At 45.9% G+C, this 277711-nt stretch overlaps 9 protein-coding genes, 1 long non-coding RNA gene and 1 pseudogene across 32 annotated transcripts; 4 read left to right on the forward strand and 7 right to left on the reverse strand.

Annotated features, from left to right (window-relative positions):
• Positions 1 to 8058: 8058 nt before the first annotated feature.
• Positions 8059 to 10169, reverse strand: LOC107180978 (annotated as a pseudogene).
• Positions 10170 to 18633: 8464 nt separating this feature from the next.
• On the reverse strand, positions 18634 to 46654 carry LOC102960497 (C4b-binding protein alpha chain). Of its 2 annotated transcripts, none has more exons than XM_042976964.1 (12): positions 46123 to 46654; positions 36472 to 36650; positions 35487 to 35669; positions 34326 to 34425; positions 29795 to 29880; positions 29425 to 29619; positions 28241 to 28423; positions 27412 to 27612; positions 23333 to 23518; positions 20108 to 20281; positions 19454 to 19629; positions 18634 to 18928 (listed from the first exon to the last, which is right to left on the reverse strand). In XM_042976964.1, the coding sequence occupies exons 2-12, from the start codon at positions 36611 to 36613 to the stop codon at positions 18755 to 18757; spliced, it is 1800 nt and encodes a 599-aa protein (XP_042832898.1). In that variant the 5' UTR covers positions 36614 to 36650; positions 46123 to 46654; the 3' UTR covers positions 18634 to 18754. The 2 variants fall into 2 exon arrangements, with proteins under 2 accessions (XP_042832898.1, XP_007096181.1); XM_007096119.3 differs by having other exon boundaries at positions 36472 to 36638; positions 46123 to 46566.
• Positions 46655 to 50296: 3642 nt separating this feature from the next.
• On the reverse strand, positions 50297 to 67878 carry C4BPB (complement component 4 binding protein beta). 4 transcript variants are annotated; one of them, XM_042976340.1, is made up of 7 exons: positions 67437 to 67878; positions 60496 to 60673; positions 59797 to 59973; positions 58415 to 58591; positions 53160 to 53253; positions 51487 to 51613; positions 50297 to 50938 (listed from the first exon to the last, which is right to left on the reverse strand). In XM_042976340.1, the coding sequence occupies exons 1-7, from the start codon at positions 67470 to 67472 to the stop codon at positions 50786 to 50788; spliced, it is 942 nt and encodes a 313-aa protein (XP_042832274.1). In that variant the 5' UTR covers positions 67473 to 67878; the 3' UTR covers positions 50297 to 50785. The 4 variants fall into 4 exon arrangements, with proteins under 4 accessions (XP_042832274.1, XP_007096178.1, XP_042832276.1 ...); XM_007096116.3 differs by lacking the exon at positions 67437 to 67878 and having other exon boundaries at positions 60496 to 61607; XM_042976342.1 differs by lacking the exons at positions 50297 to 50938; positions 53160 to 53253 and having other exon boundaries at positions 51531 to 51613.
• A 949-nt stretch (positions 67879 to 68827) lies between these two features.
• PFKFB2 (6-phosphofructo-2-kinase/fructose-2,6-biphosphatase 2) lies at positions 68828 to 93606 on the reverse strand. 11 transcript variants are annotated; one of them, XM_007096111.2, is made up of 16 exons: positions 93518 to 93606; positions 91774 to 91884; positions 86565 to 86690; positions 85956 to 86052; positions 85474 to 85540; positions 85262 to 85336; positions 84848 to 84904; positions 83818 to 83942; positions 81666 to 81873; positions 81114 to 81260; positions 79601 to 79705; positions 78742 to 78871; positions 77939 to 78001; positions 77358 to 77422; positions 76557 to 76736; positions 68828 to 70155 (listed from the first exon to the last, which is right to left on the reverse strand). In XM_007096111.2, the coding sequence occupies exons 2-16, from the start codon at positions 91862 to 91864 to the stop codon at positions 70090 to 70092; spliced, it is 1602 nt and encodes a 533-aa protein (XP_007096173.1). In that variant the 5' UTR covers positions 91865 to 91884; positions 93518 to 93606; the 3' UTR covers positions 68828 to 70089. The 11 variants fall into 11 exon arrangements, with proteins under 11 accessions (XP_007096173.1, XP_015399294.1, XP_042832267.1 ...); XM_015543808.2 differs by having other exon boundaries at positions 76545 to 76736; XM_042976333.1 differs by lacking the exon at positions 79601 to 79705 and having other exon boundaries at positions 76545 to 76736.
• On the forward strand, positions 92870 to 128187 carry LOC102959459 (ubiquitin thioesterase OTU1). Of its 9 annotated transcripts, none has more exons than XR_006213990.1 (7): positions 92870 to 93261; positions 95502 to 95661; positions 118887 to 119071; positions 121528 to 121705; positions 122922 to 124738; positions 126367 to 126445; positions 126698 to 128187. XR_006213990.1 is itself a non-coding variant. In XM_042976331.1 (4 exons), the coding sequence occupies exons 1-4, from the start codon at positions 95319 to 95321 to the stop codon at positions 124496 to 124498; spliced, it is 2283 nt and encodes a 760-aa protein (XP_042832265.1). In that variant the 5' UTR covers positions 94964 to 95318; the 3' UTR covers positions 124499 to 126356. The 9 variants fall into 9 exon arrangements, 2 of the variants coding, with proteins under 2 accessions (XP_042832265.1, XP_007096176.1); XR_006213989.1 differs by lacking the exon at positions 92870 to 93261 and having other exon boundaries at positions 94964 to 95661; positions 126698 to 126820; positions 127773 to 128186; XR_006213992.1 differs by lacking the exons at positions 92870 to 93261; positions 95502 to 95661 and adding exons at positions 108048 to 109970; positions 110093 to 110162.
• A 45152-nt stretch (positions 128188 to 173339) lies between these two features.
• FCAMR (Fc fragment of IgA and IgM receptor) lies at positions 173340 to 184766 on the forward strand. The gene is made up of 7 exons (XM_042976510.1): positions 173340 to 173378; positions 176214 to 176286; positions 177757 to 177900; positions 180761 to 181099; positions 182225 to 182984; positions 183610 to 183728; positions 184331 to 184766. The coding sequence occupies exons 1-7, from the start codon at positions 173340 to 173342 to the stop codon at positions 184510 to 184512; spliced, it is 1656 nt and encodes a 551-aa protein (XP_042832444.1). The 3' UTR covers positions 184513 to 184766.
• An 11072-nt stretch (positions 184767 to 195838) lies between these two features.
• PIGR (polymeric immunoglobulin receptor) lies at positions 195839 to 214621 on the forward strand. Its single transcript, XM_007096282.3, has 11 exons — positions 195839 to 195981; positions 204350 to 204446; positions 205158 to 205502; positions 206871 to 207524; positions 208805 to 209137; positions 209703 to 210026; positions 210952 to 211126; positions 211473 to 211594; positions 212224 to 212355; positions 212479 to 212537; positions 213565 to 214621. Exons 2-11 carry the CDS (start codon positions 204404 to 204406, stop codon positions 213658 to 213660), a joined length of 2283 nt encoding a protein of 760 aa, XP_007096344.2. The 5' UTR covers positions 195839 to 195981; positions 204350 to 204403; the 3' UTR covers positions 213661 to 214621.
• Positions 209150 to 226127, reverse strand: LOC122235824. The gene is made up of 4 exons (XR_006213894.1): positions 225644 to 226127; positions 217979 to 218016; positions 217696 to 217745; positions 209150 to 209435 (listed from the first exon to the last, which is right to left on the reverse strand). It is a non-coding gene; the product is annotated as an uncharacterized LOC122235824 (long non-coding RNA).
• FCMR (Fc fragment of IgM receptor) lies at positions 220041 to 235970 on the forward strand. Its single transcript, XM_042976084.1, has 8 exons — positions 220041 to 220205; positions 227118 to 227453; positions 228210 to 228341; positions 229295 to 229517; positions 230950 to 231080; positions 231462 to 231617; positions 231843 to 231901; positions 234197 to 235970. The coding sequence occupies exons 1-8, from the start codon at positions 220169 to 220171 to the stop codon at positions 234371 to 234373; spliced, it is 1251 nt and encodes a 416-aa protein (XP_042832018.1). The 5' UTR covers positions 220041 to 220168; the 3' UTR covers positions 234374 to 235970.
• Positions 235971 to 236061: 91 nt separating this feature from the next.
• IL24 (interleukin 24) lies at positions 236062 to 240604 on the reverse strand. The gene is made up of 4 exons (XM_042976072.1): positions 240381 to 240604; positions 239192 to 239254; positions 237593 to 237667; positions 236062 to 236682 (listed from the first exon to the last, which is right to left on the reverse strand). The coding sequence occupies exons 1-4, from the start codon at positions 240549 to 240551 to the stop codon at positions 236599 to 236601; spliced, it is 393 nt and encodes a 130-aa protein (XP_042832006.1). The 5' UTR covers positions 240552 to 240604; the 3' UTR covers positions 236062 to 236598.
• Positions 240605 to 262194: 21590 nt separating this feature from the next.
• On the reverse strand, positions 262195 to 264732 carry IL20 (interleukin 20). Its single transcript, XM_007096279.1, has 5 exons — positions 264574 to 264732; positions 264214 to 264279; positions 263967 to 264119; positions 263306 to 263380; positions 262195 to 262272 (listed from the first exon to the last, which is right to left on the reverse strand). Exons 1-5 carry the CDS (start codon positions 264730 to 264732, stop codon positions 262195 to 262197), a joined length of 531 nt encoding a protein of 176 aa, XP_007096341.1.
• Positions 264733 to 277711: the final 12979 nt, after the last annotated feature.

The following is a 277711-nucleotide window of genomic DNA, read 5'->3' on the forward strand; positions in this document are numbered from 1 at the left end:
TTACAGAATTAAATCAATAAGACTCTAACGGGTAAAATAAATATGAGTTTAAAGTAGGTTTTCAAATTTCCAACAAACAAAAGCCCAAACCTGGTAGCTTCACTATTCACAGATGAATTCTACCGAACGTTTAAAGAAGAGTTAAGAAACAAGCTGAGGGTTGATGGGGGGTAGAGGAGAGGGGAAAGTGGATGATGGGCATTGAGGAGGACACTTGCTGGGATGAGCACTGGCTGTTATATGGAAGTCAATTTGACAATAAATTATTTTTTAAAAAAATAAAGAGTTAATATCTATTCTCGAACTATTCTGAAAAAAGGAGAAGAAGGAAAAATTCCAAGTTTGTTCTACGGGGACAGCATTACCTTGATACCAAAGCCAGAAAAAGACACCACAAAAAAAGAAAAATGTAGGCAATAATCCTAATGAACACAGATGCAAAATTCCTCAACAAAATATTAACAAACCAAATTCACCAATACATTAACGGGACTATCCAATATAATCAAGTGGGATTTATACCAGGGATGGAAGTATGGTTCAATATTTGCAAGTCAATGAATGTGATACATCAAACAAATAAGAGGAAAAATTTTAAGATAATATGATCATTTCAAAACACGCAGAAAAAGCATTTGACAAAAGACAACACCCATTCGTGACCAAAAGTTTCAACAAAGTGGGTTTAGAGAAAACATACCTCAACATGATAAGGTCACATATGAAAAACCATAGTTTTTCATCATAATGATCATGGCAAAAAACTGAAATCATTTCCTCTAAGACCAAGAACAAGACAAAGATGCCCACTCTTGCCACTTTTATTCAACATAGGACTGGAAGTACTAGCTGCAGCAATCAGACAAGAAAAAAAAAAAAAAAGAGGCATCCAAATGGTAAGGAAGAAATAAAACGATCACTATTTGCATAGGACCTGATACTATATATAGAAAATCCTAAAGACTCCACCCAAAACCTATCAGAACTAATACATTCAGAACAGTCATAGGACACAACATTAATTTGTAGAAATCTATGATGTTTCAGGGTGCCTGGGTGGCTCAGTCAATTAAGTGTCCACCTCTTAATTTTGGCTCAGGTCCTGACCTCACAGTCTGTGAGTTTGAGCCCTGCATCAGGCTCACTGCTGTCAGTACTCCGCCCACTTCGGATCCTCTGTCTTCCAATCTCTCTGTACTCCTCCCTGCCCCCCACGCTCTCTCTCTGTCTCTCTCTGTCTCTCTCTCTTTCTCTCAAAAATAAATACATACTAAAAAAATTACTTGTCTGAGGTCCTCATACTCTTAGGATGATACAACAGCATGTGACTTACAGGGTATATAAAAGCATGTGACCCCACTTTCTCAGCTTTCAAACCTAAGGCCTGGAAAATAAGTCATAACCACATAATTAGCAAAACCACAACTTCAGTCAGTTTACAAAAATGTGTCCAAAGACAAGCAATACCAACAAGATAGGCATAAAAAAGAAAAAAGAGAGAGAGAGAGACAGAGAGAGAGACAGAGAGAGCCAAGGGAGAAAACATAAGGTAACACTTTCTAAGGGAGGCTGGAAGTATATCTTACGTTTTGGATAAAAGTTGCTTGGATGGATGAGATACAGGCAGGAATTTTGTCTTGGAGCGAGAATGTGAGCAAAGGTTTACAGCAGCAATAAGTTGGTACTGAAAAATGAGGAAGAAGGCAAGCTCAGAGACCGAAATGAGACAGATTGCAGTGTATGTTATCCTGAACATGGACCAGAAGAAAGGTGGGGTATTGAAGGAATAGAAGAGACGGGGATAAATCCAGAAAAATCTAAAGGTATTGTGGCAGGTCTCAGTGACTTGCTGAACATAATCTACCTTCACTGTTTTGTAAAGGAAGAGGAGGCCAGGAAGACCAAGGTTATGGTGCTCATGGAAAACAATGAGAGCGTTGGGAGTGTGGCTGAGCTTTGGAAGAACAGAGGCAGCCATTTCAATTTCCAACCGAGGAGAATCACCCAGGATATATGAACTTCTCTACCTAACATTGAAATTTCTCTTAAAATACCTGCCACTATGATGAGGTAAAAAACTTCCCAACTAAAATGCTTCAGTACTCCGCTTACAAAAAAACTCTGAAGTTATTCTATACGCTTAGGAACATTCCTAAAGCCGGAACAGCACGGGATCATTCTGGGGCTCGAGAAATTAATCTTGACAAAGGATGACAAGAGGGCACTTTGGACCTCCGCATTCTTCTGCTTGGCAGGTAATCCTTGTATCATCAGAATTTGGAAAACACCCAACATCATGTAAACAGAAAACATAGTCTCCATTGAAAAAGACATAGTTCTTGGGGAAATTTCTTCTCTGTTGAGTGATTTTGTCATTCTGTGCAAAATGCTCGATGTTAAATGCTCTGACAAATGGTTTAAGGGACACGGATGTAAATATTTTTAAAATAGTCTTCTTTTAAAGAAGAGATTGTATTGGCAGATGAATAAGAAATGTTACTTTTATTGGCATATTTCCACTTACAAACTAAAAAAACGCTCATGTCTGCATTTATAATCAGCACTACCTTGGTGGGGCCTGTAGGTCCTGACAACCCTTTTGGGGCTCAGTGGTTAAGGACAATTATTCCCTGACTTGCAATACGATATCTTGCACTTATATAATGTTTTCAGTGTATACAGGGCTTTGTAATCTTACTCTGATAAATTCGCTCATTGTTTGTGATAATATAAAATTTTACTTTCTGGTTGACAAAAGTTTTCTACTCAGTTATTAATGCCATAGAAAAATAATGAAACCTGTGAAAGACTGAAATCTTTAAGAATTGAACAGCATCCATTTAAATATAATACATTAATATAAAAATTAAGGGGCGCCTGGGTGGCTCAGTCGGTTAAGCGTCCGACTTCAGCTCAGGTCATGATCTCGCGGTTTTTTGAGTTCAAGCCCCGCGTCGGGCTCTGTGCTGACAGCTCAGAGCCTGGAGCCTGCTTCGGATTCTGTGTCTCCCTCTCTCTCTGCCCCTTCCCTGCTCACTCTCTGTCTCTCAATAATAAATAACCATTAAAAAATTTTAAAAAGAAATAGTGTCATGGCACTGTTTGTAAATAATTAATTAATTAATTAAATTAAAATTAAAAGATTTTTGTGACTAGATGGGTTGCTCTTAGATTTGTTATATTATGTGTTCTGAGTTACCATGGCCTGTATCTGAAGGACTAAAATTATTTAAATATATTTCTCAATACATACTTCATGGTTCTTCTCCAAAATTGTACTGAATTATTGTCATACGATTATATGTAACTAATTCTTAACCAGGAATTATTTTCCATACCTTGGTTTCAACTCACCCCCTTTCCTTATCATGTGTGTACTCACCGCACAGGACAAATGGGCATTGCAGTAGAGACAAGACCCCAAGGAGACACAGTGCTGGGAAAATTCCCTGCAACCTGGGGGACATGGTGAAGAGTCTCAGAGATCGTGCGCTGCGACCCAGTGTTCTCAGATGCCCCGAATGAGGCTGAAGTGAAGCTCTAAGTCAGTAGGAAATTGATGCCCGAACCAAAAGTAAGTCTGAGTCACTAAAGGGGAGGGGCAGAATTAAGTACACCCAGTACTGGGCAGGATCTGATGGGGCTCCAATAAAGCTCCAGGTCTTGGGAGAATGATATGAGCCTGACATGAATGTTCTCTCGGATTCCATGAGGATTTACAGATGTGACCCCGAGAATTTCTCAGTGTTGTGGGGGGCACTTGGTGGCTTGTTGTCTACCTACAGACAACATTTCTCTTGGAGAATTCTAGATAAACGAGGAAAATGGTCCGGGATGCGTGGCCGTTTCTTCAGGGATGAGGGCGAGGTGCTGCTCTATGCCATCTTCCTGCTGTGTCCTGTCTTCATGCACCGGTGTGAATTCCCGGTAGAAAGGCAGGAATAAAAAAGACGTGTAGTTCAATTTTATTTCTACACCCGTCAGAGCCTAATTGGAATAGAAAAAGCTTGCAAGTCTACCTTGTGAAAAGACAAAAATATAGTCAAAACAGCAATTATTCCCTCAGTATTGAAGTTTCCTTGAGTATCTATGATGCCAAGTGTAATCAATTGTGGGGTTATGCCATTTGGAGAGTCAAGGGAAATTTCTCAGCGTGGTGTTTACAGCAAAGATAAAGCGCGCATGGAAAATTAAGTGGGAGAGGATCAAGCGTGATAAATGGACAGAAGGTCGCGACAAATTCACGACTTTCTCAATGGCACTGGATCGGAGTGAAGGAGCTTCCAGCCTAGCATTGTATTTCTAACTAAAGCACTAACTTCTATATGGTAGAAGGCATATTTGTTCATTTCCAGACTTAGCTTATTTATTAATAGCTATCTGGGTGAAGACTGGTCCATTAATCACTGCCTTAGTCTTTCACTCAGCTTATTTCTTTTAGTCTCTGCCAAGGGCACAGAAGAAGTTACCAACCTGAATTTCGTGTGTTCCCTCCTGGACCAGCTGTGTATATTTGTCATTTAAAGAGACACAGGTATTCATCCACAGAGGATCATAAGCACTGGGAAATGTCTGAAAATGACCTACGCCGCCCAGCTGAATTGAGGTAAGTGCAAATGAAGCATGCAACAACCAAAGTGCTTAGCTCTCAAAACTAAAGAGGAACATTCCTCAGAAATAAGTGACTCAGAAATAAGTGCATCCGTCTGTAATATTGATGACAGCACACAATTCAATTTCCTTCCCTGGAGAGAAAGGAAAGTGGATAAACACACCATCCAGTTGCTTCATTTTATGAAGAGGAACTAGAATAAACCCTGAGGATGTCAGATAAAAGAGGTGATTTCAATAGCTTAACAGAAGATTATTTTTTAGAAAGCACTTCTGCTTATTAATCATATTCCAACGTCTACATAAATCCTTGCATTTAATTTCTTCACATAAAAATATGACGTAGGTGTTATAGCTCCATGTAACAGATGAGGAACCTAACTGGGAAAGACCCAGTAAATCTCCCCCAAACCTTTCTCCTCGGTGGTCGTGTCAGATTCTGAACCCAGATCGGATTCACATCCGAAGCTCCTTCCATTGTGCCTTTTGGGGAACGTCATCGGAACGATGGGACCACCAGTTTGCCTATGAGCTGGGCCTGTACCCTCGAAGGCTCCCACGCCTCCCCTGTCCTTGGAATGTGGGTTCCTCTCTCCCTTTCACACTCCTCCAGGCTGCTTGAAGGACATATCCTTGAAATAGTGATGTGGTGTTGAGAACAGCTGCATGGTATATGCGACTGAAACCAGTTTAGGCCTCTTTATAAACTAAAGATTTGGTGGGAAGGCACAGGGCTCCATCTGTCTTCCCGCCACCCAGGACAGTACTCACATGTCAGTTCCCTTTGCTTATTAAAACCACCCATCTGGAGGGGCCTGCCTCTTCTGTCTCTCCCTGCCCTCCTCGTAGAGGGGTCAGTTTCCCATTATAGCTGGGAAGCTCCCAGGAGTGTTGCAAACCAACGGTGTCAAAGAATTTCCATCTAAAGTACGGGATCCTGAATCTATTACTTAGGGGAGTATGCCTAGGAACATTCTGCCTCTACCAGGGTGGAGAAGACCCCAGAACAACTCCTTCTTCATCACGTTGTATAAATGTCAACGCCTCCTTAACTGACCCATGGATACATTGCATCATAATCAAGATCAATAGCATTTTGATTTAAACAAATGATAAGCTGATTCTACAATTCATATGGAATGTAAGGGATCAAAAGTTGTAAGAGCAATCTCTAAGATGAGGGAGGAGAGAGATGGAGGGGGGATGAAGGGGATAAGGGAGGAGAGGAGCAAAACCAAAGAACTACATGGCCACATATCAAGACCCGTTATGAATCTTCGGTGAATAAGATGGTGTGGTATTCGTGTAGGAAACCAAATGGACTAAAGGTTAACAATTGAGAGTCAGGTAATAAGCCCCGAGCAGGCATGATCAATTGATTTATGACAAACTGACACACTACAGAGCAATGGGGGAGACGAAGGTCCTTTCAATAAAAGGCACCAGGTCAATTGGATATGTACATGGGAAAAAAAGGAATCTTGGTTCTTTACTCACACCGTGACAATTTGGGGTGGTCATGAATATAACTGTGAAAGTAAAGCCATAAATCTCCTAAAAGAAAATATGGGCAAATACAGTTGTGATCTTAGGGCAGACATAGATACCATTTCTTTATTTTCCCCCCTTTATTTATATCTATTTTGGCACAAGTTTATTTTTAAAAGGCATACAGGCAATAACCAAAGAAAATATTTACTCCAACCTTAACTCCTGCCAAGTATTGTCTGTCATAAAATTGTTCCATGAAGTTCCAGTCTGCTAAAGATTTTAAATTGATTCATTGTCATCCTCATCAGAGTGTCTTTTCTTCTGTTGAATTGAACTGTTGTGTTTCAAGAGTTTCCACTAAACTTTGTCCTGATACCTGCCCACTTAGTCGTCCATCTCTTGCCGTCTATATAAAGTCGTTCTCTATTGCTTTCGTCTTGGGGGACTTTTCAGGTGCTAAGTGGTCTGGCTGGCTGACCCGCCACTCGGCTTGCTTCCAGTTCCACTACCTCACCAGGACCAAAATAATTAAAAGCTGGGCCTAGAGAAGGGAACGGCATACTTTCCACTTACTACCATGTTTTGTTAAGCTTCTAAAGCCATAATCTGACAGAACGTTTTTGAATACAAGCGGACGTTAAGGAAGAGAATCTCTGGACTATGAAACGGCATTTTACGTGGTAAGAATAATCTCTGGAAAATAAAATGTCCTTCAGTATGGGGGATGCTGATGATTCCAATGGCCCTTCCTTCCAGGCCATGCCGCTCCATCCCTGACACAGGACGCTCCCTCTCTTTACAATACCGTGGTTATTTGAACATTTTGTTGATACGATTAATGTTTAGTAGCTGGCTCCTGCCCTGGACTATCAGCTTTTGTGGAGTGTGTGTTCGTCTATTCCCTGCTGTACCCTCAGCACCTGGCACACAGCAGACTGTCAAAGAATGTTATGATTGTTGAGGTCAAAACAACTAAATTCTAGAAAAAGATTTGGCATATGGCTGGAACACTAGTTGAAGCAGGCTAGATCAAGTAGCTAAGCATACAGAGTGACCCAGGAGCCTTGAGCATTCTGCCTTGGACGCCTACCTGAGCACAGCAGAGTGGATAAGCACACGCTTTGCCTGTGCACTTAGTGGGCTTGGCCGCATGAGCCACCAGGCAGTAGAGAGAGGGGCTGAGGATGCCAGGCAAGGGATGAAGAGAGGGACTAAGGCCACCAGGATAGATTTCTTAAACAGGATACAACCCCCACCATAAAACAAAAAAATAAAACAACAAAAAAACGCACAAAACATACCCCCAAAAAAACCCCAGTAATCAAACTGAAAAAAAATTTTTTTAAAGAACCAAACCACTACTTAAAGTAAAAAAAAAAAAAAAACTTGAAAAATTATAGCCACAAAAACGTAGGAAAGTATGCTTATCAAGCACCTTATGAACATTAAATAAAAAGTAAGCTACCAGAGCAGGAATACAGAATTTTACAATACCTAACTCATCAGAGACTTTTTTTACAGATAATGTTAAAAACTCTTACAAATAATCAGAACTAGGTAGACCACGGAGCATGGATAAAAGACTTGCCATAGCACTTCACATTAAGATGATATCCAAATGGTCAACAAATACAGGAAAAGTAGTTCAACCTCAGTAATCATGAGGGAAGTGCAAGTTAAAAGCACAATGTGATACCATTTCATACCCAGCAGAATATCGCAAATACATACATACATACATACATACATACGTAAACAAACAAACAAAAAATAGCAATATTGTAAAGAACTTGCACGTTGTGCAGGGATAGGGTGGGAGGCTACCATCTGGTACAACCACTGTGGAAAACTGCTGAACAGATGCACCCATCCAGCAGCTCCATTTTTAGGTATTTGTTCATCAAAAATAGACGTGTTCAGGGGCACCTGGCTGGCTATGTTTGTAGAGCGTGCAACTCTTGATCTCGGGGCTGTGAGTTCAAACTTCACAGTAGGCCTAAAAAATAAAATTGTTTTTTTTAAAAAAATAGATGTGTTCAGCAAAAGACATGTGCAAAAATGTTCCTGGCCACAAACAAATGGAAAATACCCCACTGTTCTTTAACCCTAGAGTAGGCAAGTGAACAGTGTTAGATTCATGCAATGGTGGAATGCTTAACAGAAATTAAAATGACTGAACCTTGACCGCACACAACGTGGACGCATCTCACAAATATAATGGTTAGCAAAAAAAATTAAAAGACATGGAAGAAAGAACACATAACGTATCATTCCACTTCTACGAAGTCAGATAGCTTCAAACCAATCTGTGCTGTTAAAGTGAGGAGAGCAGAATTCTTTGCAGGTGACATGAAGGGGGCCATGACTTACTGAATTTTACTTTGAAGAAATATAAATGTAAACATTTATCCCATATTTCTGATATATTTTAAGAAGTAAAAAATGTAATTAGATTTGTTTGCTCGGTTAGATCACTGTGATCATTAAGGATGTGATATAGCGACCAGTTATCCATACAAATGTATATTCTTGAATATGGTCGCACTTGCTCGTAGAGAAACAAGGAAAAGGGATATATATTTGATATCCTTACCATGAGAAAAGTATCTCCGTGTGCATTCCTAACCGACTTCTTCCAAATAGCTTAGGCGATGATAATTGTGAAGACAATTTTGATCAAAGATTGCCATTTCAGATAAAGAATTCAGTGAGTTCCTCAGAGAACATTCCCAAATAAAACAAAAGCACAGGTGAGAAAAATAAACGTTAATACTTACTGGCACAAAAGACAACAGTCCTTTGGGCCCCTAGCATGAGAAGTAATACAGAGTGAGCTGATTCTATGACAGCCAGGATGGCTGCTGTATTTCAGGGCAGTCCCAGTTTTGAAGTGTGTCTGACGCAATTTGTTTATTGGAGAAGCCAGTCAGCAAATCAGGTGGAGGACCACCATCGCCTGGACACCCAAATGACAAGGAACATCAAGTGGTAGCTTGAACACAGTATCTCAGTGCTTCAGCAGGAAACTCTTTGGAACAGACACCATGATTTTCTTTCATCAGAATTCCTTTGTCCCACTGCTCAATGAACCCCATGAGTAATCCATAATGCATGTTTGTTGGTTGATGGCAATGACAGGAAGAAAAAAAGGCAGAAACATTTCATCTGTTCTTTCCTGTTTGTGTGACAAGTAGGAATCCCAGGAATCAGTGAAAGGATTATCTCAACACCCATTGTACCTGCGGGCGCTAAACACAGCCGCTCAGAATGCTTCTCAGAGGGGGGGCACGTGGGAAGTTAACCATCCCCTCATGCCTGCCTTCCTCTTTCTTTGTCCTTCCCTCTGTGTCTTCAATCGCCTGTGTCACAGGACACATATAAGAAGTTGGGAAATGTTAAACTCTGACAGTAAAGCAAAATCAGAGTTAAAGGTCAACGTTTATAATCGGTCACCTTCAAACACAAGCTAGTGAATAAAGAACTCCAGCTCAAAGGGCTAACTAAGTATTTTGCATTCTTGAGAAATCTCCATCAGTTTCTCATTCCAGTGAGTATTTTCACATTTGCACTTTGCTGCCACAAACTGAGTGTCCTTTTTTGAGTATAGATTCGTCACTTAATGATCTGCATTAGGAGACTGAAAGAAAACACTTCGTATCTTTGTAATTTTTAAAAATCCGTCCACGAAAAAAGAGCCAGCTCTTCCTGTAGGGGGAACATTCTCTGGGAGGTACTCTAAGGCCAGTGAGTCCATGTCACTTCTGGTTCTTTTAACAGATTCCATGGTGCCACCCTCGTCCTCTTCCAGATCAGGAAGCCCATTCAGCAGTATTGCAACATCTTCCTACACAGCTTGTCCTCTCGCCAAGATTCGTCAATCAAATCCAAGATCCTTCCGTCTCTCTGCACCTCACTGTCCATTCTCCTGCCGCTTTGATCTTGTCAGATCCGTGTTGAGGCAGTGCTCCACCTGTTTCTGCCATTAAAGTTCTATATATATCTAAAGTTTATTTATTTTCGAGAAAGAATAAAAGTGCAAGCAGGAAAGGAGCTGGGAGAGAAAGAAGAGAGAGAGAGAGAGAAAAAATCCCAAGCAGGCTCAGTGCTGTCAGCACAGATCCCAAGGTGGAGATCGAACCCACAAACCATGAGATCATGACCTGAGCAGAAATCAAGACTTAGACACTTAACCGACTGAGCCACCGAGGCGCCCCAAAATTATGTATTTTAATAAAAGCAAATAAGGTCCTTTTTCAGAACTGTGTTTCTTTTCTCAACCAATAGCAAATATATAATCATCGTATTTTCCTTGTTTTCCTTGCCTGAAAATAAACTCAAACAAAATGACTATCCTAATCTAAATTGTAATACATCTGTTGCTACTCTTCTGGCACTTCCTCTCCCACGGTCTACCTCTGAGCAATCCTTGCGTGGTTTTGACTTTGCATGTTTACTTTAGCAACTTCCAGCTGTCGTGCTGTGCCAGTTAGTGCTATGTTGCCTTTCGGCTCTACAGTCACTGTTCATCGCAGCTCGGAGGTATGGAATCAGAACTGCTTGGAGTTTCTCAAGGTGATCGTGACGTTGAACTTTCTCAACAGAGGGTGCTAGAGGGACACTGAAGGAAGAAAGGACTCTCCCCTGTTCCCTGCTGCTTCCAGGTAGGTTAGCCCAGTGAGAAGGAGGTTCTGCAGCGGCACCCTGCCCCAGGCTTGTGCCCATCACACAGAGTCCGTCCCATGTCAACCTTGCAGCCCTTAAGTGGCCCGGCCATCACCTTCCTGTGGTTCTCCCGACAGGGGTGCTATCTCAAGCCTCTTACCATGCCAGCTTCCATCTGCAAGCCCATACACCTGACCCACCTCCCAGCTCCTCCCTGCAGGATTGCCGTGGGGCTGGGCTCCCGCTCGCCGAGCACACCCTTGTGCCTGGCCACCACGCGCCGTTCACGTCACAGTCACCCAGTGCTCTGGTGCCCCTTCAGCAGCCCAGGTCCATGTTGCAGCCATCACCTGCAGGTCACTTATGCGCTGCCTGAATTCTGGAGGGTCGGTTTCTGCAGATCAGCTCTGGTGCATGCCATGCCGCCCGTGAACTTCCCTGGCATCTAGTGGGTTCCAGCTACAGCCTTGGGAGGGACCCTGCTTGAAGTTTATTCTTCTCTCGCTACCCTCTCCCAGCCCTGGGATTACCATGTAGAGTTTCTTTTATATCCTATAGTTAATCTTTTATTGAAGTTTAATAATGCTTCATTAAAAAAAATACGACATGATGTCTGCCTCGTGATTGGCCCCATTGATGCTTGCACATTTTGGCCTACAATAAAGGTAAATATAACTTAAAACTTGTAATATTCGAGCTTCCACTGGTATTGAGCCAGATACCATCTAAAGTTTCAAATAAAAAAATGGCATTTTAGAAATAAAACTTTCCAAACTGCACAAATCCATATTTAAATTTCTTAAATATTTTGAATAACAAGAATTCATACCTTTAAGTCTGCAAATGGGTTCAGTATCAGGATCAGAATGCTGAGTATTTGCCTAAAGTTGACAAAAACGCAGAACTGGGAACAGTCACTCCTGGACTCACAGGAATTTTAGAAAGTAACATACCCCCCCCCCCACCCCTTATAGCTCCCATCAATGCAAAACGGCAAAACTCTTACTTGAGTTAAGATTTTTTGTAGCAGAGTCTCTAGCTTACCAATGTCTTTCTCCCTGTGGTTATTAAACCTGGAACAGAAAAAAAAAATCACTTGATTTTAATTTATATTCTTCTAGTCAGAGAATAGGTGTTAGCAGGGGGTTCCTGGTTGTTTTTCTGAGGCTAAATTAAACTGTAGCACCAAATGAACGTTTCATGTAACTTGCTACAGTGTTTACTCATGGTGTAATTGCTCAGCACCACCGTGGACAAACCTCTGCAAGAAAGGTGAGGACAAATGAGTCATAATGGAGGGTAAACACTTCACCTAAAACAAGGAAACACGGGCAAATGTCCTACCTTCTAGGGTTGGGAACAATCAGTTCAGGAAAGAATCAAAGGCTCTCATTGTTAACGGGGCACAAGTAATGTGATCGTGGAAATGGGTGCAGGAACGGAGGGAGGAATCGGAATTCAGGGAGAGTATAGAGGCGACAGTCTCCTCACCTGGCATGGTAGAAAGTCAAGTTGTAAAGAAGCAGGCAGAAGACCAGAGCATCTTTCTCTAGAGAAACCAGACGGTGAGGGAGAAGGCACTAATATTCACTAGGATCTGGAGACTCCCACCCCATACTTGTCAGCAGACAGGACACCCCAAAACTTAGTGGTTCAAATCATGTAGAACTTGGTTTTTCTTTCATGGAAAAAAGAGGCATACGAGCATGTAGGATGGTCAGCAGCCCTGCCCAATATGGTCAACCAGGGACCACTGTCCCTTTCTGCTTATTGTCTCCACATGCCTTGGGGTGCTGTCCTCCTCAGCAAGGCGGAAGTTGGCTCCAAGCACCCTGTCAGCCCTTTGCATGAGGAAAGAGGAAGCAGAGAACAAGCAGGGGAGTGACTGGGAAGTTGCAGCCATGGGGAGGCTCTTGCTGAGGGGTCACGTGTCCTGCTGATATTTAAAATGGTGGAAGTGATTCTGTTCCTTAAAATAAAAGCAGGAGGGGTTAATTTAGGAAACCAAGGAGCAGTTTCTGCCACAACTGCAATTTAAATGCCTCACTGTACCATCAACCCTGCAAGTAAGGCTAATGCCGGCAAAAGTTGTTCATATCCATAGAACTTTAAATTAGGTGATTTGGGCTTTGCTCTTATAAAAAGAAAAACTGACCAATGATCGTTCACACACTGTAAAGAGAATGCCTCTCTATTTTAAATAGCTCCATGGAGACAAGAATGAATCTAGGTAGAAAGAACAAGATGCAATTTTTTGGAAAAAAGAGTAAAAATCTTTTGGGAGCTATAATGAAATGGTCTTAAAAGAAATTGAAATATTCAACAAAGGGCCTGGAATGTAAAGCCAAAGAAATTTCTCGAAAAATATGTGGAGTGTTGAGGGTAGGAATGAAGACAAAATGTGTAACAAAGATGCCTAATGAACAAAGGGAAACAATATTGGGTTAATTTTATGTCCGTGAAGAGAAAACAATGAAGAATCGTTATTAAAGAAGTTATATGAGAAAATTTCTCAGAACAGAAGAACATGAGTTTATAGATTGAAAGGGCTCATCAAGAACTGCATATAATACATGAAAAGATAAAATTTAGCAAAGTTCTTGGCATGATATTTTAGAACATCGTGGGTAATGAGTGTATCCTAGAAGTTTCCAGGGTAGTGGGAAACATCAGGTCAGAAGGTAAGATACCCTCTGACTTCTCAGTAGCTGTACTGGAGTTAATAGGACAATGAGGAAATTCTTTTTCTTTTTTGACAACGGAGAAATTCTTTCAAAATGAGAGGGAAAATTATTTTAACCTAGCTTTCTATACCCAGCTGAATTCTCAATCAAGCGTCAACCTAAAGACGGTTTCAAATATGTTAGGACGCCTATTTTTACTTCCTATGCATCATTTCCCAGGTAGTTCCAAAAGGATAGGCTCCAGGAAAATAAAAAAGCAACAGAGAAGAAAACACGGATCCAAGACCCAGAGCAAGTAACAAAACCGAATCTGCAGACATGAAAGCAGTCACTGCATAATGCAGTATACAGATGTCCCGTCTATATCACTAGGACGCTGCACTTCAGCACAGTCTGGACAAATTCCAAAGGTCACTTCTGCCTCCTTTTGCTCAGACTTCTTCCGGAATCATTTAAAGGTACTCTGCCTTTTTACCTGTAAAGACAAAAGGGAGGTAATCAATCAACACCTTCCAGAAGCAGATCTCACTTAACAACTGATGGCAATTATCGGATCGATACCCCAGCTCCCTCACCTGAGAGTGGTTACCTACTTTGAGGTGTGAATTCATCATCTTTACCAGTTTCCCTGGGATTAGGCTCTGCTCATCCTAATAGACCTTGGGAGAACCATCCATGGAGACTAAAAAGGGAGTTGATAAGCATGTGTTGTCTCCAAACATTGGGACAATTTCGATGGACTGAAAAATCTCTTGGAGCACTTAGGAGGACTTGGAAATAGAGGGATAAGGAAGCAGGCAAACAACATACCTAAAAAGAACACTATCGACCAGCGTAAAATAAAAGACCGTTGTAAGGAAAAGAAACATGCCCACAGAACACTACTTGCTCAGTGCAGTGATAATAAGTAAATGTTATACTACTGATTTAACTAAAATTGGGCAATAGCCACGTTGGAAGAAAGAGCGAGGAAAAGCAGATGATTTGATCTTTGGCTGTGAACGATAGATAAATGGATAACTCGTTTAAAAAGAAAAAATATATACTCTCTAAAAAATATGGTGATAAATACCAGGAAAAAAAATGCCCCAAGCGGTGACAGTGGATCTCTGGGACAAGGGAAAAGGAATTGTGCGGGTCTGATTGGTTCACTACTTTGCTAAATGTGCACATATTTTAAATTAATTTCAAAGATAAGTAGAGTTGCTAGGTCAGGAAACGGTTGCACTTGTAAGGTGGTTTGTAATTTATACAATTATGTACAAAAACTGAAATGTTCAACATGAAATTTCAATTAAAAATGGAAAGAGAAAAAGGAAAAAAAATGAAATGGAGTCATTTATACCCAACTTTATTATTTCAGTATTTGTTTGCATATACATGCATTCAATTTAGACAATTTTGAGATGCATATATACTATTCATCTAGGACCTGAGACATTTATCCACCAAAGAATATACTGTTAAAGAGTGAAGGAAGAATTCATATCAGTATGAAAATATGACTCTGTACTGCTCACATAGTCATAGAAAGTGTTAAGGAAGGAAGCAAGAAGGATTGGCATTTCAAGCCTCAACCAAATCTTCTGGACAGATAAAGAATGAAGCTTGAGGTAGATAATTCTTTGTATGAATATACTCGAATAATAGGAAAATATAATAGGAAAATATAATAGGAAATAATGGGAAAATATAAGCGTATTGTTATTCCATTATAATCCACCATAAAAATGGTGTGGAAGGTGACTTTTCAGATAGCAGGAACATTAGTTTTCCTTATGAAATTGGGAGAAAGTATTCATTCCAAACCCATGCCAGTATTCAAACCAATTCATTCGTATCAGCCCAACATTCTTAAACACAGCTGCAAAAATACACCAAGGATTTTTACGTAGATAATACATTTAAAACATCATCTAGTTCTCTAATATTCAGCAGTGATAATATGCAGTATCAGTCAAAATGAGGTTTTCTTGTATACCAGAGAAAACATGTCTTACGGAAAAAAATAAAGTAAAATAATGTGATATGAATCATAACGAAATAGAAAACTAATTCAAATAGCTTATAACAAAACAAAATAAGCAAACTACTGTTTTTTAAAATTATTACTTAATTAGTGAAAACTCTTCTGAGTCGAAGTTTGGTGGCAAAGAAGAAGGATGGAGGCATATATAGTCACCCTCTCTGGTGGCGAATCGGTGAGAGCCAGTGGGTAAACCAGCAGTCGTCTGATATTCAGCCACATTTCACCCCAGAGAACTGGTCAACACCCTCTCCCCCAGTCCCTGCTGATGTTACAAGTTGATAAACAGAAACACACCAGAAAGACACAGACATGAGCTACACGGTGATCCGTTTGAGTTTTCTCTGCTTGCAATTGCATAGCTCCTGCTAAGGTAAGATGATGCAGGCAATTCAGTTGTTTTGAAATGATACATCTGCCCCGTTCTCATAAGATGATAACATTGTTTTTCTGAATGTTCTCAATTTCATCTTAGATTTTTGGTATCAAGTGCCCAGGCTCCTTTCCTTTCTCTCACTGAAACCCTTGATGAGCAACAGACTGAACAAGTTCCTCTGCTACAAAATCTTCTGAAAAGGTCTTTTTTAAGCCTGCTCAGCTCATGCATATTACTAGCAATATTTTCCACAATTTTAGATCACATTTGAGAAGAAAAATTTGGCCATGGGGGAGGGGAAGGAAAAAAAAGGGAAAAAAAAAGGTTAGAGAGGGAGGGAGGCAAAACATAAGAGACTCTTAAAAACTGAGAACAATCTGAGGGTTGATGGGGGGATGGGAGGGAGGCGAGGGTGGGTGATGGGCATTGAGGAGGGCACCTGTTGGGATGAGCGCTGGGTGTTGTATGGAAACCAATTTGACAATAAATTTCATATTTTAAAAAAAGAAGAAAAATTTGGAAAAAATAGTTATGATGCACAGCTAATTAAACAATAGCAGCAGACAATGTTGCAATTCTATTCCCAGAATGTCTGCGGGACCCCTGAGGCTCATTCCACATCCTCACTCCCCAAAACCAAAAGCGAGGATTGATGTTTGTTACAGCAGATTGTTGACTTGTTGGTGAATTTTAGTTGTTTTGTACTTAGTGGAGACAATTATTCGATTTATGAGAATTCAGATAACAAGAGAAACCTCAATGCGAGATAAGGACAAAAGCAAATGTCACAGGGGACCTGATAAAGAGAAATGAGAGTTTAGAGTGGTGAGAGAGAGGTAGACCAGAACAGATGTCAGAAGAGAGCCATAGAGAAAAGGAAACTGTAAGAGGCCATATGTGCCCTGCGCACGTCCCGACCCTGGAGGCTACTGCAGGCAGAGCCAAAGAGCCATCGGCCATCAGGGTCTCTGTGCCTGATGGTGCTCGCTGGCCACAGGAGGCTGCCCAGGGGGCCCACAGGGTTGGCTGTCGAAGATGTTGGAACAAGTCTCCACCAATGGGAGAGGGGAATTGGTGGACAAACGTTCCGGGTCCTCATCCCTGGACGGACTCTGCAGAATTGTGATCCACAGGCTCTCAGAGAACAGTCTCAGAACTGCACACCTGTCTGCAGCCTCAGTCGACACCCCGAGAAAGCTCCCTTCTTCGCTGTGTTCCCTTTCTCATCTTCTCATCCCGCTACCCACTCGCTCACCGTGCTTTCTGGGGCCACCTTCCGAGGAAATTAGTCACCCACAAACCTCTGTCTAAGATGCAATCCAGAATAAACATCTCCTGGGTTCCCCGAGGCTGGGGCAGACAAATGGCTTCCAGGACCGTCAGTGGAACCTTCCATGCCAAGTGGGTTTCCGTCGCAGTTCCAGCCCATCTGGGACATGTAAAGTTCAGCGAAAGCCTGTGGGACACCAGTGCCTCTGCAGAGTACATTTGGGGAAATTGAAACAAAGAGGCCAACGTTCCCCTAGAGAAGAGACTCGCTGAAGGAGAGATTTCAGAGGACGCAGCCATCGGAGGAGGTGGTGAGAGAAGGAACAACAGCCTCCAGGATGCCCCAAGATATACAGGTGATTGATGGGGGTTTCTCCTCACATATGGGATAGTCGCTCAGGCCGCGTTACATTTCCATTAAGGACAACGGGGCCAAATCAGATGGTGGACTTGGGAACACACAGGTGGCCATCATGTGGGCCTCACATTCGGCAGCCTTTAGACTTTGTTCCCTAAAAAAAGGAATCAAGAGGTTCGGACACCAAACACAAATCCCATTCGTGTCAGGTAGAAGTTGAGGGGCAGGGGCGCCTGGGTGGCGCAGTCGGTTAAGCGTCCGACTTCAGCCAGGTCACGATCTCGCGGTCCGTGAGTTCGAGCCCCGCGTCAGGCTCTGGGCTGACAGCTCGGAGCCTGGAGCCTCTTTCCTATTCTGTGTCTCCTTCTCTCTCTGCCCCTCCCCCGTTCATGCTCTGTCTCTCTCTGTCCCAAAAATAAATAAAAAAACGTTGAAAAAAAAAATTTTAAAAAAAGAAGTTGAGGGGCAGCATTAGAGAGGCAGAGGCCAGGTTCATGGGGTTTGGTAAAGGACGTGACTCCCTTCAAAGGGGGGAGAATGGACCAGGACTTCGGGGTGTGTCTACATTTACTCTAAATACTGAAGAGAGGGAAACAAACCACAAGAGAGTCTTAACCATACAGAAGTAACATAGAGTTTGTGGAAGGAAGTGGGGGGGAGGATGGGCTACATGGGTGATGGAGGGCACCCCAACTATATTTAACTAAGGAGGGCACTTGTCGGGAGGAGCACGAGTGTTGTACGTGAGTGATGAATCACTGAATTCTACTCCCAAGACAAACATCGCACTGAATGTTAACTGACTGAAATTTAATTAAATAAATAAAAATAATAATAATAAAAAAAACTACTAGAGCCCTGGGTGATGTGTACACATGAACCTGTGTAGCGAGCGATCCCGGGAAACGCTTTGCTGCGAGCCCACATCCGTGTCCAAGGCCCTTACAGGGAAGTAATGAATTAGTTTAAGCAATGGATTACTTCAGAGACCTCATTAAGAACTGAGTCCCGGTGACCACAAATAACGAAACTAAATTTGATGTGTAATTTTTTTTACTTGAAAACAAAAATGGGCACTTTGTGTCCAGAAAAGCAAAAAACATGAGCTATGAGGTGATCGATAATTGTACAGTCTCAAAGACTAAACGTGAACAAATTGTCCTTTCTAGACATTTATTACCATGAGTGATGGGACAAAGGGGGCAGGAGAGTGGGTAAGCTGAAGCGACCGGTGTTGTATTGAAGGCAGCACGTGTTTCTCCCTCTCTCGGGAGAAATTACGGTGGTGAGTCCATAGCAGGAATCCTTGCCTTGTCTCTCTGTATTTCCAGCAGTTCAATTTCCAAAGACAATTTATACACCTCCAGGGCCATTTTCACATCTTCTGGGTTGGGGAGACACCGCATGACCCTCCTTCCTGCGAGCACGTGTCCACAGCCTTCAGGAATCACCTAAAAGAGATGTAGGTATGGAGTGGGGTTGTCAGTGTCCTCCTGACAAGGACAAGACTAAGGGCTCAGGGCCAAGGCGAAGCCCAGAACTTGCGGGTGAGCAGGAAAAACAGAAAACACCTCGGGCCCCAACTTAGTCCTCCCTAGATGAATAGGGATGGGTTCTCAGACAGCTTCACAAGGGGCCTCTGTGAAGACAGAGGCTGTTTCTGAGACCATCCAGAAATGGAACACAGAATATAAGATAGTCTAGAAAAAGTCAAATTGGGTCTCAGTGTTGCGGGCATCCGACACCCTCTTCTCCCTAAGGGGCTCAGGTTTTCCTATCTCCAGTGAGAGAGGAAAACTTGTCACTCCTAAGGGACCACAGTGCTTCAAGATAAAAGAGAGTTCCTTGGAGGGACTCAGGAGGGAATCCTGACAAGTCAGATCTCACCATTGCTGGCTGGGACAGCGCTTGTGGAGAGGCACCATTTTTAGGGTTTGATAGTAGGACTGGAACTTTCCTTGAACTGTGCCACTTACCCACTCACACTTGGGCACCTCGAGGTCCCAGGTTCTGCTCTCTGAGCAAGTGATGCTTTGGGGACCGACCAACTCATAGCCAGAGTCACACTGGATGCTGATATTTTCAGCTTGAATGTATTCAGTCTTATCCACGGACAGCTTTCCGTGGGCTATTTCCGGTTTCATACAGACAGCTACAAAGGAAACATGGTTTCAAGGAATCCATAAGTATAAGAAAAAGGGCACGACAACAAGCTAGGATTATAAGATTAAACTATCGTGGGTGCTGCTAATTGCTTTATCTTTTATTCGGTAGCAATAATATTCGTCAGCATTTTTGTTGCGCACTGACCACATATCAGACTCGAGCTAAGCACTTTATGTGATTCTCTCAGCTCTGTGAAGGGAGGACTGTTATTAGTCCCATTTTACTAGGAAAAATTTCAGAATATTTCTTGAAAGTGGGAATCGGGCTGAGATTTATGACTGGGAGAAAGCCTGGGGAGGTTGATGTTAATGTAGCCCCTTTGTAATGTTTGCATCCGGAACACAGTAATGATTTCAAGTCAACCACATCAAATGTTTCTGTGCTGCCTCTGGCAGGAAGAAGCTGTGCTCTCGGTGCTTTTGTGACATTTCCACCCACCTGACTGGAAAGGGAGCAGGAGTTACCTTTACATTGAGGGGCTGCAGGAGACCAGCCTGAAGAACTGCAAGAGAGTCGAGCTTCACCAACCAGAGTGTATCCTTTGTCACATTTATATATCGCCTCAGTACGACTGAATATACCAAATGCTTGATTTCGTTCAAACTGTCCATGGTCAATGGTAGGAGGGAAATCACAGCCTTGATGGTGAGAGACAAAAGTGACAGAGTGTGAGCTTGTAGAATGTAAAATATAGCTCACCCCAGAATCTGCGTGGTTTGTAGGAGGCTTCCTTCTGTCCTGTTATCTTCTCTGCCCATGGGATCAAGTGTCAAACCCAAGACCTGGGCTGCCCCCTTGTAAGTCTCAGGGTGAGGAACCACCATGGCCCCCTCATTAGACCATTTGACAGTCATATCCAATATCTTCAAAAGTATAATGGGAATAAACAAAACCAATGCTAGGTCCAAACTCCATATTGAGTTCTTGGTCTATGGGGTAAGACTAGTCATATCCAAGAAGTCAAATAGAAGCCATTGATTCTCCCCATCATCTTCCCCAGGAAGGTGAGATACTATATTAAAAAATACATCATATGCCAAGGGGAAAGTGGAATGGGAAAATTGGTGCCACTCTTGAAGAACAAAAGCTACATTCCCATCATATCGCCATTTATTTCCCCAATCTGTCTACCAGGAAAATTAGGATTCTGGGAAATTGCAGTAAAGTATTGAAAACTGAACATTTTAGTCTCATTTCACATGGGGTATCTTTGCTAAAGTAGATTTAGTTATCCTCAAGTAAATGGGGTCACTGGTTTAGCTAATGCCTTCTTTTCATGCTAATCAGAAAAAAGGGTCAGAAACAATTTGCATACACATGGAAGGATCAAATCACACATTTTTAGTTTTAGACCTGGGGTATGATTAGTCACTTGCCCCTGTCATAATAGCATCTGAAGATACTACAACTATCTGGACATCCACATTGATCCAGTATATCAATGGCATCATGTTAATTCTACTGTATGGGCAAGAAGAAGCTAATGTGTAGATAGATAGATAGAGAGATAGATAGGTAAATAGATAAGAGAGAGAGAGAGAGAGAGAGAGAGAGAGACATACCTGTCCCAGTTCCTGGTGCAGACCCCTAAACCCTTGTAAATTGCTAAGTGCTGAGAACCCTAAGAACATCTTTTGTTCTACTGAGGCAACTTGCAGTGGCTCCTGGATGGGAATCGGTCACCAGAAAGACCAAGCCTTGAATAAAGCATGGAATTTTTCAGCCCCACTCTCCTCTCCAAAGAAGGGGGAAGCAGTGCCAATAATTGATCATGCTACAGAGGGTAAGCCTCCATAAAATCTTAGGAGGACATGGTTTGGAAAGCTGCCAGGTGGGTGAACGCATCCACGTCCTGGGAAAGTGATGGATTGCAATTCACAGGGACAGAGGCTCCTGTGCTTGGGATCCTTCCGGACTTCACCCTATACATCCCTTAATTTGGCTGTTCATTGTATCCTTCGTCAGATCCTTTAATAAGCTGGTTAATACAAAAGTGTTTCCCTGAGTTCTGTGAGCCACTCTGGCAAATGAATGGAACTCAGGAAGGAGGTCATGGGAACCTCCAGTTTGTAGCCAAGTTGGGCAGATTTTGGTGGTAACCTGGGGACCCACTACCCACATTTGAGATCTGAAGTCAGGAGGGGCGGGGAAGCTTTGTGAGACTGAGTCTTTAAGGTGTAGCATGTGATACAATCTCCAGGTCCATACTGTTGGAACTGAGTAAATTACAGGGCATCCAGATGGTGTTGTGGAGAATTCCTTGTGTCAGAAAAAAAACCACACGTTTGGTCACCAGAAATGCTGTGAGTGTGCTGCGTGAGGAGTAAAAGGGACACACAAGGGAGACAGGAGGTGAAGGGGAAGACTGGGCTTTTCCATCCTTCGTAATGATGCTCCAGCATATAGAAGGTAAAGATTCAAGGGTTTGCCAGATCAGTGCAATATTTAGAGGTCCAGGGTACATGGCTTGTTAGGCTATCCCTCCAAACTAAAGTCGAACTATTATAAATGGCACACCACACTAAGGAAAAAAAGATGCACAACATATAATAGAACTTTCCCGTTTCCAGAGGCAGGATCTTCCATACATGGGAATACGATTCCAGCCCATGAGCTAGATGACATAAAACATAACTGGGTTTGTGTGCAGCCCATGTTGGGATACGGCTCGGCAGCTAGTTCACCTCCAGTGAAATCGTCCTGTTGCTTGGACCTTAGGACCCTGCAGAGCCTCGTATATTGAAGGTGGCTCTAGTTGGAAAACATACAAATGTCAATGGCACGATCACAGCATAGACCCTTGAGATCCTGAAGCAAGGCCATGCACTGCTGCAGAGAATTATGTGCTGTTGGAGACACAACTCTTGGCATGTTGTTTGGTCCTGATAGGAACCGTGCCTGACATTGGGTCATGAAGTGAGCGTGTGCCAACATCACTCTTCATGAGCTTGGTCTCTCAGAACCAACAAGTTAGAAGGCCAGGCAGGGAGCAAACCGTTCGTTTATAAAGTGGAAGTCGTCATCTGGGATTGAGCATGAGCAGGACCCGATGGCACAACATCTGGCACAAAGAGGCTGCCCGGATCCTACCTGTGCCCATCCACCACTGCCCAAGTGCCTCTTTAGCTCCCGCTTATGGCTATGTGGGAGGTACCCATGATAACCAATTGACAGAACAGAGGAAACCTGAGCCTGGTTCATAGGTGTATATTTGGGGTATGTGTGTGCAAGCTAAATGGATGAACACAAAAGGAAAGGAGGAAGTTTGAGGAAGAAAGGAAGCAAGTTTAGACGGATGGTTTCAAATAGGTTTGAGTGGGTATTGAACTGCAGATTAAGGCATATGGATCAGAAAGAAGGCAAGAAAAGACAAAAATACCAAGAGAAACGAGGCAATAATTGAAAAGTCCAGCTGATCTATTACATGGGGCCGATTTCCTGATGCAGAAAAGCAAAGCGAAGCAAAGCAAAGCAAAGAAGCAAGGTCAAGAGGATGGGAATAAACAATGGGGGCGGGGGGGAAGGAAAGTTGGATAGGGGGTGGGGAGTGCTCTTTAACAAATTTATCCACTCCAAAAACCGTGCAGGGTATACAAAATCTTTTAGCGAATTTCAAACCTTCCCTTAATAATCTCCATCGCTTTGATACAAAGAAACATCTAAAATAACACAAATCCAAAAGCTCTTACTCTCATCACATGTTGGTGTCTTGGGATACCAGGTGCCATCTCCTTGACATCTGGCTTCAAACTTGTATTTCTGGTAACACGTATATAAAACTGCATCTCCATTGAAAAAATCACAGCTATTGACAGAACTAGATCTCTGTTCATTGATTTTGCCATTCTTCAGCTCTGGTGTTGGGCAACATACCTCTAAAAAATTAAAAGTGAGACTAAAGGTTAGTAAAATCACTTCAGTGAAGTTCCTATGGATAATAAGCTCATTTCCCCCTTCCGAGGATGTCGCCACTGAAGAGAAATTGGAGAAACAGAGGAGGGTACCAGGGACACTTGGACCTGCTCTCCCTGCCCCCGATTGCTAAAGGACTCCAACCCAGTCATTTCCCTCCAACTAAAGAATTTCATCAGGAGCCTCCAAAACAAGAAGTGGGATGAAACCTCCATGAAAATGTAAATTTTCAGAAGTATTCAAAAGCAATGACAAATGACATCCATCGCTTTGTGTGTTCACTAGGGTCACAGCATTACTAACCCTGCTAATAGCTTACGCTGCCTCAGTCACAGGAGGAAAACTGTCCTTAAAAGTTTATAGCCACCTGACAACTAATGCACAGAAAGACATTTAAATTCTTGCATATGGCCAGGAGTTTTCTTCTTTGATGCCAAATTTAAGAGAAAGAGCTATTAAGGTCTTTAATTTTAATGCAATAAGAGCTGATATAAGGATATAATTTCTTATTCATTAGTAGAACTACTTTAAGGTAGAACTTGATATAGTTTGAGGTAAAGAAAATATCAGAGCAAATTAAAATGTCCTATTCTTCACATGAGGAGATTGACTAGCATTACAATGGGGATACTTTGGGGCATACTCAAATACTCTCACCACTCATTTATTTATGAATTACAATAAAAATGTCCAAGACTGATATGTTTTCTAAATTATAATATTCATATTTAGGTAATACTGTAAAAAATACTTTTAAGTATTTAAGTCATGAGTGCAATTCCACACTGAATCAGATTGTCTGATAATTGGAGTAAATACCATTTCACGTCTGCTTTTTATTATTTTTAATAGTTTCTTCTTTTAAGTTTACTTATTTATCTTGAGAGACAGAGAAAATGAGTGAGGGAGCGGCAGAGCGAGAGACAGGGAGAGAGAACCCCAAGCAGGCTCCATGCTGACCGTGGGACTGGATCTCACAAACCATGAGATCATGACCCGAGCTGAAATCAAGAGCCGGATGCTTAACTGGCTGAGGCATCCAGGTGTCCCTCACTTCTGCTTTTTAAATGGTTAAAAAATATCCTTTATTAAAGAATTAAATCAAAATGACTCTAGTGAGTAAAATAAATATGATTTTAAAGTAGGTTTTAAACTTCCAACAAAAAAAGTCCAGGGCCAGATGGCCTCACTATTCCCAGGTGAATTCTACCAAATATTTAAAGAAGAGTTACCGTCCATTCTTCTCAAACTATTCCAGAAATAGCAGAAGGAAAACTTCCAAATTTATTCTATGGTGACAGCATTACCTTGATACCAAAATCAGAAACAAACACCACTAAAAAAGAAGACTGCAGGCCATAATCTTAATGAACACAGATGCAAAAATCCTCAACAAAATATTAACAAACCAAATTCACCAATACAGTAACAGGACCGTTCAATATAAACCAGTGAGATTGATACCAGGGATGGGAGTGTGGTTCAATATTTGCAAGTCAATGAATGTGATACATCAAATTAACAAGAGGCAAAACATGTTTAAAAACATATAATCATTTCAAAAGATGTAGAAAAAGCATTTGACAAAATACAACATCCATTCGTGACAAAAAAAGTGTCCACAAAGTGGGTTTAAAGGAAACATCTCAAAATAAGGTCACATGAAAAACCCATGGTTTTTCATTACAATGATCATGGCGAAAAACTGAAATCTTTTCCTGTAAGACCAAGAACAAGACAAAGATGCCCACTCTTGCCACTTTTATTCAACATAGGACTGGAAGTCCTAGCTGTAGCAATCAGACAAGAAGAAATAAGAAGCATCCAGATTGATAAGGAAGAAGTAAATAAGATTGATAAGGAAGAAGTAAATTTGTTAAAGAGCACTGCCCAACCCCTAGTCCAACTTTCCTTCCCCCCCCCATTGTTTATTCCCATCCTCTTGACCTTGCTTCTTTGCTTTGCATGTCACTATTTGCATATGACATGATACTATATATAGAAAATCCTAAAGGCTCCTCCAAAAAACTATTAGCACTAATAAATTCAGAACAACTGCGGGACGCAAAATCAATACATAGAAATCTATTGTGTCTTAGGGCCCTGGGCGGCTCAGTCGGTTAAGTGTCCAACTCTTCATTTCATCTCAGGTCACAATCTCACAGTTGTGAGCGCAAGCCCTGCATTGGGCTCTGCGCTTTCAACGTGCAGCCTGCTTGGGATTCTTTCTCTCTCTCCCTCTCTCTCTCTGTCCCCCTCTGCTCTCAGTCTCTCTCTCTCTTTCTCTTTCAAAATAAACAAATAAAAGCTTAAAAAAAAGAAATCTATTCAGTTTCCATATACTAACAACCAAGTAGCAGAAAGAGAAATTAAGAAATTAGTCCCATTTACAATTGTACTAAAAAGAATAAGATGCCTAGGAATAAATTTAACCAAGGAAGTGGAAGACCTATACTCTGAAAACGATACGGCATTGTTGAAAGAAATTGAAGATGACACAAACAAAAGGAGAGATATGCCATGCTTGCGGATTGGCAGAATTAATATTCTTCAAACGTTCATACCACCCAAAACAATCTATGGGTTTAATGCAGTGTCTATCAAAATACCAACAGTGTTTTTCACAGGACTAGAACCAATAATCCTAAAATCTATATGGAACCATAAAGACTTCTAATAGCTAAAATAATCCTTAGGAAGAACAAAGTTGGAAGTAACACGACCCCAGCTCTTAAGACATACTACAAAGCTGTAGTAATTAAAAATGTCTGGTACTAGGACAAAAATAGACACATAGATCACTAGAATAGAATAGAGGGCGCCAAAGTAAACCCATGCTTATATAAACAACTAATCTGTGACAAAGGAGGCAAGACTATACAATGGGGAAAGCACAGTATTTCCAATAAATGAGTATTGAGAAGACTAGACAGCTACATGCGAAAGAATGAAGCTGGATCACTGTCTTACACCATATACAAAAATAAACTCAAAATGGACTAACGACCTGAATGTGAGACCCAAAACCATAAAACTCCTAAAAGAAAGCATGGGCATTAATCTCTTGGACATTAGCATCGGCAACATTTTTATGGATCTATCGCTTCCAAGCAAGGGAAGCAAAAGCAAAAATAAATTGTTGGTGCTATGCCAAAATAAAAGGCTTTTGCACAGTGAAGGAATCCCTCGACACAGCAAAAAGGCAACCTACTGAATGGAAGAAGATATTTGTAAACGGTACATTCAGTAAGGGGTTAATATCCCAAATATATAAAGAACTTCTCAAACTCAACACTGAAAAATCAAATAATCTGATTAAAAATGCCTGAATAGACTTTTTCCTAAAGAAAATATACAGATGGCCAACAGACACATGAAAAGTTGTTGTTCAACATCACTAATCGTCAGGGAAATGAAATTAACCACAGTGCGATATCACCTCAACCCTGTCAGATCGATTGGTAGCAAAAGAACAAGAAATAGCAGGTGTTGGCTAGGATGTGAAGCGGGCTCCAGGCTCCGAGCCGTCAGCCCAGAGCCCGACGTGAGATCATGACCTGGGCCGAAGTCAGACGCTTAACCCACTGAGCCACCCAGGCGCCCCCCCCCCCATTTGATTTTAAACGAGGATAAGGAAAGGTTATCATTCTCAGCTCCTCCAAGACTTGCATGATCCCTCCTGACAATAATACTGCACTATTCTGTTGAATTATTATAATTCTCAATTTCTCTTGAAAGATAAAATTGCCTCCATTTAAGGTAAAAAAAAAAAAAAAAAGAAAAGAAAAGAAAAAAAGAAATACTAGCCCAGGTTGGGCATTTAATATACAAAAAGATTTAAAAAGCAGAAACTCACCCTTACACTCTATGTGCGGGGTCCAAGTCAAATTTTCCTGACATATCACATTCGTAGGCTCATCTGAAGTAGGTTTATAGCCATCACGGCACCTGTATTTCAGCATAGCTCCAATAGGATAAACTCCCTGTTTTGTTGGCATCTGGTAGTTATACATCTCCCAGGAGGCATGTGGGATGTCTGGTAAGCCAAGACAACTATCTGCTCGTCAAAGAAGAACAAGGGGGAAGCGATGCCGTTACTCGGGATGCAACCGTGATCATCGACTAGCCTGTCCTACCAAGGGATGCCATGTGTTCATTCAGTCAGGAACCATCTTGCCCTGGCTGATGGATCAGCCACACCAGAAAACGGACTAGCACCAAGTTATCGTTATTAGTATTAACGTAATTCTCAGTGACTCACATAAGTTTATAATTGCAGAGTGTCAGAATCATAGTTAGGCCATATAATCCTTTGGTGGAAGTCAGGAAAAGGCATTCCCCCCCTCCACACGGGACACTTTATTATCTTTCAAATCAGTTATCATAATGTAATGATTTTTTTTTTTTTGGAACAAAACAATTTTCTACTAACTGCAAGAGAATTGTTGAACGAAATATACTAATCTACAATGTTAATGTCTCCCTTTAGGGTTGGAGAGTCCACAACCTGCACAAGTGGACGCTAATCATTTTTTTCCCAATAACTACAAGACAAAGACAGTCATTGATCTAAATTTAAATGTTCACGGTGGGGCAAGTGGGTCTAGGCATACAAGTATGCCCTCACCAGCATTTCTGGGTAATTTAGATGGAAACATTGAAATCCTTTCATGGCCCGTACTTACTGAGCTCACAAGTGGGAGGAGGAGGGTCCCAGTTGTTATCTTCTTCACAGTGGATTAAACTGCTTCCTTTGAGAATAAAACCTCTATTGCAGTCAAACACCATGGAGTCTCTATAAGTATAGTGGGGTCCAAATCCCAAGATGATTTTTCCATTTTGAATCTCTGGCTTAGGACAAGTGACTTCTAAAGAAAGAATCACAAGAAGAGACAAGCGGGTCTTAAGAGAGAAATGGCAATGAAGATATTACTGTTGTTGTTAATCCTGTGTCAACTGTAACACAAAAGCCTGATACACTATATGTCAAGTGGACCCATAGGGAACATTTTTTAAACGTTTATTTATTATTTTGGGGAGAGAGAGACAGCGAGCAAGCAGGAGAGGGGCAGAGAGAGAGGGAGACACAGAATCTGAAGCAGGCTGCAGGCTCCGAGCTGTCAGCACAGAGCCCGATGCGGGGCTCGAACTCTCGGACCGTGAGATCATGAGCCGAAATCAAGACTCAGACCCTTAACAGACTGAGCCACCCAGGCGCCCCCAAGGCTCTTTTTAAAAGCCAGGGCATGATTTACTTTTCTCTCTTCACCCACTGAACAGATTTTGAAAGCACATGTTGATGTGGAAATACCACAAGATCAAAGCTGCTAAGTTTGTTGCTAAATTTCCACCTAGACTACAGCTGCCCTGGAGTCTCCTGGACACTCAGCAGACTGAGTGTGAATGAAAACCAACCTTTACTTTGCAAAGCCAATGAGATATTGGTGCTGTTTGTCACTGCACAGCGGTACATCATGCATGAGTACCAGTTGAGAGAATACATGCATACATCATGGCAATAATTAGTCTTGTCATCATCCCATTTCCCCCAACAAATTCACCTTCCAAGCCAAATTCACCTTCCAAGTCAAAATGCATCATTGTGACTTAGCTTTTTTTTTTTTTTAAGTTTTTAAATTATTTTGAGAGAGAGAGAGAGAGTACGCATGAGTTCGAATGGGGCAGAGAGAGAGGGAGAGAGAGAACCCCAAGCAGGCTCCATGCTCAGGGCGGAGGCTGATGAGAGGCTCCGTGTGGGATTCGATGTGGAGGAGAGGGGCTCGATCTCATGACCCCGAGATCACAACCTGAGCCACTGTCAAGGGTCAGATGCTTACCCAACTGAGCCCCTACAGGCACCGTGACTTACTTTTACAAGTAGGAGGACTTGGGCTCCAGACGCCTGTCTTTTTATTTTTCACTGTGCAAGAAATGGAGGCTTTGCCCAAGAGCGAGAAGTTGGGGTCACAGCTGTAGGTGACAGAGGAGCCATATGTATAGAAATCTTCATCTCCACCGTTGTGCTTCCCATTACTGATGGCTGGAGGAGGATCGCACTTGGCGACTGGGATGAGTGAGTGAAGAGAAAGAAATCATCAGGGAAGGTATCCTTGCAAACCTAAACTTCATGATGCAGATTTTAATGGCGGGTAGAAGACGCAGCAAAGATACACGGGAGTTTTAGTACCGAACATGGTTGATGTAGGTTTGTGGTCAAGTCAGAAAAAGTCTTTACTTACTTATACATTGCGGGAGAGGATCGCTCCAATCAACTCCTCTATCTTGGATCTCACAATGACTAGTGGCTGAACCAACTAAAACGTATCTGAATAAGAGAGGGCCAAAGATTGTAATGAAATTCCTCTGACTCTAAATGAAGCTGGACAAAGGGGTCTAAATACATTAACTGCTTACGCAATATTAAACAGTGAAGAAACGATGTTTTCTAAACAGCACTTCCCACCGAGCTCTCCGTTCAGTAAAACTTATCACCGCAGTGAGATGTGTGTGTTCGTTCATTCATTCTTTTATTCTGGAATCTGTTGGCGGGCAGCGACTATCTGTCAGGCACGGGGTTTATCCCGAGCTCAAAAGGGGCGATGTAGGGTAAAAGGCTCATTCGAGTGTCTTCCGAAGTGTTTTGTAGATGTCGGTACCAGCCAGGTTACTGGCCCCAAACGTTCCTGTCCTCGGACAGGCAGCCTCCCTCTGACTTATAGGTGCTTACCCTCTCCAATACACCATTACTCTCTGTTCACGATCCCCATTTTTATAGCTCTTGACAAGTTCTAAGCTTTCTTCAGTTTGTCTTACTGCCCTCTGTATATTATGGTAACAGAAAGAAAAAGCACTGTTAGTATGTCTTAAAATTGTGCTATCATCAAGGAATAAATGTACACTCCGATTGAAGATTAATGCAAATGGGACCTCCAGTTGGCTTTATTTAATAATAAATAATAATACGTAATAATCCTAGTTGGATTTATTTAATAATGACTTAAAGAAAAACTAATCTTTTAATAAGACAAGAGACACTGAGATGTAAGCATTTCGTCATTTTGAAACTTCTTAAAAAGGTACATTTTCCAAACTACTCAGGAAACCAAGTGAAAAGTGTGGTTTCCAGCTATTCCGATAGGAACACTTTAGTGTTCCGACAGCACTTGCGTTGTGAATCTTCTCGCTTTCTGTCTTGGGAGCCATAAGGGATAAATAAGGATAAATGTGAGAAAACCAAACTAAAGGGAGCAACAACATTAGAGGAAAATGTTAAGCACGGATAGCAAGCAAAGGAGAATCGACACATACTCAGTCGGAGAACCTGAAGAAGGAACACAACACAAAGCAAAATAGCTATTTTGAAATGCATATCAAGCAAGTATTACAGAAGTAAAATAATAATCTACATTTTAAAATAGCAGCTCGCGGCACAAAATGTTGCACTAAGTGACCTGTTCCAAGACAACAAAGAGTAAAATTACTAAAGATTATTTTGAGCTAAAAGCACTTGAAATGGCAGACATAGGAAGGGCACTTGGACTTCTTTTCTTTCTGAAAGCAGGAGATAAAACTCTTCATGTAGAAGATGCTCTCCCTATACCGCGACCGCGAGGAAAAAAACAATCTTTTCACCAGAGATGAGGAGTTGAAGCCAAGAGAAATCTATACAGACAGACCTTGCGGAAATAACCCTTAATCTTCCTGCAGCCTCCCCATGTATTTTGTTACTTTTCTACAATTGTTACTTTTTATTCAACCTAGCATATAAACACTTAGGCCTAATCACTTCTTGGGTCTTCAGTTTTCCTGTGTAGGCTCCCATGTATGTCTAAAAATAAAATGTGTATGCTTTTCTCCTGTTAATCTGTTTTATATCAGCCTAATTCAGGCCCATTCAGAGAATCTGAGAGGGGAGAGGAGAAGTTTTGCATCCCCTGTAAGAACCTGTTCTTGTCCAGGGAGACTCAACATTAAAAAAAGGAAAAAAAAAAAAAAAAGCCTATTCTTCAAAAATGAAGTTAAACACTAATCCAGCACTGATTTTTTTTATTTTTATTTTTTGCATTTTAATATAATTTATTGTCAAATTGGCTTCCATACAACACCTGGTACTCATCCCAACAAGTGCCCTCCTCAATGCCCATCACCGACTTTCCCCTCTCCCCCAACCCCCCAGCACTGAATCTAAAATATGCCTAAATTTAGGGATGCCTGGGTGGCTTAGTCAGTTAAGCATCCAGCTTTGGCTCAGGTCATGATTTCACAGTTCCCGAGTTTGAGCCACGTGTAGGGCTCTGTGCTCTTCGCACAGAGCTTGCTTTGGGCCCTCTGCCCCCTCTGTCTCTGCCCCTCCCCCTCTCATTCTCTCTCTCTCTTTCTCTCTCTCTCTCTTTCTGTCTCTCCCCCTCCCTGTCTTTCAAAATAAGTATACTTTTTAAAAATAAAATAAAAGATGCTTAACTTAAAACTTTATGTAGAGAACAAGTATTGTCAGGAAAAATTTTTTTAAAGGCAAGGAGGCAGGACTACCCATATTGGCTATTAAAACACATTATAAAGTCTTGATAAGTAGGTCACTGTGAAATATGTATATTAATATACAGGCAAAACAATGGCTTTGAGTAGAAACATATATAGATACATACACGATATATACAAGACACGTATGAGAATTTATTACAGTACCGAAAAGCACTCTCAAATTTGTAAACTGAAGATGGACTTTTGGGGTAACAGGTTCCAGTCATATGGAAAAGCATTGCCTAAAATAGGCACCTCGTGCTGTATATTGTATATTGACTCCAAATGGATCAAAGCTTTAAACATCAAAAAATATGAAAACGTACAAGCAGTAGAAGAAATCTAGGCAAATCGTTTAAAATCTTGTATTGGAGAAGGGCTTTTAAATGAAGACCTAAAATCTAGAAGTTATTTTATTTTATTTTATTTTATTTTATTTTATTTTTTTTTTTCACTTATTCATTTGAAATGAAGAGAGAGAGAGTGCGCATGCAGGGGAGGGGCAGAGGGAGAGACAGAATCCTAAGCAGACTCCAAACCCGGCATAGAACACACTCATGAGAATGAGATAATGACTTGAGCCAAAATTAAGAACCCAACACTTAGGGGCGCCTGGGTGGCTCAGTCGCTTAAGCGTCCGACTTCGGCTCAGGTCACGATCTCGCGGTCCGTGAGTTCGAGCCCCGCGTCAGGCTCTGTGCTGACAGCTCGGAGCCTGGAGCCTGTTTCCGATTCTGTGTCTCCCTCTCTCTCTGCCCCTCCCCCGTTCATGCTCTGTCTCTCTCTGTCTCAAAAATAAACGTTAAAAAAAAAAATTAAAAAAAAAAAAAAAAGAATCCAGCACTTAACTGACTGAGCCGCTTAGGCACCCCCAGAAGCCATTTTGAAAAGAGAAATCGATAAACTTGAAGCCGAAGTACAGCTTTTCCTTGAGAAGAAAAAAAAATGTATCAATACCAAGTCAAAATAAAAATTATATACTTGGGGGGAAAGTCTGCAGTTCATATCAGAAAAAAAGGTCTAAACCCTAATATGCATAGGTTCATGTGTATATATCTTGTGTGTGTGTGTGTGTGTGTGTGTGTGTGTGTGTGTAGGTTTATGTATGTACATATCTACCCTAGAAATTAAGAATAAAAATGTCAACAAATTAATTGAAAAACTAAGCAAAGGAATATGGCAAATAGTCCACAAATAAATACAAATGTCTCTTGAACACATAAAAATATGCTCAACCTCACTCATAATAAGAGAAATATATGTTGAAACTATAGTGAGCTTCCAGTTCTACGTCTTAAATTGCAAAACTTTCAAAAAGTTTACAAGGTTTCTAAAGATTGACACTACAGAAAGTTTTTGAAGAGAAAGGCATTTACATACCCTGCAAAACACTGGAACCGCTAAGGAGAGCAATTTTGCAATATCTTTAAAATTTTCAAAGACGTGTACTTTTTGACCCAGAAATCCCACTCTGGAAATTGACCCTATAGATATAACTACATCTGTAAAAATTTATATATGTGCCAAGTAATGCATCAGAACACTGTTCGGAATAGCAAAAATTGGAAATATCTATGGATCCATCAAAGAGATTGCTAATCCGTGAAGCATCGTACAATAACATTCTTTGATGTTGTAAAGGCAAATCAATAAGAAACTTCTAGGCACAAACATGAAACTATGTTCTGTATACACTGATGAGTAGAAAACAAGGCAAGACTCAGGGGTGCCTGGATAGCTCAGTCAGTTGAACACCCAACCCTTGATTTCAGCTGAGGTCATGATCCCAGGGTTGTGGGATCAAGCCTGGCATTGGACTCCATGCTGAACGTGGAGCCCGCTTGGGATTCTCTCCCTCCCTCTGCCCCTCTCCCCCACCTGCACTCTCTCTCAGAGAAAGAAAGAAAGAAAGAAAGAAAGAAAGAAAGAAAGAAAGAAAGAAAGAAAAAGAGAGATAGAAAGAAAGAAAGATTCAAAGTTATGTTCGTTATTGGAAAGGTGCAATAAAAACGTATACTAATTTCTTAACTTGTATTTTTAAAGATAAACACCAGAAAGATACAGAAGAAAGCAAAAAAGTGGATCCCTGTTTAAGGACACAAAGGAATGGGTGGAGGGTGAGAGAGTAGAAGTGACAATCCTCAGCGTATACGGTCTTATATCACTTTTACTTTTGAACTATATGAACACATTCGCTACTTTTTAAAAAATTAATTGAAAAGAATTGTTTCTAGATTGCTTCGCACTCACCCTGTTGAGCAGACGAATTCTATGCGTGATCCAAACAAGATATCTGTCTTAACTATCACTTGCCCGTTTTGTAATTCTCCAGGATGTTTGCATCTTTTCTCTGACAAAAAAAAAAAAAAAATTAAAATGATAATTAGTGATTCCAAGTATTCACAGATAAGGCACTAGACAAGAAGATTGATTGATTAGCTCTGGCCTATGCTTCCAGAAAGACCCAGAAGCTGAAATTCAAACTTATTTCTGATCCTGAATCACTAAATGTTATTTGGGGGATAAATGAATACAAAACGTGATCCCATATTTTTCTGGTACATTTCACCACTAGAGAAAAGGACTCCGCTAAATCACTGTGGTAATGGAGTCTACGACCCAGGATAGACACTGATTAGGGAGCTATGGTCCATTCTATATTTGTGGCATATACTTTGTATTGAGGCCAGTCGAAAATGCATGTCATGAGTTACAAAAGGTACAATAAAAAGCGTAGACTGAATACCCTTTCTATTGGAAAAACGTTACGGAATATATTCTCAACCACAAGTGAATCACAGAACCTTCTTCCAAACACAGCAAATATTTTGGGTGAAGTTTCTTTGGAAACTACATTACCACTCTCTAGCCACATAACTTTTTGTTTTAAGTTTATGTGTTTATTTTGAGATGACAGAGTGCATGCAAGCAGCGGAGGGGCAGAAAGAAAGGGAGAGAGAGAGAATCCCAAACAGGTTCCGTGCTGTCAGTGCAGAGCCCAATTTGGGGCTCAATTCCATAAACCGTGAGATTATAGCCTGAGCCGAAATCGAGTCGGAAGCTCAACCCACTGAGCCGCCCAGGCATCTTTGTAAAGAATGAATATGGTTTTCAAAATAGTAAAATTGAATTTGCAGTTCACTTTGGAAAGAAGTGTTTACTGAACTGCGTTGTAAAGGATAAACTTATTTTTCACTGCAACTAGGTACTTTGTAATTTTTGTTTTCTTTGGTTTTTTTATGTATGTTTTTCAAAAGGTAGCACGCGTGCGTACATTGGAATCAGTAACTGACAACTGGATGGTTTCTCAGTAACCAAATACCATCACTTGCAGTCAGAAAGCTTAATTCCTGAGACAATTTTGCAAAGAGGGGAAAAGCGCAAATAAGAAAAATAAATGTTCATACTTACTGACACAGAACTGATCGTAGTTCCATGACTTGTATCGGCAGGTAACATCCTGACTTTTGTAAGGATCCCTAGTGTAGCCAGGACGGCAGGTGTATTTCAGGATAGTCCCAGAGTTGAAGGAAGTCTGGTTCAACACATTTATTGGGGAAGCAAAGAATAAATTCGGTGGAGGACCACAACCACCTGAAAATGACGAAGAATGGCGGAAGTTAATGCCTTGAAACACAGCATCTTAGTATTTCAGTAGTATGATTTTTAGGGGAAGAACCATTCGTTTCCCCTCTAATCAAGAAAAATTACAACTCCTATTATCCTCATTGTTCAAGGAATCCAGTGAGTGATGAGTAACACGCATTTGCTGGTAAAGGATAATGATGATGGTAATGATAAAAACGTCGTGTCAGATTGGTTGCCTCAGGAAAGGGAAACCCCGGGGGCTGGGAGATGGATAAGAACAACATTTTTAATTGGCATTTTTTTGTACATGCTGGATTTTGAATGATATGAAGGAAAAAGCATGGAGCCCTTGAAACATAAAAGCCTTAATCCTGCGGACCTTGCAAGAATTAAACTAAGAGGATTCATTTACATTTGCAGAGCCCTAGTAGAAGTCTATACTTAGTTCCCCTCTCTATTCTAGATAGACCCAGAAGCAGTGAAAATTGCTCAGTCAGGCTGATAGGTCGTATAGATTTGTTTCAAGTCATGCTTGGGAAACAGATTGTTTTGGAAATCCCTGGAGGAGAAATGGTAGGAGGAAGTGTCTAGAAAACTGCTTCCTTTGTGGATAAAACAAAGTACCCTTAAATCCCAAATAACTCCAAATCCTCTTAACCTTCAAATTCTAAGTTTCTGATCAAATAAATCCCTTGTTGCTGAATGTGGCTTTCTGCTCAAAGTTGAATCATCTGTGAGTCTTAAGAGTGAATGAGTGGATGATCTTGAATGTTTGTTGCCAATCTGAACATACCTCTCTATTACTCACCAAGAACAGTAGCAAATAGAGCAGCGACCAAGGTCATTTGGAACAGAGTTGGATCAGAGACTTTCCACAGCCTAGGTAAGGGCCAGGCTGCCATTTTCTTTTTTCTATCATGCATCCCATTTAGAGGAGCACTGGGGTGCATGACCTGATGCTTCTCCCACAGTTTTCTGCCAAAAGAACTCAATTTGATAAACAGTCATTGAGGGACACTTGGGTGGTTCAATCTGTTGAGCAGCAAACTCCTGATTTCAGCTCAGATCATGATTCCAGCGTTATGGGATGGGGCCCTGAGTTGGGCTCCATGCTGAGTGTGGAGTCTGCTTGGAATTCTCTCTCTTTCTCTCTCTCTCTCTCTCTCTCACTCTCTCTCTCTTTCTCTCTCTCTGCCCCTCTCCCCTGGTCACTCTCTCTCTCTCTCTCTCTCTCTTTCAAAAAACAAATAAACAAAAATAAATAGTCATTGAATTCCTACTTGTCCTAATGCACCAGGATAAATGCTGTGGGGTCCACATCTTCAAGAAAATTAAGGCCTAGAGTGGAAGAGAGGACATGAATACAGTGTCACAGCACAAGACAGTGAGTGTTAGTCTCTGTGGAAGTACTTTGCTCAGAGGAGAGGAGAGGGGGTTGCTAAGAAGGGGCAGCTTATACATGTGTCTGAATAGGATGTAAGGGTCAGGTTTAGGAATTTATAGATGCTACTCTTTAGGGAATAAAGAATCGTTGTTTTTTGTTTTGGGTTTTGTTTACCCTTTGTTTACTTTGAAGCTAAGGAGTGACTCGTTACCATGCTCTGAAAAGAGCAGTATGGCAGATGTGTACATGACAGACTGAAGTAAACAGAGAGAGGAAACAGGGTAGTTAAGGAAGACTATTGCAGTTGGCCACGTGAGCCACAAGATGGTCTGACCAAGGAAATGGCAGAGGAGTTGGAGAAGAGGGAACAAATGTAAAACAAAATAAAACCAAAAAGCAAGCAAATGATGAGACAGAGAAAAGGAGCCAGATCTGTGTAGTATTGAGAGTTCCTCATGACAACTGTCAACAAAGACAATAAACCATCAAGCAATTTGCAGTTTTGAAAGAATGGTTTATGGAGAGATACATATAACTATAGATTTACAAAGAAAAGTAAAAATTTGTGTGACAAATGTACTTTCATTATTTAATCAGACTATTTAAAGACATGATTTTAAGCAAAATCATGAGGGACACTTTTCTCTCCACCACTCCTGTTCTCTTTGGGAAAAACAATGTATCTTAAATTTACATTAAAAATAGTCCTCGTTCTCTGGGACGCCTGGGTGGCTCAGTGGGTTAAGTGTCCGACTTCAGCTCAGGTTATGATCTCGCGGGTCATGAGTTCAAGCCCTGCATCAGGCTCTGTGCTGATGGCTCAGAGCCTGGAGCCTGCTTCGGATTCTGTGTCTCCCTCTCTTTCTGCCCCTCTCCTGCTCACACTTTCTCTCCCAAAAATGAACAAACATCAAAAAAAAAATAGTCCTTGTTCTCAAAGGACTGTATGAAGTTAACTCCTAAGGAAATACTGAATTTCATCTTTTATTCTGACACGTATTAGATCCAGATAATTCTACACTCCCCATGTGTCCATAATTCATAATATGAATTATGTAAATAAAAGGAGTAAATAAAGGGAGTGCCCTCAAAATTTCGCTCAGAGATATTTCTGTCCCACGTTGTAGAAGAAAAAAAAAAACAATTTATGATGACCTATATTTCTGTTCCACATTACTGGGGGGAAAAGGCTTATAATGACCCTTCACACTATGTGGAGGGGCCTAACGTCCTCATTGAGTAATGGCTCATTTAACCTCATCTTTCCAAAATTCATTTCTGATGAAGCCATGCCTTCAGCTGCTGTCGGCTGTGGGCAATTCCGTCTGATGCTCAGCCTAGTCCCCGAGCTCCAAACATAGCTGCTAAGACAGTTCTGCTGAAAAAATAAATTCAATCTGATGACCAACTTATCAAATGCATTCTCTTACTAAAATATGTTTACAAAATTTGTACCGAATACATGCAAGCTGTCTAAAGAGGTAGAAAGGAGCCAGGACCAGATTTTGGGCCCTTACACACCACCTTTCTTTTTTGTTTGCACCTCTCTTTTCTCCTTCCTGATCTCTAGTCTCTCTCTTCCTCTTGGCTAACCATCTGGATGAGACAGGAGACAGACGGGGGAAAGGCTGGTTCCACATAGTGAAAAACAATCCACCAAATCATCTGTGAAATTTGCAAGTATGATAAATTTCTCCCATCCAATAAAAATTGTTATGAACTGTAAAAACAATAGAAATGAGTTTCTTCAATTTTTGATAAGTTCATGTTTGTTGAATTTCAGTGAGACTGAAGAAAGAGATATAAGAATACCCATACGTATTTTTAAAAAATTAAATGGAAGCTTTTTAATTAAAATAAAATAAAATAAAATAAAATAAAATAAAATAAAAATACCAATGCATTGGCAAAATAAAATTTGGCTATAAAAACTCAAGAGGCTAGTAGTATAAAGTGAAAATTACTCATATGAATTGTTGCAGTTGTCATGTTCACAATAAAAATATACACATTGGATATACCAGGGGAAAATAGTCATGAGAATATTTATAAAAACACAGCCATAAGATTAAATCCCTACCTTTAAGAATTTGAATAGAAATACCTAAGATACTGCTACAAAGAACATATTGGTTAGTCATGTTCAAAATTCATATATTTGTAATCATTGAGTATATTCAAAATGCATATTTAAAACAATGTTCAGAACTGATGAATGGATAAAGAAGATGTGGTTTGTATTTTTAATGGAATACTACCTGGCAATGAGCAAGAATGAAATCCTGCCATCTGTAGCAACGTGGATGTAACTGGAAGGTATTATGCTGGGTGAAATAAGTCAGTCAGAGAAAGACAGATACCATATGTTTTCACTCATATGTGGAACTTGAGAAACTGAACAGAAGACCGTGGGGGAGGGGAAAAATAGTTACAAACAGAGAGGGAGGGAGGCAAACCATAAGAGACTCTTAAATACAGAGAACAAATTGAGGGTGGATAGGGGACGGGGGAGAGGGGAAAACGGGTGATGGGCACTGAGGAGGGCACTTGTTGGGATGAGCACTGGGTGTTGTAGGTAAGCGACGAACCATGGGAATCTACCCCCACAACCAAGAGTACATCTTACACACGGTACGTGAGCCAATTTGACAACAAATTATATTAAAAAAATAAAACAATGTTCAGTAAATTGATAATCCGATAAATTCAGCAAATTTGGTTTCAGCAAACTGATCCTTCAGGAATTGGCACTCACTCAACTGGCTTCTGGCAAAGACCTTTTCGGGGGTTAGGTCTGAGCCCCCATGCTTTGGCTGGCCTGAACAACCTGGATCTCTGACAGTCCCAAATACTTTCCTAGGACACTCCTGCCCATATCACCTGCTGGTCCTTCTTCCCTCTTTAATTCCTCCTCATTCTGCCAGCCCCTTATCCAATGGCCCCTTCTTTCCTCCAAGCCAGTCTCCATATTCTAATTACAACTCAGTGTTTATCATTTTGATTCTGACTCGGCTTATAATTAACATCCGAAGTCTGTCCGCAACACTAGACCTCAAGGTCCTTGAAGTCAGAGGTGGGTGTTTACTCGTCTCTGCCTCACCTAGTACCTAGCACTGTGCCTCACACAGTTAAAGTACTCAATAAATGTTTGTTGAATTCACATGCAGAAGCATTTCGTGACAGGGGCGCCTGGGTGGCTCAATTGGTTAAGTGTTCAACTTAGGCTCAGGTCATGATCTTGTGGTTCATGGGTTCAAGCCCCAAGCAGGGCTCTCTGATGTCAGGGTAGAGCCCACTTCAGATTCTCTGTCCCTCCCTCTCTCTCTGCCCCTCACCTGCTCACACTCTCTTTCTCAAAAATGAATAAACATTAAAAAAAAAAGCACCTAATGATAAAATGTTTTAAAGAAAGGTAATACTGCCCCACATCCATATCTACTCTTACAGTGTTTATTTTGTCAAGGCCAGAGCTTAACTGATTTATTTAAAATTTTTTTAAAGCTCATTTATTTTGAGAGAGAGCGACTGGGAGGGGCAGAGAGAGGGAGAAAGATTACGAATCCCAAGCAGGCTCTGTGCTGTCAGCACAGAGCTTGACATGGGGCTTGAACTCCCGAACCACAAGATCATGACCTGAGCTGAAACCAAGAGTCGGATGCTTAACCGACTGAGCCACCCAGGCGACCCTGAGCTCCTACTGATTTTAAGGTAAGACACACCTGTCCCTTAATGAGAACAGACCACAACGATTTTACCCCAGGCTCTTCCCCCTCCTTAACCTGAAGTCCTCATATCCTCAACCGTTCAGCAGAGGACCGTGAGGAGGGAAAGAATGAACAAAAACTAGTTCCCCTCCCTCCACAGGCTATGACAGGAGATAAAAGGCAGCCACACACACAGACCCTACACTAGAGTGAGGAATTCATGTCTCAGCCTCACGCCGAGGCCACAGGCACAGTGCTGGGGACACAAGAGGCCAGTATGTGGCCAGGCCCTGGGGCATGGGCTCTGGAGTCAGATCCAGGCTATGTGGATTGAATCTTGGTTCCACCAGATGGGAACTGTGTGGCCCTGGGCCGGATACGCAGCTCCTCTAAGCTTCAATTTCCTCTTTTATAAAATAGGAATGAAAACTATACACGCCCCTCGGAATTGCTGCGAGGTAGCTTGGCGTGGTGCACAGCTGGAACTCAGAAAACACTGAGAAGAAATGTTAGAGAAGGAAGTGAGGGGATTGGGGTTGGCATGTGACCCTAACGGGACCAGAATTCCTGGAGTCAAAGCATCATCAGAAGAATGATATACAATTGCAATGACGTCTGCCTGCATCACAAGGGAACTTCAATTAAACCCCAGCGCAGAGGAAAGCCCACTTGGACTTGACCCAGAAGTCATTGGTTGGGTCTTCACTGTGGCCTTTGGTGATCGTGAGACCCAACACTACACCCAGAGCAGAGACTCTGGCACCCCTGGGGGCCTGTTCTGGGGGGTTCTTTTTCCTCCAGTCTTCATCATCTTCCGGAGAGGAACTCACCTACTCCCGTGACGATGACCATCACCCAGGAATCACTCACAGACCTCTGAGCCCAACTGTCTTCTGTAGGTGCAAAAACTTTCACGCTTCATAAACTCTGTCGGTAACAAAACTCTTATTCTGCCCTATTCAGTCCCATATGTAAATTTTGAGTCTCCAAACTGTCAAAGTTTCTACAAGTTAGTCAAAGAAATCTCGGCAAAATAAGGAGGAAATATTTTGTCTTCCCCTATAGCCTCACAAAAGCAGGTACCTGCATCATAAAACTGACCTTGCAGAGGTTATTTCTAAGACTTTAGAGATCATTACTCTGCCACTTGACTGTAACTTTTAACTCTGGAAAAGTCTACGATTCCAACTGGTTACCTTCACAAATTATTTTTTGTCTGGGATCATATTTAAATTACATTGCTGCTTTTGACTGTGACAAACACCTGTGAGTTTTCTTTGCAAATCCAGAAATAAAATCAGCGCACTTGTCACATGCAATCCTGAAAGTAAACTCAAACTTTTCACTCTGTTGGGTTTCTTTTTTTAAATATCAGCTTTATTGAAGTGTAAGTGACTAAATTTTAAGATTTTTAAAGAACATATCACTCTGATTTCATATTTGTGCACCTTGAGAAAAGACGCCCGCCCCCCCCCCCCGGCCACCCATCTTTTTATTTTTTTAATTTTTCAATGTTTATGTCTGAGAGAGAGAGACAGCGTGAGCAGGGGAGGGGCAGAGAGAGAGGGAGACACAGAATCCAAAGCAGGGTCCAGGCTCTGCGCTATTAACGCAGAGCCTAAAGCGGCGCTCGAACCCACGGACCATGAGATCATGACCTGAGCCGAAGTCGGATGCTTAACCGACTGAGCCATCCAGGTGCCCCACCACCCATCTTGTTGATGAACACATCCACCATCTCACACAGTTATCCTTTTATTGTGTGTGAGAACATTTAAGTTTTACTTTCTTGGCAAATTTCAATTATATAATACAGTGTTATCAAATATAGTCCGTGTGTTTTATTTTAGATCCTCGGAACTTCTTCATCTTATATACGAAAACTTATAACCCTTTACCAAGCTCTCCCTATTTCCTCAACCCTCCAGCTCCTGATAACTGATTGTTAGATTTCTTATTGAAGCAAAAATCTTTTCTCTTCTCTTTGTTTTTTTTTTTTTCTTTTAAGCTTAAGGTCTAATTCCCAAAGTCCTAACTGCTTCCTTTGTATCTCCCAGGCACCTCGAATCCATCATATCCCAAATGAAACCCACTGTCTTGTCTCCAACACACTTGACCCCCGTGTCAGAGATCTCAGCTAAAGTAATCATCTCCACGCAGCCGCCCAGACTAGAAACCTGAGTCATCCCAGCCTCCTCTCTCTTGTCCCTTCCCATATTCAGAGTCTCCAAGTCCTATCACGTTGGCCATAGCAGCACTAGAATCTGCCACTCTCTCCTACAACCCTTGTCCATAGTCTGGGTTTAGGTTGCCATAATTCCCTTCACCCACTCTCGGCCACTGCAGAAACCTCCAAACAGGTCTAAGCCAGCTTCCAGGCTGATGCTGTTATACTCCTAAAAAGCAGTTTGCTTGAAACTCCTGTGGTCCACGGTTTACAAGGTTTCCATACCTCTCCCAAACATCCCTCTGTTTCTGCTCACTTGAAACACTGCACTTCAACTTCATGCAGGTGCTTACCTTTCCCAAAACACATCCTGGATTTATTGAAACACCTGCAAGCATTTGCATATAATATCTCATGTGCATGGATGCGCTTAACCTCCAAACTCCTCTTAAGTCACTGTCCAGGTCAAATGTCACCTCCTTAATGACGAATTGTCCAACCCCACCGAGAAATATCAGCCTCCTCCAGGCTCCCCTAGTATTTTGCTGATGCCTCAGTTGTAATACCACATTGTATCGTATCTTTCACTATCTATTCACTTTTGCCTCCTAAAATAGATTGTGGGTCCCTTGGAGACAAGGATGCTTGTTCAACTTCCTGGTGCTGATCTGATATTGGACCCGACACATAATAGTTATCCAATAAATGTGACATAAATAAATCAATATAGTTTTCCCTTCTGAGTGAGAAGGATTAACTGCCTTCCTGAGGACCAAATGGAATAATATCTGTGAAGTGCTTTGCAAGTTGTGAAGACATAAATGATACAGTGAGCCCACTTTCCTCACTGGTTCTTAGTGAACTAAAGAGTATGGTGACTCGGTGGGCCAGGGGTGGTATCCACCGTTTGCCATCACTACTCCCTGTGGTTCCTCAGCAGAACCCACACAGGATTCAGCAGACCATAGAGGATGGGGTTGGAGGCTAGGACTTGTGAGCCAAGGACCTGAATTTGAGCCTCAGTCAATACCACAGTCTAATTCTGTGATCTTGAAGAAGCCATGTCAGCTCCTTGGGTCAGTTTCTCATCTCACAAATGATGACAGGAAACTTAGATCATCTTTCCATTCTGTACAAAGTCTAGAATTCTATTAGCTGCCCACTGAAAAGCTAAGACTTCCCTAGTAAATATCCTCGCATTTCAATGACATCATCACCTTTTGAATTCCAATAAAAGTGAAACCAACTCAAGAGCTACAGTCAACGTGACAGGTGTGTGGTGGAAAATATCATTGGTGGGGTGCCTGGGTGGCTCAGTCGGTTAAGCATCTGACTTTTTTTTTTTTTTTTTTACTTTTTTTTCATGTTTACTTTTGACAGAGAGAGACAGAGCACAAGCCGGAGAGGGGCAGAGAGATAGGGAGACACAGAATCTGAAGCAGGCTCCAGGCTCTGAGCTGTCAGCATGAGCCATCAGCACAGAGCCCGGTGCAGGGCTCAAACTCATAGACTGTGAGATCATGACCTGAGCCGAAGTCAGACGTTTAACCAACTAAGCCACCAAGGTGTCCCTGAGTGACTGACTTTTTATTTCAGCTCAGGTTGTGATCTCATGTTTTGTGAGATTGAGCCCTGCGAAAAGTCAGTCACTCAGGGACACCTCGGTGGCTTAGTCGGTTAAACGTCTGACTTCGGCTCAGGTCATGATCTCACAGTCTATGAGTTTGAGCCCTGCACCGGGCTCTGTGCTGATGGCTCATGCTGACAGCTCAGCATTCTCTCTCTCTCTCTCTTTCTCTCTCTCCTTGTCTCTCTCTGCCCCTGCCCTTCTCTCTCTCTCTCTCTCTCTCAAAATAAATAAATAAACATTTTTTTTAAAAATGTTATTGTTAGGCGTACTGCAGTACAATTTGAGAGGTGCTAGGAAAATTCTCAGCCCCCAAATTTCTCCTTCCATTAGAGATTATTTTTTTCATTTTTTAGAGGGAGAGTCGGGGAGAGTGGCAGAGAAAGAGAGGGAGAGAAAGAGAGAGAGGGAATCTTAAGCAGGCTCCACACTCAGTACAGAGCCCCATACAGGGCTGGATTCCATGACCCTGGGATCATGACCTGAACCAAACTCAAGAGTCAGACACTCAATCAACTGAGCCACCCAGGTGCCTCAGTTAGAGATTACTTTTTAAGTATGTGTATTTATTTTGTCTACGCTTCCTCTTTTAAAACTCGGATGCCTCTGGAAAGGGTAATATTTTTCTTCGGTCTCAGCTGATATCTCCTTGTTTATACCTGCACACTCAATCACATCACTTTAAGATTCCAGAACTAGCTTCCACACTTTCACCTCTTTCCTAGAATCTCTTTATCTACATCAGCTCCTTGCTTGTGTGCTCATATTATATTCAAGTGTATCAAACCTTCTCTGATACTTCTGCCCACTCTGGATACTTGAATTGTCATTCTCTTTGTACTACCATATTTAGCGAAAGAACGGGAGTCAGCTAAGAGTGGTCAAGGAGTTGGAATGCTGACAAGAATAGTACTGTGTCTTGCCCAACCAAGAGAGAAGGAAATTTGAAGAAGGAAGGGTAATCAACATTGCCAGGTTCAGAAAGTGAGGAAGAGAAAGGAGGTGAGAACAGTTAAGGTGTCTAGTTTCAGAAACTAACTGGAGGCTGACTGACGTCTTCTCATCATCAAATCAAAAGATCTTTCTTTGCTGGTGGTGGTGGAGGAGACGTGGAATGGTTCATAAAATCTCCGAAGGGCACTGCACCAATTTTTAGAAGGTAGACTATAAAAACCAGGTCTTCTATGGACCCCTCTGGGTAGTCTGGTCTACCTGTCAGAGGTATCCTAGTCTTAAACTCCCCTATGTGGAGAGATAGTAAAGAATCAATGAACCAACACGCTCGACCTTTAGATACAATAACAAGAGTGACATCTTACTTCCTTTCTGCTTTAGTTTATTAATATGCATTATTATTCCCCCATTTCTAGTAAAAAACAAAACAAAACAAAACAAAACATTGAGGCTCAGAGGGATTAAAAGTACTTGTGAAATCACATAACCTCCTAAAAACTTCTGGAAAGATTTCTGCTGCAAATACCCCCAAGTGTTTGTTTGTCTTATCTTTCTAATCTTGTCCTCTTTAAAGGGCCGAACCACCAGCCTTTTCCCCAAGGTACCCCAAATAATCCACTGACCTGGGGGTAGCTGAGGAGGAAGCAGAAGACTCTGTCGTGGTGTCTCAGGTTGTTTCTCAAGGGAGAAAAGCGTCTGGATCTCTAATAGCTTTACTTCCTCCCCAGATCAGAGTTTACCAGACTACCCTGAAGCCAGCTGGTAATTGCACCACCAAAAAGTCCCTGAATTCAGCCCTGTAGCTGACTGGTCAGGGATGGCTGAATTGTAGTGGCTGGGGAGAGACTTTCTACCAGCCTCGTGAATGATTAACGGAAATAAAACACGGGTGTTTACCTAACCCTCTTCCTCTGCACAAACCCTCATCCTTGATAACATGTTGCAATCACTTATTTGCTCCTCCGCCAACCATTTCCCCTAAGTGGAAAGATAATATGAACTTGATGCCAGAATTCTTTTTTTTCTTTTCATAATCACAAGACAGACATCCACAGTGCACTCCAGCTGGCCTAGAAAACTCGGATACTGTAGGGTTGAGACTAGGTCCACGAAAATGATCCACTTCCCACGATGGTAGGTCCAGCAGGCCCTCCTGGGGCTCAGGGACTGGTGACTTTACCCTCTGCAGGTGTTCATTCCACCCCAAGATGGTAAAATGGCGGTGGGGGGGCGGTTAACAAATTCACTGAATCCCTGCCATATGCCGAGTTGCCTGGAACAAATCAGCACTCAATACGTGTTGATTAACGACTACCCCCACAGCTACTACTGCGCGCTGGTCACCAGATGACTTCCAGAAGTTGGTCAATTATTGAGCGCTGCTCAGAGAAATGCAATGAAGGGCCAGCATGCTGGTGATCATACAGATCTAGGAAGAACCCCAAACTCTGACATTATCTAATTAACGTTTTAATCCTCAGGATTAAGATTTGTGTGCTCAGGAGATTGCTATTAAAGAGCAATTTTTCCCGATAACTTCCATTTTTCTGTCATAAACACCAAGAGTCTCGTGAAGGTCTCAGAAAAGATGGAGTCGAACCACCACAGAAGCTTTGACAGAGGTAGGAGATTTGAGCTGGGCTTTGAATGAAAAGTGGAAATATTAGATGAAACTGAGAACGCTATTAGAGGTTAAGAGAACATAACCAGGTCACAGGGTGAGACATTTGTTGACTGACCAAAATGAGAGTAGAGGAGGATTCCAGATTGTGCCAGGTCTTGAGAGCTAAGTCGAAGGAAATACCACCTTTCAAGGGGAATCTTCAAAATACCATTTCCCAATCTCTTGGAGTGCTTTTCCTTACTTTCCACAGTGACTGCTCCAAATTTTTCTCTTCAAGTCACCAAATGGTCTTCCTCTCAGCAGGCGATATTGCCTCCTACTCTACCAAACAATCGTTCCTCGGCTTCTTCCCACCTGAGATTTTCTCTCCTATTCACTCTTGTTTCAGAAGAGATCTCTTTTGCTCTTTTTCTCATTTTCGAGGTGACTTTCATCCTGAAATATTCCCCAAATCTTGCAAAAACCTCAAATTCCATTGATCTTCTGTCATGAGATACTTAACTCCCCAGGTCTCCTGTGTTTCCTGCCTACTCTTTCTTGTTAGTCCCTCCCTGGCCCTCCCGTTGTGGCCTTCCAACCTGACTTCTTCCCACACTTGTGGACACAGCTCTTTCAGGAATGTCCTTATCTCCAAATTCAAATTTTTTTTAACTCATGTCACGATTTCTTGGCAGCCCCTAATCCTGCTGCTAACCTCCTTTCTGAAACACTTCTCCTTTGGCTTCCATCGCCCTAAACTTTCTTGATTCCTCTCTTACTAAATGCTTCGTTCTTCTTACCTCCTTTTCTCTTTCTCATCCCCAAATATAGATATGTCCCAGGTTCTCCTTTTCAAAAAATTTTCTCTCCATATATTTCATTATTGTACCTGCTGTCGTGGCTTTAACTCTTCCCTGTAAGAGAACTACCCCCACAACTACCTCTTTTTATTTTTTTATTTTTTATTTATTTATTTTTGTTGAGACAGAGAGAGACAGAGCATGAGCAGGGGAGGGGCAGAGAGAGAGGAAGACACAGAATCCGAAGCAGGCTCCAGGCTCCAAGCTGTCAGCACAGAGCCGGACGCAGGGCTCGAACTCACAAACGGCGAGATCATGACCTGAGCCGAAGTCAGATGCTTAACCGACTGAGCCACCCAGGCGCCCCCACAACCACCTCTTTATACCTGATTACTCTCCTAAATGCAGACTGACAGTTTTTGTTGCCTATTGGACATCTTACAAACACATTACACTAACACATCCAAAGGGAACTACTCATTTCCTGTCCAGAAGCCTCACCTTCTGACCCCAAGATCAATCCAGGCTTCCAGGAATGGAATTTCAAACTCAACTTTAAACCCTTCCTCTCCCTCATCCTCCAATGGTTGATGAGTCGAGAAGTTTGATGAGTTGTTTTTGATTTTCCAGTTCTCCCATGTCTAGTTTTCTCTTTCTATTTCTGCCACCACCCAGTTCAGGTCACCATTGTCTTCTCCAGCAGCCCTTTATGTGGTTTCTCTGCCTCTGTTCTTTTCCTACTTCGACCTGTATATACTACATACTGTCATGAAAGGAATCTGTGTTCGGTCCCTATCACTTCCTTTCTTGAAAGCCTTCTATCTCGGAAACTAATTTGACAATAAATTTCATACAATAAAAAAAAAACATCAAGTTGAACACTTAAATAAATGCACTTTATTATTAAAAAAAAAAAAAGAAAGCCTTCTATCTCTTCTCACCGCCTATCAAATAGACGTCAAAATCTCTAACATGCTCTTTAAGAGCCTCCATAAACGGGCTTTAATGTATCTTTCCAGCCTTCTTTCTCATCACTCCCCATGCTTTATCCAGGCCAATCCAGGCCATGTGCTGTCCCCTAGACATGACCCATCCTTCCTGCCTCTGCACAACATTTTAAAAAAATCATTATTAGAAACTTTCTTTCTTTCTTTTTCTTTCTTTCTTTCTTTCTTTCTTTCTTTCTTTCTTTCTTTCTTTCTCTTTCTTTCTTTCTTTCTTTTTCTTTCTTTCTCTTTCTTTCTTCTTTCTTTCTTTCTTTCTTTCTTTCTTTCTTTCTTTTAGAGAGAGAGAGAGCACACGCAAATGGGGGAGGGGGCAGGGGGGGGAAATCAATTTAAAACATGAAAGAACTTTCAAAGAATCAACACCTGCAAGTTCATTATCCTAGGACAACTGTTTTCATTTGTGCCTTGCTATCGCCTGGCCCTTCTCTACAAGAATAAAGGTTTTACATAAATGCGATCATAAGTACTTAATATTATGTATTCTACTTTTACTTAGGATTATATTTTTAAGATTTTCTGATCATAACACCATCGAAGGTTGCGTTACATTTGGTATGCCATAACTTACTAAAACATTTTCCTAAGATTTGACATTTCAGGTGTTCACAAGGTCTCACTAGTATAGACAGTATAGGCAATAACAGAATGAGCGGCTTCAAATTAAAAAATCATTTTGCCCAAGTTAGACTAATCTGAGGAGTGGGTTTACTTGGTTCAGAAGCTTAAGACTCTTTACGACTCTCTTGCTATATTTCCCAAACCTTCTTTCAACTTGCCACGTCCCTTTCCTTAATTTTCATCTCTCAATCCTCCTCAGTTTTTTTTTTTTAATTATTTATTTTGAGAGAGAGAGTGTGTGCACGAGTTGGGGAGAGGGGGAGAGAGAGAGTTTTAATCTCGATCTCACGACCCTGGGGTCACGACCTGAGCTGAGATCAAGAGTTGGATGCTTAACCAACGGAGCCACGCAGGCCCCCCAATCCTACTCACTTTTAAAGGCCCAACTAACCGTGACTTTTCTTAACAATTTTCCTGCCTCCGCTTCCTCCCAGACAGGAGGCCTCCTCCTGGAAGCTGAGCTCCCATGGCACATTCTTCTGTGAAAAGTGTTTATCACATTCTAACCACCCTGAATGGATGATATGCGTCTATCATCTTGTGTCTATTAATAGACTGCGGGCTACTTGAGAGTTTCTTATTCCGATGTCTTATTCTCCTTCATAACTACACCGAGGGATGTTCCATTAGTTCGAGCTCTCTTAGGCGTTTTCTTTGTATTTTATCCAGGTTTCCTATGTGTTTTGGTAGAGAACAAAGTGAGAGATGGGAAAAGTTTGTCATATCATGTCAGTATGACATCTTGGTAAGAAAACCTTAGGATTCTTGCTTATTCTGCCCTCAAAAAAAAAAAAAAAGAAAGAAAGGAGAAGAAAATACGTTCACTTATTTTTCACCATCTCAAATTTCCGATGCCGGGCTGGGTTTCATCTAAATGTGGTAAGCAATATTACTGCAGAAGATTTAGAAACGTGGTTCCGTAAACAGGATATAGGGGAGACTCAGAAGACACAGTTTAGGTCCTAACTCTACTTTTGTCTCAATAGGTCTTTTTAAGGATATAGTTATTCGGAGTCTATTTTCTCAAATTGAGAGGTTAATTTTTGCCTCATAAGTGTTGGTTAATTTGAGGTTATTTTGTGCCTCACCATTTGCGTCTCATGAAACTATGAGGCATCCCCCTAGCTGGGATCTGAGCTTCCCATCCTCCTTACGGACTGGAAATTAAATCCTTCATTCCCCATTGATCTGAAACTGGTTTTAGAACCAAGAAGAAGGTTTATTCATAGGGTGCTTTTCTATGACCCAGCCTGCTCAGCTATAATGTCAGGGCATCATTTTTTGGCTGCAGCTTGGCTTTCTGAATTTCCAGAAAATATTTTACTTCCTCCATCGTTAAGGAATTTTCCTTGAGTCTTTTCATAAAGTTCCGCATGGCTTTGCAAAGGTCTTTCGTCTCCTGAAACGCAACCTGAAAAAGAAATTTTTTTTTTTTTTTAAGTAAGTTACAGCTTAAGAACTGAGATTCTCTGAAGCCATATACTCTGAAGCTAATGCATAGCGTTTAGGTCCCTGATCTGGGTATTCAACGTGATGAATCACTTAAATTTTTCTAGCTTATGTATACTTATTGTTATCCCAGTAATAAAAAAAAAAAAAAGAGGGATCTATAAAAGGGATCTCAATGAAAATTGATCTGTTCAGGGTTTTTTTAAATCTAGAAGAATTTCAGAGACTTTTTACAGCAATACATACAAGTCTAAGACCTGAGTATATAAAACTCGCTCTATAAAGTCCATGAGACAATAACTCTTACCAACACGTCCTCATGAGGTGTTTGTGATGATGGTGGTGAATGAGAACTTCTCATGTAAAAATACGAATTAATAGTTTATGATCCCTCTTCTACAATCGGGCCAAGGCCAACTCTTCAAAAACATCCCACAGTGAACAGATATTTACTGAGCATGTGCCAGGAGATACAACTGTGAACAAGGCAGACAAAAGCCTACTACTTACAAGCACCCGCTCAAACTTGGTCTGTGGAATTGGTTTGGGAGCTTCTTGGATCAACTCACAGACTGGAAGTGCACTGCTCCACTCCCCATCAATGCACCGTTGGTCCCGCGTGCCCACCAAGTGGTACCTGAACAGACATTAGAATGGCAACAACACTTAACCTTTCCACCTCTGATCTGGGCTAAGGCAGCCAACTAAGGTTGGTTTTGTATAGTTGTTTTCCGCATTTCCTATGGTGATAGGATCCACCTCCCCGAGCCTTAATGAATGCTTAAGTTATTTCAGTATTACAAAGCAGCCATCAACTAAAGTCACTCTCCTTTGGGGGGTGGAGAGGACCCAAGTGATAATTCAGTCTGTAAAACACGGACCAGTGAGATCTGAATACGTGTGTTCACACACAGTTGTTGGGTGGAGAGGGTGAGGGATGAAGTGTTTCATCATTCAATAACTTAAAAAAACATCTGCCATCTACTCTCTAAAAAGGAGTAGAAAGCTAGAGAAAATCCTCAAATAAATCTTAGGAAGGAGATACAGCTTTTAATCAGAAAAAAAACATGCCCACTGGAAGTTTATAATAAGACTGAAATGCTAGTGAAGCAACACGACCCCGAGTTAAGAAGGTTGAAGCCGAGGAAAGAGTAGGTAATCGGTAAGCTAGAGGATGAGGTAGTCTAAATTAAGGTTAGAATTTAATTAGGATGTATTAAAGCTCTATAAATCATTCTCTTTCTTTTTCTTTTTTTTTAAAGATATATATTTTTTTAATTCAAAGAACTGCAAATAGGAAACCAGATTGGGGGAGGGGGGGTGGTGGCAAGCTGGGACAATAAATCATTCTCTTTCTTTACCTCCATGTGTTCTGTGTTTCTTTGAGTTTTTGTGCTGAGAGTCTTTGAGACTCTGAGAGTCTTTGTGTTTCTTTGAGTTTTTGTGCTGAGAAAAAAACATACATTTTAAATATCTTCTCTTGTCTTTTTTTTTTATTTGAGACAGAGTGTGTGCACAGGTAGGGGAGGGGCCGAGAGAGGGGGCAAATGAGAATCCCAAGCAGGCTCCATGCTTAGCCCAGAGACCAACATGGGGCTCGAGGCCATGACCCTGGGATCATGACCTGAGCAGAAATCAAGCGTCGGACGCTCAACCCACCGAGCCACCCAGATGCCCCCGTCTCAACTAAGAGAAAAAAAAATGTAATACTTTAGGATAAATACACTAAATACTTTAGGATAAAGACATGAGTCTATCTTTTAGAGATTGGGGACAGCTGGCGGTGGCCAAAGCAGCTCTCGTCAGAATGAGCTCAGACTCCTGAAGCAGTAGGAAGTCAGGGCACAAGGTGACTCAGGCTGGGTCACTCCCCACAACAAAGCTACCAGTCAATGGGCAAGATCTCACTTTGTGGGTTTTTTTTTTTTATAATTTTTTTAAATTTTTATTTACTTATTTTGAGGGGGGGCAGTGAGAGAGAGAAAGAGAGAGAGAGAGAGAGAACGTGCTCAAGCAGGGGAGGGGAAGAAAGAGAGGGAGAGAGAGACTCAGAGCACAGAGTCCGCCCTGGGGCTCAACCTCACAAACTGTGAGATCATGACCTGAGCTGAAATCGGATGCTTCACTGACTGAGCCACCCAGGCGCCCCACGATCTCACATTTGAAAGGCTGCAAACACTTACCTGTCTTCACAGTAATAAGTAATGGTCGAACCTAAGTTGAAATCTCTTCCCTCAAAATAGCCATGAGCCGGATTCCCAGGAGGGCCACAGTCTCCTGAGAAACAGGAGAACAGGAATGACGGTCATGAGTTACGCTCAGTTAACAGCACCCCCTAAGTTTAGCTGTCTATGCGGGATCTTAGGGCACCTTCTCCATTCACTTCCTTCTGGTCAGAATCATGTTTATCCTGGGAGAGACTGCCTTCTCCTGCTCATCCGCTGAGTGATTAGGAATGTGGGAGTGCTTTCTGATTGGCATGAGTTTTGAGGAAAGGAAGTTTAAATTGTAGAGATCGTCAGGGAACAAGAAAAGAAAAATTAAACCAGAGGTAGAGGTGGGAGTTGCAACTCCCTAAGAGAGGAGATAAATGGTGGGCGTTCAAATGGAGGCTGATGTTCTCTGTGGGACAGAAGTGTGCAACACGAGAGCTTCAGAAACGCAGGATACAACTGGGAGGAAAGAAGATGAGTCTATAAAATTGTGGAAAGAGTTGGACAAAGTACGAGATGTTGTGAATTTTGGGTTCTGCCTCTTCCACGACCCATGATTTTATCCTTCTCGGTTTCCCTCCTAACCTATGAGATGAGCAGGTTAAACAGAATTATTTCTTAAGTCCCTTTGAGCTCTGAGATTATATACATCTAAACATGATGATCAAGGTTAAAGGGTGAATGAAGAATAATTACGTAGGTATATATTTATGGAAACATAAATGCCTTCAAACCAAATAGTTGAGTAAAAACAGCAAAGCATAAGAGAATATGTGTTAGTATAGTACATAGTATGTGATACTATGTATTATAATAATACATACAAATTGAAATGTAATTATAATAATAGCATAAAATGCTATTTTTGTAAAATACACTCATGCATCAACGTATATGAACAGAAAAAAAGCCTGAAAATTATATATCAAAGTACTCTGTTACTTCTGGGCAGTAGGTTTGTAGGTAATTAAATGTTTTATTTTCTGTATTATTCTACACCACAGATGTTTTCTTTGAGAAGTTAATAAATAATTTTTAGAAGATCAAAAACTGAGTTCAAAAGCTGTATAGAGGAAAGGAAAAAGGATTTCCATGAGTTGATTAAGGAACCCCAGTACAGACAGGGCTCTCCTGGTAACTTTTAAGAGTACAGTTTTCAACTGAAAGAGATAATATGGATCTTGGGCCTAAGCAGAAAAGAATCTGCTTTACCCGGGGACCTAAGGAGCTTTCTTTAGAATTGGGCAATGAACTAACACAAAAAGACAGAGATCCTGCATTTCAGAGCTAGAATGGGAAGTCCTGAATTGAAAGAGATTAAAAGAAATAAATTCTTTAAACCTGTGTCAGGCTAATAATAATGATGTTATATGCTTGTAATTTAACTGCCTACAGTATATATGTATGTTTCAAGTAACCCCTAACTCCTTGAAAGAGGCTACATATAGTTTGTGCTTTTAAACTGCTTATTGGGGCACCTGAGTGGTTCAGTCGGTTGAGCATCTCTTGATTTCAGCCCCGGTTATTATCCCAGGGTCATGGGATCGAGCCCTGCATCAGTCCCTGTGCTGAGCATGGAGCCTTCTTAGGATTCTCTTTCTCTCTCCCTCTGCCCCTCTCCTCCACTCACGCTCTCTCTCTTTCTCTATAATAAAATAATTTAAAAAATTAAAAACAACAAAAGGCTGCCTGTTATTTTAATAGCTACTGCCAAAATATATCTACAGAATGATATCTCTTTTCCTCACTGACGTAAGTGACTAGCCCCTCATATCATGAACGATGTTAGGTGAAATCATTTTTTTTTTATTTGCTAATTTGATCAGTAAAACATGTGTATCTAATTTTACTATTCATTTCTGTAATTATTAGTTATATTCATTATCTTTCCATAAATTTGAGGAATATAAATGCTGTTTGGGGCCTAATCTTGGAATTGTTTAGCCTTAAAATTTGCCAGAAACATAGGGGAAGGGAAGCAAAAATGAGATAAAAACATGAGAGAGACACACCATGAGATTCTTAAATACAGAGAACAAACTGAGGGTTGCTGGAGGGAGGTTAAGTAGAGGGATGGGTAAATGGGTGATGAGCATTAAGGAGGGCACTTGTTGGTATGAGCAATGGGTGTTAAACGTAAGTGATGAATTACTAAATTGTATTCCTGAAATCATTATTACACTATGTGTTAACTAACTTGGATTTAAATTTAAAAATAAAATAGGAGCGCCTGGGTGGCTCAGTCAGTTAAGCGTCCGACTTCGGCTCAGGTCACGATCTCACGGTTCGTGAGTTCGAGCCCCGCGTCGGGCTCCGTGCTGACGGCTCAGAGCCTGGAGCCTGCTTCGGATTCTGTGTCTCCCTCTCTCTCTGCCCCTTGCCTGTTCATGCTCTGTCTCTCTCTGTCTCAAAAATAAATAAAAACATTTTAAAAAATTAAAATAAAATAAAATAAAAATAATAAAAATAAAAATAAATAAAAAAATGGGCCCCAAACCTTACAGACACCTCATCAAAGAACATATACAGATGGAAAATCAGCATATGACAAGATGCTTGACATCATTTGTCATCCGGAAATGCAAACTGAAACAAGGAGATACCATTATACAACCATTAGAATGGCCAGTCTGGAACACTGACAACACCAAATGCTGACAAGGATGTGGAGCCACAAGGCCTCTCCTACGTTGCTGGTGGGAATCCAAAATGATACAGCCACTTTGCAAGACAGTTGGATGGTTTCTTAGAAAAAAACTAAATCTACTCTTCCCATAAGAGCCAACAATCGCCCTCTTCGGTATTTATCCAAAGGAGGTGAAAACTTACATCCACACAAAAACCTGCACCCGATATCTATAGCAGCTTTCCTCATAAATGTCAAGACTTGGAAGCAAGCAAGATGTCCTTCAGGAGGTGATCGGATCGATAAACTTATGGTACATCTGGAAACGGGATATTATTCAACGATAAAAGAGAATTAGCTGTCAAGCTATGAAAAGACATGGAGGAACCTTAAATGTATATTTCTAGGTAGAAAAAAAGGCAGTCTGAAGAGGCTACATACTATATGATTCCAAATATATGACATTCTGAAGAAGGAAAAACTATGGAAACAATAAAAAGATCAATGGCTGAGATGGGTGGGGGAAGTAGAGAGACCAATACATAGAGCACAGAGGATTTTTAGAGCAGTGAAAAGACTCTGTATGATATTATAATGATAGATATACATCATTACACACATGTCCGAACCCACTGAATGTAAAACACCAAGAGTGAATCCTTAGGTAACTATGGATTTGGGGGGAATATGATGTATTAACATTGGTTCATCCTTGGTAAAAAAAAAAAAAAAAAAAAGTACTAATCTGGTGAATGATGTTGACAATGTGGGAGGCTGTGCATATGCGGGGCTAGGGAGTGTATGGGAAATGTCTATACCTTCCCCTTGGTTTTATTATGAATCTAAAACTGCTCTAAAAAACTAAGTCTGAAAAAAATTAAGTCTTTAAATCAATAAATCTGTAGTGTTAGATATGTACCCTCCCAAAGGAGATTTCAAACTCAATTTTTTGTTTTATACCTTTAAATTTGAAACTCTTGGGGCGCCTGGGTGGCTCAGTCGGCTAAGCGGCTGACTTCGGCTCAGGTCATGATCTTGCGGTCCGTGAGTTCGAGCCCCGCATCAGGCTCTGTGCTGACAGCTCAGAGCCTGGAGTCTGTTTTGGATTCTGTGTCTCCCTCTCTCTGACCCTCCCCCGTTCATGCTCTGTCTCTCTCTGTCTCAAAAATAAGTAAACGTTAAAAAAAAAAAAAATTAAAAAAAAAGAAACTCTGGGTAGAATTCCATTGCAATACCAGTCTGTCCATGCAGGACCACGGTATATCTTTTATTTAAGTCTTATTCCATGTCCTTCAGTAAACTTTCATATAGGTCTCATGAATGGAATTATTTTTACATTTCAATAGTCACATCATAATTATTAGAAAGTAATACTATTGATTTTTCAATATTTATTTTGTGTCCAAGAATGAAGTTTTTTAGTAGCATTTCTTGGATCTTTTAAGTATGTTTTACAAATAAGTATATCCTGTGACTTACCAATCATTCTAGGAATCTATCCTACAGAAATAATAGCATAGACATAAAGATATATGTATATGTATACATACATAACATTCGTTTCAGCATTGTTTGTAATAGCAAAAATACAGAAATAGAACAAACGTTCATCAATACTAGAGATATGGAATAACTGATGGTGTATCCACATTATTTTTTAAAAGCAGGAGATAGAAAAAACAAATAAATAAAAGCAGGAGATACAGCCACATATACTGATCGAAAAAGATTCCCATGTATAATGTTACATAAAAAAAAAATTTAAACAATACAAAGCACAAAGTCCCATTTTTGTAAGTGTATATGTGTGTAGATGTGTGTGTGCGCATTTGTTTATTTTAAATGTCTGCATAAACATAGGAAAAGACATGAAGCAAACACATTCCTACTAATTTCCTCTGAGAAGTGTGAATTACCATGTTAGAAGGAGGTACTTCTAATATATGTTAGAAGGAGGAGGTACTTTTTTTTTTAATTTTTTTTTCTTGAGAGACAGAGACAGTGTGTGAGCAGGGGGAGTGGCAGAGAGAGAGGGAGACCCCGAGTCCAAAGCAGGCTCCAGGCTCTGAGCTGTCAGCACAGAGCCCAAAGCGGGGCTCAAACTCATGAACCACGAGATCAACACCTGAGCCAAAGTCAGACACTTAACCCACTAAGCCACCCAGGCGCCCCTCAACTCTTATTTTATATAATTTTGCAATGGATGAGATATGGTCCTCTTCCCCTGTTTTCATGTATTTTTCAAATAAGAACTGTAAGGCGTTATCATGAGACAAACAAACGAACAAAGAAAGTCAGATGCCCCAAACTATCCTGTGTTGGACTTAGTAGGAAAGGAATCCTACTTGAGAGGGGAAATAAAGTGTTCATTGTTTGGATGCTGTTTGTTTCACTGGAATATACCATTTGAGGTGAGTTTTGGCTCTGTGAGCTCCATTTGTTTTCTGGCTTCCTCCGAGATCCCAGACCCTTCCCAGATACAAAAAAAAAAAAAAAAAAAAAGAGAGAGAGGAAAACATCATTGCAGGGATGTGACAAATGCCTAGGGTGTCCCTCTGGTCAGTGTCTTTGGATTGGTGCTTGTTTCTCTGACACTTACTGCTTTTGCAGATGGGTAAGGGAGGCATCCAGGTGTGGTCGTTCATGCACTGACTCCAGTTGCTGCCCTGGAGGATGTAGTTCTCATGGCACTTAAAAGTGACTTTGTCACTCACATTCACAGGACCTGAGAAACTGGGTTCACCATTCACCAGCACAGGGTCAGGACAGTGGCCCACTGAAGAAGAAAACAGGAAGTGATCGGAAAGAGCAGGAGAAAGTCCGCCACTGCGGAGGCTAGACCTCCTCAGTCTTCAATGAGAGAATAGAAATCAGAACTAAAACCGTACTTTATAAACGGGGACTCCTCCACGGTACCAAATCGTATCAGTACAGGACGCGAAGGGACTAGGTTGGCCTGAGTGTGGTAGGAAAGGTCTTGGTCATGCACGAGAGTGACAGTTGGCACTTGAACTTACGAAAAGTAACTAAGCACATAACTGGAAATGATCAATAGCATGTTCATCATCCTGGTAAGCGTTGCTGAAAATACTTCACCCTATGCTGGAGGCAAGTTTTTCCCTCCCTTTCCTCCATGAAGAGACACATCACTCATCAGTTTGTACTTTGTTTCATTTTGCTTCCCCCCCACCCCCCCACCCCCCACCCCTCCGTGAAAAAAACAGGAGAGAAGGTGAACTTGTTGGTATAAATAAAGGATAAACATTTGGTGTGCTTTACTCTAGGTATCAAGGAGAACAAACCCAACTATTCCTAAATATACTAATAATAACGAGGATATTGACCAGTTATTCTCTGTCTCTACAGACACCACAAGTGAGTTTTGTGAATGTGAGCAAATCACTTGGATCTCAGTTCTCACATTTGTAAATTGAGAATATAAATGTGTCCCAGTTCAAAAGTCATATAATGGATGAAATAAACTATGACATATTTACTTCAAAATAATAATCATGCAAAACAGAATCGTTGAGAAAAAAGATTAGTTACATGTTGACAGTTGTTGAAGCTCAGTGATGAGTGCATATGACCTGATTTTGCTCTTTTGTCTTTTGTATATGTTTACAATTTTTATGTTATAGAAATTCTATAAATAGATTTCTATAACATAAAAATTTTAAAGGAGTATGATATTAAATTAGACCCCCCCCAAAGCCAGTTTTAATATATGGTAGAAATTCTTCCCTCCCTGCAGGGGTGATTGAGTCTATTAATTCTATTAATCAACTAATTAAATCAACACTGAGGAAGAGCTGACCATGTACCTTGTAAGAGAAGTTCCACCCTGGGTTGCTTTAAAAATTAATTCCCAGAAGTTGAGAATTTTTGTCTTATAAAGTTTTAACGGGGCCTGCAGGAGGTAGGATGTGTAAGAGCGGAGCTAGATGACAAGATACACAAAGAAACAAAATTTCAACTCACATTGGCATGTGGGAGTGGGAGTGGGAGTATTCCACTCCCCAGAGGCATTGCAAATAAAGGTTTTCTCTCCTACCAGGTGGTAGCCCTTGATACAAAAGTAAGTCCCCAGAATTTGTCCTTCCACCTTCTTTGCGACAAATATGCTATATCCCACTGGGGGAAGTTCTGGACAGTTCTCTGTTGGAAGGAAAAAGAAAACAGATTCACTTGGCATTATCACGTGCTGTGGCGAGGCCCCGTTAGACAGCCATCCGAGTGTCCTTTTCCTGGATTATTGATTCTCCTTCCTTGTACAATTCCATGTCCATGTATATCCCCATCCCCCCCTTCCCAAGAATTCCCAAAGTTTTGTTTTCAAAAGGATAACAGGCATTACATTCAGTTCAACCATGAAGATACAATTCCCTTTCCAAATAGCATTTCTGGAGTTTATAACAGACAAGACCTCTCAAGATTTTGAAACTGGTACTTTTTGGTACCAAATTGGTACAGTTAACCACCCACTTCGTAGAACAGAATTATCATTAAATATTTACTAAGCCCCTACTGAGTACAGGGCATTAGGCCAAGTCATTTGACATTTTTCAATAAAGGAAATACATTTCATTGACTTAAATTTCATTAAAACCATAGACAGCATGCTTCGTACCCCGCAGGCTGATATTAAGTACCCTAGAAACTAATCTTAAGCATACGCACCGTATGAGGCAGAAACCGGCCACACAACCACAAGATAGCACACAACCCGCAAAAACATCTTGCGATCAGTTGCTTGACCCAGGCTGGAATTAACCCAACACAGACAACACGTGGTTTGGATCAAAGTAGGAGATACCAACCACCTCCCTCCTGGAGATGTTGTATTGATTTCTCTTCCCTAGGAAGAATGAAAAAAAAAAAATTCTACCAAAGGAAATAAGAACAGCTGCGAGGAAGTCAGTACAGGGAGGGATTTTGCAAAAACACAAAGGGGCGGCTGATGAGCCGCCCGTTTTAAAATTCAGTTTTAGAAACTGCCTGGTTGTGTCATGCAAACCCAGTTGACCAGGCCCTTTGAACTGCAGACGGGCCAGATGGTGTTACCCTGACTCTCAGTTCTGTCAATATTTGCTCGTGTTTACCATCCAGCTTCTGTGACTCTCTCCAGCGTTGCGGGCGGGGGTGGGGGGGACCAATCTCTGGTGCTTTGCCAAGTGAGACCCAACCCTGAGTGCCACCTCTCTCAAATACCAGGTGCCCCAACAGCACCGAAGGCTGAAGACGAGAAAGCTCAAGGAGTGAAACTAACCTTACCTTCCTCTGACCTTCCAGATCTATGGCTCCCAGCAAGGAGCTGATCCCAGTTACTTCCAAACCTGAGAAAAACTCCAGTCCTGCGGGGACACTTTGTCCTCATTTGCCAGGCCTGTGCCAGGGTTTCCATCCTGTGGGTCTTTGGGAGGCAGGATTTAGCCTGAGTCCAGAGTCAACCAAATGATTTTCCAAGGGAAATAAGGGAAAAGCTTTGGTCTCGGGAATTAAAACATGTAGAATTGCTTTTGGGCTCTCCTACCTTTTATTCATTTATTCATACATTCATTCGTATTTATTTAATTATAGCAATTAGCTGGTTGTCCGTGCTCCAATTATAAAATTGGGGTAAAATTCCTCCAAATGTTTAGGTTTTAATGAAATAATATAAAGCATCATAATAAATATAAAGCATAAGGACACAGTAATGTCTTTTTGGGGTGTTTTGGGGGATGTTTTTTATTTTGAGAGAGAGCGTGAGAGTAGGAGGGCCAGAGAGAGAGGAAGAGAGAATCCCAAGCAGGCTCTGTGCTCTCAGCACAGAGTCTGATGTGGGGCTTGATCCCACCAACTATGAGATCAGGACCTGAGACAAAATCAAGAGTTGGACGTTTAACCGACTGAGCCACCCAGGGGCCCCTGGACAGAGTAAGGTCATAAATGTTCTTCTCTTCTCCGTCCATTATCATTACTTTATGATGATTTGTTCATGTGTTCTCCCACACGAGACTGTTAACAACTCTAGGACAAAGATTGTGCCTAGTGTATTTCTATGTCCTTTCTTGGCACTCCATAATGCAAAGCAGAATTGTCTGCTAAGTAAATCTGAGCAATGCAGTACAAATAAAAAGAATATAGTCATACAGAAACTGTACCACAGCCCCTCAAATCCATACTGATAATGTATCATTTACTGTATATTACCTTTATGATTTCTCCATATCTTATTTTCACTCAAATAATATGTGAATTCCTATAGGGCAAGTACTCTCTATTTTTTGTCTTTTTTTTAAAATTTTTTTTTTTTACGTTTATTTATTTTTGAGACAGAGAGAGACAGAGCATGAATGGGGGAGGGTCAGAGAGAAAGGGAGACACAGAATCTGAAACAGGCTCCAGGCTCTGAGCTGTCAGCACAGAGCCTGATGCAGGGCTTGAACTCATGGACTGCGAGATCATGACCTGAGCCGAAGTCAGACGCCCAACCGACTGAGCCACCCAGGCACCCCTTTTTTTTTTTGTTTTTTTAAAGTAGACTCCACAGCCAGCATGGAGCCCAACATGGGGCTTGAATTCACAACCCTGAGATCAAGACTTAAGCTGAGATCGAGTCTGACACTTAACTGACTGAGCCACCCGGGGCACCCCTAGTGCAAATACATTTTACAGTATAATTCTCAGGGGTGCCCCGGGTGACTCAGTCAGTTAAGCATCCGACTCCTGATTTTGGCTCGGGTCGTGATCTCATGGTTCCTGAGACAGAGCCCTACACTGAGCTCTGCAATGACAGCCAGAAGCCTGCTTGGGGTTCTCTCTCTCCCTCTCTCTCTCTGCCCCTCCCCCCCCCCCTTGCATGCTTGCTCGCTCTCTCACCCTCTCAAAGTAAATACACTTTAAAAAAGTGAAGTATAATTCTTGAAACAGTAAATAACATGATACTCATATTAAGCATAACATGAGTATGTGTCAAAGATTTTGCTCATGAATTAATGAGAGAACCATTAAGAAAGAGGCTACAGCTAATTCAAAGAAGAATTTGAGGAACAGAGATTTATGTGTTCAGTCAAAGGCCTTCTGAAGTGACTCTTCTAATCGATATAAAACTGACTAATATCATACATGGCAGCACCCTGTAATATTTGGAATCAGCTTTTCTAACTCCCGGAAATTAATTGAATCTCTCTCTTCTGGACAAAATTCATTTGCTTTGTTATCAGAATCCTTTGCATTGTTTTCAGAAAAAGAATCATTTGCATTCCAAATTAACCTCTAGTCTTATAGAGGTGTAAAAAAGACGGATTGACAATCAAAATTTCGCACTCCTGTGAAATTGATGATCCCTGAGAGGGTCTACAAAACAATACTCAGTCACCTACTGAAAATGTCTCCAGTGATTTCTTTTTGTCTCTTTTGTCAAGCTTCGAGTAATTTTTCTTAACACACTACATATTCTACTTCTTGAGGAATACAAGTTCCCCAGTACCTACTGTATATATTGTTTGTACAATACATGATTTTTAAAAAACAGAAAATTGGGGCACCTGGGTGGCTCAGTCAGTTAAGCGTCTGACTTCGGCTCAGGTCATGATCTCACAGTTCGTGGGTTCGAGCCCCGCGTCGGGCTCTGTGCTGACAGCTCAGAGCCTGGAGCCTGTTTCGGATTCTGTGTCTCCCTCTCTTTCTGCCCCTCCCCTGTTCATGCTCTGTCTCTGTCTCAAAAATAAATAAACATTAAAAAAAATTTAAAAAAAACAAAATTTTGTTTCCTCCTAAAATTAGGAATTTGTTTATTCCTAAATGAGAAATTCCTAAATACCTAAGAAAATAGAGCATTATTACAGGAAATAATTGCAAGTAATTCTTCATCTCAATGGTTTATTTCGGATCCATATTAGGGCTTCAGAAAGGCACTATATTATTTAGACTATTGTTTTACTAATACTTCTCTATGCAATGTAAAAATATTTACACTAAGTGAGATATATAGAGATTACAAACAACCTCACAAAGTTTAGGTCCAATTTTCCTGTCAAATAAATTAGGAGAGAACTTTGTTTTCAAAGCTTTTGAATTTTAGGATTACATATAAGGGAATACAGGACTGCATGTTTTATTATGAGCATCTGAGCTTAGAAAAATTAATGAGAATTCAGAAACCCTTCTAGACCTTTGGACGTTAAGGACAGTTTGATCGAATCCAGATTGTTTTCTGGAGAACGGGGCTAACAGGTCAAGTGCAGAAGTTGTACTGACTGGTTAGCTTGCTCCACGAAGGAATGGGCCGACAGTGGTTAGTGGAAGGCTAAGACTAAGATTAAGACTAAGGAGGTGAGCAGGGATGTCAGCCAGGGAGTTGTGGGAAGTTAAACTGTTGTGTGCACGTGAGGTTTCAAGAAAATTGGGAAACGACATTTTGACAAGTTCTCTGGTATGTTACGAGTGGATTCCCTTTGGTCTTTGTCATGATAATTCAGAAAAGATTTAAAATGCTTCTCCACCTTTTTTTTTTTTTTTAAATATATATCAAGTTGATGTGTCTTGAATATCTCGCTAAGAAAAACCTGGGTCAGAGAAGTAACCTTTACGCAGAGTACGTGAGAATGAAACGAATATAAATTTCTTTAAAGATCTAATTGTTCATGAAACGTTGTAGAATAACCATTGGCGAGGAGTCAAATGAGAGACTTAGTGTGGCCTCTGTGCTCCTTCCTGTTGGTGACCATGTAGGCAGGATTCCGGTAGCTCCCCAATAGCTATGTGGTACTGTTGGGGTAGAATCATTTTGAGGATAATATGTTAACTTCACAGAAGGACAGAGGGGCAGAAAGTCCTGGATGACTGGGGAAGCTCCATTCCAGTCCTAGACTGTTTCTTATCTCCACACCGCTTCTCTCCACACTTCATTGTGGATGAGAGTAACCTTCTGTCACAGGTAAGGTGCTGTTCTCTGGGGTTTGCTGGAACCTTCTAATCTGAAACACTGACGAATCCAAGAAAATAAGGGTCTACCAGTGTTTGAGTAAAATGACCCAGGAATTTAAATTCAGAGAAGAATGTTGTAATAGACCTTATTAGGGGTGACGGGGTGGCTTAGTCGGTTAAGCGACCGAGTTCGGCTTAGGTCACGATCTCGCAGTTCCTGAGTTCAAACCCCGCGTCGGGCTCTGTGCTGATGGCTCAGAGCCTGGAGCCTGCTTCGGAGTCTGTGTCTCCCTCCCCAACTCATGCTCTGTCTCTGTCTCTCAAAAATAAACAAACATTAAAATTAAAAAAACAAAAATAGACCTTACTAAGTTATGCCCAGAGACTGTTTCCCTTTCCAGCCATAAATTCTAAAAAGGCAATGGACAAAAGAGGAGAGAACCTGGCAAATGAAAACTGAATGTAAACAAGAACGTAAGAGGTTCACTAATGAAGAAAACGCAAATGGACGAAGAAGCTGTTGTTCTCTGCAGGCTGTGTGGTTGAAGGCACTACATGCTTTGAGGCAAGGCTCTATGAGATCTGCAACACTGCTTCCCGTGCTTGTGAAATTATTTAATTGCAAGGAGGAACTGGTCTCTTGAAAGTGACCTAGCTGTCACCGGCAAGGTGCCGCATAATACCAACAGGGTAGGTAGGTGCCCTTGGGAACTGGAACGGAGCTCTGAAGTGAGTTGCCCTGCCTGTGGTGATGAGCAGTGGGGCATCGGCTTCACGAAAACAAAAGGAGACACTATGCACCTTGAGGTTAAGAAAAAGAAAACACACACCCGGGGGGGGGGGCTTAGTGAAACTATGTTGTTACGATACAAATTCCTAAATATTCTACAATGTCTGGTTTAAAAATCTAAGCGTTTCAGAATCCCATATATTCTTCTCCTCTGCTTAAAAAAGTTAATATCAAATAGATATCTCCTGATTTTTTTTTCTTAATGTCAAAGAAAAGAAAGGGAGATGGGTTGTGTCATTATCATCTAGCTCCTGCTTTGCTGCCCTGGGGTCACGACCTCCCCTAAACTATCTGTGAAACTTACATGCATCTACCTTTTGGGGGTGGGGGTCAGGGGGCCCTTAGCTTTCGTCAAATTCTCTAATGAGTTCAAGACCATGAAAGTGGGTTTGTGGCAGGATTCTCGCACCGAGAGTCGTGGCACTGAGGCTTTTCTTTCCAGGAAGCCATTTTATTTGTGCTGGCACTGCTCACTTGGGTTCCTATCGGAACAACTGAGCCCCAAATGCCACGTGGCATAGTTTTTAATACACTTTTTACTTTTTTGTCTCCCATATATGGTAACACACAAACATGTAGTCTGAGGGGCGCCTGGGTGGCTCGGTCGGTTAAGCGTCCGACTTCGCCTCAGGTCGTGATCTCGCGGTCCGTGAGTTCGAGCCCCGCGTCGGGCTCTGTGCTGACAGCTCAGAGCCTGGAGCTTGTTTCAGATTCTGCGTCTCCCTCTCTCTCTGCCCCTCCCCTGTTCCTGCTCTGTCTCTCTCTGTCTCAAAAATAAACGTTAAAAAAAAAATTTTTTTTTAAAAACACGTAGTCTAAGTGGTCTCCTATTACGAGGTCCAGAGGGATGTTGTCACATACATGTATAACCAGGTTGCCTTGAGGTTTTGGGGTTTTTTTTCCTTCCTTAGGGAGGGGACCCTACCACGGGTTGGACGGTGCAGAATACTTCGAGACAATAAAGCACAGTTATGGCTATTGCTGGATTCACACAGGAAGTGCTGGTGGGGTCGTCACCAACCTGGCCAAGCTAGTGAGCCTGAAGGCTGATCTTCTCACAGTGAGTCCCCAGTGAAGATCTGGGAGAGGTTAAAGATCTAATAATTAAGGCTACAGAAATCAGACAAATAATGACCACCACCCAACACCGGGGCACTGTCTGCAGAGTCATTTTTTAATACTGGTATCTTTTTTTTTTTTTTTTAACGTTTTATTTATTTTTGAGACAGGGAGAGACAGAGCATGAACGGGGAAGGGTCAGAGAGAGGGAGATACAGAATCCGAAACAGGCTTCAGGCTCTGAGCTGTCAGCACAGAGCCCGACGCGGGGCTCAAACTCACGGACCGGAGATCATGACCTGAGCTGAAGTCGGCCGCTTAACCGACTGAGCCACCCAGGCACCCCATTATACTGGTATCTTTATTAAAGTTTCTAGCTACATTAAAAAAATAGTCTGGGGGTGCTTGGGTGGCTCAGTCGGTTAAGCTGCCGACTTCAGCTGAGGTCATGATCTCATGTCTCCTGGGGTTCGAGCCCCGCATCGGGCTCTGTGTTGACAGCTCAGAGCCTGGAGCCTGCTTTGGATTCTGTGTCTCTCTCTGCCCCTCCCCCACTTGCACTCTGTCTCTCCCTCTCAAAAATAAACAAACATTAAAAAAATTAAAAAAAAAAAAAAGTTTGTTATGGGGCACCTGGGTGGCTCAGTTAGTTAAGCATCTGACTTCGGTTCAGGTCACGATCTCACGGTTTGTGGGTTCGAGCCCCACGTCAGATCCTCTGTCCCCCTTTCTCTCTGTCCCTCCCCCCGCTCATGCTCACTCTCTCTCAAAAATAAACATTAAAAAAAGTTTTTAATAATAAAAAATAAAAATAGTATATGTCTGTTGGTCCCTCATTGTTATATATCATACCATTTACCTTGTTCTGAGGTGTGGGCTTTGACAAAAACTCCATCAGTGTTGAGGTAAGTCAATTAGTGTGTTCATTCACCTACTTGTGAAATAGGGAGAATGACTGCAGACATGCTTAGCCTTCTACAGATGATGGCTGGACCGCTGAATAAGATAACCCCTGCAAGAGTGCCTGGAGACCTTTCCAAGAAAAGGGGACAAGGACTTGGTTTTACTCACTGCATGGCAACCAATAGGTGATCATTAAATATTCTTTAAAGAAGTTAAAAAGCTGCAGAATGTCGATAATACATGGCAATAATGATCCCCCCGATATCATTTTAAAATGGCTAATGTAACTTGATAAAAGCAGGAGTCACCAGTCAAAACACCAGTTGGAAATATATATACGTATATTGTCGGTATATATACGTATATAGTCCGTATAGTCCGTATATAGTCCGTATACGTATATAGTCCGTATAGTCCGTATATAGTCCGTATATATATACGGTATATATACGTATATAGTCCAGTAATTTGAGAACCTTTTTAAAGAAGCTAGTTTCAAAAACATTTTGCACATCACCAACATTTTGTGTTATGTATATAATGCGCCAAATGTTATCCTATTTTGTGTGTGATGTCCAAATTAATCATATCTTTAAATTAAAAATAACTTTTATTATGTTTCTTATTACAAAGCAATGCATATTACTGACATATTTTAGCATAATTTTATTTTCTCCAGAGAAATGCATCTCGTGGATGATACTTACAATAAAAATCAATGAGAAAAAAAAGTATTCAAAGGCCATCCACTGTGTCTTAGCACAGTTATCACCCTTTTATAGAAGACAGATACCTATGCCCTGGAAATTTAGTTTAAGGTAATACTATGGACATCAGACTTAAAATCTCAAACTACCTAAATTTCTACCAGAAAAGTGACACCAGCAATTATCTTACATTCTGATTAAACACATGCAAACACTAATATGGGGACTTCGAAATATCTTACATGGATGAATAAATAACTAAATAAGAACATTATCGGATCATCAACGGACACTGTGCTTAGATGCGGTAAGAAACCCGCATCACAGGAACTGAAGTGTTCCAGTACAGCAAGCTACGAGCAGCTAGATGAAAATCACCTGCCACAGAGCAGAGTCGGGAGCCTTTCCGAAGGCAGCTTTGTGCGTATAAAAGCAGCTCCTAGTTGCTGGATGCTGAACTGCCTGCAGCCCAGCTCATCACATCTTAGGTAACAGAGCCCTGTATCATCCACAGTATAAAAGAACCGTTTGGGAACAGTTGCATTTCATTACTTCTCTTGCTACTTACCCTCTTGTCCAGCAAGTGGGTATTTGCATGAAAGAGAAAAATTATTTACAAAGCTAAAAACTTACTGTTCTTAAAAAAAAAAAAAAAAAGGGTGGGGGGTTGCATGTAAGATATTTATCCCTTGGAGCTTCCATAGTTCCATAGCCTCCTTTGGAGTGGTGACAGATTAAAATCACACTGACAAAGATATTTGTACATTTGACAACCACTGATCTAGTTAATGATTACCTGGCTTATCTTTAAGGGAAACCAAATGATGGATACATCAAGGACGTGGTTCCCCTTTGTTCCCTGCCCCTCCCCTGCCGCGTTTTACCTAAGAGACCAGATCAGTAGACCCCGATAGTGACAATTAGCTAAGAGGCAGGCATCAGAAGACTGCTCTTGAAGTCACAGCGGCAGCTTAGAGACCACATCACGGTGACAGACCCCACAGAAAGTCACGTCCCCCTACACTTGTTTTGAAGCCAGAACTCCCTGGTAGAGTTGATTCCCAAGGAACCTTCTTTACTTCTTCAGGTAATGCAAATGGTGCCCTACTTTTCTTTCTCGTCTTCATTCCCACCCACTGGGGAACGGTATTATCCCTCTGCAGCTATGAGAGGACCCAGCATCAGCTAGAAAATACAGGTAGAAAATGAAAAGGGAAGTTAGAAGATGGGTATGCATTCTGGGGAGCCTTGCAGTCAGATCCTGCCCTTACGGGGCCTGGAACAAGAAAACCTTCTCTAAACGAAAAAGCAGCTGACGCTGCTTCTCCATCACCACAGTAGAGACGTTTCAGGGACTGAATTTCTCAGATACCCTCTCTATTCACCTGGTGAATGTGTCTCTTGTTTCCAATGTGACAAAGGGACTGCTCGCATAGGTATGTCGTACTCTAGCCCGTTCGCCGGGAACGGATGGAGAGACCAGCTCTTAGAGCAGAGAAAAGGCTTGCGTAGCACAGCCCGCTCACTTGGAAACAATTAAATCCTAAGAGGTACGTGTGCATTTCAGGAAAGAACAGCCAGCCAGGGATACAATTGCAGGTAGGAAGTTAAATGCCCAAACGGAACAAGATTGACCAACTGAGGTCACACGCAGCAAGGAGATAATAAAAACTAATGGACTCAGGCTGTTAGATATTTTGAGGCACAGGGAAGTGAAGTTCTTCAGTGTAGCAGAAATTCCATTAGGCATGAGGGGAAGAAATGTGATGTTTTTCCAGGCCTCATTTTGGGGGATCTCAACGTCCGATCCCCGCTCAACTTCCTGATCAAGCCCCTGTGGAGCTGACATCCCAAGCTTTATAGTTGATCCTGGAGAAGTCTGGCCTCTCAAACTTCTCGTCATCAGGAATGCGACGTGAGGGACATCGTGGAAGACAAGTGCCTGTGCACAGCCAGCATGGACTCCGCCTAGGAGCCGGAGAAGAAAGAGAAAGCCATTACACCACCACAAAGGGACCGGTAAAAGTAACGCAGAATCCCCGCCCCCGCCCCCCCGCTTCCACCGCTCCCCCACAGGCCAGACCCCCACATCCGCACACACGCATGGACACTCTGGTGTGCTCACACATACCCGTTTTACCCTTGGGATTCAGCCAAACTCCACCGGTACAGTCATGGGCTTCTTTCCCTGAGAAACCAACCTTGTACCCATGCTGGACCAGGCAGTCCTTCCAGACCTAGACCATAAGCCATATGCCCAAGATACGAGCCACGTAAGCCCTGTGGTAAAAGGAGAGCACGTAGGCCCCTACCAGCCAAAACACCATGCCGAGAAAATGGCACCACATTCAGGGCAACTTGGCTTGTGAAGAGGGTCTCTACAGTTGTTATCCCAGTCCGTCCCGCAACCGGTCGTAGCACAAATCAACTTCTTCCCATAAACTGGGATTTAATGTTTTTTTTTTTTTCTGGAGAAATTCTTGCCCCGAGAGCAGTGTTGCTCAAGTGATAAATGTGCATCTGAATCACTTGCTAATCCCATGAGGATGAGGATTCTGATTCAGGAGGCCTGTGACGGGGCCGGAGGGTCTGCATGTCTAACGAGCTCCTGCTCCTTGCGAGGGTACCAAGGAACGAGGCAGGAGACAGTGACACAATCCCACCTATCTTTCCTGTCTCAGAAGATAAATGCCATTTTATCCCTTCGGCTGTAAGCGCTTTAGAAACAGGCAGGTCATATTCCAGAAGGAACAGCCCACTAAATTCTAAGAGATCTCCACATTTTTTCTTTACGACGAAGAGGTACACATTGCTAATGGGAGTCACAGTACAGCGTGGGCAAAGGTTAATTTTTTCTTAATTCTTGTAGAGGCGCCAAAAAGTACACACAACTCCTACTCAAGTTCACGTGCCTTCCATAACGTCCTACCCATGTTTCCCAGAAGGTGGTGGAAGAGAGCCATGACTCCATCAAGGACTCCAGTCACACTGCCAACTGGCTTTGGCTTGTCTGAGGCTCGATCACGGAGCAGCATGAGATCGTTTTGGAGGTGGGGGGAGTGGGTGGAGAACACAATCCGAAATACAAAACAAAAAACCCAGAAGCCTTCTGATAGGTTCAAGTTACACGCCAATTTTATTTACCCATTCTACACACACGCGCACACACAAAAAACATTTCAAATATAGTTATACACACCTTCTGTGGATCTGAGGGGCATATTTTGATATCAATGTCACCAGATTAAATCAGAACGCTGGTAAGGACTCACATTCCTTTTTCACCAGAGCTGTGCCTAGGAAATCTGCAGGATAACTAGTACGTGAGTTCCCAAGTCAGTCCATTCCCTTCACCCATTTCCAACCCCCTCCAAGGGGCACAGCTGGTGATCAGTCCTTTGCTTTTGCCACAGTAAAACCGCCACCAGATCAGAATGAGTTGATTTTGTTATTCCAACACGATTTTAAAAATGTGCACAAGCGATTCAGATACAAAAACACCAAGTTGGTGAATAATGGTCCTAGATCCCCAGTGAAAGGCTTGCTGGAAAGAATACTTCTGCCAACTCTTAAAATCAATTTTTAAGTGCAAAACTTCCCTTGCATTTTTATGTACTAGATTATGAGTGAGAGCCAAATGCATGGCCAACTACACACAGCGGCATGAGCCACTGCTACATCCCGTAACAGGGAAGCTGAGGACACAGAAGGTTCAGAAACAGGCAGTGAAAGGGAAGTCCTGCCTAGAAGTGGGAGAATGGATGGAATGAATTCGGGCAGAGGTAACAATTTCAGGCTTTGAGTAGGCATTTCCTTCGCTGAGTTTACAAAATACCATACACAAGTGATGTTTTCATCATTTGCTGCAAAACGGTGGAGATTTGGCCGCTACTCTAAAAGAAAGGTCTATTAAAAATCATAGCGTACAGAATGTCCCCCTTAAAAAAAAAAAAAACAAAACAGTGAGTGTTTCCTTCCTTTCTTTGTAGGACTCATGCAACAGACACAGAATGACAATAATGCGCATATACTATTAACTGCCACAATTAGAAAACAGACTGTCAGCATACAGACCCCAATAGAGTCCGTCAGTCATCAGCATACAGATCCTACTGGAGTCTGTCAGGCGGTCAGCATATGGATCTTTCCAGAGTCTGTCAGTCAGCACCGGGACCCTACCATACATAGTCTCTCGGTCAGTCAGTCAACATACAGACTCGACCAGGGTCTGCCAGTCAGCGAGCATACTTATACTCCCACTGGATACAGTCTTCTGGACACTATGCATCTAAATTAAATTCCTGGACGTACTTCTGATGGCTGATGTCACCTCTGCGGGAAGTCAGAGATCAACCCTGATCTAGTTGCCAGTGCTGCAATCTGACTCGATCGTTAGATATTTTTCAAAATGAAAATATTTAAAACATGACCAAGGGAAAATGCATACTAGAAAACCTGAGTAAATTTATCACATTTCTTGCAAACGACCACAACGTGGCCTCTGAACTCAGCAAAGACAACGGAATGTGCGTAAGACTGTGTAACCCGGATATAGTTCTCTCAGTTCTTGGACACTCTTCCCCATCCTTTGGCTACTCCAAGCACCAATGAGTTTCTCCAGAACTTAGATCCCCTACTCACAGAAAGATTGTAAGACGGATTTATTTCCAAGGTTATGTCATGTTTCTTCAAAATGCCAGGGCCTCTGCAGATCAACTGTGGGTTGCAAAGAGGAACACCCAGAACCTCCCAGGAAACACTATTCATTCAGTCTAGGAATAGGAGTAAATTGTATTCCTAACTCTAACTTCGCGGAAGGACAGCAAACAAACCTGAGACAATAAGAGAGGGCGGACCCCCAGCACCATGCAAGTTTTTAAAACATTTTCTTATTCTGCTTTGCAGCTGAATGTAAAACAATCCCCTTGTCAAAACAAACCCAGAGATAAAACAGATAATAAGAGCTAAATTCTAATTTGAGGATTAAGAGACCAGAGAAGCTAGTTCTCTAAATCTGCTTTACATTCCTCGTTCAAGTCTGTCACAAAATTCATCGTTCGGCTTCCAAGCGAGAAAACAAAATATACAACGATTTTCCTTTCCTCATTTACTAGACTAAACAATTTAATAGATTAAATGCTAAAGCCTTCGCCTATTTCTCCCACAACGAAATGGAAAGTCTCAGCAAAGGGTACTCCGGAATCCATCCTTTCTTTGTAGAATCTGTGATCTAGGCACAATTACAGTCATATGTATATACTGCCAATACACGTTTTAGTAAGAAAGGAAGAGGAAGACAGAAAAGAAAGGAAGGAGAACTTCTCTGAAATGTGGAGTAAGAGCTCTACGCCTTCTGTATCCTCCTGGCTTCTTCCTGCTCTAACTCCTCTGGAGGGATCTTGCTCTAGAATCTACTGAAGGACGCTGAAACCCATGCTACTGTCAAATCCTAATTTCTTGGGTCCCACCTGAGCGTAGTAAGCCCACCTCAGTCTCCTCTTCTGGGAGAAGCACACTAGGACAGGGGGAGAGTGGAGAAACGATGGGCGGGCTGAGGGCCAGCACGAACTCCCCAGTGACCTGTGTGTCCCGTGGTGGGGTTTACAACAGGGTAACACAATGCTAGCTCGTTAGAGAATTCTCCTCTCACTAAAAGTACGTACAGCCCAAATCCAAAGTCTTTGGCTCAAGATGCTGCTGCTTGTCATTCATGAGCTCTGAATTGCTCTCACTGCACAGCAGGAAAAAAAGAAAAAAAAAAAAAAAAAAGAATAATCATTTAGGCTAAAATGCTGCCAGCCAAGTGAGATGAGGCCACCTTCTCAAAGTGCCACACATACCACCTAGGCCTCATTCTCACCTGGCGGGGTGGGGGTTCTCTCCTCCCAGCCCCTTTAGTCTCCTAGCCAGAGGACAAGAGGAACGTCAGGAGAAGTAATCTGAACTCCACAGCAATGTCTACATTTACAGACTCGATGTGTCGCTCTTTCGCAAATGTTCATTTAGCATAAATTATACACCCTGTCTCTAATATAACCTTCTTCAGGGCAAGGACCTTTTCTTCTACTTCTGTGTACCCGACCCCTCCACCACCCTCACCACCAAGCCCCACAAAGACACTGTGTACATAGAATGTAACAGCGAAACAGGAATAGCAGGTTAGACGCAATTAGGAGCAGAATCTAGGCAAGCAGCCTTTGGAAAGGCCGTGATGGGTGTAAGAATAAAGGACTCATGGTCACAAGTGGGCTGCCTATGATGATAACCCTTATCGTTCGACAAGTTTTATCTCTGTGCCTTTACCCAGAGTGCTTAAAATTCCCAGCTATTACCCAAGTGCATTTATTCACACAGGGATCTGTTCAACACAAAGGGTTAAAGATGGGACTAGAACCTAGGGTGACCCTCTAGAACACAGCAGACTGCCTTCACAGGCGTCACCTCATTTAATATTGTGATCTGCTTGATCTGCTCACACATCTAACTCCAAAGAATCACCCCTTCCGAGCCGAGAGGAATTCAGAATTCTTAGGTTGACGTGCTGTCCAAGGAACTATTCCAGTATTTCTCCCCCACAACTTCATAAAAAGGAGTTCTAACATGGAGTAGGAATCAGAATTCGGGAAGTTGTTTCAATACGTGCATGTCCAGACCCCAATCCCAAAGACTCTGAGTTAGTATTAAGCCTGAAGTGGACCCAGGCACGTCTAGGTTTCAAAAGTTCTAAAGAGGATTCTAATGACTGCTCCTAGGTGAGAACCATGACAAAAGGTCATCTATCACCCAACGAAAACACCCTTGGCAAACAGGTAACTGGCTCTTGCTGGTTACCTCTAAAAGGCAAATCGGTAACTTCAAGGTGTGGACCCATTCCATCGCTTTTAAAACAAAATCTCATGAGAGATCTGGACTTCCCTCTCAGAAAACTGCACATACGTTCCTGTTTTAGATACAGAATTGGAGGGGGGGAGGAGTATGCCGCCATGGGTCACCAAGAAGCTAAGAAGAACTCCTTGCTCTAAACATTTCCTGTTTAGCCCTACTGAGAAAATAAGGTGACCAAGTGAACAGGCAATCCCGGACAATGAAAGGCTAGACCCCTCAGGGTCCCGAAGACTTCTGGATGGCAAGATGAGACAAAAGAATATGCCAGTGAGGGAGATTAAATTCATGACCAGGCTTCTCCATATTTAGAACAAAGAAAACAACAACTGCTCTTGCGTAATTTTTTTTAACGTAAAGAGGGGAGTGTGTTGAAAATTACGGGAAAATCAGAAAAAGCTCTAGTGGACTCTTCTCTGCTGTTTGAGCAATTCCATCAGAGGTGACTCTTTAACTCTGTCCTTCTCGACAGCCCCAGAGGTCACTGGCCTTGGCAGGAAAGCTGCTGTGGTTGGCAAATGGGGAGCCACTGGGGAGAAAAAGACATGACCGCCCTAAAAGAGCCCAGTAAGAGCTAGAGACCGTCCTCTCCCGAACCTCACTCCACAACTGCCAAGGGCCCTGTGCCTGGCTCCCGAAGTGAAAACTACCAACCCAGCTATTTCCCACGTGCTCAGAGCCAACTCCCCCAGGGCACCGCACACTTCAGACTGGTTCTCGTGAACCGAGGTGCGAGCTCTCGCTCTATGTCCACCTGTAGGCTCCAGAGCATCTGTGGATGTTCTGAGGCCTGGGCTGACCCTTTCACGACCTGGCTTGAGAGGAAAGGGGGGGGGGGGGAACCACACTCCCCAGTCCCGATCCATTGAAGCCCCCTGTAGAGAGAGCATCAACAGAGCCTTGACTTCTGTCTCGCCCACCACCCCTTCCCACCTCGACAGACACGATGACAATGCCATGCATCACACCGGACAATCCAAAGGGAAGATGAGGGAGGGGAACAAAGCAGGCAAGTAAGGACTGTGAGTAGAGCACACCTTGAAGAGACAAAAGTGAAGGCAAAATGGGCTTCTGTGTCCCCCCTCTGCCCTGCCCCCCACTTTAGCAACACAAGGACATTAGTGAGTTTAGACACCGAGGACAAAAACCAAGTCTATGGGACATACTTAACCTCAGAGCCAGCTATGCTAAGCACCCAGGGGAGTGTACCCCTTTTCCTCCTCCTCCAGACCACCCCAACCGAGGACATGTCCTGAAACGGCCGCTGGTCAACTTGCCCCTGGGCGGGGAGATGTTTCACACTGGAGAACAGCTAAGATTGGTCTGGAAACACATGAGCTCATGTTCTCTGTTGAGATCCACGGTGTGTTGTTGGGGGTGGGGGCTAGAAGTTAAATGACTCCTTGGTGATTAGTGACAAGGGCAGGAGGCCAAGCCGGGGCAGGGGTGGGGTGGGGGATATAGGGTTACACCACCGGAATGCTGACTTGGGTCTTCGGCTGGTCGGCCCCTTCTTGCGTGTCCAGGGCACGGAGAGGGCTGAGGGGCTTGAGGGGCCGGCTCCCAACACTGTAATTTCTTGGACGCCTTATTGTATTCGAACTGGACAGAGGCGTAAAGCTGTTCCTTCTCATCCTTACAGGGGTTTGGTTCTTGGGGAAGTTGTTCTGATTAGAAATGGAGGGACACCATACAAATGAAAGCCAAGCCAAAAGCTCACTCATCAAGGTTAAACAATGCTTGTAACCACAAGTTTCCTCCACTCCTGCTCCTCTGCAGACAGAGCCTCTCATAAGACATGGGCCATAGCCTTGTCCCCAGCCCCTGGAAACTAAAGGGTTGTAGCTAAAGGTCCTTGAGCATCACCGTCCATAGTGAAAGAGGGCCCGCAAAAGGAAGGGGCTTAAGATCACACAGATTATCAGGACAGACCAAGGAACAAATCTATTCCTCTTAACCCCACTGTATAGGGTCTCCTGGATCCTATATTCTAAAGGGAGCATTCTCTGGGGGAAAAATTTTGTATTTCACTTCAGCTAAACACTTTCCATATTTAACAGGACTTCCAGGAGCCACCTTTCAAGTGAAGACTCAGGAAAGAGGTACTAATTTTTAAAAATAATAATTCCAACATCTCTTCCTTTTGGAAGTAAAGAGACCACACAGGACACGAGTTCTGGACACGTTTTCCTTTTGTACATAAACAAAAGCCCAGGCTCGTGATGTCAGAGGTGCAAAGACTCAAGGTGGCAGGGAAGCTGCACGTTCATCTATGAGAAAATACTTACAGTTGGCTTGTCGCGATGAGTGTTCACAGCCTCCACGTTGAGTTTAATTGTTTCCACTTTGCATCCTGAGAAAATGGAGGAAAGAGAACAGGCTTTCAGGGAAAAAAAACTCAAAGAAAAATTCTTAAGTTTCAGTATGGGAAGCATACCATAAAAGTACGTATATATGCCCGCATACAAACATACAAACATACATACATACTTTAAAAAAAAATTTTTTTTTTTAACGTTTATTTATTTTTGAGACAGAGAGAGACAGAGCATGAACGGGGGAGGGCCAGAGAAAGAGGGAGACACAGAATCGGAAGCAGGCTCCAGGCTGTGAGCCATCAACCCAGAGCCCAACGTGGGGCTCGAACTCACGGACCGTGAGATCGTGACCTGAGCTGAAGTCGGACGCTCAACCGACTGAGCCACCCAGGCGCCCCCATACATACTTTTAAAAATGGAAGGCATTGATGGGATTCCCCTGGTATACAGGGGTCATGAAGTTGAACTTCTGGACAAACTTCAGACAAAATTCAAATATCCTGACTTTCTTCGGTCCCCACCTCCTGCCCAGCTCCTTAGCTCATAGTTACCGTAGGCCACGGGAGTAAGCTGGAAGATGGTATGGAGAGGACACCTCAGGTACGGTAGCTCATCTGAAAGCAGAAAGACCGGGTGCCAGAAGTCGCTTTATCATGGAGTAAGGTCAAGTTGGTGGGCGAATCTCAGCCCACGAGTTTTCTTTCCCCTACCTAGAGTTGTATAATCCCCCTCCTGAATCCCAGACAATTAGCAGGACAGTCACCAAAGAAGCTGCCCAAGCTACGGAGAGGCTAAGAAAGGAAATCAGTCCATTTTGGATCCTTCCACGCAGGCAAAACAGGAGTAAGAGCAGGAGCCAGAGCCCCATGAAGGAGAACATGGGGGCCCAGCTGGGTGTGCCAGAGGCCGGCCTGCAAGCTTGCCAGCAGCTCAGGTAGATCACGAAGGAAAGGGTCAGAAAAGCCAGCAATTTCCTCAGGGCTCTACCCAGACGGAAACTGTCCTACGCCCAATCCAAAGAATGAAGACGGTTCTAAGACACCACGCTCCTCGTAACCGAATAACCAGCTGGGAATGTTTGACCACTGAACATCCTGATTCTGCCAGGAGTGTCAGCTTGACGCTGGCCCTTTAGCCAAGGAGGATCAAGGAACTCCAGCAGCGGCCACTCTCCGCTGAGGGCTTTTGTACCAGCGGAGTAAATTCAGCTGCTGGGAGCCCCACACTGCTGCCTCAAGAATGCACTCCAATTTGAGTGGAAGAGGGGAGGTCCGGTTGCCCAGGATCCTGGTGCCATCTCAAGTCTAGCCCCCTCCCTATGACTGTGTCCCCTGGCCCTTCCCTCAAATGTCACCTGCACCCTTATCCAAGAAGTAGGCCAGGAGGCAGCGCATGACAGCCTGGTGGGAGATGACGAGGACGTTGCCCTGACGCTCCAGCTCCATGATGACAGGCTCCAGCCGCTGCACCAAGTCCTGGTACGACTGCGGAGGAAGTGGGGCACACGGGTAAGACGCCAGCACAGGCCAGCAGCCAGGTTGGCGGCCGGGTCCGGAGTCAAGAGGCCACTTCTCCTTCCCCAGCTGGCTTTCCTCCTGGAGGTTCAGCGACTTCATGTCGCCTGCTAACTCCCCCCAGCCCTGGGATCTCTTGAGAATACTCAAGAGCAACACTCGGACCGAGAAAACTACGGTCAAAAGGAGGAAATCTGAATTCAGCCTGTGTTTTTTCCCCTTCCCACAGAGGAACAGGCAGAACGTGAGGCAACGAGAGTCTCCTAGGGGCTCCCCGGGCCTCTGCCGTTGCCTCCCAACTCTCGACTACGAAGCACTCAAGCCAGGGAATGGCCTCAAACACGCCAGATGATAGGGGGATCATTCATGTCCCATATATTTACTTGGGGCCTAGGCCTGCTTGGGTGGGGTGGGACAGAGGGAGTGGTACGAAAGAAAGATGCAAAAGAGATGATGTTGATTCTGCAATTAGTCAACACAGAAGACATCCTGTCACCTTTTCCCCTGGAGATCTCAATGAGCCATTCGACTGTCTAAGCTGAATTAAACACAGCGTGACCCGAAGGCAGAAGGGAAAAACGACGCGATGCCGTGACCACCGTCTCTAGACCCTCCACATCACGTTCACTCCTTCCCCCAATTTAAAGCTAAACCCCCAACCGAGGGCTGGGCAGTTGCCCCACGTGAGGGGAGTCTCACCTCCCCGCCAGGGTATCGATACAGGTATTTCTCTTGGTCCCGAAGCGCAAACTCCTCTGGGTACTGCTTCTCAATCTCTGCGTAGGTCATCTCCTCGCACACACCCTGCAGGGAGCCACGCCGGCTGGAGGAGGCAGACCGGCCCACGCATCCCCCCACACACAAGGGGGACAACACCGAAGAACCCCAGCTCTCACTACGTGCCAGGCACTGTGGTGCTTGCCCGCGCTGCCGCTGACTGGCCCCGGCGTGTGACACTGGCAGGGGGAGGGCCGCCGCAGACAGGACGTGGCTGCTTAAGCTGTCGCTTGCTCCGGCTACTTCGGAGGAGTCAGAAGTCAAGAAAAGTCAGCAGGATAGAGGGAACAGGAAACAGGGAAAGAGGGGACACTGAAGGGACCAGAGAATTCTTACAGAAGGCATAAAAAGGTACAGAGAAAGAAATGAAAAAGAAAGGTCTACTTCTCGATGAAAAAGAATGAAATCTTGCCATCTGCAACAACATGGTTGGAACTAGAATATATTATGCTGACTGAAATAAGATATATGACTTCACTCATATGTGGAATTTAAGAAACACAACAGTTGAACCTTATAAGGGAAGGGAAGGAAAAATAAGGTAAAAAAAAAAAAAACAGAGAGAAAGGCAAACCATAAGAGACTCTTAAATACAGAGAACAAACTGAGGGTTGCTGGAGGGGAGGTGGGGGGGGGGGGATGGGCTAAATGGGTGATGGGCATTAAGGAGGGCACTTGTTGTGATGAGCACTGGGTGTTATATGTAAGTGATAAATCACTAAATTCTATTCCTAAAATCATTTTTATATATGTTAACTAACTTGGATGTACATTCAAAAATATACAATAATAATGAAAGGGAGGGAGGGAGGGAGGGAAGAGGAGGGGAGGGGAAGGGGAGGGGAGGGGAGGGGAGGGAGGGGAGGGGAGGGGAGGGGAGGGGAGGGGGAGGGGAGGGGAGGGGAGGGGAGGGGAGGGGAGGGGAGGGGAGGGGAGGGGAAGGGAAGGGAAGGGAAGGGAAGGGAAGGGAAGGGAAGGGAAGGGAAGGGAAGGGAAGGGAAGGGAAGGGAAGGGAGGGGAGGGGAAGGGAAGAAGGAGAGGCCTACTTCTGGGCTCAAGGACAGAAAAAGCCAAGAACAATTTGGAAAGGACTTTTCCAAAAGAGCTGACCAAATGATCCAACCAGAAATTAAGGTGTTGTTAGCCATTTCTTTTTCCCAGGAGAAAAATAGGCAAAGGAACAAAATGGAGCTTCCCTCTCCCCAGGTACCAGAGCGGCTAGGTCGCAAACTGGTTTGGGCCCATCACTGGCACAGGGGCTCAAGCGTGAGGCAGGCAGTCCTGACTGGGGTGCAATTGTTCTCACCTCCTCCCCACGTACTACTACCCGGTAGTTCTGGTTTTCTAGACAAAACTGCCCATCTCCTGACTTCTGAGTTCCTGCCTGAATAAGAGACTCTTACTGGCTTTGTAGCCATCAGAATTTCTTACTCACAGCATCAATCTCATTCAGAATCTTCCACTGCTCATATGTTACACCCAGGGACTCAGCAGTCTGGATAGTCCTCTTCAGCTGGCTTGTCCACACTTTGAGGTCTGCTATCTCCTGTTCCCCCAGAAACTTCCTTAGAGCCTGGGCAAACTGGGGTTTGAGATAAAATTTTAAAAGGAGACACACACGCACATACACAGGATTGCTAGCCTGGCCTGTAAAAGACAACACGTAGGATCATGGTCAAAATTCAAAACATGCTACACAGTTAGGATAAACCCACGGGGAAATGAACTTCAACTGGAGCATCCTGTACTGTGCTAGGGACACAAGTGGTGCCCAAGAGATATCTGACGGTCCCATGAACAGCAGAAGTGGTTCTAAGTTATCCACATTACAACACAGAATCAGTGGATGAGAAAATGTCTTCATCATTTGCTTGGCTAAGCCCCAATGGGATTTAGGAAGAAGTAATGGGATAAGAGGCGTGACCTCTGCCATGCCCTTCCTCCAACCCTAAGCCTGGGAACTTCAGCCTGCCGCCGAACCACTCACCTGCTTTCCCCGTGCCGAGAGGCCAGAGTCGCCCCCAATCTTCCCCAAGAGGTTGAATTCACTCTCTCCGTGCCGGCAAAGGTAAATGGTGCGAGGCTGCACGTGGATATTCATGAGGTAGTAGACTATTTTGCTCTGGATGTAGTCCTGGACTCTGTTCACTAAAAATCGCTGGCCCACATTTATCACCTTGATGAAAGAAAGATCCCTGGGACAGAGCAGGAGAAAAGAGAATCCCTGCGAATGAAAATCTGAGGATAACAGTGGGAAGGGAAGGATTCCCATAGCCACTTTCGGGTTCAAGACAGCTCTTCCTCCTCTCCTATCAGAGCCAACTCACATTTAAGGAAACAAGCGGTAAGAGACGGGTTACACCTCAGATCCAGTCTACCACTTCTTCAGGGCCTATACTGTGCCATGCAGTGTAGACAGGTACGATACAAAGAATCCAGACTTTCCTTCAGGGGCTAGACTAGGTGATGTGACAATTTTGCTACCCTGAAGTTTGGTGAGAAGCACATTCCCCATCTGAGGGAGCGAGAACGGCTTCGCTGGCAGGGAGGGCAGGAGGCAGCAGAATCTTAGAAATCTCTCTACATTCCTGCATCGACCGAACCAAGCCTCTCTCAGAGGCACTTCCACAGCTGTTGCCCCATCAGAGAATTTGTCTCACAAATGATCCATGCTCATTCCAAAAAATTTTCCAAAAAAATGTGTAACGATGTAAATAAACATCACCCAAACCCTACCTACCAACACACACACACACACACACACACACACACACACACACACACACACTTTTAGAATGTTATTCTATATAGGACCTCTATGAAGAATATACTATTACACCCTATCTAGAACAGTGCTTTTCAACCTTTAAATTAAGGAACACATCCAAATACTAACGTTCTGGGCAATCTACTTGAAGGAACTTTGAGACTCCAAACATTAAGCAGACCATTAACACAACCGAATGATGGGCTATGCACACTTATGTTGCCACTTGCTTGGCTGCAGGGCTGTGTTCTTGAACACAGCTGTTAACTGCCTCGACTACATACTTTGCCAAAGGCCACATTCTCCCAGGTTTCTGTGTACACATCTTTCTCCAAAACGGACCTGACATTTTACTATAGCTCTCGTACCTCGTGCATATCAAGTTATCCCATACTACACACTACATTGCTAACAGACACTGGCACAGTAATAATGGCTGGCCCCGACCAGACATTTCTGGTGAGCCAGGAGTGGCAAGGACTTTACGTGCTATATATCCACACACAGACACGTGTGTCTGTGTGTGTATACATATACATATACATACAGGTATATATACACATATGCATATTCATACACCTACACACATGTTTTATATATAACATATATTTGAGTTTATTATAAATTTTTGTTTGTATCTACTCGTATTATGTGTATTTATATGTAAAACAACAGTATATATACATTACCCATATTTGTACATGTCTGCATGTCATATTTTATATGAACATATATTTCTACATAATGTTAGGGCGATACATGTAACATATATATGTGTATATATATATATACACATATATATGTAGATGCTTCTTACACATTACACAATATATATACACGCAATAAACTTTAAAAATTTTTCAAAAACCGATGACACATCTCTCTGAGGGGTTTCCTACAACACCCTAGATGAGAACCATGGATCCAGAGCAGTGGTCCTCAACCTGGGGTGACTGTGCTCCCCAGGGACATCTGCAGTGTCTGAGAACACTTTAGGTTGAGGCAGATTGGGAGTATTACTGATGTCTAGTGAGGGGAGGCCAGGGATGCTGCTAAACATCCCACCGTGCACGAGACAGCCCCCTACTGCTCTGATAAAAAATTAGCCAGCTCAGAAGGTCAACAACGCTGAGACTGAGAAATCCTGTTTTAGAGAAGAGAGAAGAAGAATGGTGGTAAAAGACACCTCACTATTCAAGTGTAAGGCGTGACCCACATCGAAGCCACAATTCCACACCTTGTTTCTCTGGAAGGATGTAAACATTACAGGTCTGGATTGTCAAACAGAAGGTTTGAGGACAGTGGGAGAAAGGCTCTTTTCTCAAATGAGACCCCAGCCTCAGGCCCTTCAAACCATGGCCTTAAACCTTACTTGTCATAGCTGTCTGGGTCAAGGGGCCGATAGGTGACTTTGTAGCACTCGATCCTCTTTAGGAAGTCCTCCATCACATTCTCCCTGTTCCTTTCAGGGTAGTCAGGGCTCGACACCTTTACCTCCTGGAATCACAGGAAGAATAGGGCCTGGTCAGAGGTCTGCCCTTAACAGCCCTCCCATAAACAGCCAGCGCTAAATAAAGAGAAGGAAGTCCACAGAAGGGCCCTTTCACTAGAGTGTTGGCAATCCCCACTCGTTGAGCGCCCCCTCCCTGTCCTGTGACCCTGGCAACCAAGAAAGGAAAGACAACTGGGGAATCATGTGCCTGCCCTTGGCTGAAGGACTGAGGCAGTCACGCAGCTGAAAATGCTCCTGGGCCCCAATCCCTCTATGCGCCCTGCCAGGAAAACAGAATGGGCTTCCATTTCTCTACACAACCACTCAGAATAGGGTGTTTGATCTGATGCAGACCTGACTTGGACCAGATGCTTCTTCTGAGATGGTCCCAAGTTCCCACATTGCTAGGAGGGCACTGCCATGACACCATGTCTACACGGCACAGCACAGCCCATCAAATGAGCACTGGTTTACACTGCGACAGTACAGAGCATGAGGCATTCGGTGCACGGAGCGCTGACCTGAATGGCAGACAGTTAGTGGGCAGGTGAACTTCCTATACGGCGGCCCTGACAGACAGCGAAGGGGCGGATCCACTCTAAGGATATACCGAGGTCTCGGAACCCAGCTAATACCCAGAACGCGGGGCCAAAACTCCTACCGTCTAAGTCTTGGCTTCCATTCAACAACTAGTTCTTACTTTATTCCTCAAAGCCTCAGCTTCGCCTCCCAAGGGAAGGGTGTGGAAGTATAAAATGGTGCTCCGGCAGATTAAAACGATCAGCTTGTATTGTTAAACGTGTCTATTTTCTTTCACTACCCGGTTGACTCTCACCGCTCAGCCACCAACACACACATAACACATGGCAGAGAGGATAGAGAGGTGGCGGTATGCAGGGGAGTCACCCACCAGGATGTTGGCAGCAATGACATCAGGATCATCACAGACAGATTCCACAAAGAATACCTGGCCAGGGAGAGAAGGCAGTGATAAATGAGTCTAAAATGGCCAGGCTGTTAATTAACAGCATGTGCTCACACCTGCCCCACCCCTGTCACCACATCCTCCAGGATTTTCTTTCATGAGAGCAGCCTCCACGGCCTCTTCGTTTAAAAATAGCTCTTACCACATCCCCGGGGCCTCAGACATACAGGCTACGGGGCTGAGAAAGGACCTGAAAGAAAACACTCAAGGACTGGGGGTATTCCCCAAGAAAAGAAAAGGGAGAGCCAACCCGGTCCTCAGACACCAGAGTCAAAGAGATTCACGTGTCCCTCCTGGCTCCCTACCTCCACTCATCCCAGCATGAAGCCAGGTTCCTACCTTGAAGGAATTCTCCTTGGCAAAGTTCAGAATCATGTCCCGCCTCTCCCTAGTGGTATTGGTGGCATCGAACACCTGAGAAGAGAGGCCCCAAAGTAGATGAGTGGGAAGAGAGACTGGGAATCCCACCGAGGCAGACCCAACGTGAGGCCGTGCAGTCACCCTGCTGGAAGGGTGGAGACCAGGATGGGGAAGGGGCAGGGAAGGCTCACCGCGATCTGCCCGCTCTCCTCCGTAAGATATGCCTTCACATCTTGCAGTGCCACCAGAGCGCACTGTCTGCCGTGAGAACAGAGGACATCAGCGAGAGCAGCACCAGACCAAGGTCAGAGACGTGAACGACTCGGTTGCTATAGGAGTCACATCCCCTCCCGCCCGGCTTTCCCAATGGTCAAACATTTTCCCTAACTAGACTTTTCAACTTCCCCCCTGAAGTTTTTACACCCCCCCCACACCTTTCTCCCTCCTCTGCCCCATGCGTACCAAGCGTCCCTCTGCAGGTTTACCCCACAAACACACATGCATCTCCCTGAGCCTGTTCTACCTCCCAAACCCGATATGACCCGTCCACCAAACAACTTCCAGTTAAAAGCCCCACAGGATGTTTACTGAAATGAAAACCGAGCCCTGTCACATCTAGTCTTGTGATGGCAGAGAAAGAGCTGGCTGGGAGGTCAGGCCTAAGAGGACTCACTTGCGGATCTTCATGGCCTCCTCGTTGTCATGCCGGAAGAAGTCATATGACTTATAGGACTTGACTGCTTCACGCCGATATACCCCAAGATTAAACACTGCAGATGACACCAACAGCCTTCAGCAGTGAAACAACACAATGGTCCCACCAAAGGGGACTTCTTGGTCTACTGTCAGAATGGCCAAGGAAATGAAAAAAGCACCATGGTATGTTGGGAACAACACCAGATTGAGAGTCAAGTTAGATTCAAGTTCAGACTTACTAGACCTTGAACAAGTCTTAAACTGCCTGAGTCTCAATTTCCTCAGTCACTTTGGCTATTTCACAGGGGTACTGCTAGGATGAGGCAGGATGATATATATGGAAGGGCTCTGAAAATGCAAAGCCCTATATTACCAAAGGCATTCCCTTAAAACTAGGCCCATCCACCCAGGCCAAAAGGAAACAAGTCTGTAAACAGGGAATAAATCCAGTAAATCAGGAAGCAACCACTATTTCTGCCAGGAGCACCCTGTAACCTTGATGCCAAGGAGAATAAATCGCCCAGAGGCCCGGGAGGCCCAAGAACTAATCATTTCCCTTCCCAAGGAATACATGACCTGCACCTACCTTTGGTGGGCACTCCAATCCAGTTGAGGTAGCGTGTGAGTTTCTTGGACACGTAGGTTTTGCCCCGGGCTGGCAGGCCAATCATAACAATGAGCGTTGGGGAGTTGGTCATGTAAGAGGCCCATGCTAGAGGGGGGGAAAGAGCAGAACTGAATGTCTAGGGGCTGAGTAAGGTTCACGCACTGGGCTAGGTACTTCATAGCCATAACCTGATTTAATCTTTATAAGCCTCAGTAAACCCAAGGGAAAACTGGGAAGGCAAACTGAGGAGATAGCAGTCCAACCTCCTAAAAGAGAATTAAAAGGTCATGTAGATTTCCAAGAAGTACCCAAACCAAGATATGTCTTCCCCACATATGCAACGTCTCCACAGAGGTACCTAAGGTGGGAAGAGAGGGCAAAGTGGCAAGGATTAGGAAGATAAGAACCATGGCACCTTCCTTCACATAACCATGTCAGGTAACCCAAGGTTGATCCGGCTGTGGAGACACGCCTTGTGTCTGGAGAGTCTCCAGTGCAGAGCTGGGCTGGCTCCTAGAACAGACCCAACAGAGCTGCAGCTTCCTGAGCAGCTTGCTCACGGGGCCTGGCTGCGCCCGCACCCCGGCCACCCGGCCCATCCTGCCACAGAGGAGCGGCAGGAGATGGGCCTCCACTGCTGCCAGCCACTCTCCTGGGCCAGGACCCAAACTGAGGTCATGTAGGACTTGGGCTCTACAGGCTCTTGTGAGGGGAGGCCCTGCCCAGGGCTGGGAAAGGGAAAGAACTGCCTCCCCTCTGCACTTCCCAGCACTGTTTTCCAGAAGGTGCCCTGCAGGTCGCTGCTGCTTCTCTGTTCTGAGACAAGGTGACCCTATAAGGCTAAGAAACAATTCAGTGAAACTGGGCTACTTGCACAGGAAGTCATTTTCAACAGATCTCAGGGGAGAAGTGGGCAGAAGGGCCTGGGTAGAGGAAGACCACAGAAGGAAGAGCGTTTCCTTAGGGTGTTTGGCAAGAAGTACCCAGAAATCAAAGAGTGGCCCAAGTGGTCAGGGAGGAGTAGATGCCCAGATGAGGGGTTAGGGGACTTGGCCTTTAGTCCTTTACCCGTGTGCACAGGGAAAATGCCTGGGCCTGAGCAGGGGCTCCTCCAAGGTAGGTAATGAGCAACACAAATGATTTTCATCTCTGTACAAATAGGGAGCACAAAGCCAGGCAAAAACACCACCCTGCAGACTTAGCTGATGTGAATTCCCGATATCTGATCTCCTAACAGGTCTGCCCGGAAGCTGCTGCCTTGGGTTTCAGTAGTAAAATTCTCCCGAGTCTTCACTTTCTCCAGCTCAGTGCGATGCTCTTCTCAATCCCCCGTGATTTGCCTCATTACCTGCACTTCTGGGCCTGCTTTGTCCACAACTTCCAGCCCATTAGGCGCTTCCCCCTAAGGTCCTCTCACCCTCCCTAAAGCTGAACATGAACTGATACTTGGGAGCTGCTCTGAAGCTAAACAGGGGGCCAGCTGCTGAATGTTTACCTAACCAGTCAGAGAATGCTAAGAGCAAAAGAAAACAGGGGTCTCTAAAGACTCCCCTAGGCACCACACCTCCCACCACTGGGCTTCTCATTTTCCAGGACTTCTTAGTTTCTGAAACGAAGCCACACTTCCTATCTCAGATTGCCACATTGACAAAATTAGGAACCTTCTGTCCGGCTGGTTACAAAACAAAACCACTACCACCTTAATTTGAAGAGTAGATAGTTCAAGCTGATTAATTTCAGGGACAGTGAAACATACCCCTGGACATATAATGGAAAGCTGTTTCAATGCTGAAAATTCTCTCCTACCTTCTTTACATAAGGTTTAATTTGCTTTCTTAATCTTTTTTTTTAATTGTTTTTTAATGTTTACTTATTTATTTTGAAAGAGAGAGAGAGAGCAGGGGAAGGGCAGAGAGAGAGGGAGACAGAATCCCAAGCAGGCTCCGCACCATCAGCATGGAGCCCAATGCGGGACTCAAACCCATGAACTGTGAGATCATGATCTGAGCCAAAATCAAGAGTTAGATGCTTAGCCGACTGAGTCACCCACGTGCCCCTCCCTTTCTCAATCTTAAATTTATTCTCCCTCATGAACATAATTAGAGGAATGGAGGGGTTGATAACCTCCCTCCTATAAACAGAAACACTCAGACCCAGGGAAGTGAACAGCTCGGCCCACAGTTCTACAGAAGGTCAAGTCAGGGCTCTGACCGGACTCCTGGTTTCATGACAGCCGCATCAGTTCCAGCCACCAGCTCTTGTCAGCACCTGGCGACGGCAATCATGTGATAAGTATGACTACACTCTCTAATCTAATCCTAAGAGGTGGTCTAGAAGGTCAGTGGAGAGAGCATTGGTGGTTCGAAGGTAGAAGGTCAGTGGTTCCCAGCCTTTTCATGAACAAGGTCTTCCACGGTATGTTCTAAATATACCCAATATTTTTGGAATATACAGCCTATTAAAATGTATTTCATTAGTAGTATCTTTTTTCATGTATGAAAAGTCATAAAACTGCCAATTACCTCCCGCTATTTGACTGATAGGCATGAAATAGCCAAGTTCTGCAGCTATAGTTGATAATGCCCAATTTCCACTCATGTGCTTTGAAGTATTAAAAATAGCTAACAACGTAGAAGTTTTTAGGAGAATAAACCAGTAATGCTGACAAACATTTCAGATGTGTCTATCTTTCCTCCTATGATTTCTGTGCAAACAGGCAAAGGCGTACACGCGAGCATGCTCCCTGCAGCATTGTCTATGATGATGGAAAACTGGAAACAGCACAAATGGGCATCAGGGGGAGGCTGGCATATGCAGATAATGCAGTTAAGTATTACTACACAGAAAGAGGTAAATTTGCATTTATGAACACACGCAAAAAAACGCTCCATGATACATGGAGGTACACATGGGAATTGGTCTGTTCCAGACCCACTCAAAATATCAAAGAATGAAAGAAACAAAGAAAAGCATGTACGCCCACACTCACCCCTATCCCCAACAGGCCTAATTCCTGAGGTGCCTTTAAGATGCCCTGAAGCCAGTCATCTGAGCACCTTAAAGGCACCTTGGCCAGCAACCTCCCTGTCACCCCGATCTCTGGAGCCGCTGAAGTTCCAGTAATGCTCCTTTGGAGGCTGTGGCTCCCTAAAGTCATTCTCCGGTCCTCCAGCTCAGGCACTTCCCGGAGTGAAGCCAGCCAACACAGGTGTAACTGGCAGCAAGGGGATAACGGCTGACCTATTAATAAAGCAACTGCTGGGTGTGAGCACTAAGCAGCCAGGGGAGCCCTGCTCCAAGACACAGGCAAGCAACAGAAAAAAAGGAAATCAGCTAACACGTATTTTCATGGGTGTTTCTCCTTTGTGGCTGCAGCTGTCCCCCGGTCCAACCCACGAGGGGAGAAGTAAAAGGGGGTAAATGAAAGATGGCGGTGTCAGGACAGCCCAGACGCTTCCAGTGGGGGAGAAGAAGGTGGAGCTCGGAAAGGAGAAATCAGAGCCCAGAGCAGGAATCAGAGACTAGAGGATAGGAAAGAGACCTGGGAATACTGCCTCCTTAACTATCGAGAGCCCTCAAGGCAGAAAAACTGCAGAAGAGCGGGAAAGGCAGGTAGCAGGTTTCTGTGGAGAATAATGCGGAGCTAGAAGGCTGATGCTGGGCACTGTGCAGCCCGCGTCCCCACCAGCTCAAGTGTCCTAGTAACATGTGTGCACCTCTCTTTAAGATGTGCATCCCATACCCCCAAAGCCGGGTTACAGTACAGCAAGAGGAGAAAGCATTCTTTACTGAGAATCTAATCCTTCACAGGGCTCTTTCAAATAGCTCCCAGCACAGCATTTTCAATTTATATGCAATGAAAATAGAGTCACCAGTGAAAACTAACACACTTCAGCTACAGAAACTCTCTTGTAAGTACTTTCTTATATTGACTCATTTAAGGCTCACATCGTTCTAGGGGGAGATATTATTTGTATTCCCATTTTATAAATAAGCAAACTAAGGCCCGGAGAGGATAAGCAACATGTTCAAGGGCACACAGCTAAGAAGTAGTAAAACGGGATTCAAACCCAAGCAGTCTGACTCGAAGGGATGCACTCAAACATCATGCTATACTAGTTATCTCCTATTTGCCCTCAGTACCCGGCTTCCTGCTCTGGCAGAGAACGGGGACCCTAATCATAGAGGTGTGCCAACCCCAGTGTCACATCCAAACAGGCTGCCTCTGTTGCAGCGTAAACCCCAGCAAGCTTCGTCAGCGCTAGATGAAAAGAGATCATCGTCCTTAATCATGAGACTGACAAGGACATGACATCAAGGCCGAGACCTGAGGGAAAGCTTTGACCATGAGAGATGGATTCCAGGTCTCGTGCTGGTTGGCTGTCGTTCCCACCTGCTGACACGCATAACCACTGAAGTGAGAACTGACTGACAGGGTTCCAAAGGAAAGGGGCATCTGGAAGCAGGGGCGAGGGTTAGCATTCCTTGAGGACCTTTTGGACCATACAGTCTACAATGATGGTCAGGAATGCAGGTGCATGGGGAGAAGAAATGATGCTTCATTCCTCTACAAACCCACCTGATGTCTCTGTCTAAACAACTGGCAGGGAAACACTCCGGTGATATCTGTCCCCAGAGGAGTGAACTTGCGGGAAAAGTAGTTTGCAACGTGCAAAGGCTAACCCTGTGGGAAGCAGGGTGCCCACGTCAGAGTGAGAAGTCAGATGCCACGGTTGACTCCCCTAAGGCCAGTCAAAATGAACGACTGCTGGCTCTCACCTGCCATGTCCACAGTGAGCAGCATCCTCACAAAACTTGGCCCCCCAAATAAAGGGAAACTGTTAACAGTATCAGCCCTAAGTAATCCCCGCACCTGCCATTCTGCCTTGCACACCGTGTAACTTTCAACATCAGTCAAGTGTGCACATTCCCCCACCCCCACCCCACGAGGCAGTTAAAGAAAGCAGTAAGAAAATGTAGAGAAATACCAGCAGTCTAGCTCCAGTGACAGACATTTCACTGGGTCTCCTTGTTTCGGACAAGAAATTCCCCTTGTAGATTTGGTTCTAAATTCCCCTGTCAAAGAATTATCGCTTACTCCCACCAAGCATTAAAGTCAAGGATTACAATTCTATTCCCAAGACAAAATCCTGGGAGGGAGCAGCCCCTCCTCCTTCCCCGAACTCACAACATTTCTTCTCTGACATTCGGAGACTGGAGGTTTTGGTTTCACAGCTGTTGTTGTTCTGTTCTGAGGAAGATGCGAAATTCCCAGACATGGCAGCTCTTCAGGAGATGTCTGGAAGGGACAAAAGGAATGGAAGGAAGGAAGGAAGGAGACATCCCTCAAAACACTCAGGGAAGAGGACAGGTGCAGTATCAGTGAAAGAACACGGGGCCAAGAGTCAACCCCAGAACTTGTTGCTCTCAGTTAACAAGTTGGGAGGACCTTTGGAGAAGGTCCTCCCTAGCCCTGTTTCCTCATCTGTAAACTCAGTTGCACTAGAACCTTCCATGTTAAATGCTACTTAGGGGTTTACATTCACATAAATTCAATCCTTCTAATAATCCCTCAGTAAGGCATATTTTGCTACCATTGTTACTTTCCCCCATTTTACAGGTTGAAAAACTGAGTTTAATCAGTCAGTGGCTCATCCAAGTTCCTTCCTGACCTCAGATTCTAGTTTAAGAATCTGGGGAGTAGGGGTGCCTCAGTGGCTCAGTTGGTTAAGCGACTGACTTGGGCTCAGGTCAGGATCACACAGTTGATGAGTTCAAGCCCTGCCTCTGGCTCTGTGCTGACAGCTCAGAGCCTAGAGCCTGGAGCCTGCTTCGGATTCTGTGTCTCCCCCTCTCTCTGCCCCTCCCCCAATTGTGCTCTGTCTCTCTCTGCCTCTCAAAAATAAAATAAATGTAAAAAAAAAAAAAAAAAAAGATGCTGATGGTGGGACGCCTGGGTGGTTCAGTTGGTCGGGGGTCCGACTTCGGCTGGGGTCATGATCTCACAGTCTGTGAGTTCGAGCCCCGCGTCGGTCTCTGTGCTGACAGCTCAGAGCCTGGAGCCTGTTTCAGATTCTGGGTCTCCCTCTCTCTCTTTGCCCGTCACCCCCCCCCCCTTCAAAAATAAATAAACATGGGGGAAAAAAGAATCTGGGGGGAGTAGTGGCAGAAGTTGGGGGTGAGGTGGGTTGCAAATAGATGCAGTTCATTATCATAAAGTCACTGCAGCCCAACGGCAAGATTGGACTGAAAAAAACGGGAGGAACGGGGAAATCTCAAACATGTTCCCTTAAGGAAAACTGTAACTGGACCCAGGGACAACCCTAGTACGTCACCATTTCTCCTCTGGTGTTCCCATTCGCAAGCCCTTGCTCCACACCCTCTTCCCATCCCTCCCTCGGAACGCAGTCTATATAAGGAACACGGGGGCGCAAAGAGGTGACAAATGACTTCCCCAAGGTCACCTGCTGATTAAGACTCGAACTGGGGTGGAATAGCCTCGTGCTCACGCCCCACACCCAGACAAGGGGCTCGTGAGGACCGAAAGTCCTGTTGCTTCCAGAACCTTGTCACTGCCCTTCCACCAACCACACAAATGCTCCAACCCCAACACCAGCCGCGGCTCCCGGTCCCCGAAAGTCCGCACTCTCAGCAGTGCCAGCACTTCCCCGAAACGGTAAGGCATCACCGTCCCGCACCTCATTCGGCTGCACGTAGCCCCCCTCCTCCCTCCCGCCCAGACCCTCCCGGGCACAGTACAGCTGTCGCTCACCCTGTGATCCCTCCTAAGCTCCCTCCCGGCAATGGCCCCGGCACTTTCCCGGTTACGCTGCGGACGGGAGCCGGGAGACTGTGGCCCGGGTCCCGTCACCTCCGTAGCCGGCAAATCACGTGCCCGGGTCTGGCCCCTCCACCCAGGCGTCGGTCCTCACCTGGAGAGGATCGACCAATCCGGCGCCCGCAGGCTCCAGGGGGCGGGTTCAAATCCGAATCGCTGACGCCGGCTCTGGAAGGTGGATGAAAACTGTAAAGCCAAAAAGATCGCTAGCTCCCAAGTTTCCTCGCCCTGCGGAGGTTGGTTGCATCGTTGCTAGGCAACTAATAGGGCTGGGGGCGGGGCTAATAAAAAAAAGCATAAGTTTTTTTCATACTCTCGCGAGAGGAAACGAAGGGGACGTCTTCAGAGGATGTGACTTTTTGGTGATGGGGAAATGTTGCGGAGATTAACGCTTTCCTCCCTGAATCCCAGAGGGACCTCGCTTAGATCCGTAAACTGGAACGTAAACTCTAGAAGGTGCTTTGCTAAAGTAAGCTACCACCGTCCTTGAGGTGATTACACCGTAGGGGGTTTGTATATCCTTCCCATAGGCCAGACACTGTAACCTAAGAAAGTCAACTACTCTTCTACTGTCATTGCTGAACCAGGAGCTTCCCTGGACCTTCCACATACTCCAGTGGTCTCCCTTCTGCCTCCTATGCTATACCACCTGGTCTGGTCGTCTTGAAGACCCAAAGAGGAAAATTGCTCCAGCAAAAATATTGGGTTACAAAAGTGAAGAGGCAAAGCTTCCATATAACTTATTCGGAGGTATTTAGAGTAGAGGTGAGTTTGTACATTTCAAGAGAACTTTTCACAGTTGCTCCCAGGCCTTTCTGATGCTTGATTCTGTTGATAAACTCACTCTACGCAGGCTAGGGCATGCTCCTCCAGGATGGAAAAAGAACAAGGAATAGAGATTTCTTGGAAAGGAGATAAATTCAGAGATGTCTTTATTCCTGGGGATAAAATTCATCCTTCAAAATAGCTCAACTAGCGCCTCCTTTTTGAGGCTTTTTACAACAACCAGTATAACTGCCTTATCTGTACCAATACAACTCTGTATGCATTCAGCAAGTGTTTGTTGAACGCTTGTTTGGTGAGGCACAGTCCTTGGTTCTAGGGATACAGGATTGCCAAAGGTCACATAATCTAGCATTACCACGTGGCTGTGAAATTCGGTGGGTATGTGCCCTTTACACCCCACCCTCTCTCCTGATTACAGTGAGTACTTGCTATGCTGAAGGCAGGAATGGAGTCGTCTTCATATCACTATACCCAGAGCCTGAACTGGAATCCGAATGATAAATATTAGTCCTCTTCCTTAAACTGCTACCACCCACGTGTAGCAATTGCCCTAGGCCCAGATGATGACCTCATACTGCGCTTTCTGATGTGGCAAATGGACATTTTCAAGTTACAGCGTCGAGGTGGCCAGGCCAGTTGTCTGGCTCCCTTAACCTCAATGAGTCAATGTTTGCTGCAGCCACGAGCCTAGTCACGAGTGTCTGATTGTTTTTTGACAGGTATTTTGACTCACTGACCATTCTTGGTATTCATTTGCGTTCTGAACTATGACTCTATTTCTCCCGGTGTAGTTTGGAAGCCCCAATTTACTAATTTCTGACCTCACTAACTGCAAGGTTACATTCCAATGTACCCGATTCAGGAACTCCTTCCTCCGCCCTCTTTCCTTGAGCATATATGCTGCCAACGCAGAAGGCACCTCACTCGTTCGACAGGTAGCAAAGCCACTTGTATTGGAGGAACAGGGATAAATCTTCATCCTTTGGCTCCTGCAGGGTTGGCGGCAGAGAATTAGTTGTCACTTTAAGAGAGTTCGCGCGTCTTAAAGTGCTAAAGCTTACGCTACACCAAAGTATCGCGAGGACTGTAGCCACCTGCGATTTCACGCGATGTTTGGCCCTGCAAAGGGTGGCCATTTTGGAGTCCACCCGGCGGCTGGTTGCCCCGGCGGCGTTTGCCAACCCGCTGCCGGGACCAAAACTGGCCCCACGGGTGTCTGGCCTGCGGGCAGCCGGACCGACACGATGTGGCGGCTCCGCTGCAAGGCCAAGGACGGCACCCATGTTTTGCAGGGGTTGTCCAGCCGGACCCGAGTGCGGGAACTCCAGGGCCAGATTGCCGCCATCACCGGCATCGCCCCCGGCTGTCAGCGAATCCTCGTAGGATACCCGCCCGAATGCCTGGATCTCAGCAACGAGGATACCATTCTTGGGGATTTGCCCATCCAGTCAGGTAGGGAATCGAGGTTGGGGCCAGGGAGAGTCCTGGGAGGACGGAGAGGGGCGTGGGGGGAAACAGAACTGATCCAGGCAAGGTAGCTGTGGGGCTGTTGGGGGTTTGGAGGACAGGGCTAAGGATAAATTAAGGAACGGAGAACTCTGACGGAGGCCGGGGCAAGTATCTAGCAACTCTTCGACCACGTACCTGGTTGAAAGAGGGAGGGAGGGCCCAACCCGTGTGAGAAGCCCAAAGCCTCGGGGTCCCCCCTTCCTCAATGTGCTTTCTGGTCTGCCTCGAAAACGTCTCATTCATTTTGTTTTTTCTGAGTCCACAAACATCCAAAATAATAATAATAATAATAATAATAATAATAATAATAAGGCCTATATTCTCTATCCTGATGGCTTTTTCTTCTCTGTCTCTAAAAAAAAAAAAAAAAAGAGCAGGTCTGAAGGATGCAGAATACTTTTTTTCGCTTTCCTGGTTGGTTTTTGCAGTCACCTTCACGTAGAGTTCGTTGTACTCATTTTAGAGTATGCTTTTACACATCCACCGAAGGCCCTTTCAAATTCTAAACAACGGCAGTTATTTCTGTCCGCTGTTAAAACTTGAACAGCAATATTGATCATTAAAAGCTTTCAGCTGTTGTGTCAAGGATCCTGTAAACACTAAACTGGGTAGATAAAATGTTAAGCTTCAGAGGACAAGAACCCCCCTAGTGGCCTAGTCTTGGGTAAACACCTTTTGGAAGATGAGTGCTTTTAAGATGCAGAGAGGGAGCATAAGGAAATTTTGTTGTTGAAGTGTATCTTTTCATGTAAGTATAAAGGTGTATAACCAGGGCTCCTTAGTTGGAATGCCCCCTCAAATGTTTTTCCCTTTGGTCTGTTTTCGACTTTATGAAGACTGAGGAACAAGAGGTCTTACCGATTACTTGTTTGCAAAGCTGTATTCTCCCCAGTAACCCAGTTTATCTTTTTTTTTTTTTTTTAACTCTTCCTGTTCGTAATTTGCAAACTTGGCTATGAACAACGGATTTCATCTATAATGTCTCTGCAGTTCTGGCTTTGTTTTATTTTTAACAGGCGACATGCTGATCGTTGAAGAAGACCAAACCAGGCCCAAAACTTCACCTGCATTTACAAAACATGGTGCTCCTAGTTATGTCAGGGAAACTTTGCCCGTGCTTAGCAGAACTGTGGTCCCGGCAGACAACTCCTGCCTCTTTACCAGTGTATACTATGTTGTAGAAGGAGGAGTCTTGAATCCAGCTTGCGCCCCTGAGATGAGACGCCTCATAGCGCAAATTGTAGCAAGCGATCCAGACTTCTATAGTGAGGCAATACTGGGAAAAACAAATCAAGAGTACTGTGACTGGATCAAAAGGGATGACACTTGGGGAGGAGCTATTGAGATATCAATTTTGTCTAAATTTTACCAGTGCGAAATCTGTGTGGTGGATACACAGACAGTAAGAATTGATCGTTTTGGAGAAGATGCAGGATATACCAAAAGGGTCCTGCTTATTTACGACGGCATCCACTATGACCCGCTTCAGCGTGTCTTCCCTGACCCAGACACCCCGCCTCTGACCATTTTCTCCTCTAACGATGATATTGTTCTTGTACAAGCACTGGAATTAGCAGACGAAGCTAGAAGAAAGAGACAGTTCACTGACGTAAACCGCTTCACCCTGAGATGCATGGTGTGTCAGAAGGGATTAGTCGGACAAGCAGAAGCAAGGGACCATGCCAAGGAGACAGGCCATACCAACTTTGGAGAAGTGTGATCTATGCATGATGAGGACTGCCGCCTACTACCTCACAGATCCAGAAGGCTCTGGGTTTTCCAATAAGCTATTCGTAACCCTAAAGAACAAAGGAACACAATGTTTGAACCATCTTTTTTAACTTAAAACCACTAAGACCCCGAAATCCCTTGTCAAGATTAAAAATGAGTGTGCAAGTTTACAGATGTGTGTCTCCAGTGGTGATACATGCCCTTTTTCTGCTGGGGTGACAGACCAGGTGGTCCTTGCCACTTACTGACACTCACCGGAAGATTGAGTCCTACTATTATAAGCTAGCACCCAGCAGCTTTAACTTGTAGAAGAAGACAACTGCGTATGTTGGGTAATGCGGAAGGCCTCACGTGAGGCCACTGGACATCGACCACAGTGTCTCCATAATTGAGTCCTTTTAAAAACTCTGGAGTAATAATTTTCTAAATTGTGCATCGATTCCTCAAATGAAGATACACAGAGTTGTCAAAACTGATTTTATATTGCAATTTGGTAGACTTTATAAATGTGTACTTAACCAGTTATAAGTACATTACAAGCAATTTTTACAGGGATGAGTCTGTTCCTTGAGAATGTTACCTAAGGAACTGATAGTACCCAATTTAGGATTTCTAGTGTATAAAAGGAGAATGTATGAGGGAACAGGTGCCTGAGCAGCTTACTAAAGCTTTAAAAGACCGTTGGCCTCGTGTTTTAATGCAACTCATTTATTGATGTTTGTCACATTGGATAAGAATTTTTAATTAAGCAGGGTATTTATTTGTAATTGAAGTTGCTTGTATTTTGAGTGCTTGATTTTTTTTTTTTAATGATTTATCTGGAGGGATTCACTCTCCTCAGCTTTTTCTCCAGCTCCTAAACAATCTTCATCTAAAGGGATAATGCTATGCTTTGATTTGATTTTTGTGAGATCTTTTCTTACCTACACAGTACTTATTTTCTTGCGAGCCTTATCTGACCACTAATGCTCTTTTGAATAATTTCACATTTCTGCAAATTAGCACTTTGCTTATCTACTATCTTTTACTTTGACTTTTGAAGAGTTTTAAAGTAGCGGGGATAGTAATGTTGAATGAATTTGTTTCACTTCCAAAACATGACCGTTTTTAAATCCTTGCCTTATTCAGCTTTTCTCGGAATTCAGCTTCCTGATACTAGATGTGTACTCTTTTGCTTGGTGGGCTGACCTACGAGGCACACCCTCTAAAATTAGCTTCACCATGAGATCTTCCAGATAAAAGTTTCCTACCTCTTTTCTTAATTCTTCTGAAGATCAGGGATGCTAAATTATAATTTGTTATGTATTATCTCACAAAATGTGAAGAGGTTTAATGTTGTGACGTTTTGTTATCTTGGTCTCATTTTTGATGAAGTATCTCACTTAGAATACCAATGGAATATTTTAAAGCACTTCTGTGTCTTTCAGCTTATCTTCTTGGCAAATGTTTTAAAATTGAGATTTACTTTTAGCACTTCACTTGGTGGAGGTGGCCATATAAAATTAGGAACATGGGAACAGTTCAGTGGACAAGTTCCTTTAAGGAAGAATTCACAAAGTATGCTTGAAATCATTAGGTGACCTTTCTTGAGTACCTTTTTTGTGAATAACTACTTTAGGCATTGTAAATTATGGTCAGTATAACTTAAATTAAGTGTTGAATTTTCTATTTTACTGAGCCTTAAAATAGCCCTTGTGAGCTTGAGATACTTAATGTTTGGCAATCATACTACGTACAAATGAATATGTTTGAAGATCTCTTTGCACCTGGCTGTCATCTTGGTCTAAAGATTTTTGTATCTCTCATTTCCCCAGAAAGTAAGTTTAAAACTAGAAGTTACGAGTATACCCACTGGGTAGCATCCATCAAATTGAGCTTTACACATCACCATTCATAAAGCTTGCCTTCTTAGGTACTTCAGAAGCCCAATTTGACATTTGCTTACTGGGATTTTAGACAAGTTTATTCATGCAATAAATAGTTATTGAGTAATTTATAATATCCCAGGCATGTATTGATATGTGTCCCAGCATAAAATTCTGTCACTTTAAGATGGAGTGTATCTTATCTATGTTGGATTAACTTAACAAATAGAAAGAGATAGAACCTGATAGTTCATAAAATTAAACCCCTTCATTTTTAAGTGTTTTTGTTTGCATATTTAAGCTCATGCTTTTATACAAAGCAAGTGTCAAGTATTTATTCCGGGGATCTTACTCTGTTTTACCTGTTACATAGGTTGTCCATTCACCACTGGACACTGATCACTCTGTCAAATTGCTCTCAATAATGAGTTATAAATTAACCAGTTGCTGAAATTCAGTACTAGGACTTGAATGTTCTGATCATGGAAAATCCAAGATGATGCATTATTTGCGGACAGTTTGTTTTAGTTATGGAGGAGTAAAAACCCAAACTTGTGCTCATTCTAAACTCAAGCTTGTAAACCTCACAGAATTTAAAGTTGTTTTTTTTTGGTTTTTTGTTGTTTGTTTGTTTTTTTTAACTGTACTTATTGAACTCTTAAAATCAGTTTTGGGTGTTTTTTTTTTTTTTTTACTGTTTATTTTTGAGAGAGGGAGACAGGATCTGAAGCGGGCTCCACGCTGACATTCGTGTGTCCGATGTGGGGCTTGAACTCTTGAACCACGAGATCATGACCTGAGCCAAAGTTGGACGCTCAACCAACTGAGCCACCCAAGTGCCCCTTGAAATTAGTTTATAAATGTGTATAAATTCTAATCTTCAGAATTTTGAAAACCTATGGGTTTTAGTACTTGCAACAGGATCAAAAGAAACTTTCTCTTCAATTTGCACGTGAGCAGAATGAAACCCTTCTTCCTATTTATTCAGTTTTTGACTGCCGTTCAAGAATATCTTTTTAATTAAAATGAGGATAGTTTACCTTCCTGGCTGAATGAATGAGGACTGTGCTTTCCTGTCCCCCACCCCTTTCTCTTATTCTTCTTTGGATTTAGAGATTCGGTGTGGGAGCATGAAGATGCACTTCTGGATAGAGTGATTTCAGAAATTAAAATGAATACCCCTAGGGATTTGGGGATGGGAGAGCCATAGAAAGACATCAGGGTGGCACATCTTGTGTTAATCATTCCTAGTTGATTTCTTATTTCCCAGGAATGAAAAATGGGCACAGTCGAGTGGTACCCTTGAAAGTTTGGCTGCTGGTCAGCGTGACCCTTTTGACAAAACTAATTTAATCATGCCAGTTGATTACTCCACGCTCAAGTCCCAGCAAAGTCATAATCAGGAATGCGTTAATGTATTGTCTCTCTATAAATGCCCCTAAGTGCCCACGCCTAATTTACTTATCCAGCATATTCTTTCTATCCTACCTAGGCATTAATTAAAACATGTATGTTGCAAGTTGCCCTAACTAAACGTAGTTTTTTGTCTTTTTTTCTTTTTAATTAGAATGGGGAGTATGTAAAATGAGAGTAATTTTTGTTCTTTATGGATCAGGTGGCCTTCCTAAACTTTAATATGTTAAGATTTATGTTCTTTCATGTGTTGAGACACACTTGTTATTATTTGCAGCACTTTAAAAGATAGGAAGTAAAAGTTTACATGTTAGCCCTCTCCAGGGTTCTTGTTAAAGACATTAAAATATAATTCTTGAGCTGCTAACGGTCAGCTCTTAATCAGCATTGCCATCAGTGTATGCTGTATCCATCCAGTGGTGCAGCATTCTGGTGTTTTGATAACAGTGCAACTTGATGTCCGTCACTTGGGAGCATGCTGTGTGGCCTAGCATTCAGAAAGTTACCTGTTTCTATAATGTGATTGTTCTTAATCATTCATTGTACCGTGCAGTATTCAAATTTATCCTTGTAGCACAAAGAGGACTATACCAACTTAGAAAAGATTAGAATCTTAAAACTCTTCATTTGTTGCTAAGCAAACTTATTTTACGGAGGTGATTTTTTAGCCTTAAATGTATCCTTTTTAAGTCTAAAGTGAAACACTTCATTTGAATAAGCTGGTTCATTAACCAATGATGTTTCCCGATTAAGAGTTACAATATTTCAACACATGTAATTCGTCTTAGAAAGATTATAAAAGTTGCCTGATTGTGGGAATGGGTTTTATTTATTTTTTTTCTTTTCCAAAAATTAACTGGCATTTTGTTTACAGTGCTTTGAATATTTGACTTTGAAGAAACTACATTGATATTGAATTGTGGGGTGCTGATTTAGGTAGGTCTTGGTCCATATGAATTTAAAAGAGATTGCTATTTTAGGTTAAAAAGAAAGGGGGATAAAGTACCACTTATCACAGAAGAGATCCCCAAGTGAATCCTTTCCTTAGTCGTGAATTATGCTTTTTGAAAAAATTTTCAAGCAATGCCTTTGTGTCATCCCAACCCTCCTCACCCATTTCTTGGCATAGAATGTAGCAGGGCCATAACTGAGAAGTTTGTCATTAATGTGTAAAACCATGAATATGAGCATTTTGCTATGATGCCTTTTTATACTTGTTTTTTAAAAATATCCTACATGTAGTAGTTTAGGGATGTGAAGATGTGATTTGGTTAAGTAGTAGGTAACTGGTTAACCTAAGAAAGGTTTAGAATTTCTACTAAGATTACATGAGACTGACTTTATACATGGTATAGGATCTGTAGTTCGTTGTTGCCCATAAGTTACTGAAAAGGACCAGGGCACTTAATTCTTGGCAGTTTTCCAGTTCACCTTGGTGCCATTCATGACTCAAGCTGTTTACAAGCTGTTTAGCAAAGAGTAATTTTTTTCCCCATTACAGAAGTATTGAATTCGGCTTAAAATGCGGAATCAACATGTATAGCTTGTCAAAAGGGATAGAGAATGATAATAGTCCTGTATTTCCTGTATTAATGGAGTAGAGGTGGAGATTCCTGAAGCAAGAAGGAAACCACAAGATTGTCAAATTTAGAGCTTAGAACATGACTTGAAAAAAGTAGCAGGAAAGGGCAAACAGAAGAGTTTGTTTCTTGGCATATTTTTATTCATTAAGATGGACAGTGTTTTCTTAATGTTCTTTTGTCTGTTTGCCAGCATTTTTTTTTTTTTTAAGTTAATGCACTGCTGCTACCTGGGAGATGTATGATTTCATTTTGTACAACTCTTACGTGATTTTGCCATTGTCATTAAGATGAATTGATTTTATTTATGAGGTCCATGATTTTAAGTATCTAAATGCTGTACGAAGTGACTTGTTTTGAAGGAATAAATGAACTGAAAATATTGTTGTCTGAGCATATTTTGGGGTGAATACAGCGGGCCGGTGGACAACCATGACACCCAAGTTGCATGTTTATTACCAAAAGCTGATAATAGTCCACTGCTTTGAGGAGGGTGCCAACATCTGCTGAATCTCACTCTGTAGGTGGAATCTTAATGACTTTGACTGGAGAAACTAAAATGTTTCTTCTTAACACCAGAGGGCATTTGAAATTTTCCTTCCTTGATTTCCCAAATTTTCTGGTATGCAATCAGCTCCTGAAAGTTGTTAATTCAGTGTCTGTTGCTGAGCAATTGTGGGAAGGCTAAATGTTCCCTTTCCACTTGTCATAGACTGAGATCTACACTGCAGCATCCCTGTGGGAGAATTTATTTAATTGTTGACAATGTCAACATTTAAGCCTATTTCAAACAACACTGGAGTTATTAGAATTGAACTGAGCTCTAAGGACCAGAGTTTAGACTTGAACCACTTCTCCGTTGTTCTCACTGAAGCTTAAAAACTATGGAAATGGAACCATAATATAATCTAATCAATTTGTGGGAGGTCAGGATACATCCAAAGAGTAAGTCAGGACAAACCTCATTAAAAGGTTTGTAAGGAGTCTCATAAACTGTGATGGCAGCTTGTGGAATAATTAACTGCACCCATAAAGCAATACTGCTTAAAGTGTGTTTCTCTTATTATCTGGTAACTTGTTAGAAATGCAAATTGTCAAAAAGATCAGAAATAAATGAGGCCAACAATCTGTTCTGATTCTGATGCATGATACGGTTTGAGAACCAGAAGTATAACCACGGTTAATTAACTTCCAGAAGACCTCTGATGGCTAATGTCAGTCCTTTGTCCTTGGTTTCATGCAATCCCTTTTCATCCACTACTTAAAGACAGTTACTAAATTTACAGGTAATATAAATCCAGAAGGGACTGATAGTACAACGAATGACCATTCAAAACTCTTCAACAGGCTGAAAAAACCCTAAGATTGGATATTCATAAATGTGAAGCCCTGCCCCTAAGTTCTAAATCTATTATGTGAGTCCAGCATGGGTAAAAACTGGTTTTGTAGTTGATCTGATGAAGAAATAGCAATAATATTTGAACTCTAATCTATCCCAGCAGGGCAATGTGACTGGGCCGCAGAAACAGTTGCATTTTAATAGTTAAAAGATCTAGAAAAAAAGGAAACACTAGTGTTCGTGTAAAATGCTTTAGTCACATTGCACTGGGGGTTTGGGTGAGGGTTTTACATGGAAAACCTAAGGAACGACTGAAGTTTGACAAAAGGAACTGGAGATCCTTACCTGGACGAGAGATCGCAGGGCGATGTGACAGCTTCAAATTCGAGGAAGTATTATGTGAAAGATGTAGATTTATTCCTGAGGCTCTAGACGAAAGAACTCAGACCAATAAGGAGTGAATATTGCAAAGCAAAATTTACCATAAAAACCTAACACAAATAGAAAGGGATGCTTTACCATGAAGGCTCAAGTACTGTGATCTAGCCTTCCTGCCTTGTGAGAAATAGAGCTACAAGTCATTAGGTCCCTGACATCTTGGAAATTTTGTTTCAAGTGCTAGTTACATGAAACGGATATTTACAAAAAGAACTTCTTCCCTAGAGGAAAATCGATTTTTTTGTTGTTGTTTCCTCATTACCCCTCCCATTAGTGTTTAGAAAGGAGTGTGGCTTGTACTCTTATTTAGTAATAACAGCAGAGCCTGCAAAGCCGGACTGACATATTTGGCAGTGGTATACGCCATGCTGCTTACATCTCTAAGCCTAAAAAGAGAGGTTCAATAGTAGAAAAGCAAGCACCTCAAATATTTTTTCTATTTAAAAAATTTGTTCGAACTTGGATTGCCTTTGTCTCTATTGTGTTTGTAGATTTTGAGGATATTTATCTGATGGGATCAGGTGCCAAGGCATCATAACATAGTTCCTTAGGCTTATTAAACTTAGGATTTCCCTATGTGTGAGTTAAAAGAAAATAATAATACTAAGTCAAGAATTCATGAGGAACAAGTTCTGAATGAATAGTCCTTTCTCTGCTTTAGTGACTGCCTCTCTCAACTGCTTCTCTGCCTTTGTGTCCGAAGATTTCCTTCTGTCCACCAACAGGGGTTTTCTGATCTTTCTTGAGAGCATTTATTCAATTGAAGGGCTTCATTAGTGAATCTTAAGATATCAGAGCAGGTGTCACAATGACTTGGCCATGTTCTAAAATCCTGCAATTGAATAACTGCAGTAGGTTGAAAGCTATGAGTTTGAAGTTTGAAGCTTCCTCAGCCGAAAGTCAATGCTGAAGTTAAATACAAAATACGGACAAAATTTTTCCTGATAACCCCTTAATTGGCTCATAGAATCACCACAACAGTAAATCCAACACAGCTAGTGTTGAAAGAGTTTATGCTCACTCCTGCGGTGCAGCTCGGAGTTCCCCACCCACAGCAAGCAAGGGCAGTATACTAAGTACACTAAGTCCCCATCCACTGGTGGATCCTGGACTCCCAATTGCTGATTCTTCGCTTGTGTGAAGCTGTCAGAAGCACCCCTTAGTATCTCAACCACCCATTCTGGGATAGAGAGATGTCTCCAGAGGAAAAGTCCCAAATGTTGGCTGTACTAAACCTGACCTCTTTCCTCATCTTGACCCAGGCCTGGCGATTCTTTCTTCAAAGTCTTCATTGTATGTTTGGCTCCCCACTGCTTCAGCAAGGAGGGGTTGTTTGAATTACCTAGTCTGACGTTACTGGATATAGAAGTCCCCAGCAACATCTTTCACATGATAATCAAGAAACAGCTACTATAAAATTTGTATCTAAAAAAAAAGCAGGGGTTGGGTGGGAATAATCTTGGAAATATAAGGTAAGAAGCAAATGATTTAATAATATATTTTTTCCGTCATCAATGGTGGGAGGATAGTAAAAAATTTGTCCGTGTTTATTTTTAAAATTCCAGATGGAAAATACTTTTTCAAGTAACCATGAATATTTCTAGCACAGTTCATTTCAGCTCTGTTGGATATTCATATTGAATTAAGTAGAAAATGTGTCCCTTATGGAATGAGGATAATTTTTTAGAGTCTATTATGTGGGATATTTCAGAAAATTATTCATCCTAATTGTGGATGGAACATTACACCTATTAGAATTCCAAACTTCTTTCTACTATGCCTTTCGCATTGGAATTGATAAATCTTTCTCTTTGGAATTTTACAGTCTTGAATTACTTCTTTTAGAGCTTGAATATTATGGAGTAAAACTAATGAAGTTTTTAAGCCAAAACAACGAAGGTACAGACTGAATTATGTTAACCTTCTGCCAAAATGACTCTTCCCATTGGATCCATCCTTTAGCATCCGGCCTTATTTTTCTTACTCTTAATCTATAACAACGAAGACTGAGAAAATGATCTTGGATTTGGCTAGAAGCAGCCAAAGTCATAATTTATCTGCGATTAATTGTTCAGCAGTTTAATTTAACAAGCTTTTATTGAGCTTCTATTTCTTACAAAGTATGCTGTCAAATACCTTAGGATTTAACAAGGATAGTCATTCATTCATTCAGTATTTTTGAATGCTAAGTTTCAGGAACTGCCCTAGGTGCTGGGTTTATTTGGGTGGGGGTGGGGGGGTCCACAAACAGCGCTATAAAGAAATAGAAATACAGGTGCTATGAAGGGAATAACAGGGCAGGGAAATTCTAACTCAAAGTGGTGAATCTGGGAAAGTCTTTTGGCCAAAGTGACTATTTGAAACCTGAAGCATGAATAGGGGTTAGTCATTTGCGGAGTAAGAAGAGCATTCCAAGCGGGGGTATAGCATTTGCAAACCCTATATTGCAGGAGGAAAGGAAACCTCTTCCAGGCCAGTCTGGCCATAGCGTGATAAACAGGAAAAAAAAAAAAAAAAAAAAGGGACTTGAGATGAAGACTTTAGGAGAAAGCAAGGATCCAGATTTGCATCATCTATGAGCTATATTAAGCACTTACCTGAATACCTACTTGCCACATATTATTTGCTTGTTTATTTTATATGAGTGTCCCCAAGTAGTTTGTCCAAGGGCAGAGACCAGTTCTCCCTATTACCATTGTAGTCTCAGCACCTAGCAAAGTACTGGACACACAGCAGACATTCAATATATATTTGAGTGAATGAACATACGAATGAATGAAATCAATGTATAACTTTAATAGGACATGAAAGTCTATTAAGGAAAACATCACATTTATGTTTCTCCAAGTTATTTTAACTGCTCTTCGGAGAATGGGTTGAAAGGGGCAAGAATGGAAGTGGAGGACCAGTTAGAAACAGGCTACTGCAGTGACCTATTTAAGTGATGATGGTAATAATTATAATAGTATTTGTTGAGCACTTACAACGTTGTGAGCCTTTTTCGTATGTTAGCTTACATAATCTTCACAGCAATTCTGAGATGCATAGTTATTATTAAGATTTACTGAAAGGCATAAAGTCTGAAGGACAAAGAGATGGTGGGATAAACGATAGCAACAAAATTTTGGAAGCTAGCCAGCAGTTGTATGAGTGGTAACTGACCTAGCAGATTTGAAAGAGCTGACCCTAAGCTAGCAAGCCTATTTTTACCATGGAGGCCCCGGCCCTCAAAAATTCAAGAATTGGTGGCATTAGTAACCCTGGAGACAGGGGTGGGAAAAAAATCAGGAAGGTGGGTGAAGAGTCTGGTTAAGAAACAGTTAAGACCTCTCAGATCTTCTCTCCCACTCAGAACAACTAAGAACTTGCTACATCCCCTCTCAGGAGAGGGTAAAATAGGGTCTCTCTGTACTAAAACTAAGGGGATGAAGTGTTGTTTTTACATACTAAATGCTGAGAGCAACAACCTTCCTCTGCCATAGGCTCCAAGAATGCTAGCTGCCAGAACTGCGTCCTTCAAGAAGGATTTTGGAAAACTCTTCTCTGAAGGATCTGCTCTGAGGATTTCAATCAGGCCATCAAAAAAGAGTAAAGATACAGGCATCAGAGATTTTCCAATCAAATGGCCCTATGAGATTGCTCTGTAGCGAAGTCCATGGTCAACCAGCCCCAGCCACGGCTTCAAATGTATCTTTTTGTTGACAAATTGTTGAATTTGAGTGGATAGCCAAGAATCATCGGACATGTGAAAATATTCTTTAATAAGAAACAGAAAAGCCAAAACAAATAGGAAAAAAAAAAAAAAAGTAACTTGGAGAAAACATTCTATAGAGGCAGAAAAACACTAACACTATATATGTTCTTAAAGTAATAAGATTCTGCATCAATGAAACTGGAAGAAATGTAATAAAAATTCAGAGAACAAACAATAATTATTGGAAGTTAAAAATACAATAGCAAAAAGAAAATGCAATAGGAAGTTGTAAATACATTTTAAAAATCTCTCAGTAGCAAAACAAAACAGAAGTTGAGGTCCAGGAGAGTGTCCAATAACATCCAAATTATATAAGTTCCACAAAGAAACAACAGAGAGAGAGAGAGAAAGTGGATGATAGGAATTCATCAAAGAAATAATTCAAAAAAAATATCCCAGAACTGAATGTCATGAGTTTCCAGATTGGATTTACTGAGTACCCAGAGTATAGATTCACTCCAACACACATCATTATGAAAATTCAGAATACTGGAAACAAAGAGAAAGCCTTAGATTTAGAATCCTAGATACTTTGGGCTTTGCAACAGCAGCACCAAAATCTATCAAATACTAATCTAGAATTCTATACCCTGACAAACAATCAAATGAGAGGCTAGAATAGCAATACTTCAGACATGTAAGATCTTATGCATTCTTTCTTGGGAAACGACTAGAGAATGTGTTTTATCAAACTGAGAGAGCTAACTCAGGAAAGGGGAAGATGTGAGATTCAAGTAACCCAACAAGAGAAGAGGTGAAAGGACTTTTTCCAGTAGGACGATGAAGACACATATGAAAATGACAGCCATGCAACAGACTAGACAACAACATATCCAGATGGAAGCAAATCAGAATGTTCTGGAAAATGTTTCTCCAGGATGAAACTACTGCTACCTCTGAATGTATTGAGAGGAGATTTACACAGTGGGCAAGAGTAGACGGACAAAAAAGATAAATGGAAATGGAAAAGTAAACATAGCATATCTCAGAGCCCACCTGTCAATAGCATTTTATTTACATGCAGAAGCAGAGAATCAAATCAGACATTTTGACTCCAGAGACACCTAAGTGTCATATATTTGAATGCTGATGGGCATTATTTTAGTAGAAAGGTCAAAAAGATGATGTAAGAGAGAGGACTGCAAGGGTAGAGAGTCTATGAGATGAGATCCAGAGCATATGCGGACGGTGGGGTTTTATTGGAAAAACATTTTCTTTGTCGTCCCAAGAGAGAAGAAGAAAATGAGTACAAAGGAAAGCAGGTTTGTAAATGTGATGGGAACGGGAAGGCACAGTGTAACAGGATGTCAAAAGATAAGATTTAGAAAAAAATAATAAGCAAAATCGTGGCAATAGATGGGTTATCCATCAATATGATCTCAAAAAAAAAGAGGAAGTTTAAAATTTAGGACATTTTTCTTAAGTAAAGCACTTCAGTTGCCAAAAAGTTCATCATCAGTTTGGCATTAATATATAACCACTATAAGTAAGACAATAGAAGAGTTATACACAGAAATACTCGATGTTCTTCATGAATTCAAATTTTACAGGGTGAGAAAGAGGACAGTTACACCCTAGTGGGTTCAATTCAGAGATGTACGCTCTGCATCAGATTACAGTGAAGCAGCACCTAACATCCCATTCCAAAAGAAGATGGTACTTGAGTTGAATCTTGAAGGAAAAATAAGACTAAGCCAGGAGGACATCATGGGAATGGGTCCAAGCAGAGGGTACAACATGTGCAAAAGTCTCAGAAGCATGAATGCGTGGCAGTTTCAGAAATATTAGATTGACTGTAATAAACAATATAGATGACTACGTGACAGGAAGAAGCACGTAGGGCCTGCTCACGAAGGTCTTTCTATGTCACATAGGGTCTTTGAATTTAATCCTGAGCACTATGAACTTGCACCCAAGAATTGAGACGATCAACCACCCACATAATCTATAAACCCACCTATAAAATGGAATATGTGAAACAAGACATTCCTGTCGTCTCTTCACATCTTCAGTGGTCCACAACCCTATAACTTGTGCAGTCCTGAAGCTGAATAGAGAGGAAGAAGAGCGGCAATGATCTCACAGGAGACAAGGGAGGATTGCTATGAAGCACGGAGCCTGGGTGAGAATAGGTATGGTGATGCAGTTAGCTGGCATGGGGAAAGGGGAGAGAGGACATGTTGGTGGGGGCACGGAGAGCAAGATGAGCTCAATTTTGAACATGTTAAGATTTGACACTCTCTGATCCTAATAGGTGACTTCAGCCCTCAAACTTTCATTAGCACTGGAAGGAAAAGGACTGCCGAATCCTCCTAATTTCCATGGTAGGTGGGCCAAAGAGACGCTGATCTCAAAAAAGAAAAACAAATCTACCCCTAAGTATTACTTAATGATTAATTTCAGAATTTCTTCGTCCAAACCCACTTAATTACACCCTTTAGTTCCCCTCTAATCATTTTAGGCTTAACACTAATACCACTTTGGTGAGAACTGGGTGATCTATTTGATGTCTTAATATGGCCTATCAATTCCAATTTGGTCTTATAGCCAAATTATAATCACCCGCATCTGAACCTCTCCCCAGCCGTTTTCTCTTTAAAGCAAACTCTTGCTACTACTTGAGGAATAAAAGCTTCCCTCTCCCTAATATGTTGGGAAAGCACTCGGAGACGCAGTATACAGTATCATGCTCAATATCATGAATATAGTGGGTACCCTGTGTCTCTTAAGGATGGTGGTAATACATGTTCAAAGTAACTTCATTATTCCTTTGGAGAGGAAAAGGAAGACACTGATAGAATGTGACTATAATGTGAATGAATAAGTATCATGAATGGTTAGAATGGACATCCACAGCTATTGTGCAGAGAGTTCAACTTTATAAGGGGCCCAAAGAGGAAAGATTAACCAATGACTGGTAACTTTGGTTTTGAATTAGTGTGTGTGTGTGTGTGTGTGTGTGTGTGTGTGTGTGTGTATGTGTGTGTGTGTGCATGCGTGTGTGTGTGTAGGAAAAATGCACTTGTCTAGGGGAAATTAGATCTTTCAGTAGGAAGTTGTACTGAGAAAGGAAACCATAAACTAGCCTGTATCAGTCAAGGAGATGGGCACACCACAACAGCATACAGGATGGATGAGTCAGGTGAACTGGGCTGTAATTAGATTTCACGGTCAGGTCATCAAATAGGAATTCAATTGCTTTTCAACAAGAAACAACTACACACTTTCCTCCTCAAATGATGACCTACATCAACTACATAGCCTTAGTGTTTCAAGTGTTTCTGATTTTGAAGGACTCTCTTTCCCCTAGTCCAGGCCTCCTTTCCAACTCTCTTGGAACCTTTAGAGACTTGATATTTTTCCAAGCAAAACCAAAGAAAGCAAACCAAAAAAATTCCAGGGTAAGACACTTAAAGATAGAGAGAATGAGGAATACCAAATTCAGGACAGCGGTTCATTTCAGCAGGGGCATATGTGTGTTTTGAGGAGGTAGGAGGAAAGGGAGGGGCAAAGTATGTAAGTAACTTCAACTATAACATTTTATTTCTTGAACTGGGTGTTGGTACAATGGTGTTTGTCATGCCAAGGTATTGGAAATATTTCATAATTTTCAATAAGACATGTCTAAAAGGAAAGAGAGGAACAGAACGATCATTTTATCTATGTTCCTACTTCTACCTGTGAAAAGATGAGTCCTTCCTATTATACTAATTTTAAATGTTTTTAAATGTTTTATTTATTTTTGACAGAGAGAGAGACAGAGCATGAGCGGGGGAGGGTCAGAGAGAGGGAGACGCAGAATCCGAAGCAGGCTCCAGGCTCTGAGCCGTCAGCCCAGAGACCGACGCCGGGGCTCGAACTCACAGACCGCGAGATCATGACCTGAGCCGAAGTCGGACGCTCAACCGACTGAGCCACCCAGGCGCCCCAAATACTAATTTTATTATAAACTGAAAAACTGTTCACAAGCAAGACGGTGCCTGCTATCATCTTTGAAGTTAATGCTCATAAGTCAAATTCATTTTTCTAGCAAATGTTCAAATCACACACGTATGAAGCTGGGTCAACTTCAGCGATTCCATCCATGGGTGTGACTCTCGTTGCACTGAACCCCTGATGTGCAGCTGCCTTTCCTGTTTGGTTACTCCTGTGACATCATACATGTTTACGTGACACACCACAAAGAGAGGTCATCACCCTTAAATGCTCAGTTAGCTCGTTCAGTTGTGATAGTGCATTGGTTATCCCAGGCTTCCTCGGTCCTCCTTCCTCCTCGACTAGTCCTGCCCCATTTCTCCTCTCTCTTGGCCCCTGTACTTCTTATTTCCTACCCAACCACGATTACAGGAAGAGAAAAGATGAAAGCCATGCGTCATCTTTTTAATAAAAGGTGTGAATGGCTACAAGACAGAAATGAGATGGGAAAGCTTTAATCTAATTGTTAGAATTAGACCTGCAAATTATCTGTGGATTTCACGTTTCCCACTTGGGAATTTGTCCAAAACGGAGGCTGACTAGCATTATACTGATGCATGGCAAGCTTGGCGTCGTAATGCCTGAATTGAAATCCCCGCTCTGCTGCCTCCTGGCTACGTGATCTTGTGCAAGTTATTTAACCTCCCTGTAAAATTTGGATACTAATGGCGCCTACTTTTTCGAAGTTGAAATAAAGGTTGCATAGAATAATGCACGAACACACGTAGCACAGCATAATCCCTAGTACACAGCAATTGCTCAATAGATGTTGGCGATCATTACGTGCATTGATTTTAATTTTTCTCCCTGCCCTTTTGGCATCAAGGATGGCCTATATCCAGGAAAAACCAGCTTCCAGGCAAAAAAAAATAAAGTCCTTTCTGGTAAAAGTGGCCTCCATACCTGGGGGGAAGTTTTTTCCTGAAAGCCGTGATTTCTTCCACCTACTCCCATCTCCCTATTCTCCTCAGGTTGTTTTAACAGCAGATGCAAGGAATCTGCCTATGGAAGGAGACAGGTTGCTAAGCTGGTTGGTAGCTTGTTTTGTTTTCATTTCTTAATACTCATTGCCACCTTTCAGGCACAGCCAAAAGAGATCAGAGACCCAAATGACAGCATGCATGTTCCCTCCTTCGAGGCCATCCAGTCACTTTTTCCTCAGGAAAGGGACCCCCTTGGGAGAGAAAGTGGCTTCACGCCCCCCAGAAATAAATGAGGTCAAGAAGCTCATTGCCAAACAGTGGGGCAAGGGTGTCTCCGCTCCAGCACCCCTAGGCTCAGTCACCTTTTCCAGCAGTCCTGAGGACAGGGGCTAGTAGTAAGAGCTGCTAGGAAAAGGCTTGAGAGCAAAAGTGCTTGCGAACAACTAGAAAAGCTACTAACAAAACTGGCCACAGTGGATCTTAACTTGGAGAATTCAGGGGAATCCTTGCCCCGCCAGTGAAGGAAGGCAGCTCTAGATAGAAAACCAAGTTTCTAACAGACATAGAAAAGCATACCGCCTGTCTGTGTTTCTTTACAGTCAAATTTTAAAATAGTATCTTTTGCCTACTCCCTCCCGGCCAACTCTCCTCTTCCAGTCTCAGCCCAAAGGAGTCTTCTCCTTCCAGCCCTCCTATTTCTTTTTCTTTTTCTTCCTCCCCCCCTGTTTTTTTTTAAAGGGCTCTTTATTGGCTCTAACCGGGGAAGGGGAGGGCAAGAGATGATTGGCTACGGAGCGGAGGGAAGGGGAGGGAGAGTCCCGCCCATTCCCCTCCCACACCCTCCCTCCCGAAACAGCTGGAATGAGAAGTAGGGAGGGAAAGCTGCCGGGATTGGCTGTGAGTCAGTGGCAGGGTGGGGTGGGGTAGCACTGATGAAGCATTTACCTGTCCAGGTAAGTCTGGAGGAGGTCAAAAGAAGAAACAGTGGAAGGCAGGGGAGGCAGTCTCTGTCTCCGTCTCTGCCCTTTGAAATAAAAGGGTCTTCCTTTCTTCTCTTCAGCCCCTCCTCCAGTGAAGGTGAGTTAATCACTAACCAACTATTGCTTATTCTGCAGCAAGAAGGGGTGCTTCGTGGAAAGTCAGGGCCACAGGATGTGCGGAGCCCTGTATAGAGGGAAGCTAGGGGGCTTCCCTCTCTGTTCCTTAACTCTCTGAGCCCACTCTGCAATCACAGTAGGCTGGTAGCTTCTGCAGATGGGACTGTTTTCGTGAGAGACCCGGGCTCGGATGCATTTTTTTGTTTGTTTGTTTCCATCTGCCTGTTTAGGTTGGATAAGCATATTTTGCAGACGACAAGGAAATAAAATGGGTTTGTTTTGCAGATTTCCATCTCTGACCAACTGAAATTGAGCTGTGATTTTGGAAAGGAATAGTTGGGAGCACAGGGAGTCAAAATGGGGGATCACCCAGGGGAGAAGAGTGCCATGGTTTCTCCGTTGCGTTTATAACAGGAAATTTGCCCATGGTTCTATCAACTCAATGTCTATAGTTCAATCAAGGGTGCTGTGTGTGTGTGTGCAATTATGGTAGCGTGGCAATGGACCTCTCTGTGGACGTGTGTAAAGGTGTGAGCTGCGCTCGGCTGTGTGTAAGGGGATGTGAGGCTGGGAAAACTCCACCTCGGACTACCAGTTCGCCTTTGGAAAACCCATGAATAACCTGGTTGCAAAATGGAGTCTCTTTGGATTCGACTCAATTTTCCGACTTTGCCTGCTATTAGACACAGAGACTGACAAACACAAAGCTCCTCACCCGCTGTGCCGGGGCCTCACCCACATTAATAATATTTCACAGTAGTACCTCGAGTCGGGCGGGAGTTCTCCAGGGGGCTCAGGCCAGAGTAGTGTGGCTGAGTCCACAAAGAAGAGCCAGACCCCTACGGTGGTCCTCCTTCAGGTGACAGTCTGTGTGGCCGGCTCACCTGTAGAGGTCAGTTCAGAGTAGCTTTATCCACCTCGGGGAGGGGAGGGGGCTAATGTCCTGGTCCCTAACTTTGCCTCTTTTCCTCTTGCTGCAGGAAAGAGCAAAGGGGGGAGACCCCAGCACCAGGCTCCCAGGGCCTGGCACATACAAGCCCTGAGTAAATATACTGGGTTTCCAGTCCTGGCAACTGGCGCTTGGTTTCAGCTTAGCCCACACCGCAGGACCAGCCCCCCAAACTCATTGACCGAGGGCTGCCGCAGATGGTGAACTTGTCGGTGACAAGATAGCCTGTAAGTGTCAGACAGAGCTCTTCTGTGCAGAAGATATTTCGTCCCACCTTTTCCTGAAACCCATCTGTGAAATAGGAGATTCTAACGTTGACTAAACACACTCGGAAACTTGCCCATGTGCTCACGGAGAAGGACGTACACACAGGGCAGCTTTTAGTCCTTCCTGGTGTTTTTCTTAGGATGTTCCTCAGCCCGAGGCATATTTCTGGATAGTCGGCAAAAAGGAGAGATACTTGTTCTGAAAGAAATAGGTAATCTTGGGGCGCCTGGGTGGCTCCGTCGGTTAAGCATCCGACTTCGGCTCAGGTCATGATCTCACAGTCTGTGAGTTCGAGCCCCGCGACGGGCTCTGAGCCTGCTTCTGATTCTGTGTCTCCCTCTTTCTCTGCCCCCCCCCCCACTCATGCTCTGTCACTCTCCCTCTCTCAAAAATAAATAAACGTTAAAAAAAATTAAAAAAAAAAAAAGAAATAGGAAATCTCTTTGACCAGTGGGGAGAGAGGTTGAGCTCGTGGAGGATACGGAGCTGGGCTCACGGGAGGAGGGTGACAAGGGGGTCTTGCGTCTGTTTAGAAGGTACAGAGAAGCCAAACAGGAATGGGGCTGGAGCCCGGCCCCTGCCCCATGCCAGAACTCCAAATGCTATTTATTTACTCTCCTCCAAGACTTGGCCGGTTTCAGTGGAGCAGTTAATATTTAACACGCTTTTGCCTGAGTGGCCCTGACTATAGGCTGTGCATATGTCCTTCACCCATTTCCTCCTCCTCTCAGATCCCCCAAAGAGGTCAAGGGTCAAAAGATACCAAACTCTCACCCTGAGCGTTTTGCTTGTTTCTCAGGCTTCTTATCAGGTCGAAATACCTCAAGTTTCGATGGCTGCCCTGAAAGAGCCCCCAAGTTTCAAGGTTGTAAAGTTGGTGGATAAAAATGCAGCATCCAGGTCAGGCCAGAGTGCTGAGAGAGAGAGTGGAAGGGGGAGAAGAAGAGAAGACTCTTACAGTCTATGTTGTTTGGATCAGAAAACTAGGTGCAGAGCCGGGATGCAAGCACTCATCCGACTTTGGTTTCAGGCTCAGATTCACCTCTGCGGTGATTACGCAGTGCCCGATGCCACGATCTCCAGGGGCATTTGGTGGCGTTTGTTTACTCTGGAAACATCTGTTGTTGGGCCAAAAAAGCTTGCCTGGAAGCACAAAGCTGAACCAGATAATTTAGAGGGTTTCAGGTGTGAAGTAAAAGGAGAAAGGTGATCTTAGGGCTTTTAGTGTTTAGTCAGGGGAAGCCAATGGCCCTTCTTCAGGTACAACGTGGCCCTCTTGCCATCTCTGAGATGCCTTCTGGAGGGACCGGGATCCACAGGCTGCCCTGTATATGCAGTTGTAGGTCATTCGCTACTTCCCTTAGGAGACACCAGTAGAAAGAGACCCAGATTTGTCATCTGTCAAAGAAGAAAATACCGCATGTTGCCTAAGTTATAGGGCTATTTGGAAGATCTAATAGGCATATCTGAAAGTGTAAGCTAGACCATGTTTTTGTTTTGTTTTGTTTTGTTTTTGAAGCAGTGCCATTCATATTGTTTCTCTCCCTCCCAGCTACTGTAGGCTATCCTTAGTTCCAAAATGAAAGTGTGATGGGTTGCCCTGGGAGGAAGGAGAGGCTAACAATCCATCATAAAGTCTGAAGAGTACTTGGAAGAACAGGGTGGTAATTGTCTTTGAAAGGCAGAGGCATCATCTGGTCACCCGTTCACAACATTATATTAACTACAGTGATTAATACAGTACTAATATTTATTGCTCCAATGTTGATAAAACTGGAGCCCAAACCTAGACCCTTGGATTTACACTGACTGCTTGGAAGCAATGCCTTTGTCTTATAAAGTGTTGCTTGCCCCATCCCTGTTAGGTGCTCATGAATGTTAGTTTAGCTGAAGGCATTGCCCAAATTCCACTGAGTCGTATATTCTCAGGGAAATAAACTACTTAAGAAAGAGTCTGTAATAATAGAGCAAAAACAACAACAAAAAAAGTGGTCTTCCAACAGCTTAACTCAACAGATGCTAGAACAGATGGCAAGTTTATTCATCCAGCATTTTTCGAGTGCCTTCTGTGTGCCTAAGCTTATGAGAAATGGATCTCTTTTGCTATAATGGCCTCAGCCCTACAGAATGTTAGGGATGAGTTAGTATCCTCTGAATCTAAGCTGTCATGAATGGAATGGATAGCTGAGGAGACTGAACTTCATCCACGTGACTCCTCATGTTTCTGTCTTTGGGGTTCTGGGTATTGGGAAAGAAACGTCACGAAGAAGACTGAAGAGCTATCTTACCCAATGCTGATTTATCACTGGGCTCCTTTGGTGTGTCTGTCCCCTGTGGTCCTGTCCCTATCTCCTGAGAGGCTCTGGACCCTTATGAACTCCATGTGTCTGGCTCATTGGGATTTTTTCCTCTTCTCTCCCCGTTGTCCTGCCCCTCCCTACCTGTCCCATTTGCAGACCTTCCCCCCAAATCGGCCTTGTGCTGGTCAGCTCTACAGCATTGACGGCTGACTCACCCAGCACAGCCCAAACCTGACTTGGCAGTGGAAGAAGTTATGGGTAGAGGCCAAAGAGACAACCTCCCTGGAATCCAAACCCCGGGTCCCAAGATCTCCAATTGAACACATTTTTTTCTATGACATTTTACTTAGTAAAGGGGGAGAGGGGTGGGGAGTAGAAAAGGTGATAGAAAATATAAAATGGTGTCACAGGAAAAATATAGATTCTAATCCTAGCTCTCTCCAAACTCCCTATCTGACCTTGGAACTGGCTTTTAAACTTAATTTTTCCAGAATTTTATTTCAGCATAGGAGAGCCCCATCTGGCCTTTCCAGACTTTGCGATTTTCAGAAGGAAAATGGTACCGCCTTCCTTTGCTCTTACTATTGGCAGAGTGAATTTGAAACTCTTTTTCCCTAAGAGTTGGAATTGGGAGGAAGCTACACAGGCCATTTCTCTCGTTTATTTGACAAAGATTAGGCAACCTTGCTGGAAATAAGTGCAGCCTCAGAGTGGGTGGTACACAAGAGGGAAACTGGGTTTGTATCAACCTGTGTGAGTTACATAAGAGGCTCCCAGACCAGGGAGATGATGGTGGCCCTGGTGGCAGGGGCTGTTGATGATATTGGCTATGACAGCAGCTAACAGTTACTGCACAGTGTTTTACGTGAAGTATCTCAGTATATGTCCGTGACAACCCTATGAGGTTGGTGTCGTTGAGGGCCCCGTTCCTTCTCCCCCACGTAACCCAAACCCTTCTTTTCTAAACTCTTGTTCCCTTACGTCAGTTTACTTTGATCCTCGAAGGACCTTGTCTTTTTCTTACGACAAGAACAGTAGCAGTTAGTCCTTTATTCATCGAGCATTTACTTCCAACTAAGCTGCGCAAACTGTTCTCATGTAATCCTTGCGTTAACCCTACCTAATGAGAAAAACCGAGTCAAAGAGTAATTTGCCTCAAGTCACATAACTGTAAATGCAAGCGGGATTTGAATCCAGATCTGACTTCCTCCAGAACCCACGTTATGAACCCCTTCCTATTTATTGCTTGTGGTCCTGGAAATGTAGCCTAAGCTCCCCGACGCAGAGAAAAAAAGCAGCCAAGACAAGTGTGGAGTTCCCTCTCTGACTAGACTGCTTCTGCACCTGCTGAGCCCGTCCTCCTGCATGTGTGTGAGCCCGCTTCTGCGTCCTTCCACGCAGGCGGGGAGGTGTGGGGAACCGCCGTGCACGGCCCCTTCCAGCTCTCTGCTTGCTTGGTGTCCCTGCCGCCGCGCCCCCGGGGGCCTGGGCAGAGCCTGGCCCGGCTCACACGTGGCTTTGATTCTTGTCTTTTCAGGCCGGCTTGGGACATTCTTCACTTCCCTTCACTTCCCCTCTGGGAGCCCCTCTCACCGCCCCTGCACCTCGCTTCAGGCGATGCCCAGGAGCGAGCTGTGGCCAGCGGGGCCTGGCTCGGAACCCGTGACCCGCATCGGCAGCTGCGACAGCATCATGAGCACCGTGTCCACCCGCTCTGGATCTGTACGTACTCTCCGCCTTGCAGCCCGCCCCCCCTGCTTCTGTCTGCACGCCCGCCCCGCCCCGCCCCGCCCTGCCCGCCGCCCGCCCGGCTACTCCTTCGCTTTCATCTTCCTTGTCAGAGAGTGAATCACACCGGTTGGTATTTCTGCCTTTGAGTCACCCAGGTTCTCGAGAGAAAGGGTGGGACAGTCCCAAAGCGCAATGAGATGAGACTTGCTCCCAGCTTTCATTCACGGGGGGTGGGGGGCTAAGTTGAGGTGAGAGCGAGGGCCAGTGATCTGAGGTCCTGGTGGAAAGCAGAGGGTAGATCACCATAGCACTCACGTTCCTGAAGCCTCCCTGCAGCCAGCAGGGTGCCTTCAATCTTTTACCAAGATCACAGAGGACAGAGTAATTAGGAGCCCGGGTTCTGGAGCCAAGCCGGTCTGAGTTCTCGATCTATAAGCTCTATGGCCTTGGGCAAATTATTGAATTTCTGTAACCTTCAGTCTCCTCCGTTTTAAGGTGGGATATAAGGTAAACACCGAGTCCTCCGGGGGGTGGGGGGAGTGAACGAGATGCGTGTGAAACACAGAACACTCAGCACACGCCTCTAAGTAGAAAAGAAATAGCCTTATCCAGGAGCATCGATTCAGAATCGCCCAAAGTCATCGTGTCTAACTGTTTGTGAGTGGCAGGTAACAAATTGTAATTTTTCTGGGGATGAATTTAAGTCAAGGTTGTTGTAAGGCTGGTGCGAAAGAGTACATCTGCCCTACGTCCAAATGGAAACATTCCTTTGCTGTTGGTGTTCATTGTATACCTAATAACCTAATAACCCTTGAGAATTTATACTTTATTGCTCTATATCCTACAGAGGTACTTGAAAATTTAAGGATGCTGAAGATCTCTACCAAATGTCAAGGACTTTTAATATAGCCAGTGAGTTTTGATATGTAAAAATGGAGTAGAGAAAGCAGCACACACACACACACACACACACACACACACACACACATACACACACAATCCAAAGTGTGGGCAGTCCATATATAATTTCTTGTTGACCTGAGATGGTGGGACCACAGAGACATCTTTCTGTTTCTGTTAGGCTGAGGCCAATACGAGCAGTTACATACTACTGGACACAGAGTGTGGCACGGATTCAAGATCTGCAAGGTGAATCCTCCACAAAGGAGAAATTCAGAGTTGGTTTATCTTTGGCAAAGCTATTTTGGGAAGAAGAGGGCCGTAAAGAAGATTTTGTTCAGGGAACCCCTGGAATCGGCTTCAGGGCTTCCACGGGCTACATTTGTAGCTTCCTCTGACAGGTCGGCCTGCCAGATGGCCCTTTAAGGAGTCAGGGGAACTGGTGGGGTTATTCCAACAACCATCTCCTAGGGTATCTTTAGAGCTGTCTCAAATCTTTCCTGGCCATCTGAGTGGGTCTGGAGAATATATAACTCTGAAGTATCTTAAATATTAGGAAGAGGGATGAGATAGATGCCAGGAGGAAACTCAGGCCAAATTTCTTACATTTCCATTTGCCCTTTTGGTTTTCCCTTCAACCTTCAACTTTAGAGAGCAACTATCCTATGGATCTTCCTGGCCTTGCTGACCGTGGGCAGCAACCATTTAAAAGGGCCGTAACACTTTTCCCCAAATACCCCTATGTGCTTTTTCATCATGACGGTTATTTACTTTAATATCTACTTGATATTTCACACTAAGTTCCTTTCCCCTCCTCCCATACCCGTCCGGTTTCTCCACCCTACCCACCTCTAGTTAATATTTGCTTAAGAAATGCACACTTATTTGAATGTTAGCCAGAGCCAAATGCCATCAAGAAAGTAAATACACAAAGGAAAAAAAAAATCCTGTATGGAATGCATTTCAAAGTCAAGTGTAAATTATTTGGTAAATTTATCTGTGGCTACTCATACCACTGTTGCCCCTGGCCGGATAGCCAGTGGCTGGCTGTGTTTCTTGTTTGTCCTTATACTGTCCTTGACATACCAGATCAAGTGTGCAAAAGTACTCTGACAAGTTAATACCATTGAAGTTTAAGGTCAAGTCATTATGTTACCCATGTAATTCAGAGCTAAATCGGAGACACGTAGAGGGATATGCTTGTGCCGGTCACACACAGGAACTAGAATCAGAACCCGGGACTGCTTCTGATCTGTTCCCCTAAGCGTCCCACCCAGGACTGGGTGGAAAAGGCCAGCTGCCATCTGCCTGCCCAGCACTGGGCGCTGGTGGGCCCACAGCCGCCAGTCTCCTCCCTGTCCGGTGCTCGCAGTTTCTCAGGAGACAGATAACTCCCGCAAACTTGCGGAGTCGCCTCCTGGAAAGGTTTCCAGCCCTTCAGCATTCCTTCCAGACACAGGGTGGTTCTCAGCCCCACCAGTTTCTGCGGAGCTCCCTCTCACAGCTCCCTCTCTCCCTCTCTCTCTGTCCTCCACGCCTCATTCCAGAGTGACGGCAGCTACGACTTCCTGTCCGCAGAAGAGAAGGAGTGTCTGCTCTTCCTGGAGGAGACCATCGGCTCACTGGACACTGAGGCTGACAGCGGACTGTCCACTGACGAGTCTGAACAGGACACAGCTCCCCGCGGCCCCCGAGCCCTGCCTGTCACCCAGCCTGCCCCTCAGGGTAAGAGAGACCATCTGGGGTGGCACCGCTAACAAACCCAGAAAGCCAGGACATTCTTGTGGCTGCTTTGCACCCTGTTTGCCCTCTCCTCTGAAGGTCATAGGCAGAAGGAACGACAGCACTCCTCTCCACGCCCCTGGCTAGAAATAAGCCATGTCCTGCAGAGGAGAGACTGCCGACAAGCCGGCGTCCTCTGTCTTTCTCTGAAGTCTCAGAGGCCTGGGAGGGAAAAGGGTTTGACTAGCTCCCGTTCTCTCGCAGAAATGCTGAAAAGACATGACCGCAGAGGTTCATGGGAGGGGTTCAGAGAAGGGTGGATGGTTGCTCTGGGGACACGAAGTGAGTCTGGAGAGCTAATCTGGATGCTCCAGGAGGATGAGGCTGCAAGAGATAAGGGGGAAGGGCCCCCTGAACTTCAGTGGGTGGCACCTCGAGGCTCTTGTGAGAGGGGGTGGAAAGCCAGTGGTGTTGAGGCTCAGTAGAAGGGGGACAGGATGGCACATGAGTGTGGCCATGAGGGTGGGGCCATATGTCCCAGAGTGAGGGGGGCACTTTACTCCTGAAGACAGCCCCACTGCTATCAGGATTGCAATCATTGATTTATTCGTTTAGCAAATATTTACTGACAGTGTGTTAGAACCTCCATGGAGATAGAGGTGTAACTGGGGACAAAGGCTTCACTGCTCCCTGAGACTGATTCCCTGGTCCGTGGGCCTAATGCACCTGCTGGAAGGAAAGAGCCCACGTCGCTCACTCGTGTGGGGACGGCTGTGGCCATTCCAGAGCCATTCACGTGTTTATAGAAAGTGAAGGTGGAGGAAGGCGGAAGTCTGGTCAAATCAAGAGCAAATCTGCTGTTCATGGACTCAGTTGCTTGGGAGCCCCGAGATAGCTAGAGGGAATCTCTCCCCCACCCTGGTGCTTCTGTAGAAGCTTAGAAGGAGCCCGAGTCAAGGACCTGGAGTTATAGGAGGCTGCTCTTTCCCCAACCATTGTGAAAAAGTAATCCTAGGTTGAAGGGAACCTGCTCAGATCGATCTGTCAGTGTGAATGATAGCCATGCAACAGGGCGGCTCCTTTAAGAGCAAAGAATCAACCCAAAACAAAACCCACTGCTAAGTGGAGACCAGAGTTCGGGAGGTATTAGCTTTGCCCCGGGCAGCAGGGTTCTCACCTCTGTCCACTCTTCTTTGCCCGTTCTCCTGGGCCCTCACAGGATATCCAGGGGAGAAGATCGTCCCACAAGGACCGGAGCCAAGGACAGACACTCAGTCCAGCTCACCCCATCTGCCTGAACCCGAAGGCCTGGGCCTCAGGTCTGGCTCCCATAGCCTCCCCAGAAATATCCACATTGGCAGGAAGCGGAACCCCGGGGAAAGCACCACTCGGACGAATAGCCACATCCTGGGGGAACCTGAGGGGCTTGTCCCAGAGCCCAAGAGAGAGCAGGCCGGCCAAAGCGGTGAGCCCAGCCAGGCTCCGGCCGGCCCCCTGACGCCTGCCCTTGGGTTGGACACGGTACCCATCCCCCCACCAGAGGCCTTTCAGGACAGCCAGCCAGAGCAGCGTGGGGAAGGCGGCCTGGGCGTCCCCAGGCCAGGACTGCAGAGCCATACGCCCCGGCTCCATTCGTCACTCAGCCCCCAGGAGAGGAAGGAGACTCCTTCAGCGGCCATGTCCCAAAAAGCCAGTGAGGAGGGCTCAACAGGGGGACCGGGGCAGCCTCAGCCTCCTCCCGCCGCGTCATCTCAGAGCGCGAGAGCCAGAGATGCTCCCATCCCGTCAGGGGGGGACCCCAGTGCCCGGCCAGCGCCCTCCACAGCTCCCAAGCCCCGGAAGCTGCCACCCAATATCGTTCTCAAGAGCAGCCGAAGCAGTTTGCACAGTGAGCCCCACCACTGGTTGTCTCGCCACTCCGAGGCCACCGCAGGAGACTCCGGCCTGGCCTCCTCCTCGCTGCAGGAGCAGAAGAAAGCGCGCCGGGAGGCCCTGGAGAAGCTGGGGCTCCCCCAGGACCAGGATGAACCTGGCCCCCACTTAAGTAAACGCACCAGCTCCACCCGATTCAAGGAGACCCATGCCCAGGCCTCCTTCCAGGCTCCAGCCCCGGCCCCGGCTCAGCCGACGCAGCCTGCTCAGGGCACAGCCGCTGCGCCTGCCGGAGGGAAGGCTCCGGCTCCTGCTCCCACTCGGGGACCTTCTCCAGCGAAGCCTCCGGCTCCGACTCCAGCTCAGGGTTCTTCTCCCGACAAGGGGTTGATTCCTGCCCAGGAGCCCACTGCAGGCAAGGTTCCAGCTGCCAAATCCATGCCGATTCCTATCCCCAAAGCCCCTGGGGCAGGTGGTCCTCTGGCTCGGGCAAAGGCGGACTCGGGGCTCACTCTCCGGGAGAGCAACGTCCCTGGCCTGAGACAGATGAGCTTCAAGTCCAACACTCTGGAGCGTTCGGGTGTGGGGCTGAGCAGCTACCTCTCGGCCGAGAAAGACCCCAGTCCCCAAACCAGCACCTCTCTGGGTAAGGGCTCCTTCTTGGACAAGGTGTCTCCCAGCGTCTTGCGTAACTCAAGGCCCCGGCCTGCCTCCCTGGGCACGGGGAAGGACTTCGCCGGGATCCAGGTGGGCAAATTGGCTGACCTGGAGCAGGAGCAGAGCACCAAGCGCCTGTCCTTCCAAGGACAGAGCTGTGACAAGCTGCCTCGACCCCCCTGTGTCAGTGTCAAGATCTCCCCAAAAGGAGTCCCGGATGAGCACCGAAGGGAGGCCCTGAGGAAGCTGGGACTGTTGAAGGAGTAGTCGCTGGCCACCAGCATGGCCCCGCCGTCCCCGTCTCACCCTCTGCCATACAGGAGGCTCAGGTCCTCTCCCACCCAACAGCCCGGGGCTCGGACAAAGTGGGCTTCTCTCCAGCGCGCACCTCTCTCTGAGGCCAAGGGGTGGAAGAGACTGGATTCCAGCGGACGCGCGTTTGTATTCAGAGCGGTTGTGTCACTGAGTGCCTGCCCAAATCATCCTGAAGATGATTTCCACAAGACGGTGTGTGTGTGTGTGTGTGTGTCCATGTACTATAGGCTGTATATATCATTGAAGCTATTTATATGACACAAGGAGTCATTGCTCAGAGTTCTGCTTGTGTTGGAGATTTTCTTCCACTGGGTAGGGTTCAGCCCAGCCAGAACTAAGGGGAGAAGGTGGGGGGGGGGGCTGAGTCTGAGGAATAAAAGGTCAGCTGAGACAATGGATGTGCTGGGGACATTAGGCAAATGCAGTGTCATGTGAAATGTGGGTCCCCCAGAATCCCTGCGTGGAAGGGGACTGGCTCGTCCCTTGGTTCTGGACTTCTGGACACCCCGGTCCCAAGGTTAGGGCGCGTCCCTGTAGCTAAAACTGTCCATTGACTGAGAACAGAAGTGCTCTGGTTGGCCTGCGAAGGCAAGATGGGTGACCGCACAGCACACGGCCACTGGGAAGGACCCCTGTCCACGGGCTTGATGCATTTATAATAAACCGTGCGGTGGCCCCTGCCGGGGACATTCCTATTCTTCCGCTCCCACTCTCAGCCTGCATGTGACTGACCCCAGGGCCGGGCCAACAGTGAGATGGGAGTCTGAGCCCAGAGACTTTATAAATACCAAAGAACTGTTTGAGGCCTTACCTATGCTACTGCACATAGATTTTTTTTCAGTTTCTATGGGAAGGCAACACCATACATTCTCTGCTAGTCACTCACAGAATGTCAGAGCTGGGAGGAATCTTAGAGACAAGACTCTTGTGACCCACGCTGTTGGGGAAGGGAAGGGAGTCATCTGCGGTCACTCTGCCATTCAGCGACAGAGCCGGGACCCTGGCTTCTCATTCCATGCTGCACGCTGCCTCCCTGAAGCAGTGCTTCTGTACGTCTACACAGCACCCTGTGGATCAGGAGTCACCATCAGAGGCTCAACCCCAAAGCCTAGAGAGATTAAATGTTGTTCAAGACCATATTGAGTGCTGTTTTTTCCACTGTGTCTTCGGAAAGTAGCAATATAGTCACTCATTTATTAATCCAAATTCCCTGACCGCTTTGTACAGCTTGAGAAAATGCCAAAAGAAGGTACTAAGAGTAGGCGTCGTAGGCTTGTGGATACAGGCTTGGAAATTAGACACAGCTAGACATGACCCCTGCTTCCCCTAAGGAAATAAATATTATTCGTGGCTGTGGTTGGAGTCTAGGATCCCCAGATGTGAGGAGCGGATAAAGGGAACTGTTGTTGGAAAGGTGCCCTTGAGGTCTGCTGAGAATTTCTGGACTGTGTCCTTAGGGACCCAGCACTGTCAAAGCATGGTATTTCTAAAAATGATGAAAAGATTAAGGTGAGGACAACAAATGGCTCCACCCTGTCATGGTATGTGGGACGTGGGTGTGACAGTTTCTGTATATACTCTCATGCACACACCCAAAACCTTGGTGCCTTCCTGGCCCTGGTAAAGACCTGGTCTGTTGGAGCTGATAGGGACTCCCACCGCTGGCCAAGCCATACGTTATTACAGACTCTTCTGAAGAGCGAGGGCCCTTCCTGGAGGACTGGTTTGACATGCTGTATTTGGTTGAGCTGCCTCATACGTGTATTTCAAGACAACCTGGGAATGACCACTTAATTTTTTTCAATTTTCCTAATTAATAGGGACACATGATGCTACCTATAAAGTAAGACTTGGTAGGAAACTGAGGCCTTCGTATCAACACAAGGATGATCAACACAGGTGGGTCAGGAGTACCTCCTCTTACATCCTCACCCCTGGTAGGGGCGAGGTCTCTCGAACAAAACATGGTTACACACAGCTTGCGTTCCCTCCCTGAACCCTTATCTAGTGACCTGCCCATTTTCCCCCCGCAACTCCCTCCTGGCTTCCCCGTGTCCTCGCCCTTCCAAGGGCACGTCTTGCTCTTAGGACGGTCTTTGGGATCCAAGTATTAAGATAAAAAACCCAAACCCATCTGTCCTCATTTTGAAGAGGGGCAAAGGAACCCATCTAGGGACATCGGCCATCCTGAAGTTGGCCCTAGAGCCACCTGAGGAATTTTATCTACCCTCTGACGTCCATATGGGATTGGTCTTCATCGAGCTTGAGCTGGAGGTAAGAGTGGGGTCACTGCTGTTGTTACCCCTCTATCCCTTTTTGGAAGATTTCGGATGGACGTTTGTAAAGGCCACTCGTTTGATTTTAAAAACCCACGTGACAGTCCTCCTTCCGCTTGGCCCCGTAACTCTGCCATACCCTGCTGTGATCTTACTGCTACTGGGAATGAGCTATCTGCCAAATACAGGAGCTGGCTTCGTCTCCGCCTGGCACAGTGGGACAGGTGCCTTAAGTGTGTCGACAGCTGCTGCTCTGAATCACCACTCACGTGCGTCCCTGGGCGCCCTGTACTCCGACCCGATGTGGAAGGGCTGTGTGCTACCCGGGATGGGCCCGGTCGCCTCGTAGGTGCTTCCCTCCATAGTGGGAAGTATGGTCTGGAAGAGGCCACCCCGCACCCTGACGTTGCACAGGTGTGCAAAAGTGGGTGTTAATTCCAGGGAAGAAAGCAGATGAACGAGTGGAGAGCAGGCCCTACTCGATGTTATGAGTTAAAGCTGGAGGTGGGATTTAAGAGTCTGCAATATGTGTGTGTGAGGTAAAGCACTCCATTCCTTGATCCATGATCACATGTGTAGGGAGAGGAGGATCATCCTGTCAGAGCATGAAGCTCATAGACTAGAGGAGGTGGCGACCAGGGGACGGGCAGGAGAAATCATGTCTATCTCAGAACCTGAGGAGGAATGGGGCCACAATGCGCCCATGCTCTTTTCTTCATGTGAGTGACTATAGAGCGTATATAGGTCAGGCTCAATTGGACAGCCATCACTTACCAATCAGGGAACCCTGGGCTGTTCCTATCTGTAAAGTGGGGATAATAATACCATCCTTTCAACATTGCTGAGATGAACGAGTGCTATGAAATATGTAAAACTCAGTGCTTAACATAGTGTAGCTACTCGACAAATGATAGTATGGTCTTCGGCATCTTATTTCTTCCTTCTCAAAGGGAGCGAATGGAGGCAGGGATGGAAGCCAAGAGCTCACCCAACTCAGCTCCGAGAGGAAATGGGAGCGATCTTGCTGCAAGTAAAAGTCCAAAGTACCAACTAGGCTTTGGCACACCCTCCAGGTGATTCAACTTCACCCACGCCAGGTTTCCTGGAATTGGAAAAGAAAGGGATCGGCATGAATACGGTGTTTGTGTCTCAGGGAAGCCAGCTTCTCTATCTCCAAACCCAGGTTCCAATTTGTCACCAATGTCTTGTCGCCCATGATCATATAGTTTACTTCTTTTTGCTTCCTCCAACTTCCTTTTGCTGTGTGGTTCAGTGACCTATATGCTGTTCTATAGTTATTCATTTTTAAAATGGAGAAAAAGAATAAACATATATAACAGAGGGGAATGATGGCTCAAATCTATTTGAGGTGGCTCAAATAGAGACAAGAAAATGTCTCAAGCATTTTCTAAATAAGGTAGGCATCTTTCAGAAATGAATCAGGCGTAAGTGGGCAGGAAACAAGAAGGTATATTGGATGACTCCTCAAATCCCTTCTAATATAAGGGCCCAGTGAATTGCAGGAGTCATTGCCATCATCATCCTCATCACCACCACCGTCATCATCATTGTCATCAGTGACCCTTGGCAGACAAGGGAGGTAAAGACAGGTGATGTTCTAGTTTCGGGCTGCCATTCCCTCTTGCTCATTGCCTATCTGGATCATTGTCCTTATTCAGCACTTGCCACGTATCCAGGGTTCAAAATAATTCAAAGCAGAATGGTATCCTGGCAAAGCCAGATGAGCTATAGTGAGTCACTGCATCTCACTCATAAAATGGGGAACTTGGACGGAACTATCTCTTAGATCCATGCCAGCTCTGAAACATATGTTAAAATGAGTCCAAGCAACTTAATTAGGAAGATAAACACCATGCCAAAAATAATCACAATATGGTCTAAGATAAAATATACCTCATAGAACCGAAGACCTGAAAGGAACGTTTTAGATTATCTAATCCAACCTCCCACTCAAAAAGGAATTATGTCGTAAGTTGATATATAGTCAGAAAGATGGATGGATGGACGGGTGGATGGATGGATAGATGGATGGACAGACGGGTGATGGACAGATGGATGGATGGATGCGTGGATGGAAGAATAGGTGGATGGGTAGATGGGAGAAGGGAGGGGAGAGAAACATATCGTGGACAAGAGTGCAAGCTTAGGAGTCAGGCTGCCAGGCACCCTGCACCTGTTTCCTTTTCGGTTTATTTTTGATTCCTTTAACTTCCTTTGTTGTGTGGTTCAGGGAACCAGGGAACGCTGGTTCAGGGAACGCTATCCTACAGTTACTTAGTTTGAACATGAAGTGTAAAAAAAAAAAATTATATAATAAGAATGAACCTTGTAGAAGCAGTAATAATCCTTACCTTTTACAATAATTTTGAGAAATTATGCTCATTGAAAATAGAATCAAATGAGATAATACATATGAAACACACTTACCACATTGCTCAAAAAATGGAATCTATTAATATTATTATCATATACATATGTAATTCAGACGCCAGTGGGTGCCCTTGAGGATTGGACTGATATCAGCCTACACTTAAATTCCTCAGCCCGGAACAGTCAAAAGCCCTCCTCCAGTTTCCAGAACCTCCTGCAGACAACCTGCTCATGTACCATCCTGTGTGCTCTCCATCTGGGGGTGTGGCTCCGGGGCCTCCCTGCGCTACCCGCCCTCCTACTCCATGCACTGTGGCCTCGTTTCACCCTCACTGTCCCCACTCCCAGCAAATTAATCAGACCCAAGCCCGACCAGCCTCAAAGCCCAGGCTTTTAATTGATTCTCATAGGAAACCAAGTTACTTGAAGCATTTTTGTTGTTCTCTGACTTTTTAACCAGAGATTGGGGTAGGAGATATCAAGGGACCTAGCACAAGGCACACGTCCGTTCTCACCTCCCATGCCACCCTTTCGATCCTCTTGTTCCCTCCTGGTGTGGGTGCTGTACGTAGGTCAACCAGGAAGCTCTCCCCGCCACACCCACGCTCAGAGCCCCTCATGATCTGAGCATCTGCCCCAAGACACTGTTCAAAAATTTTCTTATCCATGAATAGGGTTGTCTCCTTGAAATGAGCTCTGGAATGTTCTCTACCTCCTTACCTTCAGGCCTGAAAACGGAGAGGAAGAAAACACAAGATGACTTTTGGCATCTACACCTCCAACTGACCTGACCCCCGCTACACTCTCCCTAAGGAATCCCAGGGGCCTCCTTTCCATCGCTCCCTGCTGTGCCCATCTGCTTGAGAGGGTTGGTTCCCTCCCCCCTGTGACTCCCCCAACCCCCATGCCTCAGGCAGGGGCTCTGTAATAGCCAGGGTCCACGTAGGTCTTGTGAGCGGTGGGGATACGGTTTAGTTGAAGTTACTTCAAATACAGGATCATTAGCATTTTAGGGTGACTTGAAATCAGGCACAATTGCAGCCTGAATCTTCTGCCATCCCACCTCCACCTAGAGGGGCAGGCACTGCCCTGTGCCTCTGACCTCACCCTCTGGGAAGGCACAGTCCTCCTGTGGGCTGCTGCCCTGAGCGACCAGCCTCCTGCAAGAAGAGAGTTGAGTGACTCCCAAGGTTTTCTTTTTGGGGTTGTTCTTCTGCACGGGACCGGCACATCTTCCTGTAATATTTTGGTTTGCGATAAGAAATACACACTTGGTCTTCGTTTCTGTGCCCGTTTCTGGCACTGGGCTCTTAACACCCTTGGGGTTTCCTGTGAAGAGGGAGAGAGGGATATCATCTGTTATATTAATGAGTGACTTTTGGAAAGCCCCTAGATCCGCTAAGGTGAGGGCTGGTTCCCAGAGGAACCAATCCAGAGATTAGAGGCTGGAACTATCAATCCTACCTGCACCCCATCCCCCACCTCTGGGGAGGGGAACCGGGCTGGAGAATAAGTTCAATTACCACTGGCCCATGATTTAATCAATCAGACCTATGTTAACGAAACCGCCTTAAAAGGCCGAAGGACACGGTTTGGAAAACATCCATGTTGGTGAACCAGAGCACATGGAAGGCAGGATAGAAACTTCTTTGTTTGGGACCTTGCCCTGCCTATCTCTCCACCTGGTCGTTGATTTGTATCCTTCAACATCTTTTGTAACAAACTGGTAATCTAGGGGGTAAACGGGCTTCCTGAGTTCTATGAGCCGCTCTAGCCAATTAATCGGACCCAATGAGGGGTCGCGGAAGCCTCTGACCTACAGTCAGCTGGTCAGAAGCACAGATCACAAGCTGGACTCCACACTGGTGTCTGAAGCGGGGAGCGGTCTTGTGCGGCGGGGCCCCCAGCCTGTGGATCTGCTGATGTCTCTGGGTAAGCGATGCCAGAGTGGAGTTGAACTGTAGGACACCTAGCTGAGGTTGTGGCCTTGTTTGGTGGCGTAAGGAACCCCCCCCCCCCTTGCCAGAACTGGGTGCAGATCATTCTCCCTGCGCCGCCGCACTCTTACTTCCTGACCTACGTGTCCGGAAAACCAGGGCAGAATTCACGCGGCTTGAGACATTTCTCTTCACAGCTCCCCTCTGTGTTTTATGTCTCAACTGCCAACTCTGTTTCCACTTCAGACTCAACATGTCCAGACCCGGACCCAGGAGGGGGGACCCTCTGCCCAAATCTGATCCTTTTACAGCGTGGTAGGTCTCAGCCAGTGACACTAGCATCCGTCCGATCAGTAAAGCCGGAAACCAATGCATCATCTCTGACCGGGCCCCTCTCCCTGGCCCTGAGTAATCAGTTACCGAATCACCACGTCACCTCCAAACATTCAAACCTGTCCTCCTCCTTTCCCTCTAACACCACCGCTGCCCCAGTGCCCCATCTGCTCTCTTTTGGTGGCAGGTCTCTAACTGTTCCCTTTACATCCACTCAAGCCCCCCTCCCGCACCCGTTCCAGCAGCAGCCAAAATTATCTTTTCATCTGTAGGACGCTGCTTCTCATGTAAAAAAGAAAAGGACCTAACAAAATGCACGCGTACCTGCATTTGTGCAAGAAGAAATACAGCAACGGGGAACCCCAAGCTAATGGGACTGATTAGCTACAGAGGGTAGGTGGGAAGGCTGTAGGAAGGGGAGACAGGGAGAGGGTGGGAAGGATGGCAAGAACTGTCCTTGGCTGAGTATACTTTTTGCATAGTTCCGATTTTAGAAATGTGGTCATGTTTCACATATCCAGGAAATAAATATGTAAATAATAAAGAAATAAGCGGGATGTGTGTGTTTGGAGGAGGGTTTGGAAGGATCCCAGATGAAATACACACAGTAACAAACTTAATTACGTTAAAAATGAAGGTCATACCACACGAAACAGAGTGGGGAAGAAAAGAACTAGTTTAACTTTGAAAAAAAAAATCTACTTTCACTATGTGATTGCTGCATGAACGGGAGGTACCTGCTGACACGTCCAGCTTGAGGATAACGGCAGGTGTGCTTATTTATGTATTTATTTATGTATTTGTTTATTTCTTCATTTATTTCTCTTTTAGAGAGCGCCACAGGGGGAGGGGGCAGAGGGAGAGAGAGAGAATCTCAAGCAGGTCCTATGCCCAGCACTGAGCCTGACTTGGGGCTCAATCCTCAAACCCACGACCCTGGGGTCATGACCTGAGCCGAAATCAAGTCAGACGCTCCAGCAACTGAGCCACCGAGGCGCCCTGAGAAATGGTTTCTTAAGGGGACTCAGGGACAGAAGCGTGTCTTGAGTGGCTATAAGACCCAAGACACGTACGTCTGCAACCTCAGCTCCGTAAGATGTACTCCTATAACTCTAGAGACTGGGGAATACGTGCCAGTAACCCACCAGGTAGGAAATATCGTGTCTTCGGAGTAAAGGATATTATGCCCCAAGGGTGTACTTATGGGTGCGATTAGACAAAAAGGAAAGAATGTGGATGTGGGGGGTGTACTCAAAGCTTCAGGTCACAAAGCAGTCGTCGTGACACGTTCGTCCAAGATGGTGTGAGTCCGGTTCACACAATGATGTCAAAGGCTAAAGACAGATTCTAGCTGATGGCGATGTACTTCCCATTTATGGGCTAGCATTCTGAGTTTATGTGTATTACAGGATCGAGCAAACAAGTAACTTTATTATGGAGGAAAGAACTATGTTTCTTGCCGTTGGAGAAGAGAGTTACAAATGAGAAAATGAGAAAGACCAGAAAAAGCCCTGTGATTTTAGATTACAATTGGAGTTATCAATATGAACTCATGCTTTTTAATATATATATACAGACAGGTAAGTATAGATAAAGATACAGATGTGTGTGTATAATATATACATATATTTCCTAGTTCTATTCATCAAAAGGGCCTAGGAGTAATAACACCCCAGTCGCAACGAACGTATCTAGCACCCACATCAGGCTTCTTAATATAATTTTACAAAATAGGGTCCAGTAGTCCTTCAAAAAGTTCAGGCTGAGAACAGAGAAAGAACAAGATGGGCCCCAGACATCTCATGATGCCCAAAGCAAGGAAGTCTTGGGGCGCCTGGGTGGCACAGTCAGTTAGGTGTCTGGCTTCAGCTCAAGTCACGATCTCACAGTTCGTGAGTTCAAGCCCCACATCGGGCTCTGAGCCGACAGCTCAGAGCCTGGAGCCTGCGTCAGATTCTGTGTCTCCCTCTCTCTCTCTGCCCCTCCCCTGCTCACGCTCTGGCTGTCTGTCTGTCTGTCTGTCTCTCTCAAAAATAAATAAACATTAATAGAATTTTTAAAAATAATAACAAATTTTAAAAACACAAGGAAGTCTCAAAGAATGGTGGAAGCATGTCAAAAGGACGGAACAGCCGACGTAAAGGGTCTCTCTAGCCAAATACGCTACGCTGAGCAACAAAATAAATAACAGTCATGGACTGTAACCCACAGAATAAAATAAATATATATGATCCCATAGCGATGTAAAGAAATAACTGAGTAAATAATTAAATGGGGGTTAAGAAATGACTCTGGTACAGTAGCATCCCAATAAATAAATGTTGAAGGAATGATGGAAACAAAAATCACAACTTGGCAACCACCACAGTGATAATTGTTACAGGTGAAAATCATTAACATATGCTAAAATTAGTGGAAGAAAGCATGATGGGAAGTAGGATTTTTGCAGAGTCTCAAGGTATCCACCTGTAAGATACATACTGGTCGAAAAAGGAAGAGCAGTGACTTTGCGATGAAAACACGTGGCAGATACAAGTTTAACAAAGTTAACCGAGTCAACATCGCGGGTTATGATGCGTACTTGATAGCCAGTGCCTCCTTTTACACTGCACTAAAAAGGACACAATGTCACAGTGTTCTTGCCAGCACCGCACAATCTGAACTTAAACATGAGAAAACATCAAATACCAATTGAGAGACATTCCGCAGAAATAATCGGCCAGGATTCTTGAAAGGCACCAGGATATTTAAAGACAAAGGCACGATCACACATTGAAGAGAAAAGAGACACGACAAATAAATGCCGTGAAAATTCTGGGTTGGATCTTGCATTGGAAAAGGACATCTTGATTTGGCTTAAAAAAATATTTTTTTAAGGTTTATTCATTTAAAAAAAATGTTTTAATGTTTATTTTTGAGAGACAGGGACAGAGCATGAGTGGCAGAGGGGGAGAGAGAGAGGGAGACACAGAATCCAAAGCAGGCTCCGAGCTCTGGAGCTGTCAGCCCAGAGCCCGACGCGGGGCTCGAACCCACGAACTGTGAGATCATGACCTGAACCGAACTCGGGTGCTTAACCAACTGAGCCACCCAACTGCCCCAATGTTTATTCATTTTTGAGAGAGAGAGACAAACAGAGCATGAGCAGAGGAGGGGCAGAGAGAGAGAGGGAGACATAGAACTCATAGTGGGCTCCAGGCTCTGAGCTGTCAGCACAGAGCCCAAAGTGGGGCTCAAACTCACAAACTGCAAGATCGTGACCTGAGCTCGAGTCGGTCGCTTAACCGACTGAGCCACACAGGAGTCCCTCGATTTGCTTTTAATAAGTGGACTTCTGTAAGATGCTAACATTTGGGGAAGCTGGGTGAAGAGTATGTGGGAACTCTTTGAACTCTTTTTGGAATTTTTTTTAAAGTTTATTTTGAGAGAGAGAGAGAGAGAGAGAGCATGCACGGGTGAGGGAGAGCAGAGAGAAAGGGAGACAGAATCCCAAGCAGGCTCCACACCATGAGTGTGGAGCCCGACTTGGCGTCTGAACCCACCAACCCTGAGATCATGACCTGAGCTGAGATCAAGAGTCGGAGGCTTAACTGAATGCACCACCCAGGCGCCCCTGGAACTTTTTTAAAGTTTAAAATTAGTAAGTTTAAAGAAAGACTTCTTTTTATGTTTATTTTTGAGAGAGACAGAGAAAGAGTGTGAGTGGGGGAGGTGCAGAGAGAGAGAGAGAGAGAGAGAGGGAGACAGAGGATCTGAAGTGGGCTCTGTGCTGACAGGAGAGAGCCCGATATGGGGCTCGAACTCACAAACCGCGAGATCATGACCTCAACTGAAGTTGGACACTTAACCAACTGAACTACCCAGGGGCCCCTGAGGTGCACCTTTTCACTGTCTCTGGATATGCCCCTGTTCATATTGCAACTTGCATGGTGGGCGGTAACCAGGTACTTCAGTGGTCCTTTGGGTAGTCAGGCTTGACAAGCAAAGGTGTGGACATCGTCTCCACCCGGGGCCTGGGACTATACAGAGGAACCTCCTAACCAGAGATGGAGAACCTCATCCCAAATCCCCAGGAACAGACTCATGTCCCTGAAAGGCAGCAGAGAACAGGGTAAAAGGGTAGACTCTGGAGTCAGACCTTGGGGCTCATCTTGAGAGTTGTAACGATAGGCAACATTTACTGAAGTTAAATATGTACAGGACACGGAAGTAGGCACTTTACCCACACTGTCCTGTTTAATCCTTCCCCCTAGTAGGGGGGAAACGGAGGCAGAAACAGATTAAGAGAGCTGCCCTAAGTCACTCAAGTCGCGTCCGGTCTTGAACTCTGGCTGTTGTGTTCAACAGAGAGGAAGCAGGGAAAGTCCTCAGGATATGGAGCAGCGAGACCCGATTGTGCCATCGCGTGACGGCCATGTGCCCTTGAGCAAGTCATGTCACATCTCTGCTACGTTCTGGATGCACAGAGTTATTTTGAGACATACATGAGATGCATATTTGGGGAAGCACAAGGACTGTACCGATGTCGGTTTCTCTTCTTACTTCCTCCACGCTGGGACGGAGACCCAGAGCAGTTCGGCACGGGTCGTCCTGCACAAGGAAAGGAGACAGAGCTCTGTAGCTTTGCTGCCCGGCAGCATTCGGACTACAGCTCTCCCCCAGGCACCGGGCATCCCGGGGGGACCCCACCAAGGCTGATGAACTCCTCCTCTCCCCTCCACTTCAACTAACATTTATTGAGCCCCTGTTATGAGTCAGGCATTCTCACCTCCAACATCTAACTTATTCTCATGACAGCCCCACACGTTTATATACAACCTCCCATTAAGGAAACTGAGGCTCAGCCAGGTGACTTACCTTGCCCAGGTTCACAAGTTGGTAATTAGTTGAATTCGCATCTGCCTGTCAGCAAGGCTAGTGCTGTTTCTGCCGCCACAAAGCTACCACAAACGAATAACTTCATTTGAACACCAGACAGCCCTGTGATCTTGGCAAAGGTAGAATTATTACTCTCGCTTTACGTAGGAAGAAAATGAGTTTGCGAGAGCTCGTGTGGTTAGAAGGCATAGACCTGGGGATAGAATCAAGGTCTCTGGTTTCAGTTTGTTCATTCATTCATTCATTCATTCATTGTACAATTTCCTGAGTTCCAACCCTCTACCCAATACTGGGAAGACAAATCCAGTTTAGAAAGGAGCTCACGTTCTAGCTGGAGGGAAAGGCAATCAAATGTGATTGTAATCGCTCTGCTTTTCCTGTGGGAATGTTCTTTGAAATAGTCCTGGGTTCTCCTTTCTCACCCCACGCTCACACCTCCACCCCTTCAAAGACGCGTCCGTGTCCACCATGTCCCCACGATGGCACTTGCGAATGTCAGCTGTGGTGTCCGTGTTGGCAGATCTAATGGTCCCCCTTGATTTCATCTTATTCTGTCTCTGAGCAATCCTTCTCACGGACAACTCCCTTCTTTTTGAAACCCTTTCTCCTCTTGTTTTCCGGGTGCTACCTGCTTCTCCTATGTCTTCGCCACCTCATCCTCTTGGGTCGCAGGGCTTTATGCAGGAATATGTCTGCATGTTCTTTAAACACATGGACTTTGACCCAGCTCTGGACTTTGCCTTGGCTGTTCCTTCTGCTAGAATTCTTTTCGCCTCATCTTTACATGGCTGGTTCCTTATCTTTCAAGTCTCTGATTAAATTTTAGATCTTCAGAGAAGGCTTTACTGATTCTCCATCTAAAGATGACCCTCATCCTTTTCCTTTAGAGTTCCACCCTTTAGTTCTCTGCATTGTACTCACCACTATCTCCTATTTTGTTTACTTATTTTATTTGCCATCTCTTTCCCTCAACCAAAAGTAAGCTCTGTGAAAACAAGGGCTTTGCCCATCTTGTAGAAGAATGCTTGGCCCATAGTGAGCATTTGACAAATGTTTGTTTAATAAACATATGGAAAGGGGGGGCCTGGGTGGCTCAGTCGGTTAAGCGTCCTACTTGGGCTCAGGTCATGATCTCACGGTCCATGAGTTCGAGTCCCGCGTCGGGCTCCGTGCTGACAGCTCAGAGCCTGGAGCCTGCTTTAGATACTGTGTCTTCCTCTCTCTCTGACCCTCCTCCGTTCATGCTCTGTCTCTCTCTGTATCAAAAATAAATAAACGTTTAAAAAAAAACCCCAGCAACATATGGAAGGTGTTCTCTGAAAGATAGGAGAGAGAGACAGAGACAGAGAGAGAAAGAGAGACTTTGAAAGCTAATTAAAAGAGTTTCTAGAAGGATACATGGTCAACAGTATCAAATGCCCCAGATACGTCAAATATGACAATAAATAAAACGTTTCCATTGGATGCGGAAATTTGGACGTCCCCATTAATCTCAGCAAAAGCAATTCCGGTGGAGATTTGCATGTGGAAAGCTAACCCAGGAGCACTGTGTGCAGTTGGTGGACGTGAGACAGTGAATGCAATTTAAGCTTAGCTGTAAGGTGAAAGGAAGCTAGAGAAATTGATAGGTCATCAGGGTCAAGGAGGATTGTTCTGTTTTGGTTTTGGTTTTGCTTTGGGATGGAAAACATTTGAGCATGATCATACACTGAGGAGTCTACGAAGGAAAAAAAAACATATAGGAAAGGTGATCATTATAAAGCAAGGTCCTTGAAGGAAAGAAGGGATGGAATCTAGTGAACAAGAATGAATTCTTAGGAAAAAGGGTCAGCACCTTCTCTTCCAGGTCAGGGGGGAAGAAGCCAAGCATGGAGAGACGTAAACAGAAAAAAAAGGGGGGGGTGGTGGGACGCCTGGGTGGCTCAGTCAATTAAGCGTCCGACTTCGTCTGAGGTTGTGATCTCACAGTCCGTGGGTTCGAGCCCCGTGTTGGACTCTTTGTGTCGACAGCCCAGAGCCTGGAGCCTGCTTCAGATTCTGTATTTCCCTCTCCCTCTGCCCCTCCCCTGCTCACACTCTGTCTCTCTCTCTCTCTCTCTCTCTCTCTCTCTCAAAAATAAAGATTGAAAAAAAAAAAAAACACCCAACTTTATGGGTAGAGGTTGAGAAATGGAAGGAGTTCCCTCTTAATGGGTAATATTTTCCCTTTGAATGTCAACCGCTGAGGGCAAGAGAAGTAGGCGAAGGGGCAGGCCCTTGCTAAGACAAAAGGTCTAAAATAGCCATCAGCCATCGTAGGTAGGGATGAGAAATAAACTGCATTCGGAACAATGACAGAAAAGAAAGCGTGTTGATACTGAAGTCGGGTGAGGTCAGACCCGTGTACTCTTAAGGAAAGTGTGAGTGTGCAGAGAAAGGAAGGTGGCATTGGGTCAGTCCAGGTTGGGGAGCACGTGGGGCTGTCCTCACCCCTGGTGCTGTGACCGAGGCCCCCTCTCTCACCAGCATACAGCTACTACGTAAACACACCCAAGCAGAAAACATTTGTTCTGCAAAAGCCACTGCCCCCGTTTTCCAGTCGAATAAACGAACTCGTGCTCACACCCTTGCTCATTCCCAGAACCCGAGTGCACCGCTCTGGCATCCTGACTTCTTGAAGCTGCTCTTGGTACCTGAAGGGAACTGGAACATACACCCTCCAAGCACTGAGGAGTGGGACTATATGCTTAAGAGGGCAGAAAAGGCACATTCTGGAAATGGTCTGGGGTCAGCGGAACGCTAACACTGCCTTCCAGGGTCCTCTCGGCCCCTGGGCAGAAGCGGGGAGGGATGGAAGGCGGGGAGGCAGGCTGGCAGAGAGGAGGCATGCCCTGTGACACACTGAGGCTGTGTCAGAGCTTTGCATCTAGTAGAAAATGCTGGGCGTGGGGGAAGGAGCTGCCTGGCATGTTAGTGCCCCGGGGCCTCCATTTGGGTCCAGGCTGGGGTCCTTCTCAGGTGGCATCAGTGTTAAAGGAGCCTGGACCCCCGCACAGCTGAACACAGGCTGGGAGGAGATTTTTCCTTCTGAAGTTATCACTTCTCACTTAATGACTTTTGGGGCTGTGTCTCTGGGTGGAGAGGAGGTGATTAACCCTTTCCTGAGACACGTAATTGCCTTCGAGGCTTGGGGAGGAATCTAACTCAACTCATTTTGTGTCATTTACTATAGTCAATGTCGTAACTATAGTCAGCAGTGGGTGGTTGATCTACATGAAATAACCTGCAGCTTATGTCCAATCCCGAGAGGGAGGGAGGGAGACAGAGAGAGAGAGAGAGAGAGAGAGAGACTTTCCACATAGACCTTTCAAACACTGTCCATGGGAGAGCTGAGGCTAGAATCAGTATTTAAAAATTTTTTTTCTTAATGTTTTTATTTATTTTTCGGAGAGAGAGACAGAGCATGAGCAGGGAAGGGGCAGAGAGAGAGGGAGACACAGAATCGGAAGCAGGCTCCAGGCTCTGAGCCATCATCACAGAGCCCCAGTGCAGGGCTCGAACTCACAGACCGCAAGATCATGACCTGAGCCGAAGTCGGAGGCTCAACCAACTGAGCCACCCAGGCTCCCCGTAGAATCAGTATTTAACAAACGTGTACAGAACATGACTGCTTGTATTCAGGCTTCGAGTTGCAAAGAAGGGAGTTTCCAGTCTAATGGGGGAGACCTAGACGATGCCCTCAGAAAGCATTCCAACGCGAGGGCCAAGCAGGCCGATAGAAAGCACCACAGAAAGAGGGCAAATGGGCATGACTCAGGGGAGGTACGTAACCGCCGAGGGGATGTGGAAGTGTTGACAGATCAGAGGATGTTGATCCCCTTCTTTAAAGGATAAAGTGCTTCATCTGAGAAGCCAGCAGAGGAGAATTCTTTAACAAGCTTGAGTTTAGAAGGCGGGAAGGAAAAGGTGGAAGAATGCCTCATCTTGAAGAAAGGTAACCCTGCGTCCAGTGGTCCTGCTGAATCCCCCGTCATCCCTGGGCGGGAAGCCCTGAGCAAAGCCACCACATAGGCCTGCCCCAGGGTCTGCCCCCTCCCAGAGCAGGGCTGCTCTCTTTCTCTGGCACCACTGCATTCAAGGCCACGGGCAGACCCGAGGCTCTGGGCCGCCTCCCACCTCTGGAAAAGTCCGGGCAGAAAGGTAACAATGAGTCAATGTTTAGCTCAGGGAGACAAAAGGCCCTTTGATAAGACCCTGGCCTCGGCAGACTCCTCCGCTCTGCGAATGAGCTTGGATTGCATTCAGGAAGAGGGGGAGCAGGAAGCTGCGGTTAGTGAGCCCCCCTCCACCCCCCTTGTCCTTTCAGACGCCGTGGCTGTGGTGGCTGTGGTGGCTGTGGTATAGACCCTGCAGTTTGGACCCTGGCCTGGCAATCCCGCTTCTAGTCACCTCGTCTGATAAGGCCCTCCTCACACCCAGGAATTCTGGGCTTGTTCCGACGACGGAGATAGGAGCAGGGCCAGGTAGCCACGTGGAGGGAGCTGGGATTTGCCTCCACTGCGGGGGTGGGGGTGGGGGGAAGGGCCACAGCTCAATGATGCCAGAGTCCTGTGTCCCTGAGCCTGCATTTCTAGAGAGCCACCTCCTCTGTGATGTGCCTGTTCCCTGGTGAGTCTGTTGTCTCAGCTACTCACCTTTCCAAGGCAAAGTGGGGAAGAAAACACTAAGCTGTCGGGTGAGGCTCTGCAGGGAAACAGAGTGCGGGCCATTAGGAGCCATCCGGGGGGCTGGTTAGGAGGGAAGCTGGGACTGGGCTCACAGATTAGCAGCCTTTGTGTGGGTCATTTGGATTTTATGGAGGCCGTGGAGAGAAGGAGCTAGGGGCAGGTGGGACTGTGACAGGTAATAAGAAATGTATCTTGGGCCCTCACACAGAGCTCCTAAGACCTTTGGAATTTCCTAAATGGTGAGAATCATAAAAGTTTCTCTTGTTGTGTTAATGAGGCAACTTTTGGAATATCCCTAGGTCACCTAAGGATGGGAGTTGTTTACCTGAAGACCCCACCTTACGCCCCCCCACCCGCCCATGAGGAGTGGGGGCTGGAGGATGAATCCAGTCACCCTTGGCCAGTGGATTAATAAACTGTGACTATGCAATGAAGCTTCCGTTAAAAACAAAACCAAAAAAGGATGGGGTTTAGAGAGCTAATGGGTTGTGAACATGGAGACGGGGGGGGGGGGGGGGGGGATTGTGGGAACCTCTGACTTAAAGTTGATTGGTCAGAGGCACAGGGGACAACCTGGCCTAGTGATTAGCATGTGAAGTCAGGGAGTCTTGGAGACTGAGCCCTTAACCTGTGGGATCTGACTCTGTCTCCGGGGAGGCCTGGTCAGAATTGAGTTGAACTGTAAAACAGCCAGCCAGCCAGTGTCCAAAAATTTCTTGGTAGTGTGGAGACCGCCCCCGCCCCTGCCGCCATATTGGAATTAGATTCATAAAGACGGGGTTAAAGCTGCTGGGTGGGGACCAGGACATGAGATAGCCACCATGGAAAGCTCAGTCTGCTAAAAGTGAAGTCCTATATGAACAAATAAATGCATCCCCCTCTCTGCCCTTTAGCATCAGTGCCAGCCCCCTTAGCTCCACCCTGCCCTGTGCCCCCTCCCCTCAACACACACAGAGGAATCTGGGCTTAATGAGACCTGGGCTCTGGGGAAGGGAGAAGAAAGACAAACCGGTTCAACAGGGAGGAAGGATTCTTGCCATTCTCTTCCCAGGCTGAGGACGGAAAGGAGTAGGGGAGCCAGTGAGGTGAGCTTGTGGAGGGAGAAGGAAGGGCCTCAGAAGGCTGGGTGCTCTCCCATAACGGACAGAAATGGGTGCCGCTTTGTGTCCTTCATTATTCCAGCGGGATTTCAAGAAGGCAGGCTGACTGGCCCCATCTTGCAGGTCCGTGCATGAGGAGAGGGCACGTGAATTGCCTGAGGAGGACGGAGTTTGATGGGGAGGAGAGAAGAAGCAAGGCAGTCAACAGATTGAGCTGGGCACCGTGCATAGCCATGCCGACCCAGATGCAAGGTGGGAGAGCCTGGTGCTGTGCACACGAGGGATGGCCCCTCTGAAGGCTGAGGGGGTCCGAGGTTCTTGGATGCCCTTCAGCATTCTCTCATCCAGGCCCCAACCCTCTGGGCTGCTCCCCGCCGTTGAACAAAGCATCTTCCTAACCCTCAGAGGTACAAGAAGACCCAGGAGACCGAAGACGCCAGGCCACCGCGTGTCGGCAGTCCAGTCTCCTCACTTGACTCCTGCACTGGTCTGATAGAATGGCCACCACACCCCCATGCCAGGCTTCTGACGCCCCCCTGTCCTCCAGGGGTCCCAAGCCAGATGGAGACCATCCGCATATCCCCCGTGGTCTAGCTGCGCCGCGGCTGGAATTATTTCCCAAGAATTTGATAGGAAAGTGTAAGAAAGGCAGAACTCTTCAATAAGAGAATACAAGAGCCATCAGAGCTCAACTCCCTTATTTGAGTCCAGCCACAGACTGGTGTGGCCGGCAGGAGTTCTAGTTCTGCGGCTTGATCGCAGAACATGAGGGGACTGGGTTCTGGTCTCTGTTCGCCCGACTCCCGGCATGCCCGGCCTCTTACAGGTGTTGGATGAATAAATGAACGGATTGCCGGCAGACAGGAGTGCAGGGTGGATTTACTCAAAGGCCACTTGCCCAAACATCTGGGGACCCCCCGTCCTCTCCCATCCTGTCCCCAACCCCTGCCTTCAGGGAGCAGAGAATATTCCCAAACAAACTGATCATACAAACTGGGCTGACGTGATGGGAAAGAGTCAAGGACATCTAGGATGCTTCCCTACAGTAGGTCCCATTTTCAGTAAAGCCAAAAACTCTTTGAGCTCCGGGTAATGTCCCTTGCTATCTTCCTTTGGGCCTGTCTTTCTATGGATCCTGCTGTTCTCCCATCTCTCCGATCCCTCCTCGGCGCTTCAGCCTTTCTGCCTCTTTTTCTTTGTTTCTCTGGATTGTAGGCCTGGGTCCGAAACCGGGATCCTCCCAGGCTGGACTCTCTGACCCTGATCTTCAGAGGGTCCCCCCACCCCACCCCCCAGCACCTTCAAAGTGTTCAGTGCTAAGCAGATGTGCACAGACAAAAGACAGCAAGCGTGCTTGTAGAGACATGTATCCACAAAGACACCTGGGAGCACTGTTTCCTTAGGCTACTGGGATGGGTCTGCTGCATCCAGATATTTTACAGTAGTTTTGTTTGGTAAGAATTATGTGCGCTTGAGCAACATACTGGCATTTTATTTTTCTTTGGAGGTTCTGGCACAAATGAATGAAAATACCTATCCCCCCTGCAATGCATTTGCTGTGAAAGATACATTTGCAAGGCATTGTGTCGGTCAATAGGTAGGCTCCCTCCTCCACGCGCATAAAATGCAACGTGTCTTAAAGGTAACCAGCAGTGAAAACCAGTAAGCACTTTGCTTCCCTTGTCTTCATCCTGTGACTGACGCTGGGGAGCTATACCTGTAATTTATAACCCAAACGTGCCACAGATGGTGAATTTATTGGAGCAGGGAGACGGGCTGTGGAAAATGCAAAAGAAGCATTTTACTAAGTCTCAATGTTTGAGTGTAGGTAACTCACTGTTGACCAACAGCGCAATGGCTTAGTCTGACGACCTCATTTGATTAAACAGCAAGAGGAAAAAGTGAAAGACGGGTGCCGAGAGGATTGGAACGATACTTGGCCAGCGCAGTGACTTAAATAGGGTGGGTGCTTACATGAGCAATGGATTGATCGGAAGCCATAGGTCAGAGGGAGAAATGGTTCATGACAAACCAGTTCAGGGCACCAGCCCCGAGAGGGTCCACGGGGCCCTGGGACATCCTGCCCATCTCCTCCGGATCTCTGACAACCACCCCTTCCACCAGCCCAGCATTTCTCGGAGGACAAAACATGCCCACAGTCATAAGATCGTTCGGATGTCAAAACACAGAAGAGGAAGTTGAGATTTGTAATTATGTTTTACAGACGAAGAAGCTCGTCTGTTGGATGAAGGGATTGAGTCCCCTACCCAAAGTCTCAAAGTGGGGCTTCCGGGACTAGAACCCAGTTACCCCGACTCCCCGGCCAGGTGGACTCTTGGGCTCTAACTGCATCTGCCGAGACTTTACTTTGGATTCAACTTGCCGTGTGGTCCCACCCTAGACACTTCTCCCGGGACCGGCCTTGTGCTGCCCCTGACCTCATTGCTGGCTCTCAGGGCATGTTTTAGAGCCGGGTCCCAGAGACAGGCAGACTCATCTGAGCTCAGGAAAGTCTCTTTATACCCAAAGCCATCAGCCTGCGACCACCCTGCTTGAACAGTCTCCTAACTGGGCTGTCAGGTGACATCCACTTCCCCGTGATATGGAGGAAAGCTTGCTTGCCTGGGAGGCGAACACCCAAGCGTTTGTTCTGGTTCCTCTCTGGCTACGCAGCCCTAGGCAGGTCACTTTACGTCTTTGCACTCCAGCCTCTTTATCTGCAAAACAGGGAGAAACGTACACACCATTCGGGGGTGTTGACAGGATTACATGAGGTCTCTTTTATAAAAGGCCTGCTAGGCGCTCAGCAAAGGCTACCTCTCTTCCTTCTTCCACCTGTCCATCCCTCCTCCCTGCCTTTTCTTCTTTCTGCTTTGTTGAAGTTCATTTTATGTTGATTTATTTATTTTGAGAGAGAGAGAGAGAGAAAGAGAATCCCAAGCAGGCTCTACACGGTTAGCACAGATCCCGACGCGGGGTTCAGCCTGAGCCGATGACATCAAGAAATGGACACTTAACGTACTGGGCCACTCAGGCACTCCTGCTGAAGTTCATTTGCATACCACTCCCAGATGATCTTTCTGGAACTCCATTAGCCTCAGGCTGCCCTCTGCATCCCAAACCTCAAATGACTTCCCGTCGCCAGTGCGGCCACTTCTCTGTCTGCCACGCAGGACCCTCGGCTACAGACACCGCCTCTCCTCTTCATGCTTCCTCTCTTACCCCTCAGGAGCGTGCACAGTCTGCTTGGGGGGTTCCTGCCCATGCTGACTTGCTCCTGTCTTCACTTCTTCTGCTGTCTCGCCTCCTGGAATGCCCTTTCCCGCCTCTCCATCGCTGCACGCATCCGTCACTCCCGTGGGGATCTCTCCCTTCTCTGATTTCCGATTTCATTTACTGTTCGTATCAGTTTCTTTGGTACCAAATCACAGAGGCACGTATGGCTTCCGTTGTTTCCCGTGTCTGTATCTTTTTCTTATCAACTTTACAATCTGTTCCTCCAGGGCAGACCAAGGTCTTAGTACCTCTCCACTGGCCGGCAGAGCCCAGTGGGAACAGGCGATGCGTTCTGGGCTCACGCCTCCAGGCCTGGGTCCAAATCCTAGGTCCAGTACTCACTAGCTATGTGATTTAAGGAATCTGGTGGGGTTTTTTTTTTTCCAGCTTTAAAATGGCTTCATCAAAAGGTTGCTGTTTCCAAATGTATTTGTCCACTGAATAAATATTTATTCAGCACCTACTATGTGCCAGGCCTGTGCTTTTCAAACACCTAGAAGTTCACCTAAATATTGATTATTTCAGGGTGGTAACCTCAGCTCTGGAACCCCAAATCTTAGCATCAAATTCACGGGGATTAAATTAAGATTGTAACTGAAGTCGCATGGTGCTTGACACAGAGGAGATGCTCAGCAAGCCTTTGCTGAATCTGACTATTAGGTTCTCAATAAACTGAATGTAATTGACTCACCCCCATACAGTGCTGAAGATACAGTAGTGAGTAGGACGGGTTCCCTGTCCTCCTGGAGCATTCAATTCAGTCCAGCAAAGGCTGAGATAGACATTAAATGAATAGCGACAATTGTCATAAGGAGTATTTTTGGAGCATGTAAGGGGACTGTAAGGGGTACAGTATTGGGGTAGAGTTCTCTGAAGAAGACAACGAGCTCACATCCGAGGGATCTGAGGTATATAAGTGGGAAGAGAAAGGGGAAAGGGCTGAGGGGTGGAGACAGTGGGCCTTCCAGGCAGCATAAATCGCAGGTGCAAAGATCCTGAGGCAGGAGAGCACACGGCCCTCTCCGGGAACTTGAGCCTAGCTTGGTTAGCAGTGAGGGGAGAGGGGCACGGTGAGGCTGAAGGTAGGCTGTTCTAGAGCAGAGCCTGGCTGGCCATGCTGAGGAATCTGGACTTGATGCACGATGGGAGACCAGGGGGGTGACCTGGTTAGATTTGTGTTTTGAAAGCTCACTCCGGGTGCTATAGGCAGAATGGATAAAAAGCTAAAAGTCGCTTCGGGGGGTCGAACTGAGTGAAAGAGACACCGATGCCTGGAACGCTCCCAATAAAGACTCCGCAGTGTCTGTGGGTCTAAAACCTGACTTCAGGGGCCAGTGCTCAGAAGAGCAGAAGGGGCCTCCAGTCCCAGGCACTGTCTCCTTCCTGAAGCACATATTTCCCCAAACCATCGCCTCTTGCCTTGTCCACCCTCTTCCTGGACAGCCTAGTTAGTTTAGGGCGGGGAGGAGAAGAAGAAGAATCGCCCCCCACCTTCCCCCATTCCTGAAGTGTGGGCTAAGCCACAGACTGGTTTGAACCTGTCAGTGCAGAGCTGGCTGCAAGGCAAAGACCTACCTGGCCTGGCTCGGGGCCCTTCTCTGCATTCTTGTGCCCACACTCACCCTGGGGAGGCCAGAGCAGAGGCAGGGCCCTCCTCCACCCCTTCCTCTCCTGACAGCTGGCAGCTGCCCAGACTCCACTTATATAATCTGAGCCCAGGGCACGGCCCCACTCTCATGTGGGCTGGGCGGCTTCCGGAGGTGGCATTAATAGATAGGTTCTGGCTTGGAGATGTGGAAATAGGAACCCGTTTCTGGAGTCTGTAGTTCTGCCCCCTGAGAACTGATGGTCTAGACTCCGGGCATCTCCACGGCTCACACACCCCAGGCTCAGGCGATTCTCCCAACACTCACTGCTCAGTGTCCTGCTAGTCTGTCAGGAGAAGTTGGATGGACCGTTGACTGGGGGCAGGGGATTGTGGTTTTAGACCCCTGCTTTGTCACCGACATAGGCAAGTAGCCACAGCTTCTCTGGGCTTCCGTTTCCTCAGCTGTAAAATGAGGGATGGACCGCCCGTACTGTGTACACGTAACCGGGAGAAAACCCAGTGTGAAGGTACTTGGAAAAATGCAATACAATACCAATTAAAAACATGATACCAGTGTAAAAAGCATCAATAATATCAGTAACAACAACAATAAAGATGACCTTATGTCCACGGGGACTCATCTATAGCCGTCAAGGCCCTGAGGATCCTTTCTTTTAAATGTTTATTTTGAGGGGCGCCTGGGTGGCTCGTCGGTTAAGCGTCCGACTTCGGCTCAGGTCATGATCTCACGGTCCGTGAGTTCGAGCCCGGCGTCAGGCTCTGTGCTGACAGCTCAGAGCCTGGAGCCTGTTTCAGATTCTGTGTCTCCCTCTCTCTCTGCTCCTCTCCTGTTCATGCTCTGTCTCTCTCTGTCTCAAAAATGAATAAACGTTAAAAAAAAAATTAAAAAAAAAATAAATGTTTATTTTGAGAAAGAGAGAGGGAGAGAGAGAGAGAGAAGGAGGGAGGGAGGGAGAGAGCGCCATGGGTGGGGGAGGGGCAGAGGGAGAGGGAGAGAGAGAATCCCAAGCAGGCTCAGGGCAGTCTGCAGGGCTCAGACTCACAAACCCCGAGATTAGGACCTAAGCCAAGATCAAGAGTCTGACGCTTAACTGACTGAGCCACCCAGGCGCCCCTTAGCCCCGAGGGCCCTTTTACTCCAAAAGGAATCTGGTGGGGTTTTTTTTGTTTTTTTTTTTTTTTTTCCAGCTCTGGTGGGTTTTTTTTTTTTTTTTTCCAGAGCTCCAAAAGTAGTGATATTTCCTACCCCACTTGCCCTCCTGGCCCTAACCCCAACACAGTCAAGGCTGGGACAGAGGCTCAGCCCCTCTCACAGTTATGCAGCCCGGGATTGGGGAACTCTCCACCATGGACTGGGCATGAGGGCTAGGTATCCTCTCTCTCAGCTAAGACGCTTATGAGGAAGCTCCACCTGACTAAAGTAGGTCCTTCCTAGGGAAGGGGTAGAGTGGAGATAGTTATCAGCTCAGAAATGGCAGTTGCAAGTAAGTGCCCCAGGCAGGATTGAAACTGACTCCTAAAACTGAGACCTTCCTGGAAGGAGTCAGTGCCCAGAGACCAGGCAAGAGGAAAGACTAAGCCAACCAGAGCACAGAATACAAAGTAGCTAGATGTGCCTTCCAAGTCCTGACCTCTCTTCCTTTCAAGGGCACCCCTCTTTCCCAAGGTTTTCATAAGGTTTTCCACATCTGACCCCGTCGGGGGCTCTGACGCCACAGAAAGCTCATGCATTTAAAGCCAAAGGAATGAATCTCTAAGAACACACATACCTATACACTGAAACCTAATTAGCCAAGAGAAAGTCACATTTATTCACTCAGTGCGGTGAGGGAGGGTATTCCAGAGGAAGTGGAGAATGAGGTTCAATAAGAGGAAAGAGGGGACGTGTCTTTTGTGAGGTTTGGGTTCCTGCCGAAGAATTTTGAGGACAGTCTCAGGGAAGTGAGGTTCTGTTCTGAACTGATTGCTGTTGCCAGTGCAGGATTAAGATATGTGGAAATTACCTAGGGATTGAGCGCTGTCACGAGACAAGGGCCATTTACCAGTTGGGTATCCCGGCAAAGCGAGTTTGGGAGCATCAGCAGGAAGACAAAAGTGGTCACTCAAACAGGGGGGCTGTATTCTTTATGACATTTCCAATCTGCTGCATAACTTTGGGGAAACAGTGTTTCTTGCTAATCTTGCAGCTAGTTTTTATCTGTGCTTGTCCTGCCAACCTGATGAAGGACAGGGTTGCTTTTTATTTTTTGTTCTGAGTGGATTTTCACTCTTTCAGCTTAGGACACAGATTTTGGTTTTTCATCTACCACCATTGATTATAGGACCTTCAGTTTGAATGACTGTTTATCAATCATCTATCTATATCATCTATCATCTATTTATCATCTATCAATCTATCATCTATCTATATCTATCATCTATCAATCTATCTATCATCTATCTATCTATCTATCTATCTATCATGTATCTAATGTCACATGACGATTAGGGACAGTGCTCCTCGAGTCAGATCACCTGTATTTATATCCTGCTTCCACTCCTTGTTTATCCCGGAGATCTCTGGCAGTGATTTACTGTCCCCATCTCTCTGTTTTCTCACCTGTAAAGTAGGAAAAAAGTAAGAGTCGCTTGCCTCATAGGGTGCTTGTGTAGATTAAGAAAAGGATACATGTGAAGCTTTCAGACTAGTGCCTGGCCTTTGGTTCGGGTTCGATAAACATTAGTCCTTTTTCTTCTCATTACTTTTATTTTAAAAGTAACCTAATTTCTGGTTAAAGGTGACAGATTTACTGGACGTGTTTCCTCCTCTCGCTTCAAAGATCCCTCTGTATAATAACAATAAGGAATTAAGATATATGAACCCCGAGCAGGGAAAAGCGGTCATCAGCAGATGGGAGACGCCACACGTGGAGGTGGTAAGAGAGGAAGCGGAGAACAGGTGCGCGCGTGGCGGGCGAATAACGTGGAGGAGGGGCTGCCACACCTGCAGAACCGGTGGACACGAGCCCGGCCAATGCCAAGCGGAACGAAGCCGGGAGCGAGACGGGGCGGGGGGGGGGGGGGTGGGGGCTGGACAGCGGGGATTTGCCGGAATCCTGTACACAGAGCAATTGACTGCTACGAAAGCCCTTTGCTCCAAATATACACGAGTCGTGCACCAACCTCCCCCGGACCACAAAACAACCAACAGCCACAAACAAACAAAACCCCCGAGGAGAAAAACACTGTGGGGCTTTTTCTCTTGAGACACTGAATGGTTCCGGAGAAGAGATCCTCCCCACATGGCATGTAGACGTCAGGGTCACGGCTGGCTCCCAGTCCGCCTGCATGAAGCAAAGCACCTACGTGTACCCGGAACTCCCCATGCGGTGGTTTAAAATACGAATAGACAGCCAAAGATAACCAGATATCTTAGAAGAGCCTTTAATGAGAAGGAGGTTCGGGGGGGGGTGGTGTAGAGAGAGAGAGGGAGAGACAGAGACAGAGAGACAGAAACTGAAAACAAATGGATAGTTTAAAGAAGGTAATTTTTAAAGTATTCAAATTAATATCCTCGGAGATACTACATCCCTATAAAGGACAGACCACAAACCAAACATCCAGTGCAAGGATAGAAAGAAGGGATTTAATTTTTAGAAATCAGGAGATACGCACATAAATGAGTATGTATATATCTAGATAGGTAGGTAGGTAGATAGATAGATACAAACTTAATGTATGGATATATACACAAGAGATAGGTTGAGGATCACCTGGGTGGCTCAGTTGGTCAAACGTTGGGCTCTCTCGATTTCTGCTCAGGTCATGATCTCAGGGCTTTGGGGTCCACCCATGCATCAGGCTCCCTGCTGAGAGTGTAGGCTCCTTAAGATGCTCTCTCTCTCTTGCTCTCGCTCTCCTTCTGCCACTCTACTCCACTGGCATTCTCTGGCGTTCTCTCTCAAAAGAGAGACAAAGACAGAGACAGAGAGAGATAGTTGAACCTCACTTTAAAGGATAATCTGTATACTGTTAAGATAACACCACAGACACCCATATACCCCCGACCTAGCTTCAGAAAGAGACGATTACCGGTTCCTTTGACATCTCTGTGGCCCTCCCTCCCTGATCATATCTTCCCCCTCCCTCCAGCCCAAATTTAGTGGTGATCATTCCTCTGCTTTTCTTTATAGTTATTCACATCTGTATCTATTCCTAAGCAATGCATTGTTTCGTTTTTCCTTATTTTTGATCTTTATGTAAATGAAACCACACTTCCTGTGTGTTTCTGGGTTTTTTTCCCACTACATCTGCCTTTCAAAACAGTTTTATTAAAATATAATTCACGTAACATAAAATTCACCCTTTTAAAGTGTATGACTCAACGGCATTTAGTATATTTAGTATATTCATAAAGCTGTGCAACCATCAACAGTATTTCACTCCAGACCGTTTTCATCATCCCCAAAAGCTACCCAGCCGTGACGCCTGCGACTGTAGTTCATCCACGCTGTGTTCGTACCACACTTTGTCCATGCTGTTGTTGAGGGTCACTTGGCTATTTCCAGTTTTTTGCTGTTATACTCACCACTTCTATGAACGCTCTCCTTCCGGTCAACGGGTGTGCAAGAGCTTCTTGAGTTCATGCCCAGCGGCAGAATTGCTGGGTCATGAGGTATGTGCATTTTAAATTTTATTAGATAATTCTGAATTGTTTTCCAGTCTCATTCTACCCCCTCCCCCAGTCTCATTTTCATAAGCCCTTCATCCGCGGTGTTTAAGAGTTTCTGTCTCTCTGTATCACCTCCAACTATTGACATCAGATTTTTAAAACCTTGGCGAATCTGATGAGTATGCAATGTTCTTTCACTGTGGTTTTTTAATTGGCATTTTCCTGATTACTCATCTTACCGAACATCTTTTTGCGTGTTTCTGGGCCATTTTAGGTCTCTTCTCCAGGGGAAAGGGAGATGTCTTTTGTTCGTCCTCATCTTGATTTCTTTTTCTTTTTCTTACGATTTGTGGGTGTTTTTCCTATATCCTGGATACAGATTCCTTTGCCGCTTAGGTGTGTTGCAATTATATTCTCTGAGCTTGTGGCTTTTCTTTTCTTTCTCTTTAGTACCATAAACACTATCAAAGTATTCAACGATATGCAGTAGATTAATGTATTCAAGTAAGTCCACTTTTCCTTTGGTTTGTGATTTGTGTCTTGTTACAAAATAAAACCCTTCATTTTCTTGAAGCCGTGAAGTTTTCTCCTCTATATCTTCTAAATGTTTCATTTTTGGGTCTTTTATAGTCAAGTTCTTAATCCGCCTTAATTTATTTGTATGTACAGTCTAACAAGGGCTTTGATTTGTTTTTCCCCATATAAGTAAATAGTCAGCAATACCACCCCTTTCATATATCAAGTTTTTATCTATGTGTGGGACTGTTTCTGGCTTTTCTTATTCTGTTCCAGTGATCTGTTTGTCTGTCTTCTTCTAATATGACACTTGTGATTACTCTAGTCTTATAATCGATCATGATGCCAGAAACAACATGCTGTCCCACCCTCATCAGCGACCTTGGGCTTCTTCAGGAGGGTTTTGAGTATGAAACCATGTTGTAATTTTTATTGGAATTTCTTTAATTCTACGTACAGATCAAGATGGAGAACATGGAGATACCTGGGTGGCTCAGTCGGTTAAGCCTCTGACTCTTGGTTTCAGCTCCGGTCATGATGTTGCAGTTCGTGGGTTCGAGCCCCGTGTCGGGCTCTGTGCTGACAGCAAGGAGACTGCTTGGGATCCTCTCTCTCTGCCTTCTCCCTCTGCTCAAGGGCTCTCTCTCTCAAAAACAAATAAGTAAACATTAAAAAAATTTAAGATGGAGAAAATGTACATATTTACAAAATTGACCTTCCTTTCCCAACAAATATCTGTCTTTTTATTTCTTTAGGCGTCTCTAAGATCTTGCAAAAAGCCGTATTATTTTCTATATGAAGGACTTGCACGTCTCTAGAGTCATTCTTAAATATTTTTTTTTCATTTTGCCGCTTTTGTAATTGGAAATTTGAGATGATGTTTTTCTGTTTATTACTGATATTCAAAAAATTAATTTTCATATATTGATTTTAAACTTGGCAACTTTGCTAAACTGTCAATAATCCTAATAATAAATCTGTAGATTATTTGGAGTTTCCCATGTGAGTATTCATATCGTTGGCAAATAATGAGAATTTTTTTCATCCCTTTTTCATTCTTATACTTTCTCTCTTCTTTTTCTTGCCTTTTGAGCTGGCTATAATCTTCCCTGCAATCTTAATTTTGTTCCTGAATTTAAAAGCAATACTTTTTGTTTTTTAATTCACTTATTTATTGAGAGAGAGAGTGCCAACAAGCAGGGGAGAGGCAGAGAGAGAATCCCAAGCAGAGCCTGACTAGGGGCTTGATCTCAGGAACGAACCAATCGTGAGATCAGGACCTGAGCCAAAATCAAGAGTCAAACACTCAACCAACTGAGCCACCCAGGAGCCCCTAAAAGCAATACTTTTAATATTTCACCAATGGCTTACCATGTTAATACTGCAGTTTTGTGGTTTTTAAAATAGGTTTCTTTGATCAGGTAAAGAAAATTACTATTTCTAGTTTACTAAGAGGTTGGTGCTAATTTTTTTTTTTTTAATGGATAAATGCTGAATGTCATCTAAAATTTTTTCTAAACTTATTGGGATAAATATATCTTTAAATCTCTAATGCGATAAATTATATTGAGATGTTTTCCAATATAGTTTGGACTATACTCATATTATTTGGAAGAAAAACCTAGCCGGGTTATGTTTGGAAAATTTAATTTAGGTTTTTTAAAAAATTGGTATTCATGAATATGACTGATCTGTAATTTTTCTTTTTCATATTTTCTTTGTATAGCTTGGGGATCCAGCTTCCATTAATCTCCTGAAATAAATTTGGGAGTATTTTCTCTCCCATTAACTTGAAGAGTTTGAGTAAATATCTCTTGAATATGTCACAGAACTCACCTTTATAATTGTTTGGGCCCAGTGTTGGGGTTTTTTGTTTTGTTTTTGTTTTTTGTATTCAATTTCTTTAACAATTCTTTAACAATTCTTTCTGTAACAATTTCTTTTGTATTCAATTTCTTAAAAATCTGTTGGAGGCAGCTGTTAAGTTGTTACCAGTTACCTTTTTCATGTAGAGGCAATTGTTACCAGTCATGTTTTTCTAGGAGTTTGTCCGTTTCAACTAAGCATATAAGGTTATTGGCGTCAGGTTATTTACAACATGACTCCATTATCTTTAATGTTGTTCCTCTTTTTCATTCCTGATGTTGTTTGTGTCTTTGCTTCCCTTACCTGAATCTTCTTTCCAGAGCTTTGTTATCACTTTGATCTTGTTGCCTTTCTGTGTTTTATGTTTCAGGGTTGCTCTTGTCTTCCATTTTCCCTCTTCATCTTTATTTGGTTTTCCTCTCTGGTTCTTTTTCTAACGTCTCTCGTTGCACACTTAATCCAAATCAATTATTTAGTGTTCAGCCATTCTCCTCTTCTAATATACTTGGTTTACACATTTCCCTCACGTGTTTTCGTTTTGAAATTTAGAGCTTTTTATCATTTAGACTGAAATATTTTTTCCAATTCACATTATTATTTCTATTTTTAACCCTTCAAATACTTAGAGATCGGTTTTAAAATTTCCAAATACATGGCTGTAAGAATATGGTATGTTTTTGGTACCGAATTTTCACGTAATTATTTTGCGATTGGATGATAAGATCTGTTTCATACTAACTCTTTGAAATTTGGTGAAAATTGATTTGTAATTTGCCATGGTGGTCAATTCTTGAATTTTTTTTTAAAAGCCTATATTTTAAAAGAGTGTGTTTTCTTTCATTATTAAGTATTGTATTTACTCTATGTCCATTAGATCAACCTGTTGCCTTACTCATAGTGATACTTTTAGAATTGCAAAGACGAGAAATTTACCTATCAAACCTCCTTTGTTAGTAAATGATTCACAACATCCTTCAGCAAATATGGGAGTCAGCTAAGACCAGGAAAACGGCGGGGGGTGGGGTGGGGACCCCCAGGAAGCAGTGGCTGTCACTCAGGAAAGCAGTGGCACCTGGGATGCCAGCTATGTAGCAGGCCTCTAGCAGATTTCCAGGAGGAGGTGTTCTGCAAACCGAAGCTTCTACAAGCAGAGGCTTGTACCCCCTGACCCCATTCCAGGCAAGGAATTGGGAGACTGTAAATATTTTGGATGGCGATTTTTCAATGCACATCAAGATCTTTAAAAGATTCCTTTGATAAAATCACTGGATGGTGTACAAAGATGAATGAATAAGGATATTCCCTGAATCATTATTTATATTTAAAAAGTGATTATTACCAATGAACTTAGAGTCTCTGTATACGATGTCATGCTCTGTAATATCATAGAGATCATATCATGCTCTATAATATCACCTGAAATGATATTATAGAAGTTGAAATGACATCAGTAAGTCTGGGTATCTTACTTAGTTTAATTTTGTGGGAAAATACACTTGAGAGATAAACATTCGGATGTTAAAACTGGTATCTTTAGACGGTAGAGTTATGGGTGAATTTTAATTTTCTTCTTTGGCTTTCTGTATTTTTAATATAATACTATGAGCGGTATTATAGCTTTTATAACAAAATCCATTTTTAGTATAGTAAATAGTTCCTGTTTCCCCAGCACAACTGGTTTCGGTGTACGTTGAGCCTGTTGGGAGTAGTCCTGGGTGGGGGGGCTCTCTTACTGCAAAAAGGGAGCAGGCACATGGAAAATTGACCAGCAAGGACAGGGCGAGAGACATTCCACATGAGGTCTAGTAAGGGTGGGGAGAGCTGCCGGCCCAGACAAGTTTCTATAGAGGTGTTCTGCTGGTACTCAGCATGCTGCCCCTCAGGGAGCCCCAGTCAGCAAACGCTGGCTCTGTGCCATGAAGGCAGAGAAAGAGGATATTCTATCCGAGCCTTCAAGGGCTGGTTATGGAGAGAAAAAAAAAAAAAAATAGTGAAACAACTACAAAGGGATGCAGTAATAAATCCAAAATGATAGAGCATTATTTTGATATACTGGCTGAATTATGTAAGTGAGAGTGGTGCAGGGTAAATAATCAGAGTTCTGAGAATCTGTTGAGAAAAAGTAGGTAAAACGCATGGAATACAGACTGGTTCTAGCCCAATAAACTGCAAAAAGTGCCTCCTGCCTACTATGCATATTAAGTTCTCATTAAGTGTTTGTGGAAGGAAAGAAGGTAGAAAGGGAGGAAGGCTGGGGCGCCTGGGTGGCTCAGTCGGTGGAGCATTAGACTCTCGATTTTGGCTCAGGTCATGGTCTCACCATTCATGAGATCGAGCCCCACACTGGGGTCTGTGCTGACAGTGCAGAGCCTGCTTGGGATTCTCTGTCTCCCTCTCTTTCTGCCCCTCTCCCGTGCATGGGTGTGTGTGTGTGTGAGTGTGTGTGTGTGTATGTGTGTGCGCGCACGCGCACGCTCTGTCTCTCTCTCTCTAAATAAATAAATAAATAAATAAACATTAAAGAAAAAAGAAAGGAACGAAAGCAGAAGGGAAGGAAGAAATGGAAGGGAAAGGAAGGAGGGAGGGAAGGAGAAAGAAGAGACATTTCGGGAGGAAGGTGCAGCTAAGCCAGTGGTTCTCAAAGTGTGGTCTCCAGACCAACAACATCAACATCAACTGGGAACTTGTTGAAAATGCAAATTCTCAGGCCCCAGCCCCAGCCTGGCAGTACTGAATCAGAGACCCTGGGGTGGGGCACAGAATTGTGTGTTTTAAGAAAGCTTCCAGCCTTCCAGTGACTCTGATGTGGCTAAAGTTTGAGAACTGCTGGGCCAAGCAATGTCTCCGAAGCAGGCATGAGTGGTTTGCAGGTAAGGAGACCGGCTTTACTGGAGCAAAGGAGCCATACCAGGGATGATGGGAGACCTGCTGGGAAATATACAAGAGCCAGGAAAGCTCTATATTATTGAAAAATAAATGGATTTTTTGTTCACAAACAACATGGCTGGTATTTACCTCTAATTACTACAAAGGAGATGGGTTAAAGAAAAAAAAAAATCACCCATACTCTCTCCTCACCCACCTATCAGCTTGATATTTTCCCTGTGCCTTTATAGGGTTTGTGCATACGCGTAGATGACGTGTGCATGGTTACAATGAAGTCGGACCTGCGACTTTGGGGATGTGTTTGCTTGTTGCAGTATTTGGTAGTGGACTTGATACATTAATCAATGAGCTTAACGCTTCCCGTTGGTTATGCTGTCGTATTTTATATCTTCGCTCCTCCTAGGTTTTCTCTGGCGGGTTGTTAGCGCAGAAGCAGATAATTAAAATAACCAAGGGTTGGGTTGAACCTCTCCGAAGTTGAGGTCCAGGCCAAAGAGAAAAGAATTTGGGAGTACATAAACAGCCAACACTCACCTCAGAGCCTTGACAATGTCCTCCGGGCTAAGAGCAAGGCTGCAGAGAATCAGAAGGAAGACTGTGACTTGGGTCCCCCCTTGCCCCCCGGAACTGGTGGATGAGATGTGCACCACCTTCCTGAAAAGAGCCTGGAGAAGGCAAGTGTGGCCGTGGTCTTTCCACTTCGCGCTTCGTGATTGCGACAACGGCCATATGACCCGGGTCGGATGTGACCACCCAACACAACCTCTCAGAACTCCCCGCAGATGAAATGGACTGATGTGGCTAAAACAGAGGCTGTCCCGAGAAACGTCCGGACTAGGGAACACAGGACAGCCCAGCTCCCGCATGGATCAATGACCAAACGAGAGAGAAGTCAGCGAACATCCTGGGCTGGGGGTGGGGGGGGGGGTGGGGAGGCGGGGGCGGGGGTGGGGGGCGGGGGGCGGGCCGGTGAGCTCAGACAATGACAGACTCCAGGGGAAGGCACACAGTTGGGATCAGGGGTCGCATGGGGACAGAATTGCCTGAGAGTCCCCAGGATGGAGCCAACCGGGACCATAACGCTTCACATAATGGGGGCTTGAAGAAGAAAGTAAGTCTTACTATAGAAAGTAAAAAAAAAGTTACATTTTTGGCACAGCTGAGTATGTGGTCCAAGGTCTGTACTTGCTACAATGATGTAAGGTTTTTTTTTCCATGTCATGTAACACTTAATAGTTATTAAATTCATTGACTGTATCCTCATCAAGTGACTAAGCCGTATTTTATTTTGTCATCTCCCTATTATTGAAAATTAAGATTGTTTCCATTTTTAATATAGTAAAAACACAACAAAATAGTTACTCTGCAACATTTATTTGCCACCTACAGAGGTGCCAGACTCTGGCAGGCAGAGCTGAGAGGAGCACAGTGTCCTTAGTGTTTGCGGGGAGAGTCAGATGAGAAACGTGATCATCCCAGTGCAACATGAATGGGATTATAAAAAGTGTGTAGTTGAATTTGAGTCTTCTTTTGAATTATTTCCTTGGGATAAATTCCAAAGAGTGAGATTCCTGAGTTATATAGTATTGACAAATTTGTTTGTTTGTTTGTTTGTTTGTTTCTTTCTTTCTTTCTTTCTTCTTTCTTTCTTTCTTTTTTCTGATTCTTCCATGTTCTAGAAATGTTTTCCAAATCTCGTTCTCCTGGTTATTTATGTAAATTGCTGTTGGGGGGCGGGACAGATTTTTTAAAGTATTTTTATTTCTTTTTTCCTATTTTATTTCTTCCATGATTTTAAAGCTTAAAAAATTACTCCTTAAGAGATAGACAAATACCCATTTCTATTTTCCGTTAGTTTAAACAAATGATTTGATTTTTCTCCAGCTGTTCAATTAATTGATCCGTCTAGAATTAATGTCAACAATTTGAATTGGAACAATCTATTTTCCAAATTGCTAGCTAAGACTATTCTTCCTGTACTTATTATTTGAAGACACTTATCAAATGCAAAATTCTCACTGGACTAGGACAATATTTTTGGAGATATTATACCTGGTGCTGCCTAGACTCTGGTTAGACTTTGGCTCCCATCCCGTTGAATTAATGGCACCCACAGCTTCAAGGGGAGAGAAGAACCATTAGGCACGGAGGAGCTACTGTTTGGTTTTCCAGGCTATGTTGAGAAAGTTAAAAAAAAAAAAGAAGCTGGGAAAGTTTCAGGTAGCCTGAGCTTAGAGAGCTAATCACAGAATAGATCACTGATCAGAGAGGAAGAAGGAATATGAGAGTGAAGTTCCCACCACATGGGAAGAGAAAAGGTCCCCTTGGTGCTAGGAGCAGGAGCTGGGTGTGAGAGGGAAGAGAGAGGGCGAAGGGTCACCCGAAATGTTTGACTCCCTTCCTCACCCCAGAAGGGAACATTGACAAAGGGGGTGGCTGGCAGGAGGTGGGTAGATAAAACAACAGCCGGGTAGATTTGGAGAATCTGAGAATTTCCGGGGCTGGTATTCGGGACAGGCTGGGTAGAGCTTGGGGAAACTACAGGCCTGGCAGAGAAGGGGTTTGCCGATGAGATGCCAGCCTGATGTGACCCAAGACGGGGTCCATCGCAATGCCTGGGTCAGGTGCCAAGGCCCCCCCCCCCCACAGCTTATCGGAGAGAACACAGCCTCCAGTTTTCTGGTGCTCGTGAAGAATGGGAGAGCTGACAGACCAGAAGAGACCTGGGCTCTAAATGAGGAAACTTGAGTGTGGGCCTCGTATCACCAGAGGCAATGGCGAGGGCCAGGGTGTGGGTGGCAGATGTCACTCTGATGCCCATGGTCCAGATCAAGCCAGTCGTGCCTTCACCATCAGGCAGGATGAGGCTGTCTTAGCAGAAGCTGTTGGGGCGCAGGAGATATCGGAGCAATCTCACTGCACCCAGAATGCATCCCGGGAAGGGATGATCCTTCCAAGCTGTTAGGAGTCTGAGTTTTGACTTGACTGCTTTACCCACAGGTCTGAAAATGAGACAGGTTAAGTTACCATTAGTCATCAGGTTACAGTATCTTGCCAGTGTCACCTCGTCCCTGCTCTCAATACAAGTTGGCATCCAGAACAGAATGCAATTGTAAAACAGAAATTTTACTTTTATATTTCTGAGTAATACAGACGTTTTGAAACTGTGGTCACCACACACACACAGACACACACATACACACACACACACACACGAGACAGGAGGCCCTTTCCGGGCTTTTGTTTCTTTACTGATTTAAAATATAACCTTTAAACTTAGGACAGAACTTTAAATGTGTTTGGGGCACGTTGTGTCCATAGGCAATGTAGAAGGAGATCTCTTTTCTTTCTGCTTCTAGAGAGCCCCGCACGGACCCTTCTTCTTTCACATTCCATATGTCCCGGTTTGCCTGGGACAGTCCCCATTTACACCGCTGTCCCAACACAATGACTTTCACTTTCAGAAGTGTCCTTGTGTGAGCAATAATTTACCTGGCCACCCTAGACATAGAGTCCTTCGGCCACAAGGTGGCAGCATCGGCCCATGGTTGAAAAAGTACGGCCGCTTGTGGGCAGTTCTCATATCTGCAGCAGAGAAAGTGGCCCTTGCCTTAACCCAGGACAGGCTAGAGATACAACACCAGACCATGGAATGGGAGCCTCTTGTAATGCAAGGGTTTGTAAGGTGGTCATCTTGTCCATCCCTTGCCACGAGGCAGGCCGTGCAACTGTGCCTGGCAGCCATGGGAGAAGCTGTCCTCAGGGCTGGGATGCTTCCAGCAGGTGGAATTAGACCTTGGTTCAAGCATTTCCTGTGTGATACCCAGGGGAGGGTCCTCTCCCCCAGCAGTTTCTGAGATCCTCATCTAGAAAGCCGCTAGTCCTTGTGCTAAAGATGTAGACCCTTTGATATATTCAATAGGCTCATGAAGATGTTTGTTTTCCAGATGATACACTGTCAACCCTTTTCTTTTTGCTTCCTGTTATTGGGTTGAATTTTGTCTGCAAAAAAGATAGGTTGAAGCCCTAACTCCCAGTAATTCAGAACGGCCTTATTTGAAAATAGGGTACATTAAAGATGCAATTCGTTAAGATGAAGCCATATAAATAGGATGGGCCCTCCGTCCAACAGGGCTGGCGAAAAAAGGAAGGGGTATAGATTGGAGACGGGCTGCCACGGGTCAAGGATTTCCTGGGAATACCAGAAGCTGGGAAAGGTAAGGGAGAATTCTCTCTTAGAGGCTTTGGAGGGATCATGGCCCACCAACACCTTGATCTTGGACTTCTAGCCTCCAGAACTGTGAGAGAATATATTTCTGTTGTTTCTAGCCACCCAGTCTGTGGTGCTTTATTAACAGGAGCCCTAGGAAACTGATGCTCTCCCCTCTCACGCTTTTGCTGATCCCCAAGTAGTATCTACGGCTGCATAGCAATACTGCCATACGCTCAGTAGCCCGAAACGACACAAATTTATTATCTCATGGTTTCTTTGAGCTCAGAGTCCCAGCGTGGCTTGGCTGAGTTCTCTGCAGGGCTGCAGTCAAGGTGTTGGTCTTACTGAGAGCTCAACTGGGGAGGCATCCACTTTCGACTTCACATGATTATTGGCAGGATTCAGGTCCTTGTGGGTTGCTGGACTCAGAGCCTCAGTTTCTTGCTGGCTGTAGGCCAAAGGCTGCCCTCTGTTCCCTGCCACATGGCCTTCTCTACAGAGCAGCTCCCAACATGGCCGCCAGGCTCAGCAGAGCCAGCAAGGGAGAGTCTCCTTGCAAGGTGGGTGGTACAATCTTATGCATCTTCATCACGGAAGTGACCTCTCATCACTTTGCTGTGTTCTATGGGTTAAAATAAGTCACAACTCACCCCGCACTCGAGGGAAAGGCGTGAATACCATAAGGCAGAAGTCCTGGGGGCCATATTCCTTAAGGAGAGTGGACAACACATTCCTGGGTGGGGAGGTTTCCAGACTGAATTTTCAGGGGCTCAAGTTTCTATGGCTCTTCTGGTTCACTGCCCACCCCCACCCCCCATACATGCGAAAAATAAAAAATTATTTTTTCCTCCCCATTCTTAAATGGGGGGCAACTTCTCCCTGGGCTGTGGAGTAACTGCCTTCCCAACTTTCCCCCTCTCTCCCTGCTGCCAGTGGAACCATGATGTAGAAGGAAGCCCCTAACTCCTGAGGCAGAAGCAGAGCATGAAAGCTGAGAACAGGCTGGTCCAAGAGAAGGATCAGTCCCACGTCATGGCAGGGACAGTGCTCTGCCGATTGTCTACATCTCTACATTTTCCTCAATCTCCTTTGCAGTTAAGTGGGGGCCACGTGAGTAGGTCAAGCCAAGTACATGTGGTGTGGCACTCTTGGGATGACAAAATTAAAGGCCAGTATGCTTTGTCCATCCCTCACTTCCCTGACTCAGCAAACGTGGAAGACCAAGTGCTAAGAGGGAAGTGTTGCAAGATGGAGGGAATTCGGTTCCTGAGAGGGGGTTGTCCTGGGGGGAGAGCCCCCTGTCAACCCGCATTGGATGTCGCTTGAGTGAGAAATAATGTTTGGGCTGCTTTATCAGCCCTCAGGCAAACGTTGCAAAGAGCAGCTCAGCCAAGCACATTTGAAACATCCAGAACCTCCATTGGGATCAAAAGATCCGCTGGGGCCCCTTGGATAATAACACGGACTGTGGATTCTGTTCTATGCCACTTATAAGCCATGTGACCTTAGTCGAGTTAGCCTCTGTGCTTCATTTCCAGACCTGTGAAATAGGGTCCTACCAGAATCTTCTCATATGGCTTTTGTGAAGAGTAAATGAGTAAAACACACAGAGCAGTGGAACAGTTCTGGCTCATTATCTGTGTTACCGACTGGCATGCACGTATGCACTCTGGACACCAAGGGGGTGCTCCCTTTAACCTTTTCTCCAAGCTGTCAGCACAGATCCCTGGGGGCTTCTCCTTGGCCCAGGTAAAGGACTGGGCCACCCACCTCCAAAACAAGTCCCCACTTAACATCCTCCCTTCTTTACCCAACTCTCTTCCTTGCAGGCATTCCCTTCCTTTCCTTAACACCAGAGGGCACTTCATGACGGGCACCACCCCGGACTCCAGCTTGGGTTCTCACTCAGTCCAGTTGGCAGGAGCAGGGACCAGCAGGCGACTGAACTTGAACCTGAAACCTATCACTCTGAACAAGGAGATGGGCTTCTCACCCAGCAGAGCAGCCAACCAACCAGCTGGCACGCTATCCAGACCTGTCCTGGACCACTTTCACAGAGCCCTGTTCTTTTCCTTCTGAATAGTTATCAACGTTTATAATCCGAAACTTGTTTTGATGCTGATCAGGTTAATGTCCTTCTCCCCCACTGGACTGGAAGCTCCCTGAAGAGAGGCACATACCTGTTCGGTTCACTATCCATTTCAACACCTAGCATTGTGTCTGATGTATTTATTATTGATAAATACTTGGGGACTCATTAGAGTAATCTCTCTGTCTCTTTTCGTGCCTCCCTCTGCCCACCTACCCTTGTACCCCTGGACATCAGCCTGACCTGGGCTACTCATCACCGCCATCACAACCTTATCATCTTTGGTAATTGTCACAATTTCTTAAAATGCTTTCATTTTTTTTTTTTCTTATGAGTTCACTGCACAACAACAACTGCTTTACAAGATATTCTGACAAACCAATTCACCTAGAAGGGAGAGACTTAGGAGGGGAGGGTTTGCACTTCCTTGAGGCTCCAAGGTTCTTATTTATACAGTGGAAGTAGTAATACTGAGTTGAGGAGCCATTGTAATGCTTAAAGGCGATCATGGCAGGCAAGGGGGCCGGCAGACACAGACATTCAATAAAGGATCAGTGTTCGCATCAGTAATACGCTACGATTTTGACCCAAAGGAATGGGGACTATCTAGATGAGCAAACAGAAGACTTTAGTGGGCTAATTCAAAGGCTAATGAGAAAAGGAGTTGATTGAATCCTATATTTTTCCTTCTAGAATGTACAAGCAGTACCAGTAGGTAGGTGTTACAAGTAATTAGATTTTTCTCAGCTAGAATTTCCTAACAATTTGAAGTGTTTGAAAATGGAATTGGCTTTGTGTGAGCAACCTGTCACCGGAGGCAATCAAACTGAGGTGGTATCCCTCCCTTTTAAAAATGTCTGAAGATATTGTGCATCAGGTAGAGATTTGAGTTAGGTCACTTTCCCTTACACTTCATAGTTCTATGGTAATTTATGATTCTATGAGATCCTTTCCTAACTCCCCCACTTTTTTGAGAGAATTATTTTTGGAATATATGTTTGTATTGATATTTGAGCTTTCACGTTCCGTCCGTAATTAGATAGTACATTCCTTGAGGACAGTATCTTGTGTCTGTGCCTTACCACCTTCTGCCTAATGCACCCAGCATTGTGCCGGATAGTCACTGGGTGCTCAGTAAGCACTCTTTGGGTGCTCCAAAGAGGAAGGGGGGATCCAGATGGGTCTGGCTCTCAGAGAGAAAAGCTCCCATGCTAAAGTAGGTGGGCTACAGGATGCTATTTCCTTCTCTCCTTCAAGGTAAACCTCAGCTGCATAAGTTGTACAGTTAAGAAGGAGATAACCACAGGAATGTCGGGGATTCTATCGTCCCTTTTGAAATGCGAAATGAGGCTTCATCTCTTTAGGTATCTTTGTGGAGAAGTCATTTTTTAAAAAACCCCACATGAATGAAAGATTGGGGTTAGTGATCTCTGAAGATAATTTGCCTTCTCAAATTAAGTTATTTTTTTTTCACTGTAGAGCTTAAAAGGTGATAGTGTGAACAAACAGGCTTTATTCAGAATTTAAACAGGAATGAGATCCCTCATCATTATGGAGCTTACCCCACTGTAATAAGCCTGGAGGCTAAATACATCTGCTTGTTTCAGTATAAGTCGCCCTTGAGAGCCCCTTTGTGATCAGGTCCTTAGGATTTCAGGCAGGTTGGGCAGGTCCCATAACAATCTCTCTGTAAAGGAAAGCTAAACTTGACCTTTCTATTTCATACACATTAAAGAGGCTTAAATCCAAGGAGAATGGAGACATTTTTGGAGGAGATGGGGCTCCCGGAACTTGGGATGGGACATCTGGGTGGATGATTCCCCCAAATGTTTAGTTCCCAGATTCTTCTAAACCCCCAGAGTCTGAAGAGTTAGCCCTTCCCCCCACCTCCTTATTAAGAGCCAGCACTCTTGTCTCTACTCCCACTCCATCTTGGTTGAAGACATTTCAAAGACTCTCTCCACCATCCCCTCTCCCAGTCACTAGCCTTATGGCTAGGGTTAAGTCACAACATAACCCAGCCGGGATGTTCTGGACCTGGTAATGGAAGAAGGGCATTGAAAAACGAAATGCAACTGAGTAAATTGAAAGATCTAATTGGCTTTTTTGAATGATCCATGAACCAGGCAGCATACTGTCCTAGCAGAGAGAAAGGCGCTCTGAGGAGCTATGCAAAATGGAAGACTTCACAAGCAAGAGGCAGGGCAGTGAAGTTATTCTAGCAAAGAGTGCACTGTGTCAGGCAAGGCCACCTTTCCTTGGGGGAAGGCAGGGGTCTATCAGGCAGGTTACCTCATGAGTGCCGACCAGGTAATTCTGATTAAAGGCTGAATTCCCGGGAGAACCTGAAACTATGATCGTTAGGTATTAAGTGTTGGATTGTTGGAGTGGGGCTGAGCACACTTCAACAGCGACTCCATGTCAGACCTTTAGAAAGGGAAAAGACCGCAAAGGAGCCTCAAGTCCTGGTCAGCAGGTACGAGCAAAAGTCAGAGGAGTTCATATGGTAGCGGATTTTGAAAATGCTGTATCGCAAGGGCTGAAACACAAGATAGGATAGGGAAGATTATATTGATTTGGGAGCAAATCCAGAGATACAAGGTTTAACGCCTGGCAGGGCCTCCGGGAGGTATACGACTATGCTGTTCAAATGGCTGCTAGCAGTATGGAAAAAGTGATGCCCCAAGCTAGATAAAGCTGCAATGCCAGAACTGCCCTAGCAGGCGGTGGAAGAAGAAATGAAGAGGCTCAGGAAAGCCAGTATGCTAGAGTGGATGTACTGTAAGGCTGATTCTGTAGGCTGTCTACCGTGACAGATGATTCTGTTCCTTGGGAAGCCCTGGGCAATACATCATTCACAAATCTAAAAGCAATGAGCTAGTGAGAAGAACACCAGCATCACCAAAAAGCTCAATCAAGAGCTTTCTAGAAGCCAGGGATGAAGACAGGAGAAGTAGGCAGAAAATTCGGCTTGGTGATACCAACGGTGATGATGGGTCCAGAACCAAAAAGGCCGGATGGATGCAGTCATTATGATGAATATAGGGTTGGAGTGGCAGCCACAGGGGCCTGACCCACAGAGAGTGATGGGGATGATTAAAAAAACACAGTGTTCTTTGAGGCAAAATAGACAGCCAACAAAGCTGTTTCTCAGCTTGTACGATTAGAAGAAGTGAAGGATGGGTGACAAGGAGACTAAAGGCGGTGGCCCAAAGAGCATGTCATGATCTCTCACCCATTTTCTGGACCTGAGTCAGTTTTCAGACTCAGACTCAGCCAGATTCCCCGGAGACAAAACCCTGCAACATCATAGCAATCATGGTCAGTAATGATTCCATCAGTCCTTTCCAAAGAAACCCGCAGTCATTTATTTGGGGAATGTATACCAGGGAAAAGGGACTCTCAAAGGTGTGGAGGACTACATAGGTAATAAAGTAAGTAAGTAAGTTAGGTCCTGGCCAAGTGGTAATTTCTCCAGCCCCTGAATGGATAATTGGGGTTGGCATGCTTGTTACTTGGATCCCTGTGATGACGTTTTGGGGTGGTGGTGGGGTTCGGAGCTGACGACCAAGAGAAAATTCTTGAAGATGGGGCTGGGGGAGGTAAAGTCAAGAGGAAGTTGCTTAAAGGGATTTTCAAATGCTAAAGGGGACTCACAGATTCCTGGAGGCCTAGCTATTGCCAAGCTAAGGTTGTTTTTCCCTCTAGCAAAGCATGAACATTAAGACAGTAGGGAGTTCCTAGAGATTAGGCTATTGATAAGGTTACCTTTTTCTTGTAATTTACTAAGATATTTCTATACTGATGGAGACTTACTTCCTGCAGGACTGTGACCTCCAATAGTTGAGTGTCTGTTTTCCGTCCTTTCCTTTGTTCTTGGGCAGGCAGTATCCCACCTGGAGGTGCGGGGGGGGGGGGGGGCGGTTGTTGTTAGCTTCGTCTTATGTTCCCTCATCAGCTGGATCTTCAGCTTAGGCAGAAAGAACTGTCATTATGGGGAAGGTCAAGCAGAAGGCTCTGAAATCATCCCACTCCCTGCCAAGATGATAAATACAAGACAATAGCACATGGGGGCAGGTGTTGATATTAATACCACACTTAAAGATTTAAAGCTTCCGTGGGGCGCCTGGGTGGCTCAGTTGGTTAAGCAGCTGACTTCGGCTCAGGTCATGATCTCGCGGTCCGTGAGCTCGAGCCCCGCGTCGAGCTCTGTGCTGACCGCTCAGAGCCTGGAGCCTGTTTCAGATTCTGTGTCTCCCTCTCTCTGACCCTCCCCCGTTCATGCTCTGTCTCTCTCTGTCTCAAAAATAAATACACGTTAAAAAAAAAAAAGAAAGAAAGATTTAAAGCTTCCCATGGTGTCATACTCAGTTCAATAGCTGGCCTCTGCAGAAACCTAGTGGACCCTGAAGGGTGACTATAATCTACTGCACACCCAATCAAATTTTGGCCCCAATTCCAGCCTCGGTGTCTATTTATCTCTCACAACAGAATTGACATGGCCTCAGGCCCATAGTATGGAGCCTTGATGTGTTGAATACGTCCTTTGCTGCTCCCTTTGCAGAGCAAGAGAGACCATCTGCATTTACATGGGTAAATAGCATGCAAATTTACAATTTTGTCCCCAGGCTGTGTTAACTCCCCTGTCCTCTGTCATAACATAGTCCACAGGGATCTGGACCATCTGGGCATCCTGAAGCATGTCACATCGATCCATTATTTATTGATGATGTTGTGCTAATCAGGCCATGTGAGCAGGAAGTGGCTAGCATGTTGGAGGCGTTGGTAAGACACAGATGCCTCAGAGAATGGGACATAAGCTTATGAAGATTTGGGGACTGTCACAGCAATAATATTGTGCAACGATCAGGGTCCTGCCAGAAAATCTCATCCCAAGTAAAAGACAAGATATTACAGCTTGCACTTCCTGCCACAATGAAGGAAGCACATACCTGATGGGCATCTTTGGTTCTGGAGACGGCACATAGCACACCCGGATATACCGCCCTAGCCCACGCACTAAGTGGCATAAAATGTTTTGTCAACCTTAAAAACAAAATGGCAGGTTATTTTACCAGCCCAATGAGTTTATTTAGGAATAGGAGAGAAATTGCAATTCAGGACAAGCAAACTATGGTGAACCACAGGCAAGTTGAAAGAGACAAAGGGAAGGTCAGCTTTTATTAGGTTTCAGGAGGAAACTGGGGAGGGTTATTTTAAACAAAAGTTCATTGGAGAAGAGCCAGTGTTGGAGGTTTTGGCGGGTTCTCATTGCTATACAGGGTGGTCAGCACACTGTTGCTGGGGGCAGGGAGGGATCATCCTTCTTTTTCTCCAAAATAGGAGATAAATTCCTATGAGAAAAAATGCCCTCCCTTGTCCAAGTAATTTTCCCTTTCTTCTCTCTACTGGTGAAGCAGGCTGCAATATGGTACATGCGTGAAAGTGCCCCCTTCAAGAATTCCTGGCTCCATTTTACATGAGGATTTCACAGCTTCTCCCTTTGAGTGGGGCCCGGAGCAGAGAAGGGCTCCGTAGCACGTCCAGGCTGATGTGGAAGCAACCCTCCTTTTTAATATCAGAGGTACAGGTGTTGGGGAAAGATGCTGTGTGGGGCTTATGGCCAGTCCCAGTGGAGGGATCCCAACTTGGTCACATAGTCCCCTGGGGTTCTTTGGCAAAGCCGTGCCGTCTGCAAGGGAGATCAACGTGTCTTTGGAAAAACAACTCTTGGCATGATACCGGGCCCTGGTAAAGATGTAGTACGTGAACCCAGGACCCAGCATCTGGAGCTGTCCATCATGAGCTGAGAGCTATTACATCCACGAAGTCATGAGGTCAGTAGGCCAGCAGCAATTCATCATAACTGGGAGCGGTGACTCACTAAGGGCTTGAGGACACCAGCCAGCTGCATAAGTGGGCAGCCCGGCCTCACTTCAGCTGCCACTGTTGCACCAGTGTCCCCCACACCCCCGCCCCCGCCCAATGCATGAAGGGCCATGTAGGAGCAGACCTGATGAACCGCATGGCAGAGGAAGGCAAAAACCCAAGCTTCATTTATGGATGAGCTGGTTCAATACGTGGGTTCAAGGGGAAAGTGAACAGTATGTATGTTACAAGGAGTGGCTTTGAAAACCACTTGGCAAGAAAAAGTCCTTCCGATAGGCAGAACTTTGGGCAGTGTACCTGATGTTTTACTTTGTATGGAAGGAAAAACGGCCTGATGTTAGGCCATAGACAGAGGCCCGGCTAGACAAAGATTGAAAGATTGGTTGGAGGCACGTGGATGGATATGGGAGCGGCACGAAGTGCAAAGCTCTTTGCATCATATGCTAATGCCCACCAGAGAGTGCCCACCATGGAAGAGACCCTGAATTACCAAGCAGACAGAATGACTTGGCCATCTGACATCAGCCAACTCCAGGCACTGGCCACCATGGTGCTGGTACCAGGGACACAGGAGGGACGTAGCCACAGTTAGAGGGATGGGGCTATGCCCTGGCTCCCACAAACTGCAGAGGCTCCTATGAACCGAGGCTGAGTTTAGCCCTGTTGCCAATGACCATCCAACCCACCAGCAATAGAGCGACACCCTCCCACCCCCCATATAACACCATTCCTCGAGGAGACCAACTGCCTCCTTGGTGGCAAGGTAATTGTTTGAAGCCCCTTCCATCTTGCAAGGGCTCATGACTCATTATCACAGGACAATGCCTATTCCAAGTAGCATCGTAATGAAATAATCCCAATCAGTAAGAAACATATTTGTTTCGATCCCCAGACGCATCACTCCAGAAAGATTGTGCTAAAAGCTGTTGCTCATGATTTCTTGCAGCGATCTATGCCAACAGCCTGATGTGAGCTCCTGTTAAGGTCTTCGGCTATACTCCTGTGAACTGTGAAATGATCTCCTGGGATTCTTTCCTCTGTGCTTTTACTAGTGGTCTGTCCATGAACTTAGAGCATCTCAGCACCCCCCAGACCGCCTTTGGGATGTCTTCCGTATTCGGAGGGCTGTGAATGTGGCTGGATTGCTATCTTTGCTAGCTGCCAAATGATGGTGGAGGTCGTAAAAGCCTCCTAAATGTCGTTATAAAATGATTGCTGGTGTTACACAAATACTTTCTTCTCTTATCCTTTGGAGGAGTGGCGAGTCTCATAGTTCACCTTCCTCTACGAATTTCTAAGTAAGTAAGTGATCAAGGACTTCTGGTTGTGCTAATAATCCAAGTGTTTTTAACAACATTTTCTTCAACATCCAGTATTGTGACCGGAGCTTGAGTCGGGGAGGGGGAGAAGGGCTGTGTCTATTTCGCAAACAACTAGGACAGAAAGAGCTTGCATACGTAGGTAGAGCAAGCAGAAAGCTTTGCAGTCATGTATAAGGGGGAATAAGCTTTGTCTACCGGCTGTGTGGACGCCTACAGCGTCTCTATATATCGTTCTTACTTTACTCATTAGACAACATGTTTTGGAGAGGGAAGAGAATACAGATTGTGGTACAGCCCAACTGGCTTTCCTTGCATTGGTTAGCTTTCTGTTTTCTGATTTTTAGTCCGGTGTGTCTGTTTAGCAAATAAAATCCTTTACGAAAACTGGGATTGGGGAATGGGAGGGCAGGCAATGGGTAAAACTCTTCCCAGATCTGACGTTGGGTCTTACTTAGTTTTTTTTTTTTTTTTTCTGGAGTCTGGGACTGGGAATCAGAAGGTCACAGTGTCAGAAACCTATGTAAAGAGACTTCCTGTGGCTTTCTGTCAGGCAAAAGAATTCATTTACATTCTTAAGAGTAGCCGGTGCAGAGTTTTCTCTTTCATACTCCTTCAGACAGGAGGCCATCTTGGCTTTCGTTCAGTGCTCTGGAAAGTGGCCTAGTGCTTTACAACCAATTGAACTTGATTATGGCTTATGTCTTCAGTAATCAAAAAGTCTCCAAAGTGTTCAAAAGGAGACAAACTAGAAAAAGGTATCCTTAAGGATGTAAAATGACTGCATTGTTTATAAAACAATACGATTTGACTAACATTTATTGATTTTTTAAATAATTTTTTAAAGTTTATTTATTTATTATTGAGAGAGAGAGAGACAGAGAGAGAGAGAGCACAAGCTGGGGAGAGGCAAAGAGGGAGGGAGACACAGAATCCGAAGCAGGCTCCAGGCCCTGAGCTGTCAGCACAGAGCCCAAGGCAGAGCTCAAACCCACAGGCCACGAGATCATGACCTGAGCTGAAGTCAGACACTCAACTGACTGAGCCACCCAGGTGCCCCGACATTTATTTAAAAATACAAAATCGATCCAAACATGTCCTGAGAAAAATGGACTTATTTTTAATCTTTCAGATGCCAAAATGATCAAATGGCCAAAAAGAGAAAAGAAAAAAAGAAAGAATAAAGAAAGAAAGTGGTAGGCCTCTGAATAGATGAAAACCTCCAAAAAGGACTTTTTTCGAGGGTTTGATCATCCAAAGACACCTGCTCTCTGTCGCTGTAAGCTAAGCCATTAATATTATCAGCTAACATTTACCGATATTTTACTACATGCCAGGAACGTTAAATTACATGGATTGTCACACTTAATCCACCAAATAATTTATGAGGTAGGTGCTATTAGCTTCTGTTCTCAGATTAGGAAAACAGGGGCTAAAACGGATAAGTAATCTTACCCATATCGCTTTCCTAGTAAAAAGTAGGGCTGGTATATCAACTTGGAAGGAGTCTGACTCCAAAGTCTATGTGATCAACCACGATGCTCCGGAAGGAGCTGGGAATGGAAAATCTGGCCAAGCATTAACCCTCTCTTTCCACCATTCAGTTCCGGGGATAAGCAGGGCCGCCATGCACAGTGTTTCGGGTTGTGCGCTACTTAAGCATGCCACGGCTAAGGGGATGCCCTTTCCCCTGTAGATGTATTCTAACTTATATGAGAGGCGATAGGTGTTGGTGAAGATGTGAAGCTTCTAACCAAGTCCCGGCGTAGCAGCACACATCTCCGTGCACACAGAATCTGGCACACACACGTGCATGAGACCACCTTGTCCCAGCCACACCCCAGACATCCCACGGTATTATTTTCTGTCCTCTCCTATTGCTCTCGGGGACACAGCTCCTACCCCCAAACTGTCTTCCAACGTGGAAGGGTGAATGCATGAGCCAAACAAGCTGCCACCTCTAATTATTGTGCAACAAGATGTCAACCGCCTTGATTTTTCTAAAGGAGACGTGTCCTTTCTACCTGGCACAAGGGTGCTCTCCGGGGGCTCTGGTGAGGACCTTCTTTTAGAACCAACAGAGGTAGGCATTACATCCCTTATGAGGAAAAGAGCCCACCCATGACATATTTCCCAAAGCAAAACGTTGGGGTTATGTTTAAGCCTGTCGGCTGTCCTTCCTCCTTCGGGATGAGCCCCGTGTGTCAGTGCTCTCTTTCCGTGGAGGTCATCTCATTTCCTGGACGGTGCTTTGGCTGGAGCATGAATTAGCGACTGCCAGGCATGCAGTTGAGCAGGGAGTCCATGACCCGAACTGGCTCTCCCTGGGAGCCTAAGGGGTCAGGCCAGCAGAAGGCACCAGCTGCCCAGCCAGACCATAGGGGAATTCCTCTCCTGAATTTTCTCCCCTCCCCAGATTGTCTCATCATCACCCTACAGGGGTCAGCTAAACTGGGGCATCCTGAAAAATCTGGGGCTCTGGACTGGAGGGGAAATGAGAAATGGAAGAACGGAGATCCGTGTGTTTTCTTTGATGCCACTGTCACCACCCCTGGAAGAGTTCTTCAAGAGTAAGTGACAGGAAGGACCACAAGGAGCCAGGGCTGGCTCCCCCCTAGAAGAACTAGAAGCCGAGGCCCGATGTGCCCTGACTCGCTGCAGGTGTGGAGGGGCGAGGGGCACAACTACGTCTCGCACTTGTGTCTTCCGGGGCTATAGCCCCAGCTGCTTTCCAGCGCTCCGGTGCTGCCTTCTCAGTCTCAAGTTTAGAGGGAAGACGCTAGAAGGTGTCCAAACACCAGCATCTCAAAGAGAGAGAGAAAAAGAAAAGTCCGGGTGAATTTTACTTCTGGGCTGAGATGGATAGAGAAGCCGCAGCTAAGCCCGGAGAAGGACAGGTGAGATGCGGCTTCCCCCCCCCGCCTACCCCCCCACCCCAGGCTGGGGTCCTGTCTCCCAGTGGGGGGTGGTGAATTTCTGCAGCAGTTCTCAAGCATGCATTCAGGGGCCCTCCCCACAGCAGGCCAGGCTCACTCCCAGGGGGCCAGGAAAGGTCTGTGGGGTCCAGGCTGCAGCATTGCCCTCCCACCTCCCGGCTCTCCTGGTCCCCTCGACTCTCCCTCCCACCAGAGTGAAAGATTCCTTTGAGGCCCTAAGTAATGTAGAACCAACAAATGTCAGAAAGAGAAGGAAACATGGAGATCCACAAAGTTCTTCTGCTATAGTGGAGACAAGGATGCATTGTTCTAGGTCATTCCATCAGCCACAGGCAAAGCAAAAGCTCCTGAGTCCTGGTTCTGTGCACTTCTCTCTGTACCACAGGGGCTCATTTCTTTCTTGTCAGCTGCCCCAGGGGTAGGGAATAGGAGAGGAGTGGGCCTGGTGGGGGGTGGGGGTGGGGGGGGTGGGGGGCTGGGTAGGGGGTGGCCAGTAGGGATCCGGGGAGTCGTAGAGCAGCCTGTGTTGAAGATGAGATAGATGTCCTTCCTGGCAGGACCAGGGGATGAGAGTGCCCCCCCACCATGTGGCCCTCACCCCCTAAGATGTTGTGCATTATAACAAAGGCCTGTAGCCCCAGGCTGCTGAGTTAGGGCCCTCTGTATCCTGGAGAAAGGCTTTCTGAAGGTCATTGGCAGGGTGGGGGACTTGGAGACATTTCCTCCAATATAGTCTTTTCAGCCTCGGATCAAGGCTAATAGCACCCTGGAGGCCTTTTATCTCACACTCTGTGCTTCCTCATTGCCCCTCGGAGGCCAGGCGGCTTTTGCTCCTGCCTAGAGATTGCTGCCCCCGGGGACTCCAGAGGAAGCGGGTGGTGTGGTCTACAGACTTTGACCTCAACCTGTGCTGTGTCAGCACCTAGTGCGTTGGGAAAACCAGCCCTAGAAACCTGGGCTTGGTGGACATTAATCAAACAAACAGATTAGGCGCAGGCACACCTGGAGAGCCTCTGGGGGAGGGCAGGCAGCCAGAAAGCTCTGGACGGCACAGAGGGCCTATGGCTGCCATGGCATTGCCCAAGATGGGGCCATCGTGGAGGAGGCATGAGAAGCCCGAGGGCTTTTCTAACCCCAGCCAGTCTCGGGGCTCTGCCTGGATAGAGAAGCCAAGGCTTTGGCGGGGGGCTGGTTGGGCAGAGCCGAGCTGGGGTGGACAGTTTGCAGCTCCAGGGCCAACCCATGGAGCCTACGATGCTCGTGTCCTTTACTCTCCCTTCCCTTCCCTTCTTTTCTTCTCTGCCTCCTACTTCTTGCCTCCCCCATTCCTTTTTCTCCTCTTTCAGTCTATGCCCCAGCCTGGCCAGCGGCCTTGCATGGCTTTGTCTAGTTGGGCCAGAGGGGGTGGGTGAGCGTCTCCTGCCCATGGCCCAGACCGCTGACTATCTGCTCCAATCCTCAACATTAGTGACACAGGGATTAGAGGAGGAAGGAGACAGTGATGGCTAACTTTAGTTTGCCTTTTTTTTTTTTTTTTTACAGGTCCCAAGAACTGTAGGCAGTAGACAGATTCAAAGCACAGATTTTTGATTAATCAAAAAGCATCCTTGAAAACCCTAGGAGGAATACAAATGAAGTATAATGTACAATCTCTGTCTTTATAATCAGCAGACAAGGGAAGACTGTTGAGTAGGGATCAGTATGGTGTCTGTTACGGGAGTGGTCAGTTCACAATAGCTGTGTGCTGTGCTCCTACACCGTCCTGCATCCTGTTCCAGAGCCTGGGGGCAGAGATGACACGCAGTGTCCCACCCCAGGTCGGCAGGAGAGAGACCAGAGCAGAGGGAGATCAGTGTGGACGGGAGGACAGGGAGGGCTTTCTAGACGTTGTGGAGAAGAGACAGACGAGGACAGTCACGCAGACAATTGCTTTTTCCGACAGCTCATTTTTAATTTTTTTTTTTTAAGGTTTATTTATCTTTGAGACAGAGAGAGACAGAGCATGAACGGGGGAGGGTCAGAGAGAGAGGGAGACACGGAATCCGAAGCAGGTTCCAGGCTCTGAGCTGTCAGCACAGAGCCCTATGTGGGGCTCGAACCCACAGACCTTAAGATCATGACCTGAGCCCAAGTCGGAGGCTCAACCGACTGAGCCACCCAGGCGCCCCCCCCCCTCCACCCCCGATAGCTCATTTTTAACTCCTTGTTACTGACCGGAGGTACACGCCCAGTGAAACAGAAGGCTTCCCTTGAAGGAATCAATTCTCCTTCTGCAAAATAGAAGGGGGGAAGGGGGAAGGGGGGAGGTTGCTGCTCTGCATGGAGCACACTGCCAGCGCTTCCGACACAATCGAGTTTCACTTGTGCAACAACCCCCTTACGCATTTGCTCATTTCCCTGGAGAGGAGACTGACACCCCCCCCCCCCGATTCCGGGCTAGGTGTAAGCTTCGAGTGTGTGGTCTTTCCACTCTCTGTGGCTCCCCCAAATTCGGAGCTCCACGCTGGCAGGCGGGCGCGGGGGCTGGGATCCTACAGGGGGAGTCCACCTCTTCTGAACCCAGAAACCCCGAGGGTAGGGACGTTGTAGCCTTGGTGGTGGTGACCCAGGCCAAACACGCGTGCTTAGGAGTGAGAGATGGAGTCACGCTGGTCTCAGAGGGGGCAGTTCCCACCCCGCTCTTGGTTGGATGTAGCCCATCCAGCCGCAGCGCTGAGCAAACTGAGGTCCTGGAGAGAGAAGGGGCTCGGCCCAGGTCTCCCTGCTCCGCACCCTCTCAGGCTTTGTCCACTGCAGTGTTTTTTGCAGGTCACCAAGCAGAGGGCAGGATGGAAATTGCCCATCTTCCTCACGCTGTGCCTGTTGCAAGGTGAGTCCCAAACCCAGCTCAGACTCAGAGCTTGCGGGATGAGCCCCGTGCCTTCCAGGCTGCAGAGATTTTTGGCGGGCCCTCGGTGGCGTTCAGGGCTCCCACGGAAGTTTTGGGCATACCCCGGCTTTCTCTCCGGGGATCCAAGGCCCTGCAGTGGATCCAGGGAGTGGTCAGATCTAGGCCCAGGGGGAATGGGAGAGGCAAGAGAGAGGGCGTATGCCTGTTTTGATCTTTTCTAGAAGATTCACTGTCTTGCTATGCCCAATATCTCTGCTCTCTTCCATTCAAGTTGATGACTGAAAGTCGGCTGCATTTGCAAGATAAGGGTTCCAGGGCTTGTGTATAAAAGACGGCAGGCAGAGGGCTCATTCCCACTCATTCAAAAAACACTCAGTGCCAGGCCCAGTACTAAGGACTTAAAGGTGCAGATCTGTCCTACATGAAACAGTTTGGAGTTGACAAAGAAACGAGATGGGTCAATAAAATTTACATCTATGCATTTACTGATTTAGTCAACATACATTTATGGAGGGCTGACCGTATGCCCTGCGCTAAGGGCGGGTGGATGAAAGACAGAATCTTGCCAATAGGTGCTGGCAGGCTGGTGTGGTGAGCCTGGCCAGGTATAGATCCGGCTCAGATGACAAATGGCCCTATGTGCTGTGGTCGGCATTTTATTTTATTTTAACGTTTATTTTTGAGAGAGAGAGAGAGAGAGATCATAAGCGGGGAAAGGGCAGAGAGAGAGGAAGACACAGAATCCGAAGCAGGCTCCAGGCTCTGAGCTGTCAGCACAGCCTTACGAAGGGCTCAAACTCACAAACCGCGAGATCGTGACCTGAGCCGAAGTCAGATGCTTAACAGACTGAGCCACCCAGGCGCCCCAAACAAATCAGAATTTTAATGAATCAAGGGTAGCTAATACAGGAGCAAGAACTCTGTACTATAATCAGACCATCTCTTTATTTTAATCTCCCCCCAGCCCCTTTAAAATTTTTCCATAGAAACCGAAGCCCCCAGATGAAAACTCAGGCAGGGCCATGATTTTTCTGTTAACATATTAGTGTAGGTGAGAGTTCTGACTGAATTTCTTTCACTCTCGAATGCTAAATTTGAAGTTCTAAGTGTGCAGTTAAATATTTTGGTTGGCCCTTTAATCTTCCTTCAACGATATGCCCCATCATCTACCCAAGGCCTACGGTCAGGAAGACGCTGCAGGGGGGACGCGGTGGCCGTCTTCTCTGTTCCTCTCTTCTGCCTCCTCCCCATGTTGGCAGTTGGGGCTCGGGACCCCAGCAGGGTCCCAGGAGCAAAAGGGAGGAGAGGCAATAGACAGGGAGCTCTTGCTTGCTGGGGTGGCCTGGAGCTCTCTGGCCTGGCAGGAGTTTAGAGCTGGCTCTTTCTTTGGTGGGTGCATTTGTGAACTTAGATGGTCCCCTGATGGCCCATCTCCTCCCTTCTCCCCAGGTTCCGCTTTGACCCCTCCACAGAGAAGACCCCATCTCAGATGCCTGCGGACCGTCTCTCTGCCCTCTGCACCCCGCCTCTGGGCCAAGGAAACACTCACTCCTTTCTCACCCCTCTGCGGGAGAGGGAAGACATCCATCGCAGGTGCAATGACTCTCCCTCTGTCCTGCCTCAAACCTTTTGTGCTCTCTCAGACAGAGTCGGTCTCCGGTCCATGGCTGCCCCACATCTGCAGCCCCCCCCCCCCCCCCCACTTGCTCCTCTCTGAGAGAAGCCATAGCCACAGACGACTGCCGGGAAATGATGGGTGAATGAGTTCAGGGCATCTGTCTCCACTGAAGGGCAGAGAATCTGCATCAGGGGCCCCAGATGGGCACCACGTTGATCTAAAGTGCTAGCTCTTTCTTTAATTTCCATAGGTGACTAATAAAAATTCCAAATGACATGGGGGCATCTGGATGGCTCAGTCCATTAAGCATCCTACTTCGGCTCAGGTCACGATTTCACGGTTCATGGGTTTGAGTCCCGCATCAGGCTCTGTGCTGACAGCTCGGAGCCTGGAGCCTGCTTCGGATTCTGTCTCCCCCCTCTCTGCCCCTCTCTCTGCTTGCGTTCTCTCTCGTTATCTCTCTCTCTCCCTCCCTCAAAAATAAAGAATAAAACATTAAAAAATAAAAAAAATCCAAATGACATATAATACATACCAAATACATTCCAAGTTATACATAATATAACATATATACCTTAATTATGTATAACTAGGAGCTACTGATCAGTAATCTGAGTTCTTAAGGGCAAGTTAAATTTGGTATTAATAAAAGAAAAAAAATGTTCATTGCAAGAGCTGATTACAGACTCTTTTTTTTAAAGTTTATTTTTGAGAGAGAGAGAGAGAGAGAGAGAGAGAGAGAGAATCCAAAGCAGGCTCTGCGCTGACAGCAGCGAGCCCAATGTGGGGCTTGAACTCACAAACCATGAGATCATGACCTGAGCTGAGCCACCCAGGAGGCCCTGGTTAAGGATTCTCAATCAGCTTTCTACAGCGAGGTCGGACTGCCCCGTCCTGCCGATTCGTGGAAGAGACATACAAAAGATTATCTCGTGTGTGCCACAAGTAGATCACAAGAATTCCTGAAAGCTAGGGCACGAACACTTTATCAGGGCACTACCAATGTTGTCCTGAGATGGTCCTTGTTTGTAACTGAATATTGTTGACTCTTAATGATAAATGATATAGTCGTGGCTTTTATGGCCCTGAGTCTTCTAGAATTAGCCCTCCGGACATACGCAACAGGCAGGGCCAGCTCGACGAGCTAAGAGGGCTGGGTTTAATGCTCTGCTATTACCCTGGTGAACAAGGGGTTAATGATTTTGCAACACGAGGCTCCGCATTTTCGTTTAGCGCTGGGCTTTGCAATTATGTGGCCACTACGGGCAACAGGATATTAAACTTGGGTATTAAACTGAACCTACTTGTCTTCAGAGGCTCTAGAGACACCGACCGAGTTGATACCCGCCAGGTACCCACAGCCTAAAGCAAGATATTCTGTTGCCTGTGCAGGAACGCGCAGAGCGGTTATAAAGCCGGTTGTCCCTGCAATAGCCCGCCACGTAGCCATCTGAAGAATCGTGAGCCCGCAGCAGAGCTCACCGGGAGAGCCGCTTTGGAGATGTCCATGTGTTGCGCCCTCCTCCACTTGCCTGGGGAGACAGGAGGGATCGCTGCCCCCTCCCGTTCAGCCAAGTTCAGAGAAGGAATCTGTAGGAAGACACTCAGCGAGTTTTTCCTATGTCCCAGCTTCTCCTGACAGCAGAACAAAGGCGTTTCCTGGAACCTGCCGAAAGGAGCTGGCCTGGGGACTCCTCCACGAAGGCCACCCAGAAAGGACTGTGACCCCAAAAGGAAGGGCAGGTGGCCAGCCGTCATAGGTTTAGTGGGGGGGGGGGGCACAAAAGGCCAGTCGGAGAGACAGTTCTTGCCAGGAGGGAACTGCAGCCAGAGGCCATGGAAGGGTCTGGGAGGCAAAAGTCCCAGGAAGAGCTCTGGCCGCCCGTGTGCCCAGAGAGCATGGCGAACAGAGCACAGCTCTGCGCCTCACCTTCCCCTCTGTTCCTCTGTACCCAGTCCCCGATGGGCCTAAACACCAGTTTTGAGTAGAAGGAGTAGAGCAAAGGGACTGGAACGGCCGCCAGTCGTGGGACTGGACTGACCTTACCGCCCTGGGCCAGGCCGGACTTTTTCCCCATCCGAGGGAGACCGTGAGAGTTACCATGAGTGAGGTTATGCCTGCGATTCATCAAGCAGCAGAGGCCGTGTGAAGAGACAGTGAGAGACACGACAAGCCTTGTTTCTGCTCGCCCCAGAGCGAGTTAATGTCATTCAGTAAACAGGCCGTGGGCCGGTTCAACCACGATTTCCACCTGTTACCAAAGCGGGTGTGTTCGCAGGCCCGTTCAGCTGTGCGTTGATGGGGGCATGTGGTTGTTTACCCTCTGCCGGAAAATGCGGGGGGCGAACACATCCCCAGTCACCGGTCTGGGGATGTACCCACCAAGTGGACCGGGATACCGGTGTTTCAGGCACCCTCTCCGCTCGGGGGAAAGCACGCTAACCTGTTCTTACCATCGAACTATCTCTTGTGTATTCACTCCACCAACCAGACTGCAGCCCTCTTGTCAGATGTTGACCCAGGCCCCGGACGGACTCGTAGGAGAAAGTCTGGCACATGATAGGAGCCAGCTAACAGTTGGAAAGAGTATTCCTGCATTCCTGTCTCTCACATGGGGCCCTGGATACAGCTGCATTCCGTATCTTGGGGTACTCCTGATCCAGGGGCTAAGCTCTGACATTTCTATGTTGATTCTTCCTCGCCTCACTTTCACGAAGGTGTTTTTCTGGCCTATTCCCTAATTCCGACAGAGTCTGGAGCTCGTACCTCCCCACGGTGACCTTTCGCGAATCTCCCTTCCCTTTGACCATTTTTTTCCCTCTCTCTGCCCGCAGACGCAAACGCACTGAAGGGCCCGAGGCTGGTGTCTGGGGAGCCGGGGGGAACTGTCACCATCCAGTGCCATTATGCCCCCTTGGCCATCAACGTATACGAGCGGAAGTACTGGTGCCGTCTCAGCCCCCTGACGTCGTTCTGCCACACCATTGTGTCCACCACCGGCTATGCTCATCTTGGCTACCGTGGCCGCGTGACATTCGCAGACTTCCCGCAGAGAGGCTTGTTTGTGGTGAGGCTGTCCCAGCTGTCCCCGGATGATGTGGGCCGCTACCGCTGTGGCATTGGGAAGAGAAACGACATGTTCTTCTTCAGCATGAATCTGACCGTCTCTGCAGGTACGGGCTGATGGCGGGTGGGTCAAGTCTGGTGAGGGGAATGCTGGGAAGGAGAAGGTGTGGGAGAAGACTGTCCGGTCCAAGAGGCCCTTAAACCTGAGGGGAGCGATGAGGAAAAGCTGGGGGTGGGGCAAGGACTTTAAGAAGTAGGCTTTCAGGGGCGCCTGGGTGGCTCAGTCGGTTGAGCATACAACTCTTGGTTTCGGCCCAGGTCATGATCTCACAGTTGCGTGAGTTGAAGCCCCATGTATGGCTCTGCACTGGCAGTGAAGAGCCTACTTGGGACTCTCTCTCTTTCTCTCTCTCTCTCCTCCTCTGCCCCTCCCCTGCTTGCTCTGTCTCTGTCTCTCTCAAAATAAATAAAAAAAAAAAAAAAAAAAAAAGTAGGCTTTCATTTCAGAAAGAAATTACCTTCGGGAAGGTAGATATTAGGAAACACTTCCAAAATGAATGCATGCAGACTGCCTCACCCAAGTCCCCCCACATTTTGTGGCATGTGTTTTTGGAGAGGACTCCAAGAGGTTGAATTGAATAATATGGCTTCTTAGGCGCATGATGTCTCTTTGTTCAGACAAGCAGAGCAGGTAAGAGATGCGGGACAAAAGAGGCTCTTCCTGAGACCGAGCCCCTTAGCAGACATCTGACAGCTTCGAGGTCCATGCTCTGTGTGGCAGGTTCCAGAGAAGGGACCCAGAATCGGGCACCCAGAGCCTGGGGAAGGGCGCCCAGGCAGTGGAAGACCAGGAGAGAGGCAGTGCCTGGGATTGCATTTGTCTTGTTCAATGTCACTCTAACCGTCTGCTGAGATTGGCTGCTCTATTTGAGGACCAGTATGTGGTGGGCTGTGGGAAAGAGGCCAGTATGGGCATGCAGGACAGCTCAATAGAGACTGTGGGCATAAAAAAGAGAGAGAGAAAGGACCATAAAATGTCAATATTTGCAAAAAGATTAGAGATTCCACCTGGTTTTCCCCTATTTTTATTTTATCCAACATATTGACCCAAGACTGTGTTGTTTAATGAGGATGCATTCCTTGGGGCAAACACTTTAAGCCTGGGATCTTTTGCTAAATCCTGTAGGCAGCTGGGATAGCCTTCCTATGCGGTCTCCTTCCGCCATTGACAGGTCTTTCCAGCGCCGTCCCCCCACCCACTCTGGCTGCTGGTGAGCTCCTCGTGGCATCCCTTGGAACAGCAACACCGGCGGCCAACAGATGGACCCCAGCAACCTCCCGGATGACAGAAAGACAAGGGACAGGATTCCACAGAGTTGCTCTGACTCCAGGAACCAGGAAAACAACAGCTTCCGCTGAGGGCAGGCAGACCCCAGGAACAACTGGGGCAGCAGCTCTAGGGACAGGTAGTCGGGTAGAGAGTTCTGTCCGGACAACAGTCCCCATTCCAGAGAGTTCGGCTTCAACCATCGGAGATATGTCCAATACGACAGAAGGTGTTTGGGTGTGGGACACCAACGGCTCGGTAGGGGATTCGGGCAGGCCCAGCGAGGAAGGGAGGGAGATAACAGCTACTGAGGCCCATAGGCCACAAGAAGAAGCAGAGAGGGTCAGAACAGCTCTGGATGTAGTTGGGAAGGTCATAGGGACCATCAGGCCAACAACTCTGGTCTCAGAAAAACGGGTGCAGGAAATCTTGCAAGAAGCAACGGCCATTGCTAAGCCCCAAGCCCTGGGCTCCATTGAAAGAACTACCCCAGCTGCAGGCGTGTGGACCCTGGGGCCCTCCAGCATACAGGTGGCGTCTGAGGAGGGAGCTACTGAAGGGGACCTAGACACGCCTGCTGGACACAGCGATCCCCAAGCAACGCCGAGCCAGGCCCCGGCAGCTGGGCCCAGGAGGCGCCTGGGCAAGGGGTATTCCATGAAGAGGTAAACTCCCAGCCCCTCCTCTCTGCCCTACTCCAGGCATGCCCCTCCCTGGGCCGACCTCTGCGCCCCCCTCCGCCTGCTCACTTCTCTCCCTTTGTCACCTCAGGACAGCAAAGGGCAAGGCCCATAAACATCACAGACCCTCCCTTGTTCAAGGCTCCTTGCTAAGAAACCCTGAGTATTTTCATGTGGTTTTCAAGCAAAGATCAAAACAAAAGAGTAACAGAATATTTAGGTGGAACCTTTGGGACTTTTTTGTAAAAGGTGAGGAACAAAAGCTCTAGACAGGGGAGGTACTTGCTGAAGCCACAGGGGAAGACCGTGAAACCATGGGGCAGAGCCCCATGCCCAGGGTGGATTCCCTGCCTCTCACTCAGTCCTCTTTCCACGGTGACACAGAGTGGCCCCCACCTGCCTCACACTCGGTGCAGTAGGGACAAGACGGGGGCTCCCGTCCCAGCTCTGCTACGAACCTGCCGTGGGAATAAGGGGAGCCGACTTCCCTCACCTCAGCTTCTCACCTGTAAAGTGAGGGGCGAGGGCCGAATGGCCTTCGGTCTCCTGTCCAGCTCCCGCCCGCCCTCCCCTGCACTCTTCTCATCCCCACCTGTTACTTCCACTCCAGGGCTTCTCCAGGAGAGAGAAACATCTCTCGGATCCTGACTCCTGTCTCTACGGTGCTCTTCCCCCTCACGCTTGTGGCTCTCGTCCTGTTGCAAAGGAGGCTCCGGATAAACAGGACCTGTGAGTTGAGCCGAGGAGGGAGTGCTCGTTCCCACCGGACACCCTCCGGACTGGGTGGGGTCCGGACTGGTAAAAGTGCTAAATTCTAGACAGAGCCATTTAACCGGTCCTGGCCTTGGTTTCTCAATGAAATGGGAAAATCAGTTATGCCTCAAAGGCACCCCCGGGCAGAAGGAGAAGCTCTTTCAGAGGATGGCAAGCCATAAGCCAACGGTGGGCATGGGAACTGCATGAGCCATGCCGGCAGCAGGCAACAGGAGCACAGGGACCAGGTGCGGGGAGCAGACCACATTTGCACCCTCTGCCTCATGGCCCAGCCAAAAGCCTCTTCCGGCTAGGTTTCAGTACTCCTCGAGGGAGTGTTCCGTGGTGTTCAGCTCTGATGAAGAGAGGGCGAGATGTTCCGGGACCAAGTGGAAGAGGCTGAGGTGCTCACAGCCAGGACCTCGAAGGCCTGGCCCAATCCTTTTCAATCCAAGGGCTCAGTTGCAATTCATCTGTGTCAGGAAGTTCCCAGAAGGTTGTAGGGGTTGGGGGGTGGGGTACTCAGGGAATCGCATTCAGTTCTCAGTACCCTCACGGCATGCTCTGTGTCTGTGCAGCTCAGGAGACAGAAGGGACAGCGGGGGTCACATTGATTCAGATGACGCATTTCCTGGAACTGAGCCTCCAGCCAGACCAGCTGCCCCACGTAGAGAGGAAGATATTCCGGGACGAGTCTCCTCCTCAGGCCCGTCTGACTGTCCCCGAGAGGCACCCTGGCCCCCAAGGAATGGAACAATAACCTATTCAGTCCCCATGGAAAGAGAGCCAGGACCAAACGCCATGACTTCAGCCTTTTTTCATCCTTCCTCCACCTATACAGAGGGAAGCAAATGGACTGGGGAAACAGAGGCTGGCCGTCCTTGGGCCTAGGAAAGTCAAGCATTTCCCACAGCCAAAGGTGGTATATGACTCAAAGGAGGCTGCAAGAAAGGATTTATTAAACATTGGCGGAGGTCACCTAGGAGAGCGTGGAACTTCCATTTCCGGGAGTTTGAAAATAGAGGAGGCTTCCAAGTGCTACGAATTCTTAGCCATCATTCCTACTCCTTGCCAGGCATCCCCTTTTCTCAGGTCTGTTAGCATTCAGCCTGCTACTCACATTTATTTAATCATATTCACGTACACGAGGCTTGCCTTCTCAAGAAGATTCTAAGCTCCTTTAGGGCAGTAATTGTGTTTGATCCACATCACTATGTCCCCAGAGAACTTCCAATTCAGTAGGGCGCCCAGTAAGTATTTGTGCTGAACGGCTGGCTGACCAGAGGGCATGGGCTCAGTGGCCTCCGAGATATTCTGAGTCCCCCTTCACTCCCCTCCAGTCCCCTGGAGGACTCCATAGGCAGGTGCTTTCTCCATAGAAACGAAAAGGCACAACCCCCATTCTTCAAATCATCCCCCCACATTTGGGCCCATTGTCATCATGCCACAGACCTTTTGACCTAGGCAAAAATTTCTGGGATTTTCCTAAATTCATGGGCGAGGAGGGTATTTTTCAGTAGATTCTCACCTTTTTCATAAAGCTCCTCTTGTTCAACTGCTTCTGAATCCTTGAGATCAAGGACTGTTGTTGAAGTTGGGAAATGACCATTCGGGGGAAGGAGGGGGGTGGAAGACAGAGAAGGTGGCCAGAAGGAATTTTATGTGGATTCTGCTTTTATAACCTTTTCATCCCATGCCTATTGGGGAACTTTCACTCCATCCTTGGTACCACTGTCTTTCAGGCATTGTATCAGCTCTTTTGTTTTGCCGAATCTGTTAACCGACTGCCTGAACTTCATGTTTGGGCAAAGCAGCCTTTGAGCAATGGAAGAGAAAGAAAAGGAAGGCTCCAATGTCAAGTTGAGAATTGTCAAGTGGACATTTCCAGAAGGATCAGTCCTGCCTCCTAGACTGTCAGCAACACCAGAGACACTTTGTTAACACATCCTCACAGCTGGTGCTGAACCCGGACACTCTCCCCAGAAAACCATGGAGATTTAGTCTTCACGTTTGGTGAGAGAGACCCCAATGTTTTGGTTATGTAGGGAAGTTGAAAACATCTGACCAAACAGAATCACAGAATTTCAGAGCTAAAAGGTCCTTAGAAGTTAACCACTCTAGGGTGAGGTAACTGAAGCCTTGCGGGGGAGAAGGAAGTTGTTTAAACCCAGTTAGGAATAGAGGAAGGCTCAGAAAAGAGAGCTCATAACCTTGATTTAGTGCTTTCTCCACTTCCTCACTGCTAAACAATGTATCAAAGCAAAACTCGTTAAAAATAAATCAATGACACCACCATGGGCTCGCTCCACACCATTTTCATGAATGCTGAAAAACCTGTAAGAGATAGAGAGATAAGGCAGCCACATTAACCCATTCAACCAATAAGGAAGCGGGCCCTGGGGGGGTATGTAATACAGCTAAGGTCGTTTGGCTTATTAGAGGTGGGGACAGACTGAGACCCTCCCACCCCCTGCCCTGGATCACTCAGTGCAGGATCACCCCACCTAACTGGTGTTTACCAGGGGCGTCCACAGAATGCTAGCTTCTCAAGATTGTTAAGAGGTATTCTGAGGGGGGAAAAAAAGCTTCGGTAGATCAAACAAGTTTGGGAAATGCTGGTTAAAGAATAAACAAGTTCTTTTGCGTAGGACTTTTTGGAGCCTCTAATCCACTAAGATGCATGGCAAATAGCCGTGGGGTATGGGGACATGATGAGTGTTTTGCCAGTGTTTTGGACTATTGTGTGTTGGTGAAGCAATCTCACTGGACCGGGATCCTCAGATCACTTACTGCTTGGGGAAGTTGGATGCACTAAGGCAGGGGTCAGCACCCCTTTTCTGTAAAGGGCACGATAGGAAACACTTTAGACTCTGTAGGACACACAGCGTCTGTTGCAACACCACAGTTCTGCTGTTGTAGCACTGAAACAATGACTCCGACAGTGTGCCAACAACATTTTATTTACAGAGATAGGTGGCAAGCTGCATCTGACTCCGGAGCCACGATTTGCCAAGCCCTGAACTAGCACACAAGACTCCGATGTGAGAGATCAGACCCTCATCCTTCCTCAAAAGCTGCCCTTGCCACGCTGCTCAGGAACCTCTCCTTTCTCCGAATCCCTGTAACACTTTCTGCTTGGGGTTCAGCAGTCGGGGCACCCGGCCTGACTGCCCCATCTTGGGGAAAGAGGGGACCGGCTCGGCAAGGGTGTTGGCCGAGTGGCTGGAGTCGGGAGCGGCTTCTAGAAGTAGGACCAGGTGCATCAGGGAAAGCTGAGGTCCACCGGCAGGGGACGAGCTAGTGCAAGTTCAAAGGGTCAGAGCAGAGCCAAGATTAGAGTCTCAGGGCCTACTGTTCGGAGCCGGGCAGAGATAAGATCTGAGGGAAATTCTCACCTGGAAGGAAATGGGGGAGCCCCATGTCTTTACAGCTCTTCTTTATCGGCTACCTGATAACCTGGTGTGACGCGGGAGTAAGACAGACAGAGCAGGCGGGCTCTACCACTCGGCATTGTCCGTGATTTGTTTTTCCTCTTCCATCCCCCGTTAGCACGAAACATCACTGGGATGCGAGGCAGGGAAACATCCATCACTAGGCTGGAATCAAGGAAGTCTCTCTCTTTTTTTTTTTTTTTTTTTGTTTCTTCTTCATGGAAATTTCTAATCCAAGATACAGGTGATGAGGGAGCCTAAGGCAAGCTGACAGGCCGCAAACACTGCCCCCCCCCACCCCCGCCCCCCACCCAGGTGGGATATGTGTGATATTTCCCAGGCACTCCTGACTGCCTAAAAACAAAGGAAAGGGAAAAAACAAATGGTTAACTGATAGAGATCATAGTCCTGCTGGACCTAAGTCTCCATCACCCCTCCATAGTGATGTGGGAAACAAAGGCAGGAGGAGACCGGGATAGAACTTAATTTCCTTATAACCTGCAGCCCATTGGCAAATGCTTGAGGCCGGCAGAGTAAACTGTTTTTCTAGGAACTCCTAACTGTCTTAGTGCTAATGCTTTGCTAGAGGGAATAACAACCCTAGCCTGACGAGAACCAGGCCTCCGGTATCCTGTGAGTCTTCTTTAGCTTGTGAAAATCTCACTGGAAACTTCCCCTGGACTTTACCTCTCCCAACCGCATAGTATAGAAGCCAGTCTCTCCTTATGGTCCCAGGGCAGCTCTTCCTGCCCACGGGTCCTGTCCCTGTGCTTCAATAAAATCACCTTTTTGCACTAAAGATGTCTTCAAGAATTCTTTCTTGGTCGTCGGCTCCGGACCCCACGCACCCCGCTATTGCCCCAAAAACCTCATTACAGGCAAGCACTGACTTTCCTACGATCGAGCAGATTCTCCCCGTGAGGGCACAAGTCTTAACACTGCTGCTCCTTCCCTAGTATCTCTGCACAGAAGGGGCTACCCTCAGCTTTCACCTCGCATCTGATACCACATTTCTGTAAGGCAGGTATGATGATTCACATTTTACAGATGTGAAAGCCGAAGCCAGAGGAAGTAAGTAGTTACGCTCCTCGGGAAAGGGCAAGCCGGGAACTGGACACAAAGCAGTCTATCTCCAGGCTTAAATCCTTGATCGGTGCACCACACTGCCTTGCTCGACACTTAGATTTATGGCCTGGCATCTGATCAGGTCCTTTCCTGTTTAATATTCTAGAACCTTCCTTGTTTTCCTCTGGGAGGCCCAGTGTATAGAAGTTTTTATAACCATTTCCAGTAATCTGTTTTCTTTGGTCACCCAGCTGGCTTACTCCTGTCCTGGCTAAGTGAAGTATAAAAGTTCAGGGAGCTGGAAATGAGCGCTAAAAATTCAGTCGCTGCCCAGAGGTCCGTGCTGGCATTGTACAAACAGAGCTCAGATCTTCAATTAGCTGCGGGGATGTCCGTCCATCTCAGGTAACCCAGGGCAAATGCTCGACCCCCAGCCAACTTGTCGCCGTTCTCCTCTAGGACTCTGGGGGTTTCTTCCTCTCCTCCAGCAGCCAGCGTGGTCTCGGACAGACAGAATCAGCTTACTGACAGCATCAGTCAGACACAAAGAGGAAGGTATTTCCACGGAAAAACCTGTAAAGCCCTTAAGGCAAGTAAACATGAGTTGTGTGGTTATTTTCCACTGGTACAGATATTCCAGGGCTAAGAGCCTGACAAGACGGGCGGAGATGGAGATTCTACTCAAAAGGAAACAGACCCTCTGGCGGGGTCCAGCCACCACCAAACTCTCCACTTCCCCCTAAAGGATGCGGCTTGGGTTGCAGGCACCAGCCCTCCCTGGCCCCCCCTTCACTGTCAGCAGGAGGACGAGCCATCACCCCACTACCCACTCTCCAAGGGGCCAACTGAAACCCAGAAGGGCAGCAGAGAGGCAGGAGAGGTCACTGTGCCACACTTCCAGAGGCAGGTAGAAATCATGAACACCGAGGCTCCAGGCCAGTAGGCCACTCTTTGCCCCCTGGCCCCATTTTGTTGAGGATGTACATTCCCCGGTTAGCTTCCGGAGTCTTCTGTGTTCTGCCTTTTCCGATCTCTGGCTGAGTTCCCGAGTTTTGCTTGTTTGCTGCCTTGATCTAGGTCTCCCAGTTCAGCTCTGAGAGGAGAAGGTCAAACAAGGGCCACATCTTTCCCTAATTTCACTAATTCCTGGCTCCCTAACCTGAGTCTCTTAGCTGGGAGGAGGAGAGCCAGGACCGCCGTGGCCCAAGCATTTTCTGATTCCCCCCATGAGTGCAGATGTCGTACTTTTCCCCAGACAAGAGTTCAGGGAAAGGGCACCAGGGAGTTTGCTTTCTTAGGGCCCGGCATGGGAAGTGCAGACGGGTTTGTGAATGCACTTGGCCTCAACTCTCCATTTTGCCAGCACACCGCTCCACCCGTGCAGTGCAGCCCGCTAAAAATTAATTACGGTATACATCACCAGAAAGAAGCGATTATACAGCCTCGCGCAGTTGGGAATGCAGAGGCTCAGATGGGCATGGGCTGCCGGGGATCACAGGGGATATTTTTCCGGTGGCAGTCTGACAGGCAAACCTTGGGCTGAAGGCCAGGCCAGACCAGGAACAAGGAAACGACAAGTGTTCAGGAGGTTCGGGAGGACCCCAGTGGCTTATGAGAGGGGCTGGGCCCTGTTACCTGACACTCTACCTGTTGACTTTGGATATCTACTCTAAAAATCTTCCTCCTTCCGCCTCTCCCTGACCAGGGTATGGAGGTGGGAGAAGGCGAGAGAGTGGTTTGGTACCTTCAGAAAAGGCTTGCTCCTTTGTTCCTGCCTCTCAGAACCAGAGAAGAAAAGTCTCTGGGGCCCTGGGATCGGCCGGCGGAAACTCAGAGAGCCTCTGGACCAAGGCCAACTTTCCAGCCTAGCTTCACTATTCCTTCCTTGTTCCTCACAACAGGCTCCTCAGAGCAAGACGCAGCCGGTCTCGGGGGGCTCCCACCACAGCTCCTGCCTTCATTATTCCACCACCCAAATGACGAAGACGCCCCAGCCCAGAAGCCCCTGAGGAAATGTTGTTTTTCACTCTCTGATTGGGGGTGAACAGAACTAGGAAAACAGGTGAGGGATCAGACACCTGGGCAATGACAAGGCGAGGCAGGTAATGAGGGAGAAGGAGGTGGCCCAGTGAGTTCACGGAGAACAAAGAGGAGCTCTGAGGCTCTCATGGGTCCATGTGGCCAGTAAGCCGCCCTCTCCAACACTCTCCGGTGACCAGAACTTCTTTCCCACCCTCCTTGCGTCCACTACCCGGCCTGCCTCCTTAAGTTTGTTCTTGGCATTGGCACGATGCTGCCAGTCACAGATGTCATGCTCCGCGCTTCTTAAGAAGGACCTGGGGAGCTCCTATGAAATCACCCCACAGCCAGGCAGATTTGGAGCGTTTCTAGCTTATTCCCCCCCGCTACTTACTCCCCTAACAGGGAGGCTCACCTGTGAAAAGGCTCAGGCCTCCAAACAAATTAAGGACTCAGAAACTCCCCCAAGGAGTCCCCCAAGGACTCAGAAACTCACCCCAGGTGGGGGTGAGCTCCCCCCACCTGAGCTCAGCCAACTGGACTATTGCAGTCCCTACTTTCTCGGTGGGATTCCAGGCAGTGGCCACACTAGGGACCACCTTCCCAGCCAGCAGCACTCAGCTGGGCACCAAGGACAATAGTCCCCAACCCATGGCCTCTCTCCAGCCCAGGGCAGGGAGAGTACACGCTGTATCCCTGCCAAGGCAGGACAGCTAGGGTCAGGAAATATAGAGTGTTACCCCCTGATGGCGAGGGTAGGGCTGCTAGGACATAATGATCCCAAATAGTAACTATCCTTTCAAAAAATGGGAGAGAAGGGATTGATATTTAGTTCGGTAGATTTGCTGTCACAATTCTGTTTTCTCCTGATCGACACTCAACTGACCATATTATTGGTTTGCAGAGGAATGTTGGATTTCAGGGCTGGCTGACCTGGGAGTAAACATCGACTCCAGGCTGGGGTTAACCATTGACTCAGACAAAGATCTGCAAAGGGGAGCAGAGAGCTGGCGGTAAACAGCAGCGATAGGCTGTTTCATCTGTCCGCTCTTATCTCACCGGTCTGGCAAAATCGGCATTCATAAGCACCATCCGCAGCGGCCAGGAGTGCAGAAGGGCAGGGGAAGTCTGGGGAAGGCTGCAATGGCTTAGGCCTCCCCTTCTCCATGGGTGGCTTCCCAGGGTCTCGGAGCATCCACCCAAGGATTCAGGGTTGAAGCTGTGTACTTGGTCCTCTCCAATCTTCCCTGAATCAGTTGAAGATGCAAATCGAAGTCCATTGCAGCCCGTGGAAACACGATTCAAAAGATCCATCTGGGGAGTGAAGGCTTTGGGAAGTGGAGGAAACTTCCCAATGCTGGAAGACCTTGGTTCCTGACCCACCTATGCCATTAGGTGTGAAGTCGGGCAAGTCATTCCACTTCTCTGCCCTTGGGTGCTCGTTGATCAGTGGGGAATCTCTCTTTGTTCTGAAAGCCCATGCTGTCCCATTCACCTGAAGCTGAATCATAAGCACCTGTTAGAAGCCAGTCACTGCCCACATTATACTTGGTATTTGTCACAAACACACAGTGTAAGTATAATTAGCTCCATTTGATAAATGAGAAAACTGAGGTCCAGAGACCCTAAGTAACTTGTCAAGGGTCCCCTGGACCAACAGGTGGCAGGGCTTGGATGTGAACCCCAGACATTCTGGGTTTGGAGCCTGTGAGCTTTCCCCAGAGCTTTACTGCCTCTCCATGCCGACTACCACCTGGCTGGTGTTGATCCTTGGCAGTGGTGTATGAGATGATAACTCCTCAATTAGACCATATGCCCTTGGGGAACAGAGACACACTCTCCTGATGTTCCCAATCTCCCTGGACCTCACCCAAACTGGTCAGGGGCATAGTAGATGCTTGCAGTAAGGCTGCAAAATGCCCCCCCAAAGACGTGTTCACCTGATCCCTGGAATCTGTAAATGTTACCTTACTGGGGAAAAGGGTCTTTGCAGATGTGATTCAGTCCAGATGCTGGAGACGAAGAGATCATCCTGGATTACCCAAATGGACCCTACATGTGGATCACAAGTGTCCTTGTAAGAGAGAACAGAGAAATATTTGCGGGCACACACAGAAGGCAAAATGAGCACAAGGGCCAAAGGGGCATGATGCAGCTACAGACCAAAGAATGTCCAGGAACCCGGCAGTAACCAGAAGCCAGGAAAGGGGGGGAACAGATTCTCCCCTAGAGCCTCCAGAGGGAGCGTGGCTCTGTCCACTCCTGATTCAGACTTTTGGCCTCCAGAACTGAGAACACGTTGTGGTTGTTTTAAGCCACCACAGTTATGGCAGTGTTACAATAGCCACAGGAATCAAATGCAGTGCTCCCTCAAAACACAGAATCCGAGGACTAGAAGTTTTGGAAACCACACGGCCCAGCCCTCCCATTTAACAGAAGGAACACCTGCAGCCCTAAAGGAGGAAGCGATTTGGCAAAGGTCACTCAATAAGTTAGAAGCAGGGCCGGAACCAGGACACGTACATGTGTTCTGAGACCAGTTCCTGCTGAGTCCCAGGGGCGTGAAAGTCAAATAAGAAGCTTTAGTTCTTCTTATTAGTATATTTTTCTCTTATTAGTCTCTTAAGAGGGAGGGGGGAACTTTATTATTTTTTTTATTTTTTTAAATATATGAAACTGATGGTCAAATTGGTTTCCATACAACACCCAGTGCTCATCGCAAAAGATGCCCTCTTCAATACCCATCCCCCATCCCCCCCTCCCTCCCACCTCCCATCAGCCCTCAGTTTGTTCTCATTTTTTAAGTCTCTTATGCTTTGGCTCTCTTCCACTCTAACCTCTCTCTTTTTTTTTTTTTTTTGGGAGGGGGTAACTTTAAAGTAGATGCCGTGATGTAAGTTTTGAAAGGTATGATTATTGCTGTCATCATTGTTATTATTGAGTGATGGGCAGTCCCTCCACCTTCGGGACTGGGAGGCAGGAGCTATGCTTTAGGGCCACTGAGCTCCCGATGGGGAAGCCACAGTGAGAGAGGGGAAGTTAGGTGGCTCCGAACACACCGCTAACATGTGGCTGAGCCCAAAATAAGACGCAGGGTTTTGACTTTCTGGCTCTTCCCTGGGTTCTGCTTCTCGTTTTCCCTTTCCCCTAAGCTGGATCAGTAGGCCAGGTGGGCTGTGTGTGTGTGTGTGTGTGCGCGCCTGACACGATCTGCTAAGACGGTTTTGGGGACTTTTGGGAGCACACACCAGGACACAACCTAGGAAATTCTCCCCAGTATAGAATAAGGAAACTGGGTGGGAGATCTGGGGCCATGGAGGCAGCCTGAGAAGCAACCGTTTTAGGGGTGTTTTTCCCTCCCTCCCTGCAAGCCTACATTTATCAAGTTTCCGTCCTAGTATTCAGTGGGCTCCCCTTAACCCCCACTCCAGCTCAAACAACTAGACCCAAGATATGCCCTGCTTTGGGGGAAGTGAGTTAATGAGAAACAAGAAAACAAAAGCCTACAAATATCTGATGATTGAATCAGAAAGGAGAGAGGCATAAGATGGCAAAGGTTTGAAAGGAGCTGTAATCTGGCAGAAGCAGGTTTGTCCTATCCCTGTCCCCACACTATCTCCATCTTCCCTCACATCCTCCCACTGATAGCGACCCTGGACCCGGGGAGGAGAAAGATTGCATAGCTATTGGGGTACCTGTGTGCCCTCCCACCCGCTACCGGGGGCGGGGGGGTGGGCGCTTATTCACAGGTTGCAGCTGGGGAGAGGAGACGGACAGCGATGGAGATATCCAGAACAGGCTGGAGGTGCCAGAGCCCGGGGGAACTGCACCTTGCTTGTCCTGTATAGAACTTCGGTGGTCTGCAGTCTTGCCAGAATTCACTGCAACTCTGGCTACATGGGAGCAGTGGGGCGCAGAAGGCTACAAGGGGCTTAGGGGAGAATGAGGCTCTGCTTCATGGGATCTCCCAAAGGCCTCAGGAGGCTCATGATGAGCCCAACTCGCCCTGCGTCCACAGGAAAGGCAAGGAAGGGCCGAGAGGTCGCAGGGGTCCTACCCGAAGGAGCCCAGAGGTAGGGACAAGGGGAGCACAGAGTGGACCACAGATGTCTCAGGACGAGCGGGGATAAAGGCCACAGATCCTCAGTACCAGGTACATTTCAGAAGACAGGGCTCTCTCCTTCCCAGCATGAGGCCAACGCACAACCACAACAAAGCAAGACCAAAATAATAGGGCCTTCCTTCTATTGCCTCGACAGTAACCTTGACATAAGCCGCCCCCTTGCCCGTGCCCACTTAGCCCAGACTTCACACAAAACCAGAGGAGAGAAGGGAGACAAAAAAGGAAAGTAAATCCAGAATGAGATTGAGTTTTAAATCGAGAGTGAAGTGACAGAGAGATCACTGAATCGAACCCAGTTTGCCTGGAAACGACTAGGTGATTTTTTTTTCTTACATTAGTCAGATTGTAGGTTTGGGGTCAGAAATGAAGCTCCATGCTAGAAAATACCGTTTCTTTTGTGGCCATTCAACTCCTTGGTTCCCAGTTCATGTTCACTCGTGAGTAAGTGGTTAGCTAACATAAGACCCGGGGCTCTAACTGCCGTGTGTTTTTACCGGGACTCTATTTCTCTTTTTCTCCTTCCCCTTCTGGGGTTTGCTCTGCAGGACGCTGTAGGGAGAGCCTGGGTCAGTCCTGCACAGGTAGGATGGGGCAGGATTCTATGGGGGGGGTAGGGTGAGGGGTGTTGGGGGGACATATGTGTGCATGTTGGGGACTGGGCGTCACTTGTGTGACACAGCACTGCATTTGGGGCACCCCAGAAATCCTAACCGGGTCATGTCCGGAAGACCACCAAGGACTAACTGAGATAGGGAAGGAGGTTTTCCTCTGCCACCAGCTCAGTAGATCAGCACCGACTTTGCTGTGGCTCAGAGCGTGGGTCCCAACAGGACTCCGTGGTCCGCCATTTTTAGGGGAGCCCAGAAGCAGCCAGTGTTTAATCCCTGTGGGGAGTAGAATGGGAAGATCCGCAGCCCCCACAGTTCCTGAGAGCACTGGGGCTGGTAGAAGGGGGCTCTTTGGAAGATGTATGTAAAGAGTGGACTTAATCCAGACTAAGTATCCTAGAAAGTGTGTGTGGGGGGTTTCCAGAGTGAGCAGAGATGAGAGGCCATGGACTGAGAGCCGTTCCTGCCACTTGTGCCCCATCAAATGCACTTCAACTTCATTCCACACCTGGACCGGGGGTATCTGGTTATACCCTCAACCTGCAGGTTTGGGATTACTATCCCTAGTTTTCAGATGGGAAGAAACATGAAGGGGCCTTGCCTAGGATCTTGCAGCTAGAAAAAGGCAGAATAGGCTCTTCATGCCTGATACTCTGTCTCACATCCTGCAGCTGCAATAATGGAGGGTTCCCTGCTAACAGTCTCCCCAAGGTCAAGGGGAAGCAAATGGAACCAGTCAGAAAAGCCAAAAGGAAAGGAGAGCAAGGGATCATTGAGAGTCACGTGCCCCTGGCTGGCCGCCATGCCTATGGGAGAGTGTCCCTTTAAGAGCCCAGGTGTGGGTCAAGCACCGCACACAGTTTCAGTTTTGGCAGCCGCATCCAGTGTCCTGCTGGCAACTTCTGGAGAGCCCCAGGTTGTGGACTGGCCGGCAGGCTGTGCCCCTGAAACTGAGTTGCCAGGAGAGAAGACAGTGGCTTAAAGTAAGTGTGCCTGTTCTGGGATCTGCAGCACGATGCCCTCTGGGAAGGGACTGGGACTGCGGCTCAGAAAACCCTCTACATTCACAACGGCCAGCCCACAGAGAGTGCGGTGAGGGGGACACGGGGCGCAGCCTGCGCGGCTGAGCACGTGGCCGGGGAGCAGAGGTGCGCGAGAGAGATGAGCGAGGACGCACGTGTGTGGGGACCCCCCCCCCATGTCTGTGAAACGGCAGCAGGTGGGCAGAAGGAATGTCTGTGGTCAGCATGTGTAGTTTTGCTCTAAAGCGTGCCTCCAGAACTCCCTACCAACAGTCTAACACACGTAGTGTGTGACCTTGGGCAAGTCACGTGATTGCTCTCTGCGCCGCGGTTCCTAAATCTGTTAAGTGGGGATACAAATAATCCCTATCCCTCGGGTGTGTGAGGTGCAAACGAGAAAATACGTGTGAAGTTGCTTTGTAACCTCCAGAGCAAAAATAACCAGAGCTTGGTGATTGTCAGTTTAGCTCCGTTACTCAGGGACTTAACCGAGCGCCAGGCGCTCCTGGGTAAGAGACCGCATGCAGAGTGCCCGGCACAGAGCGGGTACTCCTCTAGGCTCGGAGCTTTCCACATCCAGCTCCCTGGGGAGGGTACGCGCAGCTCCTTTTTCCGAGAGGCTCGGGGACCCTTTCCGGGTTCAACCTAGCTTTGTTCCAGGTGATTCCTGCCACACGGAGGCATGATGTGTGTCATCCTATCACCTTGCCCTCGCCATGGTGGGGCAGATGAGGTCCCCCCGGGGTAAGTGGGCAAGGTGGGCAGAGCCCCCTTCCAGGCACAGACGGCATTCTGCGTCCTGATGGTCTTGCTGGCCCTGCAGCCAGGAGGCCCCCCCCCCCCCCGCCGCCCCCCGTGCTCTCCCGCTGTCCATCCTGACGGCGTCCCCAGCCGGCCACCGAACCGTCGTGCGCAAGCTGCTGCACTGTGCGAGCTCCCTTCCCAGCACCCCCAGCTCCGCTTATGTAACTGCCCCCAGGACTGGGGTCACCTGAGCTGCTGGTGCTGTTTTGCACCAGAGCCTCCGCCATCACTCTGCCTCTTCACTGGGGGGCTTCTAGCTTCTTCCACCTCTGAAGAGGGGATGTGCCCATTCATGGGTTAGGGTAGAAGGCAGCGATCTGCCTACCGGAGCCAGCTCCGGAACCCTTCATCCATCCGTCCTTCTCCTTGGCCTTGGATGTGGAGATGTAGCAGAGAGAGCAATGAACCAGGAGTCAGGGGAGCCACTGGCTTTGTAATCATTGCCTCTCTCTTAGCGCCTCTAGACCTCAGTGGCTGTATTTTATTGACAGCGCGAAGATAGCGGCTGGCACGTAGCAAATCCACTTTCCACGGGCTTTCGCAGCTTCCTCTCCTCCCCTCCTGAGACAAATCCAGGTGGTCGGGCCACATAGGTATCACAATCCCCTTTATAGTCGAGGAAACGAAGACTCCCCGAGTTAATGTGAGCGGTGTAAAATCACCCAGCGAGTGTGAATGATAACATTTTGGTACAGTCATTGTAACATGGTCATGGGGACATTTTGCCATCGCCTAGAAAACAAAATACCCAACTTAAAAAAAACGAGAGTAATATTATGCATGCAGGTGCTCAGCAGAGACCCTCTTCACATATGTCTTGCCCTCTCTCTGGGTTGGTTGGGGTTGGGATTCCAAAGTCACCTAGAAAAAAAATTTGGGGCAATGTGTCTGGTTATCGGAAACAAACATAACATGACTTACACACGGTAGATGCTAAGTAAATAGCAGCTATTATTATTTTTCAGGAAGAAATTTCTCTGTTGGCACCCACCTCTGGGTTCAAGTGTCTCTTCCCAGGAACTATCTTTCCCGTGAAAAGTGGAGAGGAGAGAACTGGACTAACTTCTTTAAGAGTGGATTTCCTGCTCCCTCCTCTCCTGACTGCTCCCCTCAATGTCAAGACCCTCCTGGTGCAGCATAGTGACTTAGAGCTTATACTTTTGGTCCAGAGAACCTGAATTTGAATCCCATGGCGGTTGCTTACCAACTTTGTAACCCTGGGCAAATCTCCTACTTCTCTGTGCCTCAATTGTCTCATATGTGAAATGGGTTTGCCCGTTTTATTCTCCCTCCCTAGGGTGGCTGCAAAACGTTAAGTGAGGTTAACACATGTAAAGCACTTGAGAATAACTCCATATGTGCTAGCTCTAATTATATCACCTGCTTCTAACCTACTCTCTTCCTTCAGGCCATGCTGGTCCAACCTGGGTAGCTCACCCCCCGTCTTCAAAGGTTGCCCAGTGAAGAGGCTTCTATTCCCCTGTCACTCTAGGACGTGAAAAAGAGAAGACTGTGCTGATTTTATTTTTATTACTTTTTTTCTTTTAGAGAGGGAAAGAGAGAGAGCACACGTGCCAGTGGGGGTGGGGATGGGAGAGGGAGAGAGAGAGAGAGAGAGAGAGAGAGAGAGAGAGAGAGAGAGAATCTTAAGCAAGCTCCACACTGAGTGTGGAGCCCGAGTTTGATCCCATGACCCTGGGATAGTGACCTGAGCCGAAAGCAAGAGTCGGACACTGAACTTACTGAGTCATCCGGGCACACGGACTGTTTTGATTTTAGAGAGGAGTTGGGAAAGGAACTAACATATTTTGAGCCCGACACCATACTAAGGACTTTACATATCTGTGTTGTGGCCTTTAGTCCTTATAGCGATTCTCTATACTAGGTACAATTGTCTCCAGTTTACAAATGAGGACTTGAGGCTCAAAGAGTTTAAATCCCCTACCCCCAGACCACACAGACCCCGCGTGCGAGAGCTGATAACCAAGCTGCAGAGCCCATGATCTGTGCTGCTCTCCAAGCACCCGGCAACCATGAAAGTCAGGTGCGCAGACCCGCACTCTCTTATCCTTAAACTGACTATTGCTTCCTACAGTTGAAGGGCGCTTTATACTATAGAAAGCACTTCCATATGCATGTCCCGTTATCCCCTCCATCGTCCTCCACCCCACAGAAGCCTTTGTCTCTAGAAGAGTTGAGGGACGGTGATGTTCATTTGACAGATGAACGAGTTGAGCCGGCATATTTTGCCCAAGTGGTAGAGCTCTTGTGGTAGCCTGTGACAGAGCAGGACTCAGGACCTCTGGGTTCTTTTCCATCCTCCAGGCCCCTTTTCATGCAACTGTCCCTGGCGAGCCCAGAACCAAGAAAGCATTTGGCAAAGTGAAAGAAACCCACCCTGACTCTGCCCTTCCCACACAGGGGATGGGGATGTAACCATTTCCGATCCCATCGGGCTTTGCTGAGCAGCCAGGTCTTGCCAGACGCTGCGATGCAAGCCCCTCTGTGTGGGGGAGGCCGATCTCAGCTGGCCCCTGCCTTGCAGAGCTAGCTATCTGAGAAAGCCTGTGAGATAAGCGTCTATGCATCAAGGCAGAATGGGATGGAATCGATAATAGGGTTCTAAGTTTTTGCAAAAAGGGCATCTGGAAATCCATGAGGCTTATTCCCAGAGCTTCATGGAGCTGCTATTTCAAATGTCTAATTTCCGCTTACATTTTGCTTTAACGACAGGGATGGGAATAGAAAGTCTTGGATCTTTCCAGCTCGTACATTCTTTGATTCCCTTGGCTGTTCTCTCCCCATCTTCTTGCCCTCTAATGGGCAAGAAGGGAATTCTTATTGCTTCCCTGAACGTTTCTTTTGCTTGGAGACTGTCCCACAGTCCGGGGCTTACATAAACTACATAAACTCTCATAAACTCCCACTTGTCATTTCAAATCCGAGGCCCTTCCAAAGCACACAGACCGCTCTCCCTCCCTCAGTGATAACGCGGTTTCCGGGATCACTCTAGTATGTGCTCGGCTCCACCACTCAAGGGAGATTAAAGGGGTGGTCCCGAATGGACTCAGGCAGTGCCTCTCCTGGAGGCAGGGGAAGGGGCCACTCAGTCCAGGCCAAGGAAAGCCTCATGCCCTGGGGCCCCCTGTTACGTACTAAACAGATGAAGAGCTCAGAGTGACTGAAGCATGTGGTTCACCAGCAGCCACGCCAGGACCTGGTCTGGGAGATCCGTCTCCCTCTGAATAAAAAAGGAAACTATGAATTCGATGGGCAAAGGTTTGGACTCCAAGCCAGTAGAGCTGAAGTTCAGCCACTCTAACCGAAGGGGAGCCAGCTAGAGTAATTTTATTAGGAGACAAACTCTGTTCTCCGGCCCAGCTGAAAATCCTGCCCCAATCCACAACTGTGTGGGCATGTTATAAATATGTCAGAGGTAGTAACTGGGTATCACAAGAATGATTTAGAATATCCTAGCCTAGCTAGTAAAACCAAACAAAACCACTCCTCTTTAAGTGGTTTTCTCATCTTTAAGGATGAGAAAAAATGCCTTCATCGTGATATCCTAGCCTATGTAGATCCCCAAAGGACAGGTCCCTCTGTTCATCCAAGGAGTGATAATAGGGTAGTGATCCAATTCTGCTGTGGGTCTTGGGGCCAAGCATCTCTCTAACCTTTAGAGCTCCCATTTACAACACGACGATCTACCTCTTGAGATGCTGTGATGATGAAGTCATATAAGAAAAGCAGTTAGCAAAGCATCTGGTGCATGGTAGGTGGCCAATAAATATTATGCTCTTTCCTTCCGCAACTGCCTTAAACCAACTGCAACCACCATGACTGGGGCATCCCTGAGACCTGATGCGCTTTGGGGGGAATGTCTGGTTTTGAGAGGAAGGGATCTCTAATGATTCTCAAAGCCCAGGACCCCCTCAGCTTCTAGCAGAGAAAGCGTGCTTCGAGTTTAGTTTTGGACAAAGACGATTTCCTGCTTCTCCGAGTGGGGGTGCCCTTGCACGCCCATGATCTACCCTGCAACCAGACTGTGTGTTCCTCACCAAGGTTACTCTAGGCCAGGTTTGCCCTTCCAGCTGTGCATGCCCGATGCTCTCATCCCTGGCCCGAGGCTGTGCAAAGCGTAAAGGGTCCGCTTGCATATCCTCTCTCCGGGAGGCCATTCGCAGCCATCCAAGCATGTGACAAATGAGAGGAAGCCTGGAGCAGAAGTGGGTACCCCCACTTGGGAAAACCTGGCCTCTACCTCTCTGTGACCCAGAGCAAATCGCTTTGATCAATCCAGAGGAGAAACTGCACCCCTCAACTCAGCCCATGGGAAGACCCCTTCCTGTCTCACAGACATATTAGGGAGATTGCTTATCTAGAGATGAGAAGAGGAACCAGAACCAAGGAAAATACTGCTGGCTTAGGCTCTTAAAGCATGTGGCATTTTGTCAGTGCACCCAAAGCCGGTGCAAATGGCAGGTGAGTAATTTCCCTGGGACTCTGCAGCCAGCACATCCCAAGCCTTCCAGAGGAGACAGACTTCCCAGCCTTCTGCCACCTGGTGCCGCCTGGGAGTCTCTCTCATGGTGACCTGTAGTGTCCACTCCGGGTTCCCCCAGTCAGCATCTCCTGAGCATTTGGCTAAGGACCTACCCCAGAAATTACCCATTGGCCTGGTGTGGAAGGTCTGGGGCAATTAACTGGAATCAAGAGAACCTCAAGCTGTCACCTGACACCCCCGTCTGTCCCCTCCTTCCCTACCCACTCTCCTTACTCTTCCAAAGAACTGGAGAAACAGAATACCTTTGTCTCCACAAGGAAATAAAAAGGTTCCTGGCTGGGAAATTCCCCCACGGAAAAGAAATAACCAAGATAAACAACTCTATTGCCTTTGGCTCAGGCTAGTGAAGGGAGTCTCGGGGAGCGGGAACAAGGGTGAAGGTGGCAAGGGGAGCCTGAGAGATCACTCCCTGGGCTCCTAACTGCTTAGAGCTTCCTTATCTTTATGGGTGTTCATTATTGCCCTGTGCTTGTTGACATGGTTTTCTCCCTTAATGCTCTCATTGTCAAACCACTCCAAAGGTTAAACCTGTTGAAATCCTTGGGAAAGTGGGACTCCTCTGTCCACCTCTTTCCTCCTCTGGGCCTCAGTTTGGGTCCTAAGACTGAACCCTGGGACCCTCAAACCACACTCCCTGCCCCAACCCAGGGCTACATCCACAGATGTGGCAAGGTTTGCATGCACTGAACCCTCCAAGTGGCCTTATCTTGGATTCTCCAGCTTCATCTGCCCTGAACCACAAGGCAGGATAACGGAAGCCACAAGGTAGGATAACAGAAGCCAAGTCCCTGGGAAATCTTGGGCCTATCACTCAGCATCTCAAGATCTTGATTCTCTTATCCATAAAATGGTTGTAATTATATCCATTCTGTTTTAGTTAAAGGGAAGTTATAAAGCCCCAGTAAAAAGATAAATGACAATGCTTTGATAAGCAACGGGGGCTCTACGAGTGACAGGAATGAGCACGAGGATAAGCCTGCTGCCATGTTGAGGTGCAACGCGGCACATTGGGAAAAGTGAAGGGCTTTGACTTTGGAGTCTGAGGAGGTTGCGTTCAGATCTTGCCCATTCCCCACCCCTCACCCTGCCCACCCTCACACTTAACTCCTTAGGGAAAACACTTAAATTGCAGCTTTCATTTCTTCCTGTGTAAAATGTGGAGAAGGACATCCATTTCAGAGGGAGATATTAAGTTTATTTTTATTTATTTATTTATTTATTTATTTATTGCTTATTTTCATTCTTTAATTTTTTTAAGAGCAGCTCAGCGTATTTTCACAAACTTCACGAAACTTTTAGAGATATACTAAGTGTTTCTAAATAAACAATTTTATCTGTGTTTGGAGGATGTGGCAGACTTCGGTGTTGTGAAGTCAAATTCTATGATTTTCTTCTACCACTTAACATTTCTTTTTTGTTGTTGTTGATACAAGATAACATTTTATTTCATTTTATTTTTTGTTTTTGTTTTTTCAATATATGAAATTTATTGTCAAATTGGTTTCCATACAACACCCAGTGCTCATCCTAAAAGGTGCCCTCCTCAATACCCATCACCCACTCTCCCCTCCCTCCCACCCCCCATCAACCCTCAGTTTGTTCTCAGTTTTTAAGAGTCTCTTATGCTTTGGCTCTCTCCCACTCTAACCTCTTTTTTTTTTTTTCCTTCCCCTCCCCCATGGGTTTCTGTTAAGTTTCTCAGGATCCACATAAGAGTGAAAACATATGGTATCTGTCTTTCTCTGTATGGCTTATTTCACTTAGCATCACACTCTCCAGTTCCATCCACGTTGCTACAAAGGGCCATATTTCGTTCTTTCTCATTGCCACGTAGTACTCCATTGTGTATATAAACCACAATTTCTTTATCCGTTCATCAGTTGATGGACATTTAGGCGCTTTCCGTAATTTGGCTATTGTTGAGAGTGCTGCTATAAACATTGGGGTACACGTGCCCCTATGCATCAGTACTCCTGTATCCCTTGGGTAAATTCCTAGCGGTGCTGTTGCTGGGTCATAGGGTAGGTCTATTTTTAATTTTCTGAGGAACCTCCACGCTGTTTTCCAGAGTGGCTGCACCAAATTGCATTCCCACCAACAGTGCAAGAGGGTTCCCGTTTCTCCACATCCTCGCCAGCATCTATAGTCTCCTGATTTTTGGCCACTCTGACTGGCGTGAGGTGGTATCTGAGTGTGGTTTTTATTTGTATTTCCCTGATAAGGAGTGACGTTGAGCATCTTTTCATGTGCCTGTTGGCCATCCGGATGTCTTCTTTAGAGAAGTGTCTATTCATGTTTTCTGCCCATTTCTTTACTGGGTTATTTGTTTTTTGGGTGTGGAGTTTGGTGAGTTCTTTATAGATTTTGGATACTAGCCCTTTGTCCGATATGTCATTTGCAAATGGGAGATATTAAGTTTAAATGAGATAATACACATACATTATTTAACACAGTGCCTGGAAAGAGATCATGGTAAGACACCACCATTGTTACATTTACAACTTTAATCCTTACCAGGCCTCCTTTATGGGTCTCAGTTTACATATATGAACACACCATAAAAGGTTCCAGGGATGTAGGGAGTGCAGCTGAAACAGAGAGATGGGGCCACTCGGTAGTAACCAATCATCCAGCAAGTTGTTCCTGAGACCTTATGGATCTTGCCCAGAACCATGCCTCCCAGACGGGGATATAGAAACAATGGCACCTGTGTCCCCATCCCCAAGGAGCAGGCAGCATAGTTGAGAAGACAAAAATCTACACACGACTATTAAGGAACAAAAAGTACTAGGGGATAATGGGACTTTGAGCCGTAATGGGGAAGGCGGAGCCATTCATTCCTTCAACAGAATTTATGTGAGTTACTGGAGCTACAAAACCAAACAGGTGTTGCAGGAACTTTAAGGCCAACTTAGTCTTGGAAGACGCAAGAGCTTCATATTTTGTGCTATTGTCTTTCAGCTTCCCACGAAAGAAGTTGGCCTGGGTGGCACAGCCCCGTGAGAGCCACCAACGATGAAGCTCCTCTTCTTCACCTGCCTGCTGGCGGTTTTCCCAGGTGTGTCTGTCAGGCCCCAGCCCAGCCCTCCAGGATCCATTTCCCTGGGAGCACTAAAATCAACTCTATCCGCAGGGATGCCACTCTCAAAATTTGCACTCCCTCGAGGAGGAAGTCTCACAGATGATACAGAAAGGTCATGTCTGAACATAGATGGATGACCAAGTGTTGGGGGTGGACAGGGACAGGAATGGCAATTCCTCGCTTCAAGGCCAGGAAGTCTGGTGAAAGGTCTTCACCAGGAGGGGGAAAAAAAAAAGATCTTGACCTTAAACCAGGCATCTCTAAGAGTTGTTATGGGGCTTGGGGGAAATGACTTATCCTTCTTGGCTGTCAGTATCTTTGCTGGGGAAAAAAAAAAGGATCTGCCAAGTGTTTTTAGAAATATAAGAAAATAATAGATAATAAAGGCAATGGCATAGCATCCTACAAAGTGGCTTTTTTATGAAAAAGGCTATCATTAAATAAGTTTGTCGTTCCATTGTCCTTACAGTGATTACTTTTAATGAGTTACAGTTAGAATTTAATACTGATTAATCCATCTTTATACCCAATCACAACAATTATCCAGCTGTAGTACATAGCAAATAACCCGCCGAAGGTACATGCGTCAGGAGGAAAATTTCATCTCCTCGGGGTGAGCCGTCAGGATCCTTTCAGCAGGCTTTACCTCCTCGGGCCTCAGAAAACGTGTGTCTTCTCTCCCCACAGTGGTCTCTATGAAGAGTCCCATATTTGGTCCCCAGGAGGTGAGCAGTGTGGAAGGTGGCTCAGCATCCATCACATGCTACTATCCGGCCACCTCTGTCAATCGGCATACCCGGAAGTACTGGTGCCGGCAGGGAGCCAAGGGCCGCTGCACAACCCTCATCTCTTCGGAGGGCTACATCTCCAAGGATTACGAGGGCAGAGCCAAGCTCACCAACTTCCCCGAGAACAGCACATTTGTGGTCAACATTGGCCATCTCACCCGGAATGACTCTGGACGCTACAAGTGTGGTCTGGGCATTAGTAGCCGAGGCCTCAACTTTGATGTGAGCCTGGAGGTCGGCCAGGGTAAGAATCTAGGCTCCTTGGGCTCCTTTGGGAAAGTGAGAGGGGCTCATGTCAGGAGCAACTGGAGGGCTTCAGGAAGAATTTCCTCAGAGGGAAGAGCGTCTGGCCTGGGATGGGAAGGCTGTGTGTCCTCCTTCCAGAGGCAAGGACTTTACATAATAGAACATGGAAATGAGACCTATAGGACCTACTTGGGGGTGGTGGGGGGACTTTTTAGGTCTTCAAGGCCTATCACATTTTAGGGCTTTACTAAGACTATAGCTTAGATGAGCATCAGGAGGAAGAGATCTGTCACCGGGTTTGCGGCAGGTGGAGCAAAGGGGTTTTGAACTGAGGGAGACAGAAAAGGCAGGGAGAGATTTGTAGAGATTCTTAAATTCCTGCCATTGTTGCACCTTCAGATCAAGACCTTACGACACCAGAAGCGTTCTTTCAAAATGCATTTCTTACCTGGGATCCATTAGTCCATCAACACCCTCAGCATAAATTAAATGATCAGTTCTTGCCCAGAGACCAGGGCTCTGAAGGAGTGGGCCACTGACCAAGCCTGTTCTAACTGAGAAAAGAGAAAAATAAGAAAGATCTTTCTGGCCAGGTTCAATGACCAAGGCGTATTAGATAATCAAGAAGAAATTAAGAGAGAAATAGGTCTTAAGGGAGGAAAACTGGAGGGGTTCTCAAAGATGTGTTTTGCTCCTTTGGGATGTGCCTATTATTATCTGTGGACTAAATGAAGAGTTCATTCAAGTGGTCATGTAGAGTCATAAAATGGGAGAATTTTAAGAGCTGAGGAGAGCTTGGAGTTGACGCTATACAGGATGTCCAGAACACTGGAGACCATGAGTATACATTTCAAATGGCCAAAATTCATTCCTTTACAAAGCAGCCCATTCCATGTTTGGACTGTTGTAAATTTTAGAAACTTCTATCACAACACACTGAAATCCATCACCCTCTACTTATATTCATTCTGTTTATTTTAGCACATGTTAATTTTGGCACCTATGTATAGGCATTGTGCTAGGCACTGCAGGGGAGTCAAACGTGTGTAAGGGATGTCTTTGCTCTCAAGGGACTTCCACGCTGTGGGGAACATAATTAACTATATGCAAGATCAGATGTAAAAGAGATACAGCTATAAATGTCAAGAGAGCACAAAGGAGGAAGAGATTAGTGTCAGTTTAGGGAAGGCTTCACGGAGGAGACAGCAATGAGGCTCAGTCTTGGAAGACATATTCTGACAGTGTCCCTCGGGGGAGGAGAGCTCTGAAGGTGAGAGGCACACCCAGGCCCTCACTGGGAATGCTGACCGGCCCTATGTTTCAAGAGAGTGAAATCACAAATTGCCACCTGTCCCTTGTCTTGCAGGTCCTGGGGTCGGAGATGACACTGAAGTCTACATAGCTGACTTGGGCGGAACAGTGACCATTAACTGCCCTTTCAAGTCCGAAAATTCTGAGAAAAGGAAGTCTGTGTGCAAGAAGACAGGCCAGCTCTGTGTCCTAGTCACTGACTCCAGTGGGTATGTGAACCCCAACTATAGCAACAGAACAGACATCGATATTGATGGTACCAGTCAAGTAACGTTCAGTTTCATTATCAAACGAATCCAGCTCAGCGATGCTGGGATATACGTCTGCCAGGCTGGGGATGATTCCAGTAACGATAAGCACAATGTTGACCTCCAAGTGCTGAAGCCTGAGCCTGAACTGCTTTATGGAGACCTGAGGGGTTCAGTGACCTTTGACTGTGCCCTGGGCTCTGAGGTGGCAGATGTGTCCAAATTTCTGTGCCGAATGAGCAAAGGGGAAGACTGCGACGTGGTCATCAACACCCTGGGGAAGAAGTCTAAGGATTTTGAGGGCAGGATCCTGCTCACTCCCAGGAGCCAAGGCTTCTTTAGTGTGCATATCACTGGCCTGAGGAAAGAGGATGCAGGGTACTACCTGTGTGGAGCCCACTCTGATGGCCAACCTCATGAAGGCTCACCCACTCAGATATGGCAACTCTTTGTCAATGAAGGTGAGACCTGAGATTGGGAGGGGAAGAGTCATCCCAGCAGGAGGGCACCTGGCTCCCACCCTATGAGTCTATCCAGTATCGATTAGTCAGTTGACAATGTCTGCTCCCTGACAAACTCTGAACTGCATGTCCCCATGGACAGCTGGATAGGAGAGCTAGAAAACATGGCCTCTGCCTTGTGTTACCTACTACCTATTACTTGTGTAATGACTAATTAGGTTATTAAAGGCCTTTCAGTGGCTGTCCCTGATTAACAGAAAGGAAAGTGAAGCACTTGACTGAGGCAAAACCTGTAGATCATTTGGGTCTCCAAGAGCCACAATAAGGACTGAGCATGGAACCCTGGGCTTGCAGGGGCCACCTGTCCCTTCTCTTTGTCTTTTGAGAAGAATGGCACCTCATCCTTCACACTCAAATGGGAGAAAGTTTGGCTTCTCTTGGTCTCAGAGCTCTCCCAGGAAGGCAATGCCCCAGCCTCTAAATTTCCTCCTCAACATCTCATAGGGTTATTTTTTATTCTGCACCATCTGGCCTACTCAGCTGTACTTTGGAAATCCAGGAGGGTGGTGAAATAATTAAATCCCTGCTCCCTTTCACCTGGGAGCATCCTGTATAAAGTTACCCTCATGAGAAACAGCAAACCAGTACTTACAGTTCAGTGTCCCTGCTCTTGTGACCTTTCCTTAAGGGGCTCACATTCTCTGCCCATCATTTTTATACCCAGCTCAGTCCTCATCACATTCTTCAGCATCTTCATAGCTCAGAATCCCCACTGCACCTCAGCTTTGGCTTATTGGAGAATGGCCATCCTTTTCTGAGATGGCCCTCAGGGTCCTAACCAATTAAACCTTCTGTGCTACATAGTTTATATTTTAAATCATACCATTCTAAATTTATTTTCTTAATTTGGAGAAAAACCACCTGACCGTTTCTATGGTATGAGCTAATAAACTGACAAATAGTTACATAGGGAGAGATTTTGTAAGAAGCCCAAGGAGTTCAAGGACTGATGGCCTCTCCTTAAACTCCTTCTATTCTCTGCCCAGAATAAGGTGGGAAAAGAAAATGAGATGCCCAGGCTAGTGGTGAAGATCACTGGAGTCTGGTTGGATGGCTCCAGCTATAGGCTCTGTGACATTAGGACAGTCTTTCTCATTTTCTAAGGAGAGTGAGGTAAATAGTCTAAACCTCACTCCCCACTCTGGCTGAGACCATGCGGAAGAGACTGCCAAGACCATGTTGCTGATGTTCTGAAATTCCATCTCTGTCTGTACTTGCAGAGACCACGATGCCCCAGAGTCCCTCTGTGGTGAAAGGTGTGGTCGGAGGCTCCGTGGCAGTGCTTTGCCCCTACAACCCTAAGGAAACAGATAGCCTAAAGTACTGGTGTCGCTGGGAAGACACTCAAAATGGCCGCTGCCAGCAGCTGGTAGAGAGTGAGGGGCTGGTTAATGAACAGTATGAGGGCAGGCTCGCGCTATACAAAGAGCCAGGCAATGGCACCTATACAGTCCTACTCAACCAGCTCACCAATGAGGACGCTGGCTTCTACTGGTGTCTGACCAGTGGCGATACTCGCTGGAGGTCCACAGTGGAGCTCAAGATTGTCGAAGGTAAGAGCTGAACTGGGGCAAAAGAGAGGGGAGGCATCCCCAGGATCATCCAGTCAACAGCGACATCACCCGGAACCACTCTTCTTTCTATCTCATCCCATGCTGATGGGACAGACCTCGGGAGAGAGCCCCCCTGCCGAGATGTCATGTTTTCATAATTGTAACAACCACCCTTTCCTGAGAAAACCCCACACTCACCAGACCACCACACATAGAACCTTTTATTATCAAGAACGTTGGCTTCTTTCACAGTATATATGGCATCAGCTGAAGTAGAGTGCAGCTCTTTGTATGGAGTCTAGAAGAGAAGAGAGGAACAAGGAAAGCAAACTGAAGTCAAGAGTTTGTGTTTTATGATAGACTAGATTAATGTATGGGGGTCATCAGCAATAATCATTACATAGGCACATGGTTGCATTCTTGATGTATTCAGTATCATGTATTTACTTATAATGCTATCCAGAGAGGACACGGGCTGTGGACAAATGTCCTCACCACAGCCACTTCCCTGCAGCATTACCAATGCCAACTTGTGTGCCTATTTCTCCCTCCCTCCCTGCTCCAGGAGAACCCAGCCTCAAGGCACCCAAGAACGTCACTGCTTGGGTGGGAGAGACTTTCAAGCTCCCCTGCCACTTCCCGTGCAAATACTACTCCTATGAGAAATACTGGTGCAAGTGGAGTAACAGAGGGTGCAAGACCCTGCCCACCCAAGATGATGGCCCCAGCCAGGCCTTCGTGAACTGTGACCAGAAGAGCCAGATAATTTCCCTGACCCTGAGCCCAGTTGCCAAGGAGGATGAAGGCTGGTACTGGTGCGGGGTGAAGGAAGGCCACCGATACGGGGAGACCATGGCTGTCTATGTGGCAGTCGAGGAGAGGGTAAGGGGTAAGTCTCTGAGGGCGAGGCCTACGCACCCCCCTGGGGACATCAGAGAAAGGCTCCTGCCTACAGGCTTCTCCAACAGGGGTGGCCTTTAGGTTTGGTTATAAGAGACTAGAGGCAGGGGGAGATTTAGCCTCTATATAGTCTCATTTAACCCTCTAAAAAGAGCATCTGAAATAAACATACAAACTAAAAATAAATAAATAAATATTAATAGGTTTGCCATATGACCTCAGCTTCAAGACAAGTCCCGTAGTTGTCCCTTCAGGCCATTTTGAAGCCCTTTCTATAGGAGAGACGTTCTATATGCAGAAATTTCAAAGTCACTACCACATGCAGTATGCTCTGCCAAAGCCTACTGTCAAAAGAGGATCAGATATCTTCATGTACAAGATCTGGTAAAGAAAATTAAGGCAATCCCTTCTAGAAAGTTTGCATCTTAAGTCTCTTTTTAAAATGTCACATAAAATGTTTTATTCCTAATGAGGGTGTGATTAGTCCCCCTAGAAAGCCTACTGTGTCTGGGTGCAGCTGGTCTGGTTCACTGAGGAACCTACTGCCAAGCTACCACCAGGGGGCAGCACTATTGCACCCAGTCCTGTGGTCCCTAGACCTTGGGCAGGGTTTCAAAGCTGAGAAAAACTTCCGTCTCCAAATGATAGGTTAGCCCTGAAACAGAGCCGGGTCTATGCCATGGATCCTTGTAGATGGACATGGATTTGGTGTGAACAGGACAGAGATCGTCTGACAAGCTAGAGAGGACCATCACTCCTCTCTTTCTAGTGTCATCCTGGACTCCACTCTAACAGCCTTGAGATCTCACCCTGACCCTATGATTGCTAATGAAGTCCCACTCCACGGATTCCCTAACTCCAGGGAGTGAAAACTGACAAAGAACAATCATTCAGTCTCACTCGTCTTTCTCTAGGGTCCCAAGATGTCAGCCAAGTGAGGGCTGCTCCTGGTGAAGAAGAAGTAGAGTCAAGTGTCAGGAAGACTGAGAACAAAGTGGTTCAGGATCCCAGGCTTTCTGTGGAGGACAGACCAGTGAAGGATACTGGAGACCTTGCTGGTGAGAGCAGAGCATCCGTGGACACGGACAGGTGAGGACAAGGACCTCAGGTTGGGCCATAGGGACCATAGAGGAGAGCCTGTCTACCTGTCAATAGTGGAGAAGGCTTCACTGTCTTGGCTTGTGCTCAGGAGGGTCCTCTGCCCTTCTCATGTGGCTGGAGTGGCATCCACCATTTAGTTTAATTTCCCAGGCCTGGGATGCAGAGAAGGCCCAGTCTTTGCTTTTGCCATATCTGAGAAGTATCCTTAGAAGAGTAGAGCTAGGGGGCCACGTCAAGAGAAGGACTGAAAGAAGGAGCTAGTGAGACTCAACCTGTCAGCACATCCTGGGACCCCATGTCTCCCTTCCAGTGACTAACTCAGTCTTTCTTCCAGCTCTGCGGGACAAGGCAGGAGCTCCAAAGTTCTTGTCTCTACCCTGGTGCCCCTGGGCCTGGTGCTGGCACTGGGGGCCGTGGTAGTGGGGGTGCTCAGAGCACGGCACAGGAAGAATGTTGGTGAGTGCCTGAGATCCCTTGCCCCCCATCTCCAACCCTGAGCCCTTGGACCTCCGTGGGGTTTTATCTGCCCTTCGTGTCGGTATGTGGGGGGGGGTGGGGCTACTACAGTTCCTTCTCTTTCATAGGCTCCAAGAAAGGGTTCTGGGAAAGCAGGATGGGGAAAGATAAGCTCCTACCCAAAATGTACATTAAAGTGCTGCTATCTCTGGAACATCATCTCTGATGGCTCGGGGTTCAAGTTTAGAGGCAGGATTGGCAGGAGGAGGAGCTCAGGAAGAACTACACTTCTACCCTAGTTTGAGAACTGACTGATTGTATGACTTGGGGTGTCCCCATTTCATGCCTCAGTTTCCTTAGGGCTCAAGGCAGGGGTAATAATAACCACCTCACTGGGCTGATGTGAGGACAGAATGAGACACTGTGCGTTGAAGGGTCAGGGGTTGTTGAGTCTTGATTATCTGTGAGAAGGGATGGAGAAGGAGACTGATCATTTCTGGGTCAGAGTCAGAGGTGAGCAACCTGCCACGCTGCCCCTTCCAGCTATCCTTTGGGGCTCCCTCAGAGGCAGCATGTCCTGCTCACATTTGTCCTCTGTCCCTACACCGACTCCTCTTTCTCCTGGACAGACCGGATTTCGGTTAGAAGCTACAGGACAGACATTAGCATGTCGGACTTCGAGAACTCCAGGGAATTTGGTGCCAATGACAACATGGGAGCCTCTCAAGTCACTCAGGAAACATCTCTTGGAGGAAAAGATGGTATGTCCCTCACTCAAGGGAATGCCCAACCCCTGGGAGAGCAAGAATTATACCTGACTCTGCCTCTGGGGTGGGAATATGAGGCTAGTGAAGGCTAATCCCCCCACCTTGCTCTTCACATAGAGTTCAGCGCCACCACCGGGAATACCATGGAGACGGAAGAACCCAAGAAGCCCAAAAGGGTAAGAGTGAGGAGGGAGATGGCGGCCCCACTTGTGTGACAAGGAAGTGCAGCATGAGGGTCTGTAGTCATATCTCAGAGTTGGGGCTGATGTCTGAATAGGGAAGATAGTGTCAACTTTTTGAGGGCAAGACGTATCCTACCGGCCGTGGTGTTAATGTGGCTGAGGTGCAGGAGATGAGCTGCATTTATAGGCCGTGAACATGCAGCGGGGAGGGAGACTGGGGGTTCAGAAGGAAGTGCGCAGAAACTTCAGCCACAGAGTAAGAAAGGTCAAATGTCAAATGGCAGTGACTAGGTGAATTGTCTTCCTGAGCTGTGGAACCTGTGGACTTCAGGCCACCCACCTTCCCTTGAGAGTTTGCTCTCAGGACCAGCCTTTTGCCTGAGTCTAAAAGACATTTGCTGGCAGCAGGCAATTTGATAGTCACTAGAAGCCCTTCCCCACTCCAACCACATGCCATATGACTTGAAATCCTACCAGAGGTGACTTCTGACTCTGGGTCACATATTACCCTCCTCCCACCCGCTGTGCCTCCTTAACCCCAGCGTGTAAATGCTTGCTATCCTATCTACTCTGCCTTGAAGCAGCAGAGACCCTGAATCTGGAACAATTAGGGGAATAAGCTAGTCCTGAAGACGGGCTTCCCCTCCAGCCCTGTGTCGTTGCAAAGCTCCATCTTTGAGATAGTGGTCCTGTGGCTGATATCAGCCTAGACCACCTTGCCCATGTACTGTGTGGGCAGAGCTTCCGGGGACAGGCCCAGGCAACAAGCGTGGTTCCACTCCATGTGTCAGAAGGCGGTAGTGAGACAGAGGGAGATATTTTTAGAAACTGCAACTTTCCGTTTCTCAAAATGCATCATTGGTGAGCATGGGGAGCTAGATTAAGAGCAGCAGGTCAACACAGTCTGGGGTTGCTTAAGCCAGGATTATGTACTCAATATATTTAGTGCCTACCCTCCCTCCGACCCCCACCCGCTGAGCCAACACCCCAAACACTGACTCCTGTCCTGTTGCCCCCTTAGTCCTCCAAGGAGGAAGCTGATATGGCCTACACTGCCTTCTTGCTCCAGACCAACAACATGGCTGCCGACGTCCAGGGGGCACCCAGTGAAGCCTAGGCACCAGCTGTGCCCTCCCACCATCCATGACAATCACCTTCAGAATCATGTTGATCCCCGGGGCCCTCAGCTCCAGGGTGCCTCACTGCGTGCCCCCTCACTGCATGGGATTCTCAAAGGGATTCTCCTCCTCACTCCACCCCTCCTTCTCTCCATCTCCCCCTCTCTTTCATCTTTTCTTCTTTCCTTCATTGAAAATACATATTTGGATATTCACCAGAACCAAGGCAGCCTTCTAGACACTGGGACAGAAAGGCCGTCACCCCGGCCAGCAGCATTTTTGTAAACATCACGGAATCCTTGGAAACTGCAGCTTCTCTTGGTGCAGTTATACTCACCAAGACCTGAAATCCTCATCAGGTCTACTCACCTCTGCCCATCGTGGGAGAGAAATCATAAACTGTCTGGAGTCCTGGGGCCTTAGGGATCATGTAACGTGGGTTTACATACAAGGGATCACACACACACATGCAAACCTTTCACACATGAGAGGTAAAGAGGTTTGCTCAAGGGCACCATGTAGCATAAACTAGTGTCAAAACTAGATTTGGTACCTCTACCTGTCCTCTTGACCAGGAGTCTCTCTACAAGGACCCTTGCACTCCTGATGGAGGCAGAGTTCTAGAATAAGGAGGAGGAGGAGGAAGAGAAAAACGTAATGGAGACTAGTCTTTCGCAAGCCCCACCTCGGGGAAGAGGACTCTGTCTTTTTCTGTCACTCAAATGGACCTAATGGGATAAAAGAGTAGTCAAATACGCATAAAGCCACTTATTCGAAGAGCTCTGAACCAAAGGAAGGAAAGAGGGTGTTTGATGATGCTGGGGAGGGGCTGAACTCCAAAGAACTAAGGTTTAAGGTCTTTTTCCCTCTGAGCTCTGTACTTCAACCAGCACCTACCAGCTGAAACTTGCTTCCAAATCAAAAATGTGATTTAATTAATAATTAAAGACCATGATTGCCACCAAGGAGGCTCAGACTGCATTTGTCCCCATACCTTCTATTTCCCAGGTAACCCTTTCAGGGTGTTTTGCTTTGGTAACCACTTTCAGGCACTCCAGGCTGTGTGCCTAAACCAAAGTTCCCCCCACCTCCAACGCTGGACTGAAGGGGGCTAGGAGACTGCCTGTAAGTGGGACCAAGATGATCAATAAAAGAATTGTTTGGGGTCTACACCAATCGTCAAGAACCTGAAACGCTGTGTTACAGAACTTAATTAAGACTATTTATAATGGAATAAACTGAAAGCAAGTATAACTGTGCTTCTCTTAGGCATTAAGAAAAAATCTTGGTTAAGTATCCATGGAATTCTTGACCTTGGATCTTATATCTTCGTGGGGTATCCTTCCAGATAGAGAGGCTATTAATCAAAACTCAAGTAACCAAATGAGTAAACTCCTTCCACAGAAATTTCAGCTAGAAACTAGTTAAATGATAACTTAGCTTTTAGAATAATTGACCCAAAGTCTCTTGGGGGACAGTGATTAGATAAAGGACCCCCTTGTCTGCCAAGGCCATTCCTAGGTTCTGGCACTAAACCTAATCATATCGTATCAACCCCTCACACCACACCAGACTCTTCCTCAGGGCCTCTGTGTATCAGAGTTCTCTCTGGGAGAAAGTTCTTCCCAGGCTTCTATCCTGCCTGATGTGGGGAAGAGAATTTGCTTCCACCTGGGCCTTGATCATACTGCTTCTGATGCTTTGTGCTTCCAAGCCTGCCATTGACCAGACTCAGATTTCAGTCCTCCTTAGTCTCCCCTCCTGCTCTACCAACCGCAATGTCCAGGCCTGATTCCTGGACCCTGACCTGGATCAGAGTCTTGGGCTGTACTCGGGCCCAGAGAGATGGTCATCAGGAATATTTATTTCTCTCTGTTCTCTGTAATGGGGATGCATATTTAGCTTCTTCTGGAATGACAGCAAATCATTCCAGGAGAACCAAAACCACAAGGTGCATCAGAACCTATGTTTTCCCCCTGGAAGCTACTCTCCGACCAAAGCATCTTTCCTGGGGCAGTAAGATTTAGATGCAGCTTCTATATTAATGCCAATAACCTGCAAGCCAATCCGGGGCTCAGGCAGCCTATCCCATTCCCTAGAATCAAAGACCAAGAAATGCCACTAAAGTCGTAGACAATCCTGTATTATTCTTAACTGATGTTATAAACAGGTGGTCAAGTATAATAATGTACCGCCCAAAGCCCACCTGAAATCCTTCCATGAATAAGGAAGCTGGTCTGTGGCTGAAATGGGATATCTAATAACTTAAAAGGTCAACAATTTGGGGGAAGTTTTTAGTTTCCTAGCCTGCTATAACAAACCAGCATAAACTGGGTGACTTAAAATAACAATAATTTAGTCTTTCGCCGTTCTGGAGGTTTGAAGTCTGAAACCAAGATGTCCGCAGGGTTGGTTTGTTCAGGAGGCTGAGAGGGGGAAGCTGTTTGGGCCTCTCTCCTCATGTCTGGCAGCCGCCCGCAATCCTGGGTGTTCCCTGGCTCACAGCTGCATCACTGCCGTCTCTGCCCCATCCTCACGTGGCCTTTTCTTGATGTGTCTGTCTGTGTCTTCACACGGCCTTTGTACAAGGACACCTGCCATTGGATTTAGCTCCCCCCCATCCTGTTTGGCCTCATCTTAATGAATTACACCCACAGAGTTCCCATTTCTAAATGAGGTCATATTTTAAGGTTCTAGGTAGACATAAATTTCAGAGGGACAATATTCAGCCCAGGCCTTGGGAGTAACAATCAACTGTGGGGTTAATGATAAACCAAATAGCAATGATCAGTGCCGAGCAATGACTCAGAGGACTACTTAACTGTTTCTGATGACTAAAAAAAAAAAAAAAAATCTTCCTCAAGTTCCTGAATTATTTTGATTTTTTTTCCTTTAAAAAATCTATTAGGTAATAATGATTACACATTACTAAGGCCCAATAGTGGCCAAGAATCTGCTTACAGTAGTTGATTTTGGTTTGTAAAGCTATATATATACATATATACATACACATACACACTCGTATACACATACATATACATATACAAATACATACATATCGTTTGTCTAAGACTTTCCCAAGAGTCAAGACAGAACATTTGTCCTAAGAGCAGTAAATGAATCTGGTCCCCAAAGCAGAGAAACAAGTACAGTCCCCTCCTCACCGACCCCACAAGCTTCTCTGAAATAATGAACTCTACTAGGGAGTCTATATAAGAAACATAGTAAGAGATCGTCTTAGAAAGACCACATATCTAAGGGGCCACCAAAAGAAAAGATATAAAACAGACCAATGGCTCCTAGCTAGCTAGGGTGCTGAAATAGGAAGGGAAAGAAGATGGTCAAGCTCTTAGATTCCAGGAGTTCTGAGGGCTTGGTAAGCCTCTCCTAAGGCTGATAAAGAAATGGGCAGCTGACCCACCCTCACTGGAGTCAAAAGTCTTTGATTAAATGTGTGGAGGTGAATATTCTAAACTCCAGATTTTTGCTGATAAATCGCATTAAAATTCATCCAAAATTCTACATATTTGGGTTCTAACCTTAGAATACCAATAGAAGTGTGGCCATATTTAGGTAAGAAGTCTTACCATTTCTTATAGCAGAAGGCCATGAATAGGCTCACAGTAAAGGTTAACCTTCCCAAAGCCTTGCTCCTGTGGAGTGGCTCAGTCTGGGTCAGGCAAGCCTCTCGTCCAAGTTCTTGGAAAGTGGGAACCGCAGGGTGCCTGAGCCGGGTACCTCTACCTGAGTGGGCTCCTTGGTGAATCTAGCAGGTGAGGGGATGCTCATGATCTGTCTTTGCGGAGAGTAGTGTTGAGTCCCGGGGAGGGCCGCTTAGGATCTCAACCCTCAGTCTGGAAAGGCCCAGGAGATGGCTGTTTCAGAGGTCAAACAGCCTCCAGGAGGTCAAACGAGGGTGATGTTACAACCAAGCACAATCCATAATGACAACTTTCCCCTTAACGGAGACGGCTAATCTCCACTGAACTCACACTATATTCCAGGCATCGTATCAAGCCCTTTGTGATGCTTACCTCAGGCAGTCTTCACGACAACCTTACGAGAAATATTTTTCTTACCCCATCTGTAACATAGGGAGGATAATAAAAACCCAAGTCATTATGGGAACTAAATGAATTCACCTGAAGGACTTAGGACAGTTCCCAGTGTATCTGGTATTATTTATTGTATCCACTTTCCTGTCATCAGACTCTGAATTTTTTCCCATTGCGTTCCTCCCTTCTGGTCAAGCGTTAGCCCCAGAGGATGTTAGGCCACTGAGTCCCCTGCCTGTCAGTGGGCTTCAGCTTTTCATACCTTTTCCCAAGTGGGAACACCAGGGCAACACAGCCGCCCTGTGAGTCAGAAAAGAGAAATAAAATTTGGTTGGTGAAAAAAGAGGGAGAAGAGAATGAAGACAGTAAACTCCTCCACTTAGCCAGGGTTCAGCCTTCCCTTGGGGACCCAGCCTACCCTGAGACCTTGGGGTAGAGACTGGAGGTAGAGACTGGATCGCCCAGGTCTGGGAGTTTTGATTCCTCAGATTTCAAGCGTTCACTTCCTACCCAGGAGTTCTGAGACCCACCCCCCCCACCCCCCCCAATTCCCGCTCGTAACAACCCCAGTGTGATGTTACTAAGGGTTTCATCTGGGCCACCCGCGATGTGAAAATATCTCATTGCACACATTCCCAGCACTGCAGCCACAGCACATCCAGCCCACGTCTCCATAGACGCACGTGTGCACGCACACAGCATGTTCGCACTCACGAGCCACACACACACACCTACCCATCTTACTCCCACATTCTTACACCCACAGTCACACACACACCCACCACAGTCATTTATTCTCTCTCTCGCCAAGGCAGTCCCAGGTCTTGAGCCCAGCAGATGGCAGAGCCCGGCTGTGGGACAGCTGTGAGGAATTGGGACGAGCCCTCCAAGTGGGAAGGGTGGAGGCTGACCAGAACCGAGGCCTCTGGCAGTCACTCACTCTAACCAGAGGCCTGAGGCTGCCCCCCGACGCCTTGGCCCAGTTGGTGGTTGGAGGAAATCAGAACTGCAGCGGCCCTGCGCTGATGGAAACCCAGATAGGGGTGGGCAGGACAGGCTGCCCGCCCCCCCCCCCCCACACACACTTCCTCTGCACCTGCCCTGAGCCTCGCGTTTGACTTCTCCTGCGGATGTTGTCGTTTTGTGTTTTGGAGAGCATGTGATCAGTCTGGTAAGAAAGGGGGTGGAAATGGCCTCAGTCCTCGGTGCCCCCGAGAGGCTGCAGCCCCTGGAAATGAGGATGCTGGCCAGGGGCCTACAATGTAGCCATCGGGAATGAAGCCCTGGGGACCCGCTGATTAAGTGACTGCTCCATGCTGCACCTCCACATTTAAAAGTCCTTCAAGCCCTTCCATGGCCATGGTTTCTGCCGGGCTTCACGTAAGCCCTGTGATGTAGGCAGGGCAGGGACCACCCCTATTTATTAATGAGGAAACTGAGGCCCGAAGCCAGGAAGCACCAAACTGGGACCAGAAGCCATGTCTTCGGACGGGAACCCAGAGCTCTTTCTGTGATACCTTGTGACTGACGGCCTCAGCATATCTCCCTTCTCCATCAGTCACTGGCCCTTTCCCATAGACCCTCGGGGGGCTTGGAGCCTAGCTCTGCCAGGCTGCTGTGACTTCAGACACTGTCACGTGATCGTCTGGCATGCCTCTGTGGCCACTGGGAGGTTGCCTGGGCCCCTGCCAGAGGGCAGCACCTTCAGGGGCAGAGCTGGGAGAGATGAAGGGTGGTTGATCTGAGGTTCTGGGCAAACTGTGGTTAATTAAGACTCCAGGAACAGTAACCTACAGGAGGGAATGCCAGGCTCATTGAGTCCCACCCTCCTTTTCTAGATAAGGAGATCTAGGCTCAGAGAAAGGGAGTGAATTCCTCAAAACCAATGGTTAGTATTCCCACATGGTAGGTGCACAAAATTATTTGCCAAGTAAATTCAAGGGCTACAACCAGTATCTTCTGACTTCAGGACAAAGTTTCTACCCATACAGTCCTCCTCAGATGGAGAAAATTGGTGACAAGTCTCTTTTATCCTGAAGACAGGGATAAGGCAAGTGACTCTGTCTCAGAAGTCAATGAATATTCATAATGCATGGGAGGCCCTTCCAAGAAAACATGCCCAAGGCTAAGAAATATCATGCCTGAGAGCTTCTAATAGCTTTTTGGAGCTACCTACCTAGAGGCCCTTTGAACCCTGGTGACCCATTCGTGCTCAACATAACATATTTTCTCAATTCCTAACTTCCGCTGTGGTTTGCTGGTATTTTCTTTTTTAGTCTAAAACTAGTTAGCAAACAAAACAAGTTGTCATTTCCTCATTTTCAAGTCTTGCTCCTCGTGGGGGCCAGAAATCTCTTTCAAGCTCCAGATTGTAAAGGGTTCCTGGGTGAGCAGTGGGTCCCTGTCCCCATCTCCAGGGGCTTTTGGATGGGACGTTGCTCTGGAAGGAGCCATGGACCTCTGGCTTTGGTCACTTTGCTTCCTGCCAGGTAAGTGCCCTGGGAAAACACCTTGGACGTTTTATGAGGTTGAATTGTCCACAGGTAGGGGAGTTGCTGGCCATCTCTAGCCCTGATGTTCCTGGGTGGATTTATTTGCAGATAATTACTCAGGGCAGGATAAGGATAGAGACCATGTGACGTTCTGGACGTCCTCCCCACTCTCTGTGAGTGCCCCGCTCTCCACTCCAGACACATCTCCTGTGAGGCTCAGGTGTTGACCCACTAGTGTTGAAGGCATTACCTCTCCTAGGCGTATTAGTTTGATAATATGGGATCGTAAAGCAAGTGCCTCCAAATTTCTTTCTTCTTACCTCCACATTCTCTTTCTTTGGATCTCTTTCACTGCTGATTTTCAACTTTCAGCTTTAAACAAGGACTCCTTCATCAGTTCAGTAACCCTAATCCATTCCTCAAGTTTAATATCTTCAGCCCTGTCTTCTGAATCCCAATAGCTGCCTTCTGGGAACCCCCACTTTAGTCTCCCACCAAGAGCTGAAATGCAACATACCTAGCACCATAATTCAAGTTCCTTTTTAGCCCCCATCCAAACAAGCTATTCTATCCATCTTAACTATCTCTGATATCAGGTGCAAATGCCAGAATGATTTTTTTACCACCTCTTACCACTTATTCCCACCCAGACTTTGACCCAATTAATGGCCAGTTCATGTAATTTCTGGATTAGCATGACCGGGATAAGCAGCCTCTACTAGAGAGGTAACAGAGGGAATGGAAAGGAACAGAACTCAAAGTCATCTCATAACTATCCCACTTCCTCCAAACTGACCCACTGGTGAATCCAGATTACTCTCTCTAATGCTTGACTCTAATCATAGGATCGCCCTTCCTAGAAACCTTCAATGGCTCCCACTGCCTACAAACTCCTACCTTGTGCTCCCCTTTTACCCTCTGAGCTTACCACACTCCCCTGTGCTTCCCTAACCTCCAGCCAAAGAGGACTCCTCCTTAAACATGTGCTGGACATTCCTGTCACCATGTTCTTACTCATGCCATTCCTTCTGCTGATAACATCCTTCCTCTCATCTCCACCTTTTATGAGCCCTTCAGAATTCACTTCAACCTCCACCTCCTTGTACGCTTTCCAGAACCCTGTGTTCTGAATCCCAAGAGCTGACCTCATTCTGCCTTATATTGTGACTTGGCATGTATTCACTTTATTTTGTTGATTAATTGGTGAGCTCCTTGAAGGTCAAAATGATTTTTTATTCATATTTGCTTTATTTCTAATGGCTTGAATATGGAAGAAGTCAAATATTTGTTGAGTCAAAGATTGAAACACCCTAAAAGTCCAAGGAAATGCAGTTTTAATGAAATGTCAGACTCTGTGAGAGGACTTATGTCAACACAGTGGATGGTTAACTAAACTTAGGCTTGAGAAGAAAGAGTGGTTCAGTGGGGGTAGAAGCTCTCTAGGAGTTAAGGGTACTTGAACTGCAGCACTGTAGTCTGTCCTGAGCAACACCACCATTCTAGCTGGGCCAGAGGGGTCCCTGCTCTGGATCTAGTCCATCTCCCTTTGTGCCCATCCTCAGAGAGTGAGGAGTTCACAGGCCCAAGGGGATTGTCCTCCTCAAGCCCACACTCATATCCCCTCTTCTAGACCTCGAGCTCCTTGTCCAGATGACTCTGGGCCCACTTTCAATGACCGTATAAGCCTCCATACTGGGTCTTCTATCCTAGAATTCTATCTTATTCTATAAAAGGCTGTTTGGAATGAGATGGGCGGAGCTAATACATGAAACCTGGATTATCTGCTATATATGTACTAGGACTCTTGTGGTGTTGGCAGGAGTTGGGATGAGAAAAGAAGGGGCTATAGGACAGATGCTAGGAGTAGGAGACTTGGAGACATTCTTCCCACATAGAAATGTTTTATTTATTTTTATTTTTATTAAAATTTTTTTAATGTTTATTTATTTTTGAGAGACAGAAAGACAGAGCATGAGGGGGAGCCGGGCAGAGAGAGAGGAAGACACAGAATCCAAAGCAGGCTCCAGGTTCTGAGCTGTCAGCAGAGAGCCTGACACGGGGATGAAACTCATGAACCATGAGATCATGACCTGTGCTAAAGTTGGACGCTTAACCTACTAAGCCACCCAGGTGCCCCCAACACAGAAGTATTTCTGAGTGGACATCTAAGGTGTGTGAATTTGTCAAGATGGGTCATAGGACATACTTTACTCATCGGTTTATTATCTTGATTTATGATTTTAAAATATTTAGACATATGATATTGGGGGTCTTTATTTGTATTTCTGCCCCAGGTTGTACAAATATTGGAATTGTCCTTGTTCCAAGAGCTCAGTGCATGGGGCACAAACCATAGACCACATGGCCCTAGGGGAAGTTCCACAATAAAACAAAAATGTATTACATGATGTAGGCTTTTTCACCTTGACCCATAAAAGTAATAATACATATGCGTGATGTTGTGACCCAGTACACACACACACACACACACACGCACACACACACACCCCTAAAATTTATTCTTGATTATTTAATATAATATGGGAATGAGTTTTGGGTTTCAGCAGTTGGGTGGATGCCGGTACTCTCTTCTGAAACAGGAAGAGCTTAGAACAGGTTTTGGAAGAGAAATCAAGAATTCTTTTTTTGTTCGTCTATTTGTTTTGCCATGGTAAGTTTGAAATACATCTTAGATATTCAAGTAGAGTCCAAGTGGCGATATCAGAAAGGTGATTCTAGAGTTTAGAGGTAAAAAAGACAAGACTAGAGATAAATGTTCTGGAAAAAACTACATACAGTTGGCATTACAAGCCATGGGAGTAAATGAACTAATGTGGGGAGAGGAAGGGAAGACTGAGAAGAGACCAGGCATAAGTACCAGGCCTTAGGGCAACCCAATACTGAGAGGTGGATAGAGAAGGAGAGGAAAGTAAGGAGATTGAAAAGGAGCAGTCATTGTGAGTGTGGTGTTAGGGAAGCCACGAAAAGTAAGCATTTCAAGGTGGGAGGGCTCAGTTCCCTTACATGCTGCCAAGAGGGCAAGTAAATGAAGACAAAGACATCGAATGTGGAAGCTAGGAAATTTTTGCTGACCTTGACTAGCAGTTCTAGTGGAATGTTGGAGACACAATTCTGACAGGCATAGGTGGAAGAAGTGGGAGGTATGAAAGTGGATTCTGCGACCTTGATGACTCATTTGAGAAATAGAACAGAAGAGGGGTGGCATCTGAAGGGGAGGCAAAAGGTAGATGGAGGGTTTTTTCAATATGGCCAATATCAGAGCAAGTGTGTAAGCCATGGCAATGATAGCAAAGAAGAAACCAAATGACACGGCGAGGAGAGAGCGATCAGGGTGGAAGAGAAGTTCTAAAGAAGGTGAGCAGGTTGGACTCAGGACACAGGAAGAAGAACTGGCTTTGGGGAGGAGGGGGGACACTCTATTCATTGCGACAGGACAAAAAGCAGACAGTCTGCCTGGACACACATGTTGGTGTATGTGGGAGTAGGAAGTTGAGTAGAACGTTTCTCATCTTTTAAAAAAGTTCACACTCCATCTGGTAAACATAGAAGTCTCAGGGGCGCCTGGATGGCTCAGTCAGTTAAACGTCCGTCCCTTGGTTTGGGCTCAGGTCATGATCTCACGGTTCATGAGTTCGAGCCCTGCATTGGCCTCTGTGCTGGCAGTGTGGATCCTGCTTGGGATTCTCTCCCTGCCCCTCCCTCATGCTCTCTCCCTCAAAAATAAATAAACACTAAAAAAAAGTTGCAGGCCAGCTTCCTTCTTCCAGAAAGAATTCTGCTGTGACTTGAGTTGCGAGGGTTCTCATCAGCCGGAAAACCACTGCTCAACAGAATCCGAAGCCCATCTTCAAGGCACCACCCCAGCCAAGGCCTTTGGAGCATTTACCATAATTTTCATCATGGAAATGATGTGTTTTTCTCCCATGGTCCAAACATATATATTTATATCTAACTATATATCGAGAGTGACCTTTTAAATCACCTATACCCCTGTCCTCTACCATCGCCACTGAAAATCAAGTCACCAAGTTAGACATTAATGTCACTTACTAAGTAGCCTCTCTAAAACACCAATATTAAAGGGGTTGGGTCCCTTAGACACCTACTTCCACCCCTCCTTTTATTCCCCAGAATCATATGGAAACATAGTTATGTAGTTCAGAATTGCAAAAATTCAAGGACACCTGGGAAGCTTATTTTAAAATGCAGATTCATAGGCCCCACCCTAGACAGATGTAATCACCATGCCAAAGGGTAAGATCAGGTCACCAGCATCCTACTAAGTTCCTCCAACATGCCTCATGTGCACACCGGGCATAAATTCGAAACCAGGAAATTACATCTATCTTTTCTCTCTTTGGGAAATCTGCTTTTCTAAACCCTGGTTGCGGGTTAGAAGCTACTGTGAACTCCAAGGAGAGCTGGGGTCTTGTCCTTTCATCTCACCAACTAGTGCTTCCTTGGGACCAGAGCTCAGAGTACCCAGCAGCTTTTCTTGTGCTTCATCTGTCCAGGGTTTAGACAATAAGGATGCCTTGCTTTGTCTCTTCTGGCTGCTTTAATAAAACATCATAGACAGTGTGGCTTAAACAGTAGAGTTCATTTCTAACAGTTCTGGAAACTAGAAGCCCAAGATCAAGGTGCCGACAAATACTGTCCTTGGTAAGGGTCCTCTTCCTGGCTTACAGACAGCCACCATCTCTCTGGGTCCTTACATGGCTTCTTCTTGTGTACATGGAGAGAAGAGGGACACTAATCCCATTATGAGGGCCCTACTAACCTCATCTAACCCTAATTACTTCCCAAAGGACTCATCTCCTACTACCATCACATTGAAGGTTAGGGCTTCAACACGCGAATACTAGGGGAACACAAACATGCAGCCCACCGCAGGGGATCTGGGTAAGCCAAGGGTTTACCAGAAGCTCATTCCTGAGCAGAGTGAGGTCACTCGAGGTGTGATGACCTCCCTTTGCTCTATCTTGCTCCTGCCCATATTGTAGCATCTTGCTCTTGGGAAAGCAGCATTCATGCCCCTTTCTGGCTGGGTTGGTCCAAAAATACATGCTCACTCTCAGATGCTGGGCTTTACACACAGGTGTGGGCTGTCTGGACACACAGGGTAATTCCCCCACCCCCTTGATTGGGTCTTTGTCTTTTGAATGGGTCACCCTTCCATTGCCATGTTCCAGTCATGAGGCTGCCTCACACACCTAGGTTTCCAGCAGATTTGAAACAGCATTGGATTATTTGTGTGCAAGTTTCCATGTTAGATATTACATGTTCTGGCTGGACCCTCCTCTTATCCCTACCATGTTAACACCAGTTACACTCTTAGACTTGAACACACTCCTGTAAACGTTCCCCCTTCCAGCCCCTATCCCCCATTCTCATACTCCCATGGTTGTTTCTACCTCTTCACTGGTGTCCACACTCTCTGCTCCCTCCGGAATGTCCTCTTCAGCACTCTCTGCTTGTCCAGAAACCTCAAGCCCTGCTTCTTTCTTTGACTTTCCTTATCTTACTAAACTCCTTGGAGCTATTCTTAATGTGTGGTCAGGGGATGAATTTCAAGAAGTCTGTCAACTTCTCTCCATGAACATGCCATGTTCTCTCTCATATCCCAGCCTCTTTGAGGACTGTGCTCATTGCCTGGAAGAGTCTTTTCTTCTTCTACCCAAGTTCCCTGGCCCCACTCCAACACACATACTTCACCCTCTGCCCCTCTTTCCAGGAATATGCAGACACTTATTGGGACCCATTTAGTTGATAATTAATCATATTTGGACTTACCCTCTTTTCCCATCTGACTCAACTGTGTTAGATCTGCCTTCTCTCAGCCAAAGCATAAACTTTTATTGTATTGTATTGTATTGTATTGTATTGTATTCTGTTCTATTCTATTCCTCCCTGCTCCCACCCTCCCCAACAAACATACAATGTGTATACACCTGTGCACATGTGCACACACACACACACCCTTGCATTCCATCTGTGTTCCCTCATTCAATGAAGACCATCATTCTCTCAGTTGCCCTCCACACTCAGTCTTTCAGGTCACAACTTAGACATCACTTCTTCCAGAAACCCTGCCTCAAACTACACCATCCCTTGGCAGCAGCCTGGATCCAGTTTCTCTGATCACTGCTTCCAAGCCTCCCTGCATATCTCTGTTGTGGGGTGTATCGCATGACTCTGTAGTGAGTGTCCATTTGTACTGCCCACTAAATGATTCATTCTGTGCAGGGAGGGATGCCAGCCATCTTCCTGCCACATAAAAGGCATTCAACAAATGCTTAAAAAAAAAATGATTTAACAAACAAAACTGAGGGTGAGCAGTCGTTTTGGCTGAATGGATCTGAGCAAAACAAAACTAGACAGGAAAGCTGTTGCAGCAAAATCGCACTGTGCCTCCCAACACCGCCCTGAAATCTGTTGGGTGCTATGTGCTGATTGGGGTTGCTATGGCATATCATCTCTCCTCGGCGTGGGACAGAAGTTTTGATAGTAGCTTTGACTTCTTAGGGGTTTGGTAACTGAGATCTTAGGGGTTTGGGTTCGAATGAGGGTGAGGGTTATGTTAAGGTTTGGGCTGAGAGAGGTCCAGCTGGGAGTCAGGCTTGGGCAAAGGGCTAGGGAAGAACATGGAGTCAGACTGAGGATGTACATAGGGTTAGGGATAGGAGGAGGTTGAGGATGAGGCTAGGGCTAGAGATCAGGAGAAGGTCGAGGCTAAGGTGATCTGAGGCTTGGGCTGATGATGGGGATAAGGCTGAAGCTAGAGAGATGAGTGTGAGACTGGGCCGGGGCCTGGGTTGGAAATAGGGCGGGAGTTGGGGATGTGGTTGGAAATGGGGCTTCCTGTACATTAACTCCCTCTCCCTGCAGTGGCTGGGGCTCTGAGGAACCTCCCAGAAGTAAAGCTGGAGGGAATTCTGGGTAGCTCCATTACCATTGAGTGCCCGCTTCCTCAAAAACATGTGAGGTTGTATCTGTGCCGGGAAGTGGCTGAATCTGGAGTATGTTCCACCGTCGTGTCCAGCAAGAATTTCGTCAAGGAAGAATACAAGCACCGAGTCACCCTGAAGCCATATCCAGATCAGAATGTGTTCCTAGTGGAGGTGACAGAGCTGACCAAGAGTGACAGCGGAGTCTATGCCTGTGGGACAGGCATGAGAACAGACCGGGGCAAGACCCAGCAGGTCACCCTGAGTGTCCACAGTGGTAGGTGCCCCCCCCCCCAAGGAGGCTCAGTGCACCTAGCAAATGTCACCACCCGGGAAGGCTGGGAGAACCACTGAACTACAGTAGTCCTACAGACTGTCATGCTATTACCATGCTAGCCAGTCCAAAGATAATTGGGATTTGCATAGTTGAAACCTCATACAGTGAATTAACTTCACAGTCCCCCAAATTTCCGACCCAAACCATTTGAAAGGAACAAATAAACGCTCTCCTTGCATTGTATTCTATCCGCACTACCCAAGGTCTGAGGGGAATGAGGGTTTAAGGTACAGGAGAGGCTCTGAGATGGGAGGAAATTGGAAGCAAAAGGACATAACTGCCTTACATAGCTGTCCCATGAGACATAGCAGGGATAACTATCAAGGAAAGACAGTCATTTTTCAAGTCACATTTGTAGGTCAAACTTGGTATTTTATGATATGAGCCTTTCCATATGTCTCCCAAATCCCACCTTTCTCCATTCCTCTACTGACTTCTTAACTCCTATGCAACCACTAATTCAACAGCCATTCTAAAATCCCAGTGGCCACTGAGCAAGGGTGAAAGAGCATTTCTTTCAGGGAAGTTTCCAGCCCATTCTTTTTCTGCTCTTCCTGGTGGACTCTGGCCTCGTCCTCCCACTGCCATCCACCCTGGCTGAGTCAGCTTCAACTCATACCAACATCCCTTCCTGGGGTCTCAGTCTCCTCCGAGAGCCCCCCCACCCCAGTGTATTTATTCCCTTTGCCTCGATAGAGTATGACCCATTCTGGGAAGACGAGCTGATGCCTGAGCCTCCAAGATGGTTTCATAAATTTTTACATAGACCGATGCCCCCTTGGTTCCAGATGCCTGCACATGCCGATTCTCTTGAATTCATACCTAAAGGTCAGTTCACCAAAGCTGAGGTAGGAGAGGTGGGGGCGATGATGTGGGGGCATTGTGACAGTGGAGGGGGGAATATGTGTTCAGTTCATGGAATGGTTGGCAAAGCACAGCTGAGTCTCAGATGTGTATTTCCCTGTCTTGGGAGACGGTACTTCCCAGAGATTAGCATCCCTATGTCCTTCAAGCCCATCCCAAAGCCTGGGCACTTGGCACGAATTGCAGAACTTACACATCACCACCAGGTGGCACCACAAGTAATGCTCCATTCACAAAACCCACTTCTTTTATGAATGACTTGGGGAACCAAGACTGGGCAGATCTTTTCCAGCCAGAGATGGTCATGCCTCCTGTTCCCCACAGGGCTGTCTTCATTTTCTGGCATACAGTGATTTTAACAACTCTCTTTTGCAATAAAAAGTCGGATGATTATACTAATGGTACTTTTACATTTCCATACCTTTTTCTTGTTTTAAATGCATCTTTAACATGCAATTATCTACATCATATCTTCACATCTATCTTATGAGGTAGATACATCAATTGAACATTGTGACACTACAGAACTTTTCTGGGTGCCAAGAGGGATCGTTTAACTGAGCATATCTTATACCCAAGGTTGTGGGATGGAAGAGACCAGGCAAGCACACAACTACAGCATAAAGCAGAGTGGGGAGGGAACAGCAAACAGGCCTTTTCCCACGATCAGAGGAGAGCAAGCTCTTCTGCCTGGAAAGTCAGGGAAGGCTTCCTGGAGGAAATGACATTTGAGGCAAATATACATAGAAGGTACTAGGTGGAGAGGCCATGCTAAGAAGGCATTTCAGGCCATGAGGACTGCAATAGGGGGAGTCCAGGGGAAAGGAGAGTGTGTTCAAGAAAGAGAGGGTGACCCCATCCTACTGGTGACTAGAATGTATATATGGAAGGTCACTCTTTCCCGCCATCTCCTGCAGCTACCCCACCAGCTCAAAGGACTGAGGCTCCTCCAGCAACCCACCCCTCCCCCACCACCCGAATCTCTCACCACCTTCGAGTTTCCAGAGCATCTTCAGTAGCAGTTACCAAGCCCCCAACCTTCCTGCCATCTACCACAACCTCAAAGACCTCAACTCCGGGGGTGCTTCGTAGGCTCCAGACGGCCAGCTACAACTACCACAGCAGGCTTCACAGGCAGAGGTAAGTAAGAGGTCTCCACCATCCAGGATGGGCTAGAGGTCAGGCAAAGTAGCCTAGAGTTAGGAGATCCATTGAAATCTTCCTGCAGTGTCCACCAACAGAGACCCTTCTTGTGTCTAGCCTACCTATGAGTGTAGCGCATTAACTTATTAGTCCAATAACAAGAACGCACTTCTCAATGCCCCAGCAGGACACCCTGCAGAGATGAGACCCAAATCTTTTAGTCACTCAGCGTTCATTCAAATCTATTTTGATGGGGAACTAAATAAGAATAAAATTAACAATAAAACTGTTAACTACTAAATTTAGCTTCACTGTTTTACTTTTTCAGTGTGGTTTCTAGAGTATTTAAAATTACATATGTGACCACACTGTATTTCTATAGGACAGCGCGGGTCTAAAGCCTGGGGAGCACCTAGGAAAGTGCGACGATGGACCACTAGGGGGCAGCATTAGAGCAGACGCCAAAGAAAACCTATAATAATTGGAATTATTTTGCCTAACCAAAGACAAACATGTTAGTGAGAAAAGGGACCTCCAGCATCATTTGGGTTTTACAGATGAGGCAACTGAAGTCATGAGAACGTTGTGGTTTGAAATAGAACCAGGACTCCTGATTCCTGGCTCAGTAAACTACACCAGCCTACCAGTGGAGAATGCAAGTCAATTCAACCAACATTCTCTTAGTTTCTACCATGTGTTGGACATTGAAAATGTAAGAAAGATGAAAACATGCAATATCCAGGTCTTATCTTACTAACTAATACAAGTCTGACTGTGAAAAGGGTTGTAACCAATATAAACACAAGAGTTGAGGACAGACAGAAAAAGTTGATTCTAGTTTGCCATGACTGGAGAAAAAAAGAGAACTTATGTGTTGACCCTTTAAGGAAAGTAAGGTTTCAATTTGTAGAGGAAACGGAGGAAAGACCTTATAAGCAAGAGGGAGCATTATGAGAACAGTGTCTCTTCCACTTAAAAGAAATTTAACTCATTTAGTATTTGCAATAATCTTGTGAGGAAACAGAGGTGCAAAAGCTTAGAAGGGAACTGACATTTACTAACTGCTGCTTAGACCAGGTGTTCTAACTTCTTTATATCTACAATTTTGTTTCAGCCTTAAACACTTCTGTGAAATAGGCTTTACTGTACCCATTTCCCAGGAAATGGGAGGCTCAGAGAGGTTGGGAGACTGGTTCAAGATCACACAGCCAGTGGAAAGCTGAACCTGAATTTGAATCCAAATTTCTTGACTCCATAGACAAGACTCTTTGGGGCAGATGGCGGGGCGGGGGGGGGGGGGTGTTAAAAAAAAGGGACAAACCTGTGAGACATCTCCCCAAAAGTTGGCTACTGAGGAGCTGCCTTAAACCTCTCTCCCTCCCAGACTCCCAGACTTCTACTGTCTCTCTCCCTCTCCTTCCTTCCTCAGAGCCTTCCACCAAGGCCCGGTGTCTGGGATGGAAGACCAAGGATTTCACATCCTGGTGCCCACCGCCCTGAGCCTCATCCTGCTGACGCTTGTTGGACTGTTGGTGAAAAGGGCCATTCAAAGGAGGAAAGGTGAGCGGCTCGGGGCTCGGTTAGGGCGAGGTGAGCTTCCCAAAGGGGCCTGAGCTTCAGACTCCGCTGGAACCCCGCCCCCTACGCCCCCCCCCCCCCCCCGGCCTGGAAACGCAGGAGCTTTAGTTGAGCAGCCAGGGACGTGAGGAATGTGGGATGAGGGGTCAATGTCTGGAAATGAGAACGAGGAGGGTGGCTTGGGCCCTTTGGTCTTCAGTGGGGGACAAGGCTGTGCCCAAGCACTCAGAGCATCTCCGCGTCAGACACGGCCAAGCACCGCGGAGAGAGACCGCCTTTAATTTCCTGAGACCCGAGGGCCGGGAGGGGTGGCCACCGGCCTCTGACGCCTTTCTCCTCTTTCCCCGCGGCTCTGCCGGGCAGCCCTCTCCAGGCGGGTCCGCCGAGTGGCGGTGAGGATGCGCGCCCTGGAGGCGTCCCAGCGGCCCCCGCAGCAGCGGCGCCGCGCGTCGCAGCCGCAACGCTCCCAGAACATCTACAGCGCCTGCCCGCGGCGTGCTCGGGCGGCGGACGCTGCAGGTGAGCCGGCGGCTGGGCGAGCTGGGGACGGCGACCGCCGGGTGGGGCAGGTGCCGGGCAGAGCGGGACCCGCGGGCGCGGTGCAGCGGCGGAAACCGCCCAGATGCCGAGTTTGCGCCCGAGCGCCGCGCCTCCGGGAACGCCCCACGCCCGGGGTTTCCGGCGGGCCTGGGGGCGGGCCGGACCCGCGGCCACGCCCTCACCTCTGTCTCCCCGGGTCTTTAGGTGAGCGGGAGGCTCCTCTCGCAGGCCCTGGAGCGTCAGCACCCCCGGCCGCGCCGCAGGTAAGCTCCGCCCCCCACCCCTGATTGGTAGCCGCTGCCCTGAGGGCGGCCCCAGACCCGGGTCTGGCCCGGGGAGGAGGAGGGGGGCGGTTCCTCGAGCTGCCTGTTAGCTGAAGGGCGTGGCTTTCCCAGCAGCTCCTGGGCCCGCAGTCTGGGAAGATTTTCGTCCTTTGGTGGTGTGAGTAGACTGCCCAACAACGGTCGTGGACTTCATTAGCTGGCTTATCTAGCCAAGCATGACCGTGGGGGTATAAATGGATGCTTAGTAGAGGCGACAGATGGCAATTCCTGCAGAGGAGGGCTTTGGGGTGGAAGAGCTCCGATTTCCAGGAGGTCTTAAGGGAGTGGGATCTACCCAGTTTTACCTTAATATGAGGGAGAGCTTTCTAGTAAACTCTCTAGGGTGAGAGGAGGTAGTTTGCGCATCACTGGAGGCAGGAAGCCTGGCCTCGAGGATGACTTGGCAGATGTCAAGACGTACATAGGGTTCAACCCTTGGGTGAGGAGGATTCCTGTGGAAATCTAGGAAGGGACGTAGGGAACTGCTGTTTTCTATTGATGGCCATTGGCAGATGGGTAAAAGGTGTTTAAACTGTCTATTCATCTTTGTTTATCCAAATTAAGAAGAGAAAATATTTTCTTCTCTGGAGTAGCCCGTAGTAGTCAAAAATACCACTGCCTCAGGAACAAGGAAAAAAATAAGTGTGGCAAATGTTCCTGTTTTAATTGGGGTGTAGACTAAGCCAATGCAACAGACCCTAACCCACAGGGCTCACAAGATGGAAGGCTATTTTCCTCCCAAGTTAAGGCAGGGGCCAGGAAGAGGTGGCCAGAGCCACCGGGTCATCCAGGGACTCAAACATCTTCTGTCTTGTTGCTCTGCCCTCCTCTGGAGTCTTGACTGGTCCGTAGTCAATGCTCAATCACCAGCATTATGTCTACATTCCAGCCCATAGGAGGCAGAAAGAGAAAGGTGCTTCCCTAAGACCATGACCCTGAGGTTTCACACATCACTTCCAGTCATATCCCATTGGGCATAACTTAGTCATGTAGCCACACCTGTCTTCAAGGGAGACCGAGAAATAGAGTCCCTAATTGAGCAATTGTGTGCTTTGCTAAGAAGGGACAGTGATACCCAGCAACAAGCAACTGCTCTGCCACAGTTACCTCTAGCTTCTTGCCCTTGCCCTTGCCCTTACCCACTCCTAGAGAAGGTTCGCAGTAGTTTAGGTATGATCCAGCAGCACCCATCTTCCCTTACATTAGCCCTTTTCCTTGAACTTCCCTGTGGCCACACACACCCTCACCTGGGCCTGTATTTTGCTCAAATCGTATCCTTCCTCCCTGCTTGGGACTCTCAGTCCCACTCTTAGGGACAAAATCTTGACCAAACAAGTCCACAACAAGGTGTGTAGGGTTAATGGCTCACTATTTCAGCTTTCAGAAGGAGTATCTTAATTTTTCAAGCAGAATAAATTAATCTCGAACGGTGAACTGTAACACGCCTTAGGAGACAAATTTTTGAAGCACACTGCAGCTCATTCCCTCTCTGGTAAAGTACACAAAGTTATAGTTCCTTCCATTAGAACTTCCTGGGCGCCTCCTATGTTCATGGGGCCGGACTCCTGGTTCTAGGACTTGTATTGCAATAGGTGACTCCCCCTACTGAAGCCTTCGTGGGTGGATGCTACAATAATGGCACAGTGCGGGGTCATGGCACAACCCTGTCCTCCCAAGAACTGACCCATCCTGAAAGCAGAGGATCCTGAAGTTTCTGTCCGGGGAAGAGGAACAGCACTGTGCCCAGGTGGCACGCTTCCTTCTTCCTCTTCAGTACCCAGCCCTTTCCTGGAATGCACTGTTAGGCCACATCACGGCTCCTCTGAGTCCTTATGGATGACTCACCCTACTCTTGAATAACTCCCTAAGAAGATGCATATTTATTCCACAAGTCACACCGTCTAATCCTAGAAGGGAAACTCCTCTGGCAGCTGAGTCTCCTTCAGCCCCAGGCTTAACCGTGTGATTTTAGCCTGAGCCCCATTTAAGGCATTTCTTGCCCATATCAGAGCTAAGTGTTTTCCAGCCACCTGAGGTGAGATGCCACCCTGAAACTCCCCAAGGTTAAGCCACTTGGCGAAGCTCAGCCACTTCTGTGTCTTTGTCTTTGAGAAATCAGCAACCATGTACATACTCCGCCCCCCCCCCCCCCCATTGCCCACTGTGGAAATCTGTCTGGAGAGATACCAAAATCACCCTACCCAGATTCAGTGATGCTTCTTTGGTTGTTCCCAGGTAATGGAAACTCTCTGGCTCCATGCCCCATCTCTGAAGACCAGCTGTGAATATGTGAGCCTCTACTACAAGCCTGTTGCCAAAGCAGAGGACACTGATTCAGATGACTATGTCAATATTCCCTGCCTGACTCACCTGTCCCACTGTCCCCCTGGGCCCAGACCTTGGTGCCAATGAGTCTTATCTATCTGCTGGTTTCCAATACCTCCTCTGTTTTTGGAGCCCTTATTACCTCCCACACTAACCTTAAGTCTTGTTCCTGTCTCTCCTGAACATAGCTCTGTACCCCCTCCTGTTTCTTCTTGCACACCTCTACAGCCCTCTGTGGTTTTCAGGTAGGCTCTGGGCAGGCAGAGTATTTGTCCCTGTGCTACCTGCTTCCCTTCCAAGCCAACGGGATTTGCGGAGTGTCTTTGATCACAGGGTCTTTGCTGCCCTGGGTCTAGACACATGGCATCAGACTGGAGGATAGACATAAGTGTTGCTTCGGGGGACTTGCTCAGTCTTGGGCCTCATACCAGTCAAAGGCCCCCAGACCGCCTCATGAGGGCATGCCTCAGGCCTGTGAGCTAGGAAGGGGCCTGGTATGAAATGCCCCTGGCAACATCTTTGCCCTGATCATAGGGCTGGCTCTTACTAGTGAGCTTCTATTCATCTTGAGTCCTATGATAAGGACATTTCATTTTGAGATGACAATTAAGGGTTATAAATTTTCAGAACCATGCTTGTGTTAGTGACTATCCATCTATCTATCCATCTATCTATGTATCTATCCATCTATCTATCTATCCATCCATCCACCCACCCATCCATCCATCCATCTACCTACCTACCTACCTACCTACCTACCTACCTACCTATCTATCCTCTTTACTGTCTCCCTCCTTTGATGCCCATAAGTACCCTGATCAGTGTCTATCCTATTTTGAAAATAGGATAGTTTGTGTCATCATCTCCTTATCTTTCTTCCATGGCCTAGCACTGATATCTGTGCACTTTCTTTAGTGCCGGGCTAGTTTGGCCATCCCAAACCATTACATCTCTCTGCTTTCAGAAACGCACCTCATTTCTTTGCCAGGTAGCTTATAGCAAGGTGGGTCAGGAGAGTGGATTCTTAAGGGGCCAGGCGCTGTGTAATAGCACTTAATGTCGTGAAAGAAGACATATCTCCCCTCCTATATATACTTTCTCCTAAGTTTTTCTGGCAAGGGCATAGGCAGACATTGTATCTTTGGATTAAAGTCCACTACAAAGTTCAGCTAGGGTTTGAGGCTAGAGAACACACAGTCTTGCTATTAAGAAGAGCTTTCCTGGATGCATAACACAGCCTCACCGGGCACTTGCCCACAGTTAGAAAGAAGAGGCTGCTAGAATTGAGTTCCCTGCTTTTTAATCAACGGGGATTGTCATCAAAGATTGGGCAGTATATTCAGGTGTGATGACGCCATTAGCATCTAAGCAAGGTCAGCTTGATAATGGCACCCTCTCAAGCGGTGGATAAGAATGAGTAGGATATGGAAGGAGGGTCCCCAAAGAGAAGGGATGGGTGGGGGTGACATTGGGAGAACTGAAATGTTTAGGGAGAGCCTACTTTGTGCGGGGCACTTAGCCTGCCTTATATCTTTCATCATTGACATTTCAAACCGGTGCTCCTCACCACTCCCCAGTGTTGTGTTTCTGCAGATTTCATGACAATATGATTTCCAGGGTGTCTGGGTGGCTCAGCTGGTTAAACCTGCAATTTCAGCTCAGGTCATGATCTCAAGGTTTGTGTGTTTGAACTCTGCTGTATCAGCACAGAGCCCCTGCGAATCCTCTGTCTCCCTCTCTCTCTGCCCCTCTCTCTCCCCCATGTGCACACACACACACACACACACACACACACTCTGTCTCTCTTTCTCAAAAATAAAGAAACATTTAAAAAAATATATGATTTCCATGCCCTGAAGTTCAACTTCATATCCCAGCTCCCCTCATTGCTCCTCAACAATTCAAAGACAGACAAAATATCTAGTTTATTAAGCATTTACTGAGCACTCATCTACTGCCCCACAGTGTCAAGGATCGTGGGGGATAAAAAACAAGCATGGGACACAGTCCTTGCTGCCTACACAGAACTTACAGTCTGACAAATAAATATGACATCAGTTAAAACACTGACTGGAATTAAATAGAGTTGTAATAAATATAGGAGTCTACTTTGTAGATTACTCATAGCATCCAAGGGAACCTTCCATGGCTATCTTTGGGGCCGCTTAAAGAATGAAGTATTTGAAGATAAGCCCGGCCAAGAATGCAACCCGTCATCAAGGACATGATGTGCCCAGAGAATATTATCACATGAAGGGACATGGAACGTTGGAAATGACATGGAGAACAAGGCGCCTTCCTGGTCTCGGCATTCAGAGCTGGTAGAATTTTTCCATCCAGGTCAAGAGAATGTCCACTTCTCCAAAGGCTTTGGTCTGGGCCGCTTCTATGTCCAACTAAAGAGAAAGGACATTGGAAGATCTACCACATTAGCCACAAGAATAAATTTCTTTCCCACACACCACTCCTGGAGCTGGCCTGACCCCGAGTCATGGGCTGTGTCACCTTTGGGATAGCCTCTGCTGAGCTCACTCCCTGCCCCGTCATTTATTCCTTGGCAGGGGTGGGGTGGGGGAGGCAGTGAGTACCAACGGACCAGTGCGTAGCAATGGGTAAGGAATGAGGGAGAAACACTGGAGTTCCTGATAATAAGAACTCTAGAACCCCAGTGCGGGGCAGATCTCGATACCCTCCTAACTGCAGATGAAGAAACTGAGGCCCTGGTGGCCCCTTTCCTCTGTATATTATTCCTCTTCACCATTTATTTTTAGGCTGATATATCTGTTCCTCAAAAAAGTGATCAAAATCATATTTTGGGAGCAGGGGTCTGGGGATGAAATTGGATTTTCTTTGTAGTCTTTATTTGGGAGACAGGAATAGATCTTCCCATGCCTTTTTTTTCCCTCACAAACTAGAACTTTGGAGCATTATGGAAAATATTGGAGATTGGAAGTCTGTGTTTGGGGGGGTAGGGGGCCTCCTTCCAACTCCAATTGCCTAGCTCAGGTATTCATAAAACGCACAGGGAGAGTCCTTGATAATGAAATCATCTTGTAGGGTGATAGAAAAGCATGTTAACGCGACAAGTGGCACAAACATGGACCATGTAGCTTGTGGAGCTTGGGCAAAGCACGTGATAACTAATGCAAATACGCCTGTGCTTGTGCTAAATTAGGTAGATTTCGGGCACGGCGGGTGGAGACACCTGCAGTGAATTCTGCATTAGGCCTCTGAGGCACCCTCGTGTGACGGTTCTGTCTAGTCTACTCGTGGATAAGCAGGCTCTCAAATTCTGGCATCGATTACCTGTTTAAACGCTCTCTGGAACAGCAGAAACCGCCTGCGTGCACTGTCACTGACAGAAAACATCTCATTTTCCTGCTAAATAATAGAAAAGAAATTGTGTCAAGTTCAAGTGTTGGATAGCAGCAGAGGCAAGCCCCTCCCACTCCTTCCCAGTGATGCCAGAGGGGTTCCCAAGGCAGGCCCTGAGTCCCACATTCTCAAGGTAGCCACGCCACTGCCGAACTCCCACCCGTGGTGGGGGCTGACTCCTCTCTTTTGCACGGTCATCTTGCCATGTAGGGCATCTTGCATGTAGGGCATCTACATTTTATAGGTAAGAAAAGTGAAACTCAGGGAGGTTGACTTCTTTGCAAAGAGTCATCCAGCTGGTTAGAAGCAGATCTGAACTGGAACCCAGAACTAGTAGTATCCAGAGCCTGTACCCTTTTCCACCACAGCACTCAATCCCTGTTAAGGAATAAACAGGACTAGGTGCAGGGAGGGAGGGGCGCCTGGGTGGCTCAATCAGATAAGTGTCTGCCTTTGGCTCAGGTTATGATCTCACGGGTCTGTGAGTTCGAGCCCCGCATCAGGCTCTGTGCTGACAGCTCAGAGCCTGGATCCTGCTTCAGATTCTGTGTCTTCTCTGTCTGCTTCTCCCCTGCTCTCTCTCTCTCTCTCTCTCTCAAAAATAAATAAACATTTAAAAATAAAAAAATAAAAAAAGATGAGGGGAGGAAGGGCATCTTATCAAAATACACCATTTCCTCTGGGCACTGGGTCCCAGCTTTGTTCTACTCACACTGGGCTGTAGTTTTGACACGATGACAACGAAGTTGTTGGCCAGAGTGGAGAATGACTTCCGGACCCTGAAGTCAGCTGCCTTATCCTGGTAGTTTTTGAAAACGGTATTCAAGTAGAACTTCAGCAGGGCACGGATAAGGTAACAGCTCTCAGCGTTCTGGGGAGGGTCTCAGTCACGAAGAGCCCTCTGCACACACCCCGCCCCACCCCCCACCCCGGGCCCTGGATGCACAACCCACGTGCCACATGAGGCAAGGTAAGCACAGAGAGAAAGAGATCTTCTAGGAGATGTTAGTAAACATTAGATCTGAAGGAGTCTTCGGGGGCATGCAGAGTGGTGCCTTTGATTTACAGCAGGAACCACAGACCCAGACCTAGGTCCCAGGACCGCTGACTCCCCATCTGGTTAATATTCTTTCCTCTACACCACATGGCCTCTCTAATGCTGTAGAGGGGAGTGATGGACCCTGAAAGACACGTGGTGGTTCAGTGTTGAGAGTCCAGGGAAAGGACTGGAAAGACAAGTGAGAAAACAAAACTGACACCCTGGAACACGGGAATTGCACTCCAGCTCCCGTGAGCTCCAGAGTGGAGCTCAACACCTCGCAGGGATCAGGACTCAGTACATATGCTCATTGACCGCCCAGTCAGGTGAGGGGAAGAAAGTGGGGGAGAAGGATGGGAACCAAAGAGACCTAAGTGGACGCACAGGCAGAAGAGAAGTTTCTGTCAGCCTCCCCTAGACCACCCCTCACCACTACCTATAGAAGACAAGTCATGAGACAGAGGCATCGTCTTTCCCCAGCGTCTGATTACCGAGACGTTATGCAGAACCTCCTTCCGTAGTAGCCGGACATTCGTGATGTTATCCTTAGCTTGCTTTGGGAATAGAAAGAAAAGATGTGTCCAGCTTCGGGGGCAGCACAGACACCAACCTTGCGAATGCACGCTGACCCCCCAAATCTATCCAGTCTGAAATCTCAGAGGCCAGAAGGACCACGGGAGGACCGAAGAAAGGCTGTGCTGAGTTGGCCCCTGGGGTGAGGGTACAAATTTCTAGCCACAAAAATCACTATACTTAATCCCCGGGGCGGATGGAATCCCAGGAGCTCTCACAGCCCAGGAACCTGTTGGATTCCTTTGGTCAGGAAGAAATAAGCCTCTTTGGTTTATGAATGACTTAGGGGCAGGGTTTTGCCTCCATATTCCATAGGGGTTGGCATGGGTGGGGGCTGCACCTTCGAGCTGCCTCTTGCCCTTGGAGCTTCCTCTGAAGCCCCGCCTCCCGCTCCAGATCTTGGATTATAGTCAAATCATCCTTGCGAGAAAGGAGTTTTAGAGCTCATCTTCCCGCCTCCTCAATGTGCAAACAAGGAACCTGATGGGGGAGGGGCACTGTGCCCAGTTTCAAGGTCAAGATCACACCTAGATGTTCTGTCCCCAGTCCTCACTCTCCCCTCCCCCAGGCTGCCTCATCGAGCTCCCTCTTCCTACCTGGAATCCAAAACATTGTTTAAGGAGCACATTTGCCAGTGTGAGTACTGGGTCACTTTTGGGACTTGGTGAAATTCACAGTCACATTTCACAAGCCGCCCCCTCCCATCTCAGCATTTGCCATTCTTTCTACCTTTAACCAAAGCCTTGGCAGGTGGGAACAGACTAGCAGGAGCCTGGCAGATAAAAACTTCAGTGGGTCTCAAAGAATTTCCCACGACTGCTGGTTGGTGAAGTCCCCTGTCCCCCTGGGCCGTAGATGACGCCCAGGTGAATCAGGATCCCTTCTCTATCCCCCTTGGGCTGTGTTTATTTTCCTAGACATTGACCACATCTTTCTGAGCCTCTGTTTCCTTATGTGCAAGAGCGAATGTGGGCTTGTGATGCATCTGACTTTGAGTTATCATATAGGAAAATAATAAGTGAGTTACAGAGGGCTCCATAGTCATAAGATATCGTCCGGCGCTCACGGCAACCCCTGTGGCTGGGTCCAGAACAACACTTCACTCACCACAATGTCCTTCATGGCCCAGAAGGCCTCCCACAGTTCCTGGAGGACGACTCCCTCCACCCGGCAGGGTCCGAATTGGAACTCTTGGCCCTGGATGCCTGGCCCCTGGCTCCAAAGATGTAGGATCAGACTCAGGCAGAGGAGGGAAGTCCTCAGCACTGGAAAGCCCATCTGCAGGGAAGGAAGGACCAGGTGTGGATCCTGCTGGAAGAAAGGGAGGCATCCCACTGAGAAAGGACTTCTGCCCAGCAGCGGCATTCCCAGAGTAATGCCCCTTGGCTCTACCTTAGCCAGCTTCGGGGACACACAGATGTGAAATCTGAGACCAGGGTAAGTTCCTAGTGTTAGAATATTCTAAACATGTAGCCTTGCTGTGCGCTGGGGTGGGGCGAGGGTCTTTCTGTCCCTCCATCTCGTACCCTCTGGTCTCACTCTCTCTCTCTCTCTCTCTCTCTGCCCTCCCCCACCATGCCCACCCATGTCACACACACACCCAGCACCTCCTTCCTCACCCCATGTACGTTCTCTCCAGCCAACAACCAGCCCGTCAGAATTTGACCAAGAAGGCAGGGGTGGTGGTGGCATTTAATGTGCCAAAGAACGTGTGAGCCTGAACTCTGAAGGAGAGGGACCTTAACTAGGCGTTTGTTTGTCTGAGCTCTGCCCTAAAGTCATGAGGCACACTTGAGCGGGTCTTTACTCCTCCCCCAGGAGAAGGTCATCCTCGCTCCCCATGATGGGGGGAGTCCAGGGATTGACCCTGGCCTGTAGGAAGGGGCACAGACAGCAGGTTAGGGGCACACGTTCACTCTGCCACCTCGAATGTGCGACTCACCCCTGACTCTAAGAATTAACTTTTCAGGTAACTGAATGAGAGGGAGGAATCAGATCTCCAGGTGAATCACCGTTAAAACCTCCCACTGAAGCTCCATTTGGGATGACTGTGTAGAGGCCCCAAGCTAGGCGATGGTGACCCATTATCTGTTTATCATAACTGAACGCACAGAGTTTCTTCTCCCTGCTTCCTTTGCCTTTTGCTTTTCTTCCTTCCTTCTTTCCTCCCCACTTTTTCCCTCCCTCCCTCCCTCCCTCCCTCCCTCCCTCCCTTCCTGCTGTTCTTTTCTTCTTTCTTTCTTTCTTTCTTTCTTTCTTTCTTTCTTTCTTTCTTTCTTTCTTCCACAAACATTTAAGAACCTATCTTACTCCGGGCACTGGTCTCAAACCTGAAGCCACTCAGTTCTAGCCCTAGACTGCGCAGGAAGGTGAGAGCCGACCTGTGTCTGGAATGACGACTAACACGTGCCCAGGACGAATGCCCGATATCCTCTGCCATGCAGGTCGGTGCCTCAGTGTCTCCCTCAAAGTCTGTTCCTTCAAACACTGCAGGCTTTGCAGCCTCTCTTGACAATTCGTCTCTGGACCTCACAATCCTCCCGGCCTTCCTTCCATCCAGCCCAGATCCTTCTTGGTGTTAAAGCAGGAGAATGCAGCTCCTCACCATCCCCCAGGACCCATTCCCAGTGAGGCAGCGGTCCAATGCTTCGAAGCCTAAGTACTCAGGAACCACCCCCACCCCCCCATCACTCACCCCAGGTCCTGGAAGTGACGTTTGAGGGCTTGCTGTTTGGGGGTGGCTGGCTCCTGTTATGGAGGGGCAAGCTGGACAGGCACCCTCACCGTTCACCGACCGGGGTGTAACTGTGGGTGGAAGGTTCTTCTCCCAGCCCCGAAAGCCGTTTCTAAAGTAAAGATGTGCAGGCTAGCAAGGCTTGGTGGAGATCATATATATGGGGGCTGGGGGGAGGGGCAGAGGAAAAAGGGGAGGTGGAGAAAGGGAAATTGGTCATGCTCTCCTAGAGAATTACTTCACCGCCTACTCACCCTTCATTTGAAGACAATGGGGATGTGGGGAAAAACAGCCCCTGAGATGAGATTCGACCTCGGGCTGAGTTCTGCCTGTGCCACCAGCTCTGTGACCAGGGGCAAGTCTCCCAACTACCCTGAGCCTCAGTTTCTGCATCTATAAAATTAACACACACACAAAAAAACCTGTCCCACCTCTCCCAGAGGGCAGGTGCAAGGAGGAAACGGGGAAAATGACAGGATGCTTTGTAAATTCCATACACATGTAAATACGTTATTGCTACGCAGAGTACCCCAGTCTCCTTACTCCAAACTCTTTCAGGAATTATGCCCTATTAATGATGGGACAGTAACCTAGAGACTCAGGATAGCCTATGAGCACCTCTGTGGTGGCTCAGGGCCAGGAATCTCAGAGTGTTTCCTGACATGCGGCCACCGATGGTCCCTTCTCAGGTGCAGGAAGAATAAAGAAGTGTGTGCACGGCCAGGTCTGGAAAGCTGAGGGGCCCTGGTGTCCCGGTGGGTTAGCGTCGGCCTGTGCTGCTTGGCCGGGGATCACCCAGGGCATGTGACAGTGTGGGATGTCCGGAACACCAGCACAGTCAAGAAACCCAACCTTATGTCCGGCTAGCAAGGCGTTCAGACATCAGTTAGTCCATGTTTAAGTGATGGGTAGACTGGAGCGGTGTTCCCAAAGCATGTTGCACCGAATCTGGTCCTGAGGGACAAGAGACTTCATAGTGAGTAAATTAGAGAAGGCAGGCACTTGCCAGCCCCTCTCAGAAACGTGGCTCACTCCTGAGAGTAGTGGACACTGAGAGCTCCCGTGAGGGCTGGGAGGGGTGGGGGCAGGCAGGGACCCGCGCTGAACTTTGTTTTATGCAGCAGTTCCCATGGGTATTTGACCATGTCCTTGGGACACGTTGTAGGCAACACTGGACCCTGCATCAGGGAATGACAAACGGCAGACAAAGAATGAGCCTAGAACAGCTTACCTGTGACCTAAGAATGGTTTTTACATTTTTTAATGATTGAAAAAAATACTGAGCCATGAAAAGAATGTGAAATTCAAATTTCAGTGTCCATGAATAACGAAGTTTTGTTGGGACACGGCCACACCCAATTTGCTTACATATTTTCTATGGCTGCTTTCGTGCTCAGTGACAGAGACCAATAGTTGTGGCTGAGATCCTATGGCCCACAAAGCCCAAAATATTTACGCTCTCGCCCTTTGCAGAGAGAGGCTTTATCTGTTTTTTTTTGTTTTGTTTTGTTTTCAAATTTTTATTTAAATTAGTTCACATACAGTGCAAAATTGGTTTCAGGAGTAACTTGAGTTCAGAATTTAGTGATTCATCGCTTACATACAACACCCGGCTGCACAAACAACTTTAAACCCGGGTTCAGGCAAGAGACATGGGCATAGGAAGTGACATGAGGGGCGGGAAAATTTTCCGCAGCTCAGTGGAGAAGGAAGAACAGGGGGCCCTGGGGGACTTGGCCCTTCCCCATCTCTCCAGTTGGCAGACCCTTCCCGATCTCTCCGGCACCGGCACCCCTTCCCTTCATCACACGTGCAACGGTGTTTATTTCCTTAAGCAGACAAAATCCTTTCTGCAATCCCTGGTCTGCTGCTGCTGCCTGTAGGAGGACCAAGCTTGAGTCCTTCGCTCCTGGAGGACCTACATCTTGCCCTCTGGTCCTGGGCAGGAGCCCACACCACGCCCTTTCCTCCCCTTCCAGGATCCAGAGCATTACTAAAAATTCCTCCCTACTACGGTAAGAAGATGCCCAGGGGCGTCCAAGAGACAGCAAAGAACACAAAGTTAAAGTGCAGCAACGGTAGACAAGGGGGGAGACAGGAGAGGACTGGAGAGACAGACAGCTGAGCAGGAAGCGGAGAGAGAAAGTGAGCCCCGGGGCTCACTAGACAGCGCTAGCGACTGTTGAGAGGCAGGGGGGCAGGAGGGATGAGCTGTTAGGGCAGGCTAGAACAGAGGCGTGAGGTCATGGAATATACTGCGCTAGGTTCCAGGATACCCACCTGGGGTCATGAGTAGCTAATTCTGTCTAAGGAAGGAATCGTATAATATGGACATTCCAGGCAAACACGTGCCAGAACTTAACATAGCGCGATTACCTGGGCAGAGATGACAAAGAGAGAACTCAGGGACCTTGGCCCAGTGTCAACTCAGGTTGCTGGTTATAAGCACAAGCTTTGCACACGGACACACTCGGGTTCAAAACATGATGGAGTCGCCTCCGAGCTGTCTGTGTTTCAGTTTCCTCATCTATAAAGTCAAGTCCTATCTAGGGCCACAAAGACACAATGACGTACAGCCTGTTAAGTGTGGTCTGTGGACCAACAGCAACAGCAGTATTTGGAAGCTCATTAGAAATGCAAAATATTGGGTTCTGGGTGGCTCAGTTGGTTAAGAATCTGACTCTTAATTTTGGCTCAGGTCATGATCTGAGTCGTGGGATCAAGCCCCCTGTCAGGCTCCACGCTGATAAGTTGGAAGCTGCTTGGGATTCTCTCTCTCCCTCTCTCTCTGCCCTTCCCCTGCTCATGCTCTCTCTCTCTCTCTCCCCACTAAAAAAAGAAAAGAAAAGAAAGAAAGAAATGCAGAACCTCAAACCCTTCCCCCCAGACTACTGAACCAAAATGTGCATTTTAAGAAAGTCCGAGGTGATTCTTTAAATTTTTTTTAATGTTTATTTATTTTTGACAGAGAGAGACAGAGCATGAGATGGGGAGGGGCAGAGAGAGAGGGAGACACAGAATTGGAAGCAGGCTCCAGGCTCCAAGCTGTCAGGACAGAGCCCGACGCGGGGCTCAAACTCACAGACCGTGAGATCATGACCTGAGCCGAAGTCGGATGCTCAAACGACTGAGCCACCCAGGCGCCCCTCCGAGGTGATTCTTAAATATATTAAACTAGATTAAAATAAATATATACTTCCATGTAGTAAATGCATCACAAACAAGGGTTTTCAAGTGAAAGCAGAAGGATTAGAGCAGTGATTCTCAATGGTACAATTTTGTCCCTAGGGGACATTTGACAATGTCTGGAGACATTTTTAGGGTGTCCAAACTGGGAAGTATGGGATGTGGAGGTGCTACAGACATGGAGTAGAATGGGCCAGGGATGCTGCTGAACATCCTACGGCCCCTCACCACAAAGAATTATGTGGCCCCAAATGCCAACAATGCTGAGGCTAAGAAATCTGGATCAGAGGAAAATAGTGGCTGTGTGGGAAACAGCTGAAATAACACAAAAGAAGGATAAGAAGGGAGCCCTTCCTGGAGCAGGGGGAGTGGAGAGATAACATGGTCAGGGATGTGGAGAAAGCAAGATGGCAACTTGGATGGCAGAGCCCCAAGGCTCCTGGGAGGGAGCAGATGGGCAAGGGCTGGCCCGCTGGCTCACCCCTGGGGAAGCTCCAAGTGTCAGACTTCAAAAGGTTGGAGAAAGTGGGACTGGTCCTTTGGTCTAGGTCCATGTATTTTTACCCAAACTCCATCCTGGACCAGACTAGGACCAGAGGTTCTTCTAATCTCTCTAACCTCCATACTCTCTGGAGCTTGGGGAATTTCTTTTACAAAAACATTGGGTGGGAGAAAAGGTCCTTTGAGAATAAACTTTGACTTACAAGGCCACTCCCCCGCCCCAAAAAATTCTTTATTAGATTTAGAGGGTGTATTCTGTTTGTCTCGTATCACCTCTGTCATGTATATCTCTCCGCAGAGTTTCAATTTTATGTTTGAGAAATAAATTTACGCCCACCGCACATCTCCCATAAATTCCTCTACATCTGTAGGGAGAGAAAGGGACTGAACTGGGATGGAGAAGGGTCCCATCAACATTGCCCAGGTGAAGCAATAAAGAACTCACTCTTACACCTGAATACCCCCTCTTTCTGATCTGTGGAAATGCCCTGCAGGAGAGAAGTGATGAGCCCACGGACCAGGATTTCCTGATAACCAGGAGCTAAAAGAAAGTTACATCACCATTTTTCTTCCAGTGAATTGAGTTTAATCTTGGCTCTTAAGATGATTCTTATCTCCCTATTTGGCTGGGAAACTTATGCAGTAATACATGTGGGATACCTGGGAGCTTTGTCAGCTCTTTCTCTGTCTCAGCTGCTACCATTCCAGACACAGACATGAAACATGGGTGTCCACGGGTTAACCCCCTTAGACTGGCACTCTGCCATTCTACCTTCTCCTCTTTAGTTGATGGAGTAAATGATTTATTATTATAGACATTTCAAGAGATTAAAGTAAAAGCAAACAAATTCTTTTTACATCTCTACAGCATGCATAGATCTACAAAATACTGCCAAATAAATGTTCTCATCTGACATTCACCGTAACCTTTTGAGATAAGGAGGACAGGTATTATTTCTCTGTGGATTAGAAAACTGAGAGTCAGAGGGTGCCTGGGTGGCTCAGTGGGTTACACATCTGACTTTTGATTTCAGCTCAGGTCATGATCTCACGGGTTCATGAGATGGAGCCCCATATTGGGCTCTGCACTGACAGCACAGAGCCTTCTTGGGATTCTCTCTCCCCCTCTCTCTCTGCTCCTCCCCTGCTCATGTGCTCTCTCTCTCTCAAAATAAATAAATAGACATAAGAAAAAAAAGAAAACTAAGAGTCAGAAGAGTCAAATGATTTTCCCTAGGACATGTAAATAAACAACAGAACCAGACTGGATTAGAGGTCTTCTGGCTTTTAGTCTACAACTCCTTGCCCTGTACCACCCTTCCGTGCAACTTCTCAATCACACAGTCGTGCATTCATTTACCGAAGAAACATTTCCTAACCACTACTGAGTGCCAGAAGAGGCTATACAAAAAAAAAAAAAAAAAAAAAAAAAAAGAATTACCATAATAATATTTCTATACAAATGTCCAGAAGAGACAAATCTATAGAGACAGTAAAGAGAGTTGTGGTTGCCTAGGGTTTGGATTTGGCTTCTGGGTGGATAGGAGGAATGGATGTGACAGCTAACGAGTTTGAGGTTTCTTTTGGGCGGTAAAGAAAATATTCTAAAGTTTGATTATGGAGTTACGCTCTACAAGCTGCCAAATTGTACACGTTCACTAGGTGAACTCTAGGGTGTATGAATTATATCTCAATAAAGCTGCTAAAAAATAAATTCAGATGAAGTCCTCTGGGCTCTAATGTATCAGTAAAGTGGAGATACACTACCAAATGGAATAACTGTCACACTGTGTCTTGGGTGCCCTGAACAGAAGGATGGACCTCATGGACACATCATGTCACATGAGGCAGAATCTCTCATAGTCTTGGAACAGTGCTGGAAGGGGTGGAGAGTCTTTCCAGTAGGGGTGATGTTTCATCTGAGGCTTGAAGCTTGAGCAGGAGTTAATCAGCAAAAACAAAGGGAGGGTACCTGCCTGAGACCACTGTGACCCTCACAAATCCCATGGCCATACAACTACTGTAGGGGACCAAGGAAAAGAAGGATCTGGAAGCTGCTAGAAGAGGTACCACCACAGATAGTTCTTTTGGTTAATGATTCATGGAAATCAACGGGGAACAGCGATCTCAATACCACTTAAGAGCATGAAAAGGGGCCTGGGGTGCTGCTGATCCCTCAGAGCTTCAGGCAAGAACGGACAAGTGGGAGGAAGAGGGAGGTCCTCACTTTCTAAGCCAAGGTTTTTGGCCAACCACAGGAAACAGAACCACAGGAGACATCCAGTCCTGAGAACTGCCCCTGCTTCCCAGAAGCCAGACTCCTGTACCCTCCCACAGCCTGCAAAACATCAGCTTTGAGTCCCAAAGACGTGAATACTTTAAAGACATGACAGTACACAGGTTGGGAAAAATGATAGTTACGGTCTCTTGAATAGATCCAGGTGTAGGATTGTCCTTTTTCCTGTGTCACTCTGTCTTTGACATATCCCCAGTGGCTTTTCCAAATGGAGGTGTTTTTTTTGTTTTATGTTTTTTGTTTTTTGTTTTTTGTTTTAAGAAAGGAAGGAAAGGAGGGAAGCAGGAAGGAAGGAGGAAAGGAAGGGAAAAAGAAAGTGAGGAAAAAGGGAGTCTTACAGACTTTTCCTGTCTCATTCCTCTTTAAAACAGAATGCTTGCTACTCTAGGAGATCCTTCTAAATGCACAAGTCGATTGTATTCCTCCTCAAACCCCAAATCATCTTTGGTTTCTGGTAAGAACACTCTCCCTTCCCCACTCTCACCCATCACTCTTCTTTTCCATTTCTGTATCCCATCAGGTGCCTAACAATTCCACTTACTGAGCGCCCAGTAAATGTGGTTGTTCTATAATCAATTATTAATTTCAAAATCAGGTAAATGGAATGCATTTAAGGGGGGGATAAATTAAATTAAATTGATTTTTTACTTTTGTGTGATTCTCAGCTGATTATTTATGGGTAAAAGTCCATGTAATGGAATGCTTGTTCAGCCACTAATAATTTATATTTACCCTCTTAAAAATTTTTATAACATTTCAGGTTTAAAAACAGAATGATATATGCAGTATGATCCCATTTTTTTTTACAAAAAAGTGGGCATATATGTTGAAAATGACCAAGAGCTATAAATACAAAGATGTTAACAGAATTATCTTTGAGTGGTGAGATAATGGGTGCTTTTCTTCTCTATAGCTTTTCTGTATTTTCCAAGTTTATACAAGCTGAATATAAGTGCAAGGTTCTTTAAGCGTTATTTTGGGGGTTCCTGGGTGGTTTAATCGGTTGAGCATCTGACTTCATTCACTCAGGTCATGATCTTACGGTTCGTGAGTTTGAGCCCCACGTTGGGCTCTGTGCTGACAGCTCAGAGCCTGGAGTCTGCTTCGGATTCTGTGTCTCCCTCTCTCTGCCCCTCCCCTGCTCGTGCTCTGTCTCTTTCAAAAATAAATATTAAAGAAATTTTAAGTTATTTTTAATTTAAATAAATCATTAGTTTCACCATTGCTCACTGAAAATTACTGAAATTCCCTGACCTGGAAATGTACAATCTCTGAGACCTGGTCCATTCGTTTTCCCACACCTCTGCACCCTGTGATCCCAGCCCAACTGAGCTGCTCATCCCTACCTCTGGCTTCCGCCCCTCTGTTCACAATCTGGGATGTCCTTACCACCTGCCAAACCCTAACCACCACCTATCACCTTGACATAGAAAGATGATAGAAAGATGGCCATGATATATTGTTGATTGTCAAAAGCAGATTGCACATGTATATGCATATATATACACATATATAATACACACACACATCCTGTTAAGGACACTTATTTTGAAATAAGTTTCTCTCCCTCTCTCTCTCTCTCTCTCTCTCTCTCCTGAACTAAGGTCTTGGGAGGGCAAAGCGATAGATCTTGTATCCTTCTCTTTTCCTTACACTGCTCAGCAAAGAAGAATAGGTTACTGAATAAATAAATAGTGACTATGATACTCAATATGAAACTGTTCAGAATGATTCGAAATCGGCATTTGGTTGGGTTAACTCAGCACATGAATTAAAATTTTAAATCTCTGAATGCACTCTAAATTGGATATCCACCTGGGGGCGCCTGGGTGGCGCAGTCGGTTAAGCGTCCGACTTCAGCCAGGTCACGATCTCGCGGTCCGTGAGTTCGAGCCCCGGCGTCAGGCTCTGGGCTGATGGCTCGGAGCCTGGAGCCTGTTTCCGATTCTGTGTCTCCCTCTCTCTCTGCCCCTCCCCCGTTCATGCTCTGTCTCTCTCTGTCCCAAAAAAATAAATAAAAAACGTTGAAAAAAAAATTAAAAAAAAAAAATAAATTGGATATCCACCTTAATGTATGGTAGACAAGGGGCGCCTGGGTGGCTCAGCCTGTTAGGCATCTGACTTCAGCTCAGATCACGATCTCATGGTTCATAGGTTCAAGTTCCACGCCTGCTTCAGATTCTGTGTCTCCCTCTCTCTCTTCCCCTCCCCCCCACTCTCTCTCTTTCAAAAATAAATACATATTAAAAAATTTAAAAAGTAAAGTATGGCAGACATTCCAGTCGTTCCTCATAGTTACAGCTTCCCTCTTCCTAGAACACGGGAAAATCACAGTTCCCTGCTCCATTGAAGTTAGATGGGCCATGTGACTGTTTTGAAGTGGAAGAAACGTGTCACTTTGGGCGTGTGCATACTGCTCCATACTCTGTCATGTCCTGCTTGTGTTGAGACGGCAGCATTACAGGTAGAAGCATTTTCTTTCTTGAGCCTGGCCCCCTGGGTATTCATGATGGGCGGAGCTTCGTGCTAACATGTACTGAATGTGCAAAATAAGTGAGAAATCACTTCTGTTGTAATAAGACACTGAGAGAAACGAAGGCGTTGTTTATCACTGCAGCATAACTTAGCCTAACCTGGTTAGCCCCACCTGGTTAATGTAAGAGAACTGAAATGTTTTAAAGACCCTTCCAACCCACAGAAAATGAATTTAGACCCTGAGCTAGGAAAAACTGGTAGTCTATAAGCTATTTAGACAACTCATTGTAAGTCAGAGGTTCTCCAAAATCCTTTGATGGAAAACACTGCTTTCTCCTAAAGCACGACACAAGCGATGCATTCAGCAGGATGAGGTCAGGTTGTGGCATGACGCTGACTACTTTGGGCTCCAGGAACCGACTGCTCAGTCATTCGGGAGTCACATGATGGGACAACAGCTCCAGAATGCAAGATGGATAGAAGTGTGAAAGCCTCCCTGCAAGAGAGAGCCTTGCGCTCCTGGCAGGGGCGGTGGAGAGGACCCTTCTACTTGTAGGTGCCAGTAAAAAGTTTTGGACGAGCCAACAACAGACAGACACACAGACAGACACACACAGGTATACACTTCTACCCACATACTCACTTACCGCTTGGATTTTAAACCTGGCAAAAAAAGGCAGGCTAAGGCCTGGCAGGTCTGAGCTTGCCCCGGAATATGAGAAACTAGAAACTGTGTCCCTGAAAGGGCTTGCATATGGTGCTTGAAAAGCAAAATGACTTGGGGTCTTAAACCAAAAAAAAAATGTGTATGTGTGTGGCTCCTTATCTCCAGCTTTTCCCTACCGGATAAACGGTCAAATCCAAGGAATCATCAAAAGCCAAAGGACTGATGAAGAGTAGAAGCTGCTTCCAGCTACAGTGGGTGGGGCTCATTGTCCATTCTGCCATCAACTTCCGAAAAATATCCTCATGTATGACTCATGAAAATGAAGAGAGGGTATTTCCCTCTGGGGAGTATTTCCTGCCTTGAAAAGTCACCATTCCTTTTCCCAGGCCAGAGAGATAGCCCTACAAGAAAAGAGATGTAATGGATCTAACGGCTTAAGCCTGGTTGAGTGAATGCCTCTTTCCCACAATAAATAGTAATAAAAATAACCTGGGGAATAGCAAAACCTGAATGTTCATGTTCAGTGACTGTGATTACAAATTAGAAATTAGGGGCGCCTGGGTGGCTCAGCTGGTTGAGCATCCAACTTCAGCTCAGGTCACGATCTCACAGTTCGTGGGTTCGAGCCCCACATCGGGCTCTGTGCCGACAGCTCAGAGCCTGGAGCCTGCCTCAGATGCTGTGTCTCCCTCTCTCTCTACCCCTCCCCCACTCATGCTCTGTTTTTGTCTCTAAAAAATGAATAAACATTAAAAAAAATTAAAAAATTAGAAATTAAGTACCGCAAAGTTCTGTGGTCCCAAATACCCCTGTAAACATCGGAGGTTCTTACACAGTCCCACTCTCCAGAAGGTCTTGAGAATTCCCAACGGAGTATGTCTCCTAAGCACATCCATGCACCAGTGTGTACCATCTGGGCTGGCCAAACCAGCTATTATAAGCTCTGGCTGCTGCCCCAGTGATGGTGACGATGGGATTTTCCTCCCCAGGTTCTCAGTGCCAATGTGCCCCAGCCAAAAAATGTCGAAAGCTCTCACTCACCACTAATGGGATTGTTGGCCCAAAGTGTTACAGAGTTCAGTGAAACAGCTTTCCCAATTTGTACTGAAAGCCGTTCTTGGCCACACACCAGGGTGCCCGTGGACGATTTGTTTGGGGGCAACTTCTGGTAGCCTGGAACTGGAATTCATTATTTCTTTGGGGAGGCAGGGGTTGGGGTTAGGTCACAACTCTAGTCCAACAAGCCAGCCTGTTGCGTTGTAGTTTACAAAGGTCTTCCACAATTGGATATTCACGAAAACCCCGCGGGACAGAGCAGACATCATTCTCTCCATTTTATGGATTAGAAAGCCAAGGCAGGGGCGCCTGGGTGGCTCAGTCAGTGGAGCATCCGACTCTTGATTTGGGCTCAGGTCATGATCTCCCAGTTAGTGAGACAGAGCCCCGCGTCGGGCTCCACGTTGGCGGCATGGAGTCTGCTTAGGATTCTCTTTCTCTCTGCACTCCCCACCCCCTCAGAGTAAATTTTAAAACTTAAAAAACAAAAAAAGAAAGCCAAGGCAAAGAGAAGTTTAATGATTTGCCTAAGCTCATAGGGCTAGTAAATGGCGCTGCCTAGACTTGACCCCAGGACTCTGACTCCAAGCCTGAGTGTATGAAAGTCAGTGGCACAGTGCACCTGAAGACATGCAGCCATGGACTCGCACTTTGTGTTTGCATTCCTGGCTCTGTAATTTACTAGCTGTGTGACCTTGGATAAGTCCCTTAATTCCCCTATGCTTCAGTTTCTTCATCTATGAAGTGAGAATAAAAAGGAACTACCCACATCACAGGTTTTTGTGAAGGTTAAATGAGAACATACATGCAAAGCACGTAGAAGACAGAGCTCGACATGTATGTATAAGAAAGAGTTAGGGGCGCCTGGGTGGCTCAGTCAGTTAAGCGTCCAACTTCAACTCAGGTCATGATCTCGCGGTTCTTGGGTTCGAGTCCCACGTTGGGCTCTGTACTGACAGCTCAGAGCCTGGAGCCTGCTTCGGATTCTGTGTCTCCCTCTCTCTTTGCCCCTCCCCCCCCCCATTCTGTCTCTCTCTGTCTCTCAAAAATGAATAAATGTTAAAAAGAGTTGAAAAAGTTAGCTACTATTAAAATATTACTAATATTTTTATTATCATGACATATTTAATGCATTTTATTAATAAAAAAGCTTGAGATTGATACAAATAAGTTCTTATTCTTTATCTATATGCTCTTCCACTTAGGAGGAATAAAAATAGTGTTTATAATAGTATCCCATATAGAAACAATAGAATATACTGTGGTTAATCCCAGTTTCTATCGTCTGTTTACAATGCCTGCAAAATTGCTTTAAAAAATGATAAATAGTTCAGCCCCAAGAGAAATCATGTGAGAATATGATATGGAAACCTCAGGACCAGAATTCATTGAGTGGGCTGGGTTTTTTTAATTAACATTTATAATGAAAGTAAATGAGAACTAAATCATTTCCTAATAAGCCCGATCATTTTGTGCTGAAATCATTATGCCTTAAACAGCTATTCCTGCTTTCTGCTAACGTTTGTTGACCTGAAATGTTTTTTATTTTGTCTTCATGTAATAGCTTTATTGAGATGTAACTCATGTCCCATAAAATTCACCCTTTAAAAGTGGTGTTGGGTATATTCCCAGAGTTGTGCAACCAGCACTGATATCTAATTCCAAAACATCTTTATCCCCCCCAAAGAAACGTCCTACTCATTCTCAGTCATTCCCCATTCCCCCTGCCCTTAGTGCCTGGAAACCACTGATTTATTTTCCGTTCTTATGTGTTTGCCTATTCTGAACATTTCCAGTCATTGTATTTGAAAAACTATAAAGATAATTTCAAGCTTAGAATATCATTTTCCTCTGAGGTGTAAGGGATTGGTTACCTCAGATTACTTCAATTACTCAGAATGCTTTGGTAAATTGAGATGATTCAAAGCTGATTTCTCCCTGGGATCTCAGCAGGGAGTTAGGAAGGCGCTTCTTCGGCAGGCTCTGAGCACCTATTTTGTGGCCCCCATCCTGTAAATTTGTATTGAATTCCACACACCTTCTCAGTCTCCCAACCTTTCATTAACGTTTCTCAATTTAGATGAACTCCCTGCGGGGAAAGTCATGTCCAGTGTGGAGCCCAGCACTGAGTGGATTGCCATTACCCAGACCCCGACTCTGTAATTATGTCTGTCCTATTAACTCTCCAACACCTTCCAATACCTTGTCGGATTCCCTGATTTTTCCAATTTTTCTTGGAGTCTTCTCAGTGAGAAGTTTCATTTAAAGGCCAACAGCTAGGGGCGCCTGGGTGGCGCAGTCGGTTAAGCGTCCGACTTCAGCCAGGTCACGATCTCGCGGTCCGTGAGTTCGAGCCCCACGTCAGGCTCTGGGCTGATGGCTTGGAGCCTGGAGCCTGTTTCCGATTCTGTGTCTCCCTCTCTCTCTCTGCCCCTCCCCCATTCATGCTCTGTCTCTCTCTGTCCCAAAAATAAAAAACGTTGAAAAAAAATTAAAAAAAAAATAAAAAAATAAAGGCCAACAGCTAGTTCCTTCTTCACGTAGAACGGATGAGGAGGAAGAAACTTCCACATATTCATCAGCTCCCAACAGCTTCGGAAAAATCTCTGTCCTCTGTCGTGGGGAGGAGGGACACCCCACCGTACAGGGTCTGTGAGGGTTCAATGAGATAACCTAGACCAAGTGCTTAGTGAGTCTGTAATAATCATTTCCCAATTTGTTCCAGCCTGTATAAAGCACGGAGCCAAAATTAGAGCCTTCTGGCAACTTATGATTCAGAAACTTATGATCCGTCTTTTGTGGAAAAAGTCCTAGTTCAACTTCATTATGTGGTCCGTGTTCCAAGGATTTCATCCACTTTCTTTCAATCTTGTATTGGAAGTATCTTTATAAGCCACGCTAAATCGCTTCGATAGGAGGTGGGAGATAAATAAGTAAATAAAATAAGTTAAACAAGGGTGTTTTAAACTGCCATATACTATACCAGCAAAAAGAAATGTGGATATTAGCACAAGATCCAACCACTTCCCTGGAGTAGTGGGACTTCAAGGTCCTTTGTCTTCTCATGCCACTTGCTGGCATCCTTGCTTATCCTTCAAGGTCTAATCCAAGGATCTTTCTGTTGGAAAGCCTTCTCTGGTCCCTCCACACAAGTGTCTCTCCTTAATCATATTGGGTCACATATTGCTGGACAGTGTCTTGCCCTGCCTCCCTCATTCTCCCTATATGCCTGTAACCTCCACAGTGCCTAGAAAGAGAAACTGCCTGAAATTGAATTATTTTGTCACAGCTTCACTGATGTATCATTGTCATGCGATAAACTGTGCATATGTACAATGTACAGTTTGATCAGCTTGGCTTATGTGTACAGCCGTAAAACCATCACCGCCATCACGATAATAAACACATCCACACGCTAGCCATTCATTTACTGGTGGACATTTAGGTTGTTTCAAGATCTTATTTTTTTAAAAAAAGATGCTATGAGCATTCACGCGCAAGTCTTTGCACGGACATATGCTTTCTTTGGGATAAATTCATAAAAGTAGATTGGCTGGGTCATACGGCGGATGTTTGCTTACCTTTTACAAACCGGTTTCAAGGTGTTTTTTATCATTTTACAATCCCCACAGCTGTATATGATAGTTTCAGTTCCTCCACATCCTCTCCAACACCTAGTATGGCCAATCTTTTGACGTTTAGCCATTCTAATTGGTAGGTGGTAGTATCTCATTGTGGTTTTAATTTGCATTTACCTAATGACAAATGACGGTGAGCATCTTTTCATGCGTTTCGTATGTTTGTTTGTGTATCTTCTTCGGTGTCTCATCATATATCTTGCTTAATTTTTTTATAGATTGTGTGTTTAGATCTATGGTCCATTTTGGGTTAATTAAAAAAAATTTTTTTTTTACATTTATTTCCTTTTGAGAGACAGAGGGAGACAAAGCACGACTGGGGGAGGGGAAGAGAGAGAATGAGACACAGAATCTGAAGCAGGCTCCAGGTTCTGAGCTGTCAGCACAGAGCCCGACGCGGGGCTCGAACTCACGAATGGTGAGATCATGACCTGAGCCGAAGTCAGACGCTCAACTGACCGAGCCACCCAGGCACCCCTGGGTTAATTTTTTTATGTGGAGTAAGGTATAGGTCCAAGTTCATTTTTCTCCATAAAATACCTAATTATTTTAGGACTCTATTTCTTAAAAAAGGCTGTTCTATCTCCACTGAATTGCCTCTATAATTTTGTTAAAAATCAATTGCCCATAAATGTGTGGGTCTTTTTCTAGTCTTTCTTTTCCGTTCCATTGATCTACTTTTATACTAATACCACATGTTCTTAATGGCCATAGCTTTATATAAGTCTTGAGATTAGATAATATTAATCAGTCAATTTTGTTCTTCTCTTTCAGAAGACTATTTTCAGTCTGTTGTATTTTAGTAGGAATTTTAAAGTGAATTTATCAATTTCTACCTTAAAAGAAAGGCTGCTGAAAATTTTATAGTGATTTCACTGAATTTGTAGATCAATGCAAATATTAATAATAATATTGAGACTTCCAATCCTTGAATATGATGTCTTTCCATTATTTTGATCATCTTTTCTTGCTCCCTGCAATGGTTTGTAGTTTTCAAGACAGAAATCTTTCAGATCTTTTGCCTGATTTATCCCCAAGCATTTCAGATTTTTTTCTGCTCTGGTCACTAGTGTGTATATATGTGTGTGTGTATATTATATACTATTTATATATATTATTATATTATTTTAATATACACACATATGTATTACTTATACATTATTGACTTCTAGTATTATTTGTAATATATATATATATATAATTTCAAGTTCTAATTGTGTGTTAATGGCATGGGAAATACAATTGATCTTTGTACATTGATCTTATATTCTCCTACCAAAGGAAACTTTATTAGTTCTAGGAGATTTTTGTAGATATATTTCTACCCAAGCAATGCACGTCATCTATGAATAAAGGCCATTTTACTTCATTTCCACTATCGATGACTTATTTCTTCTTGAAGCGAATTGAGGTTTAATAATCTTGGAAGTACAGGGACCTGAGTTTTAATGCCAGCTCTGCCATAACTCATTGTGTAAACTTTGGCAAGTCACTTTCCTCTCTGAACCCCAGTCGCCCTGTAAAATGATCTATATCCTCTCCCACTTCTAACATTCAGTCAGACAAATAATGTTTTCTGAAAGGTCTTAGCATTTCTAGTTGTAATCCAGGGCTTCCTGCCCCCAGGCTTCTGAGTCCTACCTTCTTCCCGTTAAGCAATTGACTCATCGTGCTCAGGACAGTTGAGTTGAACTGGAGGGTGTCACCTCCTCTCCTCCCAATCTTCCAGTGAAGTAGGGGAGTGGCTGTATTCAGTTATCCTTTTACCATTTGTTCTGCTGCCTCCTATTGGCAAAGCCCAGTCTGTGGGGTGGGTTATGTGTGTTCTAGCAAAAGCTAAAGCATTTAACTCCTGAAAAAAAAAAAAAAAAAAAAAGGGTGGGAGCCAACATACATAGAAACAGCAATTTCATTTAGTACTTTTTAAAGTTTTGTCTTTATACATGTTCCAGCCTTTTGTTTTTGAATTCAATCCTCATCAAGGATGTAATGTTATGCTGAGATAAGGTAGGCTAAAAAGCTGAAAAGACAGAGTTCTATCCTTCAGGAACTTGAGTCCACCAGGGCGATGGTTCATTCTGTCTACTTCCTTTTGGGAGAGGGATGGGCAGACAAAGCTACACTAGACTATGTGGGAGAAGGCCTGGATCTTTGAAAATAAAGAATTTGGGCAACTCCAAGCTATGATGGGAATAAGAGATACAGTGGACTTTTTTATTCTTTTGATTTACCCTGCACCTAGATCCCATTTCTAGGTTTGGGAGATATCACTCATTCTGAGAAGGAGCCCACCCCCCAACAGAGGAAAGATTTTCCTAGCCTTCCTGGGAAGGAAGATGCATCTGGGGCATCATTCCAGCCTGCCCAATCAGATGTGCTAACCCCAAATTCTGAAGCCAAACCTAGTGATACAGGAACCAGCAAACTCTTTCTGGCAATGAAGGGCAGCTGAAGCTACATCTGATCCCCTGAGTCAGTTGTAGTACATCTGATTTCTAGATGTACTAGAATTTCTAGATCTGTTTCAATTCTTTTCATTTTGCAAATGCAGTGTGGGAATAAATGAAGACCGACCAAATGAAAACAGGGAAAGGTTATTTATTCAGAGTTTGCTATAGCAAAGAAGTCATCTACCATTACTTGTGTTTTGGCACAGATTCACAGGACTGCATGAGTGGGAAAGCTTTAAAGTAGAAAATAAGGAAGGCTTTGGATATGCTTTGATTGGAATGGGGAAGCTGTTGGTGGGCAGCTAGAAGCTGGGAATCCTACGTGATTACTTAGGAGTGCGTATTTAGCTTTTCTGACTCATGCTACGTTGAAAGTGGGACAAAAAGTAGGGACGCTGTCAGTTACCAATCATTCCTGACCATTTGGGGCCAATTGTTACAGGGGTTATGGTTTGGCTTCCATAGATAGACAGATAGTAGTCTGGCTTCATACAAATCCAACTTATAGATAGAAGACTGGCTTCCTGGGCTGGGTACTATCAGAAATGGGTCGGTTTCCTGGGCTGCAGATTGTGGATTGGAATTCTATTTTTACGTATTGTCTAGCCACTCTCCATTTGGGTATTCAGTCTCTCATCAGAATCGGAGGCCCGGAGAGGCAGAGTAACTAGAACTGACAGGTCAACATGAGGTTCAGCACATTTGCCTTGTGACCTCCAAAGGAACTTACATTCTGCTTGTTGAAGAGACAAGGTTTCGATCATGGAAAAATGAAGTTCAACACAGATGTCATAAAGAGCAGGAAGTAGCACCAGGAAGTTAAAGTCAGCACCACAGCTTGGCAGGAAGGCTCATCACTTTCCTCTCAAGGCAGAACCACTGCTACAGCCAGAGATTCTGCTAAGTGTGCTCTATTTGCTGGACATTCCCATCCAACCAGCAAGGTGAAGTGGTTACATGCGTGATTCTCCAGTCTGCCTACTGTATTCATATTTTACCTCCATCATTGTTAGCTGTGTGAACTTAAGATACTTTAGCTTTCTGGTCTTCAGCTTCCTCATATGTAAAATGGGAATAATCAACAGCTATCTCATCATGCTCTTATACAAATTAAATGAGTGGGCACTTACAACACAGTTATAACAGCACCTAATATATAATAAGTGTTTGTTCAAGTTAGCTATGACAATCCCGTTTAGTGTCCACACCAACAGTGTGGTAAGTGTGTAACCCACACTTTGCAGAATAAGAAACCAAGGAGAGTGATGTCACCTGCCCAAGATAGTGATGGTCAGAGCCAAGATTTTTACTCATATCTCTATGAAGTCATAACACGGTTTTCCTTCCTACTGTGCCTCTGAACACAAGATGTCATTGTTGGGAAAGTAAACAGTAGAGTGAGAAGCATATACGGCTGTGGGATCAGAGAGCTCACATTCAACTCTTGGTTCTGCCCCTTATACAAATTACTTACCATCTCTGAGCACTCTGTCCTTTGAAAACTGGTAATAATACTATCTAACTCACGGGGTTGTCTTAAGAATTAAGCAATGTAATATATGTGAAATTCCCAGTACAGTGCCTGACACATGAGGAGTACTTAATAAATAATAATAATCATCATTTTAATTGTTGGAGTTGGAAGTGACCATTATAAACCATTCTTTAGAGTCTGTCCCTCAATGGCCCCACCTTTATGAAATTTTCCCTTGAGGTTTTCACAACCTGACTTGACTTCTTCACTGCTGAATTTGCTGTTGTTGGTACTATGACAGGTCAAGAAGAGAAGAGACCAGGGTCCTGTTGAGAAAAGGAACAAAGAGGTAACAAGTCAGTACGAACATGGTACTTTGCAGTCCCCAAAGACCCAGGCTTCCCATGGCCCAGACTGCCAGAAGAGTCAGAAATGTCTCCCAGAAAACAAACAGTAGAGAAATTTCATCCTTAGCTGTGGGTCAACCTATAACGCACCCATCTGGAAGACTCACACCCTTGGCAGATAAAATGACCTCCTCACTGCTTTCCAATGTTTCTTGGAGGTGGTTATCGCGATTTTAACACTGAATTCAGTGCACTTGACTATTCCTGGAGAGTTGAAGCTAAATTGTTTGTCAGACTGGTCAGAGAAAACCAGGACACATGCAACTGGAAAATATGACAGAAGACAGGTGAGATGGAGCAAAAATCTGATAGCAAATAGGTGATAATTATGTGGAATATGAAAGCAGAAGATGTCTTGTTTTCAAAGGAACATAAAAAACCCATGTCTTCCATCCTTCTGAAAGGTAGACACTATCATCCTGTTTTCCAGAGGAAGAAACTAAATTCCAAGAAGGTTAAGTTTTACAGCCCAAATCTCTCAGGTAATGAGGGCTGAGTCATGATTTGGATCCAAGAAACAAGATCTTGGAAAAATACACCTAAATGTTTAAGAGCGGATTCTAGGTGATTTAAACAATCTTCTTTATGTTTCTCTGTATTTGCCAAATTTTCTCTGTTGGGTAGTTGTTACTTGTATGAGAAAAGAAACTAATAAAGTCATTTAAACTTCATCAAGACCCAAGCTGAGGATTGGGAGCGGAAACCCGAGGCAGTGAGGGGAGCTGGCTTTGGGAACCAGGGCATCAGCATTAGTCTGCTTTTCATGAAAGTGGGAAAACTAAACTGCCACTGGGGGTGCAGTTCCAAGCAAGGTGGGGAGGAAGGACGCAAGAAGCCCATGCCAGAAGAGCCCAGGGAAGGGCAATATGAAAGGGACCTGAACAGAGAATGCTGACTTAGTAGTTGGTCATAAAGACAAAGACTCGACCCAGAAACGAGCTAGACCCTGGGCGCTGGCCGGAATACAAAGTGGAAGAGCCTCAAGGGAAGGTTCACGAACCTCTCTGGGCAAGGCTCAGTAATTAAACTTTGCACCTGTGTGTTCTTAACCCTTATAATAGAACCTCCTGCCCATCGTACTTTGTGTTGCAATCAAGTCTCCTGACGCAAAACCCAAAGTGAGAAAGAAAAGCAGTTTCAGAGAGGACAGTGCTCAAAGCTAACAAGGGGAGGGCAGGGATAACTGAAGCCCTTCACTCAGTCATCGTCCCTTTATGTGAAGGGCAGAGTCATGGCATCAGAGATGTGAGTGAATTAAGAATCGAATTGGGGATGCATTCAGTAGCAGGGAAAAGGTCCAGGTTCCCACTGGCATCTTTCTTCCCCAGAGGAGCAAGAAGTCCCTAGGTGATACGAGATTCAAGCTCTCCGCGCCATTGTTTTTGCTCCTGAAGCATTCGCAAACTCCAAGAAGATATTTATCATGCAAAGAAAACTTTATTTGTAGAAGTGCATTTTTGCCATACAAGATTCCGTAGCAAGTATGGGGTTGGGGAGGTGAGTGGAGGTGGTCAGTAATTGTGAGACAAGTCTACAATTTCACATCAGAAATTCTACAGCCCACACTTAGTAGCCATTAGTTCACTTTTAAATATCTCACAGAGTGAGATACACATGTCCTTGGTTTAATAAAAATGAATAACACCCTTAGCCACCCCTCTAGAATTTAGAGGGTTTGTTTACTGTACGAAAACTCATAGGTGATAAATATAACCCGTGAATTTTTTAAGTCTTGTCTTCACATACAAAAATAAATAAGTTAAATAGCAAAAATAAATAAATATATTAAGTAATAAATACACCCCACGGTGGAAAAGATCTCATCAAAATCTTATAAAACCATGCTCTCCGTTCAGAGTGGGAACTCCTGGGGACAACCACAATAAGGAAGCAAATAATAAATAAATAAATAATCTCCACAGTGGCCAGCACTACGTTGTACAGCAGCGAGACGGTGGTTGGGGGTCACGCCTTCGCGGGTACCGAGGACTGGGACTCTTGGCCAGCACTATTGCCAGCGGGGTCGTCACCCTCCTCCTAGGCCAGTTCCTCCATCCACTGCAGGAGAATGTCCAGCTCTCCCAAAGCCTTCGCCACCGCTGCCTGAGGCGTAAGCTGAAAGACACACACTTCTGTGCTGAGCATCTCATAAAGGGACAACATGTACTCCCGGGTTAATGCTCTCCTTTCACTGGTAGGTCTGCTGGGCATTGCGAGCCCAGTATTCTCTTCAAGATGGAGAGCGTGAAAGACGTTATGGAATCTCAAGATCTCACAAGAGGAAGGAAAATCCTGGAGTCCATTACATAGGGAAACTGAAGCCCAGAAGGTGGCAGAGTTTGGAGTATAACCCAAGCGTCTTGAATCACAGAGATCAAAGTAATTAGACTGTTGGGTTGGGTTTTTTCTTAAAGAAAGATGTGTGTGTGTGTGTGTGTGTGTCTGTGTGTGTGTGTGTTAGGAGTTGCCTACTGTGCAACTTTAACCGAGCAAATGTTTATTGTGTTAAGCACTGGGCTGGCTAAGGATTCAGAGATAAATGGCACAATGCCTACCCACAGGGAATTCAGTCAAGTGAAGGAGACAGAAGCAGACAGCTAAAATGTAGTGTGGTGGATGGAGGCTGGAGTCTCCACAGGATGACGGAAGAGGCACCTACCTCTGAGAGACATAGCCAGTACCTTCCTGGAGGTGATGCTTAGGGTGAGTCTTAAAGGATGAGTAGGAATTAGTCAGTGAGGAGTGGACTTCAAGCCTTCCTGGCAGATGTGCAAAGGCACCAAGGTGAGGAACAGCATGGCATGGGCGTGTGTGAAATTGTGACTGTTTTTGAGGGTACGTATAAGTGGGTAATGTTGGAAAACTACTGCTTCTTGTTTGTACAGCTGGAAGACACAGATGTCTCTGGAGTGACTTGATGGAATTAAGGCCATGCCCTCTTGAATCCCAGAGTGTCTTCCAGAGACCACACCCTTCTAGAGCCTGGATGGGTGTCCCCTGGGTTAAAGCAGAGGGATGGTCCACATGACCTCAGAGGGCAATTGTTGAGGGCTACAGGATTTCTACCGGTATGAATATCTATCCCACCCAGTGGTGATCTCAGTTCGAAAAACACACCCATCCCTACCGAGGCCCAAATTGCATATACCTCTTCGAAGTGACTCAGAATCTGGCTGTATTTCTCCACTGCTTCCTCCCCACAAGGGCATGTCATGTGGGCATGCTGAAAAGAATGCCACAGAATGATGGATTTTATTAAAGATTCTGATTATCTGCCCTCACCACTGCCACGAAGTAAGGAGAATTCTACTCTTTCACCTGCGTTCCTGTTCCCACTCCATTCTTATGGAAAGCCTTTTCAGACCTCATCATTTTGGATCAGTAAACTACTCACCAGCCAGAAGAGGAGGCCAGCTTTGTAGGCTCACATAGGGAGCTCTTTGTTGGATACCTAGGTCCTATTCAGACCTTGTCTTGATATTCAGCCCCACGGCCCGCTGAGAGGCTGAGGATGCACTAATGTACTGTAGGACCCTTCACCTACAGTGTAACGCGTAATTCATGGATAATAGATAATTATCATTAACATGAAATAGCATTTTGCAGTTATGTAGACTTTTTGCATAGGGCCTATACCCCAAAGACAGCAAAAACTGAGTTCTTATGACCTGTCACATGGTACAATACCGATTATGAGAACGTTTGGTTTCAGTTTTTCTAGCCAGTAAATGGGGATAAGAAAGAGCTTGGTTGCTAAGTCATTGAACTATGTGCGGCGATGGGTCCTTTTACCCAAGACCTTTACTCACGCAGAGCCGGAGGTCCTTCTTGATGGTAAGAAAAGAGTTGGCAAGACTGCTGGTCTTCCGGAGGATATGGTGGTCAGGGGTCTGATAGTTTTTGAAAACCCTGTCCAGGTAGAGTCTCAGTACATGGCGCAGGAGGCAGCACTGATCTGCAGGCTACAAAGGAGACTAGTATGTTGGTGGCATCCGTGGTGGTGGAGATGCCTCCAATTTATATTTCCTCCCACAGTTTTATGGACCAAGCACATACCTTGGTGTCTTGCAAAGACTCAGTCTTCCTCAAGATTCTGATGTCAATGATTTCATCTTTGGCTTGCTAAGTGGAAGAAGGCAAGGCAGGAAAGGACAGGTCAGGGACTGCTGCCGGGTGTTAGACATCAAGACCTCTCTCAACTTTTCCTTGCCACAGCCCAGTGGACAACGTCTCTTGCCAAAACACTTTTCAATTTTGAACTACAGCTCTTTCTTGGGAATGCATCCTCCTGGTATGGGGTCCCCAGCCTGTCTCTTTTTGTGATCCTACTGCCGGGCTCCCAGAGGACAGAGAAGGACAAGTAGAGAAGGAGAGAGGCAGCCACAGGGGCAGGGAGGGGTTGCCTCCTTCGCTTACCACACTGTCCCGTATCTCAGAAAACCCGTTTCGCATTGCCTGAAGGTTTGTGGTGATCACACAACTTCCCAAATGGAGTGTCTTCAGCCCAGCGGAAGGTGTCCAGAAGAGATAAAACACAGCAGAGAGAAGGCAGATGGGAAGACCAGACGCTTTCATCTTGTGCCAGAATCTGAAGACCACGGGAGCTAGGAATTCAAAGGAAAGAGCATGACTTACTGATTTTCCCAATGTCATGTCTGAAGAAGCCAATTCAGTCCAGGGACATGCTTTCTCCAGGTGTCCCCTTGTGAAACTCAATAGCTTTGTCTGGGTTTGGACGGTCTGGCCCATTCATCTAACTTACTAAGAAAAGCTGCTGAGCTGCTGTCCCGGAAGGAGAGACTTCGGCTGCTCGTTCAGGGTCTGTGAGCTGGTGCTACAGGTCCCGACTCCTTTATTCTGTCCCCATCCCAGCCCCATCGTCATTGCCCAGCAGGTAAGGCCTGGAGCAGCAGGCACTTGCAGTGAGTAGACAGAGGATTACATTTCGGGGAAAATGTTAAAACTTGTTTTGCCCAATTGACGTATACAGTCTTCCCTTCCAGAATGCCAGTGTAGCTCACTCTTCTGGTCCCCTTAAGCCCACAGGGGAACTGTGGGAAAACAGAACCTTACAGAAGCTGTTGCTGAGCCACCGAAAACACTTGGGGGAAAATTGCCTGGATTTTATGGCTACCCCCAGGGCAGAAGAGCCTAGCTGTTTGGTATTTGTCTGGGATCGGGTTGGTTATTTCGGGATAATAGATTTATTTCAGCCCCAAAGGCAAATAGAAAGTCAATGATTTCATAACAATCTTACTGCCAGGGAAAGGCAAGATCTAATGGGCAATCAGCCCAGTTACACCTAGCACTTCTCTCTCCCGAGGTGTCTGTGCTCCACAGCGCCCTCTACAGGAAGACTATAGTCAGGCACACCGGAGAAGGACGCAAGAGCGGGCTCTTTCTGGCTCTGCCCAGGTCCCAAAAGAAAGAGAAGAAAGGCAGGAAGAGAACTCATTTCTTCCTGGAATAGACGGCTCCATAGAAGGGCACTTTATAGTGTCTCCTGAGTTTGAAGATAAATTATAATGAGCTGGGATTAGTGTAAGGAGAATGGAGTACTCATCTCAGGCACCGAATATAAGTGGGCACTAAAAGTCTCAATCAACAAGACAAATAATATTTTCATGCGATATCAAAATTAATGAAAAACATATCCATGATGAACCACATATCAATATTTTAAATAACGAGTGAATCTGCCAGTGCCATGCTGAGACATATTGGCTACAAGTTCCCATCAAAATAGGTTGTCCCTATTTGCTCAGGACTGGGCTGCGGGGGAGGGGGGGAAGGGGGGTGTCCCAGGACACAGGGATTTTAGTTTTAAAACTGGAAAAGTCATAGGTAAACCTGAATGAGGTAGTCACCCTACATCTATGTGACTCTGGACAGGTAAACTCACCTCTTTGAGTTTTGTTTTCTTAGCCCCCCCAAATGAAACAATCACACTTACCCTAGAAGCTTGTTTTGACATTTAAAGACAATGATGCATGATTTACACACCTAAAATATAGCGAGTGATCAATTAATTTTAAATAGAGAATACTGTTAGCTGCCTTGAGCATAGAGGGTATATAGTAAATATACTTTAAATTCAACAATTTGATTAGCATTTCTTGAGCACCATCTTTTTAAATGATTATTTTAATTAAAATTTTTTAAAATCTTTATTCATTTTTGAGAGATAGAGTGTGAGGAGGGGAGGGGCAGAGAGAGAGGGGGACACAGAATCTGAAGCAGGCTCCAGGCTCTGAGCTGTCAGCACAGAGCCTGATGTGGGGCTCAAACTCACGAACCATGAGATCATGATCCGAGCTGAAGTCGGGCTCCCAACTGACTGAATCACCCAGGCACCCCTATTGAGCACCATCTAAAATATTGTGCTAGGTACTGGTGTGTGAAGATAAACATGATAATTCTCTATCCTCAGGATATTTTGTACTGTTGGAAAGGGCTCCTTTAGACGTGGCCCTGAACACACTTGGGTAAATGATTGGAAGAACCAGGCTGACCTCCAGAACTGTGTGAGTAGTGTAGAGAAAGGGAATTCTCTTACCTGAGTTCAGGAAAGGCTGCTGCTTCTGCTCACCTAGGAGTCTGTCTCAAGCCAAGAGGCTTCCAGTTTTATATACAGGTCACAGAAAGGAAGTGAACTCCTGCAGGTGAGGGCTGGAACTCCCTTGGAATTTCTCTGGTGGCATCGTACTTCCTCCCATTCTAAGGCAGATTAATCTCAGGCTGCATTACCTCAACACTTTCCTCCTAAAGTTTCCTTCCTAGGAGACTGCTAGTTATAGTTTTAGACAAAGTTATAGTTTATCTAGTTATAGTTATAGTTTTTAGATAGAGGATATGCCTGGGGGGCGCCTGGGTGTCTCAGTCAATTAAGCAACCAACTCTTGATTTCAGCTCAGGTCATGATCTCCCCGTTCATGGGTTCGAGCCCACATCGGGCACTGTGCTCAAGTGCTGAGCCTGCTTCAGATCCTCTGTCTCCTTCTCTCTGCCCCTCCCCTACTTGTGCTCTCTCTCTCTCTCTCTCTCAAAATAAATAAATAAACAAATGAACAAACAAATAAATAAATATTTTTTAAAAATTAAAAAAAAAAAAAAAGATGTGCCTCTTTCTTCCCACCTGCCTTCCAGAAGGAAGGTAAAATGGTAATCAGGACAGGAAAGATCCCTGAATTACATAACTGGAAGAGAAGTCCAAAAGCTGCTTTTGCTCCTTCATTATTTTTTTTTTTACTTCATATTTTGTAAGATTTTATTTTTAAGTAATCTCCACGCCCAACGTGCTGTTCATGGTGCTCAAACTCACAACCCCAAGATCAAGAGTCTCATGTGTTACCAACTGAGCCAGCCAGGCACCCACCCCCACTTTAAATCCACTTCTCCTTAACCATGTTTCTCCCCAGTGCAGACACCATGGGCTCACTCCTGCCGTTTCTCCTTTGCTTTTGTTAATTTCCACCATTTCCCTTCAACAACGGCTGCCCTTCTTTCCCTCCATTCATCATCAAAGAGTGGATCCCAATTCTTTAGTTTTGAATTATTCCAGGCCACACCAATCTTTTCCTTCTCAGACTTCCAATCACAGATATATCTTTGGCACATGAGAGAGTCTAATATTGCCACCCTTTTTCTTCATGAATCTTAGCCTTTTCTCCCTAAGGATACTGGAAGATTTTCTTAGGGACTAATCCATCGGTAGGACAACACCTCCTGGCAAGATTAAATCAAAGCACCTGGGATTAACTATACACAATCTTTGAAAAATATCAAGATAGTAGAGATTATACTATATTTCTTCTCAGCTCTTATCTTAATATCTAAGACTCTGAGATCCTGTACTTGAGTTCAGGGAGTCCATGGTTTACAGGGTGAATTTCCCATATTCTTTCATTTTTCTGGATTTCAGTTTATATATCTGTAAAATGAAAGTAATAGAATAGGTAATGTACAAGATCTTTTCCAATTATATTCAATGTCACTATGATTCTCTGCTTTTCTACCTTTTGGGTCAGAGCATTCTTTTTAATGTTTTCCAGAATTTCCTTTAAAATGAAGACTCTAACTTTTCGTTGTAATGCTTGATAAATGCTGAAAATATGTGCGAATATCTAAATATCTCTTGAACTCATGCCTGTTTTTTCATCATTGATGCTAAATAAACTATTTCTCATGATCATCCATAACCATGATTAAAGTAATGAGAAACACGGTCTGACAAAAATACTTGACGTCAAAACCTTCCGATAATATAAGCCGTTCCCATGCCAGTCAATTCCTTTCCTTTAAGCAAGAAGGACCCAATAGCTTTGTTTGAAGTCACCTGTAATGATTAATTAAACTTATTCATGTGCAATCCCGATTCTACTTTAATAAATGAATCTCTCCTTTTCCTACATTGAAATACTTTCTTCTCTTTAAATCCATTGACTAGATCCCATTCCGCTCTCTGTACAGACACCAATTCAACTCTCCTCCTCTACAAAACTGTACCTGCCTCACCCTAACCTCTCTCTCCATTCCCATTTCCCAGGGCAAAATTGGTCCCTCACCTGTGGACCTCCGCTTTACTTTGCATATACTTCTTTTGTACTTATCACAGTTCATTGCAGTTTTTTGGTTGCATATCTAGATCTCTCGCTAGCCTGAGACTCCACGTTCATTTCTGTGGTTCCAAGACTCAACGTCTCCTGGTGGGTGCTCAGTTAATACTTGACTATTGAATGAACATAACGATTAAAATCATTTTTCCAATGGGCACCTGGGTGACTCAGTTGGTTAAGCGTTGGACTTCGGCTCAGATCATGATCTTGCAGTTTGTGAATTCAAGCCCCTCATCAGGGCTCTGTGCTGATGGCGAGGAGCCAGGAGTCTGCTTCGGATTCTGTGTTTCCTTGTGTCTCTCTCTGCCCCTCCCCCTGCCCACACTCTGTCTCTCTCTCTCTCTCAAGAGTAAATGAACATTAAAAAAATTTTATAAAATCATTTTTTGGGGGGTGCCTGGGTGGCTCAGTCAGTTAACTGGCCAAGACTCTTGATTTTGGCTCAGGTCATGATCTCACGGTTCATGAGATCGAGCCCTGCCTGGAGCTCTGCGCAGACAGCACAGAGCCTGCTTGGGAGTCTCTCTCCTTCTCCCTCTGTCCCCTCTCCCCACTCTCAAAAATAAATAAATAGACATTAAAATTTTTTTTTTCAATATTTTTTTCTTTATGTTGTATCCCAAAGCCACAGGATCTTAGGCTTGGCTGAACCTAAAAATGGAGACATACAAAGCCATCAGTCATCACCAAATGGCCTAAAATCAGAGAGAGATAGGAGGATGGGGAGATGAGGGTAAAAGATAAGCCGGTTTGAAGTCAGAAGTAATATTGGTCATGTTAAGGAATTTGGATTGAATCCAATAGCAGAGAGTTATGCAGGCTTTCAGCAAGGAGCCATGTGATTGGATAGGCACACTAGAAAATCCACCTGAGGCGGAGAAGACAGGGAGGACGAATAGGGTCCGAGGAAGGGCTTTCGCCACAGCGAGAACTAGCACAGCAAAGCTCACCACGTCTTTGAACACCAGCAATAGATTGGCCGGCCAGAGCTGGATTCGTGTAGAGGGGCAGGTGGGAGATCAAGTTGGAAATAGCATCAGGGATCTCATGCCAAGGAAAATGAACGTGGACCTGGAGTCCAGAAAGCTGTGTTCTAGCTCTAGCTTTATCTTCAGCCCACCGTGTGGTCTTGGGGAAACTGCTTCCCTTCTTTGGACCTCAGTTTCCTCATCTGTAAATTATGAGGAAATTCATTAAGTGACTTAAGGTCTTTCCAATTCTGCCTTTTGATACTCTAATTCTTTACCCCCCCTCCTGCCCCCATCCCCCCCCCCCACCCCCCCCCCTTATTGCAGTAAAGCAATAAGGAGCCCTTTTGAAATGTGAAATATCATGGTAGGGGAAGCGACGCGGTCGTAACTGTACCAACCATGAGAGCTTCAAGGGCGGCAGAGTGCCTGGCACGTTGTTAGTGATCTGAACAAAGTAGTTGGGGGATGATGCGGCTGTGGTGGAGAAATGGGGGGTACATTTCCTGAGCGCATCAAGCCAACATTGGGAGATAGGGTTTCAAAACCGGGAATCAGCATATAATCAGAGCCAGTGTGATTGTAAAGGTAAGCTGGGCAGAGGAGAGAAAAAAGAATCCCTTCTTAGGAAATAAATTCAGCTTCCCAACCAAGCCATTTTGGGGCAGGAAACGACTTTCTAGAAACCAGGACTAAAACCCAGCCGCTCCTTTTTTCCCATGGCAAGTCCTGCGTTCACAGCTCAGGGTTTTCCTGTCTGCAACAACGTCATAGTTGCTAGCACATGGCTTCCTGCCGAGTTGCATCACCTTGCACGGAAACGCTGGGTGTTCAGGTTCTGCTGAAGAAAGAACCTTAGCTCCCTGAGTGGGCAAGTAGAGACTGTTCTCACTCCTGGGCCTGCAATGTGGGAGCTTTGCGGGCCTGCAGCCCCTGGTACCTCCCCTGCTACCCCCCTGCCGGATGGAGATGGGCGGGGCAGCTGACGGCTCTCTGAAGGGTACATTTTCAGTTCCCTGTCCTCAGAGCCTACAAAGTGGGTGACGTCATTTCCTTTTCCTGCGTTTTTCCAACATGCTCTGTTTAACCCACTTGACTCGCTGCCACCCTTGCTCTCGAGATTTCCTATGACATAGCTGGGTCCCCAGTATTGGCTAATTCCTCCCAGCCTCTGCCTGCAAAGCGGGAGTCCCTAGGAGAAGCCTCGCTTTGACTGGAATCTGGGAGGAAAAAATCCACACATGGCCTTGAATTAAGTTTCCTCATCTAGGAGACTAGAGACGAACTTCATTCATTGCCTTTTAATTCCCCACGTTGGGGAATCCAGCACTGAGCTGGATGACCCCAAGGTACCCCAGTGAAAAGACATGGTCTCTTGGAACCTCTTGTGGGATTCCAGAGCATTGTAGGGGAACAGAACCTCTAATGTGGGAGATCCTAACCTGGGAGAAGGCGGATGGGGAAAAAACACCTCTTTTCACAAACCTCTAATTAACATTTAACATTCTCTTTGATTATGAGCATGGGAAACAAATATAAATCACAATAGTATTAGAAGTACCGGTGACTTTGTCACTGATAGAAATCACAAATATTTTTGTATCACATTGGAGTTGTTTCAGACACTTCAAAATAACATTTATACTCATCACTACTTAGGAATGTCCGTAGTTTGGGGGCGCCTGGGTGGCTCAGTCAGATGAGCACCCAATCCTTGATTTCAGCTCAGGTCGTGATCTCACAGTGGTGAAATTGAACCCCGTGTTGGGGTCTGCTCTGATAGCATGGAGCCTGCTTGGAATTCTGTCTCCCCCCACCCCCTTTCCCCTCCTGTGCTCATGCTCTCTATCTCTAAATAAATAAATAAACAAACAAATAAATAAGAGGGATGTTGGTAGTTTGTAAGCCTGCCTGCTGCTAGATCTTATTAATTAATGCATTAATAAAGAAGCACATTTATTATATATTGCCTATTGTCATTCTATATTTTGGTAGCTGTATTTTAATATAATTGATTTCTTTTATAATTCCACGTACTTTATTTTATGCATTTAGAAACATTATCCTGAGTAGGGTCCACAAGCTTTGCTGTGTGCCAAAGGGGTCCAAAGCACACAGAAGGTTGAGATCCCCGGCTCTAATGGCAAGAACAAAGGCACATGGGTATGTCAACCTCACCTTCCCGATTGTGACGTGAAGTGAGAGAAGAAGAAGGCTATTTCTGGAGATGATGGGAGAGACTGCTTGTTGTCAGGAGTTTCTTAGAAAGTTCAGTCTGTGCTCACGATGGGCATTGAGGGTTGGGGGGTAGAGATTACTTCTTGTCTGAGTTGTTTTCTTGGAGACAGTGTGATTTGAACATCAGTCTGAGGAAGTGCACTCTGAAACCTTCCATTTCTAATAACCGATGTCTGGTTTCCTTTGGTGACATCTAGGTCAATGTTGCACACATCAGACTTGCTTACCTATGTATTCCCCTAACTTTTGGATTCAAAATGCTTTTTCAGGCTCTGGTTCCCTACAGAGATGAAGCTCTCTGATATCGAATAACTGTTCCACTGGACATCATGTCTAGCTCCCTGGGTATAATCCCATTTCCTCAACCCAGTCCCTCCAGAGGTCACTGCCAAGGGGCAGCTCATCCAAAGTTGCACTATGCTCTTCTCAGGCTAGATGTGGGGGATTTGGAGGCATTGAGGAAGTGAAGAAGAGGTTGGGTCAGTACTTCTGGAGTTCTTTCTCCCTGCTCACAGGACTGCTGGCCCAACAAAACTGAGAACTCCCTGCCCGAGAGGGAAGGTGCTACTTCTGGCCCTGTCAGAGCAGACAGCACCCCACAGCCTGCACAGTCAAGACCATGATGCTTGCAGATGAGCAGGGACCCGGGTTAGCAAGATACCCAAAGGGCTGGCCGGTCCAGGAAAGTGGCGAGAGACACTGACCTTCTGGCTTCAGGATGTGGAGTTAAAGACCATAAGACAACAATCTGGGCAAAATCAAAACCAAAGCCAGGGAGGCAAGACAAAGGGGAAAACTGACTCCTCGCTCTAGGCTAGAAACAGGAACACCAAACAGATGTGTCCTTAGAGGTCAAGGAAACCCAAGAGTGTCCTAAAGCCAAAAAGCAAAGCCATAGGTTTCTTCCAAGAAGGAGCTGCCTAGACCTCTGAGATCGGCTTTGCTCCGTATATATGTATTAATTTACTCAAGGAATGTTTATGTCCTGAGTGAGGCTGTTCACGGCTTCGTTGTCCCTGAAGAGAGCAGTCTGGAGAGAGGAGATGGGCCCTAAGGGATCTCTGACTTGTCAAGACCTGGGACCTGGGTCCCAGGGAACACAAATGGAAGTAGGGTGTGGTGGAGAAGAAGGAACAAGAGGAAGACTGCTTTCTGCCCCAAGGGTGGAGCTATGGTTCTTGGGAAGTGAAGCCTAGGCCAGGGCAGAGATAGAACAGCAACAGAGCATGACCAATGGCTCTTTTGTTGTTTGTAGCCCTCACTGAATGCCAGGCACTGAATACTTCATAAAATGTTAACTCATTCTGTCCTCAGGCAACCCTTGACGTAGATATGATTATTCTTTTCATTTTCCAAATAAGGAAACTGAGCCATGGAGTCTACTTAGTGCCTAGGAAAGTGACCAGACAGAGGTATCCAGACTAAGAGCATGCTGGGGCAAACGTACTTCCAGGTAAAAGCTAGATGCCGAACCCTCTCCGGGCACGGTGACTGGATCAAACCTTGTGCCTGCCTGGAGGAGGCTTCTTTTATGACACTCGAACCTACGGATGGTGGTTCCATGGCAGAGATCTGAGGCTGGCTCTCAGAAACAGAACTGGACGTGTAGGCTCTCTCTAGAATGCTCTAGAGCTCATAACAGCTGTTTAAAAATTTATCCTCCCCCAACTCCTTGGCCAAACGCAATATGCTGGCCCCTGAACCTACCTCCCGGAATGAGTTTGTCTCTGCCACTGATCACGCATTCATTCCCGGTTGTCTGGGAGATAGCATGTGATTTGTATGTACCAGCGATTGCGCTGGGCATGAATGAGGTGAGGTCTGGACCGATTAAGAGAGGGGTCCCACATTGGGGTAAATCTGTGACTGAAGAAAGAGGAGTAAGGGCGAGCCTGCAGGAGGGTATCTGAATAGCAGAGAGATTCAGGAAGACAGCTGGAGCCTGGCCGGCTGCACAGAAACTGCAAGTCATTTCTTGGGGACTCGACTGACAGCCTCCTGGAGATGCAGACCCAGAGGAAAACACAGCCTCTCCTCTTGTCTCACTTGCCAGTTTAAAAAAAACGTGTAAGAAGGAGGCTTTCCCGAAATGACAGTGTTTTCTGGGAAATCAGATTAGAGCAATTGGGAATCCTCAAATAGGAGCAACCGTCCTTTTTAAACTTTTATTTTTAATGTTTTATTTGTTTTTAAGACAGAGAGAGACAGAGCGTGAGGGGGGACGGGGCAGAGAGAGAGGGAGACACAGAATCCGAAGCGGGCTCCAGGCTCCGAGCTGTCAGCACAGAGCCCGACGGGGGCTCGAACTCAGGAACTGTGAGATCATGACCTGAGCCGAAGTCGGATGCCCAACCGACTGAGCCGCCCAGGCGCCCCTCAACCATCCTTTTTAATGAGTACCTGCTACACATCTATTGTACACATCTGCTTTGGACAGTATTCTGAATCCCCACGACAGTTCTGCGAAGCAGCTTTCTCCTTCATTGGCACCGATGAGGAAACTGACGCTCGCGTTAAGTAGATTGTTCAGCGTCACACAGAAAGGGGAAGGAGCACGATTCCACACAAAAGTCTATCTTCTTAACCTTTTGGCCAATCTTCTGGGCAAGACCATAGTTCTCAAAGACGGTTGCCCAGAGCATGTGTGGCTGCCCACGATTTGCTCTGGAGGATGGAAGAAGGAGAGAGTGTCCTCAGGAAGGAGCCCAGACCCTCAGCTGGACCGGGAACATCGTGCGACACATTCGGAAGTCAGCCTCTGCCTTTTCGCTCAGTGTTGGACCGTTAATTAGTGTGTAACTTCACAGGATTGTTGCGAGTCAGCCCAGGCCCCTTTTTGTACATCTGGGTTTAATGATCTGTGTTGCTGGCATCCAGCACGGTAATCTAGGCCTTGGATTATATGGTCTTGGCCAAAATAGAGTGAACTCCCCCGGCAGCCAGGGCAGAGAGCACTACACCAGGATTTACTGTCTAGATATGCCATGCCTTAGCCGCGTGACTTTGGGCAAGTCTCCCACCTTCCTGAGCCTCAGACGCTTTGACTGATCACACCGATCGCCTCTGACATCCTCGGCTCCTCTGGGGCTTGAGCGACATCAGCAGATATTTCTCAGGCACCAGCTCTGCGAAAGCAGAAAACGAAAAGACGAAAACGACCATGCCAAAAATAAAAATCCAGCCCTGTTCCGGGCCCTCCGGGGGCTACAAAAGAGTCAGGATATGTTCTTCGAGTCTGGAAGGAAAGTACAGGTGAACCAACGAAGTGGAAAGGTGAAAGAAGCAGACGAGACCTATGGAAGGAAAGATGGAAGGCACTTCCGTATTTCTCCCTCCCTCTCCCGCCCCATCGCCTCCTCCTCATCTGCTACTTCTACAACCTTTCGGGAACGCAGGTGCGGCGCCTTCGCTTGCAGCCTCCCACCACGCATGCCAAATGCATCAGCGGGGACATTCCATCCTGACTGAGGGCCCGGATTTTGGAGCAAGACGCCCTCAGCTTGGATCCCAGCTCCACAACCAGCTGCGTGAACCAAAGCGTGTTGAGGAACCTCACCAAGCTTTAGATTTCACCTGTAGGATTGGGTTGGTCGGTAATCTTTACCTCGGAAAAGCATCGTGAGGAGTAAAGGAAAAAGCATATGTAAAGTTTTCACCTCGGTGCCTGGGACGTGGTGATCATCCAACATGTGTCCAGTGTCGTTGACATTATAGTTCATTCTTGAAACCAGGTTCTCTGGCTCTTGTGAGCTGTGTGACCTTGGGTAAGTTACTTAACCCCTCTGTGCCCCGGTTTCCTCCTTCGGGTTTAATGATCTGTATTGCTAGGATTCAAAGCAGTGGCCTTTTGTTCATTTCATTTCCTTCTCAGAACTTCTATAGGATTGTTGTGAGAATAAAATAAAACATGTATATTCATATTATAATACAGGACATGTATTTTGTATTAAAAAAAAGACTATTCCCTGGTATACAGAAAGCACTGTATAAATGTTTGCTATTATTAAGTTCGTATAGACCATTTATTCAAGAAATGTGAATATAACATCTACTAAGTGCCAGGCAGTGAAGAAACCAAACTATCCTCACCCTCCTGGAGCTTACATCTGAGCGGGGAAATGGATAATAAAATAGGACGTTGGGGAAGCAGGAAAGGGGTGTAAGATGTGCTGAAGGTGGAAATAGGGGTTTTATAGAAGATAACATAAGATAGCTTTCAACGAAGGCTTAAAGGAGGAGGAGTTGCAAGCTGTACAGGTGTCCGGGGTCAAGTGCACCCCTGAGTGGGCACGTGAGATCAGAAATGCTATGACGCAGCTGGTCCCGCCCGCATCCAGCTGTCCAGCTGGCTTAGGATGGATGTTCATCCGAGGTCACCTTGAAAGGTGGAGTCCTCTGCAGACCGTCCTGCTTTCTCTTAACAGCCTATTAATCCCATCAGAGCATAACATTAGGTTTTTTTTTTTTTTTTAACGTTTATTTATTTTTGAGACAGAGAGAGAGACAGACCATGAACGGGGGAGGAGCAGAGAGAGAGGGAGACACAGAATCGGAAGCAGGCTCCAGGCTCTGAGCCATCAGCCCAGAGCCCGACGCGGGGCTCAAACTCATGGACCGTGAGATCGCAAGATCGTGACCTGAGCTGAAGTCGGACGCTTAGCCGACTGAGCCACCCAGGCGCCCCTGGGTTTGTTTTTTTAACCCTACCTCCGTTTACATGCGTGTGTGCCCACAAAGTGCAAAGGCCCTAAAATGAGAACATGCCCAGTGTGTCTGAAGAACGCAGAGGAGGCCAGTGTGGCTGGGTGGGAGTGAACCCCAACCAGCACTAGGGACACAGAGGAAACGGAGCTGGGGAGGCAGGGTGTACAGACAGTAGGGCTCTCTAGACCATCCTATGGCTCTGGCTTTTGAATGATCACACGCAGTAGATTGTTAAAGGGATCTGTGTCCACCTTCCAGACAACTAAGGACCAAAGAAATTTAGTGACCTGCCCTGGGCAGTTCATGGCAGGAGAAGCCTCGACACCAGGTCATGGCTCCTGGTTGGCACTCTTTACACCATGCTGTGTGGCCCCCGCCCTGCTGGGGCTCCTGGGGACCCTTCACCATACTTGGTGCTCTCAGCAACACTTGGAGATTGCTGTCATGGTCCCCCTTTTACAGAAGAGGACACTGAGACTTAGAGACCTTAAGTAGCTTGTTCAGAGTCACACAGGATTGAAACCAGGTCCGTCCGACTGCAGAGATCCTGCTCTGTGCACTATAGCATGTTCTGCGAGATCTCTTCCTCAGGAAGAAAGGATGCTTCAGCCGGCCAGTTCCACCATAGATGCTGACCCAGGGTAGTGCATATAAAGTGCTTCTTTCAGCACCTGGCGTATGGCAGGTGCTCAGTGACGGTTGTTACTGCCATTAGCCATGTGAGGAATGTCCTTCTAGAAGATGGTGCCCGATACCCCCTGCTCTGGGCTGTACTTGCTGAAATACTTGATGTACTTTTTCGCCGGGACAGTCATCCCTCTGTTGGAAACACCTTCTCTCTAGCACAACATATATACCCATGGAGGGTGAATTGAGGGTCAGAGAAGAGGTATCTAGGCTGGGAGCAGTAAGAAAGAAATGACGGAAAGAAATGGGAAGAGAGAGAGAGAGAGAGAGAGAGAGAGAGAAGAGAATGGAGCTCAGAAGAGGAGAGATACCAACCTGCTGGTGGTCGGAGCCCCACATCCA

The sequence above is a fragment of the Panthera tigris genome, chromosome F3 (genome assembly GCF_018350195.1).
Source record: "Panthera tigris isolate Pti1 chromosome F3, P.tigris_Pti1_mat1.1, whole genome shotgun sequence".
Lineage (NCBI taxonomy): Eukaryota > Metazoa > Chordata > Mammalia > Carnivora > Felidae > Panthera > Panthera tigris.

Excerpts from the sequence above, each read along its gene's own strand:
- PIGR (XM_007096282.3), top strand. The coding sequence starts at position 204,404 with ATGAAGCTCCTCTTCTTCACCTGCCTGCTGGCGGTTTTCCCAG. Across the intron at positions 204,447-205,157 it reads CCTGCTGGCGGTTTTCCCAG|TGGTCTCTATGAAGAGTCCC; the intron begins GTGTGTCTGTCA and ends CTCTCCCCACAG. Across the intron at positions 210,027-210,951 it reads AGTCGAGGAGAGGGTAAGGG|GGTCCCAAGATGTCAGCCAA; the intron begins GTAAGTCTCTGA and ends GTCTTTCTCTAG.
- LOC102959459 (XM_042976331.1), top strand. The coding sequence starts at position 95,319 with ATGTTTGGCCCTGCAAAGGGTGGCCATTTTGGAGTCCACCCGGCGGCT. Across the intron at positions 95,662-118,886 it reads GGATTTGCCCATCCAGTCAG|GCCGGCTTGGGACATTCTTC; the intron begins GTAGGGAATCGA and ends TTGTCTTTTCAG. Across the intron at positions 119,072-121,527 it reads TGTCCACCCGCTCTGGATCT|AGTGACGGCAGCTACGACTT; the intron begins GTACGTACTCTC and ends GCCTCATTCCAG.
- IL20 (XM_007096279.1), bottom strand. The coding sequence starts at position 264,732 with ATGAAAGCGTCTGGTCTTCCCATCTGCCTTCTCTCTGCTGTGTTTTAT. Across the intron at positions 264,280-264,573 it reads CTGAGATACGGGACAGTGTG|CAAGCCAAAGATGAAATCAT; the intron begins GTAAGCGAAGGA and ends TCTTCCACTTAG. Across the intron at positions 264,120-264,213 it reads AGTCTTTGCAAGACACCAAG|CCTGCAGATCAGTGCTGCCT; the intron begins GTATGTGCTTGG and ends TCTCCTTTGTAG.
- FCAMR (XM_042976510.1), top strand. The coding sequence starts at position 173,340 with ATGGATAGAGAAGCCGCAGCTAAGCCCGGAGAAGGACAG. Across the intron at positions 181,100-182,224 it reads GAATCTGACCGTCTCTGCAG|GTCTTTCCAGCGCCGTCCCC; the intron begins GTACGGGCTGAT and ends CGCCATTGACAG. Across the intron at positions 183,729-184,330 it reads GCTCCGGATAAACAGGACCT|CTCAGGAGACAGAAGGGACA; the intron begins GTGAGTTGAGCC and ends GTGTCTGTGCAG.
- LOC102960497 (XM_042976964.1), bottom strand. The coding sequence starts at position 36,613 with ATGCACCCCAGTGCTCCTCTAAATGGGATGCATGATAGAAAAAAGAAA. Across the intron at positions 35,670-36,471 it reads TCTATTTGCTACTGTTCTTG|GTGGTTGTGGTCCTCCACCG; the intron begins GTGAGTAATAGA and ends CGTCATTTTCAG. Across the intron at positions 29,620-29,794 it reads TCCTCTCCCGCAATGTATAA|TCGCCAAGTGCGATCCTCCT; the intron begins GTAAGTAAAGAC and ends CACTCATCCCAG.
- IL24 (XM_042976072.1), bottom strand. The coding sequence starts at position 240,551 with ATGGGCTTTCCAGTGCTGAGGACTTCCCTCCTCTGCCTGAGTCTGATC. Across the intron at positions 239,255-240,380 it reads GGGCCATGAAGGACATTGTG|CAAGCTAAGGATAACATCAC; the intron begins GTGAGTGAAGTG and ends CTATTCCCAAAG. Across the intron at positions 236,683-237,592 it reads TCCAGAGAGCGTTTAAACAG|TTGGACATAGAAGCGGCCCA; the intron begins GTAATCGATGCC and ends CTTTCTCTTTAG.
- PFKFB2 (XM_015543808.2), bottom strand. The coding sequence starts at position 91,864 with ATGTCTGGGAATTTCGCATCTTCCTCAGAACAGAACAACAACAGCTGT. Across the intron at positions 79,706-81,113 it reads TTCTGAATGAGATTGATGCT|GGTGTGTGCGAGGAGATGAC; the intron begins GTGAGTAAGAAA and ends GGCTCCCTGCAG. Across the intron at positions 76,737-77,357 it reads CTCATCGCGACAAGCCAACT|AACAACTTCCCCAAGAACCA; the intron begins GTAAGTATTTTC and ends ATTTCTAATCAG.
- FCMR (XM_042976084.1), top strand. The coding sequence starts at position 220,169 with ATGGACCTCTGGCTTTGGTCACTTTGCTTCCTGCCAG. Across the intron at positions 220,206-227,117 it reads GTCACTTTGCTTCCTGCCAG|TGGCTGGGGCTCTGAGGAAC; the intron begins GTAAGTGCCCTG and ends CTCTCCCTGCAG. Across the intron at positions 227,454-228,209 it reads CACCCTGAGTGTCCACAGTG|AGTATGACCCATTCTGGGAA; the intron begins GTAGGTGCCCCC and ends TTGCCTCGATAG.
- C4BPB (XM_042976340.1), bottom strand. The coding sequence starts at position 67,472 with ATGGAGTTTTTGTCAAAGCCCACACCTCAGAACAAG. Across the intron at positions 58,592-59,796 it reads TCCCACTCCCACATGCCAAT|TGGGCCACTGTCCTGACCCT; the intron begins GTGAGTTGAAAT and ends TTTCTTCTTCAG. Across the intron at positions 50,939-51,486 it reads CCAAGTTTGAGCGGGTGCTT|GTTGCGTTTCAGGAGACGAA; the intron begins GTAAGTAGTAGG and ends TTTCTTTTTCAG.